Below are 230,985 nucleotides of genomic sequence, written 5' to 3' on the forward strand. Positions count from 1 at the left end.
TTAATATCACCTTCTAAAAATATTTAAATTGAAAAACTTATCTTACCAATTAAAAAGGCCAATATCCAGAGACACAATTCGAATAAACAATTTGTAGATAAGGGCTGCAATTTCCTTAATGGAGGATGAAAATTATAGTCAGTAAAATAACCCTGTATTATGTGTGTGGGTAAACGACATTTATATAATAAACAAACTTTCATCCCTTCGGCCCTCTTGGGGGATGATTTTCATAAATTCTTTCTTAGTGCTCATTTGTTGTATAAGGAACTATTGTGCAAAAATTGTATGCTTCTAGGATACTGGTTTTAACTTTGTATTATCTGTCTGTCGGTATTATAGTTTTATTAAGTACCCAATATACGATTAACCGAATTCGAAGTTGCACCTATAAGGTAAACACTGATACTTACAAATAATTTCGATAAACAGGGACAGTAACGGCTTGATGATGATACTTGTTTACTACTTTAATTAAAAAAAAAAAGTTCTTATTTTTCGATGGAAAGGGTACATACATATGAGGCAACCATCTTAGAGGAATTTAAAATACTAAAAGCTCTACTCTAAAATAACTATTGTATATCCAGTATTCTACAGAACGATAAAGATAGAGCTGTTGTAAAGTGAATTTTAAAACCTATAAACATCCAATAAGGTGGAGGTAAAATGGACCATAAGCCAACGGTCTAACTCCTAAAATTACGTACAAGAATTTCTTTTCAGGTTGTAATTTATACTCCGCTCGCAACCGACCTTATTATACCCATATACATAATATAACATACTGGCATCCTTCCTTCTAGGAGTAAAAACGTATTCAAAGGAATGCCCCTTATGTATTTTTAGCCAGGTTTTGGAACCATGTAGCCAAGCAGAAAATAACACTTGAGATTTCGTCCTTTTCATTCTGAGTTTGCCATATTCGTTACGACGTCATAAAAATCTTTTATAATTGTGTGGTTATAAATTCGTTAACGAAGCTCTTTGTGGTTCCATTCCGAAGGCACCACCGCCACAGCTTTTTCTGCCAACAGCAGATTGGTAAGGGAGACATAAAAATCTGAAGCGTTCCACTTTAGTTACGGAAGGAATCTAATGTAATCTTATCGGAGGTTGATTATAGATGTCCATGAGGAGCAGTAGCCACTTACCATAAGCTACACTGCCTGTTCGTTTGCTTAAGATACATATCTTTAACTATAAGTAAAAGTTATAAACAAACATATAGTTATTGACTAATTATTATTTCTGTGCAATACGAGTAAATACCGTGTTAAAAGAATCAAGGGAAATTACGTTGAAAACATTACAAGTTATTAATTTATGTATTTTTGTCTAGTTACTAATGATATGAGATATATACTTACAACGTTTATGTAGAGAATGGATTCTCTCAATAGTTGTAACATTATAGAGGATGTTGGAACATTGAGGCATCAAAGCGCCCAATGATAAAACAAACCGAATCTTTTGTATATTTAACACCCTGTCAGTTATTGTTTTTCCATAACCTCATCCCCCATGATTGATTATACGATAGATTTGGGAGGAAAATTTCCCTGTCATAATCAATACGCCGCTGTCTATTTTAACAAGAACAATGAGAGGAAAATCGCTTTCAATTTTATTTTATCCTTATTTTTCGGAAAAAAATTCAACGTAAATGTGGAAGGCAACCTTGTGTCTTGTGGTTCTTCTGTCTCTTAGAAAATCAGCAGATATCTGTTCATATCGTATATTATGGGACTTAGGTACGTAGCTATTTTTGGATACACATGATATGTCTGTCATATCATGTCTATCTAAACATTTGCCTCATGATAAAATTTGTTGTAATAGAATTATAAATGGTAAATCAAAACATAGTACCTACTCATAACAATAATATGCATAGAATAGCATAGAATATACGGACCATCCTAATTAGAATAATTATCCTCAGTGTACAAACTACTTGAGATATGCGAGTTCCTACCTCATAGAATTATGTTAGAATGTTGTTGAATAGAAGTGAATAGAATACTATGACTACACAAATCTACTACTACTCGTACTCACTAACATTACTGCTATACCTAAACGGTTCTACAATTATTAAAATGTATCAACATTATTACTATTAACAAATATGGCGTATTCCATACTATTTGTCGACATTAAGTTTACAGATACACAAAATTGCATTTCAAATATTTGTAAATCCTTTCATTTTAATCTTCGAATTAGAACACTTCATCTATTGGTACCATAAAGGGTCGTCCAATCTTTAAAATTCATCAACATTAGTGTTTTAATAGATGTGGAGAATTTCATACTTTGGCAAAGAGAGATGTCCCGCCGGGCTAGGTGATCATGCCCGAGGAGCGGCCGTGCTCCAACAGTCTCAGTTCGGAGCTTGTATATATGTAAGATGTTTAGAAAACTTCGATAGCGTGATTCAGCAGCGCCATCTCTTGACGAGTAGCGGGAAGTCGCTACAATACTATTTACCAAGACGTCAGTAGGATAATATATCTATGACCAAGACTAAGTGCACATTACCACCAAATTACATTTATTTTTTTATTTTCAATCTTCAGACTAGAACACTAACACTACAGCTATGGTCCCATAAAGCGTTATATTTTAACAGATGTGAGGACTTTCATACTATTCACCGAAACTAACACATTACCACAAAATTACACTACAAATCTTCTCACGTTAACACTAAAATGTAATGTTTCATAACATGACATAACTTAATATAATTCCGGTGAACGCAAATATTTGTCAACATATTCCCTACAGTCTGCCTTGAGGAACCAATATTGAGATTCTTGTTTAAATCCAACCAAGTTATGTGTAAGGAAAATTGTACTTACAAAACCGTCAGAATCCTTGGCTTATAGAGCGCAAATAAAAGTAGGTATGCGGAAGTGAAGATATTTTTGGGATATTGGTATAATAATAGTTTATTGTTGTTTGTACCCTTTGTATATTATTATTGTGATTGAATAAATTGTCATAACAATATTCGGAAATTGAATTTGACGGTGGAAGAACCCTTTGTGGTTCGACTCCGGCGGCACCACCGCCACACCTACCTTACTTATAACTTACATATAATATAACCTTAATTTCTAAGCCTGATGTTAAGTGGCTACTGCCGCCCATGGACATCTGTAATCAACCCCAGATAGGATTAGATATTTCTACCTGAGATCGGCCACAGATGCACCGCTACCACTGAGGACTAAGCTGGAACGCCTCGGAAAAGCCTGTCTCCCTTACCACACCCTTCAAACCGGAACACAGCAGCGCCTAACACTGCTGTTATTAGGTAGAAATAGGTGTGGCGGTGGCGCCGCCGGAGTCGAACCACAAAGGGTTCTACCACCTTCAAGCTACTACTTATAAAGATGTAAAAAGAGTTTTCCTTCAAAGTCGGCTATGTGTTGGCGACTCTGGTGTTGCAAATGTCCATGGTCAAATACGAGTGCTTGCCATTAGGTAGCCCGGCTGCATTTACACCAGCTCTAAATATTAAAGTAACAGAAACTTGTAACAGAGAGTAAATTGATAAGCAAACTAGTTTAGGTAAATATGTATGTGAAGGTACTCAACGTGCACCGCACCTTCCTGTTGCCGGTTGCAAGCTAGGTCGGGGTTCCATTATACCAGGCAAGCCACTTAATTTCCTGAATCTATTTGAAACCGGTATTTTGGCTAAATATTAAATTATATTTCTATATACTGACCCGGTAAACGTTGTGTTGCCATATAAATAAAATAATGTTAAGGGTGAACAACCCTTATCACTTAGGGATATAAAAATAGATAGTAGTCGATTCTCAGACCTACTGAATATGCATATAAAATTTGGTGAACATCGGTAAAGCCGTTTCGGAGCAGTGCGGTAACTAACTTTGTGACACGAGAATTTTATATATAAGATTAATTACATAGGTGATTCGTTCACAAATAGAAATTTAAGTTTCTATACAAGCGGCTTATCTGATTAGAATATTTTAAGATTATAGATTGATTTAAGATTATAGATTAGTACGATTCTGTCACAATTGATACGCAAATCCATGCCTATAAAACAGTGCTAAAAGCTGCTTAGTTCTGGTTTGAAGGATATGATAAGACACTTAAATGAGGTATTGGAACTTCTCAGCGTAACATCCGTCACCGTACCATAGAAATTTATCTTTACAGGGTTCATTACGAATATACACAGGAGGCTGTGATGTCCTGTCATCAATAAATAAATCATTTATTACTTTCATTTTATACAACACGTAAAGGTTACATGGCTAATAAAATTGTTTCACAATCGCTTGTCAGGTATTATCGATGTTAACCAATTTGTGCCTACCAAATACCGAAATATAGCCAAAAATTTTCAAATTCCGAACTTTGGTAACTAGGCACGTATTGGCTAACATTGATACCTATTACTAACGTAATACTAGCGAAATTCTTCATAATATAGGAGTAGCAGACGAGCATACAGTCCATCTGATGGTAAGTGGCTACTGCCGCCCATGGACATCTGTAATCAACCCCTGATAGGATTAGATATTCTTACCTGAGGTTGGTCACAGATGCGCCGCTACCCCTAAGGACTAAGCCGGTACGCCTCGGAAAAGTCTGTCTCCCTTACCACACCCTTTAAACCGGAACACAGCAGCGCCTAACATGGCTGTTATTAGGTAGAAATAGGTGTGGCGGTGGTGCCGCCGGAGTCGAACGACAAAGGGTTCTACCACCTTCAAAAACTTACTTAGGTAGAGGTTCGTACGTTCTGTACCAACCATTGTACTTATAATTTTTTTCGGAAAAATCTAGATTTGAAATCGTTCGTACAGCTTTACTTTCAATTGAAAGCGTTTATGGAAAAGCCGATACCAGGTGCCGGCTGTAAGCGCAATAAATCGCTCTCCACGACCGTACCTATTCTTTTTACTGCTTCCTACAAATGACATTGCATATTTATTGAATTCGTATGTACATTATGAACATACGTATTACATATTACTTAAAGTTTAAGGAACAAGGTTGAAGAAAGGATACAGTTCTTGTATTTCGGCGGAAAGGTACTGCTGACTTACATACGAGGCGACAATTCTAGTCTTCTGGAGTTGGGAACCCATCTATGATCACCTTTAGCTAGAAGCCCTGTTACATATAGAGTTTTATTTATAATATAGAAATAAATGTGGCGGTGGTGCCGCCGAAGTCGATCCACAAAGGATTCTGTCACCTTCAGAGCTCGTTACAGATGTCCATGGGCGGCAGTAGCCACTTACCATCAGGTGGACTGCATGCTCGTCTGCTACTCCTATATTATAAAAAAAAAATATGTTAAAAAGAGAGTTATGAATTGACAATCATCTCAAAAAATGTGTTGTTTCAACGTTTAATAATAATTTCTAGAAAAATATGTAAGGAAATACCCAATATTATTAACATTACTCTACACATTTGAAACGAAGGGCTGAAAGCATAAATAACATATTCTGGTTAAATTAATTTCGTCAGCTACTAATTACGTCAGCTTAATGTAATTAACGCAATTTATTTGAACGTTCGTTACTTAAGTATTTTCATTAATTTATTTCAAGTGAAAAACCGATAACCAGGACTAATTTAAGGACGAGAATTGAGCATCATCAATTGATTAACGTTTCATCGAATACTTTCACTCATAAATATTTAAGACGCAATCAGGCGTTCGAATTTAAAACTCCCTATAACTTCCCGTTTGAAATCTTGTTATTCGGCCTTAAATTCAAATTGGATGAACGCAAACCTTCCATAAGGTAGCCGGGCTGCATTTCCACCAGCTCTAAGTATTAAAGTAACAGAAACTTGAAACAGAGAGTAAATTGATAAGCAAACTAGTTTAGGTAAATATGTATGTGAAGGTACTCAACATGTACCGCACCTTCTTCCTGTTGCCGGTTGCATGCTAGGTCGGGGTTCCGTTATACCAGGCAAGCCACTTAATTTCCTGAATCTATTTGAAACCGGTATTTTGGTTAAATATTAAATTATATTTCTATATAATATTTTGTTACAAGTGCAAGGCAGTGATAGCCTAGTGGTTAAGAAACTCGGCCTCTCGATCGAGGGGTCCGAGATTCAAATCCCAGGCACGCACCTCTGATTTTTCAAAGTTATGTGCATATTAGAAATTAATTATCATTTGTTAAACGGTGAAGGAAAACATCGTGAGGAAACCTGCATAACGGAGAGATTTATTAAAAAAAACTCAAATGTATGTGAAGTCTACCAATACGCACTTGGCCAGCGCGGTGGACTATGGCCTAAACCTTCTTGTTACATAGGTGATTCGTTCACAAATAGAAATTTAAGTATCTATATAAGCGGCTTATCTGGTTAGAATATTTTAAGATTATAGAGTAGTACGATTCTGTCACAATTGATATGCAAATCCGTGCCTATAAAAGTGTTAAACGCTGCTTTGTTCTGGTTTGAAGGATATGATAAGAGACATTTAAATGAGGTGTTGGAACTTCTCAGCATAGCATCTGTCACAGTATCATAGAAATTTATCTTTATAGGGTTCATTACGAATATACACAGGAGGCTGTGATGTCCTGTCATCAATAAATAAATCATTTATTACTTTCATTTTATACAACACGTAAAGGTTACATGGCTAATAAAATTGTTTCACAATCGCTTGTCAGGTATTATCAATGTTAACCAATTTGTGCCTACCAAATACCGAAATATAGCCAAAAATTTTCAAATTCCGAACTTTGGTAACTAGGCACGTATTGGCTAACATTGATACCTATTACTAACGTAATACTAGCGAAATTCTTCATAATATAGGAGTAGCAGACGAGCATACAGTCCACCTGATGGTAAGTGGCTACTGCCGCCCATAGACATCTGTAATCAACCCCTGATAGGATTAGATATTTTTACCTGAGGTCGGCCACAGATGCGCCGCTACCCCTGAGGACTAAGCTGGAACGCGTTGACAAAGTATGTCTCCCTTACCACACTCTTCAAACCGGAACACAGCAGCGCCTAACATTGATGTTATACGGCAGAAATAGGTGTGGCGGTGGTGCCGCCGGAGTGGAACCACAAAGGGTTGTACCACCATCAAAACTTACTTAGGTAGAGGTTCGTACGTTCTGTACCAACCATTGTACTTATAATTTTTTCGGATAAGAGAAAAAATCTAGATTTAAAATCGTACGTACAGCTTTACTTTCAATTGAAAGCGTTTATGGAAAAGCCGATACCAGGTGCCGGCTGTAAGCGCAATAAATCGCTCTCCACGACCGTACCTATTCTTTTTACTGCTTCCTACATATGACATTGCATATTTATTGAATTCGTGTGTACATTATGAACATACGTATAACATATTACTTAAAGTTTAAGGAATAAGGTTTAAGAAAGAGTATCCGTTCTTGTATTTCGGCGGAAAGGTACTGCTGACCTACATACGAGGCGACAATTCTAGTCCTCATGAGTTGGGAACCCATCTATGATCAACTTTAGCTAGAAGCCCTGTTACATATAGAGTTTTTTTTATAATATAGAAATAGATGTAGCGGTGGTGCCGCCGAAGTCGATCCACAAAGGTTTCTGTCACCTTCAGAGCTCGTTACAGATGTCCATGGGCGGCAGTGCGATACTTAGCCAACATGGTTTTGAAGGTGGTAGACCCTTTGTGGGTCGGCTCCGGCGGCACCACCGCCACACTTATTTCTACCTAATAACAGCAGTGTTAGGTGCTGCTGTGTTCCGGTTTGGAGGGAGACAGTCTTTTCCGAGGTGTTCCAGCTTATTCCTCAGGGGTAGCGGCACATCTAAGGCTGACCTCAGGGAGGTATCTAATCCTATCTGGGGTTGATTACAGATGTCCATGGGCGGCAGTAGCCACTTACCATCAGGTGGACTGCATGCTCGTCTGCTACTCCTATATTATAAAAAAAAATATGTTAAAAAGAGAGTTATGAATTGACAATCATCTCAAAAAATGTGTTGTTTCAACGTGTAATAATAATTTCTAGAAAAATATGTAAGGAAATACCCAATATTATTAACATTACTCTACACATTTGAAACGAAGGGCTGAAAGCATAAATAACATATTCTGGTTAAATTAATTTCGCCAGCTACTAATTACGTCAGCTTAATGTAATTAACGCAATTTATTTGAACGTTCGTTACTTAAGTATTTTCATTAATTTATTTCAAGTGAAAAACCGATAACCAGGACTAATTTAAGGACGAGAATTGAGCATCATCAATTGATTAACGTTTCATCGAATACTTTCACTCATAAATATTTAAGACGCAATCAGGCGTTCGAATTTAAAACTCCCTATAACTTCCCGTTTGAAATCTTGTTATTCGGCCTTAAATTCAAATTGGATGAACGCAAACCTTGTTGAGGGAATTCTAGAGCATTGAATGTAGAGGTAGTTATTACGTAGCGGCTGCCGTGAATTGAGGTTAGGCCTCAAATGCCTGAGATTGCATAATATTCGACATCTGTCGGATGCTGCACGGCGAAGCTATGTAACTATGTTCAATGATTACATGCGTATAGTTAACATACCTTTGTTACGTAATGATTGATTTGGGAGTACGGAACTGCCTACCTAGGTATGGGAGATGAAAGCAGGTGATATATTGTAATATTAAAATCTATTATTGATAATTTATAGGTGTGTTTTGATTTACTAAATGTGTTGTATAATAAACATGAATTGAAACGAAGGAGAGGAAATTATTTTTTCCAGATTTTAAGTAGGTTGTAACGTCACATGATATATTTTTCTGAATTAAGAATTGAGTTTGCTCATTGTCTTCTACGCGAATTGGTTGGTATGTAGTAAAGATTCACTTCTACTAGATATCCCATAAAGTTATTTATGATTGATTTCTGCTAATACTTTTTTTTAGGATTGGCCGGGGTTGTTTATAAACGGCAACGGCCTATTGACTATAGGTCCTTTTGCTTTCCCTCTCTAGTAGGGATAAAGAAAAAGACTGGTCGGAGCTAGTGATCGTATTTATTCAGTATTTTAGCAACGTCTGTAATAAATTGAAATATTTCGCTCACATTTGTATACAATAGCGAAGCACAGGCCAGGAACGCGCGAAATAACTAACGAAATTGTTCAAAATATATCCATTGTTTCCCGTTGAGCCTGTTTTATGAAAACCGCCACAATCTATACTTATTGATATGGCTATACGGCGGAAACAATGCAGCCTGATGAGGCCTGTTATGGCCGCTTTCATTCAGTACCTATACGTTATTTTAGCAAACAAAATTGCTGTTTGGTATAAAACTTTTCGGTATCACGCCATAATTGAACAATGCAAATTGAAAAATTTAACGTTGCGAATAAGTTCGTGTGAAATTTGAAATTAACAAACGTTTATAATGAACTCTATCGCACTTTCCGGTCGGAATGCAAATAGAACTAAAAGCAAAAGGTGAAAGCCAAAAGCAGTAATAGCTTCATCTTCAGCCCACGTTAGTCCACTGCTGGACATAGGCCTATCCCAAGGTACGCCAAATAGTAATAGCTTACTGAATCGAAATTTGCGCTCTCAAGCTAAGGGTCGTAGTTCGAACCCAGGTGAAATCAATTCTAATTGGTTCGATATTTTAAGTTATGTGCACATTAGTAATTACCTAATTATCATTTGCAGAAACAGTAAAGAAAATCATCGTGAAGAAACCTACAAGCACAGTATAAGGATCTGCTAAGAGTCTGAGATTTCTGTAAAAGTAAACTGGTGTATGAAGTATGTGTGAAGACTACCAATGCGCACTTGCCCAGAGTGGACTACGACCTTAATTGCTTTAATTCGGAGAGTACACTTTTACACTTTGCCCAGCAGTGGACTAATAATGGGTTCTTAAAAATTAAAATAGCAAATATGTTATTCAAAGTAGATACTTTGAATAACAATGATCCCATTTACTGAATTATTTTAGAACGACAATACTCATTACCACTTCGCTAGGTGTTTCGTTATATAGAAGAAACGGTGAACGAAACTCCACATGTACATAAAGAATCACACATCTTAAAATGTTTCACTATAATCTATAATGACAAGTTCTCCGAATCCACTCAGTTTAGTTCGTGTCAGTGCACGAGTCGTGGCCTGAACATTTCAATTCTCATTCAGCTGGATTTTCTAGAGCCGAAATCTAAATTTTAAGCCTCGTTCAGACTAAATTCGTACCGGGAATTCGCAAAATGCGTGTATTGAAGTGACGCGACAAACGGCTAGGGCGGTGACGAGCAAATCCGAATTCCAATCACGCCGCTGAATAGGATTATTCCGTCATACAGGACTCCCGGGGAGATCAAGCTGTGTGACGGCCTTACATAATATCTAGGTATCTACGTATCTGAAGTATCGGTTTGGTACAGTTGGCAGGATAATGCGGTCAGAATAATAAAGTGTATTTATTTTAGAATAATATATCGTTATCGCGGAATTGACATGTAACGAGTATTTTCGACACGTGGTTTTTATTTTGTTAACTGCCGATATTTGAGTCACTTTCATGGATCGTGGTCACAGCGATTTCGTCAGAACTTATGGAGAGATATGCCTATGTGACGACTTAACATCTGAATATATCTGGATACTCGTATCTGAAATATCGTTTAAGTTCAGTATGTAAGATGAAGTGTATTGATTTTATACAGCTCCGCCAGGGCACTTATAGTTTGGTTTAAATTATATTTTCGCTCCAAAACTGATCATACATTTCGAAATAATTAGTGGATTGGTATTTTTTTCACCACATTAGAGTTTACAATAACTGGTTTATATTTATTTATTTTTGTGATAAATTTAATTTGGGATTAAATTTAAAGTTAAAGTTAAAGTTGTGAGTAAGATATTTTGCTACTTACCCCTTCATATTAACCCTTCAATCAACGTTCGGAATGTTAATAAATGTAATCTTAGAGTAGGTATACGGATAAGGAATTGGGGCGAATTTGATTCCCCTCAAATATTCATTACATGTGTTGTACTCTAAGCCTATTCGGGAATTCTTATAAGAAAATTCCACAAGATCCAGTTTCATGTATATGAAGATTATTCAGGTAAGGTAAGGTAATATAGAAATTTTGTTTTGGCGTTAATAATTGTAAAGTAGACATTACATAAATTAGCGTAACGTTATTTCAAATTTAACTTAGTTTCAGTATCCTTACCATGAGTTTTAATGTTTTGACAAATATGACTATTTTGGTATTTGTTTACGTATTTGCCCATACAAATTCCAATCAGCGCCCCTAGCGGATTGTATCAGAACTAAAGTGTCAGTAACGTAACATTAAATGTCTAAATTGAAAAAATGGCGCTTTATGTTTGTCTCTCTTTTTAGCGAACATGTGAGGCAGACAAAAAGACTTGAGCAGTTACTTATTATTACGTTTACTTAGTCTACTGAAGCAAAAGTAACAGAATAATGGATTGAGTAAAGGTAACGTAAAATTGTGGGATGTTTCGCTAACTCATGGTAAGGCTACAGTTGTATAAAGTTAAACCGAATACAATATGCTGAATACAACGCCATGCGCTGTAAATATAATCTAGCTGGCTGTTAGTCTAAAGTTATTTAATAACTAAATAGAATCTAGTGTATTAGTTCAGAAGCTAAATAACACATGTGCGCAACAGGCTGTACTGACTCATGAGTTATGAGGTGAGCTGTGTAGGACTCGACAATTTATGTTGATTTTATCGCCCGCGCGTTTCTATCGAGTCCCGGGCGAATACGCAACTGACAAATGTATTTGTACGCAGTTTTATTGAATATTGACGCGTATATTGCTTGTGAAAATAAAATGGGTGAATAATAAATCGAGATATTGAGGTACATAAATAATAAAAGTAGAATCGTTATTATTGCAAAGCTGAATTTAAATAATTATGCCGTGTTACGGACTTTTGTGGCAATAAGCAAATAAATATGCTTTTAAATATGAAGTAATTCGTTGGCATATAAAGTTATTATAAGTCCAAAAAGTCAAACTTTACAGTATTGAGGAAGAAATGGTAATGTAATGTTTTTAAAAGCCAACAAATCTTTTATATAAAATTCTCGTGTCACAATGTTAGTTACCGTACTCTTCCGAAACGGCTTTACCGATTTTCACCAAATTTTATATGCATATTCAGTAGGTTTGAGAATCGGCTACTATCTATTTTTTATACCCCCAAGTGACAAGGGTTGTTCACCCTTAATATGTTTTTATTTATATGGTAACACAACGTTTGCCGGGTCAGCTAGTGTAAATATATATATTTAAATAACCAAAATTACTTATTAAATGACTACGCACTATAAAAGCTTTTGTTTTTATTATACTTATTAAAAACAAAGATAAAGTGTGGATACTTTATTAATTGCTAAGCACTTTGCGCTGAACATATTAGTTTAGGGTGGCAAATTACGAACTCATTTTGGGCGCTTCCATAGGTCTCAAGAATTTATGTTCACTTAATTTCGCCCGCGTGAAGCTCGAACGAATATTATGTAATGCCGTCATCTAAATATGAATTTACTTTTTTTTCCAACAAAAATATTGTTCAAAATGACATTATTTTTATTTCCCTCTCGCTTAATTTATGCGTGTAATGTATGTGCCAAAAAGATTTTGGATTACATAAATTTAGCAACTTTTTTCCCATCACGCGGGTGTGTACATGCGGTACTGGACTCTCATCCTATCGTTTCAGATATTCTTTTCCTGACTTATTAGCAACACGCGCGCGGGATGCGCGGTGACTGAAGCGGGTTAATTCACAAGGGATTGAGACACGCACCATGAGGTAAGCCCTCGTGGAATGAAAAAATGCGTTAGATACATACCTCTAGTCTAGAGACACTTAAAGCTTCTTTATTTCATAGCTCATAATAAATAAAATAACAGATAAGTAATATACTACTAAATTAAAATAAAATCACTGTTGTAATAATCATTATTGTAAAATAAAGAATAATATTTTTAAGGTGCAATATTACTAAATACATAATTATTGTAAAATAAAAAATAATATTTTTAAGCCAAGATATAATTAGATTTGTGTACCCGCGGTAGTAATATTATTATGAGAGTTTTATGCAAGAGTTCGGTAAGCTTCAAAATCAATTTAGATTTGTTTACTAAGGATCGCTCTTAAAAGCCTGGCTACCTATTGCATAAACACGTGCCTACATTGATATACATTTTACAGATAATGAAAATTGATTTATCTTTTGAATTTTTTTCTTTTGTTTAATTTAAGCGTCTTCGGGTTCGTGAAGTTCATATTTCATATCCATTTACTAAGTAAGCAACGCCGATGCGGTCGTCAGTTGGATGGGTGACCTCTACTAGCAAAGATTTCATGGGACGATTTTTTCTACAAAGGGCGATATAAAAGAACCATTATTGGAGAGAGTCTGGCACTGGAATATAAAATAGTACATTACAATACGAGGACGAAAAATTTTTTTCTGACAAGTGTGAGTTTGCAGGCCGAGCCGCAGGCGAGGACTGCAATCACACGAGTCAGAAAAACATTTTTCGTCCGCGTGTTGTATAAAATTTTATATTACGGGGTCGGAAATGGGGGTTTTGCGCACGCGAAGCGTGCGTAAAACGTCAATTTACGCACGCCGTGATATAAATAATTGTAACCAATGCAATAATAAAATTAACGTATAACGCGGCTTATAATAAGATATGCCATACAACTATAATATACGTAAAATATAGTTATGTTTTCCTATTGTGGAGGGAGCCTTGGCTACCCCAAATTAGGTAATCTTCAAAATTAATTTTCACTTTTACACTTCACAATTATTTTGTTAAAGTATTTAGGTATACGTACGAGTAATGGATAAGTTTGAAGTGCACTAGTTGTTAAATGGTTACTGTATTACATAATTATCTGAATGGAAAGATTCAAAATTGAGTATGTAAGTGTATTTTCACTTTTTGCCGCACACCTCAAGGGTAATATTACTGTACGATAAAATCGAAAACATTTTTACATTATTTTGTTGGGCATTACTCTTTTTAAGTCCCATGACCAAGTACAGATTCCGTTCCACTTCTGGGAAATGGTTGAGCTTTTTTTTTCATGTTGCTGTAATATGGTTTGCCGAATTAAAGTAAGGGTTAATTTAAATTAAGGCTAACTTGTGTCTACAGACGGTAAGGCTTCTTACAAGGTTGAAGAACTGCTATCCAAAGATATCAATTATGAGTGTTATGACTGACAGCTTTTTTTTATAATATAGGAGTAGCAGACGAGCATAAGTCCACCTGACGGTAAGTGGCTACTACCGCCCATGGACATCTGTAATCAACCCCAGATAGGATTAGATATTCCTACCTGATGTCGGCCACAGATGCGCCGCTATCCCTGAGGACTAAGCTGGAACGCCTCGGAAAAGTATGTCTCCCTAACCACACCCTTCAAAACGGAACACAGCAGCGAAAACGGAACACAGCTTTAAGTGCCCTCCGAAGCACGGGATAGTGTAAAAGATCCAGCCATTTTCCAAAACCGCCCAAAATTGCTTAACTGTGCATTAACAGTTACGATATTAATTGAACTACAAAAAGTAATTATTATATGCCAAATACACAACAATATCAATTAGACCCCAAACATTAAGCGTAAAATTATATTATAGTAGTTAAAGTTAATTAAAATTAACAATAAAGTCATGGCAGCCAATAATTGTTACTGTAGGTTTCGTGGGTTTAATTCCTACGTTGTTTACAATACCTTCATTGTTATTAAAGGTGTGCGAAATTGTTTTCTCGATTTACAAAAGGTTTAATATAAACAGCCGTAGGTAAAGCCCATTTTGTCCCTGTAGTCTCGGGAATAGAATAGGGCTACGGTATCCCCTGCCTGTCGTAAGAGGCGACTAAAAGGGGGCTTCCGGGGTTGCGGGTGGCAAGAGTGGGAGCTCGAACCGTCCAGCAAGCAACCCCGGGAAGGACGACGTTATGTGTGGTCGCATACCGTCGTAAACACCAGATGGTGTGGGAGGAGCCAAAAGTGCTCCCCCAGGGTAGAGCCCGAGCGATCAAGGCATTGCGCTTGGAGGACTCCGGTTGTGTTCCCTCGGAGATCCCGGAGTTCTCCAACAAGCGTTGAGGACGACCACCGGGGGGGTTTTAGTGCGGTAAAAATCCCACATAACCCGACGTCGCTCCCACGTCGTCGGGTACCTTTTGAAGGTTTCCCCTCGTAAACAAAAAAAAAAAGGTAAAGCCCATTTATTTGCTTTTGTTTGTAGCACTTAAATCGGCAATACCGTTATTCCTGAAAATGCCATTTTTATTAAAACGCATGAAACTATGCTAAATTTAAATATCAATATTGAATGTAGTTGATATTTATGATTCGTGCAGTGGTGGGAACATGGCCTCTCAATTTGGGAGTTCCAAGGTTTGAATCCCAGACTTGTATTTCAGATTTATCAAAAAGTTAAAATTTGTATTGGAAATTAATCATCACTTGTCATGACAGTGAACAAAAACATAGCGAGGAAATCCACATACCTGAGAGTTCTGATAGTTCTTTAAGAAATATTAAAGATCATACATCTTTGTAGTACATATAAGAGTATCAATTTGCATTTGTAGAATGTGCGTGACGATGGTCTAAATATCCCAATAGCAATGGGTCAGTACTGGGTTGACGCTGATTATGAAGAAATTAAATCATTTTTGATGCTTAAATGTATGCTATACCGAGTTTCTTTCAAAACCGTATTCTAAATTAATAAAAAAAAAACAAATCCGAGCCACTAAGCTATCTAAGTATTACTTCTAGCGGACTTTTTATCCTCTTTACATTTAAGCTTAAGTTTCGTTCGCAATCAACAAAGACGGTAATTCTGAGAAGTTTTATGGGGCGACCAGCAGGTCGTATGCGCGAGTGGTTTCTAAATGAAACCCCTTCTTAAACTCGTCTTAACAACCCCTGGGCTTCACGGGCTATTAAACCGACCATAAGTTCAGCTTGGAAAGTAAAACCTCAATAAAGCCCGTTACGGACGCTACTGTTTCAGTGTTACTGAAAAGAAAAATAATAATAACTTATTCATTCAAGATTAGTGGTTTTAAATTTGACCTTTCATGCTCGAGGTCTAGGGTTCAAAGCCTATACTTCTGATTTTTCGAAGCTATGTGTGTCGTCTTTGTTGTCAACTCATTATGGTCCCGCTATTGCGCACAGGTTTCCTCTCAGAATGAGAAGGATTTGGCCATAGTCCACCGCGCTGGTCAAGTGCGTATTAGTAGACTTCACATAACTTTGAGAACTTATTTTTAAAAGAACTCTCGAGTTAGTAGGTTTCCTCATATTTTTTTTTTATTCGCCGTTAAAGCAAGTGATGATTACTTTCTATTACGCACATGACTTTAAAATAATCAGAGGCGTGTCTGAGATTAGAAACTCGGACCCCTCGATCGAGTTTCAGCCCCATATACTTATTAATTAAGTCCCATGCCCAGTAAAGGGCGAATTCATAGATTCATCATTCATTCATAATTCATTGATTATGATTCAGTATTCAGTTATGAAGGGCGTTAAAGTAACATCTAAGGCGTTCCAACTTAGTCCAGAGGAGTAGCAACACATCTGTAGCCTACCTCATTCAGGACGCTTATCTCATCTGGATTTCACCATCAGGTGGACAGCATGTTTGCTACTTCCATATTACTTAAAATAACATAACGATAAATCATAATAATGATAAACATGTTTCCTTTATTAAATAACATAATATTAATAATCTGAGTCCACATGACGTACTTGCTCCTATGGGTATAATAAAGACCATGATTACAATTTTATATCATAACACGGAAGCTAATAAAACGTATAAGGTCTGACGACGGGTTAATAAAGATATATTAATATATCCAAGACTATATGTGCCTTGGTAATTGCGATTAGGGATTATAGTTTTAAGGGGTTCTGAGGGTTGGAGGTAATTTAAATTGAAGTATGATAGGACCGGCTGTACAAGCTGCGTTTGCCTTCCGTGTTATATTAAGCTGAAATTAGATTTTCCTTACCACATGGTAGCATTTCTCATGTGATGTAAACTGCAATAGTTTATTTCTGTATTATAATAGAATTATAGCTTCTGTTGTGTTGGAATTTGAAGGATGTAAGTACAGAAAATTAAACGACTCTTACTTATTCAGTAACTGTGAAAAGATATTTTACCGACTTCAGATCTATTAGGGTTAGATTATTGATATCGTAGGCGGCAGAGACAATTTATTAGGAGAATTGCATACTCTTTTCTAACTCAAGTTTAATAAATCTGATATTTTATCAAGCGGCGGTATCATCTTTGATGAGCATTGCAATCTTACTTATGAAGGTGGTGAACCCTTTGTGGTTCGACTCCGGCGACACCACCGCCACACCTATTTCTGCCTAATAACAGCAGTGTTAAATGTGTTCTGGTTTGAAGGGTGTGGTAAGGAAGACATACTTTTCCCAGGCGTTCCAGCATAGTCCTCAGGGTAGCGGCGCTGTGGCAGGTGCATGCAGGTGGACTACATGCTCGTTTGCTACTCCTATATTATAAAAAAAAAGTCATATTGATCTATGATGCATTGTCACCAACATGACAAACCAAAATACCTCAACGCAAATACTGCTTTTAAGTTTTACCCTGGTCCTTTAAAAATATTAATATTACACCATAAAGCCTAACTGAATGCTTAGGTGGTCCTCGGACGCTCATAGCCCCGGGATTACCGAGGGACAGCCGCAAACAATAGCAATAACTGGCAATAACTACTTTATTGCTCGCTTATAACTTGTATGTTTGGTAATACCAGCTTATAGTGTTAGTACGCTTTATTACAGATTCATAATAGGATCTAAGTTACATTGTTACTGGATAGTGAGCAACGGCTAGTGTTGTGGTTAGATGATCAACAGACTTTGATCAGTTTACGAACGAACTTTTTTAATCCACTGCTGGGTACGGGTCTCCTCTTACAATGAGAAGTATTAGGCCATGGTCCACTGTGCTGACCAAGTGCGAATTGGTAGACTTGGTCAGAATTTAGAGAATTAGTCACATGCCTTTGAAAACTTTCTTTTTTAAAGATTTTTCAGGTGAAGATTTTTCAGTGATAATTAATTTCTAAAATTCATCGCTAACAGATTATTTATTTATAAAGATGAAAATACAATAAAAAAATTAACAAAAAATACAACTGACTTCTATGTCACTACAAAGTAAAATATAATTGAAATAAATGTTGGTTTAGTACATAGTTCTGAAGTTGGCGCTCAATATATTTCGTTGGATAACGGCGTAAACAGCGTGACCAATGGGATAATTGCATATAAAACGTATAGAAAAACATATTATATATTATGTATCCTTAATTACAGAATTAATTAGTGTATGTAATGTGAAGTTTAATACCGTCTGTGTTCGTTATATTTCCAGTATGAGGGATAAGAGTACTGTTTGTACAATATCCACTAGAAATGTCAAGTTAATTGAACATCGTTTAGCCCGAAGCGGAGCTTGCTTATAGATATTAACAATAATGTAATTTGTCACTATGTTTCCTATTAATATAACACATGCATGTATCTTTTATGTGTTACTATCATTTATTTTCAGACTACAATGGATTTGTGTAGAAACTTCCACCTTTAAGCATAGATTAGTAAAGGTTACTCACTCCTAACAAGAAAATGTTCCCAGTTTTGAGAATTGAAATAGTTTGCTACGTCTCCGTGCGAAAATGTCCCTAAAATATTTGAAAGAATTATTTATTTATTATGTTAATTACGCAGTTTTAGTTAATTATTCGTAAATTTTTCTCTAAAAATGTTTTTATTTGTCGAGAATTCAAAAAAAGAACTTACTAATAAGCCGTTTGTGGCTTCATTCAACTTCAAGGCGGCGAAGTATCTTTACTAATCTATGCCTTTAAGTATAATTTATATTAAAAATACTTAAATGAAGGAGACTAAATATTTTGAATTTGATGCAGATAACATATTATATAGGTTCTCAGTTCGGATCCCAGATAGGAAAATAGTTTAATTTAGATGTATTTTCGGTATCTGGGTACTTCTTTATGTTATTTATGACACTCACAAAACATGGAATCTAAAGAATCTAAACGACCCTAATGGACCCAGCCGACTTGCTCCTTAATTGCACTGTACAATTTCACTTTTTTTTATAGTATAGCAGTAGCAGACGAGCATGCAGTCCACCTGATGGTAAGTGGCTAATGCCGCCCATGGACATCTGTAATGAACCCCAGATAGGATTAGATATTCCTACTTGAGTTCGGCCACAGATGCGCCGCTACCCCTGAGGATTAAGCTGGAACGCCTGGGAAAAGTAAGTTTCCCTTACCACACCCTTCAAAACGGAACACAGCAACGCTTAACACTGCTGTTATTAGGCAAAAATTGGTGTGGCGGTGCCGCCGCCGGAGTCGAACCAGAAATGGTTCTACCACCTTCAAAACTTCACTTCACTTCACCACTTCACCTGTAGGCACCAGATGGATCTACTTTTGGCTCGATGATGCACCTGAACGTGAAAAACGCGATACATTATTAATACAGTTATTAAAATGTGATGCAGCATCGAAGAGATTGCCACAAAGCGAAATGCCGATGTTAAAAGCAGTATGTCTGCAAGGCTGTCTTAAAGAATGCAGGGCCCTTGAGTACCCACGAATTCAGGGGTGCCAGGGAGAGGGTGGGAAGGATGACAAATAATTGAAGGAAAATTAAAAACCGATCTAGAAAGTTGACAAAAACCTTAGTTGACGAATGATATATATTTCAATTTAGAAATATTGAATATTAGTGTATCGTGTAAGCTATGCTATTTCAATTTCTTTATTTTCTCGATGACAGATCGACGCCCATGTAATTTTGTGTTGTTTACGTTAAAATGTCAGGTAGTGATGTGCTACACATAATGATTACTATAGGAGCTATAACGATAAACGAAACACGATAAAAGACCAGTTTTTTTTTACAAAATGTAAGAAACAAAACTACTGCCGGATACTTTTGTACAAATTTATTAACTATAATATTATATTACATATACTTATAATATTATATTTCATTACAAGATGTTACACGTATAATTTTTTGATTGATAATGCCTACTTCTTTAAAATTTTCGAAGCTGTTGTAAAATAAGTAGGTTTTAGTCAGTAAACTGTTTTATTTTTCTTACGGCGTAAGCTTTGTTGTATTTGTCTTTGTTCAAAATACATATAATAAATATATGCGATCGATATCATTGCTTATTTGGTCACAACACTACAAAGAACTGTCATCGAGAAAAAAAAAAACAAATGGAAGTACTAATAAAATATGTTAGCTTGTAAATATATTGGCTTTTAGGTGCCTCTCATGCCGAGGGCCCCGGGCACGGAGTCCCTAAACGCTTAAAGACGCCATGGCATGTTTGCTAACCTTATAACGTTCAAAGCTTCATTTTCATATAAGTAGTATCGACAAACTTATACAACGTTTATTAAACTGTATGCCCGGGAGAAGATTGCAACGTTGCTTTATCCGGGATTACTACAGCGACCATTCCAACTTTATTACGCTCGAATTAAGTTGTAAAATATCCACACACTGTTTTGACGGATTATGGCTTAAGTGTCCCATAAAATTTTAAAACTAAAGACTTTGTAAATTGTATATGTAATTGTCTATGTCTTATATAATATGTTTTTTATTCTATAGTAGGTAATAAAATCTTGTAATAAAATGTGGTTAACTTTTTTAATTAAAAAAAGGCAGAAGATGGTAGAACCCTTTGTGGTTCGACTCCGGCGGCACCACCGCCACACCTATTTTTACCTAGTAACAGCAGCGTTAGCCGCTGCTGCATGCAGTCCACCTGATGGTAAGTGGCTGCCGCATATGGACATCGATCAACCTAAGATAGATTAGATATTCCCCTACCAGAGGTCGGCCACAGATGCGCCACTACCCCCTGGGTTCTAAACTGGAACGCTTCGGAAAAATATGTCGCCCTTACCACATCCTTCAGTCCAGACCACAGTGGCGCTTTACACTGCTGTTACTGGGCAGAAATAGGTGTGGCGGTGAAAACGCTGGAAACGTACCGTAAAGAGTTCTATCACCTTCGAAACACAATTTTCTCCCTACTATAACTACAAAGTATATCCATATTAAGATCATAGATTAGTAAAGATTACTCACTCCTAACAAGAAAATGTACCCAGTTTTAAGAATTGAAATACATGCGTAAAAAAGTTTTGCCACGTCTCCGTGCTAAAATATCCCTAAAATATTTGAAATAATTATTTATTTATTATGTAAATTACGCAGTGTTATTATTTATTCGTAAATTTTCACTAAAAATGTTTTTATTTGTCAAGAATTCAAAAAAAGAACTTATTAATAAACCGTTTGTGACTTCATTCAATTTCAAGGCGGCGAAGTATCTTTACTAATCTTTGATTAAGATGGGTAATTTTGCAGCGATATACATATTTCTGTATCACGTGGTTTTATTAGTAGTTCGACTTTCATGATTTCTTCTCAGACAACGACATTATTTCGCTACGTTTTAAATATATATTTGGTTACAACAGATAACATAGATAATTAGCAATGGAGAATTACCACACAGGTAGGAAGTGAATGAATTTAGCAATAAATACCTATCCAAAGTGAAACCGCAGTTACAGCTAATATGTTGTAGAATTGTTATCAATATTAAACAACTGTAATGGTTAACCAGTAGTCGTAAACACATTGTTATTTGGTTTACCGCGTTGTGTCGGCTTGCGGACTGGAACTAAAATGTGATAGATTCCTTTCAAATAATTTCGTTTGTTGTTAAACTTATGTGTAACCACGACAGGTGTCAGAATATGAATTTTTGCTTTGTTTTCATGTAGGTATGTACCTAATCGTAGCTGAACAAATTAATACATAACACACAAAATAACTTATTCGAGGAGGTAATTATATTATAGTTATATAGCAACAAATGTGATAGATATGCGATCGTTCAAATTTCCATGCGCAGTAATAACAACGTATGCATGCTTCATTGTTGCTTACATTGCAAAGCACTCAATGTAACTACTGCACTACAGATTCCACATGTTGTAAGTGTAATTTAATGTAGTATGAACAATCCGGCTTAAATCCATCGTACTGTATAATATCTTAAATATTAGGTATGAAATGATATGTAATATATTTATTTTGTATAGGCCAACGGCGGCATTTACAAATTGTCAGTTACAATGTTTTTTTAAACTACTACCGGATTGGAACGCGACCTCTACTGAGAAGATCCGGTAAGAAACTCATTATGAAATGCCATCATTTTAAATATAATTAATAAAGCATTAGCTCTAGTATCTTGCTTTACATTTATCTAAAAAAGAAGTTTGTTCAGCAAGATACGCTACATTTTGACATTTTCTTAATTAACTAATAATTTTGTTATTGATCAGTCCCAAGCTGTTTTATCATCAATATAATCAGAAATTTTATAATAAGTTTTATGACGAAGTTTGATTTTGATTATGTCTTTAAATTTATTAATTGACAAATTATTCAATATTATAAAATTCTGATTACGGTAGGAAGTTTATTATAAAAACGTATACATTGGCCCATAAAAGAATTGAATTGAAGGTGGTAGAACCTTTTATGGTTTGACTCCGGCGGCACCACCGCCACACCTATTTCTACCTAATAACAGCAGTTTTAGGCGCTGCTGTGTTCCGGTTTGAAGGGTGTGGTAAGGGAGACAGACTTTTCCGAGGCGTTCCAGCTTAGTCCTCAGGTGTAGCGGCGCATCTGTGGCCGACCTCAGGTAGGAATATCTAATCCTATCTGGGGTTGATTACAGATGTCCATGGGCGGCAGTAGCCACTTACCATCAGGTGGACTGCATGCTCGTCTGCTCCCCTTATATTATAAAAAAAAAATACTTATTTTGTGGAGGCGAGCAACATGTGTAGAAAGATTATGATTGTTCCTTATATTATGGTATGCATGTGTATTGATTTCTCAAGCTACATTGAAGTGATACAATTACAAACAGCGTAAACGCTTTATGGTGTTCATAATTTAAGGTTAAATAAAATAAGTAAATAAAAGATCTATTATATCAGAGAGAAAGTATATAAAATCGAGTACTGGTTAAATATTAAATATCAATGTTTGGTCGTCAAAATCTACACTAATATTATAAAGAGGAAAACTTTGTTTGTTTGTTTGGTTGTAATGAATAGGCTCAAAAACTACTTGACCGATTTTAAAAATTCTTTCACCATTCGAAAGCTACATTATCCACGAGTAAAATAGGTTATATTTTATATGAATATATTTGATAAATAGATTTTGAGGCGGTACAAAATTTGCCGGGTCAGCTAGTATTAGATATTAATGACATTAATATTTGATTATTAATGTCAGACATATGATGATCGCGTTGGGTATTAATCAGCCTACATCCACACCCTTCCGCCACACCTATTTCTGCCCAATAACAGCTGTGTTAAGCGCTGCTGTGTTCTAGTTTGAAAGCTGTGGTAAGGGAGGCATACTTTTCCGAGGAGTTCCAACTAAGTCCTCATGGGTAGAGGCGCACCTCGGGTAGGAATATCTAATTCTATTTGGGGTTGATTGCAGATGCCCATGAGCGACAGTAGCCACATACCATCAAGTGGACTGCATGATCGTCTGCATCTCCTATATTATAAATATCTCCCTTATCAAATCGTATTGGTTTTATTATCTTTCAAGAGGTAGCTGACACTATAAGGTTAATTTATTACAAAGTACGACATTTGCTATAAAAATCAAAGGTCAAGATAAAACAACACTATATAAAAGTTCGTTGTATTTATTCTAAGCACGTCTTTTAGATCGTAACGTTTTTACGAATCACTCATTAAAATACTATAAAGTAACTTCTATAAAAGATCTAGATCGTAAAGTCAACAAAAGGAATATTTCTATAAAACCTAACGTAAACCGTATTAACACCGTTTAGGTATATGTTATTTTAGACTAAAATTATCGTGGAATTGAAACATTTTACGATGTAACGGGTACTCACGATAAGCGGTTTTAATTTATTTATTGATTATATTTCGACCCAGTTTTTTGGTTACTGTCGCTACCCTTTTGAAGGTGGTAGAACCCTATGTGGTTCGACTCCGGCGGCACCACCGCCACACCTATTTCTACCTAATAACAGCAGTGTTAGGAGCTGTTGTGTTCCGGTTTGAAAGGTGTGGTAAGGGAGACAGACTTTTCCGAGGCGTTCCAGCTTAGCCCTCAGGGGTAGCGGCGCATGGCCAACCTCAGGTGGGAATATCTAATCCTATCTGGGGTTGATTACAGATGTCCATGGGCGGCAGTAGCCACTTACCATCAGGTGGACTGTATGCTCGTCTGCTACTCCTATATTATAAAAAGAAAACCCAGTGGATACTGCCGCCCATGGATATCTGTAATTAACACCAGATAGGATTAGATTCCTGATTGAGGCCAGTCACAGATGCGCCGTTACCCTGAAGACTAAGCTGAAACGTCTCGGAAAAGTACGTCTCCTTTACCAGACTCTACAAACCAGAACACAGCAGCGCTTAACACTGCTGTTACCCAATATCTAATGCTTTATTACAATGTCGTCAATAAAAATGTAGCCTCCGCCACCCTTGGACATCTTTATATACATATTTCTTATGTGCGTGTGTATGTCACTGAACGACTGGACTGATTTTGATGAAATTTGTTGTGTGTGTTCAAGGGGACTTGAGAATGGTTTAGATTCACAATTTAGTCCGTGGGAAAAGGTTTTTTTTTAATTTCTTTTTAATTCGTAAGTAGTTATAGAATCGGAAACTATGCATTTGATCAAGTGACGATCTGTAATAAAGTTGTTGTCCAAGAGCCCACGAGGGTTTGGGAGTTGGTAAGACCAATTTTCGACAGATGGCACCACTGTCATTCCAATGCAGGTACAAATTTTCCGTTTTATGTATGTCATATTATTTCTTTAAAATGCGGGCGAAGTCGCGGGCACCACTAGTTTGTTATAAATGACATATTCAATGTCTCATTTTAATATCGCGACTCAGAAACATAAATAATAGATACCTCAATATTTAACAAACAAAAGTATTATTTTCTAATTATCGGCATTTATACGCGGCATTGTTCGATAGAAGTGGATAGGAGAAAAATAATACACTGCATTATTTTCCAACAATGAAAACATTACTCAGCAAGGCAGAAAATGCTGATATTCCTCCCGTGGACTGGTGAGTGGCAGTTGAATGAGAGTAATAATAATACTGGCACACTGTGTTACCTATATCATTATTTACGATGTGGGTTTGTTTATACAGAAGCCTAATTTTTACCAAATTCTTGCAATACATTTGACGATAAAAAATAATTTATAATTCTTATAAGTTCATAGTTGAGGAGTAAATATTCCTATAATGTCAACGTTTAACAAAAAATATAATGATACATAGTTTATAGACTAATATGACCAATTAGCTTTATCGATATTGCTAAAGCTTGGGAGGCCTTCCTTACTGTATTTTAATGATTATTCTACATTTAATTTTTTATCCAGAATATTTTTACTTAATATTTTTATTGTTTCTTTATGGCGGTACTAGTGATTAGAACGTCTGAGGACAGTAAATGTATTCGTTCATTAAGACTCAATGTTCTCGATAAATCTTTATAATTTCCATATCTTGCATTTTACGGGATCCACGAGAGTAAAACCAAACCTATATATAAATGTATTGCTTCTGTCGTTACAATTACACATTAACAAAGGATTAGTATAAACGGACCCACGAGTTTAACGTAACCCTTTTCTTGACCTTTCAACTGATGTTGTCGTCTCGAGACATATTATAGGCAGACGGATGGAAGTGGTTCGGAAGAAAGTACCCTTATAAATCTATACTGTAGTAAAAGTTGAGTCGAATAGTCTTTGGGTATACGAGGCATATTTCTATCAATGTAGTATACAGTTAAATATTTTCTTATATCTAGCTTTTACTAGCTTTTATTTAATTTGTCTTGTTTAGTACCCGTATAAATCTATACTGTAGTAAAAGTTGAGTCAAGTCTTTAGGAATATTTCAATCAATGTAGTATATAGCTAATTATGTGTGTTACGTAGTGTTTACTTTTTTTTTCTCGAGGTGTAAACCTTCAAAAGGTACCCGGTGCCGTGGGAGCGACACGGGGTTATGTGGGACTCTTACCGCACTAAAACCCCCCCGGTCCTCGGTGCTGCGTAGAGGACTCCGGGATCTCCAAAGGAACACGACCGGAGTCCTCTCAGCGCACTGCCCCGTCGGGCTCTGCCCAGGTGAGCTTGAAACACTACACCGTCTGGTGTATACGACGGACGATGGTGTATGCGACCACACATACCGCCGTCCTTCCCGGGTATGTAGTATTTACTAGCTTCTATCTAACTTGCCTTGTTCGCGGTATTAGTACGAGTATGTAGGAACCGGCCAAGTCTAGCAACTGCATTAAAACCAGTTAACCCTATTAACTACCACTGCCTGTTGCTAGTTGTTGGCGCTCATGAATATATTTTGTAATCTACGCGATTAAAGTATAGTACTATTTTTGGTCAAACCTTTTTCTTTGAACAAATGAGATGTTAGTTTTTACTTAGCTATTAAATCTACTGTTAAGAAACAAAAATAGGTGTGGCGGAATCCAACTTCAACAAGGGTTGAAAATAGTAATTAGAATTATTGAGTGCAGTTTCCAAGATTTGCAATTGCAATGAATTCTCCCTTCCGGTATTCCCCGTGGAGTTAAACTGTATTAAGATATACGGTATACTAAAGTTAACTATTAATTATTGTCCGTTTGCAAACAGACAGTGGAATCACTAGAGAAATTGAACTGTCTAAGTAAAATTAGCCGGATTCAGGTCCTATTCAATAACTTTCATATCTATAAATTATGGTTTTAGTGTTTTAGCACTTTGACTTAGCCGGTGATTTATAGTTTTGAAGATATTCTCAAACGCGGGTGAAAATTTCAAGAGAATTACGTGAAAAATCACATTCATTTAAAGAACAATTTTATAAATGTTGCATAAGTATCGTTTTTCCTTTATAGCATAAGAGCAGACGAGTATGTAGTCCACCTGATGGTAAGTGACTTCTGCCGCCCATGTACATCCGTAATCAACGCCAGAAAAGATTAGATTTCGATCTGAGGTTGGCTACAGATGTGCCGCTACTGTTATAGGTGTAGCCACCGGAGTCGAGCCACAGAGGGTGCTACAACCTTAATATTTTTATTGTTTTACATATTAACACAAACATTGACTTTAATAGGCACGATCGAATACTATTTATGATACTAAATTTTAAATAACACGATGGCGTACGGGCGTCCCTAAACACCATATAACATACATGTAGCATCGTCGCCTAAGGGATTTGAGCCACGTCTCGTAGCGAAGGGGTGCGCCAGACGACTTACTGTCACGGCTAAGCTATAAGTCGCTAAGCTCAGCTCTGACTACGACAGCTCTGCACTAATTCTATTCGCATCCTAGTCATTTTATGTGCATATTATTTGGTTTATATGCCCGTTATATTGTGTTTGGAGTAGTGTACGTTTATCTTTCAATTTTATAAATCCTTTCATTGAGTACACAAAGCGTACGATGCCAATAGGGTGGCAGAACAATAAAATATGTTGTACGCGGTTGTAGGAGCAATTGTTATACAATTGCTCCTAAAATTTATACTATCGATACCATTTATGGTACTAAATTTTAAATAAGGTGGGGGCGTATTTGCGTCCCTAAACACCGTCATATAACATACATGTAGCATCGTCGCCTGAGGGATTTGAGCCACGTCTCGTAGCGAAGGGGTGCGCCAGACGACTTACTGCCACAGCTAAGCTACACTAAGTCGCTAAGCTCAGCTCTGACTACGACAGCTCTGCACTAATTCTATTCGTATCCTAGTTATTTTATGTGCATATTACTTGGTTTATGTGCTGTTATATTGTTTTTGGAGTAAAGTATGTTTATCATTCGATTTTGATTACATTTTGTATACGTAGAGTCAACTTATGACATTTATATTATTGCTATCTGGACTTAATTTACCTTTTCATTGAGTTAAAATAACATATGATTCCAAAATGTGGTAGAACAAAAAAATTCATAGGATCCATACTATTTATGATACTAAATTTTAAATAAGATTGCGGCGTATCTGCATCCCTAAACACCATATAACATACATGTACCATCGTCGCCGGAGGGATTTGAGCCACGTCTCGTAGCGAAGAGGTGCGCCAGACGACTTACTGCCACAGCTAAGCTACACTAAGTCGCTAAGCTCAGCTCTGACTACGACAGCTCTGCACTAATTCTATTCGCATTCTTGTCATTTTATGTGCATATTACTTGGTTTATGTGCCTATTTTATTATTTTTTAGTAGCTCATGTCTTTTTTTCTAATTTTGTTAACTTCTGGTATTCGCAGAGTCGACTTCTAAAATTTAATGAATATTCAATAATGTATGAAGTAACCAAACTGGTCCATAAAAGTGGCAACATATCTGTGATCGACTTTAGAACTCCTGCTAGAACTCCTGTTAGAACTCCTGCTCTCCATGGCGTTGGTCATAGATTAAGAGGTGGCAGTAATCACTTGCCATCAGGATTGCTTCCTCGTTGGCTATTTCAATCTGACAAAAAAAATCTATCTATAAGGTGTACTGTGTAAAAGCTTAAATCCACAATACATAAGTATACAGTCGCACCCTTTGAGAGCTTTTTGTAAAACCACTAAAACGCAAGTGATAATTAATTTCTAATAACAAAGGGTTCCGTGCCCCGAAACCGCAAAGTAAATATTTATGTGACTGGGCTATCCTAATGCGAAATCTATGCTAATTACCAGTCCATAGTTAGTAAACGGCAGAACTTTAACTGCGGTGGAATTTTAACCTTATATCAGTTTGCGATCCGTTCTTCTATTTTCGGCGGTCGCGGAAGGGTAAGTACCCACTCACGGATAAAAACGACGTAATTGGCTTCAGGCTTCCTATCCTAAAGCTGCGGGCACTTAACGTCGCGTGGACTTTTTTGAAGTAGTGAAAAATCCAAATGGATTTAAGTTCTATTTGAGGTTTGCCACGGATGTGTTGCTAGTTGCGTGAGGAGTAAATTGGAGCCCCTCGGGTAACTAACTGTCTATGCCTTGTCCATGTCATGTTTTCAAACGGTAAACAAAAACTCAGTAGCCCTTATCACTTTATAAGACTGTAGATGTAACTCTGTGTCTCTGTTGTAACAGTCGAACAACAAATCGTTTTCTTCTTCTGTCTAGGGGGTTTGACATGTTTGAGAACATTATTGAAATAAATCTCAAGCATCTAAGATTCTTTACAATGTATTGCTATTTACTATTAAAGCAATTAATAAATAATTAATGTGGAACATACACATAATTTTGTGAAATCTTGGGAAACGAACGTTGGACACACTTGACAGGCCGAGTATCAACCACCAGGCTATAACTTCAATTAAAGAACTGAAAATAATTCTAACATTCTTAAAAGCCAAATCGTTTGACCCATTCCTACTTTACGACTAGAAAAATGTAATTCATTTCTATAGCCGCATCCTCCACAAAACCATATATTCCATACTATCTACAATTCATCGTATCAACAATTCCCATTCGGAATTTTAAAATTTCCTCGAAATACGAATGGAAATACATTAGGGAACAATTTTACGTCAGAGCCAAGCTGCACCAGAGTTTATGACTTAGCGACGTGCCGCTTCGGACACCCTCGTTCGTCTCTTAGTGATTGTATATTCGGAACATCTTTAAACTGATCCGATTATAACATGACTCTATTTTATTTCTTATAATTCGTAAAAAATAAATAAGCAAACAAAAAAAAAGAAAAAGCAAAATACAATTTTAATGATGTGATAAACTTCACGTCAGAAATTTCACCGACAGAATCTATACTGACGTGTCGTTTTTGACACCCTCGTTCGCCTCTATATATTGTATATTCGGAACATTTTTTAACTTATCCGATAATAAAACAACCCTTTTATGTTTCTTATAATTCGTGCAAATTAAATAAGTTAATCATTATTTTTAAAGGTATAAAAATTGTTCTTATTTTAGTGATTGTATAATCGGAACATCTTTATACTCATCCGATAATAATATTGATAACACGGTTCTATTATTCTAATAACTTAACAAATTAAACAAGCATACCATTACTTTCAATGGCGTGAAAATTGCACGTCAGTTACAACGCGGATACTAGAGTTTGTGACTAAATGCGTGTGGCTTTGGACATTGTCGTTTTTTTTTGTTGGTGACTCTATATTCGGTACATCTTTTTGTTGATCCGATCAAAATCGATGCCAAAACACTTATATACAAGTTTGTCACGAGGAAAAGATAACTTAAATAGATGTTCTGTAACTATAAATCGTCGAATCTTAACAGTTCATCGTCAACCCATTACTCTCCCACTGCTGGGCACGGATCTCCTCTCATATCTCTTAGAAGGATTAAGCCATTGTCCATCGCGCTTGCCAAGTGCGTATTGGTAGAACTTTCGATAAATGTAACAATAATAATCCTTAACGGTTACAACATGTCAATTTATATATATATTTATCTGAGTACGCCGCCTAATCTCACGTCACGTCTCATTCGATGTTTTACACCACGTACAGGAATAATTCTCATCGTCGCCGTGTTGTTATAATAAGAAAAACTTTCCTCGCTACGTGATATTCCTAAGCCTAACTTCAGAAATCCATGGAGCAGACTTCGCAAGATGTTCGGATGAACTATTCGCGTAGATGTTTGGAGTAACTTTTGTAACAAGTTATACTTGTTTTCCATTTTCGTTTCGTTATTGTTCAGCACACTGCCTACACTACATAGTAAGTCAAAAGGAAAATTGCCAGAAATGAAAAAGTCATAAAAAATGGAATATGTGAGTATCTATGCAATTACAGTAGTCAAAATGTGTCCTTATTTACATGGACGAAATTTAATTCCAAACACTTAGAAAATGTGTGACACGTAGACATTATTTATAATACATACATGGTACATAATTCAACACATTTTTAATACATACATGGTACATAGATCAACTTCTCAAATCAAAAGAGCCGTCAAAACATATTTAAATATTAAAAGACAAAAGTTAGACAAGTTTGACACTTTACCTGTAGAAACAAAACTGAAATTAATTAGTCATACTTAATAATGTATACACGCAAAAATATTTATCTTTTAGTATTAGAAAAGTTACTTAAGGTTTCTCATTACTAATGACGTGGAAAAACCGACAATCGCTCTCAGTAAAACCTTTAAAAACACAATATTTATTATCATATTTTATTATCAATTGAAGGAAATGAATATAATCTGATGAATTCCATATTATATAAATCAAGTTTTAAGTTATCCTACGTACCTGGTATATATATTGGTAATATAGCATTTTGATATTACTGGAAGTTTTTTTATTATATATAAGTAGCAGATGAGCATGCAGTCCACCTGATGGTAAGTGGCTATTGCCGATAGGATTGCCTATCTGAGGCCACACATGCGCCGCTACCCCTGACGAATAAGCTGAAACGACTTGGAAAAGTATGTCTCCCTTACTACGCCCTTCAAACAGAACATAGCATCGCTTACCACTGCTGTTGTCAGGCCGAAATAGGTGTGGTATAAAAGTATTTTTCTCTAAAAATATTCCTTTGATAATCACGTGTAATCCGATAATACATGAATATTATAATAGCGGGAATTCGCCAGGGCCGTTGAGCGCCATGGTGACCACGTGGGTATTGTAGTTTTATCCGAATCATGAATATATTACGAAAAACTATACTGTTTGTGGGTATAACTATACTCTACAGGGACAATACAAGAAGTATTGTCCCTGTAGTTCTGGGACTAGAATAGGGCCACGGTATCCCCTGCCTGTCGTAGGAGGCGACTAAAAGGGGGGCTTCCGGGGTTGCGGGCGACAATAGTGGGAGCTCGAACCGTCCAACAAGCGACCCCGGGAAGGACGGTGGTATGTGTGGTCGCATACCGTTGTAAACACTACATGGGGTGGGAGGAGCGAAAACTGTTCCGCCAGGGTAGAGCCCGTTGGGCATCGCGCTTGGAGGGCTCCGGTTGTGTTCCGTTGGAGATCCCGGAGTTCTCCAACAAGCGTTGAGGACGGCCACCGGGGGGGTTTTAGTGCAGTAAAAATCCCACATAACCCAGCGTCGCTCCCACGTCGTCGGGTACCTTTTGAAGGTTTCCCCCTCGAGAAAAAAAAAAGAAGGTACAAGAAGTATTACATGCGTGTGAAGCACGTATCTATATTAGGGGTACTTAAATGACTAATGCATATCATTCTACATAAGTCATCAGTGGTAGCAAAATAAAAAAAAATTAAAACAAAATAAGCAGGAGGACTCTGGCCCTATTTGGATTTTGTCATGTCCTCATTATTTATAACCATTACTCGACAGCAGATCGACTTCATTCTTGTTTGTTTCTGCCATCTAAAATATTTTTTAAGGAAGCAACCCAGGACGCAATCTTATGTCAAGTGATCCCTACTGCCCATGAACACTTTTGCCCTTGAATAGGGTCGGAATCCCACCCTGATGTCGGTCACAGATGCTGTATTATTTATGAACACTAAACTGGGACCTAATACTAAATTGGGATCTATCTACACCTTATAATATTTAATACGTTAGCGCTTAACATTGTCGTAACTGGGTAGAAAAATGAGTGGTGATTGTCGCTATAGTCGAACTTTGAAGAATTAACCTGAAGAATTACCTTAAAAAGTAGTAGCTAATAAAAAATAAAAAATATCACATAATTTCGAACCCACTCCGTAAACGTTAGATTGCAGTCAGTCGCCTTTTTCCGGTAAAAAACTATGGATTCGCCTCTAATCTGAGAATAGCGTTCACCATTTTTCCATTAACCGAATAAAATTGCGCTTTAAGGATTCGTGCATACAATTTTCCTAAAGCTCGGCTTATTCAGTGAAGCTTTATAGTGAGGTTCACTTTTGTTTACCTTTTTCTAATTCGATACGCTTCACTAGGGAGGTTTAAAGAATTTCAAAATGGGCATGATAATAGATTTTGAATTACTTAATGGAGGAACACGTCTACCGTTTACTAAAATGATATTATTTCGGATATAAATTGAGTTGTAAGTCATTTAATAGCATTATTTTCTACCTATTTTTAATTAAGCGTGAAAACACTCGCGTTCGCTAATGACGTCACGCCTCGACGCTTAGATAATTTCATGATACGTAATACAATCGAGGTATGATACCATTCGCTCCGATTAGCGTTTCAGACAACTTGACCGACTGCTTTATTAAATTCCATTGAAAATATAATTAATCTTAAACTCATTTTTAGAATCCTTTAAACATATTTTTTCACACTTTATAAAATTATTCCTTGGTTCTTTAACAATGTCATCATGCCTCTTATACCAGGATTTCAGTTAGCGAAAGGGGTGTTGTTCGAAGGAGTGTTAGAGTGCAGTGGGCTCTCTCACAACAATTGAAATGGTAATTCGGCCTCGGCGCCCGTTCTAATTGCCATGCAAATGTCACTTGTAGGGTTAGCAACTTGAACTTTGCACGGAATAGTGTTTTTAATGATAGTTTTAACGTTTGGTAACGTAATGGAAATGGGATGGACGATGGAAGACTAGATCTATTTTATATTCCTAAAACAGAGTAATATTTTTGAGCATATGTTGGGTTAAATAAAGAAGGATTTTTAAATCATTATTAAGTACATGAGTTTTTTTTATAATATAACAGTAGCCAGAGAGTGGTAGGTAGACAGAGTCGCTACTGCCGCAGATGACATTTGTAATAACACAAGAAAAGATTAGATTCCTACCTGAGGTCGACCACAAATGCGCCGCCCTAAGGACTAAGTTGGAATGCCTCGGATAAATATCTCTCTCTTACCACACCCTTCAAACCAGAACACAGCAGGGTTTAACACTGCTGTTATTAGGCAGAAATAGGTGTGCCGATGGTGCCGCCGGAATCGAACCACAGAGTTCTACCATCTTCAATAGCTACTACAAAAATAATTTCATGTCTTATGTACTTATGTTTTAAGAAACTATTTAGTCAACATAGACACGTTATAAACTAGGTACATTGCTTTTATAAAGCATAAGCGGTTTTGGCTGTGGCTTTGCGTTTGACGTCGAGTTTACTATATGTGATCTTGATTAAATAGTTAAATACGGAGTAAGTGGATAACTACATAAGCCGTCGAGTTTAATTTAATGATGTTATTGGGTTTAATCTGATAATGTTACCATTACTTAGTAGTATTAATAGTCACAAGTAACATTTTGGGCCGTTATTTTATTTTGGCCTTTATTACTTAAATATTTTTTTCTTTTCTTTTTTTTGGATGCATTTGAACATAAGTGTCGTTGGATTATTCTTAATTTTGGGAGTAATTAACATAGGTATTTTTAAGTAGTCGGTTTTTTATAATACTTCAAGCGCGGCTAGTACTTGGATGGGAAACCTCTAGTGTCAAAATTTTATGCTTTCATGCTTCTTAAGCACGTTAGAGTAATTAGTAAAAACAAATTTGTAGTATTCCTCTTCAATCCACTTTTACAATTCACACAAGCATCTGTATCCTATTTACATAGCTTGTTGCTTTATACCATCAATCTGCTTTAGAATAGTATGTTTGAGCATGACATAAGATCTTCCTTATTGTTAAGAGACCCGTGGCTAACAGTGGGCCATAATTGCAGCTATTGTCAATTATATATTTTAATATTGATGGTGCCAACCTTACAGTTAGTGTTCGTGTTCAGGCATGAATTAAAATCAGTATTTGCAGCGATTGATGGCCGTATTTCAGGTGCTTCCTTGCGGTCGTTTCACGTGATTAGTGGTCGAACTCGCTGACAAATGAATTGAGGAATAGATAATAAACATGACATTTTGTTGTGATATTGAATAACTCTAAGAAAAGAAAATAGTATAATCAACAGTTCTTAATAAACATCAGACTAAGTAAAGTTGTTGATATTTTTTGCTTCAACATTTTTAGATCAAATATCAACTGGGAAGCCTTAATGTATCTTAGCTTTGGCACACAAAAAATAATAAACAAAAAGAAAATACTTGTGTTTACAATTACGGCTGTAGGTGTAACGCTACAGTTCAGAAAATACCCCGTGTGGGCTGATGTTTTATTTAATGTTTTAACAGCTTTATATCCTCCTACGATTATTATCGAAAGGATTCCCTTGTTCTTAGAAGCAAGGAAAATAAAATGAGTAAATTAATTAAACTCTGTAGTGTACAGGTTCTTCACACAGCTACTTGTTGGAATATCGCTTGGGAAATAGCAAATATGCATGCAATTTACCTTATACCAAGTAGTAAGTGTACAGCTGGATGTAAGGTGGACGTGGTAGTTGCATTATAAGAATATACAGACTGAGACGTTCTTGAAATTGGCCATAGACGCCTTGTTATCCTTATTTGTTAACACTGACTAAGTTTAAAAGTCTTGTACGGTGCTTCAATATGAAATTAATAATCCTAATTGCACGTCATTGAAAAAACGGGCATTATAAATATCTAATTTATTTGTTACCTTTTATACCCAATGCACCTTGGCGAAGGAGCAAAGGCTAAATAATTACAAACAATCTGTGCTCTGCATGCAAGTGGCATCCGCTTACGGTTACGCTTGAGGGCGCAGCGCTACTCCGCGCTACGGGCTGAGTAAACACCCCGTGTGGACCGACGTCCTGTTTAATGTAAAGAGATTTATTTGCTTCTTTGATTATTTTCTCAGGGCTTTGAAGTTGCAATTAACTACATCCGGCGATGAAAATCTATAGTGTATTTTTAAATACATATTTTTTAATTTGCATAATTTTGTATCGATTTTTATTCAATTAATAGTGTGGCTAAATTGTATTTGCAATGTAACATAACTACGACTTGGTTCAATAAAAGTTATTAAAAATGCCGGCATTTCCATGTACCTTTCGCTCCGTTATGGTATAATTTTTCTATAGACAGAATTTATATGGAGCAATAAAGATTCTCTTACGTTATCTACCCGATGCACCTTAGCGAAGGAGCAAAGGCTAAATAATTACAAAAAACCTGTGCTCTGCATGCAAGTGGCATCCGCTTACGGTTACGCTTGAGGGCGCAGCGCTACTCCGCGCTACGGGCTGAGTAAACACCCCGTGTGGACCGACGTCCTGTTTAATGTAAAGAGATTTATTTGCTTCTTTGATTATTTTCTCAGGGCTTTGAAGTTGCAATTAACTACATCCAGCGATGAAAATCTATAGTGTATTTTTAAATACATATTTTTTAATTTGCATAATTTTGTATAGATTTTTATTCAATTAATAGTGTGGCTAAATTGTATTTGCAATGTAACATAACTACGACTTGGTTCAATAAAAGTTATTAAAAATGCCGGCATTTCCATGTACCTTTCGCTCCGTTATGGTATAATTTTTCTATAGACAGAATTTATATGGAGCAATAAAGATTCTCTTACGTTATCTACCCGATGCACCTTAGCGAAGGAGCAAAGGCTAAATAATTACAAAAAACCTGTGCTCTGCATGCAAGTGGCATCCGCTTACGGTTACGCTTGAGGGCGCAGCGCTACTCCGCGCTACGAGCTGAGTAAACACCCCGTGTGGACCGACGTCCTGTTTAATGTAAACGGATTTATTTGCTTCTTTGATTATTTCCTAAAGACTTTGAAGTTGCATTTAAGTATGCAGAGCGATGAGAATCTTTGATATTTTCGAAATTTCCTTGTCAACGTTACGTATGTTTCTTGTATCACATGCGTATAGATTTTATCGGCAATAAATGTTTTTGCATTTCTTTTTACTTTCGCTCTTTCTTTATTTTGTGCATGAGCGGAATATATACTCGTATAATAGACATTCATTTAAGCAATTTATAGATACACTACTTCTTGTTAACCTTTTGATTTTTTACAAGTCCTCATTCATAACATTACGCAAATGAAAGATTCAACTTCGACCAAAAAATATTATTTTTTTAGTGAGCGGCAACATTTATTATTAATTTCCCAATATTGTTTCTATACCTATAATGCAACACAAAACATCTATCCAACATAGTTGCACTGCGGTGTCAGAATGAAACCGCTAAACAATGTTGGTACAATACCAAACGTAGTTTGAAAATGTTACAGCGACAATACGGGGCTTCGTACAAATAAGAGGGACTCGAAGTCGGCACAAATAAACTGGAGTGCGCTTTACACGAAGTTATGTTTTAGAACTCTTGTCTCTCTGATGTAAGCTATGGCTGATTCGCGATATAATTATTTTCACACTACTGGTGACAATTTATTTAGGTATTTATTTCCTTTTTTATGTATATACACTAATATTATAAAGAGGAAAACTTTGTTTGTTTGTTTGGTTGTAATGAATAGGCTCAAAAACTACTGGACCGATTTTAAAAATTCTTTCACCATTCGAAAGCTACATTATCGAGTAACATAGGCTATATTTTAAATGAAATATATTTGATAAATAGTTTTTGAGGCGGTACAAAGTTTGCCGGGTCAGCTAGTATAATATAAGACTAGCAGACGAGCTTGCAGTCCACCTACTACCACCCATGAACATCTGTAATCAACCTCAGATACGATTATATATTCCTACCTAAGGTCGGCCACAAATGCTTCTCTATTCCTGAGGACTAAGCTGAAACGCTTTGACAAAGTATGTCTCCCTTACAATTAGAACACCCTGCAAATTAGAGCACAGCAGCACTAAACACTGCTTTTAATAAGCAGAAATAGGTGTGGCGGTGGTTCCGCCGGATTCGAACCACAAATTGGGTCATTGGGACTGACATCCACAATATATTAACTAATAAGGGGTAGAACTTCGAGTATACATGTATTTTGTTTAAAAATCTTGACAATACGAGTATGCGCTTTGAACAGTACCGTACAGGCGTATATATTTAATCTCTTTGAGGTGGACCCGTATACATTTTTTGAAACAGAATTCTTTATTACACTATCAAACTCGTCGGCTATGTGTTTTTAAAATGTTTTAAATATTTTGATGAATACATAAATTATATTGAAATTCGAGTAGTATATTTTAATATTTCAGATAAACTTTTTAAATATTAAGTAAAAGGTGAGAGTGTTTTATTTGAACTATTGTGCGATAATTCCATAATTAATTTTAAATGATTTTAAATTTTATTTAATACCACTTTATTTAGACAAATAACTGGAGAGCAATAGCTGGTGAAGACCAACATAAATTAAAAATGACACATTAATCATACTTAAATTGAAGGTGATAGAACCCTATGTGGTTCGACCCCGGCGGCACCAACGCCACAACTATTTCTACCAAATAACAGCAATGTTAAGCGCTGCTGCGTTCTGGTTTGAAGGCTATGATAAGGGAGACATACTTTTCCGAGGCGTTCCAGCTTAGTTCTCAGGGGTAGCGGCGAATCTGTGACCAACCTCAAATAGGAATCTAATCCTATCTGGGGCTGATTACAGATGTCCATGGGCTGCAGTAGCCACTTATCATCAAATGGACTGCATGCTCGTCTGCTACTCGTACATTATAAACAAAAACCTTATAAGCTTCAGATTTCTAAGCGTGCATCTTTCGCCCTACAAACTTCAAAGTATAGACAATGTCATTTTTACCATATTCATGTGATAGTCGGTTATGTATGTTACGAGGTTGGAGTTAGTTCCCAGTGGCATGTAGGATGCATGCCGACCATAAAACGGAAATGCGCTCGCTCGGCTGATAGCATACGTAATCTCCCTGCATATCATAATCCCGTAATACCTCATGAAATATTAATATATGTGTATGGAAATTCTCTGCGATGATAATTTTATTTCGCATAAACCGACGATAACGTCACGCGTGATCGGGTTATGGCAGCATTAGTATGGGTCACGTGTATAATGTTTTAGGTTAGAATTATAATGTACAAATTTTGAAATATGTACCTACAGTGTAGCATTTTTAAAAGGTACGGGAAAAATGATTTAAGAACCTATTCCCTTATAAACATAAAATAATCATAGACATAATCGATTAAAATATCTATAGAAGCATTTTATATCTTGTAGCATTTTTACTACTGTTCCATTTTATAATAAATGAAATAGGGAATACCCACGTGTTTTATCTACGTGTGCTCTATGGAATATTATATATTTTTATACAGTTAATTGTATTATGTTACTTTGCGGAAATCCATGCTATTAAGTCACTTACTTAACGATTAACCGTAGAGTCAACTTACCCTGTAGCATTACCATGAGTTGGCATAGAAACGCCACTATAGAAATGGTAAATAGAAAACTATTGTCATTTTGCTAGTGAATAACATAACTACTATCGTTACGGTATTTCTTGACAACGTCTGTCAAATTAATGACTCATGGGACCGAATTTGTATGACAATAGATCATAATGACATTCGCTAGCGATTTGATTTCGATAGGTTTTTTACGTATCGAGTTACGTCACTACGGATTTTAGTTCTACGAGTAACCACCAGAGGCGCTGTACAATTTTTCATACATTTATTTTACGCAGTCGCTAGCGAGTAATACTTTTGTAAACTCATGGTAGTCCTACCTGATGATGCTCCGTTTTAGAGCGAAACACGTGTTGGTGGTGATATGTATGGTGTATATTATTATTTTTTTGCATCTGAACGCATCCTTTGTGGGAGGGAGGGTGGTATAAAATATATACCATCATACATATTTGTAGCGGATTGTTGCGAACTACTTTTAATCTTAACTTAATATTTTTTCATGTTTAAATATTTTGTCACAGGCAGTATTTTGAACATAACATTTAAGTTACTAAACTGAACCATACCCAATTACAGATACATTGTCCAAGAACTTATGGCGCATAAGGGTCTCCTTTTCGAGGTTGTTGACAATTATTTAAAATCAAATGACCTTTATGGTCAAAACGGTCAAATGCATGACCCTTAAAACTTCAATTTCATAAAAAAACACTTAGCTACAATACAAGAAGTTTCCCGACTACGTTCATTTCTTTTTAAAACAAGGCCTCTCCCATTTTGTCTCGTTTAATAAAGAAAGACGCTGGAATAATGAAAACGTCGAGTCTATTTGCTGAAAGTTTGTTTTCAGTAGCTCGGAGGAATATTTCTAGGTCATTAAATTGTATTTATTGCAGGTTTAACTAACTGGAAAATGTTTTGGTTTTGTTTTGTTTTATTTTTGTAAAATCTCTCTATTACGGATATAAAATTATAAATTAGCAACATAAGCTTAAAAGACATGCACGTTACACTTAAAATACACATTTCTCTTTAAAAAACATGTTTTCATTAAGTAATGTTACTTTTCAGACTTTCTTTTCAGTCATCTTATTTTAGTTCTTTAGCTAAAATTTTTTTCAGATTAAGTCCCCTTAGGGGACATTTTTTAAAATTCGTCTATATGTACGGTTACGTTAAATAACTCGTGTTGTATGCTCCCATATCCACCAATTTAAATTGTTTGCTGGTTGTATTCCGATGTTAGAGTTGTTCTAAGTAGGTACTACATACGCTAACTATTGAAACATTAAAGTTTCAACAGCAATTGTTGTTGTTGCAATACTGCGCTATACTCTGCTATACAGGGTGAATCTCCATAAAGTGCACATATTGAAACAGGTAAAATTAAACCGCATTTTGTCGACAAAAAAAATATAAAAAAAATTAAAAAAAAAAATTATTATTTTTTTTATTTTTTTTGTCGACAAAATGCGGTTTAATTTTACCTGTTTCAATATGTGCACTTTATGGAGATTCACCCTGTATAGTTCAGTTATAAAAAGAGCAAACTTTTTTATAATATAGGAGTAGCAGTAGGAGCATGCCAGTCCATCTGTAGCATTACCATGAGTTGGCATAGAAACGCCACTATAGAAATGGTAAATAGAAAACTATTGTCATTTTGCTAGTGAATAACATAACTACTATCGTTACGGTATTTCTTGACAACGTCTGTCAAATTAATGACTCATGGGACCGAATTTGTATGGCAATAGATCATAATGACATTCGCTAGCGATTTGATTTCGATAGGTTTTTTACGTATCGAGTTACGTCACTACGGATTTTAGTTCTACGAGTAACCACCAGAGGCGCTGTACAATTTTTCATACATTTATTTTACGCAGTCGCTAGCGTGTAATACTTTTGTAAACTCATGGTAGTCCTACTGATGGTCAGTGGCTACTGCCGTCCGTGGACATCTGTAATCAACACCAGATAGGTTTAGATATTCTTATCCGCCACAGATGTGCCGCTACGCCTGAGGACTAAGCTGGAACGCCTCGGAAGAGTATGTCTCCCTTACCACACCCTTCAAACCAGAACACAGCAGAACTTAACGCTGCTGTTATAAGGCAGAAAGAGCAGACTTAAACATAAGTATGTATTCTAACATGAAACCTATACTATCGTGATGAAAACCGCTAAGTAAAATAAATTAACAATAAGCGAATGAACTTTAATTAAATAATCGCGTTTAGTAATAACACGAATATCAAAATATTGTATATTAATTTGTAATAATGAGGTTAATGAACTGGACGAGGCATGCATTTGGTATTCCTATATTCCTTAATACCTTGTATATAATCAAAGTTATAACTTATAATCCACTGTACTGATATTTCAGATATCTCTTTCATAAAACGTACGAAGGTTTATAACTTGTTAGTGGAGAATGATTGATTTATCTTTAATTGTCTGACGTAATAAAAATAAATCTACTTACAGGTAAGATCTTTTTGATTCGATTCCAGAAGCACCTCAGTAACACCTGTGTCGAATAAGCATCAAGCGCTAGGTTTTTAAGTTATGGTAATGGAGACACTTACACGAGGTATTGCAACGTGGTAGGTGGTAGAACCCTTTGTGGTTCGACTTCGGCGGCACCAGCGCCACACCTATTTCTACCTACTAATAGCAGTGTTAGGCGCTGCTGTGTTCCGGTTTGAAGGGTGTGGTAAGGGAGACAGACTTTACCGAGGCGTTTCAGCTTAGTCCTCAAGGGTAGCGGCAGCATCTGTGGCCGACCTCAGGTAGGAATATCTAATCCTATCTGGGGTTGATTACAGATGTCCATGGGCGGTAGTAGCCACTTACAATCAGGTGGACTGTCTGCTACACCTATATTATAATGAAAAAAACTCAATTCTCAGATGACCTACGCAACTTCAACCGACCTTAGACATGATAGTAACTGCTTACCGTCAGTTAAACGAAATGTTAATACACTTGAGGGTAGTACAAAAATGAATCTAATACGTATTTAACATACTTATGACAGGATAAACTCAATTCACTGTAACTAATAACTCTCTGATTTTTCTCAGCGATACGGAAGTTAATGATGTGTACTGTGGTAGTCATCACTCAAAATCCTATTTATAGTATAGACTGTAGAGTGTAGATCCTTCTCTTTGGCGTAAAAAATATGTAGCACGCAAAAATAGCTTTACAGTTACCTCTATAGCATTATGAAAAATGTTTCGTACGAGTACTAGTCTGTGATAGGTGTATTGAGAAAATTTTCGAGATGCCTAACTGAAATAAGGGATTTAACTAAAGCTGTATATGAGTAGCTAATTACAGGTAGGTTTCTTCATTGAAGTTATTTTAACTTTTTTTGCCATGTAGAGTGTGTAGATACCTGCCTACAAGTTCTAAAGTCAAAAACATGATATTAAGTTATACAAATACCCATGTGGGTAAAAATACCCGCATGAAAAATATATACAGAAACTCAAGTTATTCTAAAAATGTTAAAACACTTAATAACAAGAATTTTATGAGCAAAGTTGCTATGATATTTGAAAAACAATGTCTACCTAGTCTCGCACAATCCCGGTGAGTTGAAGAACGCTAACTAGACGTATTGTAAACGGGCAAACAAAACTAACTTCAACAAAATAAACTTTTTAACTTCATTCATTAGGTCAACTCGGTTCTGTGAAGTAAAACTATGCAGGAAAAGCGTTGTGTCGGAGTGAATAGGATAGAAACGTGAAACTAACTAGGCAATGTTAAAAAGATCCTTGTTAATGAAATGAATACTTTATTTACAAACTTTCGTTTTGTTCTCGTGCATTCGCGAGCGCATAATTATTCAATATTTTACACAGTAACTCTTGATATTAATAACTATCTGATCTAGAATGTCTTTCAGTCGATTCTTTAATTTTATATAAAAAAATCTGTTTAAATCGGTTCAGTAGTTTCAATATTTGCACGGTATCAATGACGCATTATTTAAAAGATTAGTAAAAGATAATAGGAGAAGACCGCATTTTTTAAATTTTATTTTGCTTTTGAACTTCGCAATTTTTTTTTGCATACATCAAGCATCTTAATATATTAACTATCATAGATCGGCCGACGATGGCTGTCAATGCATGACATCGGTGATTGTGGACGATCTTCAGATCGACTCTCTCCATTCCCTCCACCCCCAGGTAACATTTTTAAAATTGAAATGTGGTGGCAGAATTTTCTTGCAAGTTGTAAGTGCAGCATTGACAGTTATTTCGTGCAAGTGTAGAACATATTGCAAGGAAAGCGATAAAGTACAATAACGCTGTATCGATACTCTACAGTGTTCTGACACACAGTGACATCTTATTACTTTACATTTTGCCGTCAAGTTTGCTGATTCACTCTTTCCACTTTTTATTTAACTTTTTTTAATTTAAATTGTATGATTCTCTTTTGCATTTTATAATCAACAATAATCACCAACAACAAACGATATTACATACGTAGGTACTGCTCATATGAATAAGTCATGATACAGTAATATTAGTTTCGCCGTAACCACGATCCATACAATTAGGTCGAAATAATGACAAAATAATGTAACGTGAATAATCGTTACATATTGAAATGTATCCATTCTGCGATGATATTAACCTAAAATCATGTACAAAGAGGCTTAAGCGTTTCAGCCTTAGTCTAGCATGTTAGATAGTCCTTAATCTTTCTCGTTTAAAAGCAGATGTTCTATGCTTAGGAAAGGAATATAAATTAAGGAAAAATTTAAAAGGAAGATATATTTTACACCATCAACACACATAATGACCATTTCATTGCAAATAGGTATAATGGCAAAGATACAAAGGTTTATTAAAGACTTTCGCTGTAACTACACAATATCGTTTCCATTACCTTCTGTTCCCTGTACTAAAGACTGTATTAACATGACGTAGGTACTTTTAATAACATATTTCTAATTCCACGCACATACACGGTCATATCAGTATGATCACATTCAGATGTTTGCGTGCGGCGCCAAACGACATCCATTCTTGGATATGGGACTCCATTACGTAGATATTAAATACATACGCTGTCATAATATGGCTGAGAAATGGGCCAGAGCTATTTTCTTGATTATTTTTCTGGACGTTTTCTTATTTTATTATGGTTTGGAAGGTGACCGATATGTTTGCACTTAATTAAAACGTGACAATTAAAGATTGCCCTATTTATTTACATAGTATTTAGAGAAAGAGTGTTACTTCTTTTGCCTTATAACTTTGTTGCTTCTGTGTTCGGCTGTGGGTACCTCACCCTTACACGATCGAACTGACACTTGCACGACGCATTAACTTAGTCTTCAAGTTTAGCAATGTATCTGTTGGTCTATCTCAGGACTCCAATCCTATATGATATTGATTGTCCAAAACGACAGTTGCCACTTACCATTAGGAGGACTATATTCGTTCACTACATCATTTTTCTCAATGAAAAAGAAACAGACATTTCATCTAATTATAGCATAATTAATTATAGCTGAAATTATTCACAAGGTAATGTCGACTAAGAATAGGCCATTGTTAGATTGTTACCTATTTTCTCGTAAACAATGAAACACTGAGCGATCAATCATTCAAGGATTAGCCATTAGTGGCATGTCGTAGGGCACGTTAACCTGTTAGACTGCGTGCTATCATAAGATAGTTATCGTCATGCGTACCAATGGGATTACACGAACGTTTAAATGAGCTAAATATAGTCGTCGATAAGTTTTTTATTTGTTAAATTAATACAAGTAGACCAATAGGTGTATTAACCAAACAATGTAGCATATTGTCGGAATATATTCTATTGGCATTTGTAGGTTCATACGCAGCAGTAAGAACTATTTTTTTTTATAATAATATAGGAGTAGCAGACGAGCATGCAGTCCACCTGATGGTAAGTGGCTACTGCCGCCCATGGACATCTGTAATCAACCCCAGATAGGATTAGATATTCCTAACTGAGGTCGGTCACAGATGCGCCACTACCCCTGAGGACTAAGCTGGATCGCCTCGGAAAAGTATGTCTCCCTTACCACACCCTTCAAAACGGAACACAGCAGCGCTTAACGCTGCTGTTATTAGGTAGAAATAGATGTAGCGGTGGTGCCGCCGGAGTCGACCCACAAAGGGTTCTACCACCTAATAAATAATAATAGTATTCTACTTGAACTTTATGTTCAAGTAGAATACTATTTTTTCTTGTTTGATGATGAATATATTTTATTCTAATGTTTACAAGCTTTCCTTGCAATGTTGTATGTATGTATGTTTTATTTCTGGTCAAATCTTGCAAGTTAAATTTGGCCCACTTCTCTGTATCCGAATCAGGTGACAATGCGCCTCACTTGTCTCGCCCACCAGTACCCTTACCTTGAGTTTTAATGTTTTGACAAATATGACTGTGTTGGTATTTGTTTACGTATTGCTCATACAATTTCCAATCAGTGCGCCTAGCGGATTGTTTCAGGACTATAGTGTCAGTAACGTAACATTAAATGTCTAAAATGACAAAATGGCGCTTTATTTTTTCTTTCTTTTTTGCGAACATGTGAGGCAGACAAAAAAACTTGAGCACTTACTTATTGTTACATTTGCTCAGTCTTCTAAAGTAAACGAAACAGAATAATGGATTGAGTAAACGTAACGTAAAATTGTGGGATGTTTTGAAAAATCATGGTAAGGGTACTGTTAAGTTATGCGCCGGTTCTCGTATGACGGATGGCGCTAAGTTGCGATGTAGAGCCACACCAATTGTTTTTTATTAAGGTCGGTCTGCAGTCCAGCTGTTAACTGTGTAAATAGGCTACTGTTAGCTATGTAGCTGTCTAATCTATGATCAATTATAACCAAATGTTGGACTTGTTCTACTTGAAACTACTCCTTAAACTTTGCTTTCCAAACCAGAAAATACCGATCCAATGAACACAAGCTCGTTTATTCTTTTAACAATTATTTGTAAGGTACGTACGTGCCTATTTTGTTCACATGGACTCAAACAACATCTAAGCATCAGAATCAATGATTCTCCCCCTAAAACTTGCCGACGATACAAGTTTAGCAGTCCAACGTAGCGTACGTAACAATGGCAGTAAACTGTAAGAACAGAAAGTAGTTCGAAGTAATAAGGTATCATTAACGTCATCTTCAGAAGTCCGACGATAACTTGTATTGCTACTGCGATGTAGATACTTGTTCTGGATAGCGAAAACAATTGCCAACGAGCTCTTAGCGCATCTAGTTTTATAGTTTTTAAAATGTGCTTTCAGCATTTGTACCCGGGATCGGTTAACATTACATGTTTTTGTTTTTTTGATGTCTTGAAAAATATTTCACTAAATATCCTAGTCCTAATTGATGTCTTTCTCTTGTGGAGCTTTTTTTTTTAAATAAATGGTATGCTTGTAAATTCTATCTCGACTTTTTTTCATTTCCTCTTCTGTCATTATTTTAGTAGGTACGTTAATCTTTCGTGACATCATTGTGACGTGAAATACATCTGAATACTCTGAAGATTAACTAAAAACAAAATTGAGCTGAAAGCTATTATATGTTAACTATTTACTGAATAATGTATTTTAATGAATTACGTATGAGCATCACTTAATATTCATAGGTATTCAAATTTACAAATAAAACAAATCTTTCATCATTACACTGTTTTATTTCCGATGTTTGATACGTATTTAATCATTGGTAACTAGAAATTATCACAAAGTAATACATAATAATATTGTAAATAATAAAATAACGCAATTTATATAAGTTAAGAAATCAATGAAATCATTACAACAAAACAACAAAATAAATTAAAATCAACAATTACATATCAAAGGTCGAAGCTCGATTTGGTTAGCTTAAGTCATTATAATATTTATTTACTTGTATAAATTGACTAATATTTATATCAAAAGATGCATTATATTGATTAATGCGTGAGAGTATTTAGTATCACAGTGTTCGGCAAGTACATACAGCATGGTAAATATAAGGGATCGAGAAACTTATTCAAAAATATTTGGTATACTTATACATAAATAGCTGAAATACTGAATACCATAAGAACCGATAGTCAATTGAGCTCTCGTATGATATTAACGTTCATTCAGTCTCGAAAATATTTCTTTTGTGATATGCTTATTGTACAAATAAATATAATATTAAGTAAGTTGTAGTGCGTAGTCTAATTCAGACGAACCAAAGCGATGAGCGTTTTCGCAAATTATGACTATTCGCAATAATAGTTTGTAGTAATTGCAATTTAAGATATGACAATGTAATAGTAAATTTAGTATGTAATAATGTATATATGAAACCCGAGCAACCTTAGATAGTAAATATTAGAACCTATTTTAAGAAAATTGTTATTATGATTTATTATTCAAGAACAAGAACACTAGATACTTACACTTAAACCCAATAATATTTCCATTAACATTATTCTATAGATATACACGATCATAATTTGTATTGTATTGACAACATAAAATCGAATCGCATGCATTAAAATTTTGATTAAATTGTACACATTATCTCGACCTTTGTTCATCTGAATTAGACATAAAAGTAACTTTTACATTAATACTAGTCACAAAATAGTTTACAATAATACGTGGAGATAATTGACTAGAAACTAAACCGAAGCTTTGCTACACGCGTTAATATCGCCGATACTCTTCACCCGTCTGTGTCTCTTCTGTTTGACCGCGTCATCCATAGTCTTAGCGGGTAAGGGTGAGCTCACCCGGTGGGCGTGGTCTGCCTTCTGGCCGTGCCTGCAAGTTTTAGTTCGCTTAACAAAATGCTAAAAATCTGAAAGATTTAAGGCAGTGCCTTAAAATTTTTAAAGGTTTTGTTCTGAATTTTTAATCACGGGAGCGTATACACGTAAATGGATACTAATATGTGCTCTTTGAAGTTTATTTTGTACTCTAGCATAAACGTGCAGTATTTATTATTCACAGCGAACAAAGGAGTTTGAAATGCAAAATGAAAAATTCAATAGAATTGTTACAGGTACGAATATCCACTGAATACGTAAATTGTATTACTGCAACATCTTTTATAAGATTTTAATTTTGTGTAATAAATCTTTATAATAATAATACAGAAATCGTTCATTTCAATCCATTTGTATTTACATATAAATGTAGTGCAAGTGTAGCCTTTATTTTCCATTATAAAGTTACTTATCCCAGTAATGGGATTGCGTTGCAGCATCAAAATATAATAATCAATTACGATACACATCCGATACCCGATCTATTTTGATTGGATATTGAACGGTAACCGCAAATTGCGAACGAGCTAAATAGGAGGTTTAATGAAAATGTTCATATTCGCATTATTATAATTTCGCAATAACCCTATTATATTATGTTGGGATAATCCTAATCGCTTCATATTGTTACAGAAGACCTTTCTGTACGAAAACTTTGCCCTTTTTTCGGTTTCACTATTAATAAATTAGCACTTGGATGTCTTCGGCAAAAGTTTTGCCAAAAAGGTTCTCAGATACTCGTTTACGAGGCAAAGTTTGAACAGTTCTGAAGTGAAGTTCCCGTGATGGGCCTGTCTTTTGTCGTAAGTACTCCTACTATATGGCACAACATGTTTGAAAAACATACATAAAAGCACGAAGTGTTTTCCCTTTACTTAAATATTCAAGGGTTGATATTGTAATATAGTGCTTTTTGATGAGGAAACAACCCATCAAACGACATCTTAAGTTTGAGGGATTTTTGTTTTTCTATATTTTTATATGTACATAAAATAAAGATGTATTCTCAGCTCAATTGAAATAAATCTGAGATCTTTAATAACGTTGCATGCGGAACAACATATCGCGGAGAAAAACAGGGGAGTTGAAGTTTTTTTCCATAAACAAAGCACCTATTTACCCAGTGATGTGACGTTCAAAACTAATTCTATAAGGATTTAATTTGGATAAAATTTCCAATTTAATTTGTTCATTGTTGAATAATTACCAGTTGTACCGAGTCTACAGTAAATATTGATATAGCCGCATTTGGTCTATATTTACGTTGCATCAAAAAGTAATTTAGTTGTTTCGGAAATAGCCTGCATACAATTTAAAGTTGGTGGTGGTAAAGTGGGTGGTTAAGTGCCCGCGTAGATAAACCGCTGAAAACAATACCTAGTCGATATACTCTACCGAGAATTCTGCGATAGCGGCAAGTATACAAATTTACATTTTGATAGCGACTAATTTGTACCTACAGAAATGTAGATTTTTAAAATATTGTACATTATTATTTATGTATTGGTGCTATTGCATTACATTGCAGGTTCAATGTTTAATAATACATGAGATTTTACAAATTAATTGGGCTTAATATTGATGTCGCCTTTTCCGTTGTTCAATAACTAGAGATTTTTCTTACAATGCTGACTACTGACTACAGGGAATATAACGCTAGTTGGTAAATCATGATCGTATGTGTAAATTTTATAGCAACATTAATTTTTAATACAATATTAGTAGATTTTCTATTTGCCTGTGTATAATGTTGACGCCATCCCCCGCATCATCCAACCGCTAAAGGCTATCTTAATTCGACACACTCAACTGGGAATATGACGATAGCAGCGAGTATTTACTCGTAACTAATATTGAAGCATTCATTTTTAAAGTTGAATAACAAATTTTGATATTACCTATGCATAATACTTGGGCTATCCCTCACATCATTCAACCGCTGAAGGTTATTTTAATTCGATACGCTCAACTGGGAATATGACGATAGCGTCGAGTACCTATTTACTCGTAACTGCACATTTAATATTGCAGCATTGATTTTTAAAGTTAAATAACAAATTTTGATATTACCTATGCATAATACTTGCGCTATCTCTCACATCGTTCAACCGCTGAAGGTTATCTCTACACAATTCATCCAACAGGGAATATGACGTAGCTGTACATTTCAATATTACAGCATTCACTTTTGAAGTACAATAGCAAATTTTAAATTACCTGTGCATAATGCTAGCGTTATCCCTCACATCGTGCAACCGCTGACGGATATCTCGGGTCGACACACTCGACTGCGAATATGACGATAACGTCGAATACCTATTTACTACTAGCTGCATATTTTAATATTGCACCATTTACTTTTAAAAAACCTTTAAAATTACCTGTGCATAATGCTAGCGCTATCCCTCACATCGTTCAACCGCTGCAGGCTATCTCGGGTCGACACACTCGACTGGGAATACAGCGATAGCGGCGTGTATATCGGCTCGTACTCTTGCAGTGTTGGCGGCGGCGCATACGTCATGCTCAGCTGGGATAATGTCCTCACGGCGATTGGCGGTGAATACGTCATCTGGTAAGTCGGTGCGGTGAGGCTCAGTACGCTAGAGCTCTCGCTGGAGCTGGACGGAGACGTCCGGTCGTGTTTCGGCTTTAAGACGCCCAAAGCTCGGCTGATTGAGCCCTGTTGAGTGACGACTGATATTAGTTAAGAGGATTTAATATATCGACCGTCTTAGACCTCAGTGGTAACGGATCTGTAATCGGCTTCAGGTTAAACGTGTTCTACATCGAGTTGGGCATAGATATAGGCGACAGTGATAACTTACAATTACATGGACTGTAAGCTAATTGTCTCACTACTGGGAAAAGGTCTTCTCTTAGAATAAGAAAACACGCATATTAGCAAAATGCGAATTGTTAAACTTCCAAACATTTTTATAAGATATAGAGAACTCACAAGAGCATAGGTTTCTTCACGAAGATACTTTCAATATTAAACCACTTGAAAATTTTGTAACATTTTTAAATAATTAAAATAACTGTTTAATTCTTTACTATCTTAATTGTAAGTTCAAGTTATCATCTACATAAACTCGTTAAAGTAAAGAAATCCAATAAGGCTCCTTTCACCTATCTACGTTTCAGTTTACAAACTGCTTCAAATCCATTAAACTAAGGGAAAGATTGCCCGTATTAGATAACAGATCTAATTACTAAACGCTACGGTGTCTAGACGTATGTGTAATTTTACCCTCAAGCTGTGCCTCCTTGAATCTGCATTGAAATCGATCCCCGGCAATCCGGTCGCAACCGATCTCGAGAATGGTCTACCCAACATTCTTATCTGATGGCCGAACATGTTCCTGAAAGTATATTGTTGTTATTTTGATCATACTTCAAAAATGTACAAATTTGAGTTTGCTTCACAGAAGCCAGGCAGCAGCCAGCATGTTTATCGTCATATTTAGTCCCTCAAATTTGCACTATACGAGTACTTTCCATCTGCTAACACAAAAAGCTGACATGCAAATTCTATACACTTATCCAAATTGCTTTATTTCAGAGCTTAGCATCAAAACCTAAGAAATATGTGAATCCAAAAACATCTTTTATTTAAACTCGGTAGTCAAGTAGTTAAAAATGAAACAGAAATCGTGATTAAATTCGGCATAGACACCAAAAGCATGATGCACTTTACTCGGAAAATAATACGAATCATGCTGATTGTGTACGAGTATGATGACAAAACAAAATTCATCTAAGTTTAACACAGATAACACTTAGTACGCTTCTCTTTACTAAGGAAAAGTACTGAGAAAGAACATTTGAACTTTATTTTTAATGCATGATATATACGAAGGGTGATGCAGTATTTTTCCTTGTAAGATACGAATAAAAACAAAGTCAATAATAATTTATTAATCAAGTGTAAAAACAAAAGTTGACAAGCATGTCAGTGTATCGGAAAAAGTTCAGAACGTTATGTTTACAAAAATAAATAAAACAATCAACGTGGAATGTAAGAAAGAATCATGGAAAGAGTGGACAAAGCCCGAAAAAGTGCGATCTAATGATGATGACAGAGAGGCATTCATGACGTATCGATAAAATGGTCGTTACCGTTCTGTCTCGACGCAAGGATCGCCAAGTTAGGGTGATGGATAAGAAAATAACTGACTCGATAGCCCGTAGGTTCTCTTTTATAAGGGTTTATTCACATTTATATGCCAATCGATAATGTTACAAGTAATCCTAATATACACGGTTCTCAACTTTACAATATGAATGTATACAAGTCAAAAACATAGTTATCTTACAATATCAGTAAATGCTATTATTGTTATTACCCTAAAGCTATTGTGAATGGTTCTGTTTTAGTATCTAAAGACATCAATGAAATTATTTAAATCGATAATTACATATATTTCGAAACATTGACGAGTGGAAACAAATCCAATTGAGTTGCTTCACTTAAGGTGATGGGATACGATACGCCCCTTATCATTACACGAAGCATTTAATGCTTTACGTTAATACCAACTAAGTTGAATGTAATACATTTATTAAGTTTACGAAATTGATTGACTCCGAATAACATTAAATCTGACAAATCTAATCTACGGCAAGTTTGAAACTCTGGGTACAGTGTCGAAGGAACATCGAATCTAACATTGACGAAGGCAAAGGGCACTAAGATTGTGAATGTTTCCGATCGCTTTAACTTTCTCAATTCTTCTACAAACATACTCGTACGTACAAATCGTGGCTCCTACAATAACGTTTCAGTCTTCGCTGCTCGTAAAGTTTTCGATCAAAAATTGTTCACAAGACGAGCGAGATTGACGGAAGAGTTTTCGAAAGTAAGTATAATATTATCGCAAACGAAACAATGTTTTGTGTAAAAATAGCAATTTACAAATTTAATACAAGGGAATTTTACAAGGTACAATAGGGCACTAAGCGAAGTTTATTTTTTGAAGGATAGTTTTTTGATTTTTGAGGATTTATCTTTGCTTTGTGGACAACAAGGATGCTCGGGCAGCCTCCACTTGCAGTTCTTCCACCTGGCAAAATATCGTATACCTGCAGGATTGCACCTCACATTATAATCAGCTACTGGATGCTCACGGGCGGTGACGGTGACTGTGACATGCAGTGCGCTCTCCACGATCACATGGTATATCAATTACTTTACTGCACTTGAGCGAAAGTTAATGTTATGTGGGACCGTCACAGCAGTGTTAAGTAATGTCACCAAACGCATTGATTGTGATAGTACTGATAGTATTGTATACGTGATATAAGTTTCTATAAATCAAATAAGCTATTATTATTCGTCAATTAACACTTTGTATGAAATTCCCCTTAAAATCGTACGTAACGCACGTAATCGAATATAGTAACTTATGTCATGTATTGTATTTAATAATAAAATTGTAAGATATGAATATATTAAATGTAATAATAATTCTAATGTGACGTATATTTGCAATTGATAAAATAATATATAATTACGATATCTTATGTAAGTTTCAGTGACAAGTCATTTCTTTTCTATTCCTAAGGATATGTATACAAATAACAATTACCTTGCTGGAATGATAAGAGCATCAAATTCAGCTACAAGATGTCTTCTGATAATGCTCTTAGAGGGCGGAATGCCGAGGGCAGTGGCCATGGTCTCGCCCGTGAATGAGGGCTCCAGAACCACTAGCCCTCCGTGGACTCCGCTATCTGGGTAGCATTTAAATAAATAGGAGATAACAAACGAAAAAACATAAGAAAATGAAGATTCAGAATATAATGAACAAAAGTCTTAGTACATGAAGATGATAGTAAATTTTATCACAAAATTAGCTCGAAATTATTGCCTTGATTTATAAAACAAACTGTACGATTGCGCTCTAATATAATTTCAGTGGAAATGTATATTACTGTATAGAAACCCTATTAATACACTAATATTGCTATTCAGGAAAATGGCGGTGTACATTTAGAAAATTCAAAAATGATATCCCTACGAATTTGTACATTATATAAGTATTATTTAAAAAGCTTACCTTTGAGATTCTCACCAAATTCACCTAAGTCAATATTGTGAGCCCAACGAATAAACCTCTGATTGGTCCACACTAGAGGATCAGCATCTACATTCTCACATTGATGTCGTCTCACCGCTAAAGCCTAAAATATAATTAAACAATATTATTATAACCGTATGAAATGCCTTTACAGAATACTTAGAGATAGGTGACGTAAAATATGAAGAACATGTTGATAAAAGTAACAGAGTTAAATAATACTCTACAAAAGCAATAAATATCAGAACAAGAAATAACATTGTATTAATAAAGATCTATCAAATGTTGAATAATTTTAAATAGGCAACAGAACATGGCAATAATAATAAACGGCTCATACACTACTAAACGAGGTCGAATTTTGCTGACTGTCAACGTTGAATTCAAACGAGGAGTGAATAGCAAATGATTAATGGACGAACATTACTAGGCCCGACTCGGTTGGAACATTTTATAACAGATTCAGAAGATAATCTTTCGTTTGCCGTTACGCCTTGTCTCTCCGTTTATCCAGAAACAAATTGTATTTGAAGTATCAGAAGAAGTTACGGCAAATTTATGGGCTTAACATTTTTGTTTTGGACATATTTTGTTTCGTATCGTGAATTTGAATAAAAATATGTTTCGACAATCGCCTGTAATTTACCGAACAAACTTGCAGCCTTACATATTAAAAAGAGAAATTAAAGAGCCAGAGATTTTACCTACCTTGGGAATAGAAACAAATATAATTGGGCAGTCGTGCTGGATTTCCCAAATTTCCAAACGAGTTTTGACTGTACCATACCATAATATCACAACCGGTATAAATAAAACGTGTATCTTCAACATACTTACTTGTCGATCATACTTCATAATTCTTAGCAAGTGGATACCATGAACAATGGACGCCTGATGGAACTTCCTGGTCACTCCGAGATACTTTTCGAGTTCTTTCTTGCTTATCGTATCCAACATCCGAGCGTCCACTAAATTGGCCAAGAAGGATTCAGCGTACTGTAGACCAATAAAAGTAGCTGAGCTCAAAAAAATATTCATAAAGGCTAAGATCTGTGCAATGAGATTTTCAGTGTAGTAGATAAATGTACAAAGACAAAATTTAAATCTAGAACAGTGTTTTTAAATACATGATTTCTTTACATATAAGTCTGCAGACTGAAAAGTATTTTTATGGTAACCCAAATGATACAAATCACCTAGTTGGTATGAAGATTGTGTACAACGAGAGTCAAGTTTTATGATTTCTTTGATTTTGAATCCTTTTCTCCTGCAACTTACCTGTGACAATCCTAAATCCGGGAGCCATTCGGCTGCAACCCAAGCGTGCGTCAGCTGCCCTATCGTCGGGTTCCTCACGAGATCCGGTCGTCGGCGTTCCTCTATAGCGAGACGCAGCTTCTTGCGGTGCATCGGCTGGGCGATCCCCAGGCCCACTTCTAGGTCCGAGTCAGTCAGCTCTAGTAGAACCTGCCCATTCAAAGCACGGATCTAGAAACAACCAGAACACAATATTTGACGCTTCTATCGCGTCATCTCTACGCTAAGTGATTTAATGGTTTTTTGAATGAGGAAGTGATGAATGAAAAATATTTGAGTGCGCATCTGATTCAAGAAACTTTTGTTCAAAAGCTGTTGTTTAAAATTGTGTCACAAAAGACGCTGTTAAAATTATTCAAGAAACGATGACTCGAAAAGTTAGTCAATTTGTGTTAATATTTGAAGAAAATGTCATGAAAGATTAAATATAATGAATGCCTTTCACCTGGCAAAAGATTGACAAATAGTATCAGAAAAAGATTAAAGATGTAATGTATCTCCTTTCACCAAGAAAAAGGATTGGCAAAAGGATGCCAAAAATAGTGTCAGTAAAGATTAAAGATGTAATACAACTTTCACCAAGCAAAATGGATGAATGCATATTAGTTCCACTGTGCCACCGAACTATTCCTTAATATCGAACGAAGCTAGTCACACCGTCCTGTTTCTTGCTAACCTTTCCGCTCTTGACGTTGTCGGCGACGGCGGCGGCGTACTGCGGCATGCCGAGCGCGAGCTCCAGCCACGCGATGATGGCGGGCGCGCGCCAGCGGGACAGCGGCAGCGACGCCGCCTCGCGCAGCGCCGCCTCGCTGCCCAGCGGGGACCACGCGCGGGCACCCGTGCCGGCGTAGATCGGCTCTGGTGAACGTTTAGATGCCGTAAGATAGCCGTGACAACATCGAAAACTTAGTGGTTAAGAAACTCGACCTCTCGATCAACCGGTCCGAGGTTCAAATCCCAGGCACGCACCTCTGATTTTTCAAAGTTATGTGCGTATTAGAAATTAAATATCACTTGCTAAACGGTAAAGGAAAACATCGTGAGGAAACCTGCATACCTGAGGGATTTAAAAAAATCTCAAAGGCATATGAAGTCTACCAATACGCGCTTGGCCAGCGCGGTGGACTATGGCATAATCCTTCTCATTATGAGAGGAGACCCGTGCCCAGCAGTAGGACAGTAATGGGTTGATGATGAGATAGCCATAAAACGTGTTAAGCTGTGTATCCACTATGTTCGCACACCAAACGCGCGTCTGTTCCACTTACTTTATACAGCCGCAGTTTTAAAACATGCAACGTCTCCCGCTCCATCGTGAGCGCTCCACGCTATAGCAGTTTTTGCGCGATTATAAAGCGACGGACAGTTAGAGGGTCGGCGCTTACGAGTGCGTGTACCATCACCATACAAGGTCTTGTAGGAGCACGGAGCACGGTTGATACGCGAACGTTTTTTTAGCTATATACAGGGTGAATTTTACAATTGTACGTAGTTCAGTACCCAAATTCTCAAATTTAAGGAATAGCAATAATGTTGAAATGAGTTACAGGAACTAATTTGATAAAAAATTAAACTATATAATCATAGAGTAATCACTCCACAATTACTTTTGGACGCTTGTTACATTTGGGCACATAAGTAAATAGTTATATCTCAGTGCATTTACCAAGCGAATAATGAACTTATATACCGTCCGAATTATAAGTGCTAGAAACTTATAGTACATACCAGTTCTCATTCGCCCGAGCAACAACTAAATGGGACCGCTTCGCATAATAAAATTATGCAAATATGCACCTACCTAAAGTGAAAAACTTTTTAACATTGCCCCAAGCTTAGTTTAAATTGATGTTTAGACCATTACTTTCAGTGCCTATCTATTGAAGTGTACCAACACTTCAATGAAATTAAATTTTCTGTGCCTCATTGTGTTGTACCTATAATGTTGATAATAATTGGCCTTGTATTTTAAAGTCAAAGAAATAATTGAAAAAAATGAAAAATGAAAAAATGATTTATTGATTCACAGATACATTACAAAACGTTGCCAGGGCCCCTGTACTGAGTACAACTCGTATTACTGGGTACCCCGCTCAAACCTCCTAGAATACAATTGAATCAACTTATAATATATTATGTAGAAAACAATAACAAAGTTTGATATATCCACTGTGCGTTTGTGATGTTTGAATGTGCGTGTTATTATTACGTGTGTTATTTAGTACGTGTTATGTTATTTACTTATTTTGATTTGGACTAAAAAAGTTTACACTGAATAATCCAATGAACTTATAAGCAAAATAGATTGCCATATGTAATCCGGATTTTAGGTGCAAAAGTTACATAGGTGCAAATAAAATATTACAAGTCAAATTCCTCACCACTCTCATGACCACTGGAGGTAGCACTGCCAGACTTGGTGCGATGACGGCTTCGTGCAAACACCCGAGAGATGGATCCCCAGGCGGAACCTCTTCCTCGGCCGGCCTTGGACCCGCCGGCCCGGGTTCGCATCCCGCCCAACAGCGCGGAATCGCATTCGCCTGGACTTGACAGCTGCTCCACTGACCTGCTTAGAGATAGCTTGTCTTATCGAATGCTTGTTCCGGTTCAGCTCACGATATAATGACTGATGGACAATAGATTACGATATATGTTGCGCCACTGTGACATCATTTCCAGATGAATTGTTTTTTTTAATTATAGAACGGGCAAAAGAGCTTGCCCAATGGTAAGGCAACTTCCATCTATATATGTGTATTGTGCATAATAATACAGATACAGTTAGAGTTCTACATAACCACAGGTTGGCCACAGATATGTCACTGTCCCAGAAGAAAAAGTGTAAACGCTTTGTATAAATGCATCTTTCTTAACATACGCTTCGAACCACAATAGAACAGCGATTTTTAGTGATGTTATTGGGCAAAACAGGTCTAGAGTATTTCCTCCATAGCCGATCCACGGATGGTTATATCACCTAAGGTTATACTTTATGTTTATTTAAGACAAGTTCCTCGAAACTTCGGGGCAAGGTCATATCCAAGCCCGTAAGCTACATAACGTAAATGAAGTCGACGTATATTTTTTTCATTACGTTTGCGCTTTCGTAGGTTTGGGCGAATAAAATATTCACAAAGTCTTATGCAAATGAAAAGACGAAAAATTACGTCATACGGAGAGAAAAAGTCGTAATCCTTCAATCTGCAGTAAAGCAAAGGCAGGATTAAGATGGGAATTCATTATGTAAACTCATCTTTGGATTAACCTTGACCTTGGTATTTCTGTATTAAGCGTTGGATTGCAAATGATTTACTTATTCATCTCAGGTAGAATATTGTGGTTTAAGCAACGCTACCAACTCGTGCAGGTGACAAAGGTAGCGTGATAGAGCAACTATGCCACCCTCTTGTAATAAATAGGTTCTGTTTTCAGTAAACATTCTTGTGTATTCGCTACAACTATGTCTAAGAGGTGTTATATGCATAAATGGAATATGTTGAGTGCAAGTAATTTTGTTATTAAAACTGTTTATGAAACGTTGTGCGAAGATGAAACAGTATAGAGTATTTTTCTGTTTTAATTTTTACCCTATAGTTTTTTTATTCGATAACTATTGACCAACTAATTTCTTCTAATTTTCTATGATTATGATCGAATTATAACCATTATACGAAAAAGTAGCGTGCTTTGTTCTGACTTAAAGACTGTGGTAATACCAATATTCAAAATCGTCTAAAATACAATTTTAGGATAGCTATATAATTACATACATATGTCAACTGCCTGATCGCGGTTATCATTTTACTTCAGGATCACTATTTCATTTTCATGAAAAAATGTAAGCGTACTATAAAACTTAAATACATTCCGCATAAAATATAAATCCCATATAATATGACTGTTGCGAGTAAAGTGAAGTGGTGTGTGAAAATATTATTCAAATGACGAAGCAAGCGTAACACATGCGGCTTGCGGCTTCTAAGCTTCAGCGCTGCAAACAATTTGTCGCATCTCTCGAGCCATTGCACTTACTGTTCTGAACTATTCAGCTATGAATCAGAATTGTGAACAGTTGAGAATATCTATGAATGTTTTATTATAAACTCTGCTGTATTTGGCATTCAAATATGACTTGTTATGTCTTAGAAATATTAAGCGAGCATCAAAACATCAATATTTAATTCTTGTTGTTTAAGTATTTCATTAATTAGATATCGTTACAATTCAGCAACGCCGAACTTTTTATATAGATGAGATAAATTTTTGCATTCATTACAATTAGAAGTGAATACGAATATGTAAATTAATTACTAGTATGTATTCGGTACTTGCCACAAATACTCACACTCGATCAACGTGTATTCAATTTCGTCTTTTAATGCAACTCAAAGGATTATACTTTTCTATTCGTGCATGGCATTAACATACTCGACATTGTGTGCGAATATATTAGGCGAACTGTTCGCGAGTATCTAAATGTCCCATTAAAAGTATTACGCACCTGGAGAGCGAACCGGCGTCAATGGAACGTGTGAACGGCGACGCGCTGTTGTGCGGCGACAGCGTCGGGCTGCAGTCCCGCGGAGTACTCACTGCAATCATGTAGGCCATATTAATATTTCCCAAACACCTTTCGCAGTAACTATTGGGAAGACGTGGTGGAGTATGTTCTTGGTCTCATAAGATTGTCAGGAATGAGCCGTGGTCATAGCCGTGTCATAAAAAGGCAGTCATTAGCATGTCTGTATGTTGGAGTAGGTATATCATGAAGTTGTGACGCTTGAGTATATGACATTTGAGTTATGCTTAAGCTTATGAAGCTTTAAAAAAAATTGATGGACAAATTACGCTCTACAGTTCGAATTAAATTAAACTTCAATCTTAAATTCTTTGGCAAATGATGCACAGACAGACGTGTGATGGTCAATCGTGGGATTTAAAAAGAAATGGTTCTAGTAGAATTGTTTTAAGGAACACAATCCTTACAGTACCTACAAGACAACAATTAAAATACTTACCACACTGAATAGCATATATTATAGTGGATAATAAGTATACTAATGATATTTGGTTACTGTTTTAAGAAAAAATAAATTAATATAAAAAAGATGTAGGCGGAAACCGTAGCTGATAACCTACTTAGTAATAAGCTTTTAAGAAACCTTATAGCTTTTTAAAGCCAAGGGACCTTTGAGTAATAAAATACCCGCTCTTGACTAAACTTTCACTGCACTTATTTTACTAAAAGGAAATGCAAGTCTATTAAAGAACGCAAACGAACTTTAAATAAGTATAAAAATCTTGAAATTGCAATTTATTTTTAAGGAAGGTAATTATAGACTTGGAATAAAATTAAGTTTTTTTATAAATCAAACTTTTTTGTGCTTTGCATTATTTATGTAAATAGAATAGTTACATTCAAGAACAAAATAAAGATTTCTTTCCTCGGCACCTTATTTAGTATCAGTTAATAATAATCAGTTTTAAATTATCTACATTTAGGTGTTTTTACTAGTGTTATATCAACGTAACATAAGGATACAAATGTAAGCGTAAAAGCGGATTTATTACAGCATCAAAGGTAACGAATACCGAAGGGCTTTTTTGAAAAAATGACTTTGTTTTTATTCGAGTGCAACGCAAGCAAATAAATATGATAAAACACATCAAATTTATTTCCGACGGAAACAATACAACTTGATGCATGAATGTTCTGATACTTTAACGGTCATTTCATGTTTCGAGTTGCGTCACGAATTAAATTTTACTTCACTACCATTGTTGTAAAGTAATTACGTTAAAACTGCACTTGTTAAGTTGCCTTTCAGGAGAATTCATTAAAATTTAAATTTAAGCGCCAATTCGGTGCTGATTTATCCAACGCAGTAATTTGTTGACGGAGTAATTATGGCAAGTAGGTGTTTAACGGTTCTTCATGTTGTAAATTATTTAAATTATTTTGCTATTTCATTATTTTGTTACTAATTGCGTATCAATTAATGATTCGTTGAAAATTTATCATTTCAACAGTTTTAAAAAATGGCGTCGTTGATTGCTCTTTTTAACTTAACTCAGGTTTTATTTGACTTTCATCGTAGTGGTGTTACGTTGTGTTGTGTTGGAGATGACGAAATGTAAAGTTGATATATGTAATAAATTAATGAGTCTAGCACTGAAGCACTGAGATTCGACAGATAGTAATCGTCTGCGCACCCTCGGTGGTCGAGACTGACAGATTGCCGTGCCAAACACGTTTGGAGTTTACATTGCGTGGATAGCCAAATGGGGAAACATCCGATTTACTCGTAGATGAAATTGCATAATTGAATTAAAAAAATAAAAGCTTGTTAAATCAAATCGGACAGGTTGTCGCCGAAAACCGACGTGGTGCCGCCGTCGCCGCTACTGTCCCTGCCAGTGCTGACACGAGCTACACTCACGCTGGTAGATGTGGTGCGCGGACGACACCAGCGACGTGGCGTCCGTGTCGTAGGGGTCGAGGGCGGGCGGCGCGCCCTCCGCGGTGGAGTCGGACAGGTCGCCGCCGTCGCCGCTACTGTCCCTGCCAGTGCTGACACGAGCTACACTCACGCTGGTAGATGTGGTGCGCGGACGACACCAGCGACGTGGCGTCCGTGTCGTAGGGGTCGAGGGCGGGCGGCGCGCCCTCCGCGGTGGAGTCGGACAGGTCGCCGCCGTCGCCGCTACTGTCCCTGCCAGTGCTGACACGAGCTACACTCACGCTGGTAGATGTGGTGCGCGGACGACACCAGCGACGTGGCGTCCGTGTCGTAGGGGTCGAGGGCGGGCGGCGCGCCCTCCGCGGTGGAGTCGGACAGGTCGCCGCCGTCGCCGCTACTGTCCCTGCCAGTGCTGACACGAGCTACACTCACGCTGGTAGATGTGGTGCGCGGACGACACCAGCGACGTGGCGTCCGTGTCGTAGGGGTCGAGGGCGGGCGGCGCGCCCTCCGCGGTGGAGTCGGACAGGTCGCCGCCGTCGCCGCTACTGTCCCTGCCAGTGCTGACACGAGCTACACTCACGCTGGTAGATGTGGTGCGCGGACGACACCAGCGACGTGGCGTCCGTGTCGTAGGGGTCGAGGGCGGGCGGCGCGCCCTCCGCGGTGGAGTCGGACAGGTTGCCGCCGCACACCGACGTGGCGCCACCGTCGCTGCTACCTGTCACTGACAAGTGTATACCTAGCACTGAAATATTACATCTTATGTCCTACTATGAGAGTTTTATTCTTTTACTATGACTTGGTACATGATCATGTAATCATGTCATAATCGTAATGCTATTGTAAACAATGACTGTTATCTTGGCTGTTAACTTCGCATCATATTAACCAACAGCAATTACTCGAGAAAACACATATAAAATCAAATGCTAATCGGCTGAACTAGCCTTATTCTGTACACAAGTCTTTTAATACACATGGAATAAAAAGAACAATAATAATGAATTGCAATATGTACATCAAGGCATTTTAAATACAAATTAATATAATACAAACATAAATTAATTGTCGTATTATTAATGACTCACTACACAATACTTAATTGCAGTCAAATGAAAATACAATATATTGAAATTTAATATTCATTTATGATGTCATAATTTAAAGCATGATTCTTCTGACAAGGAAAAATTATATGAAATTTCTGGTGAATATTTTGTATGAAAGTATAAATCTGACAGATGTCACGGAACGCTGTTTTTGTTCAAGTAGAATTTAATCTGCCAATGCGGTTTGATGATAATCCTCCATTCCCGTCTGATGGCGGTTGAGGCTACAATAATCACTTAAACCCATAAATTTTACCTGTAAGTTTAAATAAACTTCTAAAATCTATCTCATCATTATGTCTCAAATGATTGCATCATTAGCCTGATGAAACAAGATACAATATTTTATACAAGATGAAATGGCTCTGATCACGATATGAACATACAGAATGCAGTTCGATGGTCTAGTTAGTGCAGTACCATTTGAGATTGATGAATTTGTGGTCACTAGACATAGCTGACATCTATTAAACTTACTAACTCTAGCTGTTACTCATATGCAATTTAATACAGACAATTCCATACCTCTAACTCCCGAATCGGCGCTGCAGCTGCCCCTGTCACCTATTAGCCCTGAGGGTCCTCCCAGCATCATGGGAGGACCAATGCCAAGGGATGCCACGCTCTCACCTTCGGATAAACAGCCGGCTGCTTGGAGCTGTCTTCGAGCCTGTGCAGGAATTAAATATTGTGTTACACATAGTAATTTTCCTGACATTTAAATTATTACTGGCAATCTTCAAAAGTGTGGGTTGAAAATTTGCAAAATATTATTAAGAACAGTTTAGATACCGTAACAATATGTTACAAAGCCTACACGTTTAACAATTTTGTTAAAGTTGTGAAAAGTCTATAAGAGCTCTACTGACAGGGTAAACGACAACCGAAAACCTAAAGTAACCTAAAATGTAATAAGTTACTTAAACGATGTTTAAAAAACATATTTTCTTACTTAAACGATGTTTAATAATAAGTTACTTATTTCATAGGAAGAAGAACTTTTGTTTCATAATTTAACACATACTTTATTGGAATAAAATAGATTTTGCTCGACCGTGCCCTCATAATATTATGATTGTAACTCGAGTACTTTTTATAGTATCATATATTATTATTATTTTCTTTACATATACATAACGTTAACGTTACAGCGGTCTTATTAACGTTCAAAGACAATGTTAACAGGTCATGTGTACGTAATTACGTAACCAAACACGACGTAATGTGTTTATAAAGGATATCGGGTTCTATTATCATTACCCATCAATAGCTATATTAGTGAGCCGCACGCAATTATCATCGCCCAGTACGTCCTCCAATTTCGATTGAAGCTTAATTATAATGGATTGGGTTGTCTAATGAGGGTTATTTCGACGTCATAACCGCTTATAACTGACGTAATTTTACGCGATTAATTAGTGACCTTTCATTTCGTATTAAAGTTACATATTACAAGACTCGAAATTCGAGACTTTGACGAGTAATCTTATATGCATTAAAAAGTTACTCAACGTCACCTGAACCGCATAAATGGTTTGTAACTTTCATTATCTTAACGGAGCGTCATCAACATCCCTAATACCGTCTCTCGGGCTTAGAATACCGTTCAGAAGGATCAAAATCTAAGCGGATTTATTGATTAAGACTTATAGAACACCTTTTACAGACAGCTTATAATTCAGTACCTTTATTATGAGTTTTCAATTTAGGACTCGATAGATAGAGCTCGAGAGCTCCATAGCTCAATCTCCGTACATTACAATGACAATTTATAGTTCCTAAAAATGACCACCAGAGGCGCTCCAAGAAGATTTATATGGCGATCGACCTGTCGAGCTCTCGATTCGATTTATCGAGTGCACGATTAAAAACTCATATGAAGGGCTTACATTATAGGTAAAACATTATGCTCATACTTCCTTTACATTTATATACCTTCTATTATATTAAATACAATTTGAATTAGACCCACCAGGCCAAGAGAACTATTGAACACAACATGTACATTGACATAGGTAGGTATTCGTGCACAATAGTTTTGTTTCTAGATTATTATACGCCAGCGTACAATTTACACCAGCTAATGAGTTCTATACAGAACATTAGTCTGAACACGTCCCAATTTTATTGTGGTACTGTGTTGTTACAACTGCATTGTCCTAAAATGTAGTTGCCATATTTTAAGCAACGCTAACATATTTATGTGTTTTGTACAGCAATGCAAGGAAAAACAAACTCCATTACGTAGTGCACAGCACTGTGGAAACAGTTGTATTTAATTTTCCTCGCAATTTACATTGGAAGGAGCAATTTGAAATGGTAATTAACACCGCATGTCGGTGATGGATGGGCACCGGTATCAAGCGGGCCTATTCATCATAATTGCTTCTGTCGATACAGGTTTATTTATTATCAAACCGTTCCATCATTCACCGATCCGCCATTGTTGTATTCCAATTTGATGAAACAAACAGATTTGCGTCTATTTATCGGCTTGGATTAACTTCCATCGAGATGTTCAACATTTTCTAACTCAGGGAACCGTGCATAACGATCTCGCAATATTTCCCTTCAACTCAGAATGTTTTAGGGGACGAATCTCCGCCATTAAACTGTCTTACACATCCACCGCTCCAGTTCCTTAATGTAATAACTACGTTTGCTTTTTATGTAATAGAGTACTCAGTCAACTTATTTACAATACTTAATTATATAATTTCATCATACTCTTATTTTCCGTTTTACTTGACGGGTACGGATGTATGCTTACTTACATACGAGCCGGCCATCTTACTTCTCAGGAGTGGGTAACGCATATGTGATCGAGTTTTTAGGTAGAAGTCTTGTTCTATATGGACTAGATTTAGATGTCTTGGCGTCGCAGTAAATTCAATCTCATAAAAAACTCAAATCTCTTTTAAATCTGTCATGGTATTTTACGACTTATATATAGCGATAACCATAGTGATATTGTATGCATAGCATCTCAAAACAGAGCTCTATCATAATCCCTCTGTAGAGACAGGGTTCAAAGCATTAATACCGGCGTTGTATGGGACTAATCCGTTTGTGATCAAAGAGTTTAGGTTCAGAACAGGTGTATTATAGTCAAAGCGTTACGTACAAGAGACTTGAATGTTACTTATCCACTAAGTACGGCTGACACTTTCCTTTATGCATACAAAACTGTAGCCAGTTTGTTAGTACAACTCTTGTTTGAATATCATATGAACACTGATACTCCTGTAATAAACTTTATGAGACTTGGAATATTAAAATACCTTATATTATTTAAGAAAAAGGTGGTTGCTAAATTACTTACTCTGTAACTATAAGTACTCCAAAGTATCGCGAACTTAACGACAAGTCTTTTCCAATAGCGAGACAGATATTAAACGGAGCTAGGTAAAAAATGATTAAGATTGATTTATTAATAACTCCATGACATCTCATCTCAAAAAGTTGTAACGTGTCTGAGCTGTGTGTCACAAGCACTGGCAGCAGCGAGCTGCAACGACGTCTCTGCTTCGCCCCGTACGTAAAGAAGGCTATTCGTTCACGGTTACGTTACTATTGATACTAATATTAACTTGATGTAAAAAATCCAAAATAAGAAGCTGCCAATTTTAACTGCTAAAGGTACACCTACTGTATAAAATAGCCATTGTTAAACAAATGGCAACCATAATTTTTTTTATAAGAAATTTACTATTAAATTATATCGTTTACTATATTTGTATCTAGAACTTAGGCCTGGATGATTCCACTTTCATTCTCACCTCAAGCAGCTGTGCCCTAGAGTGTCTGAGCTGCGTGTCGCGAGCGCTGAGCGTAGCCGTGAGCTGTAGCGAGCGCTCTGATTCGTATCGCGTGTGACGTAACAGTGACGCTTGTTTATGTTGTCATTAGTAATACTATGACCGTATTTAGGGAAGTAATCTTTGACAAAGACCACAATTGCCAATTTTTACTTCTGGAGGGACTGCTTTTGTTTTTGGCAATTCAAAGTCGGTTAGTAATATAACTTAATTTTTGAATCTTACGGTTAGCTTGTCATATGCAAATTGTTCGTTCACACGTCTCAAATATATGTATCCCTGTTATTAACTCATCTATGTAATATCTCACCTCAAACAGCTGTTCCCTGGCGTGTCTGAGCTGCGTGTCGCGAGCGCTGAGCGCAGCGGCGAGCTGCAGCGAGCGCTCCGCTTCGTCCCGCGCGTGACGCAACAAGGCCGCTCGTTCGCGCTCGCGTTCGGCGCGCTCCGCTCCCAGCGCGGATGACGCGCCGCCGCGGGATCGCATCTGTTTTGTTTAACAGGTATTGTGTTATGGGTGTAGTGTATGTTAAATAATATAAAATAAAAAAAAAAAAATTTTTTTTGATTGGCGAGCAAGTAAACTTCTTGTTTGCAAGTGGTCATCGTTGTCCATATCTTCAGTATCACACAAACATAAAAAATGTCGACAGTACTGAAATTACTTTAGAAACAAAAAGTACTAGTTAAAATGAGTACTGTAAATAGAAAATACTTATTTATTATTCGTTGTCATTAAAAACAGGAGTTAATCTACTCTTAATTAATTAATAAACTCTTAAGTCAATTTCAAATTTAAAATGTATATACTTTGTTCACGAATTGATGCCAATTCAGTGTTTTTATTTCGAAACCAAACACTCCAATACTGACCTAATTAGGTAGCTTAAGCTCTTAAAGGGGAAATGAGCTTGCCCTTGAACTTCTTGGCGAGAGAAAAACAACAGTTGTTCTTCTTAGAGGTCATAGCCGAACGCTCTGCCAAATAGCTCCCCAGTTATATTAGGTAGCTCAACGAATGATATGGAAGATATTTATTGTTATTAGCGTCTGGGAATCCCCTTCTGTTTAATGTGTGCCGATGACTTGCGATTATTGCTTCCATATATTACCTACTTCATAATATTTCTGTATATTACATATAGAATGAAAGCAATAAAGTAGAGTTATTTGGACGTTATTACTGTTACACAATAAATACTGAAAAAATAATAGAAACATATTTCATTAAAATTAATGCGACTTTATGGGGTTACAAAACAAGACGACATTTTTAAAAAGTTAGTATCAACCTTATACATAATTATCAATAAGTACTTTGCACCCTTCTTAAAATATAACAGCATCTACTGTTATAAGGCAAGAATAGCCGTTTTACGTATAGACATAGAAAATCTTGTAAATTTTCCGTTCAAATCAAATTTAATAAAATTAACCCGTAATAATCATTACTAGTAAATACATCTTCATTAACGTTATCAGGAGGCACGGCAGTGCCTCCGCCAAGTCGAGCCTAAATAAGTTTATAATGCAACAAAACAAAACATATATTTTCTTGTCACGAATACCTGTTCGTAATTTCTTATAAAATCTCTTAGTTCCTTCTCTTTGTCTTCGAGAGTCGCGTAGAGTTGTTTCATTTGATTCAGCAAATCAAATTTCTCCGCCTTGAGCCTCTTCTTGTCGGCCTTGAGGGCTGGAACAAGAACAATATTACATAACACTGTTAAATTGGTCTTACGTGATTGTTGACGATATTGTGAGTATATTCCAAGTTACGAAGAGACGCGAAAAGTTCTGTTTTTAATTAGTGTGTGTGTGTAACAGATATTATGTAAGGAAGAAAACTGACCAATATGAGTTTTCGACAGAATTTTTAGATGTTTTCTATAATTTCAATATACGAGTACATACATATAATAATGTAATATACGAGTACATACATATAATAATGGACTCTACCGGGAGGCAGTGATTTGGACTCATTGTTTTATATTTAATTATTTAAGTTTTAATATTTCTTTTTTTGTTTAAATTATATTTTTTGTGTATATTGTATATATATTTTAAGTTTGTAAATAGATAGATATATTATATATAATTATGATAATGTGTGTCACTGTGCTGTATACACTGTACATGTATAATCTTCAAAAATGTGATATTCATTTCATTAATTTGTTAATGTATAATATTGGTGAAGACACTTTTAGATCTATTAAGTTCACCTAACGGGTCCAAAAGTTGTTGTCCAGGTATAAAAATAAATTCATGGTAGAAATTGCTTAGTTTACACAATTTTATACCTACAACTGTTTATGGCTCAAAGTATAAAACGACTGTACATAACACTTAGCGTATAGACAATGCTTATATTGAACCGATAAGAAAACAACATCCTTGAAACATATGGTACCCGCGTAGCATTCCAATGTGGGCAAGATCCCGGCCCCAAGTGACTGAAACTCTTTGAAGAACGGGTTTGATTTCGTTACGTCCTTTGTGTATCCGATTTCTATGCAGATCCTCAATACTTGGACAGATGTACTTTAGGAAGGCGGATACGAAAATAAAACGAATCCACACAATTTATATACAATGCATTTTCTCTTCAAATGTATTGTGAACGTTAAATTTCCATTATTTTATTTGTTATCACTCAAACCCATTATTCTTTTTAAAGGCTTTGTATAAGCTTATGAGAATTGAACATCACACGCGCGTTTATTTGAATGAATGAAGAATAGCTATTATTTGCGCTACCCTTGTTGGTTTACCCTCTTTACGTAGAAGCAACAATAGGTACAATTATAATGGCATGCCTTTAATACAAGTTAGATGAAAACGAAATAGGATTAACTTGTACCAGTAAACATATATGCAGAATAAATGAAATTTAAGTGTTCATCTCACGTATTACTTTATCCAGTGTTGAAAATCAGTGTTGTATCTTTTCACTTTCCTTATCGGGCCTTTTTCCTTCCTCACGGGCTAATCTGCGTAATAACTGACGCGATTTGGACTTTCACGGAATAAGGGAAGTAAATTTAGTCTACTTCTTAAATCAAAATATTAATAACTGGGTAAAACTGCGAAGAGAGCAGAAGAGCGGTGATAGCCTAGTGGTTAAGAAACGAGGCCTCTTGACCGAGATCAAGAGGCCGCGTTTCTAACTAGCACTAACTAGTTTCTAACTAACACTAGGGCACTAACCCTCGGGGTCCGAGGTTCAAATCCCAGGCACACACCTCTGATTTTTCAAAGTTATGTGCGTATTAGAAATTAATTATCACTTGCTTAAACGGTGAAGGAAAGCATCGTGAGGAAACCTGCATACCTGAGAGATCTTAATAAAAGAGTTCTCAAAGGTATGTGAAGTCTACCAATACGCACTTGGGCAGCGCGGTGCACTACGGCCTAATCCTTCTCATTCTGAGAGGAGACCCGTGCCCAGCAGTGGGACAGTAATGGGTTGATGATGAAAACTGAAAAGTAGGTACACACTAAGTTGCGTAGGAACGTATCTTATGTATTGGAATTCTGAATTACATTTCTCTTCAAATATTTTTTGTAATATTCCTAAAGCTATCTCTGGATATTAAAGGCATGACGAATAAAAATCCAGCTACGCAGCGTTCGGTTATACTAAACTAGAGCACAATACGTATTATTGCGACGAGTTCGACTAAAATCGACACAAGAGAACGTTATTGCGACACAATACAAGCAATCATGTGCCCGCAATAGGTGGTGTGGCGTGCCCCGTTTGTCGCACTCTAATCCTTTGTAGCAAGATACTATCCCAAGATCTTAATTGTACTAACGACGCAAACTTTACGAAATACCTATGTTTCCGAAATGCTACACAGTAAACACAAATTTGCATTTAAATACAAGTGGAAGTGGAACTTCTTTGCAGTGAAAGACAAACGTCAAGAAAGTCTGTAAACAACGGAAGATTGTCGACTCAAGTATCTTAGTAGGCAAGCTGCTTATTTTTTGGTGACGGTTTTTCGTAAATTCAAAAAAGATAAGGCGTTCTCTTAAAGTAAGATTGTGTAGATAATAGAATGCGTATTATCGCTTATCGGAAAAATTGTTCGTTGATACGTGACCAGGCATACTATTTCCTCTAGGATTACTATTTCCATACTAATCGCAACTAGTATGGAAATCCTTAAGATATACAAGGATCTTTCCAATTTTCGATGTAAAAGTGTTGAAAAGGTTAAGTTAAATTATTATTCTGTTCAATCAGGCTATTTTAATCATTCTTACAAACAGTAATAATTATCGTACCTACACATTACGATCGAACTTAATATTATATATTTCCATACGATTGAGTATAAAGCAAAATTTACTATTAAATAATAGAAAATGAATGGTACAATTAGTATTATTACCACAGTGAAATTGAATTTCAATTCAAATATTACAGTAATGCTGAGAGCTTTTAATATAATCCTTAATCAATATTTGATTAATATTACTTCCCGGAATTCCTAATACTACAATGGCATCGTGCAAAGCGAGTGGAATCATGTAATTCGTAGTGAGTTACTGTAATCCAGTAGCAATTAAATGTTACATTATATATTACATAGCTCCCGCTCGAGTGATATCAGTAATCCTGCTACCGATCAAAGAGGTTCATAGGCGAGATACGAATCCTACGAATAGTAAGGATCTTGTGGTACTGTCACACAACAGTTATAAAATTGTAGAGTTTAATTGAGTTTTCGAAAGATATCGTGTTCATTCATATACGGGCAGATCAAATGCTATTCATGTTTTTGAAATAATTGAATAAAATACGTCATAAAAAAAATGTGAGCCGTCACGGGACGCCTGGCAGATGTGAAACATCGACATTATTTTGTAAAAGTAATATGCAGAAAAGAACATATTGTGATAGGAACTAAATATGTCATAATGATAAAATAAAATATTACGATTTTTTTCCAGATAACGATGACTATTTATTGAATAAACATTTATTTTCATTAAATACAAAAAATACGAATTTTTTCAAATCGTGACTACTTAATTCGTTTAATCAGTGACTTCGGTAATAGTTATTGCGCATGGCGACGCGTCGCCACACCGTACACACTACTGCATATAGACTGTATAATTGTATATATATACCATCGTATAGCGTCGCCGCGGCATGCGTCGCCACTCCAGAAATCGGTTTTACGTGCGGCTATAGATGTTTCACATCAAAAATTGTTTACAAATATTATTTGCAATGTCAAAAGCAATTAATGTTATTTTGTCTTATAACAGTGGCTTAGAAAATGACAGAAGATGATTACAATTTTACAAAGTCGGCATATTTTTGATCAACAGATTTTGTTCCAATTTTCAGCGCTCCAATACTGATCGAAACACTATAACATTGTTAATTTTAGGGACAAAATGTTACCAGACAAAGCGTTACCATTCACCGGTAATGTGAACGCACCATTACGTATTTTACACTGAAATAGGTATATGCGATTTCCGGTTGGTAATTCGTGAATATGTAGACTGATAGAGGTAGGTAAGATTGTGGCTTTGTAGGGGACGAGAGCATTAACATTCAATGATGGTAACGTGCTTTCCATCGACGAGATAATTGATTGTAGATTATTATTAAATGTTACACAATTACACTTTACGACAGTATATGTAGTATATTGATTTTAGAGTATTTTTATCTGAATTCCATGTCCTCCACTCGAATTTCACTTTCACGTTAAATTCCATGGATAGGTACATGAAATTGTAATTAAAAACTCAAGTCCTTTCTGTAGTCTCTTTTTCTAGAGCTTGATGCCGACTTTATACAAATATTATGTATCTTTGCAATGTAATAAAATAACAAGTAAAGTCAACATCTGTACAATTACTAATGGAAATTAAATTCCTGCGAAAAAGCTTTAGTTTTCACACTAAACTTGTATTGCTGAGGAAAGCCGCATTCATTCTAGATATTGATAGTAAAACTACCTTTAAATACAACACAAATACTAAAACCAATGTAAATAGTTTGCTATTACACAAACACTTATATTTCGAAAGGTACATCCAAAAAGACACATTTAATATTCTAAAATCAATATAAACAGTTTACATAACGCTGTTATGGAACTGAAAGATTAATAAGTTGACGAAATTTTGGTAAGCACACAAACATTACGGTACACACATACATACAAACGGTAGAAAGTATATTCAACTACGACACGTAGTTCTGTGTGGGTTATTACGGAAATTTTATGAGTTTGATTTTAGTTGTTTTTAACGACTTCAGTTACAAAGCTGGTGAAATTATAAAGCGATCTAGGCACGATATGACCGGTGAAATTGAATGCAAAAGTAGAATTGTAGGCCTTTGTAATTTGAATAAATTACTGTTGATTTGTAGTCGGATATTTTTATAATGTTAAAATCTATGGTTTTGGCGTGTTATTATTGGAATCTCAAAAACGAAAAACAGTTAATATCACATTTAGCTATGTAGTTCTACGAAAAGAGTACCTAAATAGCTACATGCGTACAATTCATTGCCTGTGATAGCATTACATCTTCCATTAACTACATTACATCCTCTTCACAAAGTTCAGCTCAAATTAGAGAAGTATACGAAATAGTGTTGTTACATTACGGGCCTATATTGAGTACGATTGTCATCAAATTGTTTATTTATAGTGTTAAAATCAATAGTCTAGACATGAAAGGGACCTATTGGGACCCGTAAAATGAAAAAGCAGCCCATTTCACATGTAGCCAGTTATACGAAAAGAGAACCAAGTAATTACATATGTTAAATTCATTGACTGTGACAGCATTACATCTTAATATTACATTAACTACATTACATCTTCAGAAAGTTCAGCGCAAATTAGGGAAGTATACGAAATAGTGTTGTAACATTACGGGCCTATATTGAGTACGATTTTCATCGAGGTAATGACTTTAGTGAAAATGTCAATGGAAGTTACAAAGCGACCCGAGGACGACGTGACCCGCGTACACAGCGGCAACCAGGTACTCACGATATTATGAGTGTAGTTTATCAAAGTGACTTTTAAAGTGTAAAAATCAATAATCTAGACGTATTGATTTTAACTACAATTGGGACCCCTAAAACGAAAAACAGCCCATTCCACATTTAGCTAGTTCTACGGAAAGAGTACCTAAATAGCTACATACGTACAATTCACTGACTGTGACAGCATTACAGCTTAATATTACCTTAATTACAGTACATCTTCACAAGAGTATAGTTCATTAAACTGTCTAATTATAGTGTTAAAATCAATAGTCTAAACGTATGGCCAATAAGACCCCTACAACGAAAAACAGTCTATTCCACATTTAGCTACTTTTACGAAGAGAGTACCTAAATAGATACATACGTAAAACTCATTGACTGTGGCAGCATTACATCTTCTTCACAAAGTTAGGCGCAAATTAGAGAAGTATACGAAATAGTGTTGTAACATTACGAGTCTATATTGAGATAATGACTTTAGTGAAAATGTCAGTGGAACTTACAAAGCGACCCGAGGACGACGTGACCCGCGTACACAGCGGCAACCAGGTACTCACGATATTATGAGTATAGTTTATCAAACTGTCTATACTCTCTCGTATCGGCTTCGCAACAAATTGGACTACTCGCCAGATGTTGTGTCGGTTTATGTATAACAAGGCTGGATAGGTCTGTTGTTTTGTAGAACACGTTGTATGTGACCTTAACTTTTTATATAAGTTTGCTTATGAACAAATATTACATTTTTCTACTGTATCTGTAATTTTATAATCTATGAGTCAATGTAAATAGATGAAGAGTTATTGAAGCTGTCATCTAGTTTGTTACCACACTTTCGTCGTATCCGTGTTACGTCGTGTTCCGATCAGGAAATAAAGTTCATTCAATGAAATCAGTAGGTATAAGAAAGAACATTCAAACTTTTAAGTGTCCTTAAGACTACAAGAAATAAATATATTATGTTCAACCCAATTTCAGTTAAGTACGTTTAATTTACTTACTCGATCAATTGTAACAATGATTTTGCTAATTAACTCTACAAGTAATCGTACATTATTCTAAAATGATTGTAGATTTTGTGTAACACTTCAGTAAGAGTGAAGTAAGACAAATATAAATTCACTTACAATTAACGGCTTCCCTCGCCAGAAGCAGCTCCTTCTCCAGCTGTTGAGGGTCCAAAGGCGGTGCGTCCTGTACATCGTTTTGGGCGCGTTCCACCAGCGCATTGCCGGCCTCCCCGCGCTCTGCTGCCGCCACCAAGAGCCTTCGTACTCGAGTTAGCTCTGCCTGTAGGGAAATCTTGATTATTACTTTTTACGTATGTAAGTTACAACAATAGCAAACGAGTATGTATGCACAATCAGGTGGCAAAGAGGATAAAGTTTAAATTCTCGTTTAAACAGTAGGTATCTGCCTATGTTGTCCCTGTAGTTCCGGGACTAAAATTGGCTACGGTATCCCCTGCCTGTCGTAAGAGGCGACTAAAAGGGGGCTTCCGGGGTTGCGGGCGGCAAGAGTGGGAGCTCGAACCGTCCAGCAAGCGACCCCGGGAAGGACGGCGGCATGTGTGGTCGCATACTGTCGTAAACACCAGGTGTGCGGGAGGAGCACAAAGTGCTCCCCCCATGGCAGAGCCCGACTGGGGCATCGCGCTCAGAGAACTCCGGTTGTGTTCCATCGGAGATCCCGGAGTTCTCCACCAAGCGCTGAGGACGGCCACCGGGGGAATTTTAGTGCGGTAAAAATCCCACATAACCCAGCGTCGCTCCCACGTCGTCGGGTTATATGGGAAACAAAAAAAAAAGAAAAGGCCTATATATTACACCCTTCAAACCAGAACACAGCGCTTTTAGGTAAAAATAGTTTTGTAACTATAATGAAAATACTCGTAGTCAATAATTTATTTTTCTTACAAAAGAAAAGGAAGCATCAAACCATAAGCTTTACGGAATGAAAGAATTCCACCATAACAGCCACATATTTACAGGTGAAGTTGTTAAATAATTTAATCAGTGGCCCAACTATCTTTGCTGTTTATAGTATGATAAACAATCATTGTAACAAGTTCTTGTTTTGTGTGTCTTCATTTATTGTGTAAACGTAATCAAAGCGCTTCAATCAATCGCTACAAACATAGCGTTTGTAAAATAAACCCAATTGTGCGAAGTAAGTCTTAGAAGTACGTGAGAGGAGTACATACTGTGTCGTTACACGCGCTAAGTAAACAGTTTGTCATAGCGGGCAGGGGAGTAAAAATAGCTCGTAAATTGAAGTGGATAGGATACACGGAATTCCTTCCTTTCGCCACCTCGGCTCACTTTACTTCGCCGTAGTAGGGATGGCGATTCTTTTAGGAAAAGATCGATTTTAAATAGATTTTAATCGAAGGTTCCAAAACAATATGTAAGACAGTGTCCACAAAAATGTATAAGACTTGAAGGTAATTTTTTTAAAAAGCGATCTTTTGTTGCTACTTTAAGAATTTATCGGCGAAAAAATCCGTCTTTTGCATTGACCAGAAACGGAGATCAATACGAAACCGAATGTAATGTTGGTTTTCTGGTATTTGGAAACACTTCATCACTACTGGCTAGACTCATTACTTTGAATTGTTTATGAAACAATATTTTTGGTCTATAAAATCGATTCCAGATCGACATCCCCACGCCGCGGGATAGGTATAAGATAGTGCACCTAACTTCAGAACAGGATTTTGTGGTGAAACTAAGCTGTTTTCGCCTGAAATCTGCGAAACTTTATCGAATGAGATTCTCGCAAGGCGTTTTGGATTTGAAAAGCAAAGTTTTTTGTAAAACAACCACGTTACTTCGTAAGTCTCGCAACTTTTGGCTTTTGCCGCATAACGATGTCGTGAAAATTATTCAGTGCTAATTTAACCTTGACAAGATTTTTTTATCATTCGAATTCTAATTTTCAAAAGAAAGTTTATTTATTTCGTTGGTTTAGATTATCTACAGCGAAATGTATTGAAATATTTCATATTTACTGAATCACCCATAAATAAATCTAGTTAAAGTTTAGTAGTTAGAAGTTAGTTTTAGTAGTTATATTTAAATGAATCTAGTTTTAGTTAGTTCTAAAAATGAAGATTAGAATAAAAAGCGCATTGTTTTTTTTTTAAATAAACATACATTATTTTTTACGTAACCACATTTAGGTACTATATTTTAAACATAATATAAACAAGGTATAGGTACCATCGTTAGTATAACGCTCTCTATAATAATTGTAAAAGGTTTGTTCATCAGTAAAATGTTAATACGTATGAAATATGGGCTATAGTTCTTCATTCGACCCACAGCTGCGTGGACCCCTGTCCCAAGCGTGTATTGCATATTACTGAACACATTACATTACTGAGTTTTCATCCCTCGTTATAATTAGAAACATTTTAATATTTTGCGAAATATTTTAAATAAATTGAGGGCAGTATCTTGTAATTTAAATTATTAATAATAAGCACTTTCTCTGATTTAGGATAAAATATGTACCTACTTAAAACATTTTTTTACAAAGAATGGGTCGTGGGGGTCGAAATGTGTCTATAATGAAGTAGTGAAGCCTCATGAAAAGAAAATACTACTGCGAACCTTAGGGGGTAAGATTTTTTTTACATGTAACTGGGTCATACCACGAAAAAGGTTGAAAAACACTGCACATAATAAATAAATAAAAAGTTTTTTTAGTACCTCTTAATCAGAATAATATGAATTAGCGCTATTTATAAATAATACGTCATAGGAATCCTAATAGAAAACATCGTAACAACATTTTTGTAACAAACAACACAATTATTAATCATTTAAAACGTCACAAGATGTCTCTCAAAACTCATAACTTACACATAGCAGCCCTTTTCCAATTTATCCATGTGTGCCCTTATCAAAAATGAAACCATTAGGGCTCGAACACAAAACTGCGATGCGACGCGATGCGAATTCGCAACGCAGAAAATTGCGATGCGAATTGCTGCGATGCGATATCGTGCGGCGTAGCGTCTCTCAGGGTGACCAACAACAACAACCACTGTGCGATGCGAATCAATTCGCAAGTTCTTGCGATGCGTCGAGGGAGCTCGCAGATTTTTGCGATGCGACGTCGCATCGCACTTTTGTGTACGAACCCTTACTTAGCGTTAAGTTATACATGTTACAAAATGTGAAATTATCTGTAGCCTTAGTTAGGGTGAGTTCTCAGTATGAAAAAAGATGATTACTTTTTGACAAAATAAAATGATACATATTTATTTGAAACACATCATAATATATTTCTTAATTTTATAAAATCTTTAAGTTATTATAGTTATCATTTAGTATAGTTATCATTTGCCATACCAAATAGGGTTACCTACTTGGTATGGCAAATGATAACATTTGCCATGATAACATTTGCCATACCAAATTCAAATCCAACCAAATTCAATTGCAATCAGCGCCCCTAGCGGGTTGTGTCAGAACTTGGATATTGTATGGGCCAATACGTAAACAAATACCAAAACAGTCATACTTGTCGAAACGTAAAAACTCATACTAAGGGTACAGATCCGCACGTGCACACAAACCTGCGTGACAGGAAAAAGATCAAAAGACCGTTCATATCGCTTATACTGTAACCATATATGTATCTTATTATATAGTTTATGTCGTTGCTAGTGTAATCGTGTATCGTATATACCTGTAGTCGTTCATTCTCGAGCCGGAGCCGCCTGGCCAGCTGTGCGGCGGTCAGCAGGCCGGGGGAGGCGGGCACCTCTTCCTGCCGCGAACGGTCCGACCGCCCGCCCGGCGACGCCGCCTCTGTTCAACATATTTCCACATCAAGAAATCTTTTATAAATCAAGGCATTGCGCTGTTTGTATTGTTTAGTTTCGTATATCAAAGCAGGTAAATACATTAGCTGTCTCACGCAGTCATTTTGCCCTCTTTTATTATATCCTAGATTAAAATGAAAACTTTTTAACAATATTAAAACAATAGAAAACAGGTAATGAAATATTAAAACAGGTAATGAAAGAGTAATTAAAATGTTTGTAACATAATCTTCACCGAGTTTACAGTTTTCTTTAGTAGTACAATGAATCTCTTTTATTTCAATGGCTAATTAGCTTTTTAAAAAAGCAACGCAGAAAGAATAGCGTTAGAGGAAAGCATCTAAGGATCTTTTCATTACTGACTGTTTCCACCTGGACTACCCTTTGTTTAACATATTCCCGTATCACTCTAGATCACAGAGATTTACTCAGAAATACCTTATTTCCACCTACGTGGTAGAACTCTTTGTTTGAAAGAGGCGTTATTTATGATTTATATAGAAATGCATTTCTATTTTCAAGTATGGAAAATAAATCTGTTATTGTATCTGTTATTGTTACTGTATCTGTTATTGTTGCAGATGATCAGACATTCTGCATAAATACTCTGTAATATGTTATAACGTAATTGTCTACATTCAGTAGGAAGATACTTATACTCTACACTGTGGAGTCCATAGTAGAATAATAAATGCTTGCAGCAAATAAAAGTAGTTTTTTAATGTAAAAACAACAGCATAAAACGCTCGGCCATCCGTAGAATATTATCCTTAGAGGCTACTATTCACTTAACATTTTCATATTCCTTCAGGGAAGTGTTGGAAAGCTTAGCGACTTTCTTATTCTTTAAACAACGGTTTAATATAAAATGATTGTTATTTTAATATAATTATATTTAATTAAGAGTTTTTATTGTACCGATACCATACCATGTTATGTTTGCATTTTCGAAATATGCCTTGTGAAAGAACACAACTATTTATTGATCCAATTTACAACTTTTTTATTAGGTGACAAGGGGACAATCTTTTCCTGGTCTACCCAAACCCATCTAAGGAATTTGATATTTTTGCATTTTAGAGAAAGATGTTAGGAGCTAAAACCTGACGAATTATTCAAAACAAATTTTATGAAGCACTCACAGTTCAATTTTGTTAAATAATAAATATTTTATAACATAGAACCTGCGAGAGCTTTGATCACAAAACAACGATAAAGTTTTATTATTTCATGAGTATAAGCTTAAAAGTGTTATGAACTGTTGAACACGCAACAATATAATCATGTATGAAAATAGATTATGTCGATGTGTTATTTCGCGTCGCTTATGTTATTACCATATTGTTTCTCGATTGGAATAACCAAAAAGGTTATTTTAATTTGTAACTTTAGGAACATTATAAGTACAATTAAGCTTATTGGTGCTTGACTTTGTATAAAAAAGGCTAAACGCGAGTCCGACTTGTACACTTCTTTCTTTCTACTTTCTTCTTGTACGCTTCTGTGAGCCCGACTCACACTTGACCGATTTTTATTATTAGTGATTTTACTTTGACTTTAGAATAACACGGAAAAAGTTTGACGTTATATAACAATACATACGACTTTTATTTAACGATAGAGCAAATACTAATATCTTTAAAAGAATCACCTCTTCTTTAATAACTCATCTTAGTTTTTAATATTTTATGTCCATTTTTAGGTTACCTATTAGTAAATAAAACTATTTCTACATTCACAGCCCCACACTAAGATCCCCTGTATCGTGGGTGCTATGGACACACATACAAATCGAGAACCAGAAACCTAAATTCATCATTTACATATCTGTCTGGCCGGGGATAGAACCCGGGACCCTCTGCACGTCAGACCGGTATGGTGACCGCTCCACCACGTGGGTCGTCTATAACATATGTCGTCTGACAAAGCAAATTTTTAAGTTTCTAAAGTTGACCTTGATTGATAAATGATTGTTTATTTCAAGGTAAGAGAGATGGATAGACGAACGGTTAGTTATAAGGTTTATTTTCGTGCGGAACCTTAAGAATACAGCGTTTTAGTTTACGCCCCAGCAATATAAATGGAATTGGCTATGGACGTAAACATCGTAATAATGTGAAAGCACTAGCACGAAACCTACAACTTAGTGTTCAGAGAATACGGTGTAGGGACACATTATAAATCCATACATTACCATATTATTATAATAGATTCGTTGAACTTGACATGTTACATGTGTTCATATTTAAATAATTTAGTACCTACATATAAATATTTTACTTTTGTTTTACAATCCAAGCTGTACATTTCTAAATACAACATATAGAATTCTCACACATATAATTTTACGTCAAATGGAGCTCTTTTATACAATACAGATCTCTCATATTAAAGTTGGGAAACTGTCCACGGGTGTATGGACTTGGAGGCAAACATAAACTGGTGTAAAACAAAAAAATAGTAACACTTTATCCGAAAACAAAGCCAAACACCAAACATGTAAGTTTCATGTCTAACATTATCTAAAATAAATCAAAAAGGTACTCATAACATTCTCGCTAAAGAAAAGGACGTCAAAACCTTTTAAGCAGCGTCGTAAAATATTGATGTTTTAATTAAGTAGTAATTAAAACCTCTAAGCCAAAAGCACGAAGCTTTACGGAGTCAGACAAATTAATTACAAAATAAATGTATCATGTTGAATGTGGTACCAGGTGTGCGGGTGCAGCTACGAAAGAGATGCATTGACTACAGAAAATAAGACCTTAACGAAGGCAAAGATAAATCTGTTTTAGAATCCATTTAATTAAATGACAAATAGCGTAGGACTTAGCCAGTCTATTCTCGTCTACGGTACCTAACATTAATTTACAGATTGATAGGTACTTCTTTAAAGTTATAGTCCTTAAATAGATCTCACTTATAAATCGTATTTAAATGAAGATGTATAATAAGGACTATTTTTCCACGCTTTTATTAGCTTGATCTGTATATATGTAACGGAATCTTTGAACTCAATTTTTACCCACTTTGAACGGTCCGATTAATTTTAAATTTTGAACACTTATCAACAACCGACGACAATACACGATTTTAATAATTTTATCCCATTATCCTTCTCAGGATTGCCAAGATTAACGATTTTCCTTATGTAATTGGTTTTTATTTTTGATGTGAAACATCTATAGCCGCACGTAAAACCGATTTCTGGCGTGGCGACGCATGCCGTGGCGCCGCCACGCTATACGATGGTATATATATACAGTCTATATGCAGTAGTGTGTACGATGTGGCGACGCGTCGCCATGCGACGCCATTTATTGCCATTTTATTTTATCATTATGACATATTTAGTTCCTATCACAATATGTTCTTTTCTGCATATTACTTTTAAAAAATAATGTCGATGTTTCACATCTGCCAGGCGTCCCGTGACGGCTCACATTTTTTTTAAACTATAATTTATTTCTTTAGTTAATACAAACTGCTAATCTACCTACTCCACACCGTTTGTCACTGAGTAGTCATTATCGAATTATATCTATAACTGGCCTTAATTAGAACAGAATTCCTTTTTAAAATCGATATTTCTATGTTAATGCAACCGGAAAACAGCGTCGGAAATAAATGTGGTAGAGGACGGGAGGACAGAACCTACAGAAAAACTACAAAGAGGTATTTTATAAACAAAATAATAAAATATATAGTATCTATCTATCGCTTCACAAATAAAACATTATTTTGTTATTGTGAAAATTATATATTTCATATTATGGGAAAGGAATAATAGATACTGATATTATTCAAAACAAAGAGACATTAATGTCTATTTAAGTTAAGAGAAAAATAAATGAAGCGATCTTAGTAATTGTACGTCTGTCTATATCTGAGTTCTATTTAAGTAAATATTGAGACTCATTAATCTCGACTTTCTGTATTCTATATTTAAATGTATTCTTTTGTGAATATGGTATTCATTTGAATTTATATACCCGTATTTTTCGATTTACATTTATTATGTACACTTCACGTTACTCAAAGGAATTTCAATAAATAATTTCATTTTGGAGTAAAATATAAATTTAAATATGACTACTTTATAATATTTTTCATGTTTATTTTAAAACTCTTTTTGACTTTAAATAAATTTTACATATACAAAAAGGTAATACTAATAAAATAAAAAAGCAAACTATATTTAAATAAAGTCCATAAAATTCTCAATCGGTTTATTATTAATTAAAATGCTTAGAGATTTTTATGGTTAATTGGACATCAAAAAGTTTTCCTCTTTATCGGAAAGCGAACTTGCATATGCGTAAACGAGATTATATCTCAAGGCAGCATCATTAACGAGGCTATTATACTCAGATAATAATTATCTGTAGTTTTCTTTGACTATAGTATAATTTTGACTAGTTTGATACTTAATTGTTTTATACGATTATTTACAACTTTCATATATACATATTACAGCCATATGAAAAATCAAGAGTAGGTATTAAGAAACTTCTTTGCAGGTATATGAGACACTGTAATATAAATCACTCTTCGACTATAAATAAATAATAATAATTATTATTATTACAAATAAGGTATATACTTAAAAAAACATTGTACTAAGGGAGTTGGCAGCAAACATAAGGTCGATTAGGCGTCTAAAAGTGAAAATTCATATATTTCCAAAAATATATAACTTACTGAAATTCCTTCTTCAATAAATTTGTTTCTCCTAATTGTAAAAGTAATACAACAAAAAAATATATAATTTCTTCGAAAAATTAATAAAAAGAAACTTTTCGTCTTGGCGAGTTAGCGGCGTGCAGTTGCGCAAATGAGCTCATTCCCCGAGGCGAGCTCATTAGCGGCTCCGATGATACAACGTGTAGAAACTTTGAGGTAGTTTATTCTTATACAAGGAATCGTATGAAATTTAATTAATTCTTCGCCTTTATCATACTAATTAGCTGCTTCGACAGCTTTGTACAGTAGCAATAGTACTTTGTAAGCTGCGCAAACAGAGAACTTAAAACTCCGAAGTTTTATGATTTTTATGCATATTTTCTTGAGAATTGAATTAAAACAAAGTTGGTTTCTTAGCAAGTTGGCGGCGTGCAGTTGCGCAAATGAGCTGATTCCCCACGGCAGCCTCATTAGCAACGCTGCGGGTAGAAGTGGAAACTTTCAGCCAATTTGTTTTTGTAAGATCTACTGATATAAATAAATCATCTAACAACGAAAAATTATGTTTAGTGATGTTATCTTAGTGTACCTAATTTACACCAAGATAAAACTCTTCATGAAATTATGTATCACAAAAAAGCTTGAGTAAAACATACAGTTAGTAAAGAATCAGGTTTTAGCACTAGTAGTCATAATTAACTAACTACAGTTATAGTTCATTCATGCGTACAACAATAAATTTTTAACGCTATTCGTTATTGATAACTACAGCTGTATTTCTAGGTCATAATTAAAGTGCCGAAGAAATGCGTTATAGCTCCAATTATTCCGAACAACACAACAAAAACGATTCATAAATAATTTCACTCCATAATTCTAGACACATCTATTGTGCTTGCCCGCGAAACCCAAAAAAGATTGTTTAAGAGATCCTTTTATGTTTTACATAGTCTGCTCTTCGGTAAAGCGATTATTGTATACTTGACAGGCCTACAAAGCTTCATTTACAAGGGTCTACATCCAATATTAAAAACCAGTTCGTAAGAATAGTAAAAGTCGTTTTCTATTTCCTTGAGTTCCAATATTTACAATGTAAATAAAAAAACAAATACACGAGTAGTATAGGCATCATAAAACTTTTCTTGGACATCGAAAATACTGAAGGATATTAATTACTTAGTTGTTTATTCTCCTTAAATAGAAAATTCATCCGATTATTTCAAATGTAGTACAAATTGTCTCACCTCCATCGAGTGTTGCAGTGATATCCGCCCTTGGTTCAGGTCCATCACTACTCCTGCCCGGAGATGTAGCATCAGGAAGAGGCACCTCTTCTTCTGAGCTATCTGCGGGGTCTAGAACGTTCCGTTCACTCGTGTTGCTGTTACCCCCTATTTCAGCGTAAGTACCGCTATCACTGCCGTTTTGAGTAGCCCATTTCACCGGAGATTCCAGCTTCCCGTTCGCCTGATTTTCTTTATTGTCGTCATCTGCTGAATAAGGAAATTAATCAATATCCGAAATGAACGGTTCGAATAGCAATTTCATCGAAGCGATAATGAGTTCCATTCATTAGGAGTACCAACCTATAAACGGATTATCTTTCCCGTTCCTAATAGACAGCCGCGCCCTATTCAGTGTTCCCTCTTTGTCCCCATTTAGTGAACCGTTGCGCGGTTTGTCGAGAGTGCTAATGAGGAGTCTTCGTTCTGGAGGGATGGGTCGCGGGTCCAGGTCAGACCTCTCGAGAGCTGAGCTGGCTGGTGTGATGAGCGGGTCAGCTGGCTCGGGCTCGGAATCTGCTTCCACCCTAGCTCCAACTGACACCTGCTCGTCCACCATCTTACGAAGTTTCGCCTGGTTACAGAAAATATATTTAAAGTTAGAATAATTTTGAACTTCATACAGTAGATTATTGAAACTGATCATATTACTGATTAATAGGAATTAAAAGAAATTGGAGAATACATATATGCTGTTATACAAACACCTGCCTCCTTACTACTCAGATTTGCTAAACATAATATATAGAACACCTTACAAAATATTATTTATACACTTAATACTAACAATATACAAAATACAAAAAGTATAATAAAGAACCAATTTCCATATTTATGTGAAGAATTAACGCTCCTTAAGGTTTATTTCATACACAGAGCTTTACGTAAACTACCCAATATAGGGCGTGCGGCGTTTTATCTGCGTCTATTAATCTGAGCAATACCGTCTATTCAGTTAATATACCTGTCACCGTTTGACTTAATAGCCGTTTAAGGATACAAGTACGCTAAAATGGTGTTGCGTCACACGGAATGTTTACCTATTATCTATGTACATTGTACGTGTACATTTAAGACAATATGTGTGGTTTTGTGGTGTTACTAAACCCGAGCATATAGACTCATTAGTCACGAATTGTACTAAATATTCCGAAGTGAAGTGAAAAGTTTGGTCAGATGAAAGTACGTGACAATGATAGGTTCAATAAATAAAATACTTTTTATATGTATTTATCTCTCTACTCTTATGCAATTTGGTCATATCATATTCTATTTTGCTCCAGTACCTGTAAAATTTATTTTTTTAAACAAAATATATTTATAATAGAATCACATGGAAACTATTAATTTATTGGATAGTATTGAAGTCTAGTGTAAATTATCAAAGAAACAAAATGACTTATATTTCTGAGAAATAGTAATAACTTCATTTATATCAATTCACTGACCGGATCTTCAAAGATCTAAAATTTCACAATCATTGAATATTAAAGGGGTTAATGAAAGATTAACAGGGACTTGTTTCACCCCTAAGTAACGAGGAACGATCTAAGTAAGGAATTACTTATTAATGAAATGGCAATAAATGTCAAAGCATTCATTAGCAGTATGAGTGCAGTTACTGAGACTGATAATTAAATAGAATGAAATCAACTGAGACCACTCAAGGCAGGTGTAATGGAAGTCTTATTTACTATGCATTGGTATATTTCAAACGATCAAATGGTTCAGTGAAATATATGAACAAAACAATGAGATGTGAAATAAAATGAAAATAACATAAACAAAATCATGTTTCATATGTGATTGTTGACGTTAAATTTGAATTTATTTGTGAACCATCATCATGAGATATCCTACTTTGTCAGATCGACTACTAGATTTTAGTTATACTTCTTCAAAATTTCTTTAGCAAAATTTTATATGACCTACGCTAACTTTTTTTGGTAGCACAAATCTGTTAAGTGACGGAATAATTTCAAAATTAGTAGATACGTAGTAATATAGTACCCAGAAACTTTAACCAAGCTGTGAACGAACTTGGACGTTTTATGGCTACATTTTGAGGTTACTGGTTTAAACTTTGTAATTGATGATTACTCTTCGATTAGGCTTCAACTTTGAAGCGTATGCAATTACTAAGGCAATTGAGCCTTGACTTTGAGGAGTGAAAATTGCGTGCATTTACGCGTGTGCCCTCCTCAGGATGTCAAGTGCTCCCTTACACAGTAATTTCCTAACAATGAAAGCAGTCAAACAGCGGTAACTTTTAATCATGCATACACGCTCCATGGAGAGAAATTATTACTGCTCCCTGGGGAAGTTGACTGTCATTTAAAAGAATAATAAGGTCTAAACGAGTAATATTTTTCCGCTTAGCTGAGTTTTAATATTTTACGGTGCTCGATTTAGATGCTGTTTTTATGTTCGTTATAATGTATCCTTGTTTAACATGACTGTATTTTTATACAATACGACAACCGGTCGTATTATAAGTATTGTATCGTCAATATAACAATTGGTCGTAAGTGACATTGGAAATTGACATGAGATTCCGCCGCAAATACAATTATAAATTTAGCATTATTATAAATTTAGTACATGGCGGTGAGGTTTAAAGCTTATTATAATCTTATCTTATATCATTATAATCTTATTATAGCATGGAAGCAGCTCGTCAAGTCATCCACAGAGGCTTACCAGAACGAGCACGACCACGTCGTTTTCTATAGAATTGAAGAAAACGACGAAGAAGAAAATAATCTTATAATAAGCTTTACATCTGTAAAGAAACGTTTTTTCTTTACTGAAATTTATTTTATTTGTGTCAAGATGGTGCTTGGCTTATCACTGAACTAAGGTTATGATTCCTATGTGATGATACTTTGTATTATAACAATCTGCGATCTTGTGAATGTAGCTCTCGAAAGTGTAACGTACACAAATGTTTATTTCAACAACATACCAGTTTCCCGTTGTCTTACCTGGTTTCGTGACTAATACATACATACATACAAAGGAAATTTATTCATTACTTATCTTAAGATAGTGACGTTATTCTGAACAAAAAAAATATACAAGATCATAAATGGAGAGAACAATAAAACATATTTATACCTTTAAAACAATAAAAGCAAAAGCCTGCATAGGTTGATATACTAACAGCTTTACTACTTACCTGGGCGTCGCCTAGTATCCGGCGCACTAGCGCCATCAGGCGGCCGTGGCTGACGCTACCATGCTATCCACCCGCTTCCCGCCTCATGGCCCCCCTCCCCGAACACGTCACTAAACACCCAAAACTATTCAAACTATTTCACTTCCTGTCACCCTCCCTATGGGTTTCGACTCCACTCGTTCCAATCTGTAACAAAGAAACGATTGACATTAAATTCGAGTGCAATAGCATGTAGCGCCTTTTTAAAAGGAAAATGTATTTTATACTTGGCAATGGTTGTGTGCATACCTATTATGGTATGAGATTTTTTTCTGAATTATTTGGTTTGAAGAAAGGTACGGTCACAGCATTGATGTTGACCAAATAAACATAATTTTCTCTATAACTATAGACGTTATTTAAAGTAGAATGTATTAGCACAGGAGGCGTTCCAAATAAGTGTTGAATGCTAATCTGTGGCTAATTCTACTAATATAATTTGTTTTATAACATTATGTGTTTTATCAAGGCTTATAAAGAATTCCAGCAACATATAAACATTAATCGTCTGGTTAGGTATGTACAAAAGGGGCTGAAAATTATATTTATAACCATTGAGTAGTAGGACCATCGTAAATTGAAGTTTAGTTAAGAAGATTGCGTTATCGTATCGTAATAGTCAATTAGTATCGAAGCGAGTCTCTAGGGCGTCTGAAAGAGTCTGTTCTATCTTCTTTTATATATCATTGGTTCTATCTCGCTGAGTTCCACATAAATTATGAATAGCTGAAATATTTTCGGTGCCGTATTGAGAAGAATGAGATGCAGAAAATTAAATGTTTTCTACTTTAACAGAATGTTTTGTAGTTTCGTCGTAAATGTTTGATGTTTCTGTTTTATCTTGAAAAACACGTAAAACATTTATAGGCGAAATATGGATACAAAATTACGTTTTCGTACAAATAAAACACCATATTGTGAAAGAATATGCCTTAAGTATCCAATATGAACTATGAAATATAATTTCGGTATAACTAGTCATTTTTTTTTATTCCGTAGATATTCTTATACACTTTAATACAATAAAGGGAATTCACCCCTCTAGCTTAGGTACTTTTCTACGTTAGGACCCCTCTATCTTTTCTATTCCGTGTCGTTCACTTCAACTTGTCCGATAAAATAGATAAGGTAAACTTTTATGACGAAACTATAAATCAGATAAGATTACTTTTACAGTTTCTAAAACCTACTATTGAAGGTTTCTTATTTCGTTCAACCCTTTTTCCACCAAGCACACCTATTGACTCTTCTTTATGTTATAAAAAGATTTTTAATATCGACTTTCTTTTATCGTCTTCAAATGTAATGATATTAAGTGGTAGATTTCACATTAATTGTGCATTTTTTGTATATATCGGTACCTCATAATACGCGCATATACTTAAAAAGATGATACGTATTGATAGTCGTACATTTCTTGCTATGATAATCTTAAATTTATTAACTTACATTTAGTATAATAAAATGTTAAGCTTTGTAAATAAATAAATCTGTTTATTACTTGAAAGTACTTCCCTGTGACTTTGTCAAAAGACGATCCTTCAAATTGTACTCATGAATACTTGAACAGGCCTCATGAATAATATACATCACTTAAAACGTAGTTATACATATTCTTTTACGTCCAATAAAAATACCGCGCAATTACAAATTTATTTTGATGGCTAGAGGCATGCTGCATTCATTTAACTTTCCGGAAAACAATGCCGTGAGGCTTTCATTGGTTATAAAAAGGCCATTCAGAAGCAGGCTACAATGGCCGCGTTGTAACCATTTTGATATCTTGTTACTGCGCGGTATATATGAAATTGCTCACATTGTTTTTATATTTTTTTATAATATAGGAGTAGTAGACGAGCATGCAGTCCACCTGATGGTAAGTGGCTACTGCCGCCCATGGACATATGTAATCAACCCCAGGTAGGATTAGATATTCTTACCTGAGGTCGGCTACAGATGCGCCGCTATTCCTGAGGACTAAACTGGAACGCCTCGGAAAAGTATGTCTCCCTTACCACACCCTTCAATACGGCACACAGCAGTACTTAATAATGCTGTTGTGTGGTACATGACTTGTGGGCAAGTAATTTTATAAAACTTGCAGTTTTATAATAAAACTATACGCTATAAAATATAGCTGTTTAGATAAAGTTTGGATATGTTCAAGTCTATTGGTTAAACTTCAAATAAATATTTCAATAAATATCTATCAATATGAATTGAAAACGATCTCTGATCTTCTACCACCGTACATTAATATTAATAGTTTTGACCACGAGTCCGTTTGACCGAGAAGTTATAAATATTTATTTCATTTGCCAAGTGCGAGTCAAACACGCAGGATCAATTCCACGAAGTTTTCAATTTTTATTTTTAGTATTTGTTATCAAAGTGGGTATAGAATTACATTATAAACCGACAGACACTGAAAGATACCTATTTCTTGTTTAGGAACCTCCTTTTATTTTCAACTTACTTTTTTTAAGATTTTAGTATTATAGAAATAGCCATAGTCATACAGAATCTTTAATGTCTAGTTTGGTTCAACAGAAAGAGCCTGTAAGATTAAGGTTAAATGAAAAGACATTGGACGCTTAGTAAACGGGTCCGTTTTTGCACTTTGAGTACGGAACCCTAAAAATGAAAACAAACTATTATATTATTTATCAATATCTTGGACCGAAAGTAAATAACGTGATAATCTTACTCATGGACTAATAATGATGATAAATAAAAGAATCGCAAAGCTCGATTTCAGTCGGCCCCGGGCGAGCCGTCTGCTAAAGACGGTTCCTGACTCTACGTCACAACTCATCAAACTTTTTTTATAAACGCTATATTGAAGTAATTAAAATTGTAGCGCACCCTTCCCTATTTTTCTTGTATAATCTGTGTTTCCTTCCGTATTTTTAAACTTCGCGCGTAATAACGACCAATGAGAGCGCTCCCTGCCCACGCGCTGGCCTTCCATCCGCGTCTCGCGCCTCACCCCCGCTCTCTCTCTCTCGGTGACTAGCAAGTGTGCGGTCACGTTTTAATTTCGATTTTCAAATAAAACCATTTTTGTTAAACCGAACCCCTACAAAATGAATTTTCTTTTCCTTGAACACAGAAAAGATTGTTTGGGACGATTTTATTTATTGATTACAAACTCTTTTACAAATATCCGCAACGTGACATGACCAATAAAAGTTTTGCTTAATTTGTTCTATTAATTTGTCACTTATATTTAAAATAAGATTATACCAAATGTTAATGCAGAAAAAACCAAGGACTAACTGTGAAAACTTTTTTTAATCATTGATCAAATGTTTGTAATCGTGCCTCGTAATGTAAGTGGCCAATTATGCAAATTTACGTAAAAAACTCCGTTATTTTTTAATTCAAGAGCATTACTCATGAATATAGTCCAAGCAAACACTTTCAGGCTGTAATTTGTGAAAGCCGCTCGTTGAGACCGCCCGCTTCACTTATTGGCCACAAAATTGATTAAAATTCCGACTACGTAAGGGAGTCTCATCTATCTACTTTTTATTAAATTGCAGCTACTCAAAGTTATTACTGTGAGGCACACTGGCATTTAAATTATTTAATATATTTTTTTAATTAAATAGAAATAGGAAATGAGCATACAATTAAACTGATAGTAAGTGGCTACGGGTATTAGACATTTGTAATTAACCTTATACAAAATCAGGTTGACTTGAGGCTGACTACAGATACTGTAGAAATCTTTATCCCTTTCTCAAGAAAATATACATCCTTTTCTATGGCATCATCCTTGTCTACGTCTTTCCTTTACCTTATGTCAAATCTCCGTCTGTCAACTTTCACATTTTTTAACGCAAAAGAAAAGTTTAGATGAAGAAAGGGTCGACCCTTGAAAATAAAGAAGACAAGATAAAAGGTGAGTGCGGGTTCCTTTCCTTCCATGACCAGATACTTTGCTACTCCTGAGTACTAGCTAACTTTTACTCCTAAATTGAAATGTCTCGGATTAGTATTCCCTTACCACACTATACAACGCTTAACACTGCTGTTATAAGGCAAAGAGGGCACAAACAATTCTGCCATCAAGTCAAGTTTGTCAATTTACTACAAAATAAATTAGTTATTACAAAAATTAGCCAATTTATGGCTTCAATAAACTTTGTTTATAATGAGGAAAGTCGATTGATAAATTTGGCTTCCTTCTAACCTAACAAATATTTATTCCTTTGGTCCTACCGATTGTGTCCCTGTAGTTCCGGGACTAGAATAGGGCTACGGTATCCCCTGCCTGTCGTAGAAGGCGACTAAAAGGGGGCTTCCGGGGTTGCGGGCGGCAAGAGTGGGAGCTCGAACCGTCCAGTATGCTACCTCGGGAGGGACGGCGGTATGTGTGGTCGCATACCGTCGTAATCACCAGATGTTGTGGGAGGAGCAAACGCTCCCCCACGGCAGAACCCGATCCGGGCGTCGCGCTTGGAGGACTCCGGTTGTGTTCCGTTGGAGATCCCGGAGTTCTCCAACAAGCGCTGAGGACGGCCACCGGGGGGGTTTTAGTGCGGTAAAAATCCCACATAACCCGGCGTCGCTCCCACGTCGTCGGGTACCTTTTGAAGGTTTCCCCCTCGAAAAGAAAAGAAAAAAAGAAAAATTATATGGTCCTACCGATTGAAACCGCTATTTTTAAATACATCATGGAAAAGTCGAGCTCTAATTAAAGGACTCGTAATACCGGACGTGTTTCACAAAGAAAGCGGCAAATTATGAAAATCTGTTGGATAAACTTTTTTATCTGCTTTGATATTACCTCCTGAAAACCATTAGGTACTATGGCTAATTGATTTCTGCGGTCTATATCTGTAATAACAGTTTAAGGCACCTCAAGGTACCTCAAGGTACCTTTACCTTTCTTCTTTACCTCAAGGTAATCAGAACAGAAACCGTATATTCTCTATACACAAAAGGACTTTCTAATCTAATCTTCAAAATAGATTAGCTAAGAGAATTTTGTTTTAAGATACATAAACATAGATATATTATAATATTTGGTTACATCTATTAAGTGATCTTAAGTCAGACATGTGAGCTACATCTAGTTAAGTGCAAACTAGCAAAATAAATGTGAATATGCAAAAAATAATATGTGATAATTTATTATGGATAATAAGAATGCCTAATAAAGTAAGGTATAACAAATTATATGGATTAGAAAAAAGTTAAAGCTAGGCTAGAATCAGTTATGCCTGGATAGTATAATCCAGTTAGAGTTTATAAACTTGATAGACTTGATTTACATTTAAAATCTATTAAATGTAGATATTTTTTCAATCGTGGCTTCCCCGACGACAATAAGCAAATCCGTATCAAGAATAGAGCCCTATCGAGTAGGAATCCATCTCGATTGAGCGCTTCGAGACGTGATTGGCATGACAATGATTGCCAGACTTACCCGTGGCTTTGCAAAACAACCATCGAAAGAGGCACGGCATTGAGATCTTCAAATAGTCCATATTTTCCTCTCTTGACAGTACTATTATGATGTATATTATAATAGCAAACTTCCAATGTCAAAATATTTTGTCTATCGTGAAGAGTACCAAAAGATTAGTGAAGAACGTTGTCGTCAGAAGGCCTTTCTTTTTTTTTTTGTTTTCGAGGGGGAAACCTTCAAAAGGTACCCGACGAAGTGGGAGCGACGACGGGTTATGTGGGATTTTTACCGCACTAAAACCCCCCCGGTGGCCGTCCTCAGCGCTTGATAGAGAACTCCGGGATCTCCGATGGAACACAACCGGAGTCCTCCGAGCGCGATGCCCCGGTCGGGCTCTGCCCTGGGGGGAGCACTTTACGCTCCTCCCGCACACCTGGTGTTTACGACGGCATGCGACCACACATGCCGCCGTTCATCCCGGGGTTGCTCTCCGGACGGTTCGAGCTCCCACTCTTGCCGCCGGCAACCCCGGAAGCCCCCTTTTAGTCGTTAGAAGGCCTAGTGTACCATTTACTGTGTAATATAATTACTACTATATCAATAAAAGTACCGTGTATTACACTTCGACTATAAATCTGATTTTAGCTCCAGTTTTTGATTCCCCAAATGAAGCCAGACATATGAGGTTTGAAGTTTGCGGCAGGTGCTTGCGGGCGCGGCATTACTTTTCGCAGTGTGCCAAAAGCGCTATACTATTCCACTGCATATATCATATTATATAGCATAGCGTTATACCTCCTAACTTAGCAAGTATTAGTCTTCCTCTTTGTTATACTCTGCAGCTTACGATGCTAAGTTAGTCAGTTGATAAGGAAGTTGCGCTGCGACACAGGCTTCGTGGAACACGGACAAGTTGACACCTAGATACGTAAAGCGGTTAGAGTGACTTCTATGATTGTAGGGAGAATAATCTGCTTCTACCACGCTACTAAGTATCAAACACTCTAGAAACTAGCAATATATTTGTACATAGTATGCTATGTAAATAGCTCATAAAAATATATATACTATCCAAATAAATAAAATGTAATTGTCTGTTTGCAAAGCCATAATAAGCGAATTTATTATAAATAAATTGATTATGATATATGATATTGATATTCATTTTTTGGCTGTCTGTCTGTTTGTTTGTTACCAACTGATCTCCGAAACAGCTGGATGATTTGACGGGACTTACACCTGGATATATCTGATGTTATAAGGAATAAATAAGTCTTTATTTTAGAAAAAGAGAGGTACAAACAATTTAAACCTATGAAATCTATCGGGTATGTATACTTCAAACGCGGGTGAAACTGCCGGGTACAGTTTGTACTTTATTTTGTAAAATTTCAAACTAATTATTGTAACATTAGTAGGAATATTATCGATGAAAAAATTGACAAAACATTTATCAGTTTTAATGGTTCCGTTTTCCCATTAATAATTCTCACTTTGTGGGACAAGTTCGTTGTTTCTATTTATAACTACACTTTTTACCACGCTTTTATTAGCTTGACCTGTATGTATGTATTTATGTAACGGAATCTTTGAACTCGAGTTTTACCCACTTTGAACAGTTCGATTAATTAAAAATTTTGAACAATTATCAACGATGACAATACATGATTTCAATAATTTTATCGCATTCACCTCATCAGGATCGTCAGGAATCAGGATTAACGATTTTTCTAGTGCGATTTTAAAGTGTATATAATTTTTTTCATAACTAAACTAGAAGTAAAGAAAACTATCCTTTATATATTTATCAATAGCATACAACAGCTGACTGATATATTGAAGTTTAAAATCTCATAAATTAAAAGCAGTCAACGGACCTAATTTTTATCTGATCATCCAAAAAAAACAAAAGTGAATTGAATTCTTAAGATTGTATTTATGGAGGAAAATATCTTAATAAGCAGGTTCTTGATCTTGTCAAACAACACATTACTGCATTACGCAGTTTTAAAAGTGTGTTCTTCAATGAAATGTAAATACTAGTCAAGTACAAGTAAGTGAATAAGCGACACACGCAAACTTGGCAACGTGCCTACGACTTAACACTTACAGACACGCTTATGAATAGCTCGAGGATCCCTTTTCACAAAGAGCAGTCTCCACAATAGGAATGGTAAGGAACACCTGTTAGATACAAAGCTCATTTGAAATCTATAGACATACTGTACTTATGAACTAGCCAATAACAAAAGTAAATAACTCTACTATTAATTTAAGATCAATAAAACAGAAGTTATAATTTTTTGCCCATGCAAGAAAAACAAATAATGACATGCTGGTTTCAATAGTACTGTAATAAAACATCTTCTCTTTAGTACAATAATTATTTTTGTAGTAAATAATTCATTAATTTCGAAATTATCTTTTATCTTGGCAATACTAGCAAGTACCTGCCTGAGTTAAAACAAAAAATATAAGTTTCAAATTCATCTTCTTTGTACGATACTTGTATCTATATAAACTGTCACATCGCGTAAAGAGCTGCTATCGACATTAATAATCAATACAGCACATCTCCAATTCTTCAGGGTATTAAAATTGGTGCTTCATAAAATATACTTATTTCTAAATATAGCTCAATATACAGTCATGTTAATTATTCACAAAATTGGAGATTTTATTCGTCTAGTCTGCAGATATGACACCTTGACGTAAGCGAGAAATGCCGCTTCAACTGACAACCAATTCCGCTGAGAGAGCAATCGCTGGGAAAAGGAGCCGTCATGTGTCACTAGTCACAAAACGTCTGCTTTTTCTATTTATTGACGTGAATTGTGTTACAATGTTATTTTGTAAGAAAATAAGTTTCTTTCTTATTTCTATAACAGATTTTATAGGAGTTTCTTTTTTTTTTTCATTAAAGAAACAGCAAGCGAGCATACAGTCCAACTAATATTAAGTAGCCACTGCCGTTCATGTATATCTGTAATGTATCCCAGATAGGTTAATATTCCTTGTCCCTGTAGTTCCGGGATCAGAATAGGGCTACGGTATCCTCTGCCTGTCGTAAGAGGCGACTAAAAGGTTGCTTTCGGGATTGCGGGCGGCAAGAGTGGGAGCTCTAACCGCCTGGCTAGCGACCCCGGGAAGAACGATGGTATGTGTGACCTTATACCGTCGTACGCTCCACACGGAGTGGCGAGCTTCATAAGCATCTAGGCGGGCCCAGACGGGGCCACGCCCCAAGAGGACTCCGGTTGCGTTCCTTTGGAGATCCCGGAGTCCTTACGCAGCGCTGAGGACGGTCACCGGGGGGTTTTAGTGCGTTAAAAGTCCCACATAACCCGTCGTTGCTCACACGGCGTCGGGTACCTTTTAAAGGTGACCCCCTCGTCAACAAAAAAAAAAAAGGTTAATATTCCTACCCGTAGATAGCCTGAGATGCGTTGCTATTCCCGAAAATTACGGTATAAACTAAACTGTAGAATATATGTATTACGACAACAATGATTACTTATGCAATAATAATATTAGCTCGCTTATCAATAAATAAAAAACAAAAACAAATTAAAATCAATATGGTGAAGTTTAATATCACTGGATCGTATCTTCTGGAGTCGACACGCGTGTAATATTCATCAAAGTAATTGCGCAGTTTCGTTAAAAGTTCGCGCACATCTCCCAAGATTTGCATAAAAAGGTCTCGAGGCTCGGAAAATAAGGCCCCTCTCCGTTACACTAAACCAATTTTTAACTGTTACTGACTTTTAAACAGGTCTTCGTTTGAAGTGCAAAGTTCAGAACGACGATTGCTCGACGGTTCCACACAATACGAGTTGAGTATTGCTCAAGTTGTTGGAGTGATTTTGGGAATGTTTTTGGACTTGAGAATGAATAAATAAGTAGTATCTCTACTTAGTTAGGTTTGTTTTTTGTAAACCCGCATGGCGGAGAGGTGTTAACAAGTATACACTTGTGTGACACGCAATGGGCTCCGAGTACGATCCCAAGATCTTAGTCAAGACTTTAGATTTCTATTATGGGTATGAATGTTGTGTATACGTCTTTCGGTGTGCCTAAGACACCCTACATACTGAAAGAAATCATAGAGCAAGACTATGAATCTACGAGTACGTGTGCGAGTCAAAACATTTTTTACAACATGTACAAAAACAATGAGGTACAGATTAGCAGCTAACAACGACCCAATCTTTTCAAAACGCTCGTAAGGCCTCCAACAAGGTTAAACGATTATTATCAAAGTATTACAACCGGGACCGATAACGCAATGTGCCGTCACTATTAATCACAGGAGAAATTTCTCGCCCATTTTCTACAGGTTCTACTTACCTAAAAATCAATACTTTGATTTTTTTATAATATAGGAGTAGCAGACGAGCATGCAGTCCACCAGACGGTAAGTGGCTACTGCCGCCCATGGACATCTGTAATCAACCCCAGATAGGATTAGATATTCCTACCTGAGATCGGCCACAAATGCGCTAAGGACCAACCTGGACCGCCGCGGAAAATTAAGAATGTCTCCCTTACCACACCCTTCAAACCAGAACACAGCAGCGCTTAACACTGCTGTTATGAGGGAGGGTAGTGGTAGTATAATAGGTGTGGCGGTGGTGCCGCCGGAGTCAAACCACCTTCATAAGGACATACGTGTAGAATAACCGAGTGAAACAATAAAGTGCTCGCTAAAAGTTTCGGAACACACGAAGTTGTGGAATTTTTGAACACGTGACGAGAAGATCTTGCTTGCCTTTCAAGTAAGTTCGCTGTACACTAGCTATAACTTACACAAGTTCACTGGAGCCTCGTTATTGCGGCCTTTGAATACTTCATGCCTTAATTAAAACGTAGTCAGAATGAATTTATATCTCGTCTCATACGCCAAGTGCGCTATGTTCAAATTAGTATAACATTCTCCGAATAATTACAGCGGCATTGAAGTTGTATTACGATACATCTTCGTCTAAGATTACGAATTATTATTTCGTATAACATAGGTTTTATGTAGGAATAGGCGTAAAAATCTTTATATTTTAATATATTTTATTACTAAGGGCTTAGGTAACGGGCATAGAATTTTAAGCAACGTCGGGTGAAGTCAGTCATTTGGAGAATTTTCATAATAAATATACGTTAATTATTTGCGTATCGTTTTGATAATAATTTACATAAGTATTTTAAAAGTACTTACCTATTGTCGGTGTAAGTCAATTATTATATACTTAATCAGATACACCTGTTAAATGCAATAAAATATTTAACATGTTGTATACATAAAATGTACATACATTTAAACTTATTTACAAGTATTAGCTACACGTAAACCATTTCGCGCGCTTTTAATTTTTTTTCTAATTGGAAGTTTTGGAAGCAGGAGGCTCGTTCATTTATTCGGTCAGTAAAAAAACAATAAAAAAGATTTACTTTTATTTTAAAATAAAAGTAAATTATTAATTTCGATTATTTACATTTTTATATCATTAAAAATAGTTATTTGATTTAAATTTGAAGCACGTCCTTTTTGAATATGGAATAATAAATAATTACCATAGACTGTTGAATTAACATGTCATTACAACCAACAGATTATAAAGCAATTTAATTGTATAATCCGCGCCAAATTGCTAGTCCGCTCCGAATGTACACGTGCTCGCAACAACTTCAGAGCGGACTTGCAGTTTGGCGCGGACTATAATTTATCGCGACTTGCTTAATAACATTTATATTTCTTGCACTCAACCGGGTTTAGCTAAACTATACCGACAATATACCAGTGTTTCACATAAGCTGTCTATCCGCTTGCGGCTTTATCGCGTGGAAACAGCATAACCGCGTTTTCGCAAAGATTAAACGAACAAACGGCCTTACTAAACGTGTTTACAGTAAAGGCAAGGCATACAACGCATTTGTTATACCGAGAAAACGGATACAATTGTACCGTTTGAAGCGAACAAGGTTTTGAAAAGTTTCTTCAAAATGTGTATTTGTATTTTAAATCAATTGTTTTCAGTTTTACCAATAAGATATGACTTTGAATAGAATGAATGATAGTGAATGAATTGATAGCGGATAATAATTACGAATTGAGCTTTGTAGAATTTTCTCTTATATTATAAAATTGAAGGTGGTAGAATCCTTTGTGGTTCGACTCCGGCGGCATCACCACCACACCTATTTCTACCTAATAACAGCAGTGTTAGGCGCTGCTGTGTTCCGTTTTGAAGGGTGTAGTAAGGAAGATATACTTTTCTGAGGCGTTCCAGCTTAGTCCTCAGGGATAGCGGCGCATCTGTGGCCGACCTCAGGTAGGAATATCTAATCCTATCCGGCGTTGATTACAGATGTCCATGGGCAGCAGTAACCACTTACCATCAGGTGAAATGCATGCTCGTCTGCTACTCCTATATAATAAAAAAAATATATATAAAACATAATTATTAAATAATGTATTAAAATACAACGTTTAAGAGAATTAGAATTACCATTCTTTGTTCGGTTGGTAGGGGACGTACTTTTCCGAGGCATTCCATCTTTGTCCTCAGGGTTATCGGCATACATGGCCGACCTCAGGAATCTAATCTTATCTATTGTTGATTATACATGTCCATGGGCAGCAGTATCCACTTGCTAGCAGGTGTATTGCACGCTCGTGTGCTACTCTTTTGTTATAGAAAATACTAGCTGACCCGGCAAACTTTGTACCGCCTCAAAATCTATTTATCAAATATATTTCATATAAAATATAGCCTATGTTACTCGTGGATAATGTAGCTTTCGAATGATGAAAGAATTTTTAAAATCGGTCCAGTAGTTTTTGAGCCTATTTACTACAATCAAACAAACAAACAAAGTTTTCCTCTTTATAATATTAGTATAGATATGCCTTAGTTTTTGTAAGCAATAACCTATCTATGACCGGCCATAAATAGAACATCTATAGTGGAGTAATTTGAGATGTCCATAGGTGGCAGCATAGATTAGTAAAGATACTTCGCCGCCTTGAAATTGAATGAAGCCACAAACAGCTTATTATAGTAAGTTCTTTTTTTGAATTCTTGACAAATAAAAATAATTTTAGAGAAAATTTACGAATAAATAACTAATGCTGCGTAATTTACATAATAAATAAATAATTTATAATAATAATTTCAAATATTTTAGGGACATTTTAGCAAGGAGACGTGGCAAAACTTTTTTACGCAACTATTTCAATTCTCAAAACTGGGTACACTTTCTTGTTAGCAGTGAGTAATCTTTACTAATCTATGGGTGGCAGTGATGACTTACCATAAGGTAGAATGCATAATCCTGTGCTACTTACAAAAAAAAGGAATGACACTTAAACAAACTTAATTACAGTAATGTTATCTAGAACTAAACAGGATCGAGTGCGCAGGTGATGAGAATGTTCTCGAGTCAGGCTGTATTTACGAGGGAACTTCAGACTCAAACTATGAACCTTAATTTAATACCCACTATAATGATCTCGTAAATAGCTGAAGTTTATCTCTAAACAGTTCTAGGATGGAGTTATGGATGGGAATTAACATACTCGTAATTACGTGTACATTTTAGAAACTTACTATATCTATAATACTCGTACTATAACGGTAAAGGAAAATTTCGTAAGGAAACCTGCATACCTACTTGAGAGACCTTTATTTTTTTTCTCAAAGTTGACAATACGCACTTCCAGCGCGGTGGACTGTGGCCTAATCGTTTTCATTCTGACAGTAATGGGTTGACGACTACTATATCTACCCTATTCGCTCTGCGCTCTGCTCTATTATATTTTTGGGACAGGATTGTTATTTAACGACAAAAAATACTCCGTCGCAATTAAACATACTTATAACAATCCGCACTGCTCACGCTTAGTATAGTACTGTTATCGTCGTTAATAAGAAGCTTGGATATTAACGATATCACATTTTTATAACGTTACATTAAAGTAATAAGTGACTCATTTGATACTACAGTTTAAAAACAGATGCGGGTAGGTGAAGTGGGGACGACACCTTGGCGGCGCTCGAATTAACAGAGAGCGACATTCTGGTCGGAGACTTCAGCAAGAGCAGTCGAATAACGGAGATACTTGTGTAGTTATAATACTTCTAATCACTAGTGTGAACTTACTTACGTATAATTGTTATATCGTTACTCTGTACCGTTTATGTGACTATATTATTACATGACTTCAAGACCTTCAAGACGAGTTTGATTTCATCAGAAGTGTACAAGAACCAGCTCACAATCATGGACGGCGATTCGTAAGTACGAACATACTTGACACAGGAATAAAAACCGTGAGTTAAAACATTATTTTGTCATATGTGAATTTATCTTGGTAAAATAAGTAAAAATGGGGGTTGATAAATGTCGTTGATGTAAGGGCAAACTCATTTGAATTAAGAAAATGGATAGATTGAGACTAGTAATTCAATGAAATGTTAATACCCTCTGAAAATGATATACTTAAATTTTGTGAACAAACTTTACTCTTAGCAAATTACTTGTTAACATTGTAAACTGAGGTGTTTACTTCAAAATAAGTGCATTTTCTGTGAAGAAGTGTCTAAAAGTAATTTTGCAAGGCAGTTCTTGTGGTAAATCTGTCCATTTGGTTAAAGTCTGTGGTGTAAAAAGTAAATCCTAATTGTTCTAAAGTTACACCTACTTTGAAATATATAGAAATACACGTACTTATGAAAATATTTTAAGGATCTTTAATCTTAAATGTCAGGCTTTATAGATGTGGGAACCTAATGGTTGTTAATATAGGCTAATGTACGCCAGAAATTGTATACAGGTTAGATTTGAATTTATTTTTGATAACTTTTAATGTTTCAAACTGGGTTTACGTATATGCGTTTGTTATTATTGTATGGAGGGGACTATGCGGTAGCAACAAACGCAGTTACAGAGTACAGTATACCTACTTGATATAAGTGACACGTTTATTAAGTTGCAAAATTTTGATTATTCATAATTGTACAGAAATGTATAATATCTACGTGATACATATTTAACTGACTGCAAATAAGTATCACGACCACGGTATTCAGTGGCTGAGTGTACCCACGAGGGAAATGGTAAATGAGTTTAAGGTTTATTGTTTTTTTTTTTTGGATATTAATTGACTATATTTAAAAATAAACTTCTACATTGAAAATTCACATCTACATTGTTCACACTTTCATTTTATAAATCAATGAAAGTTTCCTTTTGATTTCATATACTTGATACGTAATTGTTATGAAAGAAGCATACGTACGTTGCCAAATTTAGCATTCCATCAATTCTAGGCGAACTCACGCAGTACTGTGTACTACTGTGTTTTGACTCCCATAAAGTATAAATGCACATTAGTTAATGATCTATGAGAAAACTGAGAAACTTATGCGCAGCGGTCTTTGGAATATTATATATAAAAAAAACAACCTCCCATTTCACTTATACAGAATATTAAATGTCTGTTTTAAATTTAGTATGCAACGTTTCGTTTTGTATTAATATTTCTTTACATCTCGTAATTTTAAACCTTTATTGAATTTGAATTTGACACATTACACGTCCTTTTGGTTTGAAAATTGGGCACTATCAAATACTGGTAAATGAAGTTTGTACCTTAAACGTTGAGGCGCTTAGACTATCGATATTATCAATTATGTGAGCCACTTACGAAATGATAAACGGGATCCACTTTGTATGGGATTGAGAATAAATTATTTTAAGTAAAATAATAATAATAATAATAAATTGATGCTTTTATAACTTGAGCTTAGTTCTATTTACAAGTTACAGCAATTAAGTTATTATACGTATTAAGTGAGAAACGGTCACTGAATCCTACATAAATTTAGATAGTCTTTTGTATACCATATTTAAAATGAGTCTTGCCTGCGACTTTGTTCATGTGGATTCAGAATATAGTTTGAATTGCATTTTTAAAACGAGTCTTGCCTGCGACTTTGTTCATGTGGATTCAAAATATAATTTGAATTGCATTTTTAAAACGAGTCTTGCCTGCGACTTTGTTCATGTGGATTCAAAATATAATTTGAATTATACAATGCCCTCTGTCAAGATCACGGAGTATATTGGTAATCTGAAATTCTCCATTACCTGGTCATGTAATGTTTTAAAAAAAAAAAATGTATATTTTTGACATCAACTTCGTAGTTTTGGTTTTAATGCATTTTCAAACATACAAACCGACAGACAAAAATTTTTCTTTTTCAAATATATTCGATGTAAACACGTGAAGATTTCATTCTTATTATATGTATATCATAGCCGAATGAATAATAATGTTGTTTAATAATGTAATCAAATAAAACCATAGGTACATTTCGATGGGATTTTCTTATACAATAATTTACTTTTCATATAAATTTCATACGGTTCACAATTGCGTCATGTCTAGGTTTTCTCTATAGAAACATCGAGCGTCTCCTTGAGAGTGTTGGTTGTAAATGATACATATTATATTAATATAATCTATACAGATATTACGCACTAATATATTTTTTATTACAAACTATATAAAAGTCAGGTGAAGCCGAGGCGTTTGAAATATATATAATGAATATGAATTGTTCGGTAATAAGGTGTATCATAAGATAGTTTGACTAACTGTTTGTTTGGCTGGCTGGTATAAAATCATGATCAACTTTAATAGACCTTTTTCAGGTCATACAAATTTTAGGTTGTGATTGATAAGGAGCCACATGTTATGTAAAACAGTTTTAAATCTGACGATCGTGATGAGACAAAATTAGAATTGGACAAGATTATTAAAATCATGTCATGTCAAAGTATTTCAAAATTTTTAAATAAATCTGACCGTTCAAAGTAGGTAAAAATCGAATTCAAATATTCCGTTACATACATACAGGTCAAGTTAATAAAAGCGTGGCAAAAATAAAAGCGTGTTTAAAAAAAATCTTTTATCAGTTGTAGACACAAATAAGTATAGTTAAATAATGGCCGGTTTCTGAAGTCATTTTTCTTGGTAGGTAGTTTACGAGTATGTATTCAATCTATCGGAAACTATCCGTTTGATAACTACCTACGAAAAAAAAAAAATCCGCTTCCGAGGAACTCAATGTAAGACAAGGTCTGTTTAAACTCCGTTTAGATTAACGGACCATTTTAATGTGTTTATTCTTTCCATAACATTATTTGATTTTTTTTTAAAAACGACGTTTTGCGTAAAGTCTAGCAAATCTTCCTTAGTATAATGCATAACTTTTACAGTAAAATAGCCCAAACTATAACTTCCTTATGGGAATCTTGATTTAAAACTTTTGGTGAAAAAAAAAAAAAAAAAGTTAAGCTTATTACACAATTGACAAGTATGTCGCTGACGTGAACGCATGGGTCCTTCGCTTTATTAATTAAATTTTGAAATTCATGCAATAGTATGTATTATTATAACTGAATATAAATTCAATTTAATGTAATGAAATTTCTTTCGGACTTTCAAAAGTGGGTTATGTGGCCCTACTTTGAAAGAAATAATGTGAATTTGTGATAAATAACGTAAAAAATTGGGTTCATACAACTTATTACGTGTTGTACTTATTGTGTGAAATTCATGGTTTGTTTACCATTATTTAGTCTTTAACTTTGATATCATTCATTTCAAATATTCACGATATATTATTATTTTGATACTGCTTCATCAGTTGATAAAAGACGTACGCTGGAAAGGCAACTATTTGTATAAAATAACATTGTAATAATTAAAAGAAGTACTAAGTAGTAATAAAATAATGTTATAATAGTATTTTGAGTCGCACAGATTCATTTAGTGGCCAACTATAGATCTATCAGTATCTATCTATCAGTATAACAGTTATTGAACAGGTTGTTGAGCATTCCGAAATGGACTAATAAGATAAACGTCGTTATTCTGATGCGTAACTTTATCGAATCAATAGTTGTTGGAGATTTAACTATTGGACTTAGAATCCAGACATAAGTAAAGTGGGCAGCTAGATGTTGGCATTACTGTAGGTGTAGGAAACTTTGTGGTTTGATTTTTATTTATCTGGAGTTAAGATGGATTAGTGCAGATGCCTCGAGCAGTGTGATATTCGCGGGTGTCTCTTGGTGATGCATATGGTTGGGTTGACCCAAGGCATTGAGTACCTTGAAGACATTAAGTGAATATTGCATTTTTAGAGTAAATTTGAGTTGAGCACTGGCCGAATGTTATCGTAAGCAAGGTATAAAAACTGCGGTGATACATGACTAGAGTGATCCTATATGAACATCACCTAGTTATAACCGTGTTTTTTATTATTTAACAATGGTCTAATGCATTCGCTTCAATACCTGTCGCGCATATGACATTTATGTAAAGAGTCCTTATGAACTATGCCTGCAACAGAAATCCGTGGTGAACACTGTTGGGGCAGATTTATTACCTAGGTAATACACAACTAGTGTGATTCTATATGAACATCACCTAGTTTAAGCCTTGGTTCGGATCAACAGTTCAGGCCTTTTACATGCGAGTCGGTATTGCAAGAAAATGCGTATAGTTAAAGCCATGTTTTTGATAAACAGTTCGGGCCTCTTACGTGCGAGTCGGTATTACAAGAAAATGTGTAACTCTTCTGGACTTAGGCATTAAACAACTGGTTTTCTTTTGCAGCTCTTGCATCAGACCATACACGATCGAGGACGAACGTGTGAGCAGGACGGCCGAATGTTATCGTCGTTAATAAGAAGCTTGGATATTAACGATATCACATTTTTATAACGTTACATTAAAGTAATAAGTGACTCATTTGATACTACAGTTTAAAAACAGATGCGGGTAGGTGAAGTGGGGACGACACCTTGGCGGCGCTCGAATTAACAGAGAGCGACATTCTGGTCGGAGACTTCAGCAAGAGCAGTCGAATAACGGAGATACTTGTGTAGTTAGAATACTTCTAATCACTAGTGTGAACTTACTTACGTATAATTGTTATATCGTTACTCTGTACCGTTTATGTGACTATATTATTACATGACTTCAAGACCTTCAAGACGAGTTTGATTTCAGTACGAAATGTATAATGTACGAGTATTGAACATAATGTAACTTTATAATCTCGACGACCTTTATTTCGTGCGAGATCGAAGTAAATAAATGTTTATCTCAAAGTAACAAAGTACTAAAAAAAATGAATAGATTGAACTTTGTAATACCCAAAAGTACCATAACTTTATTATAAGAGGTTTACGCTATTAGTATAGTTATAGCGACGGCAAAAGTTTTCTATAACCACATTTGTAAGGAAAAATGCTAATGTTTCAGAAAAAACCAACAAGACAAAGTTGGATTAACTTTATTAAAACTAGGACTATATTTTCTTGAAGTTTAGCCGTTACGTTTGTTAAGGACATTTAGAAACTTAGTACATAAGAAAAGCCTATAGCTATTGTGTACAAATGTACACAAATATGTGAATACAAAATGTATTCTTAAGACTAGACGAAACTAACTGTTGACTTTAGAATAAACGGATAATACGTATGTACATTACAAAGTCAATAACGTAACTATGTCTACTAGGTAGCACATTCTTAGTATGCTTATTTCTGGCTTATAGCAGTGTAGCACTGCTGTTCTTTTTTATAATATAGGAGAAGCAGACGAGCATGCAGTCCACCTGTTGGTAAGTGGCTACAGCCGCCCATGGACATCTGTAATCAACCCCAGATAGGATTAGATATTCCTACCGAGGTCGGCCACAGATGCGCCGCTACCCGTGAGGGCTAAGCTGGAACGCCTCGGAAGTCTGTCTCCCTTACCACACCCTTCAAACCGGAACACAGCAGCGCCTAACACTGCTGTAATTAGGTAGAAATAGGTGTGGCGGTGGTCGCACCACAAAAGGTTCTACTACCTTCACTGTAGCACTGCTGTTGTCTTTTGATGTGAAACATCTATAGCCGCACGTAAAACCGATTTCTGGCGTGGCGACGCATGCCGTGGTCGCGTGCGTCGCCACGCTATACGATGGTACATATATACAGTCTATATGCAGTAGTGTGTACGGTGTGGCGACGCGTCGCCATGCGCAAAAATCGTAATATTTTATTTTATCATTATGACATATTTAGTTCCTATCACAATATGTTCTTTTCTGCATATTACTTTAACAAAATAATGTCGATGTTTCACATCTGCCAGGCGTCCCGTGACGGCTCACATTGTTTTTTTTTATAATATAGGAGAAGCAGACGAGCATGCAGTCCACCTGACGGTAAGTGGCTAGTGCCGCCTGCCATTAGTAATCATACCCAGATAGATGCGCCAGATAGACCCACAAATGCGTTGCTACCCCTGAGGACTAAGCTGGAAAGCTTACGATAAGTATGAAATGAAGAATGTCTGGTATGAAATATGTGGTACGGGACACTTACACGGGACATTACGTACATAAACTCTCATTCCATCTAAGGATGATTAAATGTCCCATAGCTACCTCCTTGCAATCTACATTTACATTATGAAAAGTAAACTGGTAATGAATAGGCCAAGGTTAAGTAAGCACTGCGTATGAAAATATTATGCCTTAATATTTTGAAGGCTATTCAAATATTCAAAAGGTTTATACTCCTAACTCGTTACAAGAGTTAGTTAACTATGTATATCAACTTCGATCAAACTATACAACATTATCCAGGAAACGTCACAAGAAGTTTATGCATAAACAACATGTATAAACATTCTTTGTCACTTCTTTGTGCGTGACCATAGATTAGTAAAGATACTTCGCCTGAAGCCACAAATGGCTTATTAATAAGTTCTTTTTTTGAATTCTTGACAAATAAAAACATTTTTAGAGAAAATTTACGAATAAATAACTAATACTGCGTAATTTATATAATAAATAAATAATTATTTCAAATATTTTTAGGGAAATTTTAGCACGGAGACGTGGCAAAACTTTTTTACGCAACTATTTCAATTCTCAAAACTGGGTACATTTTCTTGCTAGGAGTGAGTAATCTTTACTAATCTATGTGCGTGACTGATAATACCATCACGATATACGGCAGAATTATTCATTATTTGTTTTACAACGGTCCTACTGAAAGTTGCCTACTTGTTAGCAGAGTAGTTAAGTAACCGCCCCTCATCGCGCCACTAAGCACTGCCGTCTACGCTCCATTTACATATCTTTAGCATTTTTTGTGTCCCCCACACTTTATCTGACCTGTGTAAGGCTGTATAGTTCTTTTTGTACAAGTGTGGGTTACTTGGTTTTTTATTTTATAATATAGAAGCAAGAAGTACCAAGCGAGCATGCAGCGATGGTAAGTGGCTTCTGCCGCCCATGGGTGTTCGCATACAACCCTAGATAAGATTAAAGTCGTATCTGAGGTCGACCATAAATGCTTTGCCTGAGAAGTAAGGGGTTGCCTTCAATCACTATGTACTCCTTCCTGCATCAACTTAGTAAACAATTAATAAATAAAACGCTTTCTTAATCTAAATAACCGAAGTAACAAATCGAGAACTAATTAAAATGCCTAATGGAAAATTATATAAACTGCCTAGATATTACAATCTTATATATAAAATTCTCGTCTCATAATGTTAGTTACCGTACTCCTCCGAAAGGGTTTACCGATTTTCACCAAATTTTATATGCATATTCAGTAGGTCTGAGAATCGGCTACTATCTATTTTTTATACCCCTAAGTGATAAGGGTAGTTCATCCTTAACATTTTTTTATTTATATGCAACACGACGTTTGCCGGGTCAGCTAGTTGTTCTCTAAAATATTCGTTGCATGTGCTAAATAAATGTAACTGGTTTAAGTCTTGAAATGTAATTAGTTGTTTAGTCCTACGGATCTAATATATAGCTATCAACAGATATCCTCCGGACTCCTGTCATACACATAATACAAAGCGTAGTAACATGTTCTTTTGAAAGTAATATTTAATATTTCTAAACAAATAAAATAATAATAGATACATAATATTCTTGGATTGACCAACAATATCTCGTTGCTGATGGCTCCAGGAAGCAAATCAAGAAAGTATGTTCAATATCTCACAAAGAAATAAAATAATATTATTCTATCAATGTCCGATAACAGTATAGAAAATAAGGAAATATCTAATGGGACGTGAATAAATAAATCACGATAAGAGATAATTCGATGTCTACGTATATTATCCGATGTCTTCCCTATTTTCGTAACAGATATTGATGAATCGGACAAATGTCTCTATTATGATAAATATTTATTTTTATCAAGGCGTATTTAGTTATTATCAATGACATTTTATAGGTAATACACCTATGGTTATTATATAGTCAAAAAAACAAGTGATTACTTTCTTTTATAATTTAGATGGTTAAACGAACACGCATTTAACATTTTTTTATAACATAGGTGTAGGAGACAAGAATGCATTCCACGAGTTACCATCACATAAGTGGCCACTGCTGCCCATGGACATCTGTAACCAACCTCAGATAAGATTAGATTTTTACTTGAAGTCGGCCACGGAAGGACTAATAAAGACCACTTCGGTTTCCGCGGAAAAAAATACCCTTTACTACACCCTCCAAACTTAAACACTTAAACATAATACTTCGAATTGATACACATAATAACGCTGAAATAGTGAACCAATCCACCGTTTCCTCCGGCTTAATGACTGAGCTGCCCTCCGAGGCACAAAAACGCTCATGCAAATTTGTGACTAATGGTCACTCGTCTATCCACTATGTTCGTCGTCCGTCCCTCACATTATCGACTCTTCAGCAATAAATGTGTGGGTATATACACTTAGGTCAAATCAATACAAATCATTTACTTGCATAAATATAGGTTGAGTGCATATAAGTATCTGCTTAAAGGGAAGACTTAAGCCCGTTATTAATAATCTATCTACCCAATGTTTTGTTTCCGAAAGATGATTGCTATGTAAAATGCGAAGACTCATTGTTGGGCGTTAAATAATAAAATGATAAAAACGTTTACAATTGACGTCAATTTTAACAAAAACATATCTAGCGGATTTTCTCAATGATTGATGCAATTTAAACTTATATTGCTTAAAAGTACAGTATTTAACTGGTCACCTCGTCCATATAAGTACATATTTTCACAACATTATGTTAACAGCAATAAACTAAAATGCGTTTATTCCTTTATAAACACTGACGAAGTTCCCAGCGAAAGGCCAGTTACTTTATTAAGCTGTTGGACTTTAGCAGAGTAACGAGCTGTCAGGCGTTGGCAAGACACGTCGACGCGAAAAGTTGCAGCTAATACTCTGGAGGTAACGCTGACGAGCTATGTTCAAACTTTGCCCACTAACGAAACTTGGTAAGCGCTGTAAAGGCTAATATTTCATATTTACATTGTTCTATTCTGAACTGTTTGTAATAATATTTAGCAACTCGGTCTCATAGAAAAATACATCGCTACGGCAAATGCGTATACCTCTTTCATCTAGTGCATTATAATGACTAAACTAGCCGTTCAAAAAATATTAGGCTAGGACCTTCCAAATACCTCTATTTCCACTCTTAGGCTAATGACAGTATTTATTGTACAGCTGTGTTATACAGCTATGTATAAACTTTGCCCACTAACGAAACTTCCTAAGCGCTGTTAAAGCTAAATTATTTCATATTTACATTGTTCTGTTCTGAACTGTTTGTAATGATATTTAGCAACTCCGTCTCTTTATCGAGAAGTCCGAAGTTCGAATCGGATATGTCCTTGGGAAATTAATTATTGCTTGCTTCACCATTATGATGATAAATATCATGAGGCAATCTGCCTTAGTCAACGCTTAGACTATGGCCTAATCCTTCTCGTTCTAAGACATGTGATAAATATGTAGCCGATGATTTTACAGGACACTAATTGGTGTACAACAATATTTTTCACAAATATCAATTCTTAAAAAGACACAAATGACAAAGAAAACATTCAAATTATACATATAGACTTTGCGCAAAATTTCATACTCGTAATATGTGTTATTTTGATTACTTTCCTTCAACCCTTTTTATGTCCCCCGGCTACGAATTGATAGAGTTTAGATTACTTATTTAATTAATTTTTTGCTGCTCCAAAGTTGGTGTTTAAAGTAATTTAAACAATGACCCTAAACTAAATTTAACAAAAATATGACCATCTACTAATCTAAAATATTTAAATTGCATAATACTAAAGAATCAGATAAGTAAAAGTACATTTTTCCACTCTGCTTTTATTAACGCAATTGATTTAAGCTTTTACAAAACATATTAAGAAACATGATGAACCAAGGCATTAGATTGTGTAAAATAAATGATGAAAGTAAAAAGCCTTCCATACGCATGTATCAAGACGCGCCTAAAGTCCTGAAAGAAGACATTTTGACGCACGTAATTATTCGAGTATTGCATTCGTATCTATCACTATAAAACTGACTCCCAAACTTGTTTCTAGACCGAAACATTCGTTTCGAAACTATTTACAGCGGTCCTACACAAGTTTTTGATGATTTGGCGTAGGAAGTACTTTGCAAAGCGCTTCCAGCGTCGAGTGGAGCGTATTGTTAGATGTTGTGGATACGTCAGCGAGAAAAGTTTGGTGAATTCCCTGTAGGCGTGTCGGAGCTGTGCCCACGCTCGAAGTTCTTTCATACATTCCAAACTTCCCATAATAGACATGAGTGGCAAAAGTTCATTACAAGATTCTTCAACGCGCATTAATAAATTTAAGGGTCGGTACATATCTGACGGAAAAAGCGTCGAGCGTATCATCGGTCGCGTCTATTCGGTTAAATTAGACCTGTCACATTACGCGTCTTGTCTTGCCTGTACACAAACGATTTCTGCTGTTGCATTGTCTAAAATGTCAAAATACACGTGGCGAGTGGCAGACCGACTGATAATGCGTTGACGGAAACGAAACAGACGTCGTATGCTCGACGCACTAACGCATCATTGCTTAAGCGTGACGGGTTGACGCAAGCTGGGTTGCAATTACAGTGCTGATTACTGGTACAATAGTGACAACAACAATAATAAAAATACGTCAAAATAGTGTAAATGGGCAAAATATCATTCTAATTAATTACATAAATAAATAAATCAAGTTTTATTTCTTTTTTCATGTAATATACAAAAAGTGAGCGAGCTTGCAGTCTACTTAATGGTATGTGTTTTACAGGTCCATGACCTATGGACATGTAAAAACCAACCCATGTAAGATAAGAAGTCGGCAGTAGATGCATGACTATCCCTGAGAACTAAACTGGAACGCAGCAGCGCTCAACAATGCTGTTTATAGCCAGAGATAAGTGGTAATCTCTTTTAATATTAGAATCGCAAATATTTTTCATATTTTTCATTGTAGAGACAAGAGTAGTACAGAGTAAATTCTTATTGTAATCATAAATAACATTTAGCTAGAAATACAGTTACCGTTTAGCTTCCGAACTCAGAATTGCAAGTGATCAGAAAGTTACAATATGCTTGCCAATACACTACGTGTAGCCGAACGAGAATGATTAATTAGGAAGAGTGAGTAAAGCTAACAACATTTTGCAACGTAAAATTCGGAAATAACAGACATACGATTCAAGGAAATAAGAATAAAAAATCGAAAAACTATCTGAAAGACGTAATATCTGAAACTATCTTTTATTTCGCAAAATTGTTATTTAATGCGTGGATTTTGAACTGAATGATATAGAAAGAAGTAGCTACAGTATGTTGTAAGCATAAATAAAACCTTGTAAAATTACTATCCAGCGACGAGTCAAACATACATATGCTCGAAAAAATACTACGTATTTTTTCAACTCTGATTTTAATGTACTATTTTTCACTCACCATCAGGTGCATGCTCGTCTGCTACTCCTATATAATAAAAAAAGGCTCTTAAAATGTATCTTAACGATGATTAAGAACAACATCCATTACAAAAGAACGTGTTCTTTCAAACAGGTATCACACGTTGTAACAAAGTTACAAAACACAAACAAATGTAAAACTGTAAGGGTTCTAAAAATTATAAAATCATATTTTACGCTTACCCCCACGTTATTTAGAGTGCAAAGATCAAAGAAGCAAGGCACGGAGTTTCTCACGTTAATCCAATCATCTCACATCACTGAACAGCTGTACTTAATATTTGTGGAGTAGTTCAACAGTTCTACGATGAAGATGTAATTTCCTGTGTAAACTTCAGATGAAATCGATGCGCAGATCAGGTGCACAGCCAAAATATATTAATTTGGTTTCCGCTACTAATCCTTGAGGAATAAGTTTTAGTTCGAATTGAGTCTTACGTTCTTGGTTAAGACCATAGATATAAGATGAAAATTCTAAGTCTATGATTAAGACATGTTTAGAATTTTGAAGGTGGTAGAACCCTTTGTGGTTCGACTCCGGCGGCACCACCGCCACACCTATTTCTACCTAATAACAGCAATGTCAGGCGTTGCTGTGTTCCGGTTTTAAGGGTGTGGTAAGGGAGACAGACTTTTCCGAGGCGTTCCAGCTTAGTCCTCAGGGGTAGCGGCGCAGTTGTGGCCGACCTCAGGTAGGAATATCTAATCCTATCTGGGGTTGATTACAGATGTCCATGGGCGGCAGTAGCCACTTACCATCAGGTGGACTGCATGCTCGTCTGCTACTCTTATATTATAAAAAAATAAATTTTTTTTAGAAAGTTATACCGAAAGACAACAGAAGCCTACTTACGTACTCGTATATACTTAACATGTTATACTTAACATGTTGACTAATATCATAACTCATAAAACTGTTTTAGAATTGTTAATCTTTAAGGTCAACATTTACAAAAAAGTCGTCTATTTTGTAAAAATATAAGTTTTGGAAAGCAACTGTAAATATTAGTAATATCTCTGAATATGCAAAAGAAGTTGCAAAAGTAAAAACTTGTTGCAATATAAAATAGTTATAAAACTACATTACTGGTGTAGAATAAATATACTTAGGCAGACTATGTTAATTTTCTATGCAAACTCCGCTGAAAGGTACGGTTGCGGGCGTGCCGTGCGGTGAAACCATTGCTTGTATCAATATTACACTTCATTTTATAGTACACTGTTAACTTTGTAGAACTATCTTTACTACACTTAGCATTGTATTACTGTCGAATTTAAAAAAATATATACCTATGTAGTTGAAAATCTCTGTAACAATATAAATAAATGTAAATAACATACTTTTATATTTTACTTTGGTAATCAAGAAGCTTATAAAGTATTAAAACCGAAGAAGAATATCTAAATGATCTACATATATCTACCTATATTGTTTAAAATCAATAAGTGACTAATTTATTTGCCGATATATGATAAAATACTATTTTTCTTTTTTTTTATAATATAGGAGTAGCAGACGAGCCTGATGGTAAGTGGCTACTGCCGCCCATGGACATCTGTAATCAACCCCAGAAAGAATTACATATTCTTACCTGAGGTCGGCCACAGGTGCGCAGCTACCCCTGAGGACTAAGCTGGAACGCCTCGGAAAAGTCTGTCTCTCTTACCACACCCTTCAAACCGGAACGCAGCAGCACCTAACACTGCTGTTATTAAGTAGAAATAGGTGTGCCGGTGGTGCCGCCGGAGTCGAATCACAAAAGGTTCTACCACCTTCAAAACTACTACTCGTATACTTCAAAAATACTAGTGAACAAAGTGAATTTCTTTGTTTATTGGCTTGAATGACAATACGAGCTTATTTATTTACGTATTTAAATTCTGCTGGAATTGTAGCAAAAAGCTGTAAATTTCACTTTGTTAAAAGATACTGTATATTTACTAAAACTTACTCTTTTATGATACCCTTAATTAAGTTGTCAATCCTATTACATGTACAGTGTCAATAAAGAAGAATATTTTTTCCAACAGAACTCAGCTCAGCTGTATATATCATTCGAATAATCTGACATTATAAATGAGAGTTCTTCATTTTCGCTTCAAATAAATCATTTTCCATATAAACGTCCAGACTTGCCCGATAAGGTACCTAAAGTCCGTTATGACAATTGACAAATGATATTTAACCAGGTGTAGGTACATCTCAAATGGATTGCCGTATGATTTATGAACGGTAAGATTAACTATCTGGTGTGCTCGTGCCGAACAAATTAATACGAATTTGGAGCGAAATAGATTGTCCACTGAATACTGATATACCTCGTCATAGAATTTGTTTAAATAGTAAGCTGGAAATGCAGTCTGGTCCGGTGGAAGAGGTTTTTCACAATTCAAATAAATATCTATTTATCTTACGACTTCTTCAAGTTTACTTCATTTATTACATAACAAGACGTCTGTCAATATTTTCAGAAACCAATTACCTTGATCTTTATGTTAAAAATAAATTTGAAGAAGTAGATAGACGAAAATAAAACTAGAGACATCGTCCTTATCACCTTATCCTTTTTTAAACGAATATACGTAATAGTTTTCCTTTTAACTATTACAGGGCGTGTTTATTTTGTTCTTTCAGTAAACAACATAGTAAACAAGTTTGCGGCGATAATGAAGCCACGTAGCCATCCTGGTGCTCATTATTGTTAAATTAGTTTGAAACTACTTTGCATAGCTCCGCAAACAAGGTGTACATTTTTACATACAGTATAAATTATACATACGCTCACAAGTGTTTCCCTTCAGCAGAAAATATTATTAAAAGTTATTTCACACAGGTTTTAAAAGACAATAATATAAATGTGTCGTTAATCCATAACGGACTTACTAGTGCGCAGGAGTCTGCTCTCAAATGAGATCTTTAGGCCATAGTCAAACACGCTAGCCAAGTACCAATTGGTGGATTTCACACACCACTGAGAACTATTTATAAGTCGCGGAGACTATCGGCTTGTGACAAATAACTTTTTGAAATAAAATCAAACATGTATCGCTCGTCGATTCCTCAAATAGCAATTTCGATGCCACAGCGACAGTGGCTTAACCAACTGCTCAGTAGCTTAAGCGACAACATCGTGGCCTCGGCAACTATCGCTCTTATGATAGTAGCCAATGAGCAGACATAATAAGACTAGAATAGCTACGGAGTTTCTATTGTACTGGTTCATCGACTCACAGTAATAATAATTACCAAACGCAGTCACAATTTCACCAATGGCCTGTAAAACTGTAAACGTTATAACACTTTAATAAACTTTAAAACATTTTGAAAATGATTTCTTCCTAATACCTAAGTACATATTTAGACTGACTAGAAAAGTAAATAGTATTCTTATATGGAATTTCAGAACATGTTAAAAATAAAAACGCGCGTTAAAAATATAAGATAAGATAAAACCCGCAACGGTTTAAACATTTTCTCAATATCAAACCATGATGATGCAATGTGTCCACACGACGTACCCACAGTACTTTCCCCTCCATTGTGTGCCACCCCCAGGCGAAGTGTGGTTTGCCGTCTGACTATAAATTGGGCGATGGGTAATAATCCCGAAGGCAAACTTGAACCATTTCAGACTCTCTTTATTTATTTAGTAACTTTAATTGAACTGTTACTGTAGACCGTTCTCGAAACAGCGTCTGGGAAGTTAGGCTTTGTATTTTTGCACTTTATCTCTTTATTATCGTACAAAATCTAAATAATTTACTGGGTTCAACATCGGTTGCTATTCAGAGGTTTCTAAGCTAAAGATATTCAATCCATATTTTACGTGAATCTGTTTGTTTTGAGATCAACTAATTCAGGAGCTTTATAAGCATTTTAAGCGACCGGTGTTAACCATTCTGCGATACGCCTTTTTAGCGACTTCGAAAAATCTTTAGGTATGTACTACGATCGTCTATATGTTTTATATATTTTTTTAACAATGGATCCTTGGGTATTTGCATTGCTTGTCGAATATCATAAATCCTCTACATGTTGCTTATGGTACCTAAAAAAGGTAGATAGAAGGGAAGTGCCCTCATAGCCGATCTCCTACCCAATGGTGTGACCAAGTATCTACGCTCGCTGGAGTCCATATGCCTTGAGAAAAGCCGAAAACTTTTTCAATGTGTTCGCATTGAAAAGGACACAATCTTCAGTAATGTCAAACAAGTAATAATCCTCACGAAATTATTTTCAAATGAAATTTCGCTAACCGTCGCTATATTTATATCGGTGATGCAATCATTACTTTATTTACACATACGAATACGTGTCTCTTTCATGAAAGGGGGTCCTGGGGCGACACGTGAGTTTCCATCAGCAGATTAATTAAGCAATGCATGCTTTCGTCACGTGTGTGGGCGGCTTATCCGTTCCAATAGCGTTTCCATTGAATTTATTTCACCAAATCCTTTGTGGGTTGCAGCGAACATTTCGGAAAATTACTTTTTGTAATTATTTTCTTCAGGTCATCAATTTAAAATTCATATAAGTACCTACTATAAATAATGAAGGTGGTAGAATCCTTTGTGGTTCGACTCCGGCGGCACCACCGCCACACCTATTTCTGCCTAATAACAGCAGTGTTAGGCGCTGTTGTGTTCCGGTTTGAAGGGTGTGGTAAGGGAGACAGACTTTTCCGAGGCGTTCCAGCTCAGTCCTCAGGGGTAGCAGCGCATCTGTGGCCGACCTCAGGTAGGAATATCTAATCCTATCTGGGGTTGATTACAGATGTCCATGGGCGGCAGTAGCCACTTACCATCAGGTGGACTGCATGCTCGTCTGCTGCTCCTATATTATAAAAAAAAGTGCCGATTTGGAATCGCTCACTGAATAAATTATATTAAATACTTATGTAAGCGAACTTTAGTTAATAGATAATTATGCATGAACTCTACCTATGGAATACCTGCATTAACATAACTGCCGCAGATGAGTTGCTACCCCTAATTAAATCAGCAATATAAATTATTGTTTACCTTGCCATTCTCTAAAAGTAGAATACAGCAGCGCATAAACTTAATATTATAAACAAGATATAGTCGTATTGGTGCCTCTGGACTTGAACCACGATGAGTTCTTCCTTTCCGAATACTGTATATTTAGCCTGTACATGATTAAATTATTCCATTGGGTGGAAATTGTCCAAAATATATCTCCATAACGTGCACATTGTTTGTAGATACAAGTCTCAGCACAAACGTATCGATGTCTTAAAGGCTTTACGATGACACACGAATGTACTCGTAATTGTCCATTAGATAACGTAATACATACAACGAGTTTCGCCTAATACTCGAAATTTAACCTTAATAATCATAACTATAATTCCCAAAAATTCAATGATACGCCAAAATAAATAAAAATAGCGTTTGACAAACATAAACAGAAAGAGAAAAGGTACTGAACCATCTTGTCTTTACCTTTTATACATAATCGTTAGAGCAAAGGACGTTGCAGTGTGAGTTCATACTCCGGATATCGTTGGTTATAAGTGTTTTGCGTAGAACCCAAATTCATTATGTTTAATAAAAGAAACCAAGATAATCCTTATGATGTCAGCTAACTGTCAATAACAGTCCCTTCGAATCCAATCCAGTCTTCTCAGAGATTAGCCAGAACAAACAAACAGACAAAAATTTAAATAATTGTTTTTGTTAACTACCGTGTATACCGCAATACGCGTCAATTAAAACCGTTATTTTGACGACCAAAACAGACAGTTCTTGATTTATTTATACAGACACTAGAAGCACTACGTTAAATTGAATTCTAGCACGAGTTCGATTAACCGCAAGGGCTTATCTTAAAATTGTCTGAATCTAATTTAAACCCAGTAAAACGATCCATCTACGCAAACAATTTAAGACCGACAATCTCGTTCATCAATTAGCAAAAACGCCGCTTGATTCGTCTGAAGAAGATTGAATGCCTCAGTGAGAAAAAGATAAGATTCAGGAAGAATTACGGTACTTTTAATTTGAACTTAAATTTCAATTTACGCTAATGCTGTAATTTATTGAACTTTTTACAAGTAAAGCAAGTTGTTATTGCCTATATTAAAGTAATGATTATGATGGTTCGTTTAAAGAAATTAAATCCAGATTAAGAAATCGTAAATGTGGTTGATGTTATAATTTAAGTCTATTTTTTGATAGTAGATAGACATGAAAATTTAAAGAACCCGTACGGTTCGACCGCAAAGGTACCACCGTCACACCTAATTAAAGCGTGAAGTAGTTCTGCGCTTCGAAGGAAGGATGGAAGGTTTTGGCTGACTTATATGAGGCGGCCTTTTTAGTCCTTTTAGCTTTTTTTTTATAATTAGACCTAAACAATGAGGCAGGCGGGCTACCTGATGGAAAGTAGTCACCGTCGCCTATGGACATTTGCAACACCAGAGGAGTCGCCAATGCAGCGCCGGCTTTGGAGGAGAGCTCTTTTTACACCTTTTTTGAAGAACCCCATGTCATAGCGCTCCGGGAATACCTCAGAAGGAAGTGCATTCCACATCTTGCACGTCCGTGGCAAGAACGTCCGTGCAAACCGAACCGTGGAGGACCGCCACGAGTCCAGTTGGTGTGGATGGAACTTCATCCTTCGGCGAGTGGTGCGATGGAGGAATGGTGAATGGCTAGAACTTTTCTATAAGGTTTTTGATGTGAAACATCTATAGCCGCACGTAAAAAAGATTTCTGGCGTGGCGACGATTACCTTTAACTACATAGACAAATGTTCTATAAGGGACAGAGCTATTAGAACAATGTGATAAAAAAAGACAACTAGTGTTTGACCTTGCGTTTCAAGTGTACGCAAACGTAAATATTGACCATGGAATATAGTGACCAATGATTACTTCAGTCAAAACGGGACATCGATTTTTTTATGTCAAATACTTTTTACTTGAAAAAATATAGTTACAAATAATAAAAAACACGCTTTTATGATAAAATTAACTAAAAAGTAGAAAATAATTTTCAATCTAGGAATCATTTAAGGAAAAGTAAATAGTTAATTGTATCAGGCGTTACTTTGCGGAAATCCATGCTATTAAGTTAAGATTAAAACTACTTCGCAACAATCCGCTACAAATATGTATGATGGTATATATTTTAAACCATGCAGTATGTACCACCCTCCCTCCCTCAAAGGATGCATGCAGATGCAAAAATTAAAAATATACACCACCATACATACCACCACCAACACGTGTTTCGCTCCAAAACGGAGCATCATCAGGGTAAGTTGACTCTACGACGGTTAATCGCTAAGTGACGCTGTCAACCTAATGCATGCCTTTTATAATGATATCCAACCCTCCCCTCCACAATGAAATGTAAACAACTGATGACAGTTGTGTGATAATAAGGTTATAGATTAATTATTCGCATTAAATCTGCGAATAATCATCTGTTTACTGATTGTTGGTAAAAATATGAAGTAAAGGAGAGCTGGACACATTAATTTGTTCATTCAGCAGTGTAAATTAATGTGTCCAGCTCTCCTTTACTTCATATTTTTACCAACAATCAGTAAACAGATGATTATTCGCAGATTTAATGCGAATAATTAATCTATAACCTTATTATCACACAACTGTCATCAGTTGTTTACATTTCATTGTGGAGGGGAGGGTTGGATATCATTATAAAAGGCATGCATTAGGTTGACAGCGTCACTTAGCGATTAACCGTCGTAGAGTCAACTTACCCTGATGATGCTCCGTTTTGGAGCGAAACACGTGTTGGTGGTGGTATGTATGGTGGTGTATATTTTTAATTTTTGCATCTGCATGCATCCTTTGAGGGAGGGAGGGTGGTACATACTGCATGGTTTAAAATATATACCATCATACATATTTGTAGCGGATTGTTGCGAAGTAGTTTTAATCTTAACTGAAAAGTAAATAGTATAATTGTGCAAAAAATGTGGGGCGCTTTATGAAAACTGATAAATGGAGCACCCCATGTTTTTTTCACAATTATAATATTTACTGTTACTTAATTGACAATGGCAACGGTTCATTTCGGAGACAACGGCACGAAGCATCGAAAAAAGGGACTGTCCCGTTAAAAACGGGACGTATGGACGTATATTTCTCATTGATACTCATGCTTGTCAAAGACAATGAAATAATGGAACAGAAGGTAAAAAATGTCCAGAACTGTCGATAATAGTTTTAGTACATCGTTTACGTAGAAATGTTATAGTACAGTTTAACTAAATAAATTATTATTATATAAATATATAATTTGATGAAAGAATGTATCTATACAGATGTATCGACTGGTTTAAAATATACGATTTAAAAATTGTTTATGTTTATTATCGTATATTAGTAAAGATTACTCACTCCTAACAAGAAAATGTACCCAGTTTTGAGAATTGAAATAGTTGCGTAAAAAAGTTTTGCCACGTCTCCGTGCTAAAATGTCCCTAAAATATTTGAAATAATTATTTATCTATTATGTAAATTACGCTGTATTAGTTATTTATTTGTAAATTTTCTCTAAAAATGTTTTTATTTGTCAAGAATTCAAAAAAATTTACAGTCCATTCCCTCTATCATTGATTTCGAGATCAAAAAAATAAAAAAAAAAGTGTGTGTGTGTCAGCTACGACGCACGATTGGAGTTTACTCCTTACGAACGATAATTATGATATATATCGAATAGAAAAAAAGGGTAAATGAACGCATCTGCTAAAATGATAAGAGAAACAAACATATATCTGTAATTATTCGACTTATTTATATTACTTCAATAATGCGTATTACATAAAGTATGTTACAAAATAATATAAATAATATAAATAATAATAATAATAATAATTGTGTTCAATTTATACAAATCCAATTTTAGGATGATTGATTTCTTTCACTTTGAATTATAATATCATTCTTAAATACTGTAATTATCGTAATACGCAGGCGCGCAACACACACGTACAAACATACGCACACATTCAACTCTCAGACTGGAGGTAGTGAACTATACAGTGAGACTACGAAGTATCGCGCAAAGAGGAGACCCCGAGAATGAGATACGCTGTGTAATGTATTCCATCTCATTCTTTTACACGTTCAATCCTACAGATATATGTTTGTCTCTTTCTACGTTACGCCTCAACTTTTCGTGTTACACTTGATTTTACTCCTCATAAAATTTCCGTACCGGGCCTTATAACTCAAATCGTTTCTTAAGGAGTAAACTCCAAAAAACTTACTAATAAGCCGTTTGTGGCTTCATTCAATTTCAAGGCGGCGAAGTATCTTTACTAATTTATGTTTATTATTTTCAGTTTTATTACACACGACCATTAATTGCAAAGTTGTGTACATTTTATAAATGTACTAGCTGACCCAGCAAACATTGTGTTGCCATATAAATAAAAAAAATGTTAAGGGTGAACAACCCTTATCACTTAAGAGATATGAAAAATAGATAGATAGTAGCCAATTCTCAGACTTACTGAATATGCATATAAATTTTGATGAAAATCAGTAAGAGCGTTTCGCAGGAGTACAGTAACTAACATCGTGACATGCGAATTTTATATAATCTTACCGTGGTCTTTTTGAGGATTAATTTCTGGCTATACAAAGATTGTTTATTAAATTATGTTTAGGTTAATTTATTCAATTAAAGAAATTTTAAAATACCGTATACTATCCTATATAAATTTTATGGTAATATTTTTTATTATTTACCACAGATATCGAAGAAAATTTAGAGATTAGGATACAGAATTTCCCATATATCGATTTTATTTTATTAAAATAAACTATAAAAAGTTATATTTTGACTAAAACACACTAATATAAAAATTAAGCAGTGGGATCTTAAACTATAACATACACGTATGAACATCGTGAGCTTCAATAAAATGTCACTTCTGTTCTGTTGATCTATGGTCATAGATCAATGAAAATTTTTTCATTGATCTATGACAGTTCAATTCAATCAATGAACGTTTTTGTCAATGAAAGTGATAAAGACGCAAAATGCATGGTCATGCATTTTGCGTCTTTATCACTTTCATTGACAAAAACATACTTTGTCTCTTTCTGGTTACTCATGTAATCATGGCGGATCGAACACGAAAAAAAAACAAAATTTAATAATTTCTCTTCATTTACGTGTGATAGGTGATTCCATGAATCTTGTTTCTTTTTCGAGCATAATTTTTGCATTTATGCATTGCACAAGAAGGCATTTTGAGGCTTAAAATTCAAAATAATGACGTTTAACGTGTTCATTGACATTCGTGTGTCGTGTTCATTCATTACTACGCCGCGCGAGAGCGACTGGAGTCGTTTTAACTCGTTTTACACCACTTGACGTATTTTGTATGTTTTAAGTATTGCCCGCTTATTTTTCTGATAATAAAATGTCTGACCGTGATAATTTAGAGAGTGAAAGTGATCAGCCTTCTGCAAAGAAAGCAAAATCACACTATGACACACCATCAAGTCATCAGTAAGTTAATTATTTTTTTATAATTAAAGTATGCATTTATCTGTGCATTAAGCACGCGTATATTTGGTGTGTTTTGAGCGCCAGCAAATGTAAAATCTTCTATCTTGGTAGATTAAAATGCACATAAAAATCATTGCATACAATGTTTTTAAATTATTAATTAATTTTAATGTCATTCTTCTCAGAGAATAAATTTATTAAGACTGACAGAATTGTATTTCAAAATCAGCTGATGGCGTGCAGCGCACGAAAGTTTTTTCTTATTTGTTATAAATATGAACATTAAAAAATTAATTAATTTTTCTAATCATAGTGGCATTTATTGTGAAACATTCATTATTGATACTTATAATTTACGATTTTAGTAATATATAATATATTGGAGCCAATTTATTTTTTTCTGTATATTTTAATAACATATTTTTTATAAATATTTCAGAACCCAACAATCATCACAGGGGTCACAAAATATTATTATTGAAACTGGACGTCACCAAGATCAGTTAAACACAAGACATACTATTAATGTTATGTAAGATTTTGTAAATCTAATAGTACCAGAATATATTGAAATAGTCATCGTTATCTGGAAAAAAATCGTAATATTTTATTTTATCATTATGACATATTTCGTTCCTATCACAATATGTTCTTTTCTGCATATTACTTTTACAAAATAATGTCGATGTTTCACATCTGCCAGGCGTCCCGTGACGGCTCACATTTTTTTCTATCAGAAGGACTGCAAGCTCATCTGCTACTTCAATTTAAAAGAATCTGCCAAAGCTCACCTAACACTTGACTAAACACAAAGTTTTTAATTAATCTGTGATGGCAACAATCAAGTTGTAGATACTCTAACAATACGTTTGACTAATGATCAATTTCAAATCTGTAAACAAACAAACCATTAAATTACAAAATGTAACAGTCGACAGAGACTAATAACTATAGCAGATGTGTACCAGCATGAATACTCGAAACTTTAATTGCATATGCAAATGAAAAGCACTCGGAGGAGTTGGGTTCATGACCTCCAGGTGCCCGACCTTGCATAAGCCAAGGTACAATCTAAGGTCACATCAGTTTACACAAGTCCCTTATTTATCTATACATACCTTTGTTATCTATACATATAAATAAAATTGGAGTACCTAATATTGAAATAACCGCTTTTTACTACATGCATATGAAGTTACATATGCTACATACACCAAAATATTTTTTTTTAAATTTTGTCTGTCTGTCTGTTTGTTCTTGCTAATCTCTGAAATGGCTGAACAGATATTAACGGGACTTTAATTGGCAGGTAGCTGATGTAATAAAGAGTAACTTAGGCTACTTATATTTTAGAACTAGATGTGCCCCGTGGTTTCACCCGCTTTATTTATTTTTAACGCGGGGGAAACCACGGGGCATAGCTACTATAAAATATATAATGAAAGTATATTGCACAACGCGTCGAGAATTGCAGACTACGGGTTCTTAAGAATTTTCTCCGTAGAGCGTTTGTGGATAAAAAGGTTTTTCTTTGTAATGTAATTATAGCAATCTTTACAGGTCTGTTGACTCGACAAAATGAAAAAGTATGTTTTCCCTTACGTGTTTCATTTTTGTTCGTGTTTTTGCAACAACTGCTCGAATAACTGTTTTTATCGTCTTAAATTGAAACGTTTAAGGTTGAGTTATTGTGTGTGTTGGGGCGAGAAAGAAATTTTGAGTTATAGTTTTGATGCGTTAAAAAAAAATAACTTAAGTACAAGAAAGATACAAATCAAGTTAGCTTTAAAAGAGAACACAAACATAATGTGAAATCTCACAATCTGGAAATTATTTTTATTTACACTACGTTTTTACACTAAAAAGTTCAATAAGACGCGATCTTGTAGCTTGTAATATTTAAATACAATAATTCTATAACAGTTTTCTATTTTATAATATTAATACTTCATCATTGCGTATTTCTTTTTTCTTATTAGCAGTATCCACACTTTGTCTATATTAGCTAACATTTTCAATGTACAAACGTTTTAAGTAGGATATTCTAAAAGGTAAATATTTTATCCACAAAACTGATCCTTACTAATATTATAAATCCGAAAGTATCTCTATCTGTCTGTCGGGTTGTCTTCTTCACGTCCAAACCGCTGAACCGATTTTAATGAAATTTTGTACAAAGAGAGTCTGAGACCCGAGATAGGATAGTTTTTATCCCGGAAATCCCACGGGAACTAGGGATGGCGATCTAAGATCGATTAATCGGATAATCGATCTTTTGGACCGAAAACATTAATTATTTTATGTTAGTATGTCATATTATTTTCCTTTAAACGCGGGCGCAATTGCGGGCAAAAACTAGTAGATTATAAATTTGCATAAAGCTACTAACTATAAGATAAACATTATTACAAGGCAAAGTTACACATAGTTTATCCGCTAGCAAGTTAGAATATCTGTTTACTTAGGTAGGGACCCAGTAAACACAAATGAAGCCGAAAGTAATTACACTGGTTCATAACTCAATGCCAGCTAGAATCGTTGTTACAATAATAATAATGTATTATTTATTGTATGGAATGTAATGTAATTATTTGCTTGTTTGAGTAAAACATTCCACTTTACTTCGAAATATCACGTATATTATAACAAGATAATAATAGTAGATTAACAAAACACAAAATATAAAAATATAGCTTATTTCATCCAAACAATACGAAATGAAAAGTCTCCTAAATTAATCGTCCTAAATCTCACTAAAATGCTACTAAAAATAAACTAGTAAATTATGCTTCAGTGCTTCGTTCTTCGAGATTAGATATAATACACATGTAGTCTCACTTACAATGTCGCCATCTATGCACTTAGTTCAAAGAATAGATAAAAAAGAAAAAACAAAAATATGTAGGTACGTCACCAATATTACCTGACGGCTGCACTGTATTCAACTTGTCATTCACAGTTCAGTGCTCCGCCATTTCGCACTTAATATTTTTTCTTTATTCGTCCGTGCAAATTATTTTTTAAATATGCCTAAAAGAAAACGTAGTGATACCGATTCCTTGGATTATATTAAGAAGAAAATAAAGAAGCTGGAAAGGAAACTTTTAAAAGGAAAACGCCGTCGTAGGAATTCTAGTTCTACAGATTCTTCGCAGTTGTCAAATAACCTTCAAGGTAATTTTTATATTCTTTATATTCATTCAAGTGCTATAGGTTATTTAGTGAACAGTCTATTCAATGAATGAAGAAACATAAACGGCATGCGTTTCAACGACTCGAGTTGTTACCGGCCAATAGTGAATTATTGATACAACACAGTTGTATGTTATTCAATAAAATTTTGTATAAATCGGGTTCACGAAGCAACGCCTCGAGTTCTTCTTACCCGCATTAATTGTACAAGTTATACACTTTGTACCCGCTAATACCTGTTTAGGTATATAAGCAACTTACCGATTCTATACTATCTCATGACGAGTTTTTTCCTTACGTATTCACGTAATACAAAAGGATAGTTTTTTGTCATTTAAATGTTTTTATATTATTATATTATAACCTCGTTTATTCAGGGCATATAAATAATATAAAAATATTCGATTTCAGATGACATAATTATTGAATCGGGTAGCGTAGAAAATTCTATGGTGGAAACAAACGAGCCGGGTCCGTCGACCAGGTCAGATTACCAACACTCATTGGAGCCAACCATCGAAGACGGAACTGTACCACAACCCGAAGTGCCTATTCAGGCATTAGATGGTTCTAATACCGATGTTGACAAAGGGGCCCACACTCCAATACAGGAGTTGGATGACGCTACTTTGGATATTCTAGGAGCTGATCCCTTAGCCACAAAAGCGTTTGGTAAAGATATACAAAAGGATGTAGCTGTCCGTTTTGAGTTTATAACTACTTCTGGTTTAAATAAGGACGTTCGAAAGGAACTTCTTGAATCATATTTACCCCCAACGACTTGCAGACTTATTGACGCCCCATCTCTAAATCCAGAGATAAAGGCTGCAATTACAGAGATTGTTTTAAAGCGTGATAAGGCTATGCAGGGTAAACAAAAACAAATAAGTTGCGCCATATCTTCTCTTAGCGAAGCTATAACTCACGTTTTGTCTAAAGAGCCTAAAGATCAAATAATCTTAAAATTACTGATGGATACAGGACGTATTCTCTGTGACGCCCAACACAATGAGTCGGTCACAAGACGCAATTTTATTTTAGCATCGCTCAAGAAAGAGTTAAAAGATCAACTCCAATTAACAAAAATCGAGGATTTACTTTTCGGGAAGGACCTTTCAGAGACATTAAAAGCCGCGAAAGCTATTAACAAATCTGGAGCCGAATTGAAGACCACTGCGCCAACTAAAGTTAGCGCAAATAAGCTGAAATCAGCACCGTCCACCAGGAATTTAAACTGGAGGGCTCCCCCCGCGAACCGCAGGCCAACGGGGACACCGAGAGCGAAAGAGCCTGCCCCTCCGAAGCATCAGCATACCACCTCATACAGAGGCTCGCGTCCGAGCACGAGTCGCGGCCGACGCTAGATGAAACGGTAAATTATGCTGGTAGACTTTGTTGTTTTTACGATCAGTGGAAACAGATAACCCCTGACAAAACTATTTTGTCTTGGATTTGTGGTTATGAAATTCCATTTTCTCAAATGCCATATCAATGCAACACTCCAGAGTGTCCAAATTATTCTGACTCCGAAATGCATAAATTTCAAAAAGCTTTAGGAAAATTAATATCCATAAGAGCTATATCAGAATGTAAACCATGTACTAACCAATTTATATCTAGTATATTCTTAGTACCAAAACCAAATGGCGAATCACGTTTCATTTTAAATTTAAAACAGCTTAACAAATTTATAGATACAAAGCATTTTAAATTAGAAGATTTGAGAACAATAGTAAAACTCGTTTCAAAAAATTGTTTTATGTCCACTTTAGATCTCAAGGATGCATATTTTTTGATTAAAATACACGATAATTCGAAAAAATACCTAAGATTTAGGTTTAACAATAGACTTTTCGAATTTAATGTCTTACCATTTGGTCTCAATACCGCACCTTACGTGTTTACAAAAATAATGAAACCAGTAATAAAATTGTTACGATGTACTGGAAATTTATCTACAATTTACCTGGATGATATTTGTTTAATATCACAATGTTACAATAGTTGCCTTAACAATATTGATATCACAAAGAAACTCCTTTGTGCCCTCGGATTTATTATAAACAAATCAAAGAGCTGTATAACTCCAAGAACTTCTTGTAGATTTTTAGGATTTATAATAGATTCTAATAAAATGGAAATAAAATTACCTTTAGAAAAACGCACAAAAATTAAGACTGAATTACAAAAATTTAGAAAAATGAAGAGATGTCAAATTCGTGAATTTGCTCGGTTAGTAGGCTTATTAACCTCTGCCTGTCCTGCTATTGAGTATGGCTGGCTATATACGAAAGAATTCGAAAGATGTAAATTTTTAAATCTTAAGGTAGATGAAAATTATAATAATTATATGACCATACCATCGACATTACATTCCGATTTTGATTGGTGGATAAAATCTATTGATAGTTCTGTTTGTAGAATCAAGTATGATCAATATAATCTCGAAATATATTCTGACGCCTCAACTACGGGATGGGGTGTCTGTTGTGCGGGAGAAAGGGCAAGTGGTACTTGGAGTTGTAACGAATCAATTCAACACATCAATTTATTAGAATTACTGGCAGCGTTCATAGGTTTAAAAATTTTTGCTAAAGAAGTAAGAAGTTGTCAGATAATATTACGTATTGATAACACGACAGCAATATCATATATCAATCGCATGGGTGGAGTTCAATACCCCCATCTTACAAAAATCACCAAAGACATATGGACGTGGTGCGAGGCTAGACATATTTTTATTTATGCCGTTTATATACCATCAGTCGAAAATTGCATCGCTGATGCCGAATCAAGACGAGTTCATCCTGACGTTGAGTGGGAATTGTCTAATTTAGCATTTAAACAAATCATTAATAATTTTGGCAAACCAGATATCGATATGTTTGCAAGTCGCATTAACAAGAAATGCTCCAAATATGTATCTTGGCATAAAGATCCTGATGCATTTTCTATCAATGCATTTTCCATAAACTGGTCTCAATGGTATTTTTACGGATTCCCACCATTTTCAATAATTCTCAAAACATTGAGAAAAATAATAAGCGATAAAGCTAGAGGTATCCTCATAGTTCCTGTGTGGCCAACACAGCCATGGTACCCTTTATTCCAAGGGCTGTTGATATCTAAGCCATTGTATTTTCATCCTTCTAATGAACTTATCATTTCACATTCTAGCAACCAACGCATACACCAGAAAATTACCCTGGTTGCCGGGATACTGTGCGGAAGTCTTTTCTGAAGAGGGGTATATCACCTTCGTCTATCGACATCATGCTTGCGTCGCTATCAGAAAATTCTATCAAACAATATGACACCTGTTTAAGGAAATGGTTTCTTTTTTGTTCTAAAAATCATATAAATTTTTACCAGGCTTCCATACCCAATGTTATATATTTCTTAACTGATTTATTTTATTCAGGCGCCCAATACGGGACCCTTAACAGTTGTAGATCTGCCCTCTCTCTTATTCTTGGCCATCGACTCGGGGAGGATGATCGTATAAAAAGATTTTTTAAGGGTTTATTCAGACTTCGACCTCCGTTACCAAAGTACGACATGACTTGGGATACTTCACTAGTCATAGAAACTTTAGCAAGTTGGACACCAAACCAAAATTTATCCATAGAAAAAATTTCATATAAATTGGTCACTCTACTCGCGTTAGTGACAGCACACAGGGTTCAAACCTTTTCATTAATTAACATTCGTAACATTAATATTAGCTGTAGTGAAATTACAATTAAAATACCCGACTTAATAAAGACTTCACTTGTGAATTCAGTACAACCAACTCTTGTACTCCCTTATTTTCGGGACAGACCTGATATTTGCCCAGCCAGGTTACTATCTGATTACTTAGACATAACTAAGTCCCTACGAAATAACCACACTTATCTTTTTATTAGTACGAGAAAACCACATAATAAAGTGTCTCCGCAAACATTGAGTCGATGGATAAAACACACTTTGAAAACTTGTGGAGTAGATGTGACGAAATTTTCTGCACATAGCACTAGACATGCAAGCACATCTCGAGCTCACAGGCAGGGTATTAATTTAGATTTAATTCGAAAAACTGCCGGATGGAGTGGCACATCTACAACTTTTGCCAAATTTTACAATAGAGCAATAACTGCCGACTGTCATAATCACTCCTTCGCTAGGAGTATACTAGATATTAACAATTAATCTCATTACTTGGTTATAATTAACATATTGTGTAGTTTCATGAAATTACACTTTATTATTTGTTCTTATTTTTCTAGTATTTCTGATTTGTTAAAATCATTATTATACTAGTTTATGATTTTCTTTGTAAAATATATGTTCGTTTGAATAACTCACAATATTTTATTAATATTTCACAATTTACTCTCAACATCTACATGTGTATTATATCTAATCTCGAAGAACGAAGCACTGAAGCATAATTAATGATTAAACGAACTTACCTGTAAGTGAAGTTCTATCATAATTATGTGAGGTGCTTCGTTCGAAGAGATTAGCATCCCTCCCTTCCCCAAAAATATTTTTATCGCCCATTAATAATAATTGTGAAATATAATCTTGTGTCGACTCTAAACTAAATGACAAGTTGAATACAGTGCAGCCGTCAGGTAATATTGGTGACGTACCTACATATTTTTGTTTTTTCTTTTTTATCTATTCTTTGAACTAAGTGCATAGATGGCGACATTGTAAGTGAGACTACATGTGTATTATATCTAATCTCTTCGAACGAAGCACCTCACATAATTATGATAGAACTTCACTTACAGGTAAGTTCGTTTAATCATTAATTGTTTTATATATTTTAAGCAATTTTTGAAACGTAATATTCGGCCAATAGTGTACTCCCTATAACCATAAATTTTCCTATTTAAAAGAAAACTATATAGTTTGAAAATACAAATAAATATTTGTATATAACTGCAAAATAAATTACACAATAAATACTAAAAATTTAGCATCCATGCTCGTAAAGCGTTTAAATGGAAAAGTATTTAGGCCGAACCATAAATCCAGGTAATCAATTTTGGCTTAACAAGCATTCAGCTGGATTTTAAATTAATTCTGCGTATAAAGTAAATTAATACAATGCATACTTTGAAATAAACGAATAATTTTGTCTGATAGCGCTTAAAATCTAAAAGCATTTTTATAAATACACGTTAAAATGCTTTTCATTTATTTTTATTGTAATAGGACCAATATACGAGTAAACCAATTAGTATTTATGCTTTTAGATAGAGTATTTTTAAATAATTAAATTTGCGGTCCTGTAAAGTTAATTAAGTTGTCGCGTTCACAAATAGAAATCTCTGACATGAAACGAAAAAAAAGGGAACATCTTTATGAATTAAAGTTATAAAAATGACGTTATTAATATTTATTACATTACACATCAAAATCATACACATAGGAGGGGTTCCACCGTACTCCTTAGGGATAGCAACTTACCTGTGGCGGACCTCAAGTAATACTGCAGTCCTATAATTGCTACTTCTATAATTTAAATCATATTTATTTATTTCATTAAGTTTACCAACGGTTGTAACATTATACATATTTTTAAATTAAATCTACTTACAATGCAAGCAATAAGTGTAACTTAGAGGTAAACATCACATGCAATACAGATGTAAACGTGGTAATGAAAATAGAATAACAAACTTTATAAACCAAAAAATAAAACAATACAAAATGTATATTGGTTCAATATGTACTTATTTTAATAGTATGTACCATAAATGGTATGTTATATTAATGGTATGTAGCACAATACGTACTTATATTAATGGTATGGCAATTAGATTCAGTTGCATGCAACTTGGTTAAACCTTTGATGGCGGAGAAATATCAACAAAGTAACAGCACAAAAGCTACACAATGTACTCAATAATGTTGCAGTCTCCTGATATTTTGATTCCATACCATTCTATATTGGAATTGTCAAATGCAATTTCAGTTGGCTTTCTACGAAATACGTTTGGAACGACAAACGTCCGACGAAATCCTGAGGGATCTCCCGTTCCAACGATCACAGTTCCGGAAGTACCATCAATCTTCTATTCCCATTTCACTCATTAACCGTCCATAAGGGAACAAAGTAAGGAGTAATGATTATGGGTTCCGAATTTATAATCTTGGAACAAAAATTGAGTTGGTTAAAGACCGGTGTTGGCAATAAAAACACTTTTCCCTCTCTACATTTTAAATTACGTGAAATAATTAATTAATGATTTTATCAAGCAAATTTTTATCTACTTATCCAAACTTAAGATATCGATACATTTGCACTAATCTGCTTTAGAGTAGTGCAACTGCGTGATGGAGTAAGCTCCAAGCCTACCACAATTGTAAGAACAATCTCCTGCCCAGAAATGGGACATAAAAAGGGTTGAAATCATATTACGAGTATAGTCTGCGTAAAACTGCTAGTCCGCTCTGAATATAGAAATGAATCGCGTCGCCATCGCAAATTGTATGACTACATGCTCGCAACAACTTCCAAGCGGACTTGCAGTTTGACGCGAACTATAAGTACCTAATATAAGTCTTGAAACGACGTTAGAAGAATTTATGTTATTGAAATGAGATAGTACCTACTAAAAATAAATAAGAGATTCTGTACATTCCGTCTAGTATCTGAATTACTTTTATGGTAAAGAATTTTTCCACGTTATTCAACACAGAAATACTTCAAAGCATTCATAAAAGTAAAGAGAGGCAAGAAGCGTATATCTTCAAAGTTAAAATAGTCGACAATAACGTTGGTATTCACGCTAAAAGAATTCTGTTTTACGTGTCACAGAACGAAGTCTCTCGAACCTACCATATATTACGAAACGGTGTAACTTGTACTTGAGTCTCTTTGGAATCGCTTTGGGACTAAGGGTATTAATACACGGGCGACATCTCACGTCGACGACAGGCGGCAGTTGCTGACGGCCGTTGACTGTCGCCGTCCGTCACCAGCTACCACCGACTACCACAGATCGTCACCACCCGTCATCAACGACCGACGACTCAATATGACCCCCGATTTCAAGGGACCCCTAGCGACAATCGTGGTTCGAACCGTCGCTCGTGTGTTACCACCCTAAGGGGGTTATATTTGTATAACTTGTACAGTATGGTGTTGTAGAAGTCACGTAGTATTAATTTATTCGTCTAAACGGCTTACGTTCAAGAATTCTTATTCGTTTATTCTCGCTTTTAGCGATTGTGAAGTAAATTGTATCTTTTAGAAGTTGTAACATATTGATAACTATTAATTGTTTACATACTGCCCGTGCTTATTTTATAAGCTTTTTAAATTTTATCCATTAAAAAAGTAATTTTAATTCAATAAGTTCAAGTACTCTGAGTCTATTCCCCATAATGTTTCCGTAGAGTATCTAATTAATTTTGAATTAGATAAATAGTTTAATATTATTTCTTGCATGAATATTATTGAATATAACCTAATTTTGATAATAATTCAAAGTTTAATGTGAAAATAAAATATTACGAAGATTTACGTAAATTTGAAACACATTACATACTAATTTATACACGAAAAAATACTAATTACTATTTGATCAAATTATTTGCAAGAAGTTAAAATTACTACGTAGTAATTTTTGCTCAAATCAATTATGTTGATTTAAGGGCAAATAACTTGCGTATTAAACGATGAGATATACAGGGTAAATTTTTCAAATCTACTTCAAACTAGAGGGGATAGGGAAAATGCTGAAACAACTTGCGAGGCCGATTTTGATAAAAACAAAAACTGTATCATTAGATTTCTATTAAATCTATTTCCCTAGCTGGAAATCGAACTAGATTATTTTGAAAAAAAATACACCCTGTATTATCCTATTTGCAGATAGTGTTGCTTATAAGGATCAAATCTCGCAAGTAATAATATTATAAAGAGGAAAAACTTTGTTTGTCTGTTTGATTGTAATGAATAGGCTCAAAAACTACCGGACCGATTTTAAAAATTCTTTCACCATTCGAAAGCTACATTATACACGAGTAACATAGACTATATTTTATATGAAATATGTTTGATAAATAGATTTTGAGGCGGTACAAAGTTTGCCGGGTCAGCTAGTTGATAGATATTATAAAAACGATAAGATTGGTTACAAACACGTTTTACATTACTACGTCACTTTCTTGAGCATAAATCAATTTGCGTCAAGCACTTGCCGTCTTATTTCCTATCTTTGCCATTAAGTAATTCAATTTTATAACCACTTCACAGAGTGTAATACCAATGCGCATTAAATGTTTACGACTTTTATAAAAGGTTTCTGATGGGATATTACTAGGTCACGATGGCTCCAAACATACTCGTAAGTAATGTTAACAGCTATGGTAAGTATAGATACTTGTAATGGGTCCAAGGGTAGTTTTTTTTTTATAATATAGCAGTAGCAGACGAGCATGCAGCCCACCTGATGGTTAGTGGCTACTGCCGCCCATGGACATCTATAATCTACCCCAGATAGGATTAGATATTCCTACCTGAGGTCGGCCACAGATGCGCCGCTACCCCTGAGGACTAAGCTGGGAAGCCTCAGAAAAGTCCGTCTCCCTTATCACACCCTTCAAACCGGAACAAAGCAGCGCCTAACACTGCTATTATTAGGTAGAAATAGGTGTGGCGGTGGTGCCGCCGGAGTCGACCCGCAAAGGGTTCTGCCACCTTCAACGATTATTTAGTACGATAGCTGTTCATTTGTTAGTTAGTGAGTGTTTAGTTTGTAAGTGGTTTAGTAGGAAGGTATAAATAAGCCTTTGAAAACATTCATACAAAATCTTAATCATCAATGATACATTAAAACTATATCAATATTTATCAGGAAAAAATCTTCATTGACCGTTAAAATAAGTGAAATTTACCTTCTAATAAGCACATAAGTACGAAAAAACAGATTCTAAAACACCAGTGAATATAATAGGCACTTAAAAACTACCGCACATTTTCCCATTCCATTACTTAGTTTCCTACGACTTTCTTACTTTCTTTTCTATTGAAATGTTCTGTACACGACAATATCTCTCACTTTATATTTTGAGGGAAAAATGTACAATATTCAGGTAAAAGGACAAAAAGGGAAAAAGAAAAATTGGATCCAGTGCCGGGGAAAGAAAATTGAGAACATATTGAGCAATAATCAAACTTCGATATGAACTACCCTTACAAGGACAAATCTTAGAATGAGGAAATAATAGAAATAACTATATATGACCTCCATATACAGGAAAGACATTCTTAGGTATGTTATAAAAAGGCAATCGATATAATCGAGTTGATATATTTTAGGTAGGCGGAAATATTCTCAAAAAAGACAAATATTATACTACGTCTACACACTTCCTTTAGTAGTTGCACAGACGTGAAAAATTTAGAAATGTGGCCAGATGAGTATTTTGTTTTATTTCTTGAGTTTTATATAATTTCCTTACGTGGTTTTCACCTATCAAAATAAGGGTGGTAGAACCCTTTGTTCGACTCCGGCGGCACTACCGCCACACCTATTTCTACCTAATAACAGCAGTGTTAGGCGCTGCTGTGTTCCGGTTTGAAGGGTGTGGTAAGGGCGACAGACTTTTCCGAGGCGTTCCATCTTAGTCCTCAGGGGTAGCGGCGCGTCTGTGGCCGACCTCAGGTAGGAATATCTATCCTATCTGGGGTTGATTACAGATGTCCATGGGCGGCAGGAGCCACTTACCATCAGGTGAACTGCATGCTCGTCTGCTACTCCTATGTTGTAAAAAAGGGAGTCTCTATGGGGAAACTGAGTTCTTACATATTACGAGTAAAATGTACATATTTATTAAAAGTTAAATCGCCCTATAAACAAAACAACCAATTAATAGTTGCAGTTTTACAAGAAAGCAAGCTAAATGTTAGTCAGCCTAAGGCGTTTGCACCAGGCTGATAAAACTCTAAGAAGTTTTAAATATGGAATCGTTTAAAATTACTACACGAAAAGTAAAGAAAAATTCCCTTTATATACTTTCAACCTTGGTGCTATTTACGTATTTATATAAGCGTAGTCTAATTCCGTAGATTTATGCTTACGCACCGCGCTGGTTCCCCTAGTGCTCCTAAATGTAATCAACGTGCCTAAATAAAGGGCTACGCATGTAGAAAATTCTTTCATTATTATTCATATTCATAGATAAGTATAGATATCTCACCGCCTTGTAATTGAAGGAAGCCATTAAATGTCTGACAAGTGTCAGCTATTTAATTTCTGTCATGGTGTAATTGCAAAAACACGAAATCGAAGAAAAAGTGCGGAGAAATATCGTTTAATTTGTAAATGATCTTAAAACTACATTTTTTTAATATTTTTAAACACAAAAATAAATTACAGTGACAATTTCAATTGTCAAAACTTGTTAGGAGTGAGTAATCTACTAATCTATGATAACAGCTAAAAATGTATATAATAGTGTTCAATTGAATGGTGACCCTGATGTATTATTGGTGACCCTGATGTATTATATTGGTGACCCTGATGTATTATATAATTCTATGTTTAATCTGATCAGTGGTGAATTTGGCAAAGTTTTTAAACCGATAACTATAAGTGACACTGCCAAATTTAGTGAATGGGCAACTAAAGGTATTTTCAAAAGTAGACAAAAATTATATGAATTATACTATGAGAGATCTTATAATCATAATGTTAAATTTAAGGAATATGTAAAAAAATATTCTAAAATATTTAAGATGGCCTGTTCCTGTGCTAAGTCTTTATATTTAAGAAATAAGATTAAAAAATCATCAAATAAAATTAAAACAACGTGGAATATTATTAATAGTGAAACTAATAAGAATTTGACATATCAGCAAGACTATACTTTAAAAATAAATAATACTGATGTAAAAGGGGATCTAGAGGTGGCATCAGAGTTTGAGAATTTCTTTACTAACATGCCTATTTTAACAACTAAAACTCTGAAATCATCTCCTATTTCCGCTGAAAACATGCTTAAACAAAGTGTAAATGAATGTAACACAGGATTTGAATTTTCAGTTGTTAATGCGAATGATATCATTAATGCCTTCAATAGTCTTGATTCTAAGAAAACTGCAGATCTATGGGGGCTCTCCGTTAAAGCCGTTTCTTCCATTATCGGCCTTATTGCACCGCATTTAGCTTCTGTGTTCAATGCTTGTGTTACTTGTGGTGTTTTTCCTGACCTTATGAAACAAAGTAGAGTGATTCCCTTATTTAAATCGGGATGTAATACTGATCCAACCAATTTTCGGCCAATTTCTATTCTACCAACATTAAGTAAAATTTTTGAAAAAATTGTTTTAAATGAACTGCTGAAGTATTTTAATAAAAACAAAATACTTCATATTAAAACGCTCAGAAGGAATTCCAGAAATACAATATATTCTTCCATAATCATCAACATTTACATTAATACATCTTTATCCACTATTATTTTATCATATCTCCATTATAAAAGACATTGCAAATATCAGCTGACATTTCATGACTCAAAGCAAGACTCCACATTCTAAAAAATATAATAGAAAAGTATTTAATAAGTGACGTAAAGTATTAACAACCAGCAATATAAATGGATCAATGCGATGTGCCTGTAACATTCGGCCATCCGACAAAGTAACGAGTCCCCTCGTTATTCAATACATCAAACTTCTGACTGCTGGTCAGCGTTATTTGATTGTGCATCTCGAAGTATACCTATCTGAGATCGCAGTGCAATACTTTCGACCATTCAGCATCTCAACCGCTGTTTTTTTTTTTGTAGAAGAATATTAATGGTAATCTCCGCTTGACTCAGTACTCGTAAGATTGTGAAATATTATTATTCCTGTTTAATAGATTCTTCCAAAACAAATGCTCGTTTATTTTTCTCTTCAGCCCGTCGCCATCCACTGCTGGATGTCAGCTTTTCCATTGGTCTTACACAAGTCCCGATCTCGCACTGTTCTCATCCAATCTCTTCAAGCCAATCGTACGATGTCGTCCGTCCATCTGCATGGTTGTGTGTCCACTTTTCTGTGGCTCGGTAGACGGCTTAAGATGCCCAGCCTATCTGCATTTTAGTACAGGAACGCTGTTCCCTACATTGCCTACCTTTGTCATCTTTCGGGAAGTAACATTGGGGTTAGAAGTAGTTCATTCTCTGAAACTAAAACTTATTGAAAGACCAAGGCAAATAATTAAAAAAAATATGTTACCACAAATAGGTGATTCCCTCTGAGATTATTTTTGTTGTAGCTATCAACCAGTACAAAAAAATGGTTCTTCATATAAAATTTCGCAAAATCAATATATTTCAAAGTCTGTCCAGTACGATTAATGTTTTCTAAATTTTTCGGATGATTGTTTCTCATCACTCGATGCAGCTTACATTCACTTAGAAATTGCTCTATCTTAATGACTTTGACCTACATGACTTTCCGTAATATAGAAGTATTCAGCTATTAATTTTTCATCTTTACTATTTCCATCGATATTTTTTAATAAATCTATTTTCCAGCGAATTGTTGTCGGCTGTTCGTTCTTTTAATGTCCTCAAAACACTCACTAAGGTACCCATCGATGTTGCAAGAATTGTCCATCTATTTGTGAAAATCGGCATTAACTATTAATATCCTTGCTTAATACTGATTACTTTAATCCAAAGGTTAAAGCTTCTTTGTCAATTTATTCATACATTATTATTCTCTAGAGTGCGTGAAGCCATAATTAGTGTTGTTCAGAACGGTCCTTCATGGCATATGTAATTATTACACCTAACTTATACTCTGATAGGTCCTGAAAAAAATAAAATCTCCCAGTTTAGTTCATATCCAAAGAATAGTTCCATATCCAAAGAAGTCTTAAATCCTATAAATCTATTTTTAAAGTTCTTAAATGCCGCTTCTTCTCTTGCTCATATAAACAATTTCGAGCCCCAACAATTTTTTCAAAGTATTTTGTTGATTCTTCGTTGGTGACTTATCTTGAATTTACTTTATTTTCGATGAAGATACAAGCCTTCAGCATCTTTACATTCAATCCAAATCTTAGCCGTTGGTATTGTTTTTGATTTTCCACAGTATTAGAATAAGCATTAGCAATCACATTTAATTTATATGACACATATTCCTTTCCAGCAAATTATCTTATTGGATCGGTTCGCTCGTATCTTACTAACAATTTCCGTAAGACGCATTCGCTCGATTCCTCCCCGTTCCCAACGTCAGTCAGCTTTATAACGCCGTCTGGAATACACACTTTCACGAAGTATCTACTGTGTGTTAACTTATTGGCGTCTCTGACTCGTTAAAATATACAGTTGACATGAACCTCTGAGGTTTTGCCGGTCCAGCATGAACTCCAAAAATATATATAGCCAAACATAAAACCACCTCCTTCAAAAATCGATTAAAATTAAACAATTCTATTTGTGTTCATCATTCTGCAGTTTCATTATCAACCTTTACTTAATCGTATGTTTGCTTCATTTTTATTATAATAGGTATAGAATGTCTACTTGACGTCACAACAGCCTCTATCGATGTTGAGTATGATGTACCTCTATCAATGGATTGACTCTTCGAAGGAAACAGATCCGTGGAAACCCCCATCTTTCTTCCCTATCTTAAGGGGTAAAGTTCATTTCTAATATTCCACTAGAATCATTATTTCCGCCTTGAACATAAAATCTATGTCTTCAACTTTTTTTAAACTTGTGTCCTGGCTCCTTATATCCATCAACGCCTTCTTGAAATACCTCGAAAACTGTTCTCTTAATTATTTCATCATTAGCACTGATTTTCACATTAAGTCTTCTTATGTTTCAGATAAAATATAATTTAGCTGGAATTAATTTTTATTATTGCAAGTAAGTTCCGATTTGCTCAGGGAATTTCAATGGGTTTTACGTGCATGTCAGTAATTTTGTCTTAAGCACATTATTTATAGAAAATATTTACAATAACTTTCTATGGTCTATTCATAATGAGACTGTGATGCGTATGATTCAATTATTGATAATTTTGTTCATAAATCACAATCGCAATCTTTATCATAGAACTGTAACATAAATACTATTCCTTTCGTTCCCCAAACAGACTGATGTCGGTATCAAATCTTATTTTTTTTTTAATTAATCCGTTGTTAATTCGTATTAGTTGTGTCATAAAAACACTTGCTTCTAAAAATAAATATTCCATAAGCCTATGATGAATATTTTGTACAGTTAAATATATCTAAAACCCTACTATATGTTAATTAGCCCAATATCCGTAGACTTTGTAATATGGCCTGGGGTTTGATTCGTCTATTTAGTCTTGGAATAAGTTAACTAATATCGCATGATATTTGTGTCAAGGTATATAGGTAATTTGTGTCAATTAATTTAACGTGTTAACTGTTTACATCACTTATTTTATACTCGTATAAATATGGTCTTCCAATTATTTAAAGTTAAATCACTATTTCAATATTTATGAATAAAGAGGATCATACAATTACATTTTTGTCTGAACTTAAATTGCATTTCAATTTCACATCAATAAAATGAAAACATATACATAAACATACGTATTTTATTATGCTATGAAATTATATATCGTTACCACTATTCTATCCCTGTGGCTTTGTAATAAGATATCTACTTTTAATTACTCAGTTAAGAGATAACTAAATTTGTCACATAACACTCATGCATGGAACATGCTCTCTCATGGACCAAGCTCATGTGATATGTAGACAGTATAGATATCCTTACACTGTTACTTCTCATTATTCAATATCATAAATTTCATTAAAATAATTGCATGAATATATACGTATGTTATATACACGTATCGTATATATCATTATAATAATTATTTGTACTCATCTTATAAAAGTAAAATGTAATTATATGCTCCATTCAAATAAAACATTACTACCTCATCATTCATATAACATTTAGTACAATATGTTATTTGAAATAATAAAAACATATAAACTATCTATTGTCTTTAAATGTTAATTATCACTTAAAAGAGAAAACAGGATCAGGAAAGGTTTAATTACACATACTATAATTCTGTACGTTATACCATTTCGAGCAAGTGAAGTACCAAGTATGGGGTATTCTTTGTTATAAAGTACACTTTGAATTCAGTATCAACTCCAAACTTAGGTTATATTTTGATTTTCCTGATTTACTATTGTGATCACGTTGACAAAATTGTAACTTAAAATGTTTTCACTACTTACATATTTTATATCATATAAATCTACATATTTCATATTTCATATATCTAATCTATTATATATTACTTCGTTAGTCTAATTGTCCTTTAGTCTATTTTTGATAACGTGCTGCTGTGTTTATCTCTTCTCTATATTCTCTTATCTATCTCTTTATCTTCTTATTTTCACGTTCATAAAACTCTTCAGAAACATTATTTTGTGCGGAATAGGAAACCATAATCTCTTAAGGACTTTTGCAAAATCTTCCAAAAATAATCAGTAGAAAAAGAGTAGGTATTTTGATTTATAAAGCACTGTACTTTTAGTATCACTTCTGTAAGGAGCGAATACTTTTCGTTTCAGGTGATTATTCAAGTGCAGTAACGTAGACACGAGTTGTTCATTTTGCTTTAACAGATTTTCTTTAACAAAAGCAATCTTGATTAGGATTTTCGTTATTATTCGACCTTAAATTATAATAATGAGTAGTCTGTCGATTTCCCTCTTCTTTTATTATCACGTAAATACGTTGGGACTTAACACATTTCCCGTAATTAATGGCTTGCGATCTTTTCTAAAGAGACTTCGGCCGCGATGCTGATCATAACAAGTTCTCGGACTATGTGTGGAAATACTTCGGCTGCAGTGCTGATCATAACAAGCTCTCGGACTATATCTGGTACTTCGGTTGCAGTGCTCGGCTGCGTTGCTGGTCATAACAAGCTCTCGGACTACATCTGGAAATACTTCGGCTTCGTTGTTCATCATCGCTGGCTTTTTTAACTTCTGCAGTTGGCTACGAAGACCATCTAAAGTGCATTTATGGATAACTTCACTTTGTTTGTCTTCCTTTATCTGAAACTTACACATGAATCCTATGTAATTGTTCGTTTAATTAATTTTACATTATTTATCGTTTATGGGGTTTATTTCAAAGAAGTTAAATATATAAGGCTGTAGATAGGGCCTTATCAGTATTTTCATAAAAACGATCATCCTGGTTCATACTGACACCATTTCGAATTGGTGGTAATAAGTCAAGGATGATATTTTATTTCGCCATGACCACTATTTCTAAACCTCATTACATACGACGCACTTTTACAACATTGATATTATTGCGCTCAGACAAAGACAAAAAAAATATCCAAATAAGTTTAGTAGTAATAACCCTAAGAATAAGCCATGCCATAGGAATGTCAGGTTGTTAGAACATTTGGTCTGATTTTGTTATGGTGTTTTAAATACAATTTCAATTAATTTATGAAACTATTCAATAATGCACACCGCACCAGCTGGCTTGTATAACGATGTGAGTATCTTCAATTTAAAATTCATTGTAATATGAGACTGGTATGCATTTATATCATCAAAATAGAATTTCACACAGCATTTTAAGTACAAGACGTATGAATTTACTTAATATACGTTTGAATACGAATTAAAAATTAAAATTTGTAAGATTAATCGCGAGAACTAAAAGTAAAGTCAAGTTCAAATATCTATTCACGATATTTAATTCAAAACAGACATAATGTGCCGAATAGAAGAAGCAATATTGATATAAAACAAATAAAATTTTACAATATTATTTCTAAATACATTGGACCGACGAAAAAAGGCTTTTGTTATATTCCCCTTATCAGTTGCTAAGCAACGATTGTTGGTAAACATACTTCCAATTTCGCTGTCTTTAAATGTTTATTTACATGTGAAATGTGAAATTTGCGAAATTATGACGCCTCGATTTTTATGAAAAATGCAAAAATACATCACGTAATTCAAAACAAAATAAAAATCAGTTGAAGCGAAAAAACGATTAAACTTGTATCGAACATTTTAAAACAGAATATTCACCATCTTAACATATTCATATATTTCAACATTCTTTCAGTATTAATTTACTTCATAAATTCATTCGACTATAATTTCAATTATCGTGTATTCTACATTATTTCTTTAAATCGTTTACAAAAAATAACATGACCTTTGAGCATCCATCATCCGTGGGCGTTGCAAAAACAGTATATTTTTGCAGTAATCCCACTTCTGAGCTATTAAAACGCTCAGAAGGAATTCCAGAAATACAATATATTCTTCCATAATCATCAACATTTACATTAATACATCTTTATCCACTATTATTTTATCATATCTCCATTATAAAAGACATTGCAAATATCAGCTGACATTTCATGACTCAAAGCAAGACTCCACATTCTAAAAAATATAATAGAAAAGTATTTAATAAGTGACGTAAAGTATTAACAACCAGCAATATAAATGGATCAATGCGATGTGCCTGTAACATTCATGACAACCAATTTGGTTTTAGAAGGAATCGCTCTACTGTAGATGCAGGGATTGAATTAAAATATATTTATGAGGCCTGGGATGATTCGCGTGATGCCCTTGGTGTGTTTTGTGATTTATCTAAGGCCTTTGATTGTGTCCACCATGAGACACTGGACAGGAAATTACACCACTACGGAATCAGGAACAAGACTCTCAACCTTTTGACTTCTTACTTAAATAATAGAATTCAGAAGGTTGATGTAAATGGTACAAAATCGCCCGGTGCTTCTGTTACAATGGGCGTGCCGCAGGGTTCAATACTCGGTCCATTTCTGTTTTTAATTTATATAAATGACTTGCCCTACTATGTAGGGAATAATCACGAGATTGTATTGTTTGCTGATGACACTTCACTTTTTTTATGACAACATGACACTTCACATTTAAGATTAAAAGACAATTAAATAATTATGACGAAGTAAATAATGCTCTCTCGAAAGTTATCCATTGGTTCAACATAAATAATCTTCTTCTTAATGAGAAGAAAACTAAATGTATCAAGTTCTCGTTACCCAACGTGAAGCATGTTGAAACCAATGTGTTATTAAATGGAACGGTTTTGGATCCCGTGGAGTCAACTGTTTTCCTAGGTGTTACTATTGACGCCAAATTGCAATGGGGCTGCCACATAGATAAATTGTCGGGTAGACTCAGTTCGGCGGCATATGCTGTTAAAAAAATTAGACTTCTAACAGATGTAGAAACAGCTAGAATAGTTTATTTTAGTTACTTTCATAGCATTATGACTTATGGTATATTGCTATGGGGGTGCTCGTCACACCTAAATGATATATTTATATTGCAAAAGAGAGCTATACGAGCTATCTACAGCCTGCCTCCAAGAGCTTCACTAAAAGAACTATTTAAAGAAATAAATATTCTAACTGTTATATCCCAATACATATATGAAAACCTAATTTATGTAAGGAAAAATATTGATAAATTTGTAAAACGGTGTGACACGCATAATGTAAATACAAGGAACAAACTTAACCTTTCTACACATGTTACTCGTCTCCACAAAATAAGTAATTCTTTTGTGGGTCAATGTATACGTTTTTATAATAAACTGCCTATCAAAATCAGAAATTTGTCAATTAATAAATTTAAAGTTATTATCAAAAGCACACTTAGTCGTAAAGCTTATTATAAAATTTCTGATTATATTAATGATAAAACAGCTTGGGACTGATCAATAACATAATTATTAGTTAATTAAGAAAATGTCAAAGTGTAGCGTATCTTGCTGAACAAACTTCTTTTTTTTTAGATAAATGTAAAGCAAGATACTGGAGCTAATGCTTTATTAATTATATGTAAAAATAATGGCATTAAAAAAAATTAAAAAGAGAATAATTATTTTTAAAATTAAAAAAGACAAACCCACTGAGTTTCTTACCGGATCTTCTCAGTAGAGGTCGCGTTCCGATCCGGTAGTAGTTTAAGAAAATATTGTAACTGACAATTTGTAAGTGCCGCCGTTGGCCTATACAAAATAAATATATTTCATTTCATTTCTTTTAATTTCATTTCATTTCAATACAACAGCTCGTTAAATATAATACGTATATGAAATACCTTCAAGTGATAAAATAGATAAAAATTAAATATAATAATACATTATCCGTTTACCAATATTCATTATGAGTATTTATTACCCATACACATTATGAATCCTCAATACTACTTTGAAATCTTCCATTATTTAAATCCAATCGCATTTGTACTCCCTTCACTCAGTTATTTATTTCAAAAATGTACACCAAAATGATCAAGTTCTTATTAGCATTTCGTGTTAAACAGCTAAAATTTAATTGCAAATCGCAGTACAGACGCAAACAATTCGGTTACCCTTTCGTTTATTGCCGAGTTTAATTAAAAAGCTCAGTATGAAGCACTCACTAATAGGGAATCACAACACTCATGCCCCCAAAGTACTGTACGCGAGTGCTTCAGACAAGAGAACGCTTAGAGGTTCGCCCGCGGGCCTGTATTTGTGAGGGGAGAATAATCCATATTTCAATGCAACTCAAATATCCACAAGGGCCTTCTACCAAATCACATCTAACATTTATTTATTTACCTATTTCTACGTAATAACAGCAGTGTTAAGCGCTGCTTTGTTCTGGCTTTGGTGTGGTAAGGGAGACATACTTTTCTGAGGCGTTTCAGTTTAGTTCTTAGGGGTAACGGAGCATGTGGCCGTCAGGTAGGAATCTAATTTTCTTTGGGGTTGACTCTAGATAGCCATAGACGGCGGTAGCTACCATCAGGTGGACTGCATGCTCGTCTGCTACTATATTACATGAATAAAAAAGAGAATAAAAATGTTAAACCCAATGCTAAAGCGAGCATATGAATTGCGTTAGTTTTAAAGGAATGCCTCCTTAGAGGTTACAACTAGTTACATATGTGTGTTTAGGAGCCACCGCGGGCTTAAAAATCCTTTGTACGTGATTTAAGTGTAAAGATGGAAATTTTTTGGCAGCGCTTTTATATCTCACGTGACGTTAACGGAAAAAATAAAGTGCCGCCGCCGTCGATGTCATTTTTCCTCGGAACACTTACGTCGCTATGACGATCTATTTTCGCAAAAAACATATGAAAATTGCTTTACTTTTGGATAACATACACTTTAGTTGATATCCTGTAACATACGCGTACTTACGGTATATGAAATTATAAGTGGCAATACGATTGTTAAATAGTTATTACACAAACCAAAATAAAAGCTTGTAATGATTTTAGGTGAAAGAAATATACATACAATACATAGAAAGAGGTATTTACCGAATTTATCTCGTATTTTATGCGGTCGATACTTATGACCACTTGTCACCAAATTTTATTAAGATAGCATTTCTTTGAAGCATTTACAGCATATTATGGTATACTACTCCTAATGAAGTAAATTATGCCCTATTACATATGATATTCTCTGCATTCTTTATTTAGTTTCGTTTTTTCTACTATTTACGATATTTAGATGAAGTATGTAGAAAATAGTCCAATATTCTAAGCTTTATAAATTTTGACTATAAACACAGGACATCGTAAATTTCATTTACACTTTCTGACCGAAGATCTCTTCGTATGGACCGTAGGGTTGTCTACGATACTATAATATATAGTATTGTACTATAGTACGGGTATATGTACTACTAAAATATATAGTATGAGTCATATTATTAAGCGAAACCTTAATTTTACTTAATAATTTTGTTCAATGTGTATTTATTTCAATTTTAAATGTAATAAAACAAATAATCCTTTAATTGTAATGATAAATTGGTAAGTAACATTTCTCATATTAAACAGGTAACTTAGAGTGCAATAGATTTAAGAGCATATCCTCAAAATATCCTGAATTGCACCTTTTCATGAAATTTGACAGTCTTATAATAAATTCTTAAAATAATTAAAAAATGTTGGCAACCCTATTGAGGCGTCTCGAACAATAGAACATCTAACGGTTTACGAGAGTACGTCGTGTTCAAAGAATTTTCTTTGTCCGTACAAAAGGCTTCGCTCGAGTAACTCTGTTATCGCAATATGAAATAACGTGGTAAAACACCATAAAAATAAAAAAGGGGCCCCCAAAAAGTTTGGGAACCACATCTTCGTGCGATAAATGATTTAATATAAGGTAAGAATTCATATTTATGCCCTTACTCATTTTTATATACCGCTTATTTATCCAAAGTTATTTAACTTCATCAAAATCAAATACCATGTAAATCGAATATTCCGCTTTCTTCAAAAACTTTTTTGCAAAAACATCAATCTTTGTACACAAAACAGCGCTGTAAGCCATATAGAGATTTACTTCGCTCCGGCCTACAAACACTTTTACCACATTTTCTTTCCTTAAAGAGCTTTTATGTTACCTTTGCTTAACGTAAACAACTTTCCTTATACACGTTTTCCTGTTAAATTGGAGCAATCATTGTTCTATAAAGCAGCTAAGTAGCCAAGTAAAATGGATGGAAGAAGTGAAATCTCCAGGTGGTTAATAGATTGTCAAAATGAGCAACGCCGCTCAGAAAAGGGGCGTCACGTAATTTCTTTAATTCCCTGTGAAGAGAAGCGGGAATTTTCCTTTTTAATCAAATAACCCTTCGTCCGACAAAATTTAATTAAAACCCCTAAACACTTTACATTAGTAATAATTGTGCGACGAACATCTGCTTGTTCCTATTAATTAATAATGTTGTTATTGATAATGCGCCCTCTCAAAGTTAATTATTCATCAAAGCACCTTAAGTTCAAAAGTTGTAAACAAAGTACAAAAGTATAATGTTTCATTTAGATAATTAATATTGACATATCTACAGAAGTATTAAAATTAAATATTTTTTACTCGTATATTATGTAGCAAAAAGTTATCTGCACTATTAAGGGCTTAAACATAACACTTTGTCGTAATTTACGATGTGCGTCGTAGATTTTCGCGGCACGGTGTCGTGCCGTAATGAAATTGGTGATGCAATCCAGCGTAATTTTATATCAGTGATTTAAAAAAATCATGATACTCAATTTTTTTTTAAATATTCTATCTCTGTTTAATATCAGCAAGAATTCCATAAATCTCAACATTAATACGAAGGTAATGTCAACATAAAAGTTATTGGAGTTTACTCCTTAAGAAACGATTTGAGTTATAAGGCCCGGTACGGAAATTTTATGAGGAGTAAAATCGAGTGTAACACGAAAAGTTGAGGCGTAACGTAGAAAGAGACAAACATATATATCTGTAGGATTGAACGTGTAAAAGAATGAGATGGAATACATTACACAGCGTATCTCATTCTCGGGGTCTCCTCTTTGCGCGATACTTCGTAGTCTCACTGTATAGTTCACTACCTCCAGTCTGAGAGTTGAATGTGTGCGTATGTTTGTGCGTGTGTGTTGCGCGCCTGCGTATTACGAAGTTCTGCCACAACTTGTATACTGCTGCTGAGTACAGGGTATGCATGCTGTATAATAAATGCATATAGTAGCATCTATTGTATACATCTATATACAACGTACATAAACAGCAACCTAACCATCAAGTTTTAATGTTTTTATTATTATTATTATTTATATTATTTTGTAACATACTTTATGTAATACGCATTATTGAAGTAATATAAATAATCCGAATAATTACAGATATATGTTTGTTTCTCTTATCATTTTAGCAGATGCGTTCATTTACCCTTTTTTTCTATTCGATATATATCATAATTATCGTTCGTAAGGAGTAAAATCCAATCGTGCGTCGTAGCTGACACACACACTTTTTTGTACGTTACTTTGAGATGTTAAGTTCCTTTAAACTGTTCGCATCGCTCGACTGCAGACGGTTACAAATGACCTACATCTGAGCTCCTTTGTATGGTAAACGTATGTTTTTCCGTCAGCAACCATTTGCATCAACAGCAAAAAGTATGTGGATACTCGGTAAATTGAAATATGCTGGTGCAATCTTTAAAAGAGTATTTTTTTGTAATATGGTCATTTATTTTTATTACTAATGGTGACTATGAGTAGATGTGGTAAGTAATTAAAATTGGGTCTAGTGGACACAAACAAGGATAACTATAAAGTAGACTGTAGACCCAGACCCATAATAATAATTCATCAAAATTATGGTGACTACCTACTCGGAATTGAACCTAGAAATCTGTACGTTTTTTTTATAATATGGCAGTAACAGACGGGCATACAGTCCACCTGATGGTAAGTGGCTACTGCCGCCCATGGACATCTGTAATAAACCCCAGATAGGATTAGATATTCCTACTTGAGTTCGGCCACAGATACGTCGCTTCCCCTGAGGACTAAGCTGGAACGCCTCGGAAAAATCCGTCTCCCTTACCACACCCTTCAAACCGGAACACAGCAGCGCCTAACACTGCTGTTATTAGGTAGAAATAGGTGTGGCGGTGGTGCCGCCGGAGTCGAACCACAAAGGGTTTCACCACATGTCAGAGCGATTTCCCGATTAACCTGTATATCACGGGATTTGCCCTTAAAAAAGGTACTTCATTTAAGTCATATATACGTTACTGATGTATAGAGCTTTTTAAATCACCTTTGTTGTCGATAGGATAAAATTTACTATTTTCGTATATACTTTCCAATTTTTGTTCCACTGCAAAAGAGCCATCTGTTAATGTTAAAATCGGTTTTCGCTTTTGTAAATAATAAAAGCATTTTGTTTCTCTGTAATTTTTTTAAAGTTACTATACATACAATGGAACTTTATATAAATAAATATTTAATTTGTACGTCTGTAGATTTTCCGCGAACAAAATACTAAATATATTTTATTAATATGCCATTTACATAAATACCAAAAAATACCTACATATCTACAGTCGAATATAGAACCTCCTTCTAGTCTACGATACCTCAAATATTTTAATGTTTGTAATTCCTTTAAATTATAGAATGTCTGTCTATCGTAGCATTCTACAGTGGGTGTACTTTTAACTTTAAATTTGACGCTCCAACTTATAGATAGAACTTATAGACATTTACAAATCCGTCTCCAACTGAGAAATTAAACTGCGCTTCTCCTTGCGGCTAAATGTGATTTGATGAGATTTTCCGGGTTTTAATTACGAGTGGCTTATAAATCCAAAGTTCCATCTCGAAGGATTAGAGCGAGCTTAAAGAAACTGCGGTGGGGAACAAATCGTAACTACTTTGTGAAACCCTCGGGATAATTTGCTAATGTTTTGAAATAATTGGCTAAGTCGAATCGAACTCGCACACTGAGGATTCCGTATTACCAAATATATTTTGTATTTGTTTTCATAGCAGCCTTAGAAGTAAATAAATTTGAAATGTCTTCATTTGTGGTTTAATAGCGGAACAAGAATGTTCCGTCGGTGCAAAGGATAACCAAAAAGGCCGAAAAACAGTTTCTTGTATGATGACCCTCTTTTATTTTTTAGATTTGTGTTTTTAGTAATTGTTATTAGGACTCCGCCGTTATAAATACTATTTAAAATGTTCAAGTATCTATCTATTACGGTTCAAAGATAGATCACTGTGACAAACGGACAGACGGACAGACAGCGGAGGCTTATTAATAGGGTTCCGTTTTTACACTAGCATACGGAACCCTTATAACGGCTGGGAAACGCCACCATTATTTATTACACTTCCGTGTCCTATCTTCGTTCGCATGCCTAGAATACATTTTTCATTATCGATTTACATGGAACAGGAGAACTGTACAGATTTTTCATTGTTCCATAGCTTACTGTCGTGAAGAATAGTGCTGCGTACCTGAAAAAGAAAAAGGTTTTATAAGTTTTTGGAATTGTTTAATTTACTAAATGAGAGTAACGTTAAATCTGATTTTCAATATATTGTGCTGTTCTCAATATTTACCTACCGAAGAACGACCACCGACTAGAAGTTGTCAAATTTCGATTTTTTCTAGGCAAAAGTTAGTTACTTATATTGATTTATTATTGACTAGCTCTATAAGTATTTCGTATCTAATATAAAGTAGGTTATGTTACTATATACGTTACGTAGTAATAATTAATCGTTACCAATTTTTGCCCACCAAAATTCAAAATACAAATATTTCCAAGAAGAATCGAATTTCAAACTGACAGAAAATATTTGGCCAGAAAATAATCCGTAACATCGTTATACAACTTGTATATAACATTCTCGTGTCACAATGTTTACCGACTTTACCGGGTTTACAGGCTTTACCGATTTTCACCAAATTTTATATGCATATTCAGCAGGTCTGAGAATCGGCTACTATCTATTGTTCATACCCCTAAGTGATAAGGGTTGTTCACTCTTAACATTTTTTTTATTTATAAGGTTACACAACTTTTGCCGGGTCAGCTAGTTATCTGTAAAAATTTCAACTGTCTTCCTAGTATGGTTTAACAGATACATCGAAAAATGCCGAAAATACCGATTTGGTGTACGGAGACCCCCTATATTTTCAACTTTATTTTATTCTTAGTATTTGTTGTTAAAGCGGCCACCGTTATGCATCCTCTGTAAAGATTTCAGTGTCTATCTATTACGGTTGCAGAAATAGAGCCCTGTCAGAGACGGGCAGAATGCGAAGTCTTGGTAATACCCGTTCCGTGTTTACCCCTTGGGTAAGGAACTTTAAAAATGGTTAAAATTGAGTATTATAACTGGCGCTAGAATATATTGACGCAGAGTAGGAAAAACCACGCAAGTTTCACGTATAAAGTTGTTACCAATAATAAATACATACTGACCTATATCTTAAATAAACTCAAAATATTTTTGACCCGTGTTCATATCATCAATATCCATATTTCTAGAAATATTTTATTCAGTCGTAAATGTTTTTCAATATTTCAGCGAAATGGGCTCGGACGGTGTTACTGTGAAAGCTTTCGCAGTTATGTAACTTGAAAACAAATTTATTTTTTCGTCGAAAAGCTTTTAAATCCATCGCCAATGGAAATGTGACCAAAGATGATTGATCTACCTATTTGCCTTTAGGGTACAATGAAATACATATATTGTTGTTGTTTTTGAAGCTTAAAACTTTAGATACGGTGGGTTTGTTACAAATAAAACTGTGCTTTTCAATTACAATTCTCGGATGATTGTCAAATATAAAGTAAATTAAGAGCTACAAAATTTGGTACTATTCGTATCTAGACAGTTTTAAGAATAGGTTGCGGTAAGGCAGAAAGGATAAAAGGTGATGAAGAGGAGGTTTTACTTAATCTTTAAGTCCTCTAAAGCCCACACCGCGTCCATCTTAGGCTTGGGAAGTAGTTCCAGAACAAGAATAAGGCTTCGGTATCCCCTATCTGTCATAAGAGGTAACTAAAAGGGGCCTCTGGAGGTTGCGGGCGGCAAGAGCGGTACAGCTCCGACGGCAGCACCACCACATCTATATCTGCCTAATAACAGCAGTGTTAAACGTTGTTCTTTTGTAGTTTGAAGGGTGTGTTAAAAGAGACTTAGTCCCCAGGATTAGCGCATTTGTGGTCGACCTTGGGTAGGAATCTAATCTTATCTGGGATTGATTACGACGTCAATGTAGCAGTAGCCACTTACCATCAAGTACTCGTCAGCTACTCTAATATTATGAAAAAACTTAACATCGGATGTTTCATGCGCGTTTGCTCATATTGCTACTTTCCGCCTGTTTTCTATAAACTTGCGGTTCACTAACTGACAAACAAGTAAACTTTTAAAAGTGGCACAACTTTACGCAGTTCGACATGGTGAGGAACATATATTTAGAACTTCCTCCTCAGGAGGAAGATTGCAGTTTAGTGTCTTAAAATTATTTTTTACTTTTTGCAAAAACTAAAGCACCTTTATCCGTTTACTTTTCTTTATGGGTGCGTTGGAACTTTCATACATTTTCTATATGATATAACGAAGCTTGTGGGCTCCCGATGGTTTTTGCAGTAGAAAGAAAAGGCCTTCTTCTGTTATAAGGACAGACTCGAATATTACAGTGGGAAAGTTCTTTTAGAATATTGAAATAGCAGACAAGTTTGGACTCCGTCATCAACAACCCATTCCTGTCCCACTGCTGGGCACGGGTCTCCTCTCATAATGAGAAGGATTAGGCCATAGTCCACCGCACTGGCCAAGTGCGTATTGGTAGACTTCACAGACCTTTGAGATTCTTTTTTATAAATCTCTCAGGTATTATTTATTTTTAATATGCACATAACTTTGAAAATTCAAAGATCGAGAGACCAAGTTTCTTAATTCTTAACCATCACTATCATATATCACTACTGCTTCTAGTTTGGACTCCACGTGATTGTAAGTGGCTAGGCTTAGGCGAAATTAGATGTGACGGTGGTACCTCTGGAGTCGAACCACAAATGATTCTTTCACTTTACAATCTACGGAATTGAGTAAAAAAACATTTGTAGAAATGTATTATGGGAGTTAGGAACAAGAGTTGTAGACGATATATATTTATCAAACAAAATATAATCCCTTTACAAGAGACACATACGCGCATAATACTTTATACCGGTAAAATCTTTCCGCCATTCCTATAATAAGTTACCGTTATTTTCTTACATTCCCTTGCAGATGGTGCAAAGTTTGCAATTAAATTTAGTTTTCATTTCGCAAATGAAATAACTTGTCAAACAAGGCACCGGGTAAATGCAATTTATTGTGTTGTTATAGGAACTTTGTTTAAGTTACGCGCGTTACATTTTCTTCTTCCAGCATTTTATTTACAAAGAAAAAATATTTCGTGGAAGAAATACAGAAAATTTTCTACATATTTTCAACATTTATGGGGTTTAAAAAATGCAGGCATTAGATGAAAGCAAGTTGGTAATAAAAGAGTGCCGAGCAAACAGTTTCTTTCCTTTTGCATTATACATACTGCGATGCCCCTGGAAATTCATTTCGAGTATCCTCCTGCATTTTTATTTACAGTTATACCTGTATAAATAATGATGAGTATGATTGCTAAATATTCGTTTCTAAAGTTTAACTAAGCACGCGGAAAACTTATGTTAAACAAAATTGGAATTAAACATCAAATTGCTTAAATATATTTGTAGGGCTAGGGGTTGTTAGGGCAAAGGCTTTATAGAAATATATCAAGGTTTATTAAGTAATTTAGGAAGTCGGAGAAAAAACAACGTTCCTTTCTTTCTTAGTAGTCAGAAGTGACATGCAATATATTTCTTTTAAAAATACAAAAATAGTATAAAAAGGTAAAAATATATAAAACTCATCCCTATTGTCAGCCAGCAGCCTGCATCGCCAACCATAGTCATAGAAATACAATATTTTAGGGTACTGACCGTTCCGACTGTTCCGAGGACACCCTTACCCATGATTGAGGTTTACATTGAAATATTATATTAAATTATACACTGAAATATGTGTCGTCTACGATCGTTGAAACAAGCAGCTTTAAATACCATTAAATAAATCTATACACACACACATAAATGTGTCTATAAATTAATCTACATATTAACCCAAATAAATACGCTTTATATTGCAACACATACTCGTGTTTATAATAAATAGAAGGGTTTTATATGGCCATATTTAAATTGTTATTGTGAACAATAACTTACCTAAGTTATTACGTATTACCGCTTTCCATTACGTTCGAAACTAAGCCATTTTAAGGGCATTAGCTTACAAAATCATTAATCGTGTTTAATCCTAATGGCTCGAACCTGTCGGCTAGTGAGATAAATTCGAAACTACGTGCAAACTTCCTAGACTGAGCCGTCTCTAACAGATAACGGTTAAATAAAGCAATGTTGCAGGTAACTAAGACTGAAGTTAGTTTTATGTAAACATTATAGATGATTGCTACAATCGATCTAATAATTTCACTGCTAAGCAACATTAGTGAAGTGCATCACACCAGCTAAATGGAGGATTATAGTTTCATCATTATCTTTGGGAAAATTCTATCGTTAGAATTTTATTATATTTTTATTAACCTTTAAATCAAAGCACGTGATTTCGAAAACTGATGTAGTTGTCGTGGTGAACCATTTGAAATTTATATACTTAATAATAGTTAGCAAAGTTACTTACATTATTTCCACCTAATCTAAACCTCTTTATTCAGTGTATTATATATCTATTAGACCATGAGCACTTTGACCCTAGAGTAGAAGGTAAAAATGAACATGCAGAAATACAACATCAACTGCTATATACAAAAAAATTCCAAAATTATTAAAAGAAAAGATGTCGGTTGCATAAAACCTTATAAGTATGTGCTAGAGCTTGACCCGGGCCTATTGAGCGCATACTTATAAGTCAAGGCCAAAACTGAGTAATGACGCCTAAGCCTACTTCATTTTTTATAGAAATGAAGTGGGAATATAGTGGTAAAGTCATTTTTAAAGCAGTTTTGAGCTACTATGTTTTATAGATATGTGGTCAGAGGTACTCATAAGTACGAGTAAGTCGTAGTTACGCAATTTCTAACGTAATTATAAATCCACAGGTGTAATTTGTACACAAGCCGTTCAAACTTATTTCCCGTAACGCATCTACCATATGAAGCGAACGGAAAGTAAGTGTACAGATCTATTTAGGTCATACGGTGTTCAAACTCAGTCCTTAGGGAATAGCTAATTTATAACGACCTTTAATAAGTCCCAGTCTCATTTTAGGCGTAACGAATTTAAGATAAGTTTAAATCCCAAAAGAACTTTGAAGGTGATAGAACCCTTTGTGGTTCGACTCCGGCGGCACCACCGCCACACCTATTTCTACCTAATAACAGCAATGTTAGGCGCTGCTATGTTCCGGTTTGAAGGGTGTGGTAAGGGAGATAGATAGATTTTCCGAGGCATTCCAGCTTAGTCCTCAGGGGTAGCGGCGCATCTGTGGTCGACCTCAGGTAGGAATATCTAATCCTATCTGGGGTTGATTACAGATGTCCATGGGCGGCAGTAGTCATTTTTTTTATAATATATGAGTAGCAGACGAGCATGCAGTCCACCTGATGGTAAGTGGCTACTGCCGCCCATGGACATCTGACTTCCCATCAGGTGGACTGCATGCTCGTCTGCTACTCCTATATTATAAAAAAAACTGTGCATAGTTTGGGGATAAATAATATGTATGGCACTCCCCTGGCCATAGACAATCTTTTTGCAAAAAAATCATATCAATCCATTGCTCCCATGCTGCGTGAAACATGAACAATTCATAAACCAACAAACACTTTCTCATTTATAATCTTATATATAAAATTCTCGTGTCACAATGTTAGTTACCGTACTCCTCCGAAACGGCTTTACCGATTTTCACCAAATTTTATATGCATATTCAGTAGGTCTGATAATCGGCTACTATCTATTTTTCATACCCCTAAGTGATAAGGGTTGTTCACCCTTAACATTTTTTTATTTATATGGCAACACAACGTTTGCCGGGTCAGCTAGTATTAGTAGAATTGTGTAGTTTGTTGTTTATACAACTTTTTGATGCCGTTATATGAGTATTTGATAATAAATAGTAAAATTTGTGATACATAACTAACATAAGTTAGTACTAAGCAAATATTAGGTTTCTTAAATAAATTTGATTTTCTCAAAACGTAAGTTATGTATCCATGCCAACATTTTTACGTAAAGGAAGTAGTACACGGGTATGCACTCTGCTTGATGTGGCCTCAAGTGCCCGCTGCAGCGCATGAAACTTGTGTAAATAATTTAAAGGAACCACATCAACTGACCACGGATACTTTGCAATCTTTGAGAAGTAGAAAGTCTCGTGTGTATTTAAGTTATACAGATAGAAAAGGTACTATTTGCTCTGGTGGCTACACACTAGATTCTCTGAGCCTTAAGTATTATACACAAAGAGGAGTGCAAAAACATAACTCTTTTAAAAAAATCCCGATAGCCTTAAAACATAGCCAATGTCGCTACCATAATTTAGATGGATTTAATTCTCGTTAAGCTTAAAACCATTTGGGCTGTATAGGATATGCCGAAGAATGACACATATACTTACATAATTTAAATATACTCGAATAGCATTACCATCATCGAGGAAAACATCTAGACTAAATCGGGAACCCTCTACATTATTATAGTATTCCACCAGTAAAATATACGTCATACCATTTTGAAGAAACAAAACATAAATTGGCATAACTTTGATCCCATCGCGTGGAACCTCGAATAGATCGACCACATTTATGGAAAAACAATCCAATATTTTTCCAATAATAATATCAACGCACAAGTGCAACCATAGCAACGAAAATAGATTTTGGCGCACAAAATAAAATTTACCTGGCTACAGTGAAATAAACTCCACAAAAAGAATGCCAATTTGAAAGCGATAGGAAGCTTAATTGAATTTGTTCACTAGCTAAGCGCAAATAGAATATTTTACTGTAAAATTTTTGCACGTTTTCGTATTTTATTCTACTATCTATTTTTCAATTTCCACCGGTCCATTCGTTAGGCTGAGACCGCACTGCGATTAAACGCAGACTGAATAAAAATAGCTGAAAACGCCAAAACGCATACGAACACGCACTGCGGTTTTCTTTTGGCTTGATTTTATTTCAGTCTCATCATGGATTTCTGGCGAACAGCATGTGTTGTGGCGTTGGCTTTAAAATCTAAAAATAATAAAAGCAGACAACGCCGCCGCCATAAATACTGGATACATCCGTTAACGGACCAACGCCATATAAAAGGATACTTTTGCAAAATGTACAACGACGTGCGACAGCACCCTGATACATTTTTTAATTACTACAGCCGCGGTCAAAATGTAACAATAAATCAGTCGACTGAAAAAGTCACTAGTGCGTGCACTTGTATAGAAAGCAATATGTTTTATATTTTAGCGGTTTCAGTCTTGCGGTTAAACGCGTGCGTTTAATCGCAGTGCGGTCTCAGCCTTATGCTAATTTTGAAATTCCCACAGACTGTCCTGTTTTTGAACAAACCATAACTATTTCTAAACCTTTTCTGTGCTAATAAATAAAATGCTGCTGCAACAATATTAAACAATGAAACATTATCGAAGAATATTTTAGGCCTTCTGTACCCTTAGTATGAGTAATTACGTTTTTACAAAAATGACTGTTTTTGTATTTGTTTACGTATTGGCCCATACATTTCCAATCATCGCCCCTAGCGAACTGTATCGGAACTGATTGGAAATATATGGGAAATGCGTAAACAAATTCAAAAATGTTTGTAAAAACGTAAAAACTCATACTAAGGGTACTCTACGCTACGATTGTTACGGTACTATTTTTATAAAACTGTGGGGCACAACTAAATATTCGTAAAGAAAACGTTATTTACATAACTTTAACCAATATTGCATTATAGCATATTCGAGAAGTGTTATTAAATAGTGCGCAAGTTACCGAGACCATTTGACGACAAATTTAACCTGAATTGAAAAATAAAAACGAGTATATTCACTTTACACGAACTTTATTTCACGATGAACTTAGAAAGCTCATTCGCCACTTATTTAATAAAAACTCCGAACAAAGAACATATTTCCCTTACCCTTTAACGCTGTAGGGCTGAAATTAGCTTCAACAGTTTCACTGTCGTTTTTAATCAAAAATGTTGAAACTTTTATGTTTTTGTTTGATGTAAAAGTTTTCAATTACTACCTTCCTACTTCCGAAGCTCGATTTTACAAAGTTTACAAAAGCTCGCAGTAGTGGCCAATGAGTTAAGTTACGTTGCTTCTTTAATTCTTTTTCAGTTTGAAGGCAATTAGTTATCATGAATAATTAATTTTCCGTATGAGTTTATCATGAAAAGTGTATACCTACTCGTATGTTTTATTGAATTGAATAATGCCACTTCACATGAAGGTTTTGAATACCGAGAACCTTTTATTCCGTAAATGAATTATACGAATGGAAATGACTACAGTACTGTAGTACTGATATTACTCTATGTTTTTCCATCCAGCACTATTTTTGAAAAGTGGTAGCAAAAGTTTGATTCGATCGGAGTATTCTCACTAAGTCACTTATTTCTAGTGTGAAGCAGTTTGGCGTTTTGGCAACTCGTCTGTCATCGGCTTCAGGTATGCATGGAGTTGTCCCTGTAGTTCCGGGAGTAGAATAGGACTAGGGTATCTCCTGCCTGTCGTAAGAGGCGACTAAAAGGGGGTTGCGGGTGGCAAGAGTGGGAGCTCGAACCGCCCGTCAGCAAACCCGTGTGCTCACATACCGTCGTACACACCAGACAGTGTTCCGAGCGTCAAGCTCACCTATGCGGAGCTCGACGGGGAAATGCGCTAAGAGGACTCCGGTTGCGTTCCTTTGGAGATCCCTGAGTCCTCTACGCAGCGCCGAGGAGGTTCACCTGGGTTAGTGCGGTAAGAATCCCACATAACCTCATGTCGCTCCTACGGCATGGGGTACCTTTTGAAAGTTTCCCCCTCGTAAAAAAAGGTATGCATAGAGTTGGTTATAGATGTCCATGGGCGACAGTGATCACCTTTACCGTCAGATGGATTGCATACTTTTTTTCTACTTTATAACAAAAACTCTTTTACCAAAAATAATAAACTATACGAAGTGCCTAGATACAAAACTTTTACACACTATAATAGAGCTCATAACTCTTTGACGCTAGCGAATTGCTAGCAATTTGCCAAGTTAGGTTATACCGAGAGGAATAAATCTTTGGATGGACTATCACTAGTGCACTTTGTCTTTGTGCTTCAGATATTGAGCTGTCAATCATAGTTTTTATAATCCAGACTTCCCAGTAATTGAAGGAATGAGACCCGTTATTAGAACATTAATAAATAAATGTTACTTTTAATTTTGAATAAATAATATAATCAAGTACATTATTATTACAATATTATAAAAAATGTATTATAAAAAAAATATTTTACGAAAAGAGTATTTCAGATTGACAATATGGTTCATGGTTATTAATAAAATTATAGTAAGTACTTATTAACCGACTTTAAAAAGAGGTTCTGTATTTGACCGCTATGCATGTATGTAAGTTTATATGACGCTCAAAAGCTACTAGTCGATTTTTTTTCAATATAAGTACTTAAACCTAAACATGTAAAAAAAAGGGCCATCGCTCTCCATTTATTTATAACCAGTAATACCTACCCCTTTTACTTATTATCACTCCACTTAAACGTCCAATACTAAATACTACAAACAAAAAATACTTAGAAATACAAATAAGAAAACAAATACACTAACCAGAAGGAAATTTCCCTACTTCTTTCAATGCTACTATTTTTTGCTTCCTTAATGTTCTTTACAAGCAAAAGAAAGCGCGCCAGTTAACATAACGTTGGAACTCAAAGAAAATCGATTTCTGCAAGTGAAGTACTTTTGCATTTTCCGTTACCAGTACCTTAATTATATGTTAAGTTTTTTTAATACTATAAAAGTAAACAAACAAGCATGCGAACCGCCTGATGGTCAGTAGCTACTGTATCCGTGGATATCTGTAATCAACACCATTTCTTGTTAGGAGTGAATAATCTTTACTAATCTATGATGCCTCGGATGAATCTTAGATTAGTAAAGTTTTGACAATTGAAATTGTCACTGTCGTCTATTTTCGTGTTTGAAAAATATTAAAAAATGTAGTTTTCAGATCATTTACGAATGAAACGATATTTCTCCGCACTTTTTTTCAATTTCGTGTTTTTGCTCCACTTTACTGCGCATGGAGGCATTGTTCCGCGTAAATTACACTATGGCAGTCATTAAATGGCTGACAGAATTGTCAGCCGTTTAAGCTATTTAATGGCTTTCTTCAATTACTACGCAGTGAGATATCTTTACTTATCTATGGGATGAATAGATATATCTCCCATACTTCACCCTTCAAACCAGGTTACAGCAGCGCTTATCACTGTTGTTATTTGGCAATAACTATGGCCGAAATGCCTCCGGAATCTTACCCAAATAATTCTTACCTCTTCACAAGATAAGCAAAAGTTTAACCTGCAAAACGCCAAAACCCTTATAATAATAGAAATCGGAATAAGGTAGAAATAAAATAAATCATTAAATTTAGTTAAAAAGTTATAACAAAATATCCTTAATTTAACTCACAGATCCCATGAATACCTACAGGGATAATAATTACGAAATACAGCCACATATTTCACCCGTTGTTTATTATACCAAACTTTGGGATAGCCAAACTACCTAACTTTTGGTATTCAGCAACACTGAGTTCGTAACAAATATTCATTGAATCTCGGTTCATTTTCCGAGGTTGTTAGTTAGCTGCAAAGGCAACATACCGTTGGCGGATTCGTTAATTGTATATTTATGAACTTTGATAAACCTAGAACAGAAGTGTGTTTTTTGTTTGTTCGTTTGCTATCTTTACTATTTTGAAACTGTAAGAATAAATCTTAATCTTAAAATATTGAGGCCTGACATAAATATCGTGATATTTTGATTAAAATTCAGAGCATTCTAAAACAATTTAATTTGATCTTTGGTATGTTCAAAAGTCGACGACGCTGCTTACAATTTTCGTTCTAATTATTATCATTTTGACTGACTCTGTTCCTATAAATAAAAGTCTGACGTGGAGTCTGATGTTGAGCTGACCCTTCTTTTATGTTGTAGATCACTTGGTTTCTTCCTTTATTTTGCTTAGTTTTAAAAACGATTTATTTTATTACACATTTCCAGTGTTAAAGCCATGCGAATCCTACTAAAACCAAACAGTTCCAGCGAAATCCTAGTGTAACATCGCAAACATACAGCTAATCCCGCTGATTTATAATCGGGAACAAACTAATTATTTATACGGATTTAACAAAATATAGCTTAATGGAAAGCCACTGGATAGTTTAAGCTTTGTAATGCCAAAAAACGTGATCCCTGTCTGAAATAATACCCCTTGTTCATTAAACTTTATTCACGTAAAATGGATGCAAATAAAATTTTTAACGTACGGTGAAATTTAAAATTTGCTGCATGGTGCAACCGAAATTCACGTGGAAGTTACATAACGATATTCGCAAATTTTGTATCGCAAAAACTTTTTCTCTTTACTCAGAACGAAATGGTGCATATTTAAGCATTCACGTCTTGGTATTCGGCTGGTAGATAAAACTTTCATCAGTTGAGTAAGTCTCATTTTATTCGTCTTTCTTGATACGTTTTATGAAAGTGAGCAAAGGAGATGTTCAATAGCTGGAAATAAATTGGAAACTTCCACAAAAGTGATAAAATACAAAGAGAATTTAACACTTCTTTGATCGATAAAACTTAAATTGTAGAACTTATAAAAGAGCTCCACAAGTTGATTGAAAAAGATAAAACGTATTTCTTCATAAATACCACTAAATCATTTTATTTAAATTTTCCAAAAAGCTAGTTTGAAAGCAAAAAATGCAGAGTGAAAAATTCGATACACGAATGCTGAAAAAGTATAAGTTGCGAGTGAAAAATTGTGGTATGTCACGCATAGCGACGGCATCTAAAATGTTTATAACACCGAAGCAACGAGGCTCTTTTAACTATCAAAATGTTTGCAACCTCTGAACTCACTGTATTTCAACGGTAGTTTTTATCTATTCACAGCAATGGAACCACGATGTTATTGGTAACCATTCCACCTAACGAATTGCTCCAATTTGTGGATCCGATTTCTCGTAAATTTGGTTGAAAAAATGGAATTGCATTTTCTACGGAAAACGAGGTTCTACTGCAGAAGGACGGATTAAAGTGGATTTCGTCTGACCCAAAAACTGAAGTATGTATTGGATTAAAACGCGATTATTCTCGCTAGACACCCAAAGTTAAGTAGTGTCATTGACTGCTTTTAAATAAGAATCTTAAAATTACCCTAATTTTGTTGTGGCATTGTATAAAGAATGTTTTTTTTTTATAATATAGGAGTAGCAGACGAGCATGCAGTCCACCTGATGGTAAGTGGCTACTGCCGCCCATGGACATCTGTAATCAACCCCAGATAGGATTAGATATTCCTACCTGAGGTCCGCCACAGATGCGCCGCTACCCCTGAGGACTTAGCTGGAACGCCTCGGAAAAGTCTGTCTCCCTTACCACACCCTTCAAAACGGAACACTGCAGCGCCTATCACTGCTGTTATTAGGTAGAAATAGGTGTGGCGATGGTGCCGCCGGAGTCGAACCATAAAGGGTTCTACCACCTTCAAAATGTATACAAAGGACTGAGGATTAAAGCTAACTTACTGATAGAAACTTTTCATTTACGATGTTGAAAGGTCCTCTTGAATATAGTAATTAATTAATAGATGTAAGAACCTTACTATGATAAATAATCAGTTGATGTAAGTAAAATTCGTAATCATAATCACATCAAAAACTTAGAATATTTGGTTTAATAAAAGACTCATCAGTTATCACAAACTGGATATGCAACGAACATTTGCACAGATTTACCTTATTAAGTAAGCGAGGACTAAATTAGAATCTTTCCGTCAGGGACAAAATAGGGAATGAAAACTAATAAATAATAGTTGAATGAACCCGACGAAATAACGTTTAAAATGTTTATTTATTATGTCATACTATTTAAAACTTTTATATACATACATACACAGAGTTCCATGACTCCCGTGAATATAGAGTTGTCGATAAAATGTCTATATACATTAACCAACCAATACGGCATTAATTCTCTACGAATACTGAAAATATTTTATTTTAAACCAGTTCCAATATATTGAGCGGATCGGAAGCAGGCGTGGCCTATAATCATTCACTCAAGAAGTAGTCATATCACGTCCGCGTCGCGTCGTTTACATTGGACGTGAATATTATAAGTGTATTATGAACATATTCAGTTAAAAGTTGAACTTTCTGGCTTTAAATAATTTCTTGACGTTTATAATATTAGTATTTTACGAGGAAGTATAGGTACGAAGGAAACTTAAATTGACATATACCTAGTGGAAATTAACAGAGTTCAGATTTTTTATTTAAATAATTAGGTACTTAAATATATAAATAGTCAACTTCCTACAATATAATGTACATAAAATTAAGTATACCAAGAATATAGATTCTGCTTTACTCGGAGTAAAATCCGGGATTCTGCTCTACGCAAGTTGTCAAATACAAACAATCTATATATAATGATAACGTTCACAAACAACAAATTGTAAGATTTCTCTGTAGGTAATTAGTACATAATTAATATCACAATACAAAACATCAAAAGTCAGTTTTAGAATTTACTTTAGTGTAGTATCAGTAAGTAAATAATGAACGCACGATTCTCCATGAATACTGAAAATATTTTATTTTAAACCAGTTCCAATATATTGAGCGGATCGGAAGCAGGCGTGTCCTATAACCATTCACTCAAGAAGTAGTCATATCACGTCCGCGCCGCGTCGTTTACATTGGACGTGAATATTATGAGTGTATTATAAACATATTCAGTTAAAAGTTGAACTTTCTGGCTTTAAGTAATTTCTTGACGCTTATATGTATTTTTGAGTTACATTAAATTACGAAGGATTCTTAGTGGATATGAACAAAGTTCAGATTTTGCATTTAAACAATTATCTAAATAAATAATAATCATCTATCTACAGTATAATATACAATAAATTTAATATTTTACTTTAAAAATTTAGACAAATACATAAGATTAAGTATACCAAGAATATAGATTCTACTTTACTCGGAATAAAATCCGGGATTCTGCTCAGTACACCTTACACTACGCACGTTGTCAAATACAAAAAATCTATACATAATGATAACGTTCACAAACAGTAAATTAAAAGATTTCTCTACATAATCATTATCACGATACCAAAACATCAAATTCAGTTTTAGAATTTTCTTTAGTCAGTATCAGTAGTCAGTATCATCAGTAGAATTTTCTTTAGTCAGTATCAGTAAGTAAATAATGAACGCACGATTCTCCATGAATACTGAAAATATTTTATTTTAAACCAGTTCCAATATATTGAGCGGATCGGAAGCAGGCGTGTCCTATAACCATTCACTCAAGAAGTAGTCATATCACGTCCGCGCCGCGTCGTTTACATTGGACGTGAATATTATGAGTGTATTATGAACATATTCAGTTAAAAGTTGAACTTTCTGACTTTAAATAATTTCTTGACGTTTATAAGTATTCTTGAGTACGAAGGAATGTTAAATTCTGAAGGAATCTTCAGGAAAGGAAAGTTCAGATTTAGGATTTAAACAATTACCTAAATGAATAAATAATCAGCTTTTTACAGTAGAAAAATAAACAAGTACATAAGATTAAGTATAACGAGAGTATAGATTTCGGATGGCTCTGAATAAAATTCTGGACGCTGTGCAGATTTTAAGTGATTTTTTTGTTCGTGGTAGATACGTAACCATTGCGCTATGCACATTGTGATTTTAAAAAATCTATACATAATTATAACCTCCGCAAACAGTAAATTGTAAGATATATCTATAGGTAATTTCTATATATTTAATATCACGGTACCAAAACATAAAAAGTCGGTTTCAGAATTTTCTTTAGTCTTGAATCAGTAAGTAAATAATGAAATGTACTTACTAAGCCGGATTAAACGAGCTTATCGCGGAGGCTCTAACTTGGGTTACTTTTATTTCAAAAATTAATTATACACCACAAAAATTGACAACCAGTCTTAATAAAAATATTATCTATATTATATCACTTGTTTATATAATATAAGAGTAGCAGAAAAGCATGCAGTCCACCTGAAGGTAAGTGGCTACTGCCACCCATCTGTAATCAATCCCCGATAGATATTCTTACCCGGGGTCGGCCGCAGATGCGCAGCCTACCCCTGAGGACTAAGCTGGAATGTCTCTAAAAAGTATGTCTCCCTTACCACACTCTTGAAACCAGAACACAGCTGTGCTTACCACTGCTGTTATTAGGCAGAACTAGGTGTGGTGGTGATGCCGCCGGAGTAGAACCACAAAGGAACCGCCTTCGAACTTAGGCAACAAGTCTTAATAAAAATATCCTCTATATTATATCACTTTAAATTCCCGATAGGTATATCTAAATCTTATGAATGTAAATAAATTTCCAGATATGCTTCTCCTGCACGCTCCAGGTGATTGCTACGTGAGCAGATTTTATTGAGTGAACCAGAGCCTAGTTCTACTTAATATTGACTCAGGTATACTAGAAATTGTAGAGATGTTGTCTGTATAAATATATATAAGGTGGAGCACAAGTACTTGTCTATACAGATATATAAAAATGTAATATATTTATTAGCGTATTTTATACTTTCCTCTAAAGGTGTAAAAAACTTAGGAGTTTGTGACGTCTCTACCGTATCGCTTAAAAATACTTTAATTTAAAAACTCAAATAAACTTTGGAGTTTATCACATGACCATGAGCAGAAATCAAACATATTTCATAAAAGTGAAATGAAAAAGGAAATGGTGCCTTCAGAGTCGAACTATAAAGGGTTTTAGATTTAAATCAAATCAAAAATATTATATTCAAATTAGTTTCCTTACAGACCTCTTTTGGAACGTCAATATAATATCTACCATCCCTTTGCAAGTTATTTCGCTAAGGAGAAAACGTGTAGAAAGAAACTCCTTGCACACATCTTTCCAAAAAATAAATTTTATAATTCAACCATTTCCAGGGATTCGTCTTTTAGTCAAAGAGAGCTATTATTCCGACACCACAACTTAATTAACATAACATTATCGTATGTGAAGAACACAGTTATGTTACTTTCATTAAGTTTATGTGATGATATATGAAGAAAACACGATATATACCGATTACCGTATACTGATTTCAATTATTTTTATTGTTTTAGTTGAATACCATGGGCCGCAAAAATAAGGAACATGTTATCAATTACGACATCGGGGACCTGAAAATTATAACAAAATGTGTTTTCCCACATTAACCGTGATGAAGTCCCGAGCTAAAGGTCATTTCTATTATATTTTCGTTTTTTATTACTGTTTAATTTCCCCTTCATTTTCTTTTCGTTGACAATTTTAGCCGCCAAATAATAGTTGAAGCATACTGTACCCTTACCATGAGTTTTTACGTTTTGACGAATATGACTGGTTTGGTATTTGTTTACGTATTTGCCCATACTATTTCCAATCAGCGCCCCTAGCGGATTGTCCCAGAACTTGAAAATTATAGGCCAATACGTAAACAAATACCAAAACAGTAATATTTGTCAAAACGTAAAAAGTCATGGTAAGGGTACTGTTGTGGTATATTTCTCTGAGTAAATTAAAGGTACCTTAATGATATTTAAAGGTCAAAATACGCTTATTTATTTGAAGTTATTACAAAATTTCTGTAACACAAATTAAAAGTGGTTATATTGGCAAAGCTCAAACTAACAAAATAAACAACTATAAAGAAAACTAACAGTTTGAAGTACCAGACAGTTTCAACTAGAATCAATATTTTAACGAACGTGAAGATCATTGAACTGTGTAACATAGTACATAAACATTAGGTGTAGGTAATGTGGAGGGTCAGGGGCGGATTTAGAGGTGTGAGGGCCCCAGGGCAAGGAAGGAACGGAGACCCCTAATATTGGAAAAAATGCTCCTTTTTTGAGTAACAGGAACATTTTTTCCACCAAGTCTTTCAAAAATTTGTCGCCAAGAAATAAAATTATTTCAACGAAAAACTTCGTAATTGTTAGTAAAGGGCAAGAATTGTCGGTAAAAATGAAGAATTGGAAAAATACGTAAAAGTTGCTGACCCATCGAAATTTTAATATTTTTTATATCTCTTTTGGGGGCACATTTCTTGTGGAGGCCCCTAGGCAGTATCACTGCCTACCTTCAAATCCGGCCCTGTGTAGGGTAAATACCATCGCATGGCCTGACATGCTCGGTTAACGAAGCGGTGCGTAAGGTAACTAGCATTGACTAGCCAATCGATTCACGCCACACTTCACATGTACAATGGCTGGTGTAGGTAAATAGTACATAGGCCACTGCATAGTGTGGTGTGAGTCTAGCAACCATGAACCTAACGCATATACATAAGTACGAGTATATAAGTAAACAGGGTGAATTTTTCAAATAGACCTCCAGGGCCAAATCCGAAACTATAAGAATTAGCGAAAAATGCTGAAAGGAGTTACGAGGCCGATTTTGACAAAAACTAAAACTGCATCATTAGTTTTTTAAAATATCTTTTTCCCTAGCCGGGAATCGAACGAGTTCATTTTGAAAAAAAATACAACCTCTATATTATTCCTCTATCTGATAGTGTTGCTTATGAGGATACATTTTTGGAGAGTCATTTCAGCATTTTTCGCAAATCCTTATAGTGTCGGATTTAGTCCTGAAGGCATATATGAAAAAATCACCCTGTATATAACTAAATATAGCTTTGTTAAGATATCCGAAAGCAGTGGTGTGGTAAACATAGGTATGAAAAAATCGACTAGTGTTGAAATTACCGCTAAGTTTCAAAGAAATATCCTCCTGAGTTCATCATGTTTAGGAGACTAACTGCGTACTAAAACACACGTTTTGGAGAATGCATTGAAACTGCGTCGCCTTTTTTATTCAGCTGCTGCATCAAGCAAAATAGCTTCGACCAGTGCTAAAACGTGTGCACAGTGCAGCATTTGAAAGCAGCACCTATCTCCCGAAAAGCAGCTGAATCGTCGATCGCAACATGTCTGATGTGGCATATCTAAATCGACGAAACAGGAGAGAACATACAGAATATAATACCCAACTACTGACGGTTGAATTCGCCGGTGCGGTTAGCTATCGAACGCGCCAAATTGATTAATGAAACTCAAACAACTGAAGGTTAATTGAAGACAGAAATATCTCAACTACGATATTATTAGACAAGAATAATACGTGTAGGATCTAATAGTAAATGGTTGTATGATTCTACACGATGCTGAACTATTTTTGAATTTAGAACGTTTTCCTGCCACGGGTTTGTGAACGCGTGCTGGTCTGCATGCGTGACACGTGCGTCTTATCAGAGAGTTTTTTCCTGTTATGCATGCAACACGCATGCGGGTCGCAAAGAGAATGTAGTGGATTAATTCACGAGTGCAGGTAGAACATGCGTGTAAGCGTAGACTCGCGTAAGAAAGGCCGCAGGAATACGGCCTCAATTAACAGTGAATATCTACTGTTCAAATAGTAAAAGAAGGAAGTGTTGAAGGTGGTGGAACCCTTTGTGGTTCGACTCCGGCGGCACCACCGCCACAAGTATTTCTACCTAATAACAGCAGCGTTAAGCGCTGCTGTGTTATATTTTGAAGGATGTGGTAAGGGAGACAGATTATTCCGAGGCATTCCAGCTTAGTCCTCAGGGGTAGCGGCGCATCTGTGGCCGACCTCAGGTAGGAATATCTAATCCTATCTGGGGTTGATTACAGATGTATGCCACTTACCATCAGGTAGACTGCATGCTCGTCTGCTACTCCTATATTATAAAAAAAAACAATTTGAAAGCACGATAACTTATTGTTAATTTCTTTTTATATATACCGACATTTAAATAACATTTTTTTAATAGTTTATTTTTTTGTGACTTTATATACCTAGTACATCTATCTAAATATGCGTGTATATTTATTTGGTTATATGTTCGTCTGAAGTTATTGCTTCACCCACCTGTACTACTCGTGCATTGTAAACCAAACTAAGTTTCTGTGTGTCGAAGCGAACTATGTTTGTTGAAGTAAATTGTAACTAATCTGCAAAGTTAAGCTACTCCTAGCTCGGGAACTACAGTTCTTGCGGGCTTTGCTTTGAAGAGCGTGGTAATCTCATTGAATGGTTCCGGTAGTTATCTAGGATATACCTTACCTAAATATTGTTTGAGGCTTCATCAGTGGTTTGAAAATAACAGTACCCTTAGTATGAGTTTTTAGGTTTTTAAAAAATGACGGTTTGTACATAAATTTTAAATACGTAAACAAATAGTTTGTACGTATTTGCCCATACATTTCCAATCAGCGCCCCCAGCGGACTGTATCAGAAGAAAGTCGGCTGTTATCCACATCCTTCCACCGAAACAAAAGAACTGCTTCACACTAGAAAAAGGTGTGGCAGTGAAATATAAACCCTATAAAATAATTCTCAATCTATTTTTGATGATAACTTTAAAATTATTATTAAAACATGTATCTAGTACGAGAGAATAATAACAGTAGTCGAATATTCCCTCGGTACCAACCCGTTAAAATATTATAAAATGAAATTTCCTACATGTTACGAAAATGGCACGCAAATAAAATGTGGAAATAACGTCAGTTTTGCCAAAATATTCACAAAATGTATTTTTCATATACAACCTTCTATACAACCCATGTTTACAACTACTATTAGAGACTCACAATTTTTTTCAAAAATATACTGTGAAAATAATAATAGTCTATGCCAGTATGAGATATACTTACCTCAATTAATAGTAGAGCAAGCAACAAAATTTACGTTCACCTAGGTCTGTATTAGAATTGTCCCTCTAGGACCGGGACCAGAGTAGAGCTAAGGTATCCCCTGCATGGGGATGCATTGCATTGTTGCTCAAAATATCTTACTTTGTTTTATCTAAGTACAAATATATTTTTTTTAAACACTCACTTAACACTTGAAGAGATCATGTTCTACACGAACTCGGGTAAATTTAAGTTAAAAAAATGAAACGAACCAAAATTTAACCCAGTCCATTGGGAAGCGACATTAAAGTTATTACTTACCTTAAAAATATTTTCTTGTTAATATTAATGGGCCTAATTTAGGTGTTTGCGTAAATTCCTTTAATCGCAGCAAAAATTAGGATCCTAATTATTACGATGTGTTAGGTAACATATATGTTGTCCCTGTAGTACCGGGACCAGAATAGGGCTACGGTATCCCCTGCCTGTCGTAAGAGGCGACTAAAAGAGGCTTGCGGGGTTGCGGGCGGCAAGAGTGGGAGCTCAAACCCCGGGAAGGACAGCGGTTTGTGTGGTCGCATATCGCTGTAATCACCAGGGGATGTGAGAGGAGCGTAAATTGCTCCCCCCAGGGCAGAGCCCGATAAAAGGGCATCGCGTTAGGAGGACTCCGGTTGTGTTCCGTTGGAGATCACGGAGTTCTCCACCAAACGCTCAGAACGGCCAGCGTGGGGGGTTTTAGTGCGTTTAAAATCCCACATAACCCGGCGTCACTCCCATGGCGTCGGGTACCTTTTGAAGGTTTCCCCCTCGTCAACAAAAAAAAAATGTAACATATATGTATTTATATGTACCTAATAAAAAATGAACTTTAAACGAAGACTTAAAGATGTTATCTACAATTAAGGACTAAATTGAAATGCCTATATTCGCATGCTAGCGACTTCAGTGCACTTTTAAAGGTGGTAGAACCCTTTGTGATTTGCATCCGGAGGCACCAACCACACAGTTTTTTCTAGCTAATAATAAAAATGTTAATCAGTTCTGGGCTTTGGTTCTAACTTAAGCTTCAGACGTATCAACGCTGTCCCTGTAGTTCCGGGACCAGAAAGGGGTACGGTATCCCCTGCCCGTCGTAAGAGGTGACTAAAAGGGGGCTTCCGGGCTTGCGGGTAGCAAGAGAGAGTGCGGTGTTAGTGCGGTACGAGTCCTACATAACCCTGTGTCGCTCCCACGGCACCGGGTACCTTTTGAAGGTTTCTCCCTCGTTAACAACAAAAAATAAAAAGATGTAGCAACGCATCTGTGACTATCAAGTGTCTTAAAGTTAATTATAGAAGTAATTTAAGTAGACACCATCCTCATTGCTTCTTCTGAAATATTAAATTAACCCTTCAGTATAAAACACACCGCGCATGAAATGATATGCTACTTTATTAACCTGCTTGCTCATGTGTTGTACCTCATTGACTGTGTAGGTACGTACAGAATTTGAAAATGTTGTTAATCGATTTCCATATGTTTAGCACGCGATTCGGTACTTAGGAGCATAATATTGTGATAAAAATTTAATCATGTAAAACAAATACTAACAATAAGTAGGTAATTGTATATCTATCTGGTATTGTACTCATTTTAATATTTTAATGTACGTTTTTGTTATTACTTTACCTACTGAAGAATTTTTATTATGAATATTTAAATCGTCTAAAGTAATAATAGCAATACAAATAAGGAAAACAATAACGCTCCCAAAAAAAGTCGTTAATTTGACACCTTGTCATTTAAGTTTCCAACAAAAACGCGGCCATTTTACTTTTTAAGCAAAAGTAAGTATTAACATTCTAAAAAGTTTAAGAAATAAAGCAAATTAAAATGTTTTTCCCACCTCCCACCTCCAATACGAAACGACAGAAATTTCGTTGTTTTATTTCAAACGTAAAACGTTTCGAGTTTCCCGCCAATCTGGATCTTTTCCGCGGCCATTTAAGTTTAAATTGCTGTGATGTTTTGACAGGCACATTATGAGATTGCTTCGTGCGAATACATAATTTCAGTAAACCTTAAAATTTGAAGTGATGGGCACGAGAGAACAGTCCATTAAACTTATCAAACAAGGCTCTCGTGTCTATAATAATGAATAATATGGTAATGGAAGATGGCGTCGGGTTGGGCGTTGGCTGTTAAGTCATAAATAAGCATTGCAACGTAATGTATTAGACTACAGTAGCACTACCATGAGTTTACAAAAGTATTACTCGCTAGCGACTGCGTAAAATAAATGTATGAAAAATTGTACAGCGCCTCTAGTGGTTACTCGTAGAACTAAAATCCGTAGTGGCGTAACTCGAAACGTAAAAAACCTATCGAAATCAAATCGCTAGCGAATGTCATTATGATCTATTGCCATACAAATTCGGTCCCATGAGTCATTAATTTGACAGACGTTGTCAAGAAATACCGTAACGATAGTAGTTATGTTATTCACTAGCAAAATGACAATAGTTTTCTATTTACAATTTCTATAGTGGCGTTTCTATGCCATCTCATGGTAGTGCTACAGGTATGTAGTCTAATACGTTAGCGGAAGTTTCAATATCTTCAATTTAATAATGAATTGTAAAAAAAAAATGAGTGATAGTATAATAGGTTGATATAAAAATTATAATATATGTTTGACGACCCGCGTGGCGGAGCGGTCACCATACCGGTCTGCCGCGCAGAGGGTCCCGGGTTCGATCCCCGGCCAGACCGATATCTAAATAATGAATATAGGTTTCTGTTTCTGGGTCTAGGTGTTTGTGTATTTGTCTCTGTGTGTGTCTATGGCACACACGATACAGGGAATCCTAGTGTGGGGCTGTGAGTGTAGAAAGCGTATAGCGTATATATATGCTTTGGTATATGTATCAAACATAAAAATTTTTGGTAGTTGCCTGGTAGTAAAGATACTAGTGATCTTACTCTTGACTCAAACACACATAAAACGGTACAGTTCCATCCACCAAATCGAATCAACTTCAAGGAAGACAATTCTAGTTGAAGTTCGTAAACATAAAATTTAACTCCCCTTTATTTCTACTATGACTTAAAGCAAATCGAATAGTTTACCGCTGACCACTACCAGTACCCTTACCATGAGTTTTTACGTTTCGACAATTATAACTGTTTTGGTATTTGTTTACATATTTGCCCATACAATTTCCAATCAGCGCCCCTAGCGGATTGTATCTGAACTATAGTGTCAGCAACGTGACATTAAATGTCTAAATTGACAAAATGGCGCTTTATGTTTGTCTCTATTTTTTGCGAACATGTGAGGCAGAAAAAAAGACTTGAGCACTTACTTATTGTTACGTTTACTCAGTCTACTAAGCAAACGGAACAGAATAATGGATTGAGTAAACGTAACGTAAAATTGTGGGATGTTTTGAAAACTCATGGTAAACGTACAGGTGGCCCTGTTGTCTAGAATCGTGTTGCACCGTGTCGATAACGAATGCAGACGTGTTGGGTGTGGCGTGTAAGGCGGTGGTTTATTGCTCTATCAAACGCCACCGTACACTGAACTGGGAAATGAGTAATGTTTATGTTATCTACTGGGATGTATATAACAAGCAAATGTTTAATTTGCAGTTGACAGGTTGACATAGCAATAAGTCGGTATGTACGTGTGTATCGACTTATTACTGCTCCTAGGCAGTCTCCTCTCAGCCTCTCAGTTACCACGTTAACCAAGTACGAATTGATAAAATTCACACACCCTTGGAAAGTTTTTATTTTGTTAAAGAACTCTCTGCTGTCGTTGCGATGTTATCTTTTACCGCTTTAGCAAATGTTAATTCATTTCTAATATTCATATAACTTGAAAATAATCGAACCTCAGACCCCTGATGGCAAGCTTAAGCTACTCAGCTATAAAAAACCTCCATATTGTTTATCATTGAATCATGATTTAAAAAGCAACAATGGCCCTTCTTCATTAACATTGCTCTACATTCAGGAATTCATACAATTTTGAGGGTTGACACGTGCATACTGAGATTTAAAATCGAATCATAAGTGTGAAAATTGAAATATTACCACATCATTAGCCTACAAAATTGTTGACATTATTTATATATTTCTCACAAATGGCAAGAGAAATTTAGATGTGATGGTATGCAGACGTTTCTTTATAGCCCCATCAAACACCAACGCGGCGAAGTGGAAAATGAGGAAAATCTCGCCTCTCGCCATCTGACTGACATTAGGGTAAACAAATATTGGGGGAAGGAGCGATAACTACAAAATGTTGTTCACCGTTTGTTATTTGATTCTAGATAAATCTGTAATTTGAAAGAGGAACCACCACGGCACCGCCTCGCCTAGTCTTAGTACGAAGAAGACCTTTAGCTTCAGTGATTATTGCAGCTGTATTTTACATAATTATAATAGTGATAGTGATTGCACATTATTATGTACCTCAGATAAAATTTTAGATTCCCAGGTTTTTTGAATGTTTTTTTTTTATTTATTTATTCATACAAATATATTTCTAAGGCAGATAATCTAATTCAGAGTAAGAGCACGTTGCAATACAATGATTTTTTTTAGAATTTAAAGTAGTAAATAAGAAGAACAAAAAAAAATCGCCTAAATAAAAGGAAAAGAGAAAGTTTCCCACAATTTAGATGAATCCATCGGTACCTTACATGTTAAAATTCGTCAAGTCTTTAGGAATGAAAGACGTGTCAACATTATGTACGTCTTATTCTTACGCTCACATACATTGCTTCGAAAAACATTACCCTGAGAACTAAAATAGAAAATATAAATACAGTAACTACCGAGCGACTTAAAAAAAACCTTGTACTCTTTAATTAAAGTTGTTTTCATTTCTAGCTCAAAGGGTGATTGTGGGACACCTATTTAAATCTGTTGGCTTTCATTACTTTTAGTTAATTTTGAACAATGTAAGAAAATATCTTACTTAACTCAGGTACAATATTTAGACTAAACAACGACTTAAGACTAGATTATATTTAGTTTGTTTTGACGCTCCGTCAAAACTTTAAACACGATATTTAAACATTTCATTAAGTAACTGATAATGTCATGTCTTTAATTAATTACATTGTCTTAAAGTCTAAACAACAAATCTAGCTAGGGGCTAGTCTAAATAATAAAGGTTATGTTTTGTTTGATACGATAGATAACAATTACTTTAAACAGTATTAAATCTTATAATAAATGTGCGTCTAGAGTCGAAGAATCCCCATTACAAACAAATTTTCTTAATATTTTTTGCAAAATTGCAGTAACGCCACAAAACGACACATGATTTCAAACAAACAACAATAAGTTTAAACGAAGTTCAGTATTGCGGTTATACAACTGACCGCGCATGATGCTCGTTTGCCCGAATATCCATATTATCCACACATATTATCATCCTTACACACTGATATCTCATAAAGAGAGAGGTAAAGAGATAATGCATAAATGGGGCATATTTTTTCCGCTACCATAAACCGCGTTAAGAATAACGGTTCTAAAAACATTCGAATTATAAATAAATAAAGCAATTAGTATTCGCCCAATACCCGCAGCTGCAAACAAATCAATTTAAGCACCCTACAAACGTTTAAAAAAATTAGATCAGTAAAACGTAATAAATCTTAAATAGGCACCGGCGGAATCGTTTAAAATACTAATATAAATCGTGAAAGCCTCATCGGCCCGTGGAATTTTCCATTAGACTTTATGGATTTCTCTCTTGTACGCACATTAAATTATAACCAAAGGGAAAACGGTACGGATTGAAATTTAATTTCGGTCGCTGTTTGGGAATAGAGTTTCTGTTATATTGCAGTTATTAAGTCCCACTTCACTCCAACCGTTTACGAATTCACAAACTTTTTGTCCTTATTCAGGAAGTGGAGAGCTTTTAAATTAAGAACTACTTAAATAATATGTCTGCTAATTGGTACAATTAATTTCCTTTTTAGCTCCACAATACCCAGTGATTTAAAATGAACGTTTAATTTAAATATGTAGATATTTTTTAAAGGAAGGTTTAGTTCATAAAATAATGAAGAAACTGCTATAGAAGAAAGAAATTGCTATAGTGAATGATATAGCCTTTTAATATGGTTCGATTAATCGTTAACTAATAAAAATTTACAATAATTTTGTGGAGATTAATTATTCAAAACAATCTAATTAAAACAATAAAAGGTGAGTAAAAAGTGTCTACAGTAATTTTATATATATACTCGTATTATTCGCACAAACATTAAAATGACAAAACCAATCTTTCAACAAAAAAGCTCTGAAATGAGAGATTTGATTGAGATTGCATTTGACAAAAGGTATTTAAATGAGTTTCTAAACTATACAAGCATCATCCAAAAAAGACTGAAAACAATTTATAAACTTTCACAAACTCGATCGTGCTTAACAAAAGACATTAAAATAAAGTTTCCTAACTGAATGGTGAACAATGAGACCATATTTCGCACGACAGTACACAAACACCTGAAAACATAAAAATGAAAGTACGAGTCGCCCTCTTGAATACAGGGTTCCGGAGATGATTTTTTATTTTTTATTTTAATTTATTCTTAGTCTTTTCTACCACAGCAGATATAACTTGAAAAGTTCATAATGTGTGAACTATGAACTTTTCAAGTCTCTATTAATTAAGGTTGAGTGCCATAGGGGCTCCATGTTTTATCCAATATCAGTTTTATTTAATGTTAAGTATTTGTTTTTATGACGGGTATAATGGTCCAAGGTCTACAATGATCTAAGAGACTCCTTAATTTTTAATCTATTTTGTATTTTTAGTTTTTTCTTTGTATGTATTGTATTTTTCTTTGTATTTATGTATGTTTTTTCTTTGTATGATTTGTATGTACATATACTCATAAAAAATTACAAGTGTCTGTATGGTTCAAGACCTTTGACAGACAGACAACGGTACATGGTAATAGGGTCCCCTTAATTTTTTGGACACGGAACCCTAAAAAGGTAAATCTGGCACCAAAATTTTGTATAACAAAAGACTTTATTTATTTACGGAAGCACTCAGCATTAATTAGATTATGAATGGGCCGCCATTCCCTAAACAAGAACAAGCTGCCGTCTCATAATCTATGAAGACACCGTCATTACTGATATTTTGTTTTAAGCATCATTTCCTTTGTGTATTAAAATGAGGAAAAGCTTAGAAAAATAATGGAGCGACGCGACGCTGTTTGGTTATAGATATGTGTTTAATGGTAACATTTTCATATTCTAATTTATTTATTTAATATAAGCAGCCTTTCTGCGTTTTTCAAGCGTATGTGTTTTTTTATAATACAACAATAGCAGACGAATATGCAGGCCACCTGATGGTAAGTGGCTATTACTGCGCATGGACTGTAATCTATTCTAGACAAAATAAATTCCTACCTAAAATCAACACAGATACGCTACTACCCTTGAAGACTAAGCTGTATGTCTCCCTTAAAACGTCCTTTAAACCAGAACACAGCAGCGCTTAACACTGCTGTTTGTTATGAGGCAGAAATAAGAGTGCCGCCGGAGTCGAAACACATAGTATTCTAACCCCAAAAACATCTTCTTCTTCTGTCTTCTTTACCACACAATGCTCAACACCGCTGTTATTCGGCAAAAGTAGGTAAGGAAATGGTGTCTCCATCAAACCACACAGAGCTCTACAGAACTAGCACTTACTTAATTTACCCAAACTTCATACCTTCTTGTATACAAGTATTTAATCATTTATTCGTGTATAATGTAATTAATACGGTATAGATACCTTGAATATTGGGTAGAGCTCAATAATTACACGTCTATTACTGACATGGCGGACCTTTGTTCTCCTGATCGCATAAAATGATAGGAGGATTACCGTACAATCCAACATCATCCATATTAATACACTGAACACCTATAACACTGGAGTTTAATCATTATAATGTAACTTACATTGTAAATAGGGGTTGGTATATTATACATTTCATATTGGGTGAATTTTGCTGTTTTGTTTTAAGAATTTGTTAAGACAAACTCACGGGAATACCGTTATTAATAATTAATCCATCCAATGTTTTGCCTACCGAAGATTGACATTTAAGAATTATAGAAGCAATTGTCAAATTTCGAAATTTATTTAAAAAATATAATTCGTTGTAATTCCAAGTTAACTGTCCTCAATAGATATTGTAGTGATGACATATGTCACTTGGCTGCATAGATTAGTAAAGATACTTCGCCGCCTTGAAATTGAATGAAGCCGCAAATGGCTTATTATAGTAAGTTCTTTTTTTGAATTCTTGACAAATAAAAACATTTTTAGAAAAAAAATACGAATAAATAACTAATACTGCGTAATTTACATGATAATTAAATAATTTATAATAATAATTTCAAATATTTTAGGGACATTTTAGCACGGAGACGTGGCAAAACTTTTTTACGCAACTATTTCAATTGTCAAAACTGGGTACATTTTCTTGTTAGGAGTGAGTAATCTTTACTAATCTATGCTTGGCTGTAACAATTTAATGTCTAACTGCTGGTCATTGGTATCTTCTCATAATTAAGAAGGACGGAGGGAGGTAGGTATAGGTTAGCGGCTTAACGTTCTCCCCGAGAACTGAATATGAAAATTATCCACTTGTAGTTATCCATCTAACTGCCGATCATACCTGACGGTGCCTAACTTTGTAGATCAGTTGTGATCTACACAAACTAAGGGACTCAGCACGCCAGAGTATCACTTATCATCAGATAAATTCTATCACAGCAAGTGTGCTGTGTAAATCCTGATTCGCAGCTAAAATAGGGTTTTAAGGTTCAATTGAAATGTAGAATTATGTTACCGATATTTATTCTACCACAGCAAGTGTAAGTATCCGTAGCTAAAATAGGGTTTGAAGGTTCAATTTAAATGTAGAATTATGCTGCCGATATTTATTTTGCTAACTGAGCCCCCTAACACGAAGACAAAGGCGGTTAATTGATCGGTTACCCCTAAATCAATAGACCGACTGCGTGCCTCGACAACGGACGTGATACGAAATAATGATAGCCTTATACAATTGTGAAGGTTTTATCTGGCTTTTGCAGATACCTAAATATCACGAAATATCAATTTGGAGTAATGGTAAGAAAATTGAAATGTTATTTCTAAAATGAAACGTTATATCAAAAATAATTAACCGAAATAATTTGATTTTGATTTTATATTTGTTTGTTTGCCTATATGTACCTATACTATGTTACTACTGTATTATATATTTCTATGTTAAACCTACTATCGGACCAATTTACATATGAAATGTCGTTGAATCCATCTAAAATTGAAAAAGAAATATAGGCTTCACATATTTAGTCAATTACTTTTAAACTTATATTGATATAAGTCTGAAATGGGTTTCCAAAAAAAATAACGGTATTATTAATAAAAGTGAAGTCATAATTATTAATTCCTCAAATTACATGAAAATGAGGAACAATAAAGCTATAACTATACATCTCATTCATGGAAATGTACAATAATTAATTTGATACATGTTTCAATATAATATGTATTACCTAACTTTATGTGAAGCCGATATTAATTACCAATAATATATGAATCAAGTGAACGTTGAACAAAAGGCCTTAATATATAATTATCCCCCTCCCCATTCTACGTTTCAATTACAATAGATCTCGTATTGCCTGGTACGAGTAGGTGGTGAAAATAGGCACGTATTATTTTACGCTGAATCATATGGCTCCGCTTAAATACACATTTACATTGAATAGAACGTAAAATTATTGACATAAAATCAACATAGTTTGTTATTCAAATGTGATTGAATTGTTCAAAAAGTACCTTTTTAAAGGTAGATATTATACATATTACAGCTCATTTGATGTTAAGTTACTGCTTATGACAAATACGTCAAGTATAAGAGTTTCTCCCGTATTGTACCCATTAACTCAAAACACAGCATCTTATACTGCTTATATAAGGCAGAAATATGTATGTGTAAATAAAATATGTATATGGGAGATCATTTTAGTCTTCAGAACAGGCATCGCATCTGTGATCGGTTCAATAGCACCACTGTTCTATTATGAAGTTAGATACAAATGTCCAAAGGCAACAGCGACCTCTTACTTAATGTTTAAAATTATATCCAATAATGATAGGTACCAAACGTTACTTAGCTTGCCGACTTATAAAAATATCGTGAGAGCTCACACATACATACCTTTTTTTTGTTTACGAGGGGGAAACCTTCAAAAGGTACCCTATGCCGTGTGAGCTGCACGGGGTTATGTAGGATTCTTACCGCACTAAAACCCCCCAGTGGCCGTCCTCGGCGCTGCTTAGAGGACTCGGGGATCTCCAAAGGAACGCAACCGGAGTCCTTTTAGCGCGTTGCCCCATCGGGCTCCGCCCAGTTCTGGTGAGTTCGACGGCATGCGACCACACATATCGCCGTCCTTACCGGGGTCGCTAGCCCGCGGTTCGAGCTCCCACTCTTGCCGCCCGCAACCCCAGAAGCCCCTTTTAGTCGCCTCTTACGACAGGCAGGGGATACCGTATCCCTATTCTGGTCCCGGAACTACAGGAACACACACATACATTTAAACAAACAAACGCTTTCTACACTCACAGCCCCACACTAGGATTCCCTGTATCGTGGGTGCCATGGACACACACATAGACAAATACACAAACACCCAGATCCAGAAACACACATCTAAATTCATCATTCAGATATCTGTCTGGCCGGGGATCGAACCCGGGACCCTCTGCGCGTCAGACCGGTATGGTGACCGCTCCGCCACGCGGGTCGTCATACTTAGCATTTTAAAGATATAATCCCAGCGGAGAGCCAGGTCCCCATTTCGCTGCACGCATGAAAACGCTGACAAGATCTAGAGACCTAGATTCCGCTTACACCACATTAATATGCATCTATGTCAAGGCTTGCAGTACACATTACGGAAAATTATAGCCTACTGAAATTTACGGAAAGAATTTTTAAATAATAAATTATTTTATAAGCTACTGTAGAAGTTACATGATCAAGCCAGTCAGTAGGGTTACAGTTACAACACACAATTTCTAATTATTAATAATTAATTTACGTCACTTAGTAAATACTTTCTTATTTTATATTTTTGGAAAATTCACTCTTGTTTTAAGTTATGTAACGTCATCTTTTTGCTTTTGTAATGGAAGTGTGATAAATCTTATATATATAATTCTCGTACCAAAATGTTAGTTAGCGTACTCCTCCGAAACGGCTTTACCGATTTTCACCAAATTTTATATGCACATTCAGTAGGTCTGAGAATCGGCTACTATCTATTTTTCATACCCCTAAGTGATAAGGGTTGTTCATCCTTAACATTTTTTTATTTATATGGCAACACAACGTTTGCCGGGTCAGCTAGCTATACCTCCGCCACGATGCGAAGAGAATTCATGTAAACAAACCGATATTAGGGTCATCAAAATTTTGGTACTGTAAAAATTACCATTATCCTTGTTTTCACTTTTAATTCAACAAAAAACTTCACAATTAAATTGTATCCATTATTTCTATACCTTATTACATGCAAAGTACTCTCACAACTTTCATATTGTTGCGTGTAGACTAAGATGAATAAAATATCCTTATCAGTAAGTAAGTGAAAACCCTGTAAATAAGCGTATGCCAGGTAATAAGAACTTTTGGTTACGATTTTGAAAAATCGAAACAGTCCATCAAAAAAAAAGAGTACGTAAATTTCTTTACAACCCCACTTTTACTGCTTCATTTTAAATTAGCTGCATAATAATTGCTTTATAATCCGACTATTTAAAAAACACAATTGCGTTTCGTTTTATTTAAAGTAGCAAATAATATTTTTTGAAGTGTAAGCTGACATTTTAATTTATCCACTATTTTCGTAGTATATGATTAAATTATTATTTGAAAATAATTTTATTTATACTAATGTATAATATTTTAAATATAACTTTATAATAATAGTTCATTGTTACAAATACAAAAAAAAACATTTTGTTTACATTGACTGCTTAGCTATAACGAAACGCACTCTCCGAATTTGGTCGTGTTACAATACTTACAATGATGTTTACAACATGGCTGCTTACGATTACGAGTACTGTGCTTGTTAATATCTCTGTTATCCATTGTTATTTGTTTGTTAAATATTCCTGTTATAGTGTTGTTCTGTTATTTTGTTGAGTTTTTTTTTGTTTCGTTTTGTTCTTGTTATAATGAGTGATTCCCAACCGGGTCCGAGTGGCCTGCAGAAGTTTTCTTCTCCAAAGAAGAAACGAGCGAGGTGTTCACTCAGTTCCTCGGAGAAAACAGTTATATGTAACATTTATAAAACTATCGAAGAAATGTGGCCAAAAGATAGTTTTATATACAGTAAAGATGTCGCAAAAAAAACTGCAGAAACTGCCGGCGTACATTTGAGTACTGTGTACCGAATAATAAAAGAATATCGAACTCATAAACGAGTTTCGTCACCGACTCCAGCTCCTAAAAAGGGGACAATAATGGACAAATTGGACGATATGACCTTGAGTGGAATTCGTAGGAAGGTGCACATGTTATTCTTTGATAACGATCCACCAACAATTGAAAAAGTTTTAAATTTAGTGAACGAGGACGACAGCTTACCAAGCTTTAAAAGAACTACCTTTCAAAAAGTTTTAAATAAACTAAAGATTAAATATTTGAAACGGTCGACGCGAAGTGTTCTCATTGAAAAGGAAGAAATTGTGCGATGGCGCTTCTATTATCTTCGAAAAATGTTAAGGATGAGAGAACAAAGACGCAAAATTTATTATTTGGATGAGACTTGGGTTAACGAAGGTACATAAACAATTTTAACTTATTTTTTATATAGAATCAATCATTTCTGTATACTTATTGATCTTTATTTAAACAGTAACCATATAAATTATTATTAATAAGTAGAATTTAAATGTCATAATCAATATTTTATCACATCTTTGGCACACACTGTGTATAAAATTATTTATATTAAAATAATTTAAAGCAATAATATATTATTTGGTTTCAGGACATACAAAAAGTAAAATATGGCAAGACCTTTCCATTGAGTCTGCTCGACAAGCCTATCAGGAGGGACTCTCAACTGGCTTGAAAGCTCCATCGGGAAAAGGGAAGCGCTTGATAGTTGTACACATTGGTATGTTATCATCCTAATATTGTTAGCTTAAGATCACATAATTTTAGATGTGTGTTATCATGGAATTGAAAAAAGTTTTGTAAAAAAATAAACTCATGCATAGCTAATCAGGTTAACGTAAAAGTATAGTTTCTATGCCATATAGTCAATATATGATCACTAGACTGCTACATGTACTTTTCACATTTTAATATTTATCATTTTTTTATAGGTAACGAGGATGGATTTGTGGAAAATGCAGACTTAATTTTCGAAAGTAAAAAAGGTGAAGGCGACTATCATAGAGAGATGAACTCGAAGGTGTTTGAAGAGTGGTTCTCTAGAACTCTGGAAAAATTAGAACCAAACTCCATAATTGTAATGGACAATGCCCCATATCATTCTCGACGCTTGGAACGAGTTCCTTCTATGAATTGGTTAAAAAAAGACATACAAAGTTGGCTAACAGAAAAAGGTATCTCGTTCCAAGCAGAGATGATAAAAGCACAGCTTATCGACTTGGTAACACCTGAACGGGAAAAATACTCAGCATTTGTATGCGATACAATGGCGAAGCAGCACAACATTGAGGTATTAAGATTACCACCGTACCATTGCGAATTAAATCCTATCGAGTTGATATGGGGCCAAGTAAAAGGCCATGTCGCAGAAAAAAACAAAACATTTAAAATAATTGATTTAAAAAAAATATTAAGTGAAGCAATTAAATCTATAACTTCTGCGGCATTGCAACAATGTGTCAATCATGTAATTAAAGAGGAAAAGAAAATGGCAGAACTTGACGGCATTTCAGATAATGTAATTGACAATTTTATTATTCGAGTGACAGACAGTTCAACAAGTCCATCAAGTTCTGCCAGTGATGAAGAAGATGAATAATTTATTTATGATGGTATTCTTTCCCGTTTGATGTAATTCCCGTTTGACGTAAATTTGATGAATAATAACAACATGTCTGTAATTTTGAACAAGACTTACAAACTATAATAATTACAATCTGGAGTTTACTAATATCTGCATTCTCTTTATATATAAAAGTACTAACTGGACTAACCTTCGAAATTTCTTCAGGAGTCTTATCCAAAATCTATAATGGGCGGCCAAAAAACCTTAAGGATTTGTATTTTTACATGATGTATTACATACTTGTAATTTGTGCTATTTAATTTAATCATTTTAACCCGTTCATACATGTAATAATAGCTAAATAAATATGTACAAAACTCCAAGTTTTTTTTTTTATTTTTAGTTACTACTAAACCAATTTCAATTTTATTTTCCAATCTACTCTGGGAGTAGAGTATTTACTAACTTACAGTCTATTTATTCTCTTAGAGTCCAAATACGAGACGTGTACATATTGCCATGGAGGATATTAAACTACCATTACTCTAAATTACATTATTTTATTCATTCTGATTAAAATAGAATATCACACAGCATAATATCTAAGAAAATTGTATAAATTCACTTAATACGCATTTAAATGCTGATTTAAAATATATCTTGCGAGATTATTCTCGAAATCTAATTAAACTCAAGGTCAAATATTTATTCACAATATTTAATTCAAACCAGACATTAGGTATAGTGTATAGAATAGGATAGAAAATAACGGAAATTTTCTTTTATTTTACATAATATTATACATTAATAAATTGTGCTAATGAAAAAAGGTTATTGTTATATGTCCGTTATCGGTTGCTAAGCGACGATTGTTGGTAAACATTCTTCTTCCAATTTGGCTGGAGTATAGTAGATAAAGATGTATTATTGTGAATGTTGATAATTATGGAAGAATATGGTACATTTTTGAAATCCCTTCTGAGCGTTTTAACAGTAATCTTAAACGTTTAGTGTTTTATTAGAAGGGAGTAGTAAGGCAAGCAGTATGAGATAGTACAAGGGGTTTTAAACCGTGTCTAGGGTCCATGGGGGTAGAACACAAATTCTATTTGAGTTTTAACTACTCTATTACTTACTCTCAGAAATAAATTAAACGCTACATTGATGGCACGAGGAGTATATAAATAATTGCAGCGATTATTTCGTGATATTCGATAACATAAACAAGATATTATTTGCTTATGATTTACATGATAATATATGAAAACAAAGAGAATCATGTTTTCTACGAAATCCCAGCTAAACAATAACTTACCTGCAGCAGCACTCATACAAATAGTACCTTTGGGTATACGCAGCGCATACGGCTGTTTGCATTATTTATGTACAAAACACTAAGATTTACCTTAGTAAAAGCCTGGCTTACCGTAAAACATTCAAGTTTGAGAATTTCCGTAGGGTTGTGAAAAAATATCGATTTTTGAAATATTTTTTTGTTGTAATCGATTATTACAATAATAAGAACCGATTTTTAATAACTAGATTTTTTTTTTAAATTGATTATTTTATCGATTATTTTGAATAAAATGTCGGCAACGTGCGGTCCGCTACAAAGAGAGCAACTTACAATAATCTATTTATTTTGAAGAAATAAAAAATCTATTTTTAAATAATCGTTTATTTTATAATCAATTATTATATTATTGATTTTTACTCGTTCTCACATCCTTAAATTTCCGTCAGTGCGAGGTAACAATTTTCGCGCTCACTCAACCTTGAGTGAGGCGGGGGCGAGCGGGCATTAGCGGGGGAAAAATTAGATTTAACCCCGACACCGCCAGAGTTTCCACCTTCACATCTATGTCCTTTTTACCCACTCCGCCCCTGCAGTTTATCCATTTTACATTTTTGCTCAGAAGATATTTTTTAATTTCAACCCAAAGTGAAATAGAAAGTGGTTATCCGGACTTTGTTATTGGATTAAATTAATGGAAACACGTTTGTTTATTGTTTTAGTATGACTGGTGAACTAAATGTTGTAATTATTTATTGTTATGTTATGTAAATTTATTGTTCAAAAAAAGTAAACCTAAAGTCAGTAATTACGTTTTCCAACTATTTAAATGTCCCACAAATATCAAAACCTGTTTCGAAAATCGACGTACATACTATGCCTGTACAGAAACATCTTAAACGGCTAAATCGTGTTTATCGATCTTTTACTAAAGAACTGTACAAAGAGCAATATAGACACTTTACGTGTTTTATTATTTAAATATTCCATGTTCTTACCATGAATACATAGTAAAAGGTATGTGAGAGCGCTAAATATTTTTATCCAGTAAAATCAAAAATGCTTGTTCACACATTCAGTCACTGAACTACAATAATACTCAACTTTATGTAAATAAGGAATCGAACTACATTCCCTACGACTACGGGTCAAGTAATTGAGGAACCGTAATTTGAACAGTAATTTAACTTGTTAGGCCCCGGGAATTTAGCTCAGTGTTAACTTTCCACACTTACCCTTTCGGCTTAGTACTGGAGCTTAGCATACCAGTTTGCGGTTACAAATAAAAGCTTTAATGTTTAACTTTTACGAGTTTCGTGACTAATGAAACATACGAATTCCTTCTGGTTATTTTTAGTTAGAGATAAAACATATCTTGTGCAAAGGAAGGAAGAAAAAACTGCTTAGTGTCTGATAGGTATATGAATACACCACGAGGTAGGCAATAAATCGCCACGAGAATCAGTCATCATTAATACCTTATCGTCCCACTGCTGGGTACACGTGTACTTTCAGAATGAGAAGAGTTTAGGGCATAGTCCACCACGCTTGTCAAAGACTGTACAGGAACACCTCTAACAACTTTTAATAAAGGAAAATTCAGAGAATTGAACCCCGGGGTTCCAAAAAAGTTTTCTATAATTACATAAGTCCACAAATTCTCTCCACTCACCAAGGGTTGACTGGTAGAGAATGCCATCAGGCATTAAGTTTGCCCTGTTGTACCTTAACCGTGTGTTTGTGTTACAATAAATATATAAATAAATAAATAAATAAGTTTTAGAAACTGCATACTTTGTTTTTTACCCAAGAAATAAATCTAGATTACGTTTTTTACCCTTAAAACCAAGAACGGCGTTTTGTCGTAAATAATACTTAACTTTAGTATGAAAGGACATAACTTTTATATTAGAACGGTCCTAATCATAAACATTACTTGATTTGTGTCTTTAAAGCCGGAGTAAGCCTTCAGCTAAAGATAAATGTATATTTCCTTGACAAGACAAAACTTAATTGACTTCATTGGTGCTATTTACTTTTCGGATTCAATTAATACAATTTAGAAATTGTTTCGTCTTTTTTTATTTAACTTATAGCCGACACTGGCTACCAGAATTGTCAAAACAGCCAGAGGTCATCAAGTTTTCTGTGCGGAGAAAACCATTTCAAAGTCAGAAAATCTTTAAAGTTGTACAACATAATTGCTTTCTCAAAGATAAATTATGGGTATATTTGGTGGTAAAAATAAATAATAAGAAAGTAAAATAAAACATATTTTTATGTGTTTATTCTGTGCTTATTATAACTGTACTACTACTGGGTTTAGTTAGTCGGCGACTGAAGGAGCTCTGTTTACACCTTTCTAAGGAGAAATCGAATTAAAATCCATCTCGGAACTTAACCTAAAATAAGGTGTCAGATTTCAAGTTTGATTTTCGGTTTGTACCTAAAATATTAGATGTCTGACTCAAGTTATTCAGAATAAGAATATTCAGATATTCCACTTATGTAAATATGTGTTCATAACACATAAACATAGAATTCCTGTGTTATGAATGTAGAACTACAACTTTTCTTTTACTTACCTCCAACATGTTTTAAGGTCAATTTAGAATTCATACCGACGTATACCGTAGGGATACGGCAGACACGTGCCAGAACAGGCATCTAATTTATAATGTACATTATCTATGAGCTTATACAAATATACTGGAACGTTACTATCTAGATAATTATATTATGAGCTTACTGTAACTGTCCGAGGAATTTTGTTTTTTTTTTTTATATAATATAGGAGAAGCAGAAAAGCATGCAGTCCACCTAATTGTAAATGCCTATTGCCGATGTTGAGCATCTGTAATCAACCTCAGATAGGATTAGATGTGATGTACCTGAGGTCGTCCACAGATGCGCCGCTACCTGTTAAGACTAGGCTCGAACGCCTTGGAAAATTATGTCTCCCTTACCACACCCTTCAAACCAGAACACAGCAGTGTTTAATACTACTGTTAATAAGCACAAAAAGTTGTGGCGGTAGTTCCGCCGGAGTCGAAACACAAAATGTTCTAACATCTTCGAATACATATGTATTATGAGCTTACTGTAACTGTCCGAGTAGTTTTGGATAGATAAACATGAAATTCTCGTATAATGTTATAGATATCGGTGTTTGAAATTCAAATTGATGACAACAGTAATCGGATTCTGTTTGGTCACAAAAACTGATGCAGTATGTCTCTCAACATAATTTCATTCAAAAAGTTTGCGAACATGTCTTTTTTATTTGATTCCTATTTTTCGTATAACATTGTTATAATAATTATCATTAGATAAGACTTTAAGTAGAGTCTCTGTTCAATAGAGTCGGGGTTACATATGCCCATGGATAACTACTAACTACTTGCCATCAGATGGACTGGAAGCAAAAAAATTGCAATATTTAGAAAATATTTGCTATGCACCTACAATATCAAGACTTATTTGTTTTTTAATAAAGACGGTCTAATGTTTAACGTTAATAACCTTAGTTATTCACAAAATAATACCGTCTTGTAAAACCCTAAAACGACTATTCCAAAACACTAGCGAGCTAAAGAGACATTATCACCCCGACGCCAGCACAACACGTCGTTCCGTTCCTTTGTTCCAACTAAAAGGGTTAACTCTAAACACCGGCACTTAACCCTCTACTGCGCTTAGCTCCGCGTTCCTTGAGGCCGTGAGATGACAAGTTGTTTACAAAGCGCCTCTTCCCGCAAAAACGCAACGCGCTTTACTCATTATGCTGTGTTCGCGTAGGGCGTCTTTTTAAAACGGTCATGAAAGGTGTAAACAAGGTTGGGGCTAGGGATTTCTAAGTCCAGTTCATTTTTTTGCGTTCGTCACGGATGTTATGGAGTACGGTTTCTTGTTTTTTTTTACATCATACACTGGTATAATGGTGTCAAGTTTTCGTTATTTAATTTTAGAGGTAACATTTAGTCTCAGATACGAGCTTGTGGATACCAGCTAACTTATATACAGAGCGATGATTTCCTCAGAAGTGGCACGTATCTGTGATCGACACCAGAACCTCTTTATCAAATATATAATAGTGACCGTTAGGTAAGACCATCACATGGACAACATGCTTTTGTTACTGCAGTCTTATAAAAAGTTAAAGCACTTGTTATAGCAATATAGTATGTACTTACAAGGTTAGCTTTTCACCACTTAACCCATCATCGTGCTCCACGTTGCTTGAGGCTGTGACAAGTTTACATTGAGCCTCTTTCTCGAAAACGGAACACGCTTTGCTCATTATTCAGTTTCTGAGGCGAAGCGGCCTTTGAAAAGGGCTTCTAACTACATAAAGCCTTTTCATTAGATAGGTTTCATCTAAGTTAAGGTTCACTTAAGATGTATGTAAATTCTACATTTTTCTTTGTAATAAAGAAGGCTCTGTAGGCAAAATGACGATAGATAGATAGATTAATATTAACGGACGTAAGTAAATTAAATCAAGCTCTTCAATCAGCCTAAGCTAACACCTAATCGTAACTTGAAAATGATCATTAATATTTGTACCAAGTTAAGCTCTCACCACTGACATAACGCCCGGTATTAATATTCAATCTATCCTCATTTCACTTACCAAAGATCGAAATTTCACAATATCACGAAGTAATTGTCAAATGTCGATCTTTAGTAGGCAAAACATTAGATAGATCGCTTATTAATAGGGCGTATTAATACAAACAGCGGTATAGGATGGATTCACTGTGCCGCCTTTTGTTCCCATTAAAGGGTTAAACCCTTTGGCCGGTAAATCGACACGATAACATTCTAAACGGTATACCTACTTCTACATATAGATTTGTTACTCGAGGTCGTACTACAAGTATATACAAAATGGAAAATCGCTCTTCAAGGCAGTAGAATGTATCTAGCCTTGAAAATTCGTGTAGGCTGTATAAATTAAAGACGATACCTATTTCTAAATTATATCAGTCGTCTGAACATTAGAGTAGATAGTATTAGATTTAAAAGCAGTGATAGCCTAGTGGTTAAGAAACTCGGCCTCTTGATCGAGGGTTCCGAGCTTTAAATTCCAGCCCTCAAACCTCATTTTTTCTTTTTTTTATAATATAGGAGTAGCAGACGAGCATGCAGTCCACCTGGTGGTAAGTGCTACTGCCGCCCATGGACATTTGTAATCAACCCCAGATAGAATTAGATATTCCTACCTGAGACCGGCCACAGATGCGCCGCTATCCCTGAGGACTAAGCTGGAACGCCTCGGAAAAGTATGTCTCCATTACACTCTTCAAAACGGAACACAGCAGCGCCTTACACTGCTGTTATTAGGCAGAAATAGGTGTGGCGGTGGTGCCGCCGGAGTCAAACCACAAAGGGTTCTACCACCTTCATACCACCTACCACTATCAACTGTCCGTTTAGACTGCAGGACGTAATCAGTATTTATTGCATAATACAAGTGTTACAAGGTTTTTGAACAGTTTTACATTTATCTGTAGTTACCCTGTGGGCATGTAATTTCTTAATTAAACTAAAACTTGATATAAGACCGTGTAAATATAATTAAATTAAAATAAAACAGGAGACAAGTATTACATTATACACTAAGAAGTAACAGCTATTATTATTTAATGTCAACATAGATTGTAAATAAGACCGTACCAAAAATTAAAACGTGATTACAAACATATACTACATAAAAAAGGAAAATGTTTTTGAGTTTTTTATTTATAAATGATCCTTATTCAGTTTCGCGCTTATAAGGGCAAAACGAAGAGCTACTGAAGGTAAGAGCAAAACAAACTTACATTATGTTTTCATGTTTAAAAGTCCCTTCATTATTTTTTTGTGACGGGAACCTTTGACGCGCAAATGAACTCATAATTGTGTTGTGCTAAAAATTATACATAATTTTAAGGCTTTCGGGGTGCTAAGTCCTGTGTTAATAAAAGCCTACAAACCCTATTTGCTTTTTCTTTTATATATAAAATTTACTTGCCTGAATTAATAAAGAACGTACTGACATAAACATGTATTATTACCTTCAGAGGCGTAATCTTTTATGGACGTTATAAGTAATCATTTGGGCATGATATTTTCTGCTTTTAACCGACTTCAAAATGATGAGGGTCTTCATTCACTCCCTTTATAATATGCATGTCTATTGCACGACTCATGATGCGAAGCATCAGAGTGCTTTACGATCGAAAATTTTTTTTCGCTTCATTTTGGCGGCTATTTTTATTATTATAGCCTTGATAGTTCACGGAATCAAGATATTTTGCATACTATTGTCGAGATAATTTAATGGAGATTAATTCCATACTTTTTAAAAATTGATTTACTGCAATAGAATTGGAAAAAAACACCAAAATAAGTCAAAAAAATTTCCTGTCCGTCATGTGTGAAACCTGAAAACACTGTAACTTGTGAAAAAATCCATCATTTGAGTTATTTTTTTTTTTAAATTCTAATCGACGATTGTAGGTCACTGAATGCGAATGATTAATTAATTCAGTGTCGTTTAATTGCAATTATTTTTTTTTTTTTTTTGCATGTATAAAGTACCGTATGAGTAATAGGGTACTTTATATTAATTACAATCTAGCCTACTATAAGACTAATGAGTAATTTTACGCTAACTTAAACTGCTAAATAATCATATAATGAAGGCGGCGTCCTCTGACACTGCACTTCTTTGCTTATCACATAAAGGAGTAGACACATTGTTCTTGTGTTCTATAATGTTCACTTATCACTATTTCACTAACACTACACTGTGTCATGTCACTAACTCAAATGGTTTAATCCTTTTGAGTCTTCTCACTAGGTCCGTCGTATCGAAGAGCTGGATCGCCTCGATATTGACGTGATGGTGAAGTCTTTTTTGATGGCCTTCAGCATAAGTGCTAATCACTTTTTTAACAAGGTCTACTTGAAGGTCCCGATGTAGATCTTCGTTTCTTACATACCAAGGTGCATTTGCAATACCCCTAAGTACTTTATTTTGGAACGTTTGTATGATATCTAAATTACTCTTTTTGGTACAACCCCAGAGTTGAATACCATATGTCCATACAGGCATTAGGACTTGTTTATATAACAATATTTTATTGTATATAGACAGCGAGGAATGTTTCCCAAGCAGCCAATGCATAGCTCTGTATTTGAGCTCCAACTCGTCACGTTTTTTCTTGACGTGAGCTCTCCAGCGCAGCTTCGCATCAAGGGTCATGCCAAGATATTTGGCTGTGTTTGCGTATGGTATGGGTGTATTGTTAATATATATAGGTTGATAATTAGGGTGCCTATTTGTAAAATCAATGTGCACTGATTTGCTTTCATTGAGTTTCATTCGCCACTTCTTCGTCCAATTAATTACTTTGTTGATAGCTGCTTCGCATTTCTCCGCTGCTTCAGCGTGATCATTCCCTACAGCTATGATTGCCGTATCATCAGCAAAAGTTGCGAAGATGTTATTTTCTGTTTCTGGAATGTCACAGGTGTATAAGAGGTACAGGACCGGCCCCAATACACTGCCTTGTGGTACGCCAGCATTTATTTTCTTGAGATCTGAGTATGCTTCTCCTTGTCTCACTCGGAAAGCTCTGTTTGAAATATAAGATACTAATATTTCTGAGAATTGCTTTGGTAGCATTGCTCTTAGCTTCAATATCAAGCCTTCATGCCAAACTTTATCGAAGGCTTGTGCTACATCTAAGAATACTGCAGAGCAGACTTTCTTCTCTTCTAGTGATTTTTCTATTGTATTAGAAATCCTATGAATTTGATCTATCGTGGAGTGTTTTTCTCTTAAACCAAACTGGTGATCTGGTATTAAGTTTTTATGTTCTAATATGGGTTTGAGTCGCTTTAACAAGAGCTTCTCAAAGACCTTAGATATTATAGGTAATAGGGAGATAGGCCTGTATGATGCAGCTTCATGTGGCGGTTTACCCGGTTTTGGTATCATTATTACTTCAGCTACCTTCCATAAGTCTGGAACATATTGAATTCTGAATGAAGCATTTATTAGGGAAGTTAACTTGACTACAGCTTTTCTAGGAAGGTTCTTCATAACCTCGCCTGTAATTAAGTCAAATTCAGGAGCTTTTTTAGGGTTAATGTTGCGTTGTATCTCTGTTGACACTTCTTTTGTGGTCACAAATTTAATATATAGCCCTGTCTGCTCTATACTGTGACTACTATAATCACTATATTCTCCTTCATTTGGTTGAAATATATTTTCTAGATGAAGGGCAAACTGAGAAGCTTTTTGCATGTCATCAATTATCCATTTTCCGTACTTGTCTTTAATTGGAGGAATTAATTGCAATTAATAAAAAACGAAAACTACAAGACTGTATATCTAAAGATATTATGTACATTTATTCCACCAGGGGCGCTTGTGCAGTACCTTCTTCCTACTACAGCTGTTTTTTCGGCAATTAATTTTGAACGACTTAAGTTTTTTTTTTTTTAAATTTCATAATTAAATGAGCATTATGAGTCGTGCACTTTTGGATTTTCCAAACTTTACTTTATGTTTATGTTTGACATGTATGTACGTACTATTTCTTAAATCTATTGTATTTTTACACAATCGAGATAACATTATAATTTACCTATACGAGTTAGGTACAAGTAATTTAATTAAAAAATCAAAAACCCGACTGTACTAAAAAGGCTGAAGTAGAATTTCCAATAACGGTGAAATAGGCATTTCATTTTTTATCTAGAAAGCCATATGCAAAGTTTCATTGTAGATATCTGCTTCAAAATCAAAATATGTTCAAACAATATTATCCTCGTAGTGGTCAGTTACGCTATATAAAGAACCTATGCGTAAAATTCCAGCACTCTAAAGTTCAACGATTTCCCTTTGCGTTGATCTCTGGCACAGCAACTTACTCATTTTGTCGATTGTCGATGTGTTATATTTATGTATTGTATGTGTAATCTCCTTTTGATTTCCTTTATTTTGATACCCTAATCGATAGGTTCGGTAAACATTTTTTTAAATATGTTACTATTTCGCGCCAAATGTCCACCATTTTGGTTTTTTTTTCTAACACCTATCTAAGGACGACGAATATAATGACACCTTAAATGTCGAAATTTAGCCAGCCGTAAACCAAACATACAAGATACGCGCGAAAAACATAACCCTTCCTTGGCAGTCGGGTAATAATAAGCATCAAATAAAGTTTGGAATAACTTTCTTATTTTTTTTTTCCTAATTGCTAATGTCATTTTTAAATTACCAGTTTCCTATATTTATGTAATTACCGTGTACGTACAAAAAAGCGCTATAAAATAGTTGAAAAGTTCATATATACAAAACTAGCTGACCCGGCAAACTTTGTACCACCTCAAAATCAATTTATCAAATATATTTCATATAAAATATAGCCTATATTACTCGTGGATAATGTAGCTTTCGAATGGTGAAAGAATTTTTAAAATCGGTCCAGTAGTTTTGGATCCTATTCATTACAACCAAACAAACAAAAAAAGTTTTCCTCTTTATAATATTAGTGTAAGTAGATTATCAAAACAGGTAAAACGTGCTGTGAGAGTTTATTTAGAAAATGCCTTTATAAATTTTCAGAAGTGTTTCAAAAGGATTACCTTAATGCGTATCTAAATTTAGGCAAAAGGCATTAAGTTACATTAAACGTAACACTTAATGTTATTTTTAAGTTATGCTAAACCATTTTAATGCTTTAATGTAACGCACATGCTATATTTCGCGGCTCCGCCCGTCAATATAGTTTAATTTCTACGTTGTAACCATAATATATATATGTTCTACTGCTCTGAAAACATTGATAAGTGTGATCTGATATTGCTTTATCGATAATAATATTTGATATCTCATTTGTGCTACCAGCACACGTTTGAAGATAATATACAGATAAAACAATTTCAAATCTGGTGACTTTTCATATAAAGTATTGAAAATATTGTATTATAAATTTAGCAAGATTGCCGAAATGATTATCTAAAACATGCGGGTAAACCCGCATGTTTGACGTCGTGCGGCCACACGCGTGCCACGACGTTTCCTATCGTTTTATATATTATATTTCTATTTCTATATATTTATATATATTATCTTTATATATATTATATTTCTATTGTTGTAATTAATATTTTTTTAATGATTTGCTACTTATATTTTTATTGCACAATTATTGTATGCCCACCTGTGGCGGGAATATGTAGGACTCAAAATATGTTTGTACCATGCACCATGTACCCATGTTCCACAATAAATTTGATTTGATTTGATTTGATTTATATTTTTCACAGGTAGTTTCCAGCCATGTTTGCCACACGCACACGAGTCGCAAGGATTATTGATGCATGCGAGTAAGGCTCGCGTCCGTAAACCCGCGTGACAAGAAAACCCTACAATCTGGTAACTTTCCGTAAAAAAGACTTAAAACTTCGTATTATAATTTTAGCAAGATTAGCGAAGTGCGTACCTTAAGTAAGGGCTTAGCGCTTGGCATTAAACAAGGTATCACCTTGTTCGACTGGCGGGGATTACACACTCATTTAATTTCACGGTTCAAAGGATAGAACCCAAGAATAATGAGCCTCCTATTATTATTTATATAACGTAATCCGCCCTTTATTAGACCTTATTGGCTAACCTAAGCATTTATGCTTACCGTTTATGTGTTTTAATGTTTGCTCGAACCCGCCCACAGATTTTCGGTGTTTTCGTGGAAACGATAAATGTTTTAAGGATAAAAATAACTTTAAAGAAGAACTTTGTGGTTTGTCCCTAGAGGCAACTCCTCCACGCCTATTTCTGCTTTTTAACTGTGTGTTCTTTATTCTGAAAGACGTAGGATTTTGGCATTTTTGCCAACCTCAACTTAATTCCAAAACGAAACAGAAAAAAGTTACTTCAAATCCTATTATAAATTTATTATAGATATGTATAGATAGTACCTACAATTATGATAATTTCTAGCAATACGATTTAGGTCAAAATCAGCAAGATCTGAAATAGACATTAATTAAAGATAGACATTTCTGTCTCTTCATCAATATTAGAATTATAAATCTTAATCTTGTTATTGAGATGCCATGAAATCTTGAGAAATTTAAGCTTTTATAATGATAGATAAAGCTTTTATAAAAATATATCTAGCGAAATTCAAAGCTTCTTAGAACTTAACTCAGAACCACTCCCCAAAAATAAGTATTTCTGCGTCAAAACATCAGCAGAATTAAACCTTACTTTCTAGTACAGCACATGTGTTAGAACACGGCTGCAGTTAACACTACTGTTATTAGATAGAAATACATAGGTATGGCGGTGGTGACTCCAGGAACCAAACAGGTTTCTTTCAACTTATTCATACCACTATTGTTACTATGGAAATATAACTCCATTTTGTATTAAAAAGCCGTATTCGCGTCTTAATCACTAATTATACGTAACAACCCTCCCTTCATAGATAAGTGGCGCTCTCTGACCCATTTCTTACGTCAAGTACGCGGCGTGAAGGATTGAGGAGGTATAATTACTGGCACAAGGCATAGAACTCGGCTCCCTGGAGAACACTTGCAATCAATCTCGGACGGGAGATTTGCTGTTGGAAGTGTTGAGCGGTTATGTGCTAGTGTAGTATAGAATATAGGACATGTAAGGCAATATAAATTACAGGTAGAATACAAAAATTGTAACGTGTTGTGTCGCACAAAGACGTATTTTAACCGACTTCCAAAAAGGAGATTTCTCAATTCGACCGTATATATGTTTTTTTTTCTATACATTTGACAGGTACGGCCAGTGTCTACGCTTTCGCGATACGGAAGATATGAATACATTTAAAATAACGATATGATTTTGTTTTGCCACGGAATATTGTAGTAGAAAAATAATACGCAAAGACACTCATAGTTTGGTAGTAAGAATTTTGGCATCTCACGGTAAGAATCTACGGTTCATATCTTAGAGTTGTCTGAATAACATTATTCGTGGTAGAGATCCATCATTGACCCACATGTATTTCTGCCTTGTAATACTCCCACTATTTATCCCACAACATTACTGTATTTTAAACTAAAACACTGAATAAATATTTAAGTGTACTTATTGGACATAGAATTGCAGTTTTGCCTTCTTATAAATATTTTTTTGTAAAGCAGAAAAGCCTATATCAACAACAACGATTACGACGTAAAGCTGCGCTTGAGGTATTAACTTAAACTGCAACATTTAATTTTGAGTAGAAAGTGTTGTAATAATTACCATACTTGGACGTTGCCACGTTTCTTTGAAGTAGTAATTCCAATTTAAAAACCCAGTCTTAATTTTCCGCAAGCAGGCGTTGCTAAAAGAAAATACTGTAAGTCGGACTTAGGCTGACCGCGCACTTTCGCTTAAACTCAAATGTTGCTTAGCGTCTATTTGATAATTTATGTATATAGACGCATACATAATCGATCGCATTTTACTTCGCTCCCTCGGGTTTGAGCGACTAACGTTAATAATCAATCTAAACCCATTTTGGCTCTGAAAGTTTGAAATTCGACAATTTTACTTTTTTACCTGAAATTCCATATAAAATTGTCAGTTACAAAGTTAACGATTAAAGAGTATTAACGTGCGTAGGCCACGCCACTTATACTCGTATCGCTAATCAATCGCTCAAGCAACAAATTGGATCCGCGAGCAGCAAGACAAAAGAGTGCCTTATACAACTGATCCGTAGCTAACGTGATAAGGTGGTAGGTTACGCTACTATCGCCTCTGCAATAGTAGTCAATGTGTGGTTAGCTTTAAGATTCACATGCGCTGATTACAAACGGAAAACATCCAGCCTGAGTCGCAAAAAAATAGAAAGAATCTATTTTCTTTATAATTAAAAATACAGAGCATACTTCTTCCTTTTATGAAGCCGGTTAAAAAGCTTTACGATCCGTTTGATGTAATGGACTTCGTCATTAAGAATCCTTAGCCGGTTAAGATAACAAAAATTAAAAAAGAGATGGGAAACCCTTTAATTAATTCCAAAAATTCTGGTTGCGAGTCTCCGTCTTATAAAAACAATTTTGATGTTATATAAATATCTCTCTTACTGTAAAACTAACAAAAGACGTCGTTATTCTTAACATTCCCACATTGGTAAAACTACTACCACACAATTTCGACGAATACAAGAACACTGCTATGTTATGATATGTTAAAATCCTTGCGAAAAAATGAGATATACATACACGCTAGGAAAACATTATCTTCATAAGAAAAATAATTTCGATTTGATTTTAGTTATAATGCCGCGATTTTAATCACTCATACGAACTCCTTCGCTTAGTAAGTTAGTTACATCTATATTACACGTGACCAAAATACATTCCAGAAGCTTACTATAAGTAAAATATTGCTACTGAAACGATAGATATCTTTTTTTAATATAGGGGTAGCAAACGAGCATTCCACCTGATGGTAAGGCCACTGCCGCCCATACACATCTGTAATCAACCCCAGACAGGATTAGATATCCCTACCTAAGGTCGGCCACAGTCGCGCCGCTAACCCTGAGGACTAAGCTGGAATACCTCGGACAAGTATGTCTCCCATACCACACCCTTCAAACCAGAACAAACCTTTTAAACCAGATCGCAGCAGCGCTAATCACTGCTGTTATTAGGTAGAAATAGGTATGGCGGTGGTGCCGCCGGAATCGTATCACAAAGGGTTCTACCACCTTCAAACCTTATCTATAACCTATCGTAATTCTTAATAATTCTTCATAGCCACTACATCCAAGTAATATACTCGTATATCCAACACATCGAAAAACCAATATCGCGAACCCAAAAACCACTTTTCTATTTGCTTTTGGATCCTCTATGGGATAATTGTGTTTGTTTATATACAGCCGTATATTTACTTGAATGGTCCAAGCCGCCCACATGTCGATATTGACACGGGTGCGCCGGTAAATTCAGTATTTACGACCCTGTGAATAGAGATGGAGCAAATAGAATTATAACGGATTATTACGTTCGAAAACTTATATATTATTTTGCGAAAGTGGTGTAAGCTGGTAGTATTATGATGCCTGAAAAATATACCGTTTTGAGCATTGAACAAAACCTTTTCAGTAACAGCAGCACAGCATTACATTCCGTGTTTGAGTGTTTGTGTGTTATTTTTTGTGTGTGTCCTTGACACAGTAAAGTCCTATTATAGTGGGGATATGAGAAGTTCATAAGTCTAATCAGTAGCACTACCATGAGTTTACAAAAGTATTACTCGCTAGCGACTGCGTAAAATAAATGTATGAAAAATTGTACAGCGCCTCTGGTGGTTACTCGTAGAACTAAAATCCGTAGTGACGTAACTCGATACGTAAAAAACCTATCGAAATCAAATCGCTAGCTAATGTCATTATGATCTATTGCCATACAAATTCGGTCCCATGAGTCATTAATTTGACAGACGTTGTCAAGAAAGACCGCAACGATAGTAGTTATGTTATTCACTAGCAAAATGACAATAGTTTTCTATTTACAATTTCTATAGTGGCGTTTCTATGCCAACTCATGGTAGTGCTACAGAATTTCAGATAACGAAATATTTTTTACTAAATATACGAATTGGTTATAAGACCATAAGTCTGGTTTAAATGAGGCTTCGCTGACATGCAGCAGAATCTTTATAGAACTTAAACTTCAAATTCTTAAAAAAAACCTGACCTAATCCGTAAACAATCTTAAAATGTAGAGCCCACTTTTAAGGAACAAATAATTCACCAAAGTAACGTTAGCCATTCAATCATCAACTTCAAACCTTTTCGACTATGCCAATTAAACTAAATGTACCAATAACCCATAATTGTTTAGAACAACCCATCTCTATCTCAGGGTACATTCCAAAAGAACCCAAGTAATTATGTACATAGTTCGGGCCCCACGCATAACTGTTCCTTGTGGAGTTGAACATAGTTTCCTCGGAAGATAGTGAGTAATTTCAACAAAGACGTACCATCTCGCTCGGTTTTTGTTAGATTATTGGAATACATGTGAGTAATGAAGTTTAACTGTTGAACTAATTGGAATATTATAATACAAAAGACTACAAATGTGTTTTGTAATATTATTATGACACTAATACTGTACTTTAAACTGAACTTTGTATTTCGAAATCGGGTGCACCACGCCATACCCATCTCTATCATATAGTAGCGCAGTTCAAAGTGTTCTAATTTGAACTACTACTACTACTAATTAATGACTACAATCCCACCGTTCTTTTAAGTAATTATTTAAAGCCATTCCCATTCGTTGTATTTTATTGCTTCTTTTGATTTTTTCTTATACAAGTATTGCTAATCAAATGTGTTACCCAAAGATGCCTTATTCAAGTTAAGAATTATCGAACAATGAATTATGAATGAAGTAGGTGGGCTTATCTTTTGTCTACTAGTATTTTAGGCGACACTAAAGATGTCATACGAAAATAGATATTACTACAAAAATCACAGCACTCAAACCCTACATTGGACCACTGACACAGATTGCTAAGTACATCCCACAGCTCTTCCGACCATTATTTTCCTCTCAACAAAGATGCCCGTTCTCATCACAGATTCAGAGAAAACCTTTGTCACAGATAATTAACTGCAGTGGTAGAATTAATTCCCTTTCAAGACCCTTTTAGTTACAGCTGAGTATTTACTAATTTACTTTGTGTTTACGTGTTTACTTCTTAATGTTTCTACTGTTTTGTAATTGTTTTATAATTACTTTAAACTCTTGTGAATATTGTAGGGAATTTAAGGTTTTTGCCAGCAACAAACTCCACAAAAGCTTCTATTTACATTTGTGTATACACAAAAGAGACACGATTGTTTTTATTTGGTGTATTAGGGTTTTAAAATACAGATGCCTATTTATCTACTAGAGCAAATAAAATATACCGTTATACTACGAGTACATAAACCGTTTATTTATCTAAAATGTTGTCCAAAGAATAACCTCTTTCAAAGAAATCATTTACCACACCATTTACTCTTTCCACATAAATAGACTGATTATGCGAGACATATTCACACAGTCCTTCGGAGAAATGATATTTCATATCTGTCATCTCTGCCGCTTCTTCGGCCACTGCTGTTATTATTTTCATGGATATTAAAGCCTCAATCAAACCGAATACAGAGTATTCCACCAAATGTTCCTGAAATATGTACCTTGGGTACACATCTTCGACGTTTAAATTGCAACATCGTAGCACTGCACTTAATGTCCCGTAATATATGTTGAGAATACTATCATAATGTTTAACAAGAAACTCGTGATCAGTTGACATGTACAAGAAATAAGAAAGATCTGTTACTGGGGACGCATAGCGTGCCAACTGATAGTCGATGAGAACCGCATCTACTGGTTTTGTCCCCTGAAAGTAATGGAAGTTTATAAGCATAAAAATAATTAAAACATAATAAGAAAATTGGGAGAAGAAGTATACATTCATATACCTGATATTTAAAAAGTACGTTATTAGTCCAACAGTCTGAGTGACAAATCGTACTGTAATTTTTATCTGGCGCTGTACATTTATTTAATACTGACAAAACATTGGGTTCAAACTCTTTTAATTTGTTTTTGGCAATAGGGTCTGAGACAACATCCACAGAAGTGTTAAAGTAGCAGACTAGAGTTGTAGATACGTTTTCGATATCACTATACAGAACATCGTTCTCGCACAATTTCTTGATTTCATCAAATTTATCTTGATGTTGCAGCTTTAAAACGAACGATAAAGCGTGCAATTTTGCCAAATTTCTTGCCACTAAAGAGGCATGTTCAAAATCCATTTTTTGAAACCTGTCGAGAAATTGCAGTCCTTCAATTCCTTGCATAACTATAGTTTCCTTATCATGATCGATGCTTGCCAATACAACGTTTGGAAATTTCATTTTCAAACCTTCTATTTTTAGATTATTTTGGATATTTAACAATTCTGGGACAATAATTGTATGGAATATGTACTCTCGTCTGTAGTACTCTCTGAAACACTTGCGATCCACTGGATTTGGATGCCACTTTACAATCAAACACATTTTTATTTTTCCACCATATTTCATTCCTTTAACTTTCACTTTTCGTATACCACCACAAAAATAATCAATATCATCATAACCGTAGCCAATATCAAATTCAATATCTTTTACAGCTAGAATTTCAGCTGCTGTATGAATTATGTTAATAAATTCTTGATGGACACGTGACACTTTTCTCATGGGCATTTTTGTACAACTTCATTTGACAGCATCGCCGTGAACACTGAAATTCTTATCATTATCAATTGTGTGATTGACATTATCAGGATTTAGTCACATCACTCTGCTCCCAAACTCAATATGTTAGTCAGATTATATGATTTTGTAAATGTTTTTTTATATCTTAAAGTTTAATAAGAAAACATAGAACAGTGTGAAAGTCACTTAAGTAAATTGAAATATATATATATATATGTATAATTATTTATATTTTTTACGTTGTAGTGGACTTCGTATTTTCTAAAGACGTCGTAAGTAACAAGTACTTGTTCAACAACAATTGCTAATTGGTTAATTACGTATTAATAAAGGATTCACCTTATTTGATAAACATGATGAATTTAACAAACAATCCATAATATAATCGAAGGCCAGTAAATTAAAACTAAATAAAAATCAAGTAATGTCTGGCTATAGTCATGTATCATAAAAATCAGAATTGTGATATCAGATTTTCTATTATCAGCAATCTAACACTTGGCGTAGAACGAGCGTTGCATACAACGCTATCAGCCCGGAACAAGTCCTGTTCAGACGAATATGAGATAAACTAGTCCGAGCATACAATACCCTTTGTAACTTCGCTCAATGGCCGTCCAACCACTGCTATACTTGCATAGGTATGTACGTCATATGACTGGTTTCATGCATTCACCGACGCTTTGTCTGCCATTGTCGCGGACCTTCTGGTCACTGGGCCCAATCTTGAAATATGCATACTGCTGAATCGTTGAACGATCGCTTTAACTACGGATTCTATTGGAAATGGTAATAACAGACACGTAGCGTAGAATTTCAGATTTGCTCCCAATCGCAACTTTATATCCATTGTTATACTATTCTATTTACATATGTGAGAGCCATATGTTTCCTAACAACTATTTCAGTCCGCATACTCGAAATACGTAAAAGCTTAGTTTGTAATTGAGTTCGTTTCCCCTTACGCAAAATACCTCGTCGTCAGGTATGGTCGGTTGTTTGTTCGGAAAATTTTCGTTACTAGTTGACACGGGTCGCTTGCCTTTAGGCGATGTGAATTTATAACAAGTACACACGCCCCATACTTCGATAAATATTTGCGCTTAGTACTTTACTTTGTATCAAAATTTTCCTATGAAGCCAATACAATTTGAAATACAATTTTGGGGACGCGGAAATAAGTCTAGACGTTCGGGAAATCAGGTTTCCGCAACATCAGAATTGATGCGAACACGGTAACTTTTTCAGCCCATATAAACTCAATTGGTTTTCTAAATACAAAGTTATCAATCAGATGGCAAGAATAGTAAGATAACCTCAAAAAAGAGTTCGGATAACGACACTTTGCTATCATGGACCTCGGTCACCCTACTTGATCTATATTACGCGGTACTTTTGCTATAAAGCAATAGTCTTGGAAGGTGGTAGAACCCTTTTGGAAGGTGGTAGAACCCTTTGTGGTTCGACTCCGGCGGCACCACCGCCACCCCTATTTCTGCCTAATAACAGCAGTGTTAGGCGCTGCTGTGTTCCGGTTTGAAGGGTGTGGTAAGGGAGACAGACTTTCCCGAGGCGTTCCAGCTTAGTCCTCAGGGGTGGCGGCGCATATGTGGCCGACCTCAGGTAGGAATATCTAATCCTATCTGGGGTTGATTACAGATGTCCATGTGCGGCAATAGCCACTTACCATCAGGTGGACTGCATGCTCGTCTGCTACTCTTACATTATAAAAAAAAAAAGTCTTCCGTAATCAAATAACAGCCCGTTTTTAAATCTCCCATTGAGAATTTATAGCTCAAGCTTAGAGATTACTATCTTAATGTTTTAATACGTAGAAAACAATTTAGAGGACTGCTCAATGAGCTTGATTTACGGCGATATTACGGGGAACACGATCTGCATTCTCCTCGAATCACAATGCCGTAATCGCCTCCAAGGATCATATTGAAGGGAAGTAATGAAACTTTACACATAGAATGAAGGGATCGAATAAACTGTTTTGTCGTATTTTTTTATATATAGGAGTAGCAGAAGAGCATGTAGTCCAACTGATGGTAAGTGGCTACTGCCGCGCATGGACATCTGTAATCAACCCCAGACAGGATTAGATATTCCTTCCTATGGTCGGCCACTGATGCGCTTTCCTTGAGGACTAAGCTGGAACGCCTCGAAAAAGTATGTCTTTACCGCACCCTTCAAACCAGAACACAGCAGCGCTTAACACTGCTGTTATGAGACAGAAAATGGTTTGGCGGTGGTGCCGCTGGTGTCGAACCACAAAGGGTTCCAACTTCAAAAAGTAATGAAACTTTCTAAATAGAAGAAAGGGATCGAATAAACTGTTTTGTCGTAAATAAATTATGTTTTAATACCAACCCAATAGACGCTATTCAATGGTTTTATCACGTTCATAAATTTCCCTAAAAGCCTAAATTGTGTTGAACCGCGGAAATTCAAAGGGAAAGAATTCAAAAGATAAGGGACGCTTTAATAACTGTTTTGTGTTACATTATTCATCTTCGCGGGTCTGGATAATAAATCTGTACCATTAAAGCTTAGGTTTTAAAAATATTTCCGTCCGACGGCAGTAACGATGTAAAATATTTTTCTCATTTATCTCTTTAGGTTTAGAAAATATTACGAGTTTGTAGCTACATCCTACAGTTGCTGCAGAGTATAACTTATATCTTTCTGTAGGTAGTTAGGTCTGAAGTGCTCACCAAAAATTACAGTTATATAGGTGCAAGGTGCATAAAATTGGATGACTGTTGATCATTGAATTACTTAAAAGTTATTTATGGAAAAAGTCCTTTTACAACCTATATAATTATCTTATTCTCTTCTTTTAATAATGCTATATTAAATTATGTAATATTTTAATCGTATAATAGACTCTTGAGTAAACATTGAACTCATAAACGTTTAATTTTTTTCATAGATACCCAACCGAGAAGCCAACGCTTCACGACGTATTAAAAAAGAGTAAATGAACTAATTCACAAAACATCTTAAATTATGTGAAAATAATAGAAAAAGATAAAGGTTGTACGAGTATAATCTCATAATAGCGTAAAAAGAATTCAGATAACTGCATAAAGAGATAGCGAGCGCAATAGAGTCATTTCGAAATCAGACTTACGGAATGCTTTAAAACAATCATTTAAAAAAATTCTTTAGGACAAGATAATTGTCGAGTCACTTTTTCGTAAAAAGACTTTCCGAGAGGGATCCTTTTAAACTTGCAGTACCGTACAAAGGCTTATTCAAGGCTTGTAAATTCCTGAAATGGCTATATTTTAGCCTTTTGAACAGTATTTAGTACGGGATATTTTAGTAACAATAGGTTTTATGGTACTACAATTCTTACTACGGTAAATGGAGATGAAACTGCTATTTATTGTAAGGTAATGTTATCATGCAAATTTGTTTCATCTTCATATAATAAATACATATTATTAGTACCTTCCCATAATATAAATATAATTTACTAACTACACATTATAATGCACCGTTTAACAAACACAGATTTGATTAATTCTTAAAACTTGGGAATTACTAGAGTTATAAACAGCAAAAACATATTGCGTTTTCTATTAGTTATTATCATTAAAACACACTGAGACGAACTCATACAGACATGCACTTTACCCGTCGTGGGTTTAAACATTACTAACTCATTATAAGTCTCGTAGTTATTACCTATTCAGATATTCAATATTTTGTGACAATACAAGAAAGTTCACCGAGCTATCATCGTGCTTAACAAACGATTACACAACAAAATGATCCTTAAAAATTACAAAAAAAAATCACTCTATAATTCTTAAATAGACAACGCATCCTATCTTTAAAGACTCCACTCGAACTTCTCAAAAATAATAGAATAACGACCCAGTTTTTTCAACCCTCACCTACGTTTGCATTGGGCACGTCGTGTTTGGGGTGCATTAGGCCGGGTAGAGGGGTGCGTATCGATTGGCGCCCGCACCCCCGCACAATATTACTCTCTGCACTTCCAACTCACCCTTTCATTACGATTGCAATGTTACGCTCCGATCATTGTTTAGATAGCACAGCGTTCAATAGTGATGTTTGTTGCTTCAAACCACTACAATTAATGCTGTTTTATATCAGTTGTATACGTATGTCGACGACCGTGTTACAACATGGTTTAACACTTAGAGGATTCAGGATTTCATCACAAATGTTGAGTTTAGATTTTTGTTCACTATCTGGGTTCTAGGTACTCATTTTTTTGTTTGTCTATAGTACCCATGACTGAAAATTCCTAGATTATAGAAGTCAATTGAAGAGTATAAAAAAATGTTTATAAATTTAATGTACATATGTTACTAGCTGGAATACCATAGAGGCTACCCAAAATAAACTGCCTTTCTTAACTTATTGCGCATTATGGAGAACATTATAGTTAACTTGTAATTATTATAAAAACAAAAACCAGATTTCTTTCAAATATAGCCTACGATCACTCCCCCAATTTAGACGCATCCGACGACACCTCATATGTTGAAATTCGTCAAGTCGTTTGGACTATAGGAGGTGCCAAAGAATGAAACATACGTACATACTCGTACATACGCTCGAATAACATTACCCTCCACAGTCGAGTAAAAAGCAGATGGAGCAAAGTAAGCCTAAAATAAATACAAAATACACATGTAATATTTATTTAAAATTATGAGAGTGGCGGTTTGTTTACCTCAAAACTATATTTATTTTGTTTTATGTGCATTTCGTTAGTCTATTAAAATACAACATTGAATTAAGATGGCGTGTAAGTTTCAAATACCAGGCAATTACTTCTCGATATGCAATATATCAAACCGGACATGTAATATTTATAGCCTTTCGTAGGTTGTAAAGATAGCACACGCGACAATCATTTGAAAGTGCTATTTCATGAAATTAAAAATTGTTAAAGTGTAATGTCATAATGTGATACGTACTATAATCTAGGTAGACTGTGTTCCTATACCATAAATAACACGATCATTTACTTAGCATGCTTACAGATTCAAATAAATACGTCTATCTTTACATCAGATCTATTAGACTAATGTAATACAATAACGTTTATATTTTTAAGGACAAAATCAAAATCATCATGATCATTTAAATAGTAATAGAAATGTATTCATTCCACTACGTATCTATATGTTTTAAAAATGTAACTCTTCAGAGTTAAATATATTTCATTTATTAAAAATATGAACAGGGCTATTTAACAAAATTACTAAAACGTGCTGAGTAATAACAGTAAAGAGTATAGATCGAAACGACTTGATGACAGCATAATGGCAGCCATAACTCTTTTTTGAGCGGGCTTAGTGACACAAATGCAAAAAATCTCTTCGAAATGAAAGGGGAAGAGTTCGGGCGGATTTTTTTATTGTACCCTATATTCAATCGAGCGCTGCGGTGGCTGCAATCCGAAAGAAAGTTCGAATACATTTTCTGTATCAGGTATCGTTATTTGTTTGAACTAGTACCAAACTGTGTGTTAGAACGAAATTCGTGGTTTGTTGAGGCTGCGGCAATAAAATTGTGTTAGTTTTGATACGAAGATATTAGTTTTTGAATAATTCCTAAATAACTAACATAACATTGTCGTGATGATGATCATTTGTTCAACTATAATATAATTAATAATTATAGGTAGGTACAATAAATAAATTAATCAAAGTAATAACATAAAATATTTTTTTAACCGACTTCAAAAAGGAGGTGGTTCTCAATTCGGCCGCTCATATTAGACACGCTGTTTACATCGTTATCCAATGAAATATATTGAGTGCCGACTTCAGAAATATGTAGCTACTAAAACAACATTTATTTTAATTATTTTTTACTTTGTAGTGACATAGAAGTCGGTTGTATTTTTTTGTTAATTTTTTTTACACTCATGTCTTCATTGTGGTAAGATATTGGATTTACCAAAGACACGTACCTACTCAAACTCTGACTCAGAACTCTTGTTTGATTAACCGCGCATTGAACCCGAAACGTATTGCAAGTTGAAGCAATGTATCACGGAGAGTTACCACAAAATAATATAGGCATTTAATGTTTTTATCAGCTTCATTTTATCAGTATTAGAATAGCCACACGAAAAACAATAAAACTCTCAAGTTATAACAAAATAACGCTAATTTACCACTTTTAACATATTAATTTCACAAAAATTGTACATTACTTACATACATACTTTTATAAAATACTCTGTTATCAAATAAACATCTTTACAACGTCACTATAGATCTATTATAAATCTGTGACATTTAAATACTAGGCACGTGATTTTGAACATATTTTATTCCAACCCTATTGGAGAACTTCGTTAGTGCTGCGGGATTCGCGGCTCGCCATGACTGCAAATGAAGGTACATGTTCGCCTCTATTTCGAATTGTCTTTATTTCAAAGCTACGAAATCAATAACTTTAGTTTTAATAATTGTACAGTGTATTCCATATGTTTTCTATGTAGGTAGCATAAGTGACGAAGTTAAATGGTCTATTCGATCTGTCTTTTCTATGTAGGTAACATTTAAAAGTTTAATGCTAAACAGTATCCTTAGTATGAGTTTTTACGTTTTTACAACAATAACTGGTTTTGTATTTCTTTACGTATTTCCCATACATTTCCAATCAGTTCTGATACAGTACGCTGGGGGCGCTGATTGGAAATGTATGGGTAAATACATAAACAAATACAAAAACAGTCATTTTTGTAAAAACTCATGCTAAGGGTACAGATAACTGCTTAACTGCTTAAAAACATAGCGGTTATAATAATTCCATTATTACTTAAATGGACAATGAAAACAAATTCGTTGTTTTTGGTATTGAAATAACTGATATCAAAATCAAACTCAAAGTCAAATTCGACGTCCTTGAAATGTTCAGCTAAAACAAGAAGTTTTAAGTCTGTTTTCTTTTACGTTTTTTATCAAACATTGTCTGGTTGTTCATCCGGACTTATCTTGAAAATAGTTCACTCTATTTAACTTGTCTTAAGGAAAGTTACAGCCGTGCCCAGGGAGTAACATTGCCTTGCTTTTGTACCCTGAAAATACAAAGTAAAACATAAATGTAGTCTACCCGGGGTAGGTAAATAGAGGCTTGCACAAATACCTACAACTCTTTCATGTTCCTTAAACATAACTTACACGTTTATTTAAAAAGTATTTTAGTTAGTACGAGTCAGAGTGAGTTAAGTCAGAGTAATTAAGTAAGTACGAGTCTTTGCATTGTGCGAGTTTAATATTTTACCATAATGAGGACATAAGTGTAAAAAAATATTTTAATATTACTTTAGTTTCTGAATTACTCTATTTATTCTACCTATTACAGCATATGTAGTTCATTGGTAATAAATACTTACAAAAGAAAACTAAAATAAATTAATTTGTCTGAATCTTTATGAACAGATCTTAAACGTATTTAATGAGATTTAATGTTATGAAGAACTTTATTGTTTATATTACTAGACGGGCATAGATACACTTTATTCATAATATACTTCCTAACACTTTATCTACCTCTTTTACGGTTTACTTTGTGTTAATATAAACTTCCATGGAATATAAACGTTGTATATATTTCTTTATGAAAATTCGGTTCATCTTACCTTAGTTTCAGCGGTTACACGATACAATTGCCTTATCCATCATCTGTCCGTCAGCTATTAACCCGAATATCCGTTGAGACATGCCTTGTCATTTCCATTCTAAAATTCGTTAGGTTAGTCTGTGACCGCAGAGCTCGCAATTTTTCGTATGACCAGCTAATGAAGCTCGCTCGTCGTCATAATTAGCTTTGCGACGTCACTTCTCAGTGTTGCCGGAGAATTGCACTGCACCTGCCTTTATGGCACTAAGTCATAACCTGCTCCGGAGATGACATGCCTCGCTCGTTTTGAACTTGTACATTTCTTTCGTAAGTATGCATTAGCTACCTACATTTTACACAAATTGCCTTAATGTACACCTTGAATTGCATATCGTACAAGTTACTATAAAATACAATTGTTAAAGTAATTGATAGTAACAATTCAGCGAAGATAGAAATATTTTCACAATAACGTTAGAATTCTTTTATCGGAATATCGTGAAATACTTTTTACGAACTTGTATTAATTGGGATATTGATAAATTGGCTTGGCCAATTTTCATCAATTTGCATTAAAGACTTCAATTGTTCTTCATGGATATTTCGAAAATAAATATTTAATTTATTGACAAAAAATGACATCAAATGTAAGTAAAACAAGATTAAAACACTTTCCTATTAAATACAAAAGGAGTAGAATCGAGTAGGAGTTGAAAATACATATATTTCAAAATCTTTGAAGCTCTAGTCTAGCCTTATTACCAATTCTGCTGATGAATTCCTTTAAAGGATTTCCTTTAAAGGATAAAAATAAAGAAAGTTCGTCTATAAGGTCAGTATAAACTTCACCGAGCATTTCAATAAATAACCTCAACTGACCTCAATTTTCTGTTTGACTCCACCGAAAACCTTTCAAACTTTCAACAACAAAATCGGAATTTCAATCAAGATTACACATTCCCATCACGGAGTAAATGTTACTTGAAAGTTAAATCGTCTCGAACCACATTGCAAGCAATAAAATCGAACGAACATAGCTCTATTTCGCTAGGAACTATTTTAAATAGTTTTGATGGAGAAATAGTTATTAAAACCCACAGTCAAGCCTGGTTGCTCTTACAAAATCCTACTGTAATTAATAAGTAGCTAAGGAGCATACAATCCATCTGATGGTAAGTTGTGGTAAGTAGTAATAAGCTACTATCCCTGAAGACTCAGTAGTAGTTACTTGTACCTATATGTGAATTTCGATTATCACACCTTTCAAACCCAAACACAGCATCTCTTCATATCTTTGGAGCAGTACCTAGATGTCCAGGGCCCAGACTCTACCACCTTCATTTATAAAATGTTAGATAAATAGACCTATATCATAACAATAGACTTCATAGTCCTGACGAAAAGTTGTAAGAATTACATAAAAAATCACAAGTATTTAAGGCAAATCCATTATTCATGTAATTTGACACGATCAATCATTATTTCCGTGACCGATTACATTATAAGTGAAACTAAAATGCTTCCTGTGAAATAATTAGCCATACTTTGCCTTGCATGAACATTGCAGAAATATAACACAGATATACTTAACTAGAGACTATAAAATAATTCAAAATATTCATAAAGAAATAAGTATTGAAATTATGGCATTTATGCGACGGTCCCGGTGTAAGTAGAGAGAATAATATGGCGATGAACTACAAATCAAACAGGAGAGCTACCGAGGAGTTTCACGATTACATTGCAACGCTTTATGTAAATTTAGTGTCTTACCATGCCCTCTAAAAGGGCAATCAGCAACAAAAACATAACAGCAGTTAAACGAAAACTTCCCTCCTCTGTATGGTTAATGCGAATTAGGTATGATTGCGCAGTAGTCCGTGTTTTCATACGATTGAACTCCGCGCGAGACTATCCATTTGCGCGACGCATAATCAACATTCAATCATTGAATACATCATTACTTCCTAACTATAATTGATGTTCTCCAGTTTACTTTATCGCAAGTTTTAGAAATAAGTTCCTGCTTACCTAATGGACCTAGACTTTTCTAAAAAGCATCTTTCCAACTAATATTCAGGCAAGCACGACAGTCGGAAATCGTAAATCAGTCTTCATTTTCACCCAGGCACAAAAGACGCTAAAAAGCTTTCTGCTACATAATTAGCGTAAATTTAACGTTGCATAAAACATTGTTACGAGAAAATGATACAATTATTCCGCTAACAGCTATTAACCTAAATATCAAGTGAAAATGTTTACTTTATTTTAAAAACGATGAGGTCAGTTCCCGGTTTCATCGCTCAGTAAACGATGCGCATTACGTTGCAGGAAAATGACATCACTGATTCATTTTATTATTGACCTGAATTTCAGTGGCGAGCTATTTTATTTTGCTTTTTACGTTAATGGACATCGAGTCAGATATTGTGGGATGAAATCGAAGCTTTATTGAAGTGATGTTATGTTTACGAACGTAAAGTTAATGTCACTGCACATAATTGGTTGCAAGTTTTTATTTTTTACATTGCTCAGCTCTCTTTACAAGTTGTAGTAGTGATGAATCATCAGCAAACAAATCTTCTAATTTAGTATGAACAAATACAAGTATGTTATCAATCTATACACATAATACTATGCGAATATTACTAATGTTTTTCTAATCAATAACAAGTAGACCCGAGGTTCTAAACTGTAAAAAAACCCATCAGACCACATGCACATTACAAAGGTATGTGAAGCTATAACAAAAATCAGAGTCTTTGCTTTTTAATTTTACATATTATTAATGAAAATTGTTTACCCACATTCAGAATATTTTCAGGTAACAGTACACAGCAAATTTCGGCTTTTAATAAACAAAACCTGCACTTACTTTATAACATTTTATTCAAAATTCGAACCGTCACTCAATCAGAATAAAACGCCATCAATTCATTATCCTATCGTTTCCGCACCACAAATGCAGCTAACTCCGCGCTATTGTATAAAGATGCGGGTTATCACATACAATTGCGAACAATACGTGTTCCAATTGAGGTGAAGTGCTTAGTTCCGCATATAAATGTACCAATTACCTACAGTTTCTGTCCACGGAAGACGGGCGATAACTCTGACACTCAGTATGTACATATATTTACATTGAGCAACAAAAACAACAGAATTGGAGTTCCTTTATTTAGAGATGAAAGAGAACAGAATTAAAAAGTCTCATACAATATACATGAAGGAGATACGTACGTTCTTTTATTGAAATTATAGTTCTTTTGGCGCGTAATTTACTTCAGGCAAAAGTTTGCGCGATTATACTGCCAGAATACTTTCGCACAGATAAATAGATTAATCAAAATAATATAGTCTTAAAAATTGTGGTAAAAAGCAAACATAATGCTAAATATTGATGAGTATACAAAATGTTAAATGAGAACCAACCACGTACATTATTTTTCGAAAATAACACTCATTTAAATCTATTAAGCTATTGCATAGCTTTTATCGCGGGCTTTGAGCGCGGCGACCGAATCGAGAAATTCCGTAACGAAAATAAGTAACACCTTTCAACAACTCGGTTGCCTGGAGACTTGATATCCAACTATCAAGTCTCCAGGCAACCGAGTTGTTGACTGTCAATAGAAAAATATGGATATTATTGAATAAAGTATTATTTTACATTCCTTATTATTTTATTTGATATTGGCGACGAGATGTCTAATGAACTAAAAAACAATAAGGAAATACGAGCCACATTACGTGGGTTAATGAAACGAACCGAAAATTACATTGCGGGAGTAGAAAAAATTGACATTGAAGAAATAAATATACGACTGAATTCTTTACAAGAAAATTTGAACAAATTCTACGCGATTCAAGAAAAAATTGAATGGCTTACAGAAGAAGAAAATTTAGAAGAGGAAATAAAATACAGGTACGAATTTGAAGAAATATATACAAAGCTAAAATTTAAATTTTTGAATGTACAAAAAGAAAATAATCGGCTAATACCTGAATGTTCTTTTATATCAGCAAGAGCGGAAGTTTATTTGATAAACTGTTAACTGTCAAGGCACGCTTGAGACGTACACCTAATACAAAAGAGTTATGACCTTATCAGTTAATGTTCGGCAGAGAGGTAAGAACGTATATGCATGCCTTATTTAAGAAATCCGCCCCACTATCCAGATTACATTACAATGCACCGCCAACGCAGGAGTTCGGACAAGGTGATAAGGTACAAGTCCGCAGTTACACCAACCCAAGAGTTAAATGGGAGTTCGGAGTCGTCATCCGAAGATTAGGTAGACTCCATTATGAAGTCAGAACTGAAAATGGCATACTGGTGCGCCGTCACCTTGACCAAATGCTGCCTGCGCCCCTGGTGGTGTAAGTGAAAATAGCGGTGGAGGACTGTTGGATATCAAGTCTCCAGGCAACCGAGTTGTTGACTGTCAATAGAAAAATATGGATATAATTGAATAAAGTATTATTTTACATTCCTTATTATTTTATTTGATAACCTTAATTCGTCAACTTGAACACAGATGGCAGTACCTAATACACATTTTTTTATAATCCGTGCAGAAATCTTAAAATTGCGTGAAGTATATTTTATATTCCCATTATAAAATTCAAAATTATATTACCATATTATCCAAATAATATGTTTATCAACTATGAGCTATGTTGAATTCTGGATTGATAAAATAACGTAAAAGAGTGTTTGTTATTTTTAAACGTACAATTACAACTGACAGACTTGACAGCACAAAATCAAAACGCCATTATGATTTATGGTACAAATAATTTGTGTACAAAGTGTTTTAAATATGAATAAACAAAGTGCATTTATTAATGAAAAATGCGATGTACCTGTAACATTCGGCCAAATGTCACAGGCACATCGCATTGATCCATTTATATTGCTGGTTGTTAATACTTTATGTCACTTATTAAATACTTTTCTATTTTATATTTTAGAATGTTCAGTCTTGCTTGGAGTTATGAAATGTCAGCTAATATTTGCAATGTCTTATATAATGGAGATATGATAAAATAGTGGATAAAGATGTATTAATGTAAATGTTGATGATTATGGAAGAATATATTGTATTTCTGGAATTCCTTCTGAGCGTTTTCATAGCATAAAAAATGCTATGCAATAGCTTTACCGCGGCAGTCTCCGAGTGCCACACGTATTTTTTTTTTTTTGTATTAGCATCAATATAAGTGGTTTTTAAATAGAAATTGAAGAGTAATAGAGACGTATTTATTTTTCATTTTCACTTACCTATCTATCGAATATATTATCCCCTTGATAAATGTTTTTACAAGAACAACGTACAACATACTTGAAATTGTAAAATTTCAATTTGTTATTTTACATTAAAACTAAAAATAAAAGTTTACCAGTACCTAGAATGGAATGTTTCATTAAATACAACATTCATTTCATCGGAATCTGATTTTACAAATAAATAACATTTGTAATAATTTCCCGAATAACTCGCAGAAACGGCAGTATTGGAATACCTTCAAAAATCCATAGACAACAATTTGTGTAAACACAGATAATTAACCGGTAGAATTCCTTGTTATTAAGCGTTTGTAAATAAATCTCTAATCAAGCGATGCTACCAAATAGCCGTGTTTAGCAAATTTACAAAGCGATTCCTCTAATTATCAACGCAAATTAGGCGACCCGATTTTGGAGCATCTGAATTTCTAAATTAGACGCTCATCGATACGGGCACGTAATAGGGTGATAAGGGATGAAACCCTAAATTACTGTATTACATTTAAAACAGGAAATCGTTCTGCTTTTTACTTTCTACGATACCGATTATAGACACGCCTCTTTCTCTCCACCTTTGGTTTGTCATTTCATATTTTTGAATTTGTCTTTGCTTTTTTATTATAGGTACATATTAGAAGTGTTATTTTAATTACCCGACTGCCAAGGAAGGGTTATTACCCATGTATATACTCGTAAATAGGATACGTCGTAATTAAATGAATATACATTTACTTATGGTAAGTGTAGTGTGGCTAGGGAATAAATTGAAATTAAATCGGCAAACTTGAACGGCGAAAACTCTGTAACTTTTGTAAGGAGTAGGTAAAAAATCTATAAATTAACAATTCATGATAACGAACATTCATGTACTATAATGGTCCTTTAAGCATAATTTGGGAAGACATAATTTAGATACATTGTTTTAAATAAAGCTTCAATTTAACACTGATGAAGTAACACAATAGACACGCAATACAAGACGAGACATACACTTTCTGTTATAAAAAATCAGCAAGACTTTCTTATAAACATAACATATATCATTTGCTGGAAACATAGATTAGTAAAGATTACTCACTCCTAACAAGAAAATGTACCCAGTTTGAGAATTGAAGCGTAATTTAATGCGAAAATTAAAGCGTAAAAAAGTTTTGCCACGTCTCCGTGCTAAAATGTCCCTAAAATATTTGAAATAATTATTTATTTATTATGTAAATTACGCAGTATTAGTTATTTATTCGTAAATTCCCTCTAAAAATGTTTTTATTTGAAAAGAATTCAAAAAAAGAACTTACTAATAAGCCGTTTGTGGCTTCATTCAATTTCAAGGCGGCGAAGTATCTTTACTAATCTATGGGTGGAAAAGGCAACTGGATTTTCGTTAAAGAACTCAAGTCCAAACAAATGTAAGGATGTAAGGAATAAGAAGAAACCATAGAAAATTGTGAAAGTTGCTGAACAATTAGAAGCAAAGGCGAAGTCTTTGAAACCAGCTCTTGTCACTTCTCGAGCAAAAGTTCGACTATTGGAGACCGCATCTAAGGGAATAATTGAATAAAACTCTCCCAAAGTGTAACCTCTTCAATTTTAAAATTAAAAAGTTGGTCGGGTAATATTTTTTGGAATTGACAATTTTTCATAATGAATTAATTCATTCGACTTTCAAACTTTAAAAAAGTGATTGAGTTTTACTAATACTAGAAAGAATATAAAACTAGCTGACCCGGCAAACGTTGTGTTGCCATATAAAAAATTACTTAGGGGGTATAAAAAATAGATAGTAGCCGATTCTCAGACCTACTGAATATGCATATAAAATCTGGAGAAAATCGGTAAAGCCGTTTCGGAGTACGGTAACTAACATTGTGACACGAGAATTTTATATATAAGATATTATTACTATACTTATATGACCCTACACTACGATTTCCCGTGAAGCACACAGACATACACTTAGACACGCACAATATACATAAGCACCCAGACCCAACACAGAAATCTAAACTCATATATTTGACTGACCGGGTATCAAACCTAAAACTCTGTACACATCAGTATGGCGACTGTTTTGCGTCGCGTATCTTCAAAATAATTTACTTAAAGTCGAAGTTTCCCATATTTACTACAAGATCTCGTAGACCACACATGATTTAATATTAAATCGAGGTGCTTTATATTACCTCCGGATAGAACAATTTCACAGCTATATTTCTTAACGCTCGTGTAACATAGACCAGTGTTTCTCAAAGTAATGTAAGCATCCCCCTTGGTGTACGCTACTGGCGGCTGGTTAGCTAAATCCAAATAAAAAAAATAGAAAAGGGAAATTGCTTTTAGAAAGTACTCAATTTACGAAAAGACGTAATAATTGCTTTAATTAATTTGATAACAATTATTTGGTTTTTGTGACTATTTCGTTTATAACAAAATTAAATAAAACATATTTGTTCTATGTATGCTTTTTAATATAGACGGCTTCACCGTTGTTTTGTAAACGGGTACAAAAAGGTGTAGCTGTAGGTACACACAGAGTACAGGAGTAAATCTATATCTTTGAGAAACACTGTCATAGACCAAGCCCGACCTGAGTGTTTCGTATCTAACTTTTGTATTCTTTCGTGGCAAGAAACCTTTGCTTATTTTTCCGAGACGAAGTATGCAATCCTTTGAACACTGCGGTTTGGTCATTAACGTAGCTGTTCTGAGAGCGATATTCTTGTTTGTTTACTTAGTCGATCGTTATATTGAAAAACAAAAATAAAGGGTACAGGGTTAATAACCGTTATGTAGTACTAGAGCCCCGTGGTTAGTATGAGACGTTAGTTGTATAAAACAATGCCTTGTATACTTGTAAAATATATAAGAAGGAATGAAACTTGCAGTAAACCTAATGCAAAGTGGTCAGTACCGAAATATTCGTAAAAATCTAATGTGATTACATATCGATACCTTAATTCGCAAATCAGACAACTTTGATAGTAAATGGCGTTGAACGAAATCAAAATAAATATTTTTTTTATTTATTTTGATTTAGTTCAACGTCATTTACTATCAAAATAAATAAAAAAAAAGTGGAGTTGGCCGATTTGCTTGTATTAAGATTTATAACGATTGCGATGTATTATGATTTTTTAAGACTAGATCGGGACACTTCATTTAACTCTATCTGATTTCCCAGACACCTAAAACCTGAAAGAGTTATTCAATATTTTACTACTATATTGAAAATCCTTACAAAAACTATGTTCGTATCATAATGAGCCTACGTTGGTAGCAAAAGTGCTTTATTAACTGAAACATTTATCGCTTTCTCACTTCATGTGGACCGCAGACATGGACGCTCGTATATAAAATTTATTCCACCGAAAAATTGTTTCTACAAAATTTAAAGTTCTTTACTCTCGCTACCTGTACCGACGCATCTGTGGAGCAAATAAAAATTACTTCCAGACGCTTGTCTGACTACCAGCGAATAGCTAGAAACTATGTGTAAGCTTATACAACTCTTACGTGACAAAGATTTTATTTGGCAAATTATAATAAGTAGGTTAGAAGTTATTAGGGATACACAACATCACATACATGTTAAAATGATATTTCTCCGTTTTTGATTCGTTGTAGTAAAAAAAGGTTTTAATTACTTAATGATGAAGACAGAAGATTTAATAAGTTTTGGTTAACGATAAACTCGTCTTTAATATATTTACTTAACATATACTTTGTTTGCTATTTTACTTTTGTGCAAGTTAACAGATATTTCTGGAATCTTATATTGAGACGTTATTTATTTATACTGAAACGGTAATGGATAGTCCCAAGAAATTAGTAAAAAAAACACTATGAGCTTGAAGTTAATGAAATCGAAAGCAAATTATTTATTACAGAAACATTAGTATAGCTTATTCAAAAACATATTTACTGTCTTTCAATTACCCGCTGTATATGAGACAGGTTGATCCAGGAAACAGTGCGAACGAAACTTAGCAGAAAGTATTATAGACCTTTTCCACGTCGATAAGTAAATGTTACCCTTGTCCCTACAAGTTATGAACCCTCGGGATGGTACATAAGCGTATTTTTCCACCGCCTCTTGAATCTTTGAACGGATTACAGCAATACGAATGGAACCGTCGCGACATTAAGAGCTTAAAGGATAATAGCCGATTCACAATGTGATATTGCTGGCATTATCAGATTGTCTTATGATTTTCTATTGAAACCTTTTCGTTTTTACTGAATAATACCGCTTTTGAATACGAAACGTTAGACCAAATCCTACACAAGTCGGATATAAGTAACAAAGACTTTGCTAAATGATTCGATGGAAGTAGGTTTTATTTGTAACTTTTCGAATTACAGACATTTTGGAGTCCGTCCTCTCGAAATTATGTTTAGTTAAATTAAACAATGTACCTTATTGAAAAGGCACGTAATTGGAAACTTTGAGTGTCGTTTCTAAACATTCCCGCGTCTATTTACCGAGCCTCCCCAGGGGGTGTAATATCGATTGTACCTGTTGGAACTGTGTGTCGCTCAATGCCTGGGATACCCCGAAGAGATGCCAAATCGCTCCCTTGAACCCTCTAATAAAATGATTGCAAAATTAATGAGGAAAATATTGCCTCCCTATTTTTTTGTGAGTCGACGGTATTTTTTTAATAATAAACAAGCAACTTATCTTTTGATATTTCGGCGTGAATAATATGTTGTATTTTTGTTTAGAACACTTTGGACTTCTTTAGAAGTCTTCGAAATTTGTATTTTATAAAATTATAGATGTTATCGATTATGTTTTATCTTATACTCATAGAACCCTTTGTGGTTCGACTCCGGCGGCACCACCGCCACACCTATTTCTGCCTAATAACAGCAGTGTTAGGCGCTGCTGTGTTCCGTTTTGAAGGGTGTGGTAAGGGAGACAGACTTTTCCGAGACGTTCCAGCTTAGTCCTCAGGGTTAGCGGCGTATCTGTGGCCGACCTCAGGTAGGAATATCTAATCCTATCTGGGGTTGATTACAGATGTCCATGGGCGGCAGTAGCCACTTACCATCAGGTAGACTGCATATATACTCGTATATATATATATATATATATATAAATATATAAACATAACTTAATTATCTGTTAGGCACTAGGTATTTTACCTTTGTCAATTTATTATGTACAGCTCACCAGACTAAACAAAATATCGGGCGTATGTAAGCAGTATGGGTCAATAATTGAGGTTTTCCCCAGGGATTACTTAATTACACGAACGGACAACGCTCTTTCCATATGTAAATAAAGTAATTGGCATTTGCGATCCTGTTATTTACAAATGTAAAATACCCCACAAACGCTTGTTATGTCTTCAGGGTACAAAACTTTTTCAATTTTCATTCAAACACAGACTTGACGGCACTTGACGTGGAAATATTATGCGATTTCTTAAAGAATATCCCCAAAGAAACTCTTAAGTTTTAAGTACTAACTTTTACGAACATTGTTAGAGGTCACGCAGATCACGACTTGTACGACTACTTTATTTAAAGAGCCCAGCCTGGAATATTCTGACGTAGTTTGGTTTCTTTATTGAGACGACACGACATGGCACGGCACCGTAGAAATAAAACTGAATAGATAGCGGATGTACCTACCACAGTCTATTTAAACCAAACGTGTTAGTTTTTTCTAGATATTGTGGTATAAGAACCTTACCACTAAAGATTATCTGTCCTGACGAACCGATTCAACCTAGGCACATTGATTTGAGAAAAATAATAGAAGAATCGATTTTAAAAGACAAAATAACAAACAGTACAATTTGTTATCTGTGATGGAATATTTTGACCTTCATTGAATACATAAAATTGTATAAATTGTATAAATAATAACAATTGTATTGCAAAACAATGCAATACAATTGTTATACAATTTATTTCCATATACGAAGTGCATTCCGACGTCTGTTAAGATATTATGTCTCTCGTGTCGATGCTGTGTCGTGTCGGCCATATGATGAATAGATAACCCCTTAGTTTTATAGTACTAAAACCTCGTTTTAAGTTAGACCAGACTGGTCTAGTACTGGCAGTCATGTTCGCTACTTTGAATTTTTAAAACTGATTCAGCGCATGACCGTAGCGCTCTTCGTGGCACAGAATTTTTTATATGCCTTGAAATGGTCATGTTATATAACCTTCCTTTACCTGTATAGGTGTATTACAATTACTTATTTAATCTATGAATAGGTAAATATTATGTACATTATTGCTGTAGAATTTAGCAGAGGTAAAATTTTATAAGTATACCTCTACTAGCTTTCTTTCCACTTATAAAGATTGAAAGTGATTTATTCCGAACCTTTGCTACTTTAATTGACACGTAAATAAGATGCTTTTCTATCAAAAACACTCAACTTACAGTAAAAATGCTTTAAAATACTGTGCGATACACAAGTCTCGTACGCCTGCCTAACGATATAATGTTCAGTATTATGTATAGAATGGTAGGGGATATGATATAATCCTTATCCCAGAAGACGAGTAGATAAAACCACTAACCTTACTTTCCAATACGATGCAGACTCGTATCAGGGGCGATGCCGACGATGCTGTCACGAAATAAGCACGATCTGGTCTTCTTAAGGTCTTCTTTACACATTACACCACATACCCGGTAGGACGGCTAGGCCACCTGATTAACGGGCACGAAAGGGCACATGCAGGACGTCTGTATGTTCTCGCCGAGTGCAAGATGACGACTGATCGCAAGAAGTGACATTAAAATTCAATTTTGATGGATTTCTTACATCTACCCACGTACAAATTGACAGAGAATAAACAAATGTTATGAAACTATTTCACAAATAAAGGAATTCAAAACTACCGATACAAGTAATTAATGATTTAAAAATTAAAGTACAGATGTACATAGGCACCATCACGTATCAGTCAGGTATCATCACACCTATTTTTGCTGCATTTAGTTTTGAAGAGTTTGTTTAAAACGTTTGGTTACACATCTGTGGCCTTCATCAGTAGGAATCCAATTTTACTTAGGATGTATTACAGATTATTACAGATGTCCAAGGGCGGCAATAGCCATTTACCATCATTATAATGAAAACGTGAATGATCACAAAACAACGCCTTTTTTATTTTATTACAAATTGTCTTTTAATAATATATTTCAATTATATAATAATATTTCATAGGTCAAAGGTTTCCGTCAATCACGTCACTCCTGTGGCTTTAGAAATGTGACAGGCCCTTCCAGGGTGCGTGTCGATCCGTGTGACGCACCCTAGCGCGAATGCAAAGGAAGATAAATTGAAATCGTCAAAGCATTACGGTTTTGGCACGCGAACTGTCCGAAACAAGGGACATGAGCTGAATACACACGAATGCACACGAGCATACCACGCACACCTATAAACTCTCTCTTTCTCTTTCACACGTATTATATAATGTAAACAAAATTAGATGCCAATGCCAACAATGAAAGTGCCAAAGAAAAACATGGCGAGGTAAGTAGCTTAATATATCTATAAGAAAAAATCTGAAATTTGTGAAGTCTTCCAGACAGAACTTGGTCAGAACTTTGGCTTTTCTTCTTATTTTGAGGGGAGACAATAGTGTGTTAAGGAATGCTTACAAAAACATTGAATGCAAAAGCCAAAAAATACATAGGTTCTAAAATATTTTCTCAAGGTGGAAGTCTTTAGTTCAGCTCCGACCAATGCCACAGCTAACACGGCCTTACAGTAGCAGGTTTGGCGCTATTGTGTTCTGGTTTGAAGGGTGTGGGATAACACTTACAAAGGGCGGTTAAACTTGCTTCTTAAGACCTGTTCTATTTAGAATTGTATTCAAGGCCCAAAAGTACCCTGTTGTGACCATGACACTTAAAATACAGAAAGAAATTCCTAAAGTAAAACGAGTGGTGAAAGCCAATCTCTTATGTGAAAACAACATAGTGATTGACATGTAAATCAAAGTGAGAATTTCACCTTTATTTCCCTTTTACTTGGTACTTGATACTTAATTTGTAAAGTACTAGGTATACTAGGTAATTTTACAGTTGCATCTTTTATAACATTTACAAAAAAATTGAATAAAAGATTTTACGTGCAACGATAATTACATCTGTTTGTATTGTAACAAAATAAATAACACCTAATTACTAAGCTGTAACACAAAGTCATTTTCACTTACGCTCGTAATTTCGTAGTAAGAAAATGAGACAAAGCCAGAAAGTATAAGAACAAAGTATAACTGTTTAAGAAATGCAGCTAACTATAAACCAGAAGTTATTAGTCTCTTACGTTAGTAATTACAGCGGTATTAAGTTCTCTGTGCCGGAACAGAAAACTTGGATTTTAACTGCCCGAAAATAAGCAAGAGAGAAAGACACATTGTTTTATGCTAGGACTTTATAAAGTTCTAGTTTCACGGTACTGTTTACAACTTGTAGTTACAGTTGAGATATTTTAAATAAGTATTGTTAATGTTAACAGAGCTCTGTGACAAACAGACAGCGGAACAGACGGACAGACAGCTGAGGGACAAATAGGGTTCCGTTTTTACCCTTTGGGTAACTAAACCCTAAAAAGTGTCATTATATAATGAAAAGAAAGAGAAAATCAAATGATTTTCTAGAAATAAAATATATTAAAATGCCCATATTTACAAATAAACATAAAAATAGCACTTATTTGGATACAACTGGCATTAAACACTTTAATTACATTTTTACGTGTCTATTACTTCATGTATCTAGTTATTTCTCACGGTAATATATCGTTTATATCTTCGGTTTTCAATTGCGTAGCGAGATTTGTCAGTAAACATGAAACTTTCATCGAAATTGGTTCAATAGCTTTTGGGTAATATCCGAACGCACACAAACAGAAACATTATAACATTAATACAATTTATCGACAGCAATTGGTGCTAGCCAGTTCAATAAGGAAATGGCTCATAAATTACATTTTAGTACTAATCCCATTTCGTCAATAAAGCTGCAATTTATATTCTCAAAATTGGTAATTTTGACAACAAAAAAGTCTGAAGCATTTATTTGTTGTTCAAAACCGAGTACTCAAAATGTGTTTCCTTTTATTGTATTTAGAAATGAGATAAGAGAAAATTCCATACCACCATAAAAGCTGTGTCATCATTTTGCCTCAGGGCACACATAAAAGAAAAATATTTAAAGAAATGGTTAAACGGAAGGGCGCTTTGATTTTAACCGTACGTCCTTACAGTAATCTACATTTGTCCCTTTTCTTTCAAAGTAGAGATACATAGCTGACTATAGAATTATGTGGATTAAAGTATCTCTTTTGGAATTTATAAATAAGTAGGTAATACTTCGTTATGTAGAAAATCTCTTTACATTTTCATAAACTGTATAAATTGAAGTATGGGTTAAAAAAAAACAAAATATAATTAATTATTAAATATGTCGATTTGCGCTATTTATTCTACTACTTATTACCTTACAAACCTTAAAAACAACGTACACAGAGCATACATGTTAGTTAAAATAATTCATTAGGAATCAATTATTAATATTTCTTTAATAGGACAGATACCTACGAGTACATCATTCACTAGACACGATTTTAATTTCCCAGTCAGTATAACACGCGTCACCGTAAAATTACGCGTATCGTAGATTAGTAAAGATTACTCACTCCTAACAAGAAAATTAACCCAGTTTTGAGAATTGAAATAGTTGCGTAAAAAAGTTTTGCCACGTCTCCGTGCTAAAATGTCCCTTAAATATTTGAAATAATTATTTATTTATTATGTAAATTACGCAGTATTAGTTATTTATTCGTAAATTTTCTCTAAAAATGTTTTTATTTGTCAAGAATTCAAAAAAAGAACTTACTAATAAGCCGTTTGTGGCTTCATTCAATTTCAAGGCGGCGAAGTATCTTTACTAATCTATTTTTGTACGCATAATTATACTATAACTTATACGCATAATTTTAAACCCACCGTGTAATTCAAGCCATGCATGCATGTGCATGGCTATCTCTCGGGGGCAGTGGGACGCACTAGTGAGCACTCTGCCTAACGACTCGCATTCATTCATACTGCTTCTAGTAGGGAAGTATTTAAAAGACTTCATGCGTTCCATAGATTTTTTTCAAGTTGCAAAAAATAGTAAAATATGTTTTATTGTTTCTTTATTTAAAATTCTGAGTATAATTTATTTTTTTGGTTATTTCAAAGTTTTAGAGATGCAATGATGTATTGGTTGAAGGTCGAGTGTTTCTATACCACCAAATACCTATTATGACTAATATTATCAAGACATTACAAAAGATATATTTTACATGTAACGCAAAATTGGCGACCTGTACAATAACTGTCATACCGTGGCTCTTGCTAATAAAGAATGACGTAATCTACAATAATAAATAATCAAGGTTTAAATAACCAATTGCTCCACGTCCATTAATTCGTCATCTTCAAAAAGTTAATTTAAAGACTGTTGTCAATAAGCCACTAAAGGTGTCACAAGAACCGTAACGCTCATCCCGTTAAATACGAGGACAGAGATTCTAAAGTATTATTAATACACAAACCCTTTTCAAAAATACGGGATTTTATAAATAAAAATCAATATTTAGGTTTCGTAAATCCAGCGAAGCGGCAACAATTGCTTATCTCAAGAACCAATATCGAATCGAATATAATTTAAGTCATCGAGGGTAGCGAGCAATAACAACGCCATAAAAATTGAGCACGGAATGGAGAATTATTATTCAAAGTGAGGAAGCATGCAAATATTCTCTTTAACTTGAGATATTGGCTCGCCGGAGATAACTCACTAAGGCGGCTCAGAACTGAGCCAAAATCTTTATTGCTTTAAAGAGTTATTTATCAAAAACGTGCAGTTATTTGTTTATTCAATTTGGTTAAGGAATAACAGATTTAAAGGTGGTAGAACTCTGTGGTCGCTACAAATATTTCGGCCTAATAACGGCAGTGTTAAGCGCTGCTGTGTTCCAATTTAGAGGGTGTATAAGGGATTTATACTAAACCGAGACGTCCCAACTCAGTGCTAAGGGCTAAAAAACTTTTATTGCTGACCAAGGTAAGAACCGAATCTTATCTAAGACTGATTACTGATGTCCATGGGCGGCAGTGATCACTTGCTATCAGGTGGACTGCATGCTCATTTACTATTTCTATCTTATAAAATAGAATACCAGCGAGTATTATTTACGTACAAAATTTCTGTGTCAAACAAATATAAAGAAGTCTGTAAAAATTAAATGGAATTGCTATTAGAAAATAAATTACACGGATTTAAGATTAAAAGCCAGTTAATATTAATGCTTCGCTCATCAATAGTGCATTCACCGCAGCTTATAAGATCTTTTTACATCACTCAATAGAGGCGTACTTCCATTCAAGGGTTTTCAATTCATTCGTTCAAGAAGCTGCAGTCATTATGAACTGTCCGTTTCGAATACCGTACATAACCATTTGTAGTTTATCTGGATCATTTCATCTCATGCCAAGTTATCGTTGCATGACCACGTATACGAATAATGAGTGCTAATGACTGGCCACAAATCGAATAATAATTTCTAATGTCATTTGGTACAAATGTCCAAGCCGGTCTAGAGCAAAGCAGCTATTAGTAGTGATGCCGGTTCAGAAGCTGCTTTAAGATGGAAATTAATATCCTAGTGGAATCATCGATAATATAAGAAATATTAGTGAAATAAAATAGTGAAATAAACTTTTGATGAGTTATGTTAGGCATATAAATTACTGTCATCTAGGAATACGTATGCTAGCTGCTGCTTTGCTGGGCACAATTTGCTCAACTCTCTAGTCGTGATAGAATATCCTACCAAATATCGTAAGGTACCAAGGGTACCTAAATCAACCGCCTATAAGACTTCTGAGACAGTACAACTGTTACCCAATTATAGCCATTAGGTTCAATGGCTTAATATGCCCTCTGAGTTGCTGAAGCGCCAATGACATGATCATTAGTCACCCAACTCAAGACCTCATCAGAGATAACTCGACTTGATAAATAAAATCGAAACAAGCACAGTATAAGTACAAGTCATGTATATATACAATATATTGTTTCTTAGAGTATCAACATAATGTGTAGCGCAGTTTAAAAACTCAAGGCAAAATATAAATATGCTGCGCTCCATATTCGAGAAATACTTCCGCTTAAACTAAACCGAATTGAAACGTGCTGCGTTTATGGTAAAAATTTAATCTTTTAGTACAAAAGCGTTATCACAAAATTTCAATTGGAATCCTGCCAGTTACTTTATGAAGAAAACAATGAGGAGAAAATCCTGTTGCCGCCCGCACCGAGCCAAATAAACGCCATAATGAGGTGATCGCTGGGATTATAGCCACAATACGAATATGTATTGTAAAATTTATGTACTTTTACACACTTTTACAGTTGTAAAATGTTACGGGGCTTACCCGGAAACGATGTCTATAAAACATGATTGCAATGATTATAAAGGTAACTTTTATAATTGAAAATTACATTTTTATGGATTTTATTCTTAAACTAAGTAACTAAATAATAGTTTTAATAGTAGTTAAAGTTATTTATACTTTCTTTAGAATATAATACCATTAAATGCATATGTATACCTATGTCACATCCATTCAAAGTCGTACTTAAAAAGTAATGTTCGTTATAATTGATACGCATTCTACTTTATTTTATTAATTAGTTTCGTACCTGTAAAATAATACTCCTATATAATATCGTTTCGCCGCCACCCTTTGTTTATTATGTCCATCAAAATTCTGTACCGGGGTATTAAATGGTTCAAATTAACTTAATGGACGTATCAAATTGCTAGTTTTTAATTTCCCTTTTACCTATGCATAAAGTTATGACGAACAAAGAATTTACTTTTGTAACTTGTAACGTTTTTATGAATACAGGTGCACTAACGAGACTGAAAACAAAAGCTTCCGGCCATTGTCAAAGAAAAGAGATCAGTGTCAAGGCCAAACAAACTAGCGACTTAATAACAATGGGCAGAAAAACTTAAAACATCATCTGAGAACAGTTTGATCAATATGAGTGTCCTTGACATTAGAGTACTACTCGTTTACTATGAATCCACGTACCTTGTTCGCCGGTGGGTTAGTATTGAACAACACAGAACAATCACGCACAAGATAATTCCATTAATCCAATGGTTACAAGAACCGTTCACCGCGTAGTTGCACCGTTCAACGTAGTTTCGCTACGTAGCGCTCTACGGCTCGTAGCGGGCGATCGTAGCGGCGCGCGCGAGTGACTCGACTGGAAGCCCCGCCGCCGACGCGGGCACGGATTGCGAGACACAGTACATTGTCGATATGCAGATAAAACACCGCCTGACGCTTTCCGACACCTATAATTTTAGATATTAATTTTAAAGTCACTATTATTAAATATGTACTTTTAATTCAATGCTTTTTGTTCTTGATATTTCTTATACAATATTTTCGATGAAAAATGAAACTATATCCTTTAAAAGTGGAATATCTAAATCGTTTTTAAACATTATTATCTTAGATCGTAGTTTT

The 230,985-nt window shown here is 34.9% G+C and overlaps 4 protein-coding genes and 1 long non-coding RNA gene across 5 annotated transcripts; 3 read left to right on the forward strand and 2 right to left on the reverse strand.

Annotated features, from left to right (window-relative positions):
• Positions 1–47,306: 47,306 nt before the first annotated feature.
• On the reverse strand, positions 47,307–230,724 carry Liprin-gamma (liprin protein kazrin). The gene is made up of 20 exons (XM_073093171.1): positions 230,542–230,724; positions 88,250–88,435; positions 85,375–85,645; positions 85,033–85,278; positions 78,970–79,091; positions 75,399–75,561; positions 68,795–68,922; positions 67,537–67,713; positions 63,934–64,078; positions 62,880–63,017; positions 60,337–60,427; positions 58,214–58,401; positions 56,506–56,690; positions 55,791–56,000; positions 55,350–55,508; positions 54,492–54,615; positions 54,021–54,165; positions 51,683–51,794; positions 50,811–51,112; positions 47,307–48,424 (listed from the first exon to the last, which is right to left on the reverse strand). Exons 2-20 carry the CDS (start codon positions 88,283–88,285, stop codon positions 48,283–48,285), a joined length of 3,084 nt encoding a protein of 1,027 aa, XP_072949272.1. The 5' UTR covers positions 88,286–88,435; positions 230,542–230,724; the 3' UTR covers positions 47,307–48,282.
• Positions 92,095–168,369, forward strand: LOC140757186 (uncharacterized). Its single transcript, XR_012103942.1, has 3 exons — positions 92,095–92,195; positions 167,471–167,560; positions 168,225–168,369. It is a non-coding gene; the product is annotated as an uncharacterized LOC140757186 (long non-coding RNA).
• On the forward strand, positions 127,161–131,523 carry LOC140757045 (uncharacterized). Its single transcript, XM_073092601.1, has 4 exons — positions 127,161–127,308; positions 127,738–128,196; positions 128,529–128,698; positions 130,504–131,523. Exons 1-4 carry the CDS (start codon positions 127,161–127,163, stop codon positions 131,515–131,517), a joined length of 1,791 nt encoding a protein of 596 aa, XP_072948702.1. The 3' UTR covers positions 131,518–131,523.
• On the forward strand, positions 184,580–186,265 carry LOC140757452 (uncharacterized). The gene is made up of 3 exons (XM_073093170.1): positions 184,580–184,696; positions 184,908–185,036; positions 185,248–186,265. The coding sequence occupies exons 1-3, from the start codon at positions 184,633–184,635 to the stop codon at positions 185,913–185,915; spliced, it is 861 nt and encodes a 286-aa protein (XP_072949271.1). The 5' UTR covers positions 184,580–184,632; the 3' UTR covers positions 185,916–186,265.
• On the reverse strand, positions 203,171–204,476 carry LOC140757136 (uncharacterized). The gene is made up of 2 exons (XM_073092672.1): positions 203,706–204,476; positions 203,171–203,623 (listed from the first exon to the last, which is right to left on the reverse strand). The coding sequence occupies exons 1-2, from the start codon at positions 204,474–204,476 to the stop codon at positions 203,171–203,173; spliced, it is 1,224 nt and encodes a 407-aa protein (XP_072948773.1).
• Positions 230,725–230,985: the final 261 nt, after the last annotated feature.

The sequence above is a fragment of the Epargyreus clarus genome, unplaced genomic scaffold, assembly GCF_041222505.1.
Source record: "Epargyreus clarus isolate Ecla_fem2 unplaced genomic scaffold, WU_Ecla_fem_2.2 ptg000004l, whole genome shotgun sequence".
Classification (NCBI taxonomy): Eukaryota; Metazoa; Arthropoda; class Insecta; order Lepidoptera; family Hesperiidae; genus Epargyreus; species Epargyreus clarus.

Excerpts from the sequence above, each read along its gene's own strand:
- Liprin-gamma (XM_073093171.1), bottom strand. The coding sequence starts at position 88,285 with ATGGCGCTAGTGCGCCGGATACTAGGCGACGCCCAG. Across the intron at positions 56,001-56,505 it reads ACAACGTCAAGAGCGGAAAG|ATCCGTGCTTTGAATGGGCA; the intron begins GTTAGCAAGAAA and ends GGTTGTTTCTAG. Across the intron at positions 51,795-54,020 it reads GCTCTTATCATTCCAGCAAG|GAACATGTTCGGCCATCAGA; the intron begins GTAATTGTTATT and ends ATATACTTTCAG.
- LOC140757045 (XM_073092601.1), top strand. The coding sequence starts at position 127,161 with ATGCCTAAAAGAAAACGTAGTGATACCGATTCCTTGGATTATATTAAG. Across the intron at positions 127,309-127,737 it reads GTTGTCAAATAACCTTCAAG|ATGACATAATTATTGAATCG; the intron begins GTAATTTTTATA and ends ATTCGATTTCAG. Across the intron at positions 128,197-128,528 it reads GCGTGATAAGGCTATGCAGG|CTGAAATCAGCACCGTCCAC; the intron begins GTAAACAAAAAC and ends AGCGCAAATAAG.
- LOC140757452 (XM_073093170.1), top strand. The coding sequence starts at position 184,633 with ATGTTAAGGATGAGAGAACAAAGACGCAAAATTTATTATTTGGATGAG. Across the intron at positions 184,697-184,907 it reads TGAGACTTGGGTTAACGAAG|GACATACAAAAAGTAAAATA; the intron begins GTACATAAACAA and ends ATTTGGTTTCAG. Across the intron at positions 185,037-185,247 it reads CTTGATAGTTGTACACATTG|GTAACGAGGATGGATTTGTG; the intron begins GTATGTTATCAT and ends ATTTTTTTATAG.
- LOC140757136 (XM_073092672.1), bottom strand. The coding sequence starts at position 204,476 with ATGCCCATGAGAAAAGTGTCACGTGTCCATCAAGAATTTATTAACATA. Across the intron at positions 203,624-203,705 it reads ACGTACTTTTTAAATATCAG|GGGACAAAACCAGTAGATGC; the intron begins GTATATGAATGT and ends CATTACTTTCAG.